This window comes from Cervus canadensis, chromosome 15 (assembly GCF_019320065.1).
Source record: "Cervus canadensis isolate Bull #8, Minnesota chromosome 15, ASM1932006v1, whole genome shotgun sequence".
Lineage (NCBI taxonomy): Eukaryota > Metazoa > Chordata > Mammalia > Artiodactyla > Cervidae > Cervus > Cervus canadensis.
In genome coordinates, this window is record NC_057400.1 from 50,584,188 (window position 1) to 50,872,545 (window position 288,358).

At 37.4% G+C, this 288,358-nt stretch overlaps 1 protein-coding gene and 1 pseudogene across 1 annotated transcript; both read right to left on the reverse strand.

Moving 5' to 3' along the window:
* Window positions 1-47,055: 47,055 nt before the first annotated feature.
* Window positions 47,056-48,539, reverse strand: LOC122453666 (annotated as a pseudogene).
* Window positions 48,540-59,157: 10,618 nt separating this feature from the next.
* Window positions 59,158-222,418, reverse strand: TLK1 (tousled like kinase 1). The gene is made up of 21 exons (XM_043487915.1): window positions 221,924-222,418; window positions 168,094-168,212; window positions 142,249-142,320; window positions 121,901-121,976; window positions 118,579-118,625; window positions 116,521-116,616; window positions 114,510-114,599; window positions 113,417-113,509; window positions 109,001-109,111; window positions 108,563-108,699; window positions 105,046-105,234; window positions 88,163-88,229; window positions 75,820-75,917; window positions 73,562-73,643; window positions 70,067-70,158; window positions 69,894-69,983; window positions 69,587-69,756; window positions 69,171-69,306; window positions 64,532-64,643; window positions 63,063-63,170; window positions 59,158-60,907 (listed from the first exon to the last, which is right to left on the reverse strand). The coding sequence occupies exons 1-21, from the start codon at window positions 222,060-222,062 to the stop codon at window positions 60,731-60,733; spliced, it is 2,301 nt and encodes a 766-aa protein (XP_043343850.1). The 5' UTR covers window positions 222,063-222,418; the 3' UTR covers window positions 59,158-60,730.
* Between the last annotated feature and the right edge of the window lie 65,940 nt (window positions 222,419-288,358).

Below are 288,358 nucleotides of genomic sequence, written 5' to 3' on the forward strand. Positions count from 1 at the left end.
GACTAAAGGCAAGGTTTCAGTTCCCCGCCAAAGACTGAGGTTGAGTCGTGGCAGAGAGAGCCAAATCCTAACCACTAGACCACTGGTCAGTGACAAGGTCCTAGCCCCATGGCTTTGCAGAAAAGAATTCCTACAAAGAGAGTGTTTTTTAAAAGGAAAAGAGTACAGTATGTGTGGATAGATGCACAGGTGGACTCAGAGTCTCACCCTCCTGGTTGTTTGATTCACTTTTGTGGGACATTTCTTCTGGGTTTCCTTTGGCCAGTCGTCCTGATTAGCCTGGTTCTGAGCCCGTACTTGGTATATCTCAGGATCCTCCCATGGGTGCCTGGGTGTGCATCTCAAGGCCTATGGGTAGATTTCGCATCATACCGCTTCTGATCTCCAAGGAGCTTTCTAGTTATTCTGGAGTGGGGGGCGGGGGGCATCTATCTACCTCCTGCCTCAAAAATAGGAATCTTTCATTTCAGGCAGCAGGGGAGCTGGGGTAGAGGAGGTAAGCTCAAGGGCCCGTGCTCGCACATAGGGGATGCTCTTAGCTCACACCAGAGCTAACAGTACCCTCATTTTATCCAAATTTAAAATGCCAGTGATTTTGTCAACAATGAGACAGTGTAGTCATCAGGACTCTTAGTTGAGATAACCCAGTTAGAAGCAGCCTAGTCACTCGGTGGCCATTTAACCCTGGGCCCCTGGAGGAGCTTCTGGGGCTAGTGGGGAGCCATGTGGCAGCTGCTCTCTCTGGGTCCTGGCGTCTTTCCACCCCTGCAGACTGGAGGGTGAATGCACGTGGAGCGGATGATTCCTGTGAGAAAGAGCTGCAGCAGTGTGACATTTGAGGCGGGGAGGCCGCCTCTGAGGTTGTACCATCTGTTGTCGCACACTGGTGGCAGGGTTTAATCGCCCTGTCGGGTTTAATCGCCTCTGCAACACCTAGCACATCACTGGCTCACAGCAGGCACCTGACCTCTGCTGAATGAGCCACCAAGATATGTCCTCACGTAGCTGGGAGTCTAGCCGTGGGACCCAGATGAGAGCGAGTCCATGCGGTGAACGTTAGAGCCGGACGAGCAGCAGAGGGCGCCCACCCCAGGCCCGGTACCCTCAACAGGGATGTGAGGGGAGGAGGACATGCCTTCCTGGAGGAAATAAAGAATGGGGGTTACAGTGAAGACCACAATCCTCCCCGCTTCCAGGGGCGGGAGCTGCCGGTGGGCACGAGGAGGGTCTAGTGGAGATGTGCTGTTCTAGTGACCAAGGGTGAGGAAGGGTGAGGGCCGCTCTCCGCTGCCCTAACGCCCAGGCCAGGCTCTTTCCTGTCTGATGGGGGGTGGCGTGCAGAGTTCAAAACAATGGGCTGGTTTCGATTTATGACTGGGGCTTCCCAGGTGGGTCAGTGGTAAGGAACCTGCCTGCCAATGCAGGAGCTGCAGTAGACGCAGGTTTGATTGCTGGGCCAGGAAGATCCCCTGGAGAAGGAAATGGCAACCCACTCCAGTATTCTTGCCTGAAAAATAGGGGACTTAGCTCTTTGCTCAAGAGGAACCAGTAAGTTATGGGAAGGAATTAAATCTAAAGAAAGTCTGATGGGATTCTCACTTTCAAAAGGTGATATTCAGAGGTTTATTCTTTTGCTTACAACAGGTTGGGAGAATTCATAAAACTTCTTAACACTGAGAAAAATAAAAACCTTGAAGTATCTGAACATGTGAGAAACTAGCAGCTCTTTGTTGGCTTAGGAGAACGGAGTGGTGTCTGGAAAGAAATGCATTAGATGAATATTGGCAAAGGTATCAATAACATAATCATGGAGGGATTTAAGTTCATACTTGTAATAAAAATGACTCAAGTTATTTGAGTACCTTTTTGGAGAATTACCAGGAAAGATTTTTGTCTTAAGTGATTTCCAATTTTCCACAACTAAGATTTGTTAAGAAGTTTCTCTTTTGAAGAGTCAGGGAGAGGGAATTCCCTTGTGGTCCAGTGGCTAAGACTCTGTGCTCCTGATACAGGGGGGCTGGGTTCGATCCCTGGTTAGGTAACTAGATCCCACATGCCACAACTAAGACTATATGCAGCCAAAAAAAAAAAAAAGAGTCAGGGAGAATGGATATCATTATATCTATGAGCTGCTTCAGAGTAGAATTCCCTAAATACTCAGAGTATTGCCAGCTATTATTGTCAATATTCTCAGCTTTCAGCTCAAAGTATGCTTTGGTACATTTGATAATTTGGGGGGGTATGACTCTGTCACATTATTTCATCTCCAAAGTGAAGAGTTTTTAAAGTGTTATTTTAGTTTTTTATACTAGAGTAGCATAGACTTTGACTTTTTACACACCTCTTTTTATTTTTTTCAGTAGCGTTTATCACATTATGTTACCACAATGTAGTTTCACTTTTGTGTGTGTGACCTAGTGTTTCCTCTGTTGGATTCTATGCTCCAGAAGGACACTTTGCTTTCTTCCACATTGTCAGACTCCAGAGTGTCTGACATAAACTGTATGTTCTGTAAATTCAGGAATTTCTAGATTAAGTTAGACAAGAACCCATTTTGCAGCATCCCTGTGTTATTTTCTAAATACTCAAAAAGCATTTGTAAACATTGGGATTCTCATGTAGTGGTTTATATCATTTAAAAGATACCTTTTCATGATATAAAAATTTTATGGTCTAAAGGTTTTGAAGTCATACAGAGTCTGTTCTCTTATCACTGTGGAATTATGTTATTAATCAATATAAAAAGATATTTGAAAATAACATTTTCACATATTTTCAAGTGCAATGTGACTTTTATCAAGAGAGATCTTTGACTTAGCCATTGAAAGCCTCACTAAAGACTGAAAAAACAAAGAGTAATTGCAGAGGAGAAAGCATTTAAATGAGAAATTAATATCAAACATATTTTCTAAATGTTGCACCTTATTTTATGTTTACAGTGGCACCTGGCTTATAGTCTGTGGGAACTTGAATTTGTATCCTGTTGTTATGTAAAGATTGTATAAATCTTAATTGTATTAAATTGTGTTCATTGTGCCTTTTAGGCCCTCTGCTGTATCCACTGTATCCTCCTGTTTTTCTGTCTATCCTTCTATTAATTTTTGAGAGTTTGATAATGAAACTCCAACTAAACTTTATCTATTTGAAAAACTAATTGTAGTGGAACTATATGTAACTTTGTTCTGTATTTTCCAAGTCTCCTATAAATGTGTTACCATACTTCCATATTTAACAAATAAAAAAGAAAAATAACTTATTTAAAATACCTTTTAAATGATACAAGCTCCTAAATCCTTCCCATTTTGAAAATCCTTGTTTGACTGACTTGAATTTACTCATGACTGAAACCAAGTAGATATGTTAACTTGTCTGATTTTCCAAGCAACATTTTTGCCTTAAAGGAAATAATATATGACACTTTGACTTTATATGAAGATGAAAATTGGGGCAAGGTAATATTTCTTAAGATTCAGTTGATATATGAGTTACAAATGTATGATACAATGATTCCTTATTTGTACATATTGCAGAGTGATCACCAGTGTCTAGCTAACATCTGACACCACAGAAATTTTTTTCTTCTGATGAGAACTTTCAAGAGGTACTCTCTTGGCAGCTTTCAAATATGCAATAGTATCAACTATAATTATCATGCTGTGTGTCACCTCCTCTTAACTTATTTATTTTAAAACTGAAATTTATACCTTTTGACCCTCTTCACACATTCATTCACTTCTTACCCAGACACCTTTGGCAACCACCAATTCTTTATATCCGTGAGCATGGTTTTTTCTTCACTGGTTTAGATTCTACACATAAATGAAGTCATACAGTATTTGTCTTTCTCTGTCTGCCTTATTAATAGTTCACTAACCGTAATTTTAAATTTGCTGGCATATTGAGTGCAGCACCTTCACAGCATCATCTCTGAGGATTTGAAATAGCTCAACTGGAATTCCATCACCTCCACTAGCTTTGTTAGTAGTGATGCTTTCTAAGGCCCACTTGACTTCACATTCCAGGATGTCTGGCTCTAGGTGAGTGATCACACCATCATGATTATCTGGGTCGTGAAGATCTTTTTTGTACAGATCTTCTATGTATTCTTGCCACCTCTTAATATCTTCTGCTTCTGTTAAGTCCATACCATTTCTGTCCTTTATCGAACCCATCTTTGCATGAAATGTTCCCTTGGTATCTCTAATTTTCTTGAAGCGATCTCTAGTCTTTCCCATCCTGTTGTTTTCCTCTATTTCTTTGCATTGATCGCTGAGGAAGGCTTTCTTATCTCTCCTTGCTATTCTTTGGAACTCTGCATTCAAATGGGAATATCTTTCTTTTCTCCTTTGCTTTTCGCTTCTCTTCTTTTCACAGCTATTTGTAAGGCCTCCTCAGACAACCATTTTGCCTTTTTGCATTTCTTTTCCATGGGGATGGTCTTGATCCCTGTCTCCTGTACAATGTCACGAACCTCCGTCCATAGTTCATCAGGCTTTCTGTCTATCAGATCTAGTCCTTTAAATCTATTTCTCACTTCCACTGTATAGTCATAAGGGATTTGATTTAGGTCATACCTGAATGGTCTAGTGGTTTTCCCCACTGTCTTCAATTTCAGTCTGAATTTGGCAATAAGGAGTTCATGATTTGAGCCACAGTCAGCTCCTGGTCTTGTTTTTGCTGACTGTATAGAGCTTTTCCATCTTTGGCTGCAAAGAATATAATCAGTCTGATTTCGGTGTTGACCATCTGGTGATGTCCATGTGTAGAGTCTTCTCTTGTGTTGTTGGAAGAGAAGCAAATTTGGAAAACTCAGCAGTGGCCACAGGACTGGAAAAGGTCAGTTTTCGTTCCAATCCCAAAGAAAGGCAATCCCAAAGAATGCTCAAACTACCACACAATTGCGCTCATCTCACACGCTAGTAAAGTAATGCTCAAAAATCTCCAAGCCAAGCTTCAGCAATATGTGAACCGTGAACTTCCAGATGTTCAAGCTGGTTTTAGAAAAGGCAGAGGAACCAGAGATCAAATTGCCAACATCTGCTGGATCATCAAAAAAGCAAGAGTTCCAGAAAAACATCTATTTCTGCTTTATTGACTATGCCAAAGCCTTTGACTGTGTGGGTCACAATAAACTGGAAAATTCTGAAAGAGATGAGAATAGCAGACCACCTGACCTGACTCTTGAGAAATCTGTATACAGGTCAGGAAGCAACAGTTAGAACTGGACATGGAACAGCAGACTGGTTCCAAATAGGAAAAGGAGTACATCAAGGCTGTATATTGACATCCTGCTTATTTAACTTATATGCAGAGTACATCATGAGAAATGCTGGGCTGGAAGAAGCACAAGCTGGAATCAAGATTGCCAGGAGAAATATCAATAACCTCAGATATGCAGATGACACCACCCTTATGGCAGAAAATGAAGAGGAACTAAAAAGCCTCTTGATGAAAGAGGAGAGTGAAAAAGTTTGCATAAAGCTCAACATTCGGAAAACTAAGATCATGGCATCTGGTCCCATCACTTCATGGCAAATAGATGGGGAAACAGTGGCAGACTTTATTTTTCTGGGCTCCATGGGGAAACAGTGGCAGACTTTATTTTTCTGGGCTCCAAAATCACTGCAGATGGTGATTGCAGCCATGAAATTAAAAGACGCTTACTCCTTGGAAGGCAAGTTATGACCAATCTAGATAGCATATTAAAAAGCGGAGACATTACTTTGTCAACAAAGGTCCATCTGGTCAAGGCTATGGTTTTTCCAGTGGTCATGTATGGATGTGAGAGTTGGACTGTGAAAAAAGCTGAGCACTGAAAAATTGATGCTTTTGAACTGTGGTGTTGGAGAAGACTCTTGAGACTCCCTTGGACAGCAAGGAGATCCAACCAGTCCATCCTAAAGGAGGTCAGTCCTGGGTGTTCATTGGAAGGACTGATGCTGAAGCTGAAACTCCAATACTTTGGCCACATCATGCGAAGTGTTGACTCATTGGAAAAGACCCTGATGCTGGGAGGGATTGGGGGCAGGAGGAGAAGGGGGCAAGAGAGGATGAGATGGCTGGATGACATCACCGACTTGATGGGTATGAGTTTGAGTAAACTCCGGGAGTTGGTGATGGACAGGGAGGCCTGGTGTGCTGCGATTCATGGGGTCACAAAGAGTCGAACACGACTGAGTGAGTGAATTGAACCATGATTCCCTAAGGTCCATCTATTTGTTGCAGTTGGCAAGATTTTATTCTTTTTTATGGCTGTATAATATTCAGTTACAGGTATATTTATCACATTTTCTTTATCCTTTCATTCGGTTGGGTTGCTTCTGTTTCTCATGTATTGTAAATAATGCTGCAAAAAACATGTTGGTGCAAATACCTTTTCCAGTTAGTGTTTTCATTTTCTTTGGATAAATATCTATAAGCACAATTGCTATATCACAACAGTAGAATAATTTTTAACTTTTGGAGGAACCTCCATACTGTTTTCCATAGTGACTGCACCAATTTGCAATCCCACCAACAGGGTATGAAGATTTCCTCTTCTCTACATCTCACCAACACACTTATTGTCTTTTTGTAATTGCCACTCTAGAGGTATGAGGTGATATTGCATTTCTGATTTCCTTTTCCCAATGATTAGTGATGTTGAGCACCTTTTCATGTACTTGTTAGCCATCTGAATGTCTTCCTTGGAAAAAAAAATCTATTCAGATCATTTGTCCATTTTTTTTTAACTGAATTTTTTTTTTTTTTTTTGCCACTGAGTTTTGAGTTCTTTGTATATTTTGGATACTAACCCCTTATGATGTATATGACATCTACAAATATTTTCCCCGCTTGATAGGTTGTCTTTTCATTTTGCTCATGGTTTCCTTTGCTGTGCAGAAGCTTTTTCATTACATGTAGTCCCACTTGTTTACTTTTGTTGTCAAGTACAAAAAAGTCTTCACCAAGACCTATGTTGAGAAGCTTATCACCTGTTTACTTCTGAGAGTTTTATGATTTCAAGAATGTTCAAGGCTGTCATCTGTTTTGAATTACTTTTTGTGTAAGATCTAAGTTAGTGGTCCAGTTTCATTCTCGTGTATGTGACTGTCTACTTTTCCCTACCTCATTTATTGAAGAGATGACTCTTTCCCCATTGTATATTCTTGGCTCCTTTGTTATAAATAAATTGATCACATATGCTTCGGGTTATTTCTGGGCTCCCTATTTTGTTATGTTGTGTGTTTTATGCTAATGCTATACTGTTTTGATTACTAGAGCTTTGAAATATAGCTTAGAATCACAGAGTATGAAGACTTAAGCTTTGTTCTTTCTCAAGATGACTTTGGTTCGTTGGGGCTTTTATGTTTCCATATGAATTTTAGGATTTTTTCCCTCTATTTTTATGAAAAATACCACTGAAATTTTGATAGGGATTCATTGAATCTTTAGATTGCTTTGAATAGTATGGACATTTCTACCCAATTAATTCTTCCAGTGCATGAATATGGAATATCTTTCCATTTATTTGTGCCTTCTTCAGTTTCTTTCATCAGTGTCTTAAATAGATTTCTGTACATGTTTTTAATTTCTTTGGTTAAATTTATTCCTAGATGTTTTATTCTTTCTGATGCAACTGTAAATGGTTTTGTTTCCCTAATTTCTCTTTCTTATAGTTTGTTGTTATTGAATAGAAACACCATAGATTTTTGTGTATTGTTTTCGTATCCTGCAAGTTTACTGAATTTGTAATTAGTTCTAACAATTTAGTTTTTGTGAAATCTTTGGGGTTTCTATATATCCTGTCACCTGCAAATAGTGGGAGTTTTCTTCCTTTTCAATTTAGCTGCCTTTTATTTTTCTTGCCTAAATGCTCAGTCTAGGCCTTCCAAAATTACATTGAATAAGTGGTGAGAGTGGGCATCCTTGTCTTATGCCTGATTTTAAAAGAAAAGCTTTCAGATTTTTGCTGTTGAGTATGATGTTAGCCATGGACTTGTCATATATGGCCTTTATTATGTTGAAATATGTTCCCTCAAAGCCACTTTGTTGAGATTTTAAAATCATAAATGGAAGCTGTATTTTATCAAATGTTTTTTATGTGTATTGAGATGATCATAAGGTTTTTTATATTTATAGTTGATTTACAAGACTGTGTTAGCTTCAGGCGTACATCATCGTGATTCAGTTATTCATATCCATATATCCATTCTTTTTCAAATTCTTTTCCCATATAGCTTATTACACTGTATTGAGTAGAGTTCCCTATGGTATACAGTAGGTCGTTGTTGACTATCTATTTTATATATAGTAGTCTGTATGTTAATCCCAAACTCCTGATTTTTCCTGCCACACCTTTCCCCATTGATAACCATAAGTTTGTTTGCTGTAAACTGAGTCTTGTTTCTGCTTAGTAAATAAGTTCATTTGTATCTTTTTTAGCTTTCACATATAAGTGATGTGATATATGTATCACTTGATATGATATGTATCATATCATTTGTTTTTCTCTAATTTACTTCACTTAGTGTGATAATCTCTAGGTCCAGCCATGTTGTTCCACATGTTATGGCTGAGTAATATTCCATTGTATGTGTGTACCACATCTTCTTTATCCATTCATCATTATTCTTGCCTGAAAAATGCCATGGACAGAGGAGCTAGGCAGGCTACGGTCCATAGGGTCACAGAGTCAGACACGACTGAGCACACAACACCCACATGCAACATCTTTATCCGTTCATCTGTCGATGGACATTTAGGTTACTTCCATGTCCTGGCTATTGTAAATAGTGCTACAGTGAACATTGGGGTGCAGATGTCTTTAGAATTGTGGTTTTCATAGAGTATATGCCCAGTGTTGGAATTTCTGGGTCATATAGTAGTTCTGTTCTCAATTTTTAAAGGAACCATTGTACTTTTCTCCACAGTGGCTCTACCAGTTTACACTCCCACCAACGGTGCAAGATGTTTCCCTTTTCTCCACATCCTCTCCACCATTTATTGTTTCTAGATTTTTTTTTGATGATGGCCATTCTGACTGTTGTGAGGTGATATCGTTGTAGTTCTGATTTGCATTTCTCTAATAATAAGCAGTGTTGAGCATCTTTTCATGTGTTTACTGGCCATCTGTATGTTGTCTTTAGAGAAATGTCTGTATAGGTCTTCTGTCCATTTTTAGTTTGGATTGTATGGTTTTTTTGGAAACTGAGCTACATGAACTGTTTATTCCCTTGCTGGTTGCTTTATTTGCAAATGCTTCCTCCTGTTCTGAGAGTTGTCTTTCATCTTGCTTATGGTTTCCTTTGCTCTGCAAAGGCTTTTAACTTTAATTAGGTTCTGTTTGTTTATGTTTGTTCTTATTTTCATTACTGTCAGGGGATGGATCTGAAAAGATATTGCTGCAGTTTATGTCAAAGAATGTTCAGCCAATGTTTTATTCCAAGAGTTATGTACTGCCTAAGCATTACATTTAGGTCTTTAATCCATTTTGAGTTTACTTTTCTGTATAGTGTTTGATAGTGTTCTAATTTCATTCTTTTACATGTATGTGTCCAGTTTTCTGAGCACCACTTATTGAAAAGACTCTTTTCTCAATTGTATAGTCTTGCCTCCTTTGTTGAAGATGAACTGATAATAGGTGCATAGGTTTATCTCTGGGATTACTATCTTGTCACATTGATCCATATGTCTATTTTTGTGCCAGTACCATACTGTTTGATTATTGTAGTTTTGTAATAGAGTTTAAAGCCAGGGAGCCTGATTCCTTCAGCTCCATTTTTCTTTCTCAGGATTGCTTTGGCAGTTTGGGGTCTTTTGAATTTCTGTTCCATTCCACTCCAAAATCTTAAAATATTCTAGTTCTTTGAAAAATGCCATTGTTAGTTCAATAGAAATTGCATTGAATATGTAGGTTATCTTGAGTAGTATAGTCATTTTGACAAAATTGATTTTTCTAATTCAAGACATGATCTGTCTTTCCATCTGTTTCTTCATCTTCAAACTCTTTAATCAGAATCTTACAGTTTTCAGAGTACGAGTCTTTTGCCTCCTTCAGTTCAGTTCAGTTACTCAGAGTTGTGTCCGACTTTGCAAACCCATGGACTACAGCGTGCCAGGCCTCCCTGTCCATCACCAACTCCCAGAGTTGACTCAAACTCGTGTCCGTTGAGTCAGTGATGCCATCCAACCATCTCATCTGCCATCCCCTTCTCCTCCCACCTTCAATCTTTGCCAGTATCAGGGTCTTTTCAAATGAGTCAGTTCTTCGCATCAGGTGGCCAAAGTATTGGAGTTTCAGCTTCAGCATCAGTCCTTCCAGTGAATACTCAGGACTGATTTCCTTTAGGATAGACTGGTTGGATCTCCCTGCAGTCCAAGGGACTCTCAAGAGTCTTCTCCAACACCACAGTTCAGAAGCATCAATTCTTTCTTTATAGTCCAACTCTCACATCCACACATGACTGCCAGGAAAACCATAGCCTTGACTAGACTGACCTTTGTTGGCAAAGCAATGTCTCCACTTTTTAATATGCTGTCTAGGTTGGTCATAACTTTTCTTCCAAGGAGCAAGTGTCTTTTAATTTCATGCTGCAGTCACCATCTGCAGTGATTTCGGAGCCCCCCAAAAATAAAGTCTGCCACTGTTTCTCCATCTATTTGCCATGAAGTGATGGGACCAGATGCCATGATCTTCATTTTCTAAATGTTGAGCTTTAAGCCAACTTTTTCACTGTCCTCTTTCACTTTTCATCAAGAGGCTCTTTAGTTCTTCACTTTCTGCCATAGGGGTGGTGTCATCTGCATATCTGAGGTTACTGATACTTCTCCCACAAATCTTGATTCTTGATTTGCAGTCTTGATTTGCCTTCTTAGGTAGGTTGATTTCTAGGCATTTTATTCTTTTTGATGAAATGGTAAATGAATTATTTCCTTAATTTCTCCTTTTGATATTTTGTTATTAGCATATAGAAGTGCAGCAGATTTCTGTATGTTAATTTTCTCACCTGTAACCTTATCAAATTTATTGATGAGCTCCAGTGGTTTTCTGATAGCATCTTTAGGGTTTTCTATGTATAGTATCATGTCATCTGAGAACAGTGAGAGGTTTATTTCTTTTCCAATTTGAATTCCCTTATTTCTTTTCCTTTGATTGCAATAGTTAGACTTCCAAGACTATGTTGAATAAAAGTGATAAGAATAGACATTCTTGTCTTGTTCCTGATCTTAGAGGAAATACTTTCAGTATGGTGTTAGCTGTAGGTTTTTCATATATAGCCTTTATTATATTGAGTAAAGTTTCTGTCTTTGACCCTGTCTGGAGAGTTTTTATCATAAATAGATGTGAAGTCTGGTAAAAAAAAAATCTTTGTGTCTACTGAGATGATCATGTGTTTGTTTTTTTTAACTGGGGTACTGTTGCTTTACAGTGTTATATTGGTTTCTGTTGTACAAGGAAGCGAATCAGCTGTATGTGTACATATATCACCTCCCGCTTGGACCTTCCTCCAGCCCCTTCCATCTCACTGATTTAGGTCACCACAGAGCACTGAACTGAACTTCCTGTGCTGTATCAGATTCCTATTAGTGATTTATTTTACACATGGTAGTATATGTCAATCTCAAGTCTTTCAATTAATCCCAACCCCCTTTCTACCCCCATCCCCATGTCCACATTTCCAGTATCTACATCTGTGTCTCTGTTCTTGCCGTGGAAATAGGTTTATCTGTGCTACATTCCTAGAGTCCACATACATATGTTAATATTCAATATTTGCTTTTCTCTTTCTGACATAGTTCACTCTGTATGCCAAATTCTACATCCATCCATGTCTCTACAAGTGAACCAGTTTTGTTCCTTCTTATGGCTGAGTAATATTCCATTGTATATATGTACTGTGTCTTCTTTATCCATTCATCTCTCAATGGACATTTAGGTTGCTTCCATGTCCTGGCTATTGTAAATAGTGCTGCAGTGACCATTGGGGTGGGGGTGTGCATGTGTCATTTTGAATTGTTTTTTCAGGTTATGTGTGCAGTAGTGGCATTTCTTGGTCATATGGTAGTTAAATTTTCAATATTTAAATGAACCACCATACTGTTCTCCACAGGGGCTGTACCAATTTAAATCCCATCAACCATCCAAGAGATTTGCTTTGGACATGATCCTCTACATAGAAAACCCTAAAGACACCACCAGAAAATTACTAGATATAATCAATGAATATAGTAAAGTTGCAGAATATAAAATTAATACACAGAAATCCCTTGCATTCCTATACACTAACAATGAGAAAACAGAAAGAGAAATTAAGGAAACAATCCCATTCACCATTGCAACAAAAAGAATAAAATACTTAGGAATGAATTTACCTAAAGAAACAAGAGACCTATATATAGAAAACTATGAAACACTCGTGAAAGATATCAAAGATGACACAAATAGATGGAGAAATATACCATGGTCATGGATCAGCAGAATCAATATAGTGAAAATGAGTATACTACCCAAAGCAATCTATAGATTCAATGCAATCCCTATTAAGCTACCAATGGTATTTTTCACAGAACTAGAACAAATAATTTCATGATTTGTATGGAAACACAAAAAACCTTGAATAGCCAAAGCAATCTTGAGAAAGAAGAATGAAACTGGAGGAATCAACCTGCCTGAATTCAGACTATAGTACAAAGCTACAGTCATCAAGACAGTATAGTACTGGCACAAAGACAGAAATATAGATCAATGGAACAATATGTAAAGCCCAGAGATGAATCCATGCACCTTGGACACCTTATCTTTGACAAAGGAAGCAAAAATATACAATAGAGAAAAGACAGTCTCTTTAACAAGTGGTGCTGGGAAGGTTGGTCAACCACCTGTGAAAGAGTGAAACTAGAACACTTTCTAACACTATACACAAAAATAAACTCAAAATGGATTAAAGATCTAAATGTAAGACCAGAAACTATAAAACTCCTAGAGGAAAACATAGGCAGAACACTCTGTGACATAAATCACAGCAGGATCCTCTATGACCCACCTCTCAGAGTAATGGAAATAAAAGCAAAAATAAATGGGACCTAATCAAACTTAAAAGTTTTGCACAACGAAGGAAACTATAAGCAAAGTGAAAAGGCAGCCTTCAGAATGGGAGAAAGTAATAGCAAATGAAACAAGTGACAAAGAATTAATTTCCAAAATATACAAGCAGCTCATGCAGCTCAATACCAGAAAAATAAATGGCCCAATCAAAAAACGGGCCAAAGAACTAAACAGGCATTTCTCCAGAGAAGACATACAGATGGCTAACAAACACATGAAAAGATGCTCAGCATCACTCATTATCAGAGAAATGCAAATCAAAACCACAATGAGGTACCATCTCACACCAGTCAGAATGGCTGCCATCAAAAAGTCTACAAACAATAAATGCTGGAGAGGGTGTGGAGAAAAGGGAACCTTCTTACACTGTTGGTAGGAATGCAAACTAGTACAGTCACTATAGAGAACAGAGTGGAGATTCCTTAAAAAACTGGAAATAGAACTGCCATACAACCCAGCAATCCCACTGTTGGGCATACACACTAAAGGAAACCAGAATTGAAAGAGACACATGCACCCCAATGTTCATCGCAGCACTGTTTACAATAGCTAGGACACAGAAGCAACTTAGATGTCCATTGGCAGTTGAATGGATAAGAAAGTGGTGGTACACATACACAATGGAATATTACTCAGCTATAAAAAAGAACATTTGAGTCAGTTCTAATGAGGTGGATGAAACTGGAGCCTATTATACAGAGAAGTAAGCCAGAAACAGAAATACCAATACAGTATATTAACGAATATATATATGGAATTTATAAAGATGATAATGATGACCCTATATGCAAGACAGCAAAAGAGATACAAAGAACAGACTTTTGGACTGTGTGGGAGAAGGCAAGGGTGGGATGATATGAGAGAATTGCATTGAAGCATGCATATTACCGTATGTAAAATGGATGACCAGTGCAGGTTCCATGCAGGAAGTGGGGCACTCAAAGCTGGTGCTCTGGGACAACCCAGAGGGGTGGGGTGGGGAGGGAAGTGGTAGGGGGGTTCAGGATGGTGGGACGCATGTACACCCATGGGTGATTCATGTTGATGTATGGCAAAAACCACCACAATATTGTAATTAGCCTCCAATTAAAATAAATAAATTTTAAAAAGAGAGGGAGGTTTGCCTTTTCTCTTTACTCTCTCCAGCATTTACTGTTTGTAGAGGTCTTGACGATGGCCATTCTGACTGGTGTGAGGTAATAATTGTACTGATTTGTACATTGATTTGCATTTACTAACGCAAATCCTAATGCATGTATTGATTTGCATTTCCTAATAATTAGTGATGTTGAGCATCTTTTTTTTTTGGCCATCAGTATATTATCTTCTGCCCTTTTTTTTTTGACTGGGTGGTTCCTTTTTTTTTTTTTTTTGATACTTTGCTACATGAAGTGTTTATATATATTTCAGAGATTAATCCCTTGTTGGTCATTTCATTTGCATACATTTTCTCCTATTATGAAGGTTGTCTTTTCTTCTTGTTTATGGTTTCCTTTGTTATGAAAAAGCTTTTAAGTTTAATTAGATCCCATTTGTTTTTATTTTCATTACTGTAAGAGGTGGATCAAGAAGATATTGCTGCAGTTTATCTCAGAGTATTCTGCCTGTGTTTTCTTATAATAGATTTATAGTGTCTAGTATTACATTTAGGCCTTTAAGCCAGTTTTAGTTTACTTTTGTGTGTGGTGGTTGGTGGTTTGCTAATTTCATTGTTTTATATGTAGCTGTCCAGTTTTCTGAGCACCATTTCTTGAAAAGACTCTTTTCTCCATTGTGTATTCTTGCCTCCTTTGTTGTAGGTTAATTGATCATAGGGATGTGGGTTTATCTCTGGGTTTTCTATCCTGTCCTATTTGAGATATATATTTGTGCCAGTACATACTGTTTTGATTACTATAGCTTTGTATTAGTTTGATGCCAAGGTGCCTGATTCATCCAGCTCAATTTTTCTTAGGATTGCTTTAGCACTATGGGGTCTTTCGTGTTCTCATACAAATTTTACAAATTTTGTTCTAGTTTTGTGAAAAAATGCCATTGGTAATTCAATAGGAATTACACTGAATATGTAGATTGCCTTGAATACTATAGTCATTTTGACAACATTGATTTTTCCAATCCAGAAGATTGTTTTTCCATCTATTTCTGTCATCTTCACATTTTTAAAAAATTCTTTTTCCCAATTATTTTTATTAGTTGGAGGCTAATTACTTTACAATATTGTAGTGGTTTTTGCCATACATTGACATGAATCAGCCATGGATTTACATGTGTTCCCCATCCTGAACCCCCCTCCCACCTCCCTCCCCATCCCATCCCTCTGAGTCATCCCAGTGCACCAGCCCCGAGCACTTGTCTCATGCATCCAACTGGTGATCTGTTTCAATCTTGCTAATATACATGTTTCGATGCTGTTCTCTCAGATCATCCCACCCTCAGATCTTCACATTCTTTAATTAGTATTTTATACTTTTCAGAGTACAGGTGTTTTGCCTCCTTAGGTAGGTTTACTCCTTGGTGTTTTATGCTTTTTGATGCAATGGTAAATGAGTTATTTCCTCAATTCCTCCTTTTGATCTTTTGATATTAGTCTGTTGAAGTGCAGCAGATTTCTATGCTTAAATTTTCTTTCCTGCAACCTTATCAAATTTATTGATGAGCTCTAGTGGTTTTCTGCTTGCATCTTTAGGATTTTCTATGTATAGTTTCTGGTCAGCTGCAAACAGTGACAATTTTAGTTCCTCTTTTACAATTTGAATTCCTTTATTTCTCTTACTTTGATTACTGTGGTTAGAACTTCCAAGATTATGTCGTATAAATGTGGTAAGAGTAGACATTTTTGTGTTTTTGATTTTAGAGGAAATGCTTTCAGCTTTTCACCATTGAGTATGATGTTATTTATGGGTTTTTCATATATGGCCATTATTATATTGATGAGGCATCCCTCTTTACCCCTTTCTGGAGAGTTTGTATCATAAATGGATGTAGAGTCTAGTAAAAAGCTTATTATATATCTCTTGTGATCATAAATTTTTTTATTTGGAGTCCAGTTGCTTTACTATGTTGTATTGGTTTCTGTTGTGTAACTAGTGAATCAGCTATATGTGTACGTATATACCTTCTCTCTTGGACCTCCCTCCAGCCACCCTCAATCTCACCCACCTGGGTCACTGCAAAGCACTGAGCTAAGCTCTCTGCTGTAGCAGGTTCCCACTAGGTATTTATTTTGCGTACTATAGTATATGTCAATCCCAGTCTTCCAATTCATTCTACCCCACCTTTCCAATCCCCTGCTCTGTGTCCACACACATATCCATTCTCTAGGTCTCCATCTCTGTTCCTGCTTGGAAATAGGTTTATCTGTACCATTTTTCTAGAGACTACATATATCTATTAGTATATGACATTTGGTTTTCTTTTTCTGACTTCTCACTATATTTCAGACTCTAGATCCATCCACATCTCTACAAATGACCCTGTTTTGTTCCTTTTTATGGGTGAGTAATATACCATTGTATATATGTACCATGATTACTTTATCCATTCATCTGTCAGTGAACATTTAGGTTGCTTACTTGTCTTGGCTATTGTTGCTTATTTGTCCTGCAGTGTACATTGGAGATGTATTTGTCTTTTTGAATTATTATTTTCTCAGGATATGTGACCAGTCATGGGATTACCGGGTTATATGGTAATTGTATTTTCAGTTTTTAAGGGAACTTCCTTCCTATTCTCTACAGTGCCTATACCAGGTTACATTTCCAAAAGTTCAAGAGGGTTCTTTTTTCTCTTCACCCTCTCCAGCATTTTTTTTGTGTGTGTGGAATTTTGATGTTGGCCATTTTAACAAGTGTGAGGTAATAATTGTACCATAGGTTCGATTTGCATCTCTAATATTAGTGATGTTGAGCATCTTTTCAGATGTTTCTGGCCATCTGTACATTGTCTTTGGAGATATGTCATCTGCACATTTTTGTGATTGGGTTGTTTGATTTTTTTGGATACTGAACTACATGAAATGTTTTTATATTTTGGAGATTAATCCCTTGTCGGTCACTTCTTTTGATAATACTTATCCTGATCTGAAGGTTGTCTTTTTGTCTTGTTTATGGTTCCTGCACTATGCCAAGCTTTTAATTTTAATTGGGTCCCATTTGTCTGTTTTTATTTTAATTTCGTTACTGTAGGAGGTAGATCCAAAAGATATTGCTGGAGTTTATGTCAGAGAGTGTCCTGCCTATGTTTTCCTCTGACAATTTTATAATCTCTAGCATTATATTTGCACATCACCAATGCAATGGACATGAACTTGGACAAATTTCGGGAGATAGTGAGGGATAGGGAGGCCTGGCGTGCTGCAATCTATGGGATCACAAAGAGTTGGAGATGACTGGGAAACTGAACAACAACAGCATTATATTTAGGTCTTTAATCCTTTTTGAGTTTGCTTTTGTATATGGTGTTTCGTAGTGTTCTAGTTTTAATCTTTACATGTAGTTGTGCAGTCTTCTGAGCACCACTTTTTGAAGAGGCTGTCTTTTCTCCGTTGTATATTCTTGCCCCCTTTGTTCTAGGTTAATTGATTATAGTGCTGTGAGTATCTCTGGGTTTCCAATCTTATTCCATCTATATGTCTATTTGATGCCAGTACCATACTGTTTTGACTTCTGTAGCTTTGTAGTATAGTTTGAAGCCAAGGAGCCTGATTTCCTGTAGCTCCATTTTTCTTTCTCTGAATTTCTTTGGCTATTGGGCATCTTTTGTATTTCCAAACAAAGTAAAAAATTTTTTGTTCTAATTCTGTAAAGAATGTCATTGGTAATTCAATACTAATTGTGCTGAACTTTTATAGTCATTTTAGCAATATTGAGTGTTTCAATTCAAGAATATGATCTATCTTTCCATATGTTTGTTTCAGCTTCAAGTTATTTCATCAGTGTCTTATGGTTTTCAGAGTATAGCTCTTTTGCCTCCCTGGGCAGATTTTTCTAGTATTTTATTCTTCCTGATACAGTGGTGAATGAGATGTTTCCTTAATTTCTCTTTTTGATCTTTATATGTTAGTCTCTAGAAGTGCAACAGATTTCTGTGTATTAATTTTCTCTACTGCAACCTTATCAAATTTATTGATAAGTCTAGTGATTTTCTGGTAGCATCTGTAAGTTTCTACTTATCGGATTCTGCCACCTGCAAACAGTGACTGTTTCTTCTTTTACAATTTGAATTTCTTTATTTCTTTTACATTGATTGCTGTGACTAGGACTTCCAGTACTATGTTGAATAAAAGTGCTAAGAGTAGACATTCTTGTCTTGATCCTGATCTTACGGGAAATGTTTTCAGCTTTTCATCATTGAGTTGATGTTATCTTTGGATTTTTCATAAAGGCCTTTATTATGTTTAGGAAGGTTTTCTCTTTCCCCCTATCTTGAGAGTTTTTTTTTTATCATAAATGAGTGTGAAATTTAGTCAGAAGTTACTTTTATATCTATTGCCAAGATTATGTGTGTTTCTTTTAATTAGAGTAAAGTTGCTTGACAATGTTGTATTGGTTTCTGTTATACAATGAAGTGAATCAACTGTATGTACAATATATTCCCTCTCTCATGGATCACCCTCCAGTGCCCCTCCATCTCTCCAATCTAGGTCACAACATGCACTGTGTTGAGCTCCCTGTGCTATAGGAGGAATCCACTAGCTATTTATTTTACACATGGTGGTGTATGTCAGGCCTAATCTTCCAATTCATTCCACCCTCCTTCCCAGCCTCATGTCCAAATATCCATTCTCTAGGTTTGCATTGCTACTCCTGCCTTGAAAATAAATTTATCTGTACTGTTTTTCTAGAGTCTACACCTATGTATGAATATACAATACTTGATTTTCTCTTGTGGACTTATGTTACCATGTATGCTAGACTCTAGGGCCAAATCTCTACATATGACCCAGTTTCATTTTTATGGGTAATATGCCATTATATATATGGACCACATCTTCTGTATTCATTCATCTGTTGATGTGCTTTTAGGTTGCTTCATGTCTTGGCTATTGTAAATACTGCCACAGTATTTACATTTCTTGCTGAATCATGGTTTTCTCAGATTATATGTGTGGTAGTTGGATTACTGAGTAATATGATAGTTGTATTTTCAGTTTTCAGAGGAACCTCTAAACTATTCTCCACAGTGGCTTTAGCAATTTTTATTCACACCCACAGTCCAAGAGAGTTCACCTTTCTCCACAGCCTCTCCTGCTTTTATTGTTTTTGAATTTTTGATGATGGGCATTCTGACTGGTGTGAGGTGATAATTTTACTGTAGGTTTGACTTGCATTTCTGTAATAATTAGTGATGTTGAGCATCTTTTCATGTGTTTTTTGGTCATCCGTACTTTGTCTTTAGTGAAATGTTTATATAGATACATCTTCTGTCCATTTTATTGGGTTTGATTTTTTTGAATCCTGAGCTACATGAACTGTTTGTGTGTTTTGGAAACTAATCCCTTGTTTGTTGCTTCAGTTGCAAATACTTTCTCCTATTCTGAGGGTTGTCTCTTTGTCTTGTTTATGGTTTCCTTTGCTGTACAAAAACTTTTAAGTTTAATTAGGCCCCTTTTGTTTATTTTTGTTTTTATTTCAGTACTATAAGAGATGGATCCAAAAAGATATTGCTGCAGTTTATGTCAAAGAGTGTTCTGTTTTCCTCTAAGCATTTTATAGTATCTAGCATTACATTTTTGCCTTTAATCCATCCTGAGTTTACTTTGGTGTATAGTGTTTGATAGTGTTCCATTTTCATTATTTAATATATAGTAGTCCAGTCTTCTGAGCATTTCCTCTTGAAGAGACTGTCCTTTCTCCATTGTATATTCTTGCTTTTTTCGTTGCAGGTTAATTGATCGCAGGGGTATAGATTTATTTCATGGTTTCCTGTCCTGTCCCATTTGATATACGTCTGTTTTTGTACCAATACCATACTGTTTTTATTACTGTTGTTTTGTTGTTCAGTCACTCGGCCATGTCCAACTCTTTGCAACCCCATGGACTACACAGCATGCCAGGCTTCCCTGTCCTTTACCATCTCCTGAGTTTAGCTCTAACTCACGTCCAGTGAGTTGATGATGCCATCCAGCCATCTCATCATCTGTGGCCCCCTTCTTCTCCTGCCCTCCATCTTTTCCAGCATCAGGGTCTTTTCCAATGAGTCAGCTCTTTGCATCAGGTGGCCAAAGTATTGGAATTTCAGCTTCAGCATCAGTCCTTCCAATGAATATTCAGGGTTGATTTCCTTTAGGATTGACTGGTTTGATCTCCTTCCTGTCTAAGTGGCTCTCAGGAGACTCCTCCAGTGCCAGCTTGAAAGCATCAATTTTTAGGCATTCAACCTTCTTTATAGTCCAAGTGCATAGCTCAGTTGGTAAAGAATCCGCCTGTAATGCAGGAGATCCCAGTTCGATTCCTGGGTCAGGATGATCTGCTGGAGAAGTGATAGGCTACCCACTCCAGTATTCTTGGGCTTCCTTTGTAGCTTAGCTGGTAAAGAATCTGCCTGGGTTTAATCCCTGGATTGGGAAGATCCCCTGGAGAAGAGAAAGGCTACCCCCTCTAGTATTCTGGCCTGGAGAATTCCATGGACTGTATAGTCCATGAGGTTGCAAAGGGTCGGACACAACTGAGTGACTTTCACTTTCACTCACATCCATACATGACTACTGGAAAAACCATAGCTTTGCCTATACAGACCATTGTTGGCACAGTGATGTCTCTGGTTTTTAATATGCTGTCTAGGTGTATCATGGCTTTTCTCCCAAGGAGTAAGCATGTTTTAATTTCATGGCTGCATACCCATCCGCAGTGATTTTGGAGCCCAAGAAAATAAAATCGGCCACTATTTCCACTTTTTCCCCATCTATTTGCTATGAAGTGATGGGACCCGATGCCATGATCTTAGTTTTTTGAAAGTTGAGTTTTAAGCCAGCTTTTTCACTCCTCTTTCACCTTCCTCAAGAGGCTCTTTAGTTTCTCTTTGCTTCCTACCATTAGGGTGGTGTCATCTAAATATCTGAAGGTATTGATGTTTCACCTGGCAATCTTGATTACAGCTTGAGATTCATCCAGCCCAGCATTTCACATGATGTACTCTGCATATAAGATAATTAAGCAGGGTGACAGTATACAGCCTTGACATACTCCTTTCCCAATTTTGAACCAGTCCATTTTTCCATGTCTGGTTCTAACTGTTGCTTCTTGACCTACATACAGATTTCTGAGGAGGCAGGGAAAGTGGTTTGGTATTCCCATCTCTTTAAAACGTTTTCACAGTTTGTTGTGATCTACACAATCAAAAGGCTTTAGCATAGTCAGTGAAGCAGAAATGATGTTTTCCTGGAATTCTCTTGCTGTCTCTCTGATCCAGTGGATATTGGCAATTTGATCTCTGGTTCCTCTGACTTTTCTAAATTGAGTTTGTACATTTGGAAGTTCTCAATTCACATACTATTGAAGCCTGGCTTGAAGGATTTTGATCATAAGCTTGCTAGCATGTAAATGAGTGTAATACTAGGATAGTATGAACATTCTTTGGCATTGCCCTTCTTGGGACTGGAATGAAATTTGAGCTTTTCCAGTCCTGTGGCCACTGCTGTTTTCCAAATTTGCTAGCGTATTGAGTGTAGCACTTTAACAGCCTGGTCTCTCAGGATTTTAAATATCTCATCTGAATTCCATCACCTCCACTAACTTTGTTTGTAATAATGATTTCTAAGGCCCACTTGACTTCATACTCCAGGATGTCTGGCTCTAGGTTTGTGACCTCACCATCGTGGTTATCAAGGTCATTAAGACTTTTTTTTTTTTATTACAGGTCTTCTGTGTATTCTTGCCACCTCTTCTTAATCTCTTCTGCTTCTGTTAGGTCCTTACTGTTTCTGTCCTTTATTTGGCCCGTCTTTACAGGAAATATTTCCCTTTGTTATTATTGTTGTTGATGTTCAGTCACTCAGTCGTGTCCAACTCTTTGCAACTCCATAGACTGCAGCACACCAGGCTTCCCTGTCCTTCACCATCTCCCAGGTCTTGCTGAAACTCATGCCCATTGAGTTGGTGATGTCACCCAACCATCTCATCCTCTGGTATCCCTTGGTATCTCTAGTTTTCTTGAAAAGATGTCTTGTCTTTCCCATTCTGTTGTTTTCCTCTATTTCTTTGCATTGTTCACTTAAAAAGACTTTCTTATGTCTTCTTTCTGTTCTTTGGAGCTCTGCATTCAGATGGGGATATCTCTGATTACTGTAGCTTTATATTAGTTTGAAGCCAGGGACCCTGATTCCTTTAGCTCCATTTTTTTCTTTCTCAGATTACTTTGTCTATTTGGTATCTTTTGTATTTCCATACAAATTTATTCAGCTTTTGTTATAATTCTGTGAAAAATGCCATTGATAATTCAATAGGATTTGCATTGAATATGTAGATCATATTTGGTGGTATAGTCATTTTGACAACATTGATTGCTCTCATCCAAAATCATGATCTATCTTTCCATTATGTCATCTTCAGATTCTTTCATCAGTGTCTTAGAGTTTTCAGAATACAGGTCTTTTGCCTCCTTAGGTAGGTTTATTCCTAATTATTTTATTCTTTTTAATGCAGTGGTAAATGAATTTTTTCTTAATTCCTCCTTTTAGTCCTTTGATATTAGTCTGTAGAAGTGCAGCAGATTTCTGTGTATTAATTTTCTCTCCTACAACCTTATCAAATTTATTAATGAGTTCTAGTGGTTATCTGGTTGCATTTTTAGGATTTTCTATGGATAGTATCCTGTCAACTGCAAACAGTGTCAGTTTTACTTTTTCTTTTCCAATTGAATTTCTTTATTTCTTTTCTTTGATTGCTATGTTGAATATGTGGTAAGATAGGACCTTCTAGTCTTGTTCCCCATCTCAGAGGAAATAATTTCAGTTTTTCACCATTGAGTATGATGTTAGCTATGGGTTTGTTATGTGTGAATATGTTGAAGAAAGTGCCCTCTTTACCTCTTTCTGGAGAGTTTCCATCATAAATGGTGTGAAGTCTAGTAGAAAGTCTTTATGTATCTAATGAGATTATCATCTTTTTCAATTAGGGTACAGTTGCTTTACGATGTTGTATTGGTTTCTATTGTACAATGAAGTGAATCAGCCATGAAAGTGAAAATACGTGAAAGTGTTAGTTACTTGGTCATGTCTGACTCTTTGCAACCCCAGGACTGTAGCCTGCCAGGCTCCTCTGTCCATGGATTTCTCTAGGCAAGAATATTGGAGTAGGTTGCCCTTCTCTTCTCCAGGGGATCTTCCCCACCCATGGATCAAAACTGAATCTCCTACATTGCAGGCAGATTCTTTACTGTCTGAACCACCAGCTAATCAGCTATATGTATACATATATCTCCTCCTTCTTGTAACTCTCTCCAACACCCCCTGAATCCCACTGATCTAGGTTACCACAGAGCATTGAGCCAGACTTCCTGAGCTATAGCAGGTTCCCACTAGCTATTTATTTTACTATTGATAGTGTATGTCAATACCAATTTTCTAATTAACCCCACCCCCTGCCCAGTATCTACATATCCTTTCTCTAGGTCTGCATCTCTATTCCTGATGTGGAAATAGAGTACCGTTGGAAATCTGTACCATTTTTCTAGAGTCCACATATATGAATTAATATACGGCATTTGCTTTTCTGACTTTCTTCATTCTGTATGCCAGATTTTAGGTCCCTCCAGCTGTCTACAAATGACCCAGTTTAGTTCCTTTTTATGGCTGAGTAATATTCCATTGTATATATGATCACATCTTTATCCATTCATATATTGATGGACATTTAGTTTGTTTCCTTGTCTTGGCCTTGTAAATAATGCTGCAGTGAAAATTGTGGGTACATGTGTCTTTTTGCATTATGGTTTTCTTACATTATATGAGCAATTGTTGGATTGCTGGGTCATATGATAATTGTATTTCCAGTTTTAAGGAAACCTCAATAGTGGCAGTACCAATTTATATGCCCCCCGGTAATCCCAGAAGGTCCTGTTTTCGCCACACCCTCTCCTGCATTTGTTGTTTGTGGACTTTTTGGTGATGTCTATTTTGCCCATTGTGAATTGATAATTGTTTGGTAGATTTGGTTTGAATATCCCCACTATCTAATGATGTAGAGCATCTTTTCACATGTTTTTTTCATCACCTGAACTTCATATTAGAGAGATAAATGTCTCTATAATTCTTCTGCCGTATTTTTTATAGGGTGGTTTGATTTTTTTTTTTTTATAGTAAGCCAGAAACTGTATGTGTAATTTTGGAGACTAATCCCTTGTTGATCACTTCAGTTGCAAATACTCTTCCCTATTCTAAGGGTTGTCTTTTCATCTTCTTTTTGGTTTTCTTTGCTATGCAAAAGCTTTTAAGTTTATTAGGTCCAATGTGTTTATTTTTCTTTTTATTCAGTTCAGTCACTCAGTTGGGCCTGACTCTTTGCAACCCCATGGACTGCAGCACGCCAGGCTTCCCTGTCCTATTACCAATTCCCAGAGCTTACTCAGACTCGTGTCCATCGAATCAGTGATGTCATCCAACCATCTGGTCCTCTGCCATTCCCTTCGCCTCCTGCCTTCTATCTTTCCCAGCATCAGGGTCTTTTCCAATGAGTCAATTCTTTGCATCAGGTGGCCAAAGTATTGGAGTTTATCAGTCCTTCTAATTAATATTCAGGACTAATTTCCCTTAGAATTGACTGGTTTGATCTCCTTGCATCCAAGGGACTCTCAAGGGTCTTCTCCAACACCACAGTTCAAAAGCATCAATTCACAGCACTCAGTTTTCTTTATAGTCCAACTCTCACCTCCATATGTGACTACTGGAATAACCATAGCTTTGACTGATGGACCTTTGTTGCCAAAGCAATGTCTCTGCTTTTTAATATGCTGTCTGGGTTGGTCATAGCTTTTCTTCCAAGGAGCAAGTGTCTTTTAATTTCAAGACTGCAGTCACCATCTGCAGTGATTTTGGAGCCCAAGAAAATAAAGTCTCTCCCTGTTTCCATTGTTTCCCTATCTATTTGTCATGAAGTGATAGGACTGGACGTTGTGATCTTAGTTTTTTGAATGTTGAATTTTAAGCCAACTTTTTTACTCTCCTCTTTCACCTTCATAAAGAGGCTCTTTAGTTCTTCTTTGCTTTTTGCCATAAGGGTGGTATCACTTGGGTATCTGAGGTTATTGATATTTCTCCCAACAATCTTGATTCCAGTTTGTGCTTCATCCAGCCCAGCATTTCACATGATGTATTCTGCATATAAGTTAAATAAGCAGGGTGACAATATACAGCCTTTCCCAATTTGGAACTAATCTGTTGTTCCATGTCCAATTCTGTTGCCTCTTGACCTGCATACAGATTTCTCAAGAGGCAGGTAAGGTGGTCTGGTATTCCCATCTCTTTAAGAATCTTCCAGAGTTTGTTGTGATCCACACAGTCAAAGGCATTGGCATAGTCAATAAAGCAGAAGTAGATGTTTTTCTGAAACTCTCTTGCTTTGTCTATGATACAACAGATGTTGGCAATTTGATGTCTGGTTCCTCTGCCTTTTCTAAATCCAGCTTGAACATCTGGAAGTTCATGGTTCACATACTGTCAAAGCCTGGGTTGGAGAATTTTGAGCATTACTTTGCTAGTGTGCAGTTGTGCAGTAGTTTGAACATTCTGTGGCATTGCCTTTCTTTGGGATTGGAATGAACACTGACATTTTCCAGTCCTGTGGCCACTGCTGAGTTTTCCAAATTTGCTGGCATATTGAGTGGAGCACTTTCACAGCATCATCTTAGAGGATTTGAGATAGCTCAACTGGAATTCTATCACCTCCACTAGCTTTGTTCAGTGATGCTTCCTAAGGCTCACTTCACTTCGCATTCCAGGATGTCTGGCTCTAGGTGAGTAGTCACACCATCGTGGTTGTCTGGGTCATGAAGATATTTTTTGTATAGTTCTTCTTGTGTATTCTTGCCACCTTTTCTTAATCTTTTCTGCTTCTGTTAGGTCCATACCATTTCTATCCTTTATTGTGTCCATCTTTGCATGAAATGTTCCCTTGGTATCTCTAATTTTCTTGAAGAGATCGCTAGTCTTTCCCATTCTATGGTTTTCCTCTATTTCTTTGCACTGATCACTGAAGAAGGCTTTCTAATCTCTCCTTTGCTATTCTTTGGAACTCAGCATTCAAATGGGTATATCTTTCCTCTTCTCCTTTGCCTTTAGCTTCTCTTCTTTTCTCAGCTATTTTTAAGGCCTCCTCAGACAACCATTTTGCCTTTCTGCATTTCTTTTCCTTGTGGATGGTCTTGATCACTGCCTCCTGTACAATGTCACAAACCTCTGTCCATAGTTCTTCAGGCACTCTATCAGATCTAATCCCTTGAATCTATTTGTCACTTCCACTGTACAATCGTAAGGGATTTGATTTCGGTCATACCTGAATGGTCTAGTGTTTTTCCCTTCTTTCTTTAATTTAAGTCTGATTTTGCAGTAAGGAGTTCATGACCTGAGCCACAGTCAGCTCCTGGTCTTGTTTTTGCTAACTGTATAGAGCTTCTCCATCTTCAGCTGCAAAGAATATAATCAGTCTGAGTTCGGTATTGACCCATCTGGTGATGTTCATGTGTAGAGTCTTCTCTTGTGTTGTTGGAAGATGGTGTTTGCTATGACCAGTGTGTCCTTTTGGAAAAACTCTATTAGTCTTTGCCCTGCTTCATTCTGTACTCCAAGGCCAAATTTGCCTGTTACTCCAGGTATCTCTTGACTTCCTACTTTTGCATTCCAGTCCCCTGTGATGAAAAGGACATCTTTTTTGAGTGTTAGTTCCAGAAGGTCCTGTAAGTCTTCATAGCACCATTCAACTTCAGCTTCTTCAGCATTACTGGTTGGGGCATAGACTTGGATTACTGTGATATTGAATGGTTTGCCTTGGAAACGAACAGAGATCATTCTGTCATTTTTGAGATTGCAATCAAGTACTGCATTTTAAGACTCTTGTTGACTATGAGGGCTATTCCATTTCTTCTAAGGGATTCTTGCCCACAGTAGTAGGTATAATGGTCATCTGAGTTAAATTCACCCATTCCAGTCCATTTTAGTTTGATGATTCCTAAAATGTCGATGTTCACCCTTGCCATCTCCTGTTTGACCACTTGCAATTTGCCTTGATTCATGGACCTAACATTCCAGGTTCCTATGCAACATTGTTCTTTACAGCTGGAGAACAGCTGATAAAGATACTGCTGAAAAAGGCATTATTGGAGTTTATGTCAAAGAGTGTTCTGCTTATGTTTTCCTCTAAATTTTTACAGTGTCTAGCATTACATTTAGGTCTTTACTTCAGGTTTATTTTTGTTTGTTTTCTAATTTCCTTGTTTTATGTTAGCTGTTCATTCTTCTGAGTACCACTTCTTGAAGAGACTGGTTTTTTTCCATTGTGTATTATTGCCTCCTTTGTTGTAGGCTAATTTTTTTTTGTTGTTGTTGTTGTAGGCTAATTTATCACAGGGGTTTGGGTTGCTCTTTGGTTTTTCTTTCCTGTCCCATTTCACCTATGTGTCTATTTTTGTGCCAGTACTGTACTGTTTAGATTACTGTAGGTGTACTCCTAGGTGTTTTATTCTTTTGATGCAATGGTGAATAAAATGAGTTTTTCCTTAATTTGTTTTTCATCTTTTGATATTAGTCTTTTGAAGTGCAGCAAGTTTTTATGTATTAATTTTCTCTTCTACAACCTTATCAATTTATTAATGAGTTCTAGTGATTTTCTGGTAGCATCCTTAGGATTTTCTGTGTATAGTATCTGGTCAACTGCAAACAGTGACAGTTTTACTTCTTCTTATACAATTTGAATTCCTTTATATCTTTTAATTTGATTACTGTGATTAGGACTTCCATGATTATGTTGAATAAAAGTTGTGAGTAGACATTCTTGTCTTGTTCTTGATTTCAGCTTTTCACCATTGAGTATGATGTTAGCTGTGGGTTTTTCATATATGGCCATTATTATGTTGATGAAGCTTTCCTCTTTACCCCTTTCTGGAGAGTTTCTATCATAAATGGGTGTGAAGTCTAGTAAAAAGCTCATTATGCATCTGTTGAGATCATATATTTCTTAATTGGTGTACAGTTGCTTTACTATCTTGTAGTGGTTTCTCTTGTATAACAAAGTGAATCAGCTATATGAATTCCTCCCTCTTGGACCTCTCTCCATCCACCCTCTATCTCACCTACCTGGGTCACCGCAGAGGACTGAGGTGAGCTTACTGTGTTATAGCAGATTCCCACTAGCTATTTATTTTACACATGAAAGTATATGTCAGACCCAATCTTCCAATTCATTCTACCCCACCCTGCCAAACCCTTGTCCTCTGTCTGCATGTCCATTGTCTGGGTCTCCATCTTTATTCCTGCCCTGGAAGTAGGTTTATCTGTACCATTTTTCTAGAGACCACATATATCCATTAATAACCAATATTTGTTTTTCTATTTCTTGACTTCCCTCTATATTTCAGGTTTAGGTCCATCCACATCTCTACAAATGACCCATTTTTTTTTTCATTTTTATGGGTAGATAATATACCATTATATATATGTACCACATCTTCTTTATCCATTTATCTCTCAGTGAACTTTTAGGTTTCTTCCTTATCCTGACAGTTGTAAATACTCCTGCAGTGAACACTGAGGATGCATGTGTCTTTTTGAATTATGATTTTCTCAGGTTATATGACCAATAGTGGGATTACTGGTTTGTATGATCATTGTATTTTCAGTTTTTAAGGGAACTTTTATACTGTTCTTCACAGTGGCTGTACCAATTTACATTCTCACCTACAATCCAAGAGGGTTCTCTTTTCTCTACACATTCCTGCATTTACTATTGTGAAAGTTTTATGATGGCCATTCTAATCTGTGTGAAGTGATGATTGTACTGTAGGTTTGATTTGCATTTCTCTAGTATTAGTGATGTTGACCATCTTTTCAGATATTCTGGCTATCTGTACATTCTTTGAAAAGTGTCTTTGTAGATATTCTGCCAATTTTTTTGATCGGACTGTTCAATTTTTTTAGATACTGAGCTATATGAGCTGTTTGTATATTTTGGAAATTAATCCCTTGTAGTCACTTCATTTGGTGATACTTTTCCTATTCTGAGGGTTGGTTTTTTGTCTTGTTTATGGTTCCTGGGCTATGCAGAAGTTTTAACATTTAATTAGGTTCCATTACAAAAGATCTTAATGACCGTGTAACTGTGATGGTGTGATCACTCACGTAGAGCCAGACATCCTGGAGTGTGACATCCAGTGGGCCTTAGGAAGCATCATTAAAAACAAAGGTAGTGGATATGATGAAATTCCAGCTGAACTGTTTCAAATCCTAAAAGATGATGCTGTGAAAGTGCTGCATTCAATATGCCAGCAAATTTGGAAAATTCAGCAGTGGCCATAGGACTGGAAAAGGCCAATTTTCATTCCAAACCCAAAGAAGGGCAATGCCAAAGAATGTTCAAACTATTGCACAATTACACTCATTTCACATGCTAATAAGGTCATGCTCAAAATCCTCCAAGCTAGGCTTCAACAATATGTGAACCTAGAACTTCCAGATGTACAAGCTGGGTTTAGAAAAGGCAGGGGAACCAGTGATAAAATTGCCAACATTGATGGATCATTGAAAAAACAGGAGAATTCCAGAAAAACATCTGCTTCATTGACTATGCTAAAGCCTTTAACTGTGTGGATCACAACAAACTATGAAAAATTCTTAAAGAGATGGACATACCAGACCACCTTTCTTGCCTCCTGAGAAACCTGTATGCAGGTCAAGAAGCAACAGAAACAAGCATGGAACAACAGACTGGTTCAAAATGGGGAAAGGAATATGTCAAGACTACATATTATCACCCTGTTGTTTAACTTATATGCAGAGCACATCATGCGAAATGCTGGACTGGATGAAGCACAAACTGGAATCAAGATTGCAGGGAGAAATACCAGTCACCTTAGATATGCAGATGATGCCACCCTTATGGCAGAAAGCAAAGAGGAACTAAAGCGCCTCTTTGATAAAGGTGAAAGAAGACAGCATTGAAACAAGTATACTATCAAGGGTGAAACAGATCACCAGCCCAGGTTGGATGCATGAGACAAGTGCTCAGGGCTGGTGCACTGGGAAGACCCAGAGGGATGGGATGGAGAGGGAGGCGGGAGGGGGGATCGGGATGGGGAACACATGTAAATCCATGGCTGATTTATGTCAATGTATGGCAAAAACCACTACAATATTGTAAAGTAATTAGCCTCCAACTAATAAAAATAAATGGAAAAAAAAGGTGAAAGAAGAGAGTGAAAAAGCTGACTTTAAACTCAACATTCAGAAAATGAAGATCATGGCATCTGGTCCCCTCACTTAATGGCATATAGATGGGGAAACAGTGGAAACAGTGACAGATCTTCTTAGGCTCCAAAGTCACGGCAGATGGTGACTGCAGCCATGAAATTAAGAGACACTTGCTCCTTGGAAGTAAAGCTATGACCAACCTAGAAAGCATATTAAAAAGCAGAGACATTACTTTGCCAACAAGGGTCCATCTAGTCAAAGCTGTGGTTTTTCCAGTAGTCATGTATGCATGTGAGAGTTGGAACATAAAGAAGGCTGAGCGCCAAAGAATTTTATGTTTTTGAACTGTGGTGTTGGAGAAGACTCTTGAGAGTCCCTTGGACTGCAAGGAGATTAAACCAGTCAATCCTAAAGGAAATTAACCTTGAATATTCATTGGAAGGGCTGATGCTGAAGTTGAAGCTCCAGTACTTTGCCCACTTGATGTAAAGAGTTGACTCATTGGAAAAGACCCTGATGCTGGGAAAGATAGAAGGCAGGAGGAAAAGGGGATGACAGAGGACGAGATGATTGGATGGCGTTACCGACTCAATGAACATGAGTTTGAGCCAACTCTGGGAGATAGTGAAGGACAGGGAAGCCTGGCATGCTGCGATCCATGGGGTCACAAAGATACATGATTGAGTGACAGAACAACAAGGCCCATTTGTCTATTTTTGTTTTAATTTTATTACTGTAGGAGGTAGATCAAAAAGATACTGCTGAAATTTATATCAAAGACTTCTGCCTACTGCTGAAGTTTATATTAAAGAGTTTTGCCTGTGTTTTTGTCTGAGAGTTTTATGGCGTCTAGCAATAATTTTAGTTTTTAATCCATTTTGAGTTTACTTTTGCATATGGTGTTCTTTAGTGTTCTAATTTCATTCTTTTACATGTAGCTCTCCAGTCTTCTGGGCACTACTTTTTGAAGAGAGTATCTTTTCTCCATTGTATATTCTTGCCTCCTTTGTTGTATATTAATTGATTATAGAGGTGTGGGTTTATCTCTGGATTTTCTATCCTGTCCCATTTGATCTATATGTCTATTTTTGTGCCTATACCATACTGTTTGAATACTGTGGCTTTGTAGTATAGTTTGAAGCCAGGGAGCCTGATTCCTACAGCTCCATTTTTCTTTCTCCAGATTGTTTTGGTTATTTCTGATCTTCTGTATTTCCATACAAATTTTAAAATGCTTTAATTCTGCAAAAAAAAAAATGACATTGGTAATTCAGTAGTAATTGAACTGAACATGTTGATTGCCTTGTATAGTAGCCATTTTGACAGTATTGAATCTTGCAATCTCTTTCCATACATTTGTGTTGTCTTCAAGTTCTTTTATCTGTGTCTTATCATTTTCACAGTATAGATTTTTCCCTCCCTATGTAGGTTTATTCCTTGGTATTTTATTCTTTTTTATGCAATGGTAAGTGAGTTGTTTCCTTAATTTCTCTGTTTGATCTGTTCTTATTCATGTATAGATGTGCAACAGATTTCTGTGTATTCATTTTCTCTCTTACAACTTTATCAAATTTATTGATGACTTCTAGTGATTTTCTGGTAGCATCCTTAGGATTTTATATGTATAGCATTTTGTCATCTGCAAACAGGGACTGTTTTGCTTCTTTTACAGCTTGAATTCCTTTATTTCTTTTACACTGATTACTGTGACTAGAATTTCAATACTATGTTTAATAAAAATGGTAAGAGTCAACATTCTTGTCTCGTTCCTGATCATATGGGAAATGCTTTCAGCTTTTCACCATTGAGTTGATGTTATCTTTGGGTTTTTCATATATGGCCTTTATTATGTTGAGGAAGGTTTCTCCTTCTCCCTTTCTTGAGAGTTTTTGTCATAAATGAATGTGAAATGTGATCAAGAGTTCTTTCTGTATCTATTCCCAATGATTTTTTTTTTAAGTTGGGATAAAGTTGCTTGATGAAGTTGTACTGGTTTCTGTTATACAATGAAATGAATCAGCTATATGTATACGTATATCCCCTCCCTCGTGGACCACCCTCCAAAGCCCCTCCATCCCACTGATCTAGGTCATGACAGGCCGTTGAGCTGAGCTCCCTTTGCCATAGCAGTTCACAGTAGCTATTCATTTCACTGATGGTACTGTATGTCAATCCCAGTCTTCCAATTCAACCCACCCTCTTTCCCAGCCTCATGTCCAGATATCCATTGTCTAGGTCTGCATTGCTATTCCTGCCTTGGAAATAAGTTTATCTGTACCATTTTTTTAAAAAATCCATACATATGTGTGAATATATATTTGTCCTTTTCTTTTTGAGTTACTTTACTATGTATGCTAGACTCTAGGTCCTTCCACATCTCTACATATGACCTAGTTTCATTCCTCCTTGCATGTGTACTAAACTGCTTCAATCATGTCCAACTCCTTGTGACCCTATGAACTGTAGCCCACCAGGCTCCTCTGTCCATGGGATTCTCTAGGCAAGAGTACTGAAATGGAATGCCATGCCCTCCTCCAGGGTATCTTCCTGACCCAGGGATTGAATCCACATCTCTTGCATCTTCTGCATTGACAGGTGGGTTCTTTAGCACTGGTGCTGGGTGAGTAATGTATCATTTTATGTACATGTGCCACATCTTTTTCATGCATTTGTCAATGGACATTTAGGTTGCTTCCATCCTGGCTGTTGTAAATACTGCTCCAGTGACCTTTGTGGGTGATTGTGTCTTTTTGAATCATGATTTTCTGAGGTTATATATGCAGTAGTTGGATTGCTGGGTCATATGATAGTTGTATTTTCTGTTTTCAAAGGAACATCTATACTGTTCTCCACAGTGGCTGTCGCAATTTTTATTCCCACCCACAGTCCAAGAGGGTTCACTTTTCTCCCACTTTTATCATTGGTGAGCTTTTTGATACTGGCCATTCTGACTAGTGTGAGGTGATGATTGTACTATAGATTTGATTTGCATTTATGTAATAATTAGTGATGCTGAGCATCTTTTCATGTGTTTTTTGGCCATCTGTACTTTGTCTTTAGAGATATGTCTATATAGATCTTTTGCCCATTGTTTTTTTTTTTTTTTTTGATTGGATTGTTTGATTTTTTGTTTGTTTTGAATACTGAGCTTCAAAAAAAAAAATACTGAGCTTCATGAACTGTTTGAATATTTTGGAAACTAATCCCTTGTCAGTCATTTCAGTTGCAAATATTTTCTTCTATTCTGAGCCTTGTCTTTTTATCTTGTTTATGGTTTCATTTTCTATGCAAAATGAGGTGGATTCAAAAAGATATTGCTGCAGTTCATGGAATAGTGTTCTGACTATGTTTTCCTCCAGGAGTTTTATACTGTCTAGCACTATATTTAGGTCTTTGGTCCATTTCAAGTTTACTTTTGTGTAAGGTGTTTCTTAGTTTTCAATTTTCATTGTTTTATATGCAACTGTCCAGTCTTCTGAGCACCACTTCTTGTAGAGACTGTCTTTTCTACATTGTATATTCTTGCTTCCTTTGTTGTAGGTTAATTGATCATAGGGATGTGAGTTATCTCTGGGTTTTCTGTCCTGTCCCATTTGATCTATATGTCTATTTTTGTGCTAGTTCCATACTATTTGATTACTGTAGCTTTGTGTTAGTTTAATTTCGTGGATTCCTCCAGCTCCATTTTTTTTCTCAGGAGTGCTTTGTCTATTTGGTGTCTTTTGTGTTTCCATACAATTTATAAAGTTTTTGTTTTAATTCTGTGAAAAATGCCATTGATAATTCAATAAGAAATGCATTGACTATGTATATTGCCTTGAGTAGTATAGTCATTTTGATAACATTGATTCTTCCAGTCCATGAACTTGATCTGTCTTTCCATCTGTTTGTATCATCTTCAAATTCTTTCATCAGTATCTTAAAGTTTTCAGAGTATAGGTCTTTTTGCCACCTTAAGAAGATAGGTTTATTCCTAAGTATTTTATTCTTTTTGCTGCAATGGTAAATGAATTATTTCCTTAATTTCTTCCTTTTGATCTTTCATTATTAGTGTATAGATGTTTCATTATTAGTATATAGATGTGTAACAGGTTTCTGTGTGTTTTCTCTCCTGTAACTTTATCAAATTTATTGATGAAATCTAGTGGTTTTTAGGCTTCCCTGGTGGCTCAGTCATAAAGAATCTGCCTGCAATGCAGGAGACCCGAGTTTGACTCCTGGGTTGGGTAGATCCCCCAGAGAAGGGCCGGGTAGATCCCCCAGAGATGGGTTGGGAAGATCCCCTGGAGAAGGAAATGGCTACCCACTGCAGTATTCTAGGCTGGAGAATTCCATGGACAGAGGAGCCTGGCAGGCTAGAGTCCATGAGGTCGAGAAACACACATTCCCAGTCAGTGGCTTTCTGGTATCATCTTTAGAATTTTCTAAAATCCTGGTCATATATAGTATAATGTATATATAGCCATCCTATAGTATCCTGTCATCTGCAAACAGTGACAGTTTTACTTCTTTTCCAATTTGAATTCCTTTATTTTTCTTTGATTATTGTGGCTAGAACTTCCAAGACTATGTTGAATGAAAGTGGTATGGGTATACATTGTTGTCTTCTTCCTTATTTGAGAGGAAATGCTTTCAGCCTTTTGCTGTTGAATATGATGTTAGCTGTGGCCTGTCATGTATGGCCTCTATTGTATTGAGGAAGGTTCCCTCTTTGCCTCTTTCTCTAGAGTTTTTATCATAAATTCATGTTATATCATCAGTCACTCTTTCTGTATCTAGTGAGATGATCATATTTTAAATTGGCATATAGTTGCTTTCCAATGTTGTACTGATTTCTGTTGTACAACAGAATGAATCAGCCATTCATATATATATTTGTATATCCCCTTTCTCTGGGACCTCCCTCTAACCCACCGTCGTCTCACCTATCTAGGTCACCACAAAGCACTGAGCTGAGTCCTCTCTGCTATAGCAGTTTTCCACTAGCTATTTGTTTTACGCATGGCAGGGTATGTCAGTCCCAATCTTCCAGTTCAGCCTACCTCAACTCCTTCGTGTCCACATGTCATTGTGTAGGTCTGCATCTACATTCCTGCCTTGAAAATAGGTTTATCTGTACTGTTTTCTAGAGTCCACATATATGCATTAATATATGATGTTTGTTTTTCTATTTCTGACTTACCTCAGAGTTTCTATGACAGACTCTGAGTCCATTTCTATCTCTACAAATTTGTAGAGACATAAAAATAGAAGAAGCATAAAAATTTGTAGAAACATAAAAATACAGTTTCATTCCTTGTTATGGTTGAGTAAGATATCATTGTATATATGTGCCATGTATTTTTCCATTCATCTGTCAACAGACATTTAGGTTGCTTCCATGTCCTGGCTATAACAGTAACAGTGCTGCAGTGAACACTGTGGGGTGCTTCCGTCTTTTTGAATTATGATTTTCTCAGGGTATATGCCCAATAGTAGGAATGCTGGGTCATATGGTAGTTCTATTTTCAGGTTTTAAAGGAACCTCCGTACTGTTTTACACTGTGGCTGTACCAATTTACATTCCATACATTCGTGCAAGAGGGTTCCCTTTTCTCCACACCCTCTCCAGCATTTATTTTTTGTAGATTTTTAATGATGTCCATCCTGACTTTGAGAGTGATATTTACTGTAGTTTTGATTTGCATTTGCTTAATAATTAGTGATGTTGAGCATCTTTTCATGTGCCTCTTGGCCATCTGTGTATCTTGTTTGGAGAAATGTCCAGATCTTCCACCCATTTTTTGAGTAAGTTGTTTTTGTTTTATATTGAGATGCATTCAGCTGTTTGTATATTTTGGAAATTAACCTTTTAAAGCTTTTTTTACTTGCAAATATTTTCTCCCATTCTCAGGATTGTCTTTTCATGTTGTTCAAGGTATCTTTTGCTCTGCAAAAGCTTTTAAATTTAATAAGATCCCATTTGTTTATTTTTTGTTTTTATTTTCATTACTCTAGTTGGTGAGTGAAAAAAAAAATTATTGCTGCAGTTTATGTCAAAGAATATTCTGCCTATGTTTTCCTCTAAGAGTTTTCCAGTGTCTGGTCTTACACTTAGGTCTTTAATCCGTTTTGAGTTTATTCTTGTGTATGATGTTAGGTTTTGTCCTAATTTCATTTTTTTTTAACATGTAGCTGTCCAGTTTTCCCAGCACCACGTATTAAATAAACTGTCATTTCTCTGTTGTATATTTTTGCCTTCTTTGTCAAAGATAAGGTGACTATAGGTGTCTGGGTTTATCTCTGGGATTTATATTCTGTACCAATGATTTATATTTATGGTATTGGCACAAAAACATACTGTCTTGATCACTGTAGCTTTGTAGTATAGTTTGAAGCCAGGGAGCCTAATTCTTCCAGCTTCATCTTTCTTCCTCAAGATTGCTTTTGCTATTCAGGGTTTTTGTGTTTCTATACACATTGTAAAAAAAAAAAAAATTGTTCTAATTTTGTGAAGACTGCATTGATAATTTGATAGGAATTACATTGAATATATAGATTGCTTCAGATAGTATACTCATTTTCCCAGTGTTGATTCTTTCAGTCTAAGAACATGATATCTATTCTGTTTGTGTCATCATTGATTTCTTTCATCAGTGTTTTATAATTTTATAAGTACCGGTCCTTTCCCTCCTTAGGTGGGTTTATTCTTAAGTTGGTTTATTATTTTTCTTTTTTTGCTATGGCGTATGGGATTGTTTCCTTAATTTCTCTTTGTGATCTTTCATTTTTAGTGTATAGGATATGCAAGAGATTTCTGTACATTAATTTTGTACCCTTCAACTTTACCAAATTCATTGATTATCTCTGGTAGTTTTCTGATGACATCTTTAAAATTTTCTGTGTATAGTATCATGTCTTCTGCAAACAGTGACAGTTTCACTTCTCTATTTCCAATTTGGATTCATTTTATTTCTTTTTCTTTGATTGCTATCACTAGGACTTCCAAGATGATGTTGAATAAAAGTGGCAAGTTTGAATATTTGTCTTGTTCCTGATCCTAGACCCCACAGAAACTGAGGCAGACCTGCCTTTGAGTGTTAGAGCATCTACTGTGGAGGTACAGGTCAGCAGTGACCTGCCACAGGGTCTCTGGGTGCAGCAGACCTGGGTATGGCATAAGCCCTCTTGGAGGAGGTTGCCATTAACCCTGCCATAGAGCCACCAGAACTTACACAGGACTGGGGAAACAGACTCTTGGAGGGCACAAAAAGAACCTTGTGCACACCAGGACCCAGGAGAAAGGAGCAGTGACACTACAAGAGCCTGACCCAGACTTGCCCGTGAGTGTCCAGGAGTCTCCAGCAGAGGTGTGGGTTGGCAGTGGCCTGCTGCAGGGTCTGGGGCACTGAGTGCAGCAGTGCTTGTATGGGACCTTTTGAAGGAGGTCACCATTATCTTCATTACCTCCACCATATTTTGGCCTCAGGTCAAACAACAGGGAGGGAGCACAACCCCGCCCATCAACAGAAAATTGGATTAAAGATTTATAGAGCATGGCCCCGCCCATCAGAACAAGACCCAGTTTCCCCCTCAGTCTCTCCCATCAGGAATCTTCCATAAGCCTCTTATCCTTATCCATCAGAGGGTAGATAGAATGAAAACCACAATCATAGAAAACTAATCAAACTGATTACATGGATCACAGCCTTGTCTAACTCAATGAAACTATGAGCCATTCCATGTAGGGCCACCCAAGACAGATGGGTTATGGTGGAGAGTTCTGACAAAACATGGTCCACTGGAGAAGGGAATGGCAAACCACTTCTGTATTCTTGCCTTGAGAACCCCGTGAACAGTATGAAAAGGCAAAAAGATAGGACACTAAAAGATGAACTCCCCAGGTTGGTAGGTGCCTAATGTATTAGTGGAGAACAGTGGAGAAATAACTCCAGAAAGAATAGAGATGGAGCCAAAGCAAAAACAACACTCAGTTGTGGATGTGATGGGTGATGGAAGTAAAGTCCAATGCTGTAAAGAACAATACTGCATAAGAACCTGGAATGTTTGGTCCATTGGAAGTGGTCAAACAGGAGACAGCAAGAGTGAACATTGACATTTTAGGAATCATCAAACTAAAATAGACTGGAATGGGTGAATTTAACTCAGATAACCATTGTATCTACTACTGTGGGCAAGAATCCCTTAGAAGAAATGGAATAGCCCTCATAGTCAACAAGAGTCTTAAAATGCAGTACTTGATTGCAATCTCAAAAATGACAGAATGATCTCTGTTCGTTTCCAAGGCAAACCATTCAGTATCACGGTAATCCAAGTCTATGCCCCAACCAGTAATGCTGAAGAAGCTGAAGTTGAATGGTGCTATGAAGACTTACAGGACCTTCTAGAACTAACACCCAAAAAAGATGTCCTTTTCATCATAGGGGACTGGAATGCAAAAGTAGGAAGTCAAGAGATACCTGGAGTAACGGGCAAATTTGGCCTTGGAGTACAAAATGAAGCACGGCAAAGGCTAACAGTTTTGCCAAGAGAATGCACTGGTCAGAGCAAACACCCTGTTCCAATAACACAAGAGAAGACTCTACACATGGACATCACCAGATGGGTCAATACCGAACTCAGACTGATTATATTCTTTGCAGCTGAAGATGGAGAAGCTCTATCCAGTCAGCAAAAACAAGACCAGGAGCTGACTGTGGCTCAGGTCATGAACTCCTTATTGCAAATTCAGACTTAAATTGAAGAAAGAAGGGAAAAACACTAGACCATTCAGGTATGACCGAAATCAAATCCCTTACGATTGTACAGTGGAAGTGACAAATAGATTCAAGGGATTAGATCTGATAGACAGAGTGCCTGAAGAACTTTGGACAGAGGTTTGTGACATTGTATAGGAGGCAGTGATCAAGACCATCCCCAAGGAAAAGAAATGCAGAAAGGCAAAATGGTTGTCTGAGGAGGCCTTAAAAATAGCTGAGAAAAGAAGAGAAGCTAAAGGCAAAGGAGAAGAGGAAAGATATACCCATTTGAATGCTGAGTTCCAAAGAATAGCAAGGAGAGATCAGAAAGCCTTCCTCAGTGATCAGAGCAAAGAAATAGAGGAAAACCATAGAATGGGAAAGACTAGCGATCTCTTCAAGAAAATTAGAGATACCAAGGGAACATTTCATGCAAAGATGGATACAATAAAGGATAGAAATGGTATGGACCTAACAGAAGCAGAAAAGATTAAGAAGAGGTGGCAAGAATACACAAGAAGAACTATACAAAAAATATCTTCATGACCCAGACAACTGCAATGGTGTGATCACTCACCTTGATTGCAGGTGGGAGGAGAAGGCGACGACAGAGGATGAGATAGTTGGATGTCATCACTGACTCAATGGACATGAGTTTGAGTAAGCTCCGGGAGTTGTTGATGGACAGGGAAGCCTGGCGTGCTGCAGTCCATGAGGTCACAAAGAGTTTAACACGACTGAGCAGCTGAACTGAACTGATCCTAGAAGAAATACTTTCACTTTTCATTGTTGAGTATGATATTATCTGTGGGTTGTCATATGTGGCCTTTGTTATGTTTAGGAAGGTTTTTTCTTTACCCAGTTTCTAGAGTTTTCTTTTTTTTTTTTTTTTTTAATTATGTTTTTCAGTCACCTAGTTGTGTCCAACTCTTTGCAACCCCATAGACTGCAGCATGCCAGGCCTCCCTGTCCCTCACCATCTCCCGGAGTTTGCCCAAGTTCATGTCCATTGTGTAGATCATGCCATCCAGCCATCTCAACCTCTGATGCCCTCTTCTTCTGCCCTCAATCTTTCCCAGTATCAGGTACTTTTCCAATGAGTCAGTGTTTGCATCAGGTGACCAAAATACTGGAACTTCAGCATCAGTCCTTCCAATGAGTATTCATGGTTGATTTCTTTTAACATTGACTGGTTTAATCTCCTTGCTGTCCTAGGGATTCTCAGGAGTCTTCTCCAGCACCACAGTTCAAAGGCATCAAAACTTTGGCGTTCTGCTTTCTTTATGGTCCAGGTCTCACAACCATACGTGACCACTGGAAAGACCATAACCTTGACTCTGTGGACCTTTGTTGGCAGAGTGATATCTCTTCTTTTCAACACACACTGTATGTAGGTTTGTCATAGCTTTCCTGCCAAGAAGCAATCATCTTCTGAGTTCATGGCCACAGTCATCATCTTCAGTGATATTAGAGCCCATGAAGAGGAAATCTTTCACCGCTTCCACCTTTTCCCCTTCTACTTGTCATAAAGTAATGGGACTGGATGCCATGATCTTATTATTTTTTTTAATTTTTAGTTTTAAGCCAGCTTTTTCACTCTCCTCCTTCACTTCATCAAGAGGTTCTTTAGTTCCTCTTCGCTTTCTGCCATTAGAGTGGTATCATCCACATATCTGAGGTTGTTGATGTTTCTCCCACCTGTTTTGATTCCAGCTTGTAACTCATCTCGTGCTTAGCATATAGGTTAAATAAACAGAGTGACCACAGACAGCCCTGTCGTACCCCTTTCTCAATCCTGTACCAATGAGTTGTTCCATGCAAGGTTCTAACTGTTGCTTCTTGACCTGCATACAGCTTTCTCAGGAGACAGGTAAGATGGTCTGGTATTCCCATCTCTTTAAGAGCTTTCCACAGTTTGTTATGATCCACAAAATCAAAGGCTTTAGTGTAGTTGATGAAACAGAAGCAGATGTTTTTCTGGATTTCCCATGCTTTCTCTATGATCCAGAAAATGTTGGCAATTTGATCTCTGGCTCCTCTTCCTTTACAATCCCTGCTTGGATGTCTGGAAGTTCTTGGTTCACATAATGCTGAAGTCTAGCGTGCATGATTTTAAGCATGACCTTACTAGCATAGGAGATGCCTGCAATTGTCCGATGGTTTGAACATTCTTTAGTACTGTCCTCCTTGGGAATTGGGATGGGGATTGACCTTTTCCAGTCCTGTGGCTACTGCTGAGTCTTCCATATTTGCTGACATGTTCAATGCAACACTCTGATAACATCATCTTTTAGGGTTTTAAACCCTCTACTGGAATTTCATTTCATCCACTAGCTTTGTCCACAGCAGTGCTTCACACTGCTGTGTGAAGCTTCACACTGCTTCACGTGGCCCACTTCACACTCCAGAATGTCTGGCTGTGGGTGACTAACCACATCATTGTAGTTATCTGGTTAATTAAGATCTTTTTTGTACAGTTTCGTGTACAGTTTCTTTCCATCTCTTCTGGATCTCTTCTGCTTCCACTAGGTCTCAACCATAATTTCTGTCTTTTATTGTGCTCATCTTTGGGTGAAATGTTCCCTTGATATTTCCAGTTTTCCTGAAGAGATCTTTAGTCTTTTGCCTTCTGTTGTTTTCCTCTATTTTTATGCATTGTTCATTGAAGAAAGCCTTCCTGTCTCTCCTTGTTATTCTTTGGAACTCTGTTTAGTTGGGTGTACCTTTCCTTTTCTCCCTTCCGTTTCACTTGTTTCTTCAGCTATTCATAAAGCCTCCCCTCAGATAACCACTTTGCCTTTTTGCTTTTCTTTTTCTTTGGGATGGTTTTGTTTGCTGCCTTCTGTATAGCATTATGGACTTCTGTCCATAGTTCTTAAGGCACACTGTTTACTAGATCTAATCCATTGAATCTATTCATCACCTTCCCTGTATATTCATCAGTTCAGTTCAGTTCCTCAGTCATGTCCAACTCTTTGCGACCCCATGGACTGTAGCCCACCACACCTCCCTGTCCATCACCAACTCCTGGAGTCTACTCAGACACATGTCCATTGAGTCAGTGATGCCATCCAACTATCTCATCCTCTGTCATCCCCTTCTCCTCCTGCCTTCAATCTTTCCCAGCATCAGGATCTTTTCCAGTGATTTAGCTCTTTGCATCAGATGGCCAAAGTATTGGAGTTTCAGCTTCAGCATCAGTCCTTCCAATGAATATTCAGGACTGATTTCCTTTAGGATTGACTGATTGGATCTCCTTGCAGTCCAAGGCACTCTCAAGAGTCTTCTCCAACACCACAATTCAAAAGCATCAATTCTTCAGCGCTCAGCTTTCTTTATAGTCCAGCTCTCACATCCATACATGACTACTGGAAAAACCATAGCTTTGACTAGATGGACCTTTGTTGGCAAAGTAATGTTTCTGCTTTTTAATATGCTGTCTAGGTTGGTCATAGCTTTTCTTCCAAGGAGCAAGCATCTTTTAATTTCATGGCTACTGTCACCATCTAGAGTGATTTTGGAGCCCCAAAAAATAAAGTCTGTCACTGTTTCCATTGTTTCCCCATCTATTTGTCATGAGTGATAGGACCAGATGCCACGATCTTAGTTTTCTGAATGTTGAGCTTTAAGCCAATTTTTTCACTCTCCTCTTTTACGTTCATCAAGAAGCTCTTTAGTTCTTTGTTTTCTGCCATAAATGTAATGTCATCTACATATCTGAGGTTATTGGTATTTCTCCCAACAATCTTGATTCCAGCTTGTGCTTCATCCAGCCTGGCATTTCGCATGATGTACTCTGTGTATAAGGTAAGTAAACAGGGTGACAATATACAGCCTTGACGTACTCCTTTCCCAATTTGGAACCAGTCTGTTGTTCCGTGTCCAGTTCTAACTGTTACTTCTTGACCTGTATACAGATTTCTCAGGAGGCAGGTAAGGTGATCTGATATTCCCATCTCTCTAAGAATTTTCCACAGTTTGTTGTGATCCACACAGTCAAAGGTTTTGATATAGTTAGTAAAGCAGAAGTAGATATTTTTCTGGAACTCTCTTGCTTTTTTCTATGATCCAGCAATGTTGGCAATTTGATCTCTAGTTCCTCTGCCTTTTCTAAATCCATCTTGAACATCTGGAAGTTCATGGTTCACATACTGTCAAAGCCTGGCTTGGAGAATTTTGAGCATTACTTTGCTAGCGTGTGAGATGAGTGCAATTGTGTGGTAGTTTGAGCATTCCTTGGCATTGCCTTTCTTAGGGATTGGAATGAAAACTAACCTTTTCCAGTCCTGTGGCCACTGCTGAATTTTCCAAATTTGCTGGCATATTGAGTGCAGCACTTTCACAGCATCATATTATAGGATTTGAAATAGCTCAACTGGAATTCCATCACCTCCACTAACTTTGTTCATAGCGGTGCTTCCTAGGGCCCACTTCACTTCACATCCCAGGATGTCTGGCTTTAGGTGACTGATCACACCATCGTGATTATCTGCGTCATGAAGATCTTTTTTGTGTAGTTCTTCTGTATATTCTTGCCACCTCTTCTTAATCTCTTCTGCTTCTGTTACCATTTCTGTCCTTTATTGTGTCCATCTTTGCATGAAACAGGGGATTTGATATTTAAGTTCTACTTGGATGACCTAGTGGTTTTCCCTGTTATCTTTAGATTAATTCTGAATTTTGCTATGAGAAGCTGATGATCTGAGCCACAGTCAGCTCCAGTGTTTTTTTTTTGTTTTGTTTTGTTTTTTTTGCTGACTGTATACAGCTTCTTCAATTTTATTTCGGTATTGATGATTTGGGGATGTCCATGTGTAAAGTCGTCTCTTGTGTTGTTGAAAAAGGGTGTTTGCTATGACCAGAGCATTCTCTTGGCAAAATTCAGTTAGCCTTTGCCTTGCTTCATTTTGTACTGCAAGGCCAAACCAGCCTGTTACTCCAGGAATTTCTTTGCTTCCTACCTTTGTATTCCAATCCCCAATGATGAATAGAACTTTTTTTTTTTTTGGTGTGTGTTCTAGGAGGTCTTCTAGGTCTTCTGATCAACTTCAGCTTCTTCAGCATTGGTGGTAGGGGCAGAGATGTGAATTACTGTGATGTTGAATGACTTGAATTGAGTCATTCTCAAACGAACTGAGATCATTCTTTCATTTTTGAGGTTGCACCCAAGTACTGCATTCCAGACTCTTTTGTTGATTATACGAGGGCTACTCCATTTATTCTATAGGATTCTTTGCCCACCGTAGTAGATATAATGGTCATCTGAATTAATTTGCCCATTCCCATCCATTTAGTTCACTGATTCCTGAGATGTCAATGTTTATTCCTACCATCTTCTGCTTGACCACATCTAATTTACCTTGATTCATGGACCTCACGTTCCAGGTTCCTGTGCAGTACTGTTCTTTGCAGCATTGGAAATCACGGTCATCACCAGACACATCCACAACTGAGAGCTGTTTTCACTTTGGCCCAGCCACTTCATTCTTTCTGGGGCCATTAGTAGTTGCCCTCCACTCTTCCCAAGTGGAATATTCGATACCTTCTGACCTGGGGGACTCATCTTTTGCTATCATCTTTTTTGTCTTTTTATACAGTTCATGAGATTCTCGGCAAGTATACTGGGGTGCTTTGCCATTCCCTCCTCCGCTGGATTACATTTTGTCAGGACTCTCCAGTATGACCTGTCCTGTTTTGGGTGGCCCTACGTGGTATGGCTCATAACTTCATTGAGTTATGCAAATCACTTTGCCATGACAAGGCAGTAATCCATGAAGGGTTTTTTTTTTTTTTTTTAAATCATAAATGGGTGTTAAGTCTTGTCTAAAGCTTTTTCTGTATCTATTGAGATGATCATGTGGTTCTTATTCTTCAGTTGAATAATAAAACACATTTTTATTTTGTTTTTTTGGCTGAGCAACCATACAACTTGCAGGATTTCAGTTCCCCAACCAGGGACTGAATCCAGGCCATGGCCGTAAAAGTTCAGAATCCTGACTATCCGACACCGGGGAACTGTCCTCTTCACTTTGTTCATGTGGTGTATCACACTGACTGATTTGCAGATACTGAAAAATCCTTGCATCTCTTACTTAATAATGTTGTATGATCCTTTTCATGTATTCTGTATTCAGCTAGCTAGTATTTTATTGAGGATTTTTGTGTCAATGTTCATCAGTGACATTGGGCTGTAATTTTTTTTTGTGGTATCTTTGGTTTTTATGTCAGAGTGATGGTGGCCTCATAGAATGAGTTTGGGAGTGTTCCTTCTGAAATCTCTTGGAAGTTTCAGAAGGATAGGTGTTAAATCTTCACTAAATGTTTGATAGAATTCATGTGTGAAGCCATCTGATCCTGGATTTTTGTTTGTGAAAGTTTTTTTTTTTCATTAGTAGTTGTTTATTGATCAATGGTTTGATATTAAGTTATTTTATATCTTCAGAGTTTTGCCCAAATGGAGTCACAAGCATTACAAAGTTTTTCTCTTAAAGAAAGTGTAGTGGGCAAGTTGGGAGGGACCAACCTAGCAGTAGTGGCATTTGAGAATAAGTTAACAAAAAAGTTTAGTATTACCATTTATTGATGACAGACACTAAGTTTTACTTACATTCCATGGGGAGAAAAAAATTCCACCGTAAACAGTGAATCGAACTGGCAAGGCTACTGGGCTTTTCATCTGGACCGTATCACGACCTCGCCGCACACATTTCTGTGCACAGCAACACAACATCAAAAGCAACATAGTTGCAGAGATAAGCATGGGTCCTTTTTTTCAGCCCTACATGGAGATGTAATCAACAGTACAAGCACTCCAGGACAATCAGTCTGCAGTTATACATGTGCTACATGGAGACCGTATCCTGTAGGGTAGTGAGAGCTATGTCAAGAGTCATCTGTATATACACACAATTTGTTTAATAATCTTTAAAGATTAAAGTTCATTTAATTCCTGCTGCATTAACAAAAATAAAAATAGGAAAGGAACCAAGTGATCGTTTTAAGTTTAAAATTCCAAAACTGCCCAATGTATAAAACTGTGGGAGATAGCATCAAAGTTGGACTGTTTCAGCTAAACCAGAAGGCACACAGTTTGCATCACTGAAATGGTCCTGGGTTAGTCCAATGAAGTAAAAATGTGTAACCACATACACATGGATATGATCTTTGCTAATTAGATTATTGATTAAGTCAGTCTCAGACAAGTTTCTAAACTGTGCAATGTAACTAGATACAATTGAGAAACTCAAATGAAAATTTATATAGTGTCATTTCAATCAAAAGAAAATAATGAAACTAAGAATATGTATCTCTTTTGGACAAGAGCAGTGGTGTGCACCAGAGCACGCCAAGAAGGTCCGCTCTGGCCGAGGAGGAAGCATTTGATTTTCTCTGGTGCTTTCAGCTCTGGGGCCAGACTAAGGCCTTTCTCTGGCGTGAGTGTCCAGGATTTGTCCTGAAGTGTTTGTGTGAGCCAGTTTGAGAAGGGGTCCTGCTTTCTGTTTCTTCTTTCACACAGCAAGGGAAAAAATAGTAAAACACCCAAAACAAACAAAAACCCCACCAAAACCAAGCACTAGGGTGCCTGGGGGCATGGACCTGCTGGTTTCCCAATGGATCCAGGGGTGTTTGGCAAACCCACTTGGCCCCAGCAGCTGTTGCAGCATGGACAGAAACCACAGCACATGTGAGCAGCTATGCCGACTCCTCAGGGTCCTGCCTTCTTCACCATTGCTTTCTCTAGTCCTTGGGAGGTATCAGAAATTCCAAATTTTCAAAGCAATTTCAGTATTTTCAGTATATATTTGGAGAGTTTTCAATGGTCCATGGCCAAATAAGGTTCAGCACCTCCCACACACAGACACTGGCCCATTTCCTGTTCTTGGCTCTCTGTATTTTGTTGGTCCAACTCAGACAGCAACTTTAAGATGTTCAGTGCAGCCATGTCGTGGCAGAAGTCCACATTCTTTCCGATACCGTGGCTGATCAGAGGTAGCTGAGAGGAACAATTGATAAGAGATACAAATTTGGTCTTATTTTGGGGGAAGTCTTTATATTCGACCTGGAATCCCTGAGCTCTGGAAGGATAGTCCAGCTGCTCAGAGGGTATCGTGAGAGGTACATGGCGTACATGGCCTGAAGAGACCATTCTTTAAAATGGTCTCGGCTGTCAGCTAGGTGCCCTCATTCAACAATTCATGGACTATCGTGAAAGTTACCGTGGGCCTTGGCAGGACTCAGAGCTACCCTGGTGAAACCTTTGGTGTGATGTCCTTGACTGACTCCTACAGCCTGGGCAACCTGGAGCACCGTGGGAAGAATTCCAGCAGGCAGCTGCTGATGACTGAGATAAGGCATCCTAAACTCCTCTTTATTGCTAGTCCCATTTTCATCCCCTGAGGCAGGTTCATAAAAGGTCACTGTTCTCCCATCCCCTGCTTTCTTTGTTGGTGTCCCCCTCTGATTTGAGGGCTGGTTTGGTGGGCTGAGCCTGCGGGACTTTTTGAAACCTGGGATCTCCAGCATGTTCTTGTCTGCACTGCATTTGGCCACCTTCTCATTGGTTCCTGATCCTTCTGTGGCGCGTTTTCCCACCTTCACCTGCATCACAGGCTCCCTGCGGCGTAGGAGGCCACCTCAGTGAGGAGCAGGTACTCTGGCTCCTCCTTGTTTTTTGCCTGCTGGGACTGGGCCAGTCTGCTAATCGGGTTCATCTCCTGGCTGTACTCTGGGTGCTTTGTAGCCTGACTATGGGTTTTGTTTTCTTTTCAATTCTGGGCTTCACTTGCTCAACTGTAGGCAGTGGCAGTAATTTTTTCAGCTCCTCAAGAACAGCTCTAGCAGTGTTTTTCTTTGAAATCCTCTTGCTCTTCCCTTCGCTTTCCCCCACCAACACCCCAACCGACACCCTGGTCACACAGCTCCTCATGTGGGGTGGGCCACTCTCCCGGGCAACCTGCTTTAGACGGAAAGATTCAAAATTCACAGGCAAGTTCTGTTTAAGTGCAATCTCAAACATTTATTTCCAGTTTATTGAGATTTTCTTCCTCTGATTCTCTTCCATTCACCTCCAGCCTCTTGGGGTGTGGGGGTGGGGTTCATTCTGCAGGATCCTCAAAACTTTTGCAACAGTATCATGCTTCGTAGCCTGTCTTCGTAGGTTGCTTTAGGTGTAAGGTTAGGTTGGTTGTTTGAAGTTTTTGTTGTTTCCTGAAGTAGGATTACAGGCACCGGCCTGGCCGTACCTGCCTCCTCCAAGGCCACTCTGCCTCTCCCCTCCTGGCATCCCTTCCTCCTCTGTCCTGCCCCTTCTGATTGTTTCCATCACCCATGACCACTGGCTGGTAGATGAGCTCAGGGCAGCAACCACTTCCTTCTAACATGGCACATGAGAAAGCCTCAATGTCTTGTGAATGAATTATCTCATTTCAGCAAAATTCAATCTGAGCATGAGCTTGTAGCAATAGAAGTTTATGGTAATCTGTAAGCTTCCATCTTAGAACTGCTTTTGCTGTATCCCATAGATTTTAGATTGTTATATTTTCATTTGTCTCAAGGCATTTTTTAAATTCCCTCTTTGATTTCTTCAGTGATCTCTTGATTGTTCAGTACCATATTGTTTGGCCTCCACATGTTTGTGTTTCTTTTTTTTTTTTTCTTTTATAGTTTTTTCCTGTAGTTGATGTCTAATCTCATAGCACTGTGGTTGGAGAAGTTGGTTATTATGGTTTCAATTTTCTTAAATATACCCAGGTTAAGACCCTGATGCTGGGAGGGATTGGGGGCAGGAGGAGAAGGGGACGACAGAGGATAAGATGGTTGGATGGCATCACCGACTTGATGGGCATGAGTTTGAGTGAACTCCGGGAGTTTGTGATGGACAGGGAGGCCTGGCATGCTGCGATTCATGAGGTCACAAAGAGTCGGACATGACTGAGCGACTGAACTGACTGACTAACTTTGTGGCCCAGCCTGTGATCTGCCCTGGAGAATGTTCCATGTGCACTTGAGAAGAATGTATATTCTGCCACTTTCAGATGGAATGTTTTGTAAATATCAATTAAGTCCATGATGTTTTTTGTGTCATTTAAGGCCTGTGTTTCCTTACTGGTTTTCTGTCTGGATGATCTGTCCATTGATGTTAGTGGGGTGTTACAGTTCACCATTATTATTGTTACTGTTGATTTCTCCTCTTGTGGCTGTCAGCATTTGCCTTATATATTGAGATGCTCCTATGTCGGGTGCAAATTCAATAACAATTGTTACATCTTCTTAGATTGATTCCTTGATCATTATGTAATATCCTTTATCTCTTTCAACAGTCTCATTTTAACATGTTTTGTCTGATATGAGTATTCCTACTCCAGCTTTCTTTTGATTTCCATTTGCATGGAATATCTTTTTCCATCTCTTCACTTTCAGTCTATATGTGTCCCTAGATCTGAAGTGAGTCTCTTATAGACAACGTATATTCGGGTCTTGTTTTTGTATCCATTCAGTCAGTCTGGGTCTTTTGGTTGGAACATTTAGTCCATTTACATTTAAGGTAATTATCAACATGTCTGTCCTTATTGTTTTCTTGTTTGGATTTATTTTTGTAGGTCTTTTTCCTTCCCTTCCTCTTTTGTTTTCTTCTCTTGTGATATCATGACTATCTTTAGTGTTGTGTTTGGATTGCTTTTTCTTTTTTGTGTGTGTACCTATTACAGATTTTTGGTTTACATGAGGTTTTAATATAGCAGTCTATGTATATACAGGTTTAAGTGGCTGGTCTCTTATTTCAAATGCATATCCAATATCCAGCATTTGTTCTCTCCTCTCCTCACAGTTGCTGGTTTTGATATAGTGTTTGTGTATGTGGATGATTTCCTAGCTCTATTGTATCTTTTTATCTTTACTGGTGAGCTTTCCCATTAGTAATTTTCTTTGTTTCTAGTTGTGTTCTTTTCCATCAGAGAAATTCCTTTAGCATTTATTGTAAAGCTGGTTTGATAGTGCTAAAATATCTTTAACTTACTTTTTTGTGTAACTTTTCATCTCTATGCTGAATCTGAATGAAACCTTACTGGGTAGCTTGTTTTTGGTTGGTTTCTTTCCTTCATCACTTTAAATATATTATGCCACTCTCTTCTGGCCTGCAGCATTTCTGCTGAAAAAATGAGCTGAAAAACTTATGGGAATTCCTTTGTATGTTGTTTGTTTCTTTTCCTTTGTTGCATTTATCTTTAATTTTTGTTAATTTGATTGTTTGTCTTAGTGTGTTCCTCCTTGGGCTTATCCTGCATGGGACTCTGCAATTCCTGGACTTGAGTGTCTCCTTTCTCATGTTATGGATGTTTTTGGCTATTACCTCTTCAAATAATTTCTCAGGCCCTTTCTCTCTCTCTTTTCCTCCTGGGGCCCCTATAATGTGAATGTCTGTGCATTTAATGTTCCAGAGGTCTCTTAGGCTGTCCTCACTTCTTTTTTCTTAATTCTGTTCCCCAGCAGTGATTTCCATCAGTTTATCTTTCAGATCACTTATTCATTCATCTGTCTCAATTATTCTGCTATCAATTCATTAGAGTGTATTTTTCAGGTCAGTTATTATATGGTTTAGCTCTGTTTGTTTTTTAAGGTTCTGGCTCTTCATTAAATATTTCTTATATCCTCTCAGTCTGTGCCCCCATTCTTTTTCCAAAATTTTGGATTACCTTTACTGTCATTACTCTAAATTCTTTTTCAGATAGAGTGCCTGTCTCCACTTCATTTAGTTGTTGCTCTGGGATTTTATCTTGTTCCTTCATCTGAAGCTTATTTCTCTGCTGTCTCATTTTGTCTAATTATCTGTATTTGTGGTCTTCATTCCTCAGGCTGCAGGATTGTTGTAATTCTTCTTGGTTCTGGTGTCTCCTCCCTAGTGTGTGAGATTGGTCTTGTGCAGACTTCCTGGTGGGAGGGGCTGGTGCCTGCCCACTGGTGGGTAAAGCTGGATCTTAACCCTCTGGTAGGCAGAGCCATGTCAAAGGGTGTCCTTATAGGTGGTTTTTGGCTCAGGGCAACTTCAGGTAGCCTGGTGGTAGCTGGTGGGTGGGGCTGTGTTCCTATTCTGTTTGGCCTGAGGTGTGTCCTCGCACTGGAGCCTGCAGGCTGTTGGGTGGGGCTAGGTCTCGGTTCTGAGAGAGCTTATGCTGATGGATATTCCCTGAGGCAACCACCAGTGTCTTTGCCTCTACAGTGATCTACAGCTAACCCTCACCTCCCCAGGAGACCCTCCAAGACCCGCAGGTATGTCTGGCTCCATCTATCAAATGACTACTTTGCTCTGAGACCTAGTACACATGAAAACTTGCGTGCACCTCCAAGAGTGGAGTCTCTGTTGCCTCTAGTCTTCTGGAGCTCCTGTGCTCAAGCCGACTGGTCTTCAAAGCAAAATGCTTTGGAGGCTTCTCCTCCTCCTGATGTCAGACCCCCAGGCTGGGGAGCCTGATGAGGGAGTTAGAACTCTCATTCTTGTGGGAGATCCTCTACAATATAATTATTTTTTCCAGTTTGTGGGTTGCCCACCTGGCAGATACGTTATTTGGTTATATCACAACAGTGGTCCTCCTACCATCTTGTTGTGGCTTCTTCTTTGTCTTTGTGTGTAGAATAACTTTTTTTTTTTAGGATTAAAGTCTGTTTTTGTTGATGATTGTTCGGCAGTTTTGTAAAAGGTGTTTTGTAAAAGGAGGTGAGCTCAAATCCTTCTACTCCACCATCTTGTCTCCAGCTCCTGAATCACTGCACAAACAATTCTGGAAATCAACAATGCTAGTCTCCTAAGCCCATCTAGAAATACCTTCAATCATAAGATTTTTATTCATTTGGTTAATACTGTGTATTATATTGCATGCAGATGATTTATTTCTTGCATTCCTGGAATAAATCCCACTTAGTCAAGGTGTATGATTATTTAATGAGTTGTTGAACTAGGTTGGCTAATATTTTGTTGAGGATTTTCATATTTTATGTACATTAGGGATATTTGCTTGTAATTATCTTTTGTGTCATCATCTGGTTTTGTCGTTGGGGTACGGTTAGCCTTGTAAAATAAATTTGAAAATATTCTCTCCTGTTTTTTTTTTGAGAGAGTTTGAGAAAGATTGGTATCATTTAAATATTCAGTAGAATTCACCAGTGACGTCATCTGTTCCTTTCGTTAGGTTTTTGATACTGATTCAGTCTTCTTACTAGTAATTGGTGTGTTCAGATTTTCTATTCCTTCGATTCAATCTTGGCTAGTTTTATGTTACTAGGAATTTATCCTTTTCTCTAGGTTGTCAAATTTTTTGGTGTATAATTGTTTGTAGCAGTCTCTTATGATCCTTTGTATTTCTGTGGATCTGTTAAAAATAATTTTAACACCTATTTTTTCACTTCTGATTTTGAGTCCTCTTTTTTGTTGGTTAGTCTAGCCAAAAGTTTGTCAATCTTATCAATTTAAAGAACCGGCTCTTAGTTTCATGTTTTTTTAAGTCTGTTTTATTTCTGATGATTTCATCATTTCCTATCTTCTCCTAACTTCGGTTTTTTTCTTTTTCTTCTTGAAGGTGTAAAGTTGTGATCTGAAATTTTGAGGTCCTTGAGGTGTGAAGTTATGATTTGAAATTTTTGTTTATTGAGGTAGGCATTTATCACCATGAGCCCCTCTTAGAACAGCTTTTGAGGCATCTCTTTTAAGTTTTGCTGTGTTGCATTTTTTTTATTTGTCTCAAGGTATCTTTAAAACTTATTTTGACTCATTTTTGTTTTTCAGTAGTATCTTGTTTAATCTTCACATATTTGTGGATTTTTCAGTTTTCTTCTTATAATTGATTTCTAGTTTAAAGCTATTGTGGTTGGAAAAGATGCTTGTTACAATTTCAGTCTTACATTTATTAAGACTTGTTTTGTGGCCTAACACGATCTATCCTGGAGAATGTTGGATGTACAACTTGAAGAATGTGTATTTTGTTGTTTTGGATGGAATGTTCTATATACAGTTGACCTTTGAACAGCATGGGTTTGACTTGTGTGGGGGCTCTTATACATAGACTTTTTTTTCAACAGATACATGAAATTATATGTGTAGAACATTATGCGCAAGATGTACTGAAGTGGATAACCTATCTTTACATAGACATAAGGTGAGTGATATTTAATATGAAACCAATGTGTTAGTTTTCTCACTGCTTTATAACTTTGCATTCAAAGAATTATATTACTATATAGTCTACCTCTCTTGCAGAGTAGGAAATAGCAACCCACTCTAGTATTCTTGCCTAGAGACTCCCATGGTCAGAGGAGCCTGGTGGGAGTCGCAGAGTCAGACACGGTTGAAGCGCCTTAGCATGCATGCATGCGTTGGAGAAGGAAATGCCAACCCACTCCAGTATTCTTGCCTGGAGAATCCCAGGGACAGAGGAGCCTGGTGGGCTGCCGTCTGTCGGGTCATAGAGTCAGACATGACTGAAGTGACTTAGCAGCAGCAGCGGCTACCTCCCTTGTAACTGGAGAAATTGCAAAACAGCCTATCACTGTAGGTAAATTTTTTTTAATGTGTAACAGTGTTTCCAATACTATGTTATATGACTACTAGTTTGTACCATAAAATTTCCATAATGATTCATTCTTAGTGTATAGGCTGGTTAAGTCTTTCTGTGGATTATAGGAGGCTACCATAAAGCAATATTACTGCTTCATTACTGATACATGAATTATTATACCTGTAAATAAATGTTTTCTTCATTTTTAATGTCTACTGTTAATACGTGTAATATCTACAGTATTATACAAAACACAAAAGACAGTATTGATGTAGGTACTGACAGATGATTTGTCTTTTAAACTTATGGTGTTGACAAATACAGTAGTAAATGTATATATTTTCTTATTTTCTTAACATTTCTATAGCTTTATTTTAGGAATACAGTATATAATATATATAACATACAAAATGTCTTTATCGATTGTTTTATTATCAGCATCAATACAAGGCTATTAGTAGTTTTGGAGGAGTCAGAAGTTTTACATGAATTTGACCGCAATGCGGGGGGGGGGGGGGGCGCCGGCTGCTGCCCTGGCCAGTGTTTTTCAGGTCTGTTAAGTTCATCTGGTCTAACATGTCATTTAAGGCTGATGTTTCCTTATTTTCTGTCTAGATGATTTACCCATTCATAAAGGTGGATATTAAAATTCCCTACTGTTATTGTATTACTGTTTCTCACTTTAGGTCTGTTAATATTTGATTTATATATTTAGGTGCTTCTATGTTGGGTATATAAATATTTACATACATTGTATCTTATTGGGTTGATCCTTTTATTATTACATAGTAACACCCTTGTCTGTCTTACCACAGCCTTTGTCTTCAAGGTCTGTTTTGTCTGATACACCTATCAGCTTCTGTTTCCATTTGCATGAGTATCTATTTTCATCCCTTCACTTTGAGATGTGTGTCCTTACATCTGAAGTCTCTTGTAGGCAGCATATATTTAGCCACTCTGCATCTTTTGATTGGAGAGCTTAGTCCATTTACATTAAAAGTAATTGATAGGTATGTAATTATTGCTATTTTTTCTTTCTATTTGGTAGTTCTTCTCTTCATGATTTTTATATAGTGGTATGCTTAGATTTATCTTTTGTATATCTACTCTAGATTTTTGCTTTGTGGTTACCATAAGGAATAAAGGTTGTTTGTTTTTTTTTTTAACTAATAACTGCATATGAATCTATTCTGTATCTCTGGGGAAAGAAGCCCATAGGGATTAGATTCTAAAACATTCCTACTGAAGTTTAAATTGTCAAAAAGTAACAGTAAAAAAATTTTTTTACATCAGTCCAGCAACCACCAATGATTTTATTTAATATTCAGGGTGGCTCGAACAGAAACAGTCTTGAGATCCAACTAGCATTTCTAAAGTGAAGAAAACAAGAGTTCTGAAACAAACCAATTAAGCCTCCAACCCACAATAGTCATGCACCTAGGATGTGCAAGTCATTGGATTTGCAAACTTCTAAAATAGCTGCATGTGCTGAAATGAAGGGAATCATTTATGGAGCCTATCTTGTCACTGCTGACACTCAGTGCTCATACTAAGCAGTTATGCACAGACTTATAGGTTAACATACAGAAACAACTCCATATTGATAAATGGCTGCTGCTTAGTCCCCTGAGCTCCTCACCCCAATTGTTCTTATCCCTTCCTCAGGGTGTCCTACAATTACTCTTGATCCTCTCAGTTCTGCACTATGGCCAGCATTTGATCTGACCGGTCAAAGGTCATGCCATGTTAGCTGGTGGAACTTACTGCAAGGTGGTCCTTTTAGAATACACACTTCACAGATGTAGAAAGTAAGCCGAGAGAGGCTGTCAGTGACTCCTCTAAGGGCACTCAGTTATTAAGGAACAAAGACAAATGCAAAGTCAGGTCAGACTTAAAAACCCAGGCTTTCCCCACTCTTCACTCTTCTGAATACCTCCTTCAAAGGAGGTTATGAATTTGGTCATCAGCAGACCAAAGGTATAAAGAGATGAAATAGGATCAATATGAATGACATGTATCAGCCATACTCATTCTTTAGATCAGGTAGTTTTAGAATCTTAAGTCTGCCATAGTTTTAGAATCTAAGTTTGTCATATCCTAGAAATAAATCATTATCTCATATAAAAAGTATTTAAACCAAATATACCATATATTAAGAACAGGACAGTGCTGGTCATGCACATCTACTCTTTAGCTTAGGTATCTGGCTATGGGAACAGCCTAAGTTCTTCAGATGAAAATGGATCATGTAGCAGGCTTTTAAGAAATTCAAGAGTCACTTGCAGTCAGGATTACTCACTTGTGATCACGGCACTGGAGCAGCATTCATGGGTAATTTCATTAGATTTGTAAGACTTTCTCAAGTTTTTTACTTAATAATCAGTTTTTCCAGATTTCTTCTGAGACCAACTGGTACCACTGCAGGGAGAGGAAGCAGAATCTACCTTCTACCTTCATGAAAGTTGGCTGAGGATGAGAAAGGTGAACTGATCCCTATAAGTTAACCTGATCAGTTATTAATAAATTTAAAATGCAATGAAAAACAAGTGTGAGAATAGGAAAAGGCTTGTGACCCACTCTCTACCTTGCCTAGGACGAGTCTGGACAAAAAGCCCTCTCTCAAGTGACTCTCGGCCATCTGGGCACAGCTCAGACAGCATTCCTGATCTAACAACTGAAGAACTCTTTATACTGCTCTTTCATGGTTATAGTCATATTTGTATCTGTTCATTTTTGTTATTTTGAACAATCATGATTTAACACACTAATGTGTTCTAACAAAGAAGCAAGGTGTTAGCATAGTAAGAACTTTGCTTTAGAACTCCAGGAGCTGTGCTTTAGTTCTGATGTCATTTACTAGTTACTGTGTTCTTACCAAGTTATTTCTTTTCTCCAAATGTTTCTCCTCTGTAAAACTGGTATAATAGCACCTATTCTACCTCAGATGACTTGTATTATCAAGGAAAACCCTGGGATGTATGGTAGAATTTCCTCTGATGAAATAGCCTAAATGGGTAGAGTGTGATCCTTTTGGTAACTACAGTTGAGACAAAGTTACTGTTTGTTGCTATTGTTGTTATACTCCACCACCTTCCCTTTTCAGGTAATCTAATCATTTAAAACAAGTAAAAAATACTATAGAACTTGTTTCTTAAGGGGAAAATAGGATTTCACAGGAAGCCAAGTGGACTACATATGTAGGATAAAAGCAACAGAATAACCTTTGAGTCTTTAAATGAGAATAATAGCTTTATACACATGGTATTACAATGAGCTGGGTTCTAAGTGCTTTATGTGCATGAACTCATTTATTCCTTGAAACCACTTTGTGTGGTAGGTACTGTTATCCTCATTTTCAGACGAGGAACTTGAGACACAGTGGCAGTAAATGGCAGTCAACATTTAAACCCAAAGAACCTGGTTATAAACTGGGTTCTTAACCAGTACTATTGCTATTGCCTTTTTAAAACTGTCATATGTATGTAGGTAATATACATTTCCAGTATGTTAAATGAGTGAGAATTTCCAGGTGAAAACTATGCATTTTGATCCTATTGAAAGATAACTCCTCTGAGTTCTCCTCTGGCCCTATGCAGTTGTTCTGAAGTTAGTCAATACACATTTACTCAAATCTTTCCCATTCAAAAATCCAAGAATTCTCAACAAGAAGAATCTTCAAAAAAAGGAGGGAAATCAAAGCAGGGGAAGGTAAATGGTGGAGATATGTTGTAATTCAAATCAACAGAAAGTTGTAGAAATTCTAAGACTTTTACAGAAGTCCTGAAACCCAAGAACTAGAATTCTAATAATTTTATTTTAAAGCTAGCTGCTAAAATAATTTTTAAAATAAATTAAGCCCTAAGAACATTAAAGTTTAGTATATTTGGGAGGAAAATGATCAGATAACATGTCAAAATTTAAAGTGGGATTATTTTAAGATGTGCCAGTGTGATGTTAAAATGTGTGTAAGTATAAGTCTGCCTTTCCCACACACAGATCAAACAGTAATGTAAACTCTAAAAGTAAACTCACAATCTAATAGGCCTGGGCAGTCTGCACTACTGCTGCAAAACATAGCTAATAACATCTAATGGTAATCAGCATTACTGTATTTAATAAGTAACAATCAACAGCAAAACACACAATATATTCTTTAAATTTGTTTCACTGAAATTCTACCATTTTGGTTTCATGTAATGAGGTATTTGTAGAAGTATTTGTTCACATTTTATGTACCATTTAAATTGAAAATTATTTTTTTAGGAGAGGGGGATGACAGCCAGTGAATAAAAAATAGACTTAAAACTTTATTTTTGAAAAACAACCAAGTATCTACCCAACTCCAGACTTAATAAATTAGTGTGGTTTCTACACTTAACTTCCTCTCAGCATGCATGCACTAGAGCTAATTCATATCAGAGAAATATTTTAAATTATATGCAGAAACTATTCATTTACCTTGCAGTGCTTCTTAAAGGGAGGAGACCTTGACTACTGTCTAAGGGTAAAGGAAATGATTTAATTCTGAGGACAGAATTTAGGGGAACAAAAAACAATTTAAGCCTCAAAAGCTAATTAGAGTAAAAGATTACCAGCATGACTGAATTAGTGATAAATACTAGTGTCTCAGGTAAAGGTAACAGTTCTCACTTTGGCTCAGTTAGCTATCTTGTACTTGCTGGGGTAGGGGCATACTATCCCAAAGCTGTGTCATTTCTTTGGAAAAACTTTAAGAGGAATAGAGGGTCTAAAAGCTGGCTTGTCACTTAAACACCTTGGATTCTAAACAGATGATTACCTAAGCCCAGGGAAGCAATTTTATTTTATGGCTTATTCTCTTCCTTTTCTGCATTTTGACAGTAGCAGTCACTTCCATTTATTTGAAAATAATATGATAAAGGCCAGTGATCTAAGTCTGCACCTCTTCTTCAATCTCATGTTAGATGTAGACATCCACTTATATACCTCACTAAAATTTTAAACAAAACTGGGTATTTTAATTGGGATCTTTAAATAACAGTTACTATAATGAACATAGTATTTTAGGATTCAGAAGAATGAAAACTCAAACAACAAAACTGAAAAATTTGCAGACAGCACCTAAAGCACTCAATTAATGCTAACATTCCATTACTTATGTCAATATGTTTTAAAATAGGATTTCTATCTTGATCTACAAAGAACAGGTACAGCCCTTAAGCCATTCCCAATAGGGCTAAGTGTTACTTACCTAGGATTAGCCTTGATAATGGTTATTAGGTATACTTTAACAGCTTGAAACCCCTTCATGCTTATCTTGAAGTATACTTCAAGAATTTATTCAGCTGATTCTTAAGTAAAGGAGCCCAGTCAATGTCCTAAGTCTTGAAAGCTCCCTTCAAATGTAATTTCATAGTCTTTAAATTTTAACTGTCATTGTTTATTACTGTTTTGGCTACATTCTCTACAATTTCAGCAGCATCTTAAAGAGACAATGTGTCTATGTACAATGAAAGAACAAAATGGCTTGCAATATCAGAAATTAGAGCCACCATTAACTGTACAATATTAAGGAGAATCTGTGTTAAACATAATGAATGTGATGATAAAGAAATTTCTTAAAGGAGTGAAATACAGCATCCTGAAAAATAACGGTTTCTACCATACAAGGCAGTTAGGAAATGTTCACATTTTAACAAATCTGTACAAACCGCAAGAAACTTGTTTAAGGGACTGTCATCCCACCTTGCTGATTAGAACCTGCTAGAAATGTAGAATTACCATGAACAATTTATAAATCTATTACATATGTGCTCCCACAGCCCTAGAAATCAAGAAACTGATTTCAAGAACTCTTTATGTCCAACATGGATCATTTTTTCATGTCTTGATTGTTAACAAATGCCTGCTTTTAATAATCTTTCTATGATGTACAGTCCAACTTGCACCTTTTAAGGAGGTCATTTGATTTTTTTTTTTTTTTTTTTAGCAAAGAAGCAAAACACCATTTAGCAGCAATTAAAGCGCCTTCAAGAAGACTTAAAAAAAATACAATATCCAATTAGAAAAGCCATATTTTTAAACATTTGTACAAGAATAAGCTGCTGAAACTTGCTAGTTGAAATATGACATCTGTACAACAATTTACAATAGAGCTAGAAGGGAATTTATCATTATCCTGCATAGAACTGGTCTGCATTTGGTTACATATTGTCACTTGTTTGAATGAACAAGGCCTGGTAACAAAATAAAAATACCTGTTAACAGTTCTAACATGTTGAGAACACTGGAAATACCATAATTTAGTTACTTCAACTGATTCCAAAATAAGCAGTGCACTTTGTCAAAGGCCTAAAGTATCTAGGAACAGCTCTCCCTTTAACATAACCAGTGAAAAGAGCGGACATGTGATTTCGAGGTACAACCTGGTAAAAGCCAGAATAGGCAAATGACAAAGTCTAACTTTGCCCAAAGATTCTCTCACATCCTGTTACTGTAAAACACAACTGTCAGCGTCATTCCATTCTTACTTTGGTTGCAGCAGATAAACTGCTGAATGCTGAATAATGTATCCAGGCACTGTATAGTTCTTGTGTTAGAAATATGTCTCATTTTCCATGTGTTTTTAAATAATGAAAAACTACCCTTCATATTAGAACTCTCGAGTAACAACCAAATGTACTGAAGTATTATAAACGTTATTTACAGTGTTCCCCTCCCCAACAAAAACCACTTTTCTTTAACATGGTATTCCTGTTTCTGTGCAACAGGCAGTCACCCTTCACTGCTTAAGGTTACAGCCAGAAGTGTACATTTATTCAGGGTCCATGATCCACTCTATACAAACGACTCTATGAAGAACTTCAGTTCACAAACAGTTCTCAATCATATCCTGTGTAAAAAAGAAAACAACAAAAACACTCAAAAGCTCTCAAACTCAAGTGTGCATCTGGAAGCGATTCAAAGACATCATGCCGATTTTGGAGGAAAGTCAGTAAGTAATTATGCTCGAAGAAGGGGGTGTGGGGGATGCGGTCAGCCCAGCCATGTGTAAGTTGCCTGAAGAATTGGATCTTCTCATGTGTGGGAGAAGGTAGGGGTCATTTGCCAGTTGGTGCACATCAAACCTATCTTCTTTTCGGTATGCCAAACAGCGTCTTATAAAGGCCTTTAAAAAAAAAATCAGCAATTAAAATCTTTTCCTTTTCTAAGTATTAATCAACTGAATACTACAGATGATGGACACATTTCAGAAAACAGATTTCACTGGGGGTTCACATTAAAAGAAACTAGCAATAAAATTACTGCAAATGCAACTCTCAACTCTCTAGTTGTTCACAGTACTAAATATTATTGCTACTACTTATTGCTGGAAAGCTGTATTTCTTTTGTTTCAAAAAAATTTTATGGAGATTAAAATATACATAACATAAAAATGAGCATTTTTAACCCAAGTATACAATTCAGTGACATTAAGTACACTCACGCTGCAGTATCACCACTATCCATCTGCAGAACTTTTTCATCATCTAAAACTGAAATCTGTACCCATTAAGCAGTATCTCCCTACTCCTTCTTCCCCCAGCCCTTGGTAACCAGTATGTTCTTTTATGATTTAGCTATTCTAAGCACCTTATGTGAGTGGAATCATACAATAGTCGACCTTCTGTGTCTTTCACTTAGCATGATGTTCAAGTCATCCATGTTGTAGCATGCATCAGAATTTCGTTCTTTTTTAAGGCTAATATTCCACTGCATGTATATGCTACATTTTGTTTACCCATTTATCTGTTGGTTGACTTATTGTGAATGTTGGTATACAATATGTGAGTCCTTGCTGCCGCTTTTTTGGTCTACATCTTTAGTATCATTTTATATATAAAAACCCTTGTCTACCAATAGTGACAGTTTTACTTCTTCCTTTCTGATTTATATGCCTCTTTTTTCTTTTTCTTGCCTAACTGTTCTGGCTAAGACTTCCAATACAGGCATACCTTGTTCTATTCCACTTTGCAAATACTGTGTTTTTTGTTTTTTTCAAAGTGAAGGTTTGTGGCAACCCTGCGTCAAACAAACCTATTGGTACCATTTTTCGAACAGCATGTGCTCACTCTGTCACATTTGGTAATCCTAGCAGGTTTTGACTTTGCATCATGACTTTATTTGTGGTGGTCATCAGTGACTTGTAACTCCTGTAATTGTTTGGGGGATGCCATGAACTGTGCCCATATAAGATCGCAAGTTTAATTGCTGAAATGACAACAAAGGATTCAGAATATTAAATAAACTTAAGTTTCATAAGGCAGTGGCAGGGTTTGAGAGGATTGACTCAATTTTGAAATCATTTTACTCACAGTAGAACTTCTCTCAAAAGCACTGTATGCAACAGAGAAACTGTTCATGAAAGGAAGAGTCCCATCAATGTGATACTGCCTCAGCATCACCACCGTGATCAATCAGCAGCCATCAACAGCAAGGCAAGACCCTCCACCAGCAAAAAGGCTGGCTGAAGTTTCAGATGATGTTTATTTAGCAGTGTTTGGCAAGCAAGTATTTTTAATTAAGGTATATACATTTTTTTTTTTTAGGTATAATGCTACCGCACTAATTAATAGACTACATGTGCACCAGAAAACCAAAAAGTGTGTGACCTCCTTTACTGCAATATCCACCTTATTGCAATGGACCCATGCTATCTCTGGGGTATGCCTGTAAACTGTGTTGACTATGGAGTGCTGCATTTCTCCCTACAAAACTCCAGAGTCATCTTTTTCTGAAATTTGTCTCCTGTAAAACAGTCATTCCACTTTACTGTTAATTTAGTTTGGCCAAGAGAATGATGCCATTTTTTGCTGTAATATTTTCTCCCTTTGAGCATACAGCACAAAATGAATATAGCTATATAACTGGCAAATGAATCAAGAAAAAGAACTTTATCAGAACTTCCTAAGACTCTTCATGCCCACTTTTGGTCATGGGCACTGCCTCTGCCCCAGTCTACTGGAATAATAGCTATCTGACTTCTAAACACCATAGTTGAGTTTTGTGTCTTTTGAATTTTATGTAAATGTAATAATAGATTATGGTCTCCTTAGCCTGCCTTCTTAAAAGAAATCATGGACTATATTTGGGTCCTTAAAAACTATCACAACCAAAGGCCTAAGCAGTTCTTTTCCAGAGCAAATCAGCAGCCCCTATTGGATACACTTGCCTGTGGCTGAAGTCCCTTCTGCTTTCCTTATTAACAAATGTTTACTTTGTCTTAACCACAACTTATGAAATAAAAAATTACTTCACAAAATTTATTTACATAAATTTGGTACCTTTGCTTCACTGCTTACAACAGGTTTTACAGGGAACTGGACATCAGTGGCTTTTAATATTGTATTTTCTTGAAGAATGTCTTGCTGAGATTGATTGTGACCAAATGGCTTTAAAAGAAATGAATAAAATGTTGAGAAATTTATCTCACAAAATACTTAAACAGATATTATCACTAAATCCCTGCAGTACAAATGATTTGTGTTTTAAAAAGTCTTAGTTACTTATAGGTTGGATGTATTCTCATAGGCTATAACTGACAGCGGGCTGAGAAAGACCATCTGACCAATCCTCAACATAGCCAAAACACTATAAATAAGCAATTAAGATGAAAACATTAAATATTTTATTCTGAATGTTTAAAATGTTTAAGAACTACTTAGTAGAAGAAATTACAAGGTTGCAGCTGGCGCCTGCTAGTAGATATGGTTTTGAAAACAGCTAGTGGTGTCCTTTAGTCTGATACAGTTCAAACTAGCTTGAACAGTGGAAACATCTGTGAAAAGTCCAGAGTAAAACACCTTGAGCATGACAAATTAAGTTAAATGAAACAGCTCTGGGTTTGGTCCTAACATGCAGTGAATTCCCAGACAGGTCCCTGGATCACTTTTCATACTGATGAAGGGATTGAGGGGGATAAGGATTGGATATCCATGGTAGTTTGTAGTTCTGACTTCAATATAAAGAGAGGTTTGCGAAACATTAGGACTAAGTTTGATGGAATTTCCCTGAGGAAGCACAGCAGGAAACATGCTCAGGCCAAATGTGTGTGTGTTTTGGGGGGCTGGGGGAGAATGGGGTAGAGGATGTGAGAAAGTGAAGAAAACAGTTTTGACTCCATTATTCCTAATGCTACAAAAACATTAGTGGTGTTAAGCTGATGTGACATTAAAGTAATTCTGATCCATGAAAATTTTAGTAAGTGATGATATATTTAAGATCACCTAAAAAAATAAAAATGGGTAACTATGGTTCAAGCATCCAAAATGGAGCTGGGTAGCCATTGTGGATGTGGTTTCAGACACATTCCTGCATCACAAAAAACCTGAATTTTCCAAACTGTATCAAACCAAGGGACACTACTAGTTGTTTTCAAAACCAATTAGCAAACGCTAGCTGCAACCTTGCAGTTTAGAAGTCACCCCCACTTTGCAACTATATAAACAGCACCCTTACTTCTGGCCAGCTCCAATCCCAATTCTTGACAATTTATGTAACCTTGCAGTTTTTTGCCTATAAGCATCCCTCTCTTGTGTAGAGCTGCAACGCAGTTCAAGTGCTTTCTTGGATTATTGCTTCCCAGGCTATTCCTAACGTCAAATAAATGGTTATTTGGGGTTTTGTTGTTGTTGTTCCTGCCTCAACTAGGTCTCCATTCTTGGAATTCTTGACTAAATTGACTTCAAATTAATGAAACTTCAAGAAGAGAAAATGCAACTTCTCTCCATATAGCTAAATCTGCTATACTTACCTTTCTACCATAAAGACACTGAAAGAAGATGACTCCAACTGACCACACATCAACCTTGTTGGAAATCTTTGGTGGTTCCTTTCCAACTACAAAACACTCAGGAGGTAAATACCTAGTTTGGGGAGGGGCAGAAAAAAAGGAAAGGATATTAACAATTTATAACTTAAACTTGTAAATGTAAAATCTTAGAACTTCCATTTTATTCATACATTGATGGATGTCCTAAACTTTTAAAGCATTTGTATCGTCTGACTCTAGCGCCAAAACAAACAACTTTGTGATAAAGTGTGTAAGATACAGTTAACCCTTTGACAACACAGGTTAGAACTGCATGGGTCCACTTGCATGCGGATTTTTTTTTTATAGTAAATACTACAGCACTACACAATCCCTGGTTGGGTGAGTTTCGGGCCTTTGGAGGAACCATGTACATGAAGGGCAACTCTTTAAGCTACTCTCAGATATTTGACCGTGTAGAGGGCTGGTGCCCCTCATCCCTGCATTGTTCAAGGGTCAATTATAAATGTGTATTATCTATAGAAATGACAAATTATCATTAGAAACTACAATGTTCTAATCTGAGTAAGTATCCACTAGGAGAAAGAAACTCTTCCTATCCCCCTCTTCACCAATGTTCAAACTCTTCCTAAAACACACATCTGATCAGCCAGTTCTTTTGTTTAAAGAACCTCAGCATCACTCACTAATAAGGTGTAAGACCTTGTATCTCTTGCTTGTAACAAAAGACCTGTCTTAGTCTAGCAGCAACTTAAATTTCCAAAATCTCTTCCCCTGACCCCCTCAAACTGGCTGCAGCTGCTGCAGCTGCAAGTCACTTCAGTCAAGTCCGACTCTGTGCGACCTCATAGATGGCAGCCCACGAGGCTCCCCCGTCCTGGGATTCTCCAGGCAAGAACACTGGAGTGGGTTGCCATTTCCTTCTCCAATGCAGGAAAGTGAAAGTGAAGTCACTCAGTCATGTCTGACTCTCAGTGACCCCATGGACTGCAGCCTACCAGACTCTTCCATCCATGGAATTTTCCAGGCAAGAGTACTGGAGTGGGGTGCCATTGCCTTCTCTGGTCAAACTGGCCAATTCATTTGGTCCCCACACTGTGCTTCTCCACATGCTTCTGAATATAACAACCTTATATGCTTGCTCTTACCCCAGTTAGGGCTTCCCCAGTGGCTCAGAGGTTAAAGAATCCGCCTGCAATGCAGAAGATGGGGGGTTCAATCCCTGGATTGGGAAGATTCCCTGGAGAAGGGCATGGCAACACACTCCAATATTCTTGCCTGGAGAATCCCAGGGACAAAGGAGCCTGGTAGGCTACAGTCCATAGTGTCACAAGGAGTCAGGACTGAAGTGACTTATCATACTCATTTGACACGGTGACCGCCCTCTCTTCAAGACCTGCCCAACTATCACAAGCCTTCTCTGCTTCCCTCCAGGGACCTCTGTTACATTAATTCATTAATCTCTGTGCCGTTTTGAATGGTAGCAGTAGCAGAAATACATGGAGCATTCAAAAATACTTTTTAAATTTATAGTCATAATTTTAGACAAAAAAAGTTAAAAACAGATTGTAATATTTACTTTTACCTTTTAAATAAATTTAAGTAAACAGCTCCACCAGGATGCAAGCATCTCCCCCCGTCTAAAATTTGGATAAACTACAAAGTCTTGAAAAGCAGTAATACAGCTAAATGGGAATCTACTGTTTTTTGTTTTATACTCACTATGCTAAAATCATTTAAATTTCAGCAGAATGTTGACAGATGACCGATAACTTGTATGTGATGTAATCCTTTCCTACCCTCCAAATCAAGTAAAAAGGCAGGTTTGTTCTATGAAAAGTATGTAGTTTCTGTAGGTTTATGTATGTGTGAAACAAGAATGGCTCTTAAACACAATGCTATGCTGTCCCTCAAGGTAAGAGGGTGTAAGCAAGGAGAGAAAGTATGGGAACAGAACCAAAGCTTTTCAGGAAAAATCACCAGCAGGATTTAGTGAATGCTTGCATTTGAAACCTGAGACGGAGGAAGAAATAAAACTCACTTTCTTCTAAGTGATACTGACAGTTAGGGGATGAAAGGCAATTTGTAAAGGCACCATGACACATATTCTAAAAGTTTGTATAGGACATTGTTTACCAAATACATACCTTAAAAAACTAATATGACTAGAAACTAACCATTTTGAGAAACACTGTTTATATAAGAAGTGTAATTCCAGGTTCCTAACATGGAAATGCCTCGACTGTATCTCTTTCCTGCAGAGCACCCTAAACATAAGCGTCCCTGATGCCCATCTGCCAGGGAAATTCCATTGCCTTGCCCTACACTACAGAAGCCAGAGTGAGAGGGAAACGGCATGTGGGAGTCTCTGCAAAGGATTATCTATTACTTAGAACATGGTTTCAAGCTGTTTTCCACAGAACATAGGGTTCTACCAAGCAACTAGGATTCTAAGATTTTGTGATGAAAAAAGAAGTCTTCTTGCTAAAAGAAAAAAGTCTCAAGATTACTTACTGATTCAGGGTGCTGACCTTCAAGGAGTTACCAGTTTGAATGATTTTCTTTAAACATATATTTAAAAAATCTATGACATACTGCATTATATTCCTAAAAAAATGCCACAAGCATAATTTTAAAACTCTAAAATGGCTTTACGTGAATACATGGCTATGACTAATCCTATTCTGAAAAGTGAAAATGCATACAAACTTGTAGCATTTTCTACTGCCCAGGCTAACTATGTTCTAGAAACCCTAAAGTCACATGTATGTTTGTAATCACCATCCTGTACAGCTATCTCCCTTCCAATTAAGATTTCACTCCTTTTGCTAAATTCATTCATTCTGAAAACTAAACTTTTTTTTGAAAAAAAGTTTGAAAATTCACAATAAAGTAATCTTTGTCAACACCTAGGTAACTGTGAAGGAGTGACATTCATTTAGACTCAAGTCCAAAAGACCAAGGTTGTACCAAATTTATCATTCATGACAATAAAACATCCATCTCAAACAAAAACTGTAACCACAAAACCTGTACAGAGAGGACTTAATACTGCTTTTAATAGCTAAGATGTTATATTAAGTATTATTATTCATAGTAAAGTAATGCTCAAAATTCTCCAAGCCAGGCTTCAGCAATATGTGAATCGTGAACTTCCAGACGTTCAAGCTGGTTTTAGAAAAGGCAGAGGAACCAGAGATCAAATTGCCAACATCCGCTGGATCATCAAAAAAGCAAGGGACTTCCAGAAAAACATCTATTTCTGCTTTATTGACTATGCCAAAGCCTTTGACTGTGTGGACCACAATAAACTGTGGAAATTTCTTCAAGAGATGAGAATACCAGACCACCTGACCTGCCTCTTGAGCAATCTGTATGCAGGTCAGGAAGCAACAGTTAGAACAGGACATGGAACAACGGACTGGTTCCAAATCAGGAAAGGGTACGTCCAGGCTGTATATTGTCACCCTGCTTATTTAACTTATATGCAGAGTACATTAAGAGAAACGCTGGGCTGCATGAAGCACAAGCTGGAATCAGGATTTCTGGAAGAAGTATCAGTAACCTCAGATATGCAGATGACACCACCCTTATGGCAGAAAGTGAAGAAGAACTAAACAGCCTCTTGATGAAAGTGAAAGAGGAGAGTGAAAAAGTTGGCTTAAAGCTCAACATTCAGAAAACTAAGATCACGGCATCTGGCCCTATCACTTCATGGCAAATAGATGGGGACACAGTGAGAGACTATTTTTGGGGGCCCCAATATCACTGCAGATGGTGACTGCAGCCATGAAATTAAAAGATGCTTACTCCTTGGAAGGAAAGTTATGGACAACCTAGACAGCATATTTAAAAGTAGAGATGTTACTTTGCCAACAAAGGTCCATCTAGTCAAGGATATGGTTTTTCCAGTAGTCATGTATGGATGTGAGAGTTGGACTATAAAGAAAGCTGAGGGTAGAAGAATTGATGCTTCTGAACTGTGGTGTTGGAGAAGACTCTTGAGAGTCCCTTGGACTGCAAGCAGATGCAACCAGTCCATCCTAAAGAAGATCAGTTCTGAGTGTTCATTGGAAGGACTGACATTGAAGCTGAAACTCCAATACTTTGGCCACCTGATGCGAAGAGCTGACTCACTGGAAAAGACCCTGATGTTGGGAAAGATTGAGGGCAGGAGGAGAAGGTGACAACAGAGGATGAGATGGTTGGATGGCATCACCGACTCAATGGACATGAGTTGTGTATACTCCAGGAGTTGGTGATGGGACAGGGCGTGCTGTGGTCCATGTGGTCACAAAGAGTCAGACATGACTAAGCGACTGAACTGAATTGATTCATAATAAACATCACTCTAACATTACAGAACAAGATTCACAAATTCTCCACATTAGGAATTTCTGGCTGGTAGTCAATGACACCAAATTTCTCTTCCTCTAGTTTCCTGATATTTACAGTTAAGACGGGATGAGAAAAGAGCTGATGCCAGTAGTCTCAACTCAGAGACTTCATATCAGTACCCTTATCACACCACAGTAATCTCAACGGCACATGAAAATAAACTCTCTTTAAAAAGACTGGGAACCGACCTAGGTAATTTTGGTGTTTTTAATAATACACTTACCAGTATGTGCCTGCCCCTTGGGAAGTTAGATCCATTCCATCTACACCATAGCTGTCATCATCCATGATCTTGGACAGACCAAAATCAGTGATTTTGATTTCTCCACACGCTGTTCCATCTACCAGGAGGATATTGCCTAAGAACAAAGTTTATTTAATGATACAAAGATAAAAAACATTATGTTTACTATGAAAGCTGATTTTGGGGAAATAAATAATACATTTAATATACATATGTAAAAATTTTAATAAAATATACATTTAAAATATAATTTTAAAATATAGTGATACAATTTTAGAAACACTTCAGATTCTACCAGTATGCCACCGTCTCCTAAAAACTAAATCACAAAGCATACTTTTCAGATAATTTAATTCTTTAAAGCTTAAAAACTTAAGACAAATTTATTTAATTACCTGGCTTAAGATCATAATGTATAATAGGGGGTTTGATTTCATTGAGATATCTTAGTGCATTTACAATTTGCATTACAATAGACCTAGCTTCTTTCTCTGACATTAATTTATGTTGCTTCAGATAGAAATCCAAGTCATTGCCTTCACAGTATTCTAACACTGTACAAAACCTACAATGGGGAAAAGAAAAAAATCAGACACAAAATATTAGCCAGTGATTCAGAGTCACAATGGAAAAATGAATATTTGTATCATCACTACAGAATAGGGGAAGCAAATGCCAACATGTCTGTTTACATTCACTTACGTATCTGTATCCAAGGAGAAATAGTCATAGAGTTTAACTATTCTGGGGTGATCCAGTTCTTTGTGTATTCTATATTCTCTGCAGGCATGTCTACGAGAAGGAGAGTGTATTAATTCTCCATGACCATTAAATGTATCTTCAAAATTGATAAAAATCAAAGAATTAATATTTACTTATGGTAGTTTTCCTTCTTCTCATCCCTCCAGCTTTTATTAAGCTGGTGGATCTTCACAGCAGCATATCTTTGTTCATAAAGGTCAAAAGCCTAGGATTAAAGAAACAGAGACGACTTTGAACCAAAGACCAACTGAAGAGCTCATTTTTTTTTGGGGGGGCCCAATAATTTTGCAGTAATATGGAACTAGAATATACATTTTTATACTATAAAATATACTACTATTAGTAGTCATCTCTGCTAAGATTATAGTTAAGTGGCACATTTATTATCAGAAACAAGAAACAAATTTCATGATGTTAAATCAGAGTAAACCTTAATGTGAATTTTCATGTTCAAGTTTTATAAATGCCAATATACTGAATTAAGATAAAACAATAAAGCGTTTAAAAAAAAAAAAAAAAACATAGACCTTCTCCTCTATACCAGCAGCAGCAGTAAGCAGCCAGGAAAACAGGTGACTTTAACACTTTATTGGTGGATTGGATGAAGCAAACTTTTTCCTCTATCTTTTCCTACAGACTCCATTTGTTTGAAAATAAGTTCATTAAAGTTCTAAACTTTTATTATAAAATTAAACATAACCATATATAATTATCACACCATATCAGCAATTATTCCTTAATCTCATCTCAAGATAGGTTTTTATACTGGTTTGTTCAAATTATCAGCCTATTTCTTAATAAAGAATGATCAAATATTTTTTAAGGCTTTAGGTGACTTTTTTTTTTATAAAACACTGCATGTCATGAAAGAAATTTAATAGTTTAGGTTCTACTGTAACTTATATACAAAAAGTGCTCCTTTAAGAAAACACTCAAAAAGTTTACATATTTATTAGGAAGAAGGTTCATAGCTTCCACTCCCTCTATCAATTTAACCTTAAAATAAGCAGGAGGGATAAACTGCTTGTCACAAAATTATAAAAGCATGAGACCTGAAATCACAGAGGATGCAGTAATTAAGAATATTCACTTTGGAGTCAGATAAACTTATTATTAGATGCATTACTTTGTGATAACGAAGTCTCAAAGTTTGGGTTCTTGAAGAGAATTAAATGGGGTGAAACATATAAAGTGTTTAAAATAATACATGATTCACAATAAATACCCAATAGACATTAGCTAAGTTAAGTTTCAAACAACAGAAAAGAACAAAAGTTCAGGTAGGAGAAAGCAAAAAGAACATAAAAGGCTTATTAAAAAACTTACAAGCAATCACAGTAAGAAGGAAAAAAAAGTAAAAAAATTCTAAAGTTATCATTAGTGTATACTGATTATAATGTAAGACACATCTTTCAAAGTATACCTTCCCATAAAGCTAAGATGGTAATCACTAAGCAACTGATTCAATATTTTCCACAAAGTCTATTTTTTGATTTACAATCTGCTGCTTTGTTTCCCAAGGGACATGACAACAATGAAAGGACTTTGAAGGGGTCAGAGGGAGCTGTCATTAGTATTTAAATCAACAATAGGGATTTAAGACATTAGAGCCCCCACAATCTGCATTTTCTAATTTCTACCTAAGACTTTCTTCAAGAGAAAAGTCTCTTTTAGCCCCTATCTGTGAGACTAAAAACAGTGGAAATATTACTGGGAGTGGCAGAAGACTGTCATGAAAGCAATTAGAAGCAACAGAGGCTGGGCTACCTTTAGGATAAGCCAGTGCTAGCTATGGTCATTTTAGATCCACTGTGAGCTATTATGATCTTCTTTTCTACCTTGTGGCCTGGGTAAGACTATTCAACGCTTAAGTGCCCAGATAAACTACCATTAGAATCAAAGAAACAGGAAGTGGAAGAGGGCTCACAGATCACTCTTGATGGGTGATACTAATGCTTATCCAAGCTAACAAAACAAAAACTAGTTCATGGCTGAACCAAGATCAGAAATTAGTTCTCTGAATCCAAATCCCATCATTTCCCCAGAGTCAGAACTGGATACAGGCTGTCTCTTGAACAGAGAGGATTTCTAATAACAATTTGATGAGCTTACATTTACTCAACACCGAAATTCTATGTGATTTACCTGATAGTTCATTTAATCATTACAATGATCCCATGATGTACATAACTGTTAAACAGTCCCAGATGAAGACAGGATGGTAAAGCAATAAGCCAAAGTTTAGACAGTTGGTAAACAGCAATCAGAATTAGGATTCACACTCTGCCTCTCTGGCTTCAGAACCCAAGGTCTTCATCACTGATTATACCCATACATAATGAGGTTCAAAGTGTTACAAAGAGCTTATAAAAGGCAGATTAATAGGGAAGCCTTCAATAGGAATTCAAGTTTAAGGTGAGACTATGACCCTCATTATGACTTCATCCTAACTAAGAGCAAATGGGAAAGCCACTGGGGCTTATAAGGCAGGGGAGTGAGATGATCAGACTGCATTTTCTAACAAGGCCATTCTAGCTGCAGCATACACACAAATGGACTGGAGAAACTCAATGTCCAGGAAAAGGTGATTGGCTAGGAGATTAGAGCAGCAATGCAAACAAGAGACAATGAGGCTTTGAGCTGAGAGAGAGAAGGGTCCTTGCTGGATTGAGGAGAGCTTAACGACACTAGTAACGACATACACCAGAGACTGGTTATGCTGGAGGAAGGGGGTTAAGGGAAAGATGTAGTGAAAAATGGCTTTCATTCTTCATTCACTGCAGGTTTTTCAGGGAAGGAACTGGGTAGATAAAGGGCAGTGCTGTATTTAAAATAGGGAGCAGTGTTGTTGTTTTTTTTTTTTTTAAAGGGAGGGGAAGGTGTGGGAGGAGAGGAAGATAAGCTTCTATTTCAGATGTGAGTTTGCAGTACTTATGAAGCATCCACATGAGGTGAATGGGCTTAAGTCATGTAAACCCGCAGGTATGGGGCTCAGAAAGAAGTGTGGGTAGATAGCTATGTTATCTATGTATCTATATCTGAAACCAAATAGGTGATAACTCAGTGAAGGGGAGGGGGATATATTTGAAAAGGAGATTAAGAATGATAAAGAAATTTGGGAACACAGTATTTAAAGGTTGGTCAGAAAGACAATACAGAGCAAAAAAAAAGTAAGGTATAAAGTATTAAATGTGATGAGTAAAAATTTCTGCATTCATATATGAGAAACACTGGCCTTGAAATAGGTAGAAATTAGGGTAAGTCCAGGACATGTAAGGACTTGTAACACATGTTTAAGGGATACAACCTTGTCATAAATGTACTATATTAAATGGCTACCTGCCTATCTTGATTCTAATGGCTGTTATTATTTGTATCAGGTTGGTCAGTGGTAATCAGCTACCAAATATCAGAGGGTCTACAAAGGCACAAGGATAGTTTTTAGACTCTTGAGATAACATAAGCCATCACAGACTCTTTTTGCAATGAGAGGACATAATTTCCCAGTCAAAAAAAATCATAAAAACAATAAACATGTACTTCTTAACCACATACTCCTATATCTTTGCTATATTAGTGTGAAGAACAGAAAAAAAAATGTACATTACCTTATATACTTCACTAAAGCCACCTCTACCAAGCAGATGGAGCAATAAATATCTTTCATTTAACGTTGGGTGATCTTTGAACCTTAAGGGTGGGGAAAAAAACACTCATGCACATGAAAACACACACAAAAAAGGTTCTGTCCACAACACAGTTGTGCTCTTATTCTACTCCTATTTCTTTTTCCTGCTGTTTTGAATTCTATTCCATACTTCTTTCTCTACCTGCATGACTATCACCCATCCTAATGTTTTGGTGTTCACAAAGCCTAACATTCAGCTATAAAGCTGAATATTAAAGTTCAATGACCAATTATAGCACTGTGATAAAGACCTACCAACTACTGTATTACTAAGAGCTTTATAAAATCCTGTATCTATTCATCAGGAAATACTTCCCTTATGAAAACAAACTTTTATCTGGGAGTTCTAAATAATCAAGTTTTATAGTACTGACATAGGATTAAAATTAATTATAAGCTGACTTTCAACCATGGTTAAATTCTATAAGTCTTTCCCTTTTGCAAATAAAATTTTAATTCCCAATCAAAAAAGAAATGCTTTAAAAAAAAAACAAAACCCACCACAAACAAAATTATTTAACGTTTATCACACCTGCTGCACACTAAGCACTCACATGTATTATCTCATTTGTTTCTTAACTAACCCTCTGAAGTAGGCCCTGCCACTACCTCTATTTTACAGATGAGGGCACTACTGCACAGAAAGGTTAAGTAGCTGTCCAAGGTCAACAGTCAATACATGGCAGGGTTTCACAGAAAAACATGGTTCCAAAATGTACACTCTTGATTCTTAAGGGGGGGAAAAAAATCAGTAACAGTTTTATAGTCTCAGATATAAAATATACATGGCATTTTACTCAATGTCAATACAATTCTGATAATTTAAGCTTTTCTTGAGAATTAATAGAGATTTCTGTTTAGTTTTAAAGAAAAATGTAGGAAATTTCCTGGTGGTCCAGTGGTTAGGACTCAGCGTTTTCACTGCCGTGGCCCATTCAATCTCTAGTTGGGGAACTAGAATCCTGCAAGCCACGTAGCCAAAAAAAATAAAGAAAGGGAAATATAATAATTCATTTAATTTTCATCAAGTGGATTAAGTCATATTCACAAACAAGTTTTGGCATAATTTTCAGAACAGTCAACTGTAAATTAGCTTTGACTTATCTGCTTTATTAGAATTTATCTGGTACAAATAAGTATATTCCGTAACTGTTATTTCGTTTACCTTATATATTGGAATGATTATGTTCATAAAGATGACCATAAACAGGCCTTCTTTTAAGCAAGATATTTCATGGCAGAAATAGGGCACTTCCAGTTCTGACACTCATTTAGGTCATTAAGATTTAAAGTACATAAATCTGAAAGTGTAAAAAAGACATCCTTCCTGTCCTCTACACAGACTAAATCCAATTAATGCCTTGCTTTATTCCTGTCTTCCTCATAAAGCTGCCACCTGTCCACAGGCATTTTCTCTTTGAATTCCTTTAGCGTTTAAATAAAATTGATAATTAGGGATTAAGGATAGAGACTATAATTTAAACTGCTCTTCTATTTCTTCTCCAGTTTTTACACAATGCTGGATACATGGTTTAATGAAATTCCTTTAGCTGAAACGATTTCTTCTTCACTACTATAACACTAACTTTGGTATTTAGTCAACAAACACTTATTCTGTGCCTAGCATATGCCAGAAACGGGTCTAGGTTTGGGGGGTATAGCAAGAACAAAACTAAATCCCTGCTCTCATATAGCTTACATTCCAGTGAAGGAAACAGAAAAATGAACTGGAAAAAAAATGTATTTCCAAATAGTGATAAATGCCAAGAGAAAATAAAGCAAGGTAAGGATGCTGAGAGAGGGGATGGAGTAACGCCAGGGCTGATATTTTAGACAGGGTGGCCTTTCTAATGACCACCTGGAGTGAAATAAGTAAGCCACTCATATGTCGAGAGGAAGAACATTTCAGGCAGAAGAAATGGAGAACAGAAGAGCCTTGAGACGGGAATGAGATGTGATTGAGGGAGCCAGTGTATCTACAACATATAGGTGAGAGGAGGATGAGAGAGGTGGGGTGGTGAGGTGGCTGAGACCGGATCATACAAGGCCTTCAGAGTCATGCGAAGGACTTTATTTCTATGATGAGAAGTCCCTCAACAAGGAAATACTGTGTTTATGATCTCCAAGGGGAGAAAATCATTTATCATGTAATCCTGTGAAATACAAATAATGACTTACTGTGAATTATCTTCATTATTTATTCTTTTGAGCTCTCGAATATGAAGATTTCTGACTCTTTCCAAACGTTCAAGTTCTGCCTGGATTTCTGCCTCTTCCTGCAAATGAAGAGAGGGGACTATAACAAGCTCAATTTATTTGTGATATAAAAAAGATATTTTTACTCATGCACCAATTTTTTTTTACAGTGATGGAAAGAATAGTGTATTATAAAGTACCACTGAGTTAAAAGATCAAAGTGCTCTTTTCAATGCCTGAAAGATAGAAAGAGATAAGGCAAAAGCCTATTTCAAGAAACCAACCTCCACATGAAAATCTCTGTACTACAAGAAATCTATTTTTATAATGTCTAAACTAAAAATGACTGCAAGGTAGTCTGAAACTGCCTTATAACACAAAATGAGCTGTAAGTTTTATTTCTGGTACATTCAAATTTTAATTTATGAGGGAATAATTTACTAATACAAAATAAATGAAGATATTTCACAATAGTTAAAAGAGGAAGAAAGGTAAAACACAGAACTACTGATTATTCAGAGACCTTGCAACATTTGGAAGACACAAACACACACGTACAATCTCACCAATCACTGGATAAATTCCACTACAATTTTAAAGAGACTCTTAAAAATTATATGACTAGCTGTGATTTAGATCCTTAGTCACCAGAGTGCACCTGGGCAAATCCTAAAGGAATTTACTTTAACATTCATTAATCTAAAAATTCCGATATTTTCATGTCTCAAAATATACAATTTTTAGAACATTTAAAAGAAAGACACCAAAACAAAACCACCCATTACACACATAGCTCTTTGTCAATATAAATACTATTAAAAGACAAGAACATACCAAATTTCAGTGAAAAGTTCTAGAAATGCCAATTTTATAATATTTCTGAAAAACTATTAAGTAAACACAGATTGCCTTGGCCTAAATGTGTAACCATTATAAATCTATATACAACATGAAATAGGGATCATTTCTAAATATTAAATATTTCTGCTTTTCATTAGCACTGTCTCGTAATGACTTATCTTCTAAAATTAAAAAAAAAAATCCTTTGTCTCAAAAAATCAACCAATTCTCAAATTTACTCTGAAAGTATATTTCATTGTAAGGCAGATAATAGAGGTATAAAGTCTATTACACCATTACCTAAGGCTTAAACTGAAAGGAATATTCTCAGTGTCATAAAGAAATACATGTTCACAGGTTAAAAAACTAAGTATGTTTATATTCTACTTAGGATTATTTCAATTATTTAAAAATGAAACTCAACCCTTACTTGTTGCAGATATTTAATGTAAATTAGGCATTACATAATACATGCTGATGCTGCTAAGTCGCTTCAGTCTTGTCTGATTCTGTGTGACCCCATAGACAGCAGTCCACCAGGCTCCTCTGTCCCTGGGATGCTCCAGGCAGGAATACAGAAATGGGCTGCCATTTCCTTCTCCAGTGCATGCATGCAAGCTAAGTCGCTTCAGCCGTGTCCGACTCTGTGCAACCCTATGGACAGCAGCCCACCAGGCTCCTCTGTCCATGGGATTCTCTAGGCAAGAATACTGGAGTGGGCTGCCATTTCTTTCTTCATAGATAATACATAGAAACCATCAAAATAAATTTAAGTGAAAAAAAGGGAAAAAAATTAAGATGAACTTTTCTAAAATTTGGGGGAGAGTTCTCTAAAATACACTAAATTCTCTGAAATTTCCTCATTTAGTGTAGCTTCAGTCACAAATATTTCTAATTTTAATGAAAATAAGAAAAAAAAGGTAAGATAATGTTTCAGGGGATTAAACAGTTTCATCATAAGGACAGGAAATAGATTCAAAAGCTTGGCAACAATCAAGTCAAACCACATTTCAGTTGTCTCAATTCAGTTACATAAAGCAGAATAAGAAACTGGCTATATAGGTGTGTCCATAAATATGAAAAAATTCAATTTCAATTATATCACAGAACAGAGAAAGACAGAACTTACTTTTTTCAGATTATTAACGTTTGCTGCCTTAAAATTTGCTGTTAATTTCTTACACATGTATGAAGCTACTATACACTTTAGTAAACTGGTATAATTTTAAATAATCTGATAAAACGTGAAATGCTTATTAGAATTGCCAGCAAAAATACCTGTTTCAACTTTTACTTGAAATTGTGGTATGGGGATACTTATTATTTGAAAAGTGAATTTATAGAAATTCTATTATAAATATATAATTTTGAAACAACTAGATTGTTGACACATAATTACATTTGTTTTATAATTTTTGGTAATCTTCAGATGTTTATACAATGGCAGTAATCAATATTACAAAACAGTTACTAAAGAAAATAAAATGAATATAGGTGCCAGTTAAGCAAGTTTTTATTCCTCTATAGAACATGCCAAGTATGGGCTTCCCTAGAGGCTTATATGGTAAAGAATCTGCCTGCAATGCAGGAGACCAGGGTTTGATCCTTGGGTCAGGAAGATCCCCTGGAAAAGGGAATGGCTACCCACTCCAGTGTTCTTGCCTGGATAATCCCATAGACAGAGGAGCCTGGCGGGTGCCATGGGGTTAGAGAGTCAGACAAGACTGAGCTACTAAGTGCACACACACATGCCCCATAAGATCTTGTAATACTAAAGGACAGGCAAACTTCATTCAGTCTGCATTGTAAAGTTTACAGGAAAAAACCCCAAATGTCAGAAGGACTAGTTAAAACAAACAGCTGGATCCTAGCTGTTTAAGAGGAAAGGTCAAGGGAATGAACTATAACTGAGTATATGCAGATACACATAAATCTTCCATAGTCATCAGTAAATATATTTACATCTTCCATATTGTAATTTAGTATTTATTCCACAGTATCTTGGACCTTAAAACAAAGTGACATATTTCTAGGGGAAAGATAATTCAGCAACTCTTAAGTAACTTCTCTCAAATCCCACTGAGAAAAAGTATACATTCTGTTATGGATTGAAGACTTTGTGTTCCTCCCAAATTGTGTATATCTAAGCCCTTGATGAGATGGCTGGATGGAATCATCAACTCGATGGACATGAGTCTGAGTAAACTCCGGGAGTTGGTGATGGATAGGGAGGCCTGGCGTCCTGCGATTCATGGGGTCACAAAGAGTCAGACACGATTGAACTGAAGCCCTAATCCCCTAGTGTGATGGTATTTGGAGAAGGGGACTCTGTAAGTTAAGAGTTAGCTTAGGTAATGAGAATGGAGCCCTCTTGATGGGATTTAGTGGTTTTTTGAGTAGGAAGAAAGAGATCTCTCCTCCCAACCCCACCACCTCTTTGTGGCAACACAGAGAAAAGTCACATGAGGATTTGAGAAGATGACCATCTACAAACTAGGAAGAAAGCTACCGAAACTAAACCCTAGCTCCCCTGGTAAAGAATCTGACTGCCAATGCAGGAGACACAGGTTTGACCCCTGATCCCCGAAGATCGCACATGCGGCAGAGCAATTAACCCTATGCGCAGCAATTATTCAGCCTGTGCTCTAGAGCCCAGGAGCCACAACTACTGGAAGCCTGCATGCCCTAGAGCCCATGAGCCACAAGAGAAGCCACCGCAATGAGAAGCCTACAAAAGCAACTAAGACCCAGCATAGCCAAAAATAAATGAATGGTTAAAGAAAAAAAAGATACTAAACCCCAAGGGACCTTGATGTTGGACTTCCAGCCTCTAGAACTATGAGAAATAAGTTTCTGTTGTTTAAGCTGCCCAGTCTATGGTACTCTGTTACATCAGTTACTTATTCTCTCCTTACAGAAGGGAATTCCATTATGGAATGGAATCCTCAAACACATGGCAAAGGTAATAAGTCAAATTACTAAAATAAAAGAGAGGTAGTCCAGAATGGAGATCATGCTTAGTAAGAACACTAAATTTCAATACTCTACTCATCCACTAGCTGAGCAATTTACAGCAGAAAAGGTCTAAAAAGAAACATTTCTGGAAAAGAATTAGTCTCTGTAGGCAATTATGGTGTTGAAGGGACACGATTAAGAAAAGATCCTATTAGAGAGGGAGGTAATCCCATACAGAGAGAGCGTGGTTTGGTAATCACATACAATAAAAGGACATCGTTCTTTTCCGTTTAGACAAAATGATATGGCAATAAACCTTAACAGTACATACTACAGCTATTTTAACAGCATTTTAAAATAAGATCTAATATCTGAATTACTTAAATATATATTTTAAAAAACCCAGGTTAGACAAGTATACAACAATAGATCTCAATATTGCCTCATTTAAGTAACCTGCAGAGCACAACACCTTCCAAAATTTTTAACTTTAAAAATTTATATGCAAAGTAAAACCAATTTGTCCCTCAATAGATATTTAGCATACAAATACTTTCTATTTGTACTCAGAGTCCCTTCCGGCAACTTAATATCCCCTTGGCTCAACATTTCAAACTAAAAATATGCTACAGCAATGTAGAATCTAATCTCCGTAAAATGCCAAGTTAAATGTAAAATGCAGGTTAAAACTGCTAGGCAGACTTGGGGTATTTTTTGAGCATTTCCCTTAATGGCAGTTTTTAAAAGGGCAATTAAAGTAGGGGTGTGTAGGCATTAAACTATAAAACTTACAAGTTATACAGTAATGCATTTTCACATGTAAAACTAATGCATTTCCTGTAAAAGTTGAACATACTACTGAATAGTTTAAATTTCTTTAGCAAATCTTTAATGTATATTACATGTTACCCCCACAAAAACCCCTCAATTTTGAAAAGCTGCCTTTCTATAAAGTCAAGATAAGATAGAATTTGAGAATCTGAGAATTTCTGATATATCATTCTCCGCTTGCCTATAATCCATTCGAGTTGGGAGAAGATTTTGTGTGGTATATTATGAAGATAGTGGAAACAGGGAAAAGCTTATCATTTACAATAGTATATTCAGTAGCACCATAACAACATTAGTCCATTTGAGAAAACTATTAATAGTTCAGAATGAGGTTTCAACAAATTTAATACCAAATTAATTTCAGTAATGTAATAATACAATCAAGTTAGTATCTCCAAGTCCTCAAGTAAGTTTTAATTTCATGAAATATTTATGTCATTCTGAAAGTCTATCACTAGGAAAGTGAAAGGTGAAATTAACAAAAGGCGCCATTAAAAGCTAATAGAAAGGGCAGTGCAGAAGAGAATTAAGAATATTATTACCAATTTACTTCAAATTTATAGGTCCTCAATTTTTTCTCTGTTATATTCTTTTATATATCCTAAATATAACTATAAGAAACACAAACCATTAGAAATATGAACCAACAAAAAAACTACATTGAACATATAGAGATCAGTTTTGAAACTGCCTATAATCCTCTTTTTGCTCGAGTATAACTGTATATATATTGAGGAGTAGGAGGAGGAAAAAGGACAAATACTGTGAAATTCCTGGTGGGGGATTCTTTCCTAACTATATATATATGATCTCTCCATGTCGATCCTGAGTCGCTGAGCTGGATATTACTGAGGGAAACATACTGGGTCTCCCTCAAGTGTGTTTAAGTGGCTTAGATAATTACTTTAGAACTTTAATGTTTTCCTCTATTTCATTTCCTTCTTTGGTGGGTTGGGGGTCATCCTCCTCTCTTTGAATGAATAAACACACACATCAAAAACCCTAAATGGGAGTAAGTATTAAAATGGACAATGGGATTGTCAGTTCCCCCATTCTATTTAAACAAACCAAACCCTATCTTCTCAGCAGCAAATAAATATAACAGTTCAACTGACTGGCAAATTTTAAATATCCAGTACACTTCCTGAAAAAGAAATCACAGTTTCTATATTAAGAGGATGAAATTTATTTATGTTGAAACTAGCACCTACAGATACAATGCCTTACTACATTTTCTTCCAGCTTTCTGCCTCCTTTTAGCCTTTTTCAGGGTTCTGGTGGATTCCATATTTTTTATAAGTATGAAAAGGTTTAACATTCTATACAATAATGAGAAGAGCCTAATCTTCTAGACTCTGTGTATATGCATATAAACATCATGGAACTACAGTTTTTGGCCACTGGCCAAGCAATTGCTTTCTCTTTGTTTTAATGAAATTATGACCTCTAAACTGAATTTACAAACCTGAATAAACTCTGCCCAATGGTTAACATGACTTCTAAGATTCTTTCCAAAATTCAAAGAATGCCATTGCCTATACAACTGGATTAATATAAAAATCTACAGAAGTGAAATACATTTTATCACTAAATTTTCACTCTGGTAAGTGAACACCATCTATTACCAGGTAAAGATGTATAATTATAGATAGGGTGAGCCAGAAATATGCATGTAGGTTCCCAATGAGAACAGGAAGGAGAGTACACACACCAGTGGCTTTCCTATCTACAGCTAGTTCCATGTTCTCTCAAGTACAGCTTTCACAGAATAGTACTCATTTTTAAACAGAAGCAGAACTATGCACAAAATGTCAAGTTTAGAATTCCAACACTCTTGGCACTTTTCTTGCCCACACATACCAAGAAGTCAGGAACCTCGTATATTCTTTGTGGGCTTAACAGTGACTTTTTCAGTGTGATGAATGCATTTTCACTAGACTTCACTGAAAACTACTTCCTACATAAGTAGCCATCTTGTGTTATGTTCTAGAGAAATATAACATACAACGTGGTTGGCTTTGAGAGAAAATTTTCTTGAGTAGAGAGGTGCACACGCAGTTTTAGAGATTAAGCCCTCTAGCATTAACTATTTTCATATTTTTATTCATACCTAAAGTGACAAGAGGTGTCACATACACAAACGTATTCTTTGTGGTCATACTAAGGATTTGATAAATCAGATGACAATGGTATTCTAGAAAGAAAGACCAAAGGAGATATCAAACTTCAAGAATATTTGGGGATTAATTCACCTAAAACCAGTGCCCTGTATTCTCCACTGTTCAAAAGGCTTGCAGACAATCCATTGTCTTCCATTTCAACTAGTTGCATGGTCCACTGTGAAGGAGTGAGAAAAGAGCTGTGTGCTTGTTCTTGACCTGTAAAGATTTCATCATGGAAGATTAATACTGATGCTGCTGCTGCCTGTTACTGGTTGTTTCTCTTTGCAGGTGCCAATATCGGTCAGAGAACAGGATTTCAGTGGCAGAGTTGTTGCTATACTGTTATCTCTTCAGAACGGAGGCACAAGGAGAGATGAATGCCACATCGCAAGGAGCAAAGGAGAAAGAGAGAAAGAAATGGTGTCAGGTGGCATGTTGGATGCGATTTTTGTTTTAGTAGAGATTGAGATGACCGTAATTGTTTAGCTGATTCCTTCGGTCTGCAAAGATACACTTGTGCTGGTGCTGATGGTTCTTGACTAATCCTGTTTCAATTACAAGTTGGTTATGTTTTTCCTAAAAACTTCTGGTATTTAAATTCAGGGTTTATAACTCTCTCTCTCACACACACACCCCAAAACACATACATTAAAGTCCATCCCTGCTACACTATCTAATATTCCATACTGAGATGTCAAATCTTCTATATGCATTCTCTCCAACTAATCAAATATTTAAAATCCAGAAGACAAAAAAATTCAAAGACCAGAATAAACACCTCCACATGCTGTTCACATCACAAACTTGAGTCAAACAGCAGTGGTATGATACAGTTATTGGTCCCAATAACTTTCAAAATTCCTACTTTCTCTTTATTTTGGGGTATTATAATTGGTGATTTATATTTTTAAATAATATTATGACTAGAGAGACAATCTATTACAAGGAAGATGGTTTATCAGGGTTGTTTTTTTTTTAAGTTGTTTATATTAGTTTAGTACTAATCCTTGGAAAGCAAATCCACATAGTTTTCCTCAATTCTAGAATTACGATCAGAGTTATACAAACAACCACCTAGTAGGACTCCTCAAATTACAAAGATAAATGACTTTCTCATAACTAGAATTCATCAAGACTGGTATTAAAACAGGATCAACTATAAAAGCTAACTAGTACAGGGCTTATTAGTTTTTCGTAAAGCCAGAGATGCCTCATGTGGCACAGGTACATTATTGGATTTAGTTGCTCCACCTTAAAGGAACAACATCTTAAACATATGAAATTATTCTCATTGCAACTACAAGCTTATAAGTGATAATCAAGGAAGTTTGCGCATAATGACTAGTAGCAAAAAGTTACTTTGGTAAGTTTCAGGAGTAATTTGTATAATATACATATGTTTTACTATATACTTCCTTTACATTCTATTAAATCTTTAGCTGTATAAAGGTAAAACTACACTAGAGAGTATTAACACATGTTACCTCCCAAAACATGCATTTCCTGTTGACCTTTAAAGATAAATTTATAATGAAAAACAGTAAACCAATTAATAATAAAGAAATATTCTAATTGACAGAATAGTCACTAACAGGCTACCCAAGGAAAGTAATATATGAGAGAAAGAGAGAAAGAAGTATGTGTGTGAAGAATTTAATTGCTCTACTTTATCTGTGATGAAAATAAAACAGTCTATTTCTGGGGGAAAAAAGGAAAGCAAACATTCCTACTACTCTAAGAAAGATGCAAAGAAAGCTATAAGGGAATCAATTCTGTATACAAAAGGATCAACTTGCTATCCATCTACAACTAAAGAATTGTAGGAATAAAGTGTAAGGATACTTCCACTGAAGTAGCAGTGGAAAAAGGTTCAAGTTTTGGCTTTGCTAGTTACTGGCTATATTAATTTAGACAAAGCAAACAAAGAAGAGCCTGGCATTCAAATTTAACATTCATGTTCTCTCTAGAATGGTTAAAAATTCAAAGTGTATAAAATGTAATATTATGTAATTCCCCTGAAATGTGGAAATAAATCACTTAGTGAATGAGTGAGCAATAATTTCATAAACTGATAACTAAAACAATATTAAACAATTCTTAATATATTAAAAAAGATGATGCTGAACAATAATTTTCTTAATTTCAGAAGACAATAAGTCCTTAAGTAAGTTTACATTTACTATTTGGTGGTAACCAAGAATGAGAATTAATTTTAGCCACAGACTTACTGCTGAACTCTCATTTGTTACTCTATCACACTAACAGATTCACTGGATTTGGATTATTATGTTTCTAGCCCTGCAGAATAGTACAGAATATGAACTGGACTTTATGATTTATTCAGTGGTAAACACTTATTCATACTTCTGTTTACCTATTCAATTATTATGATTATCTTTATAAAATACACTGTACATCATAAATTATCTCAAGAAAAAGTTAACTAGGTCTTCTAGTCTTCTATGTCCAAATGGTATGGGTTTCATCAATGATGGAAGTTTTTTCCTTTGGTGCCAACAAATTAATAACTCCATCTAACTTCAAGAGTTTTTATTGAAGGGAGAGTGAAAGTCACCTTTGGTAATGCAGGAGGTATATTGGGCTCCAAATCTAAACCCTAATCTGATGTAGGTCACATGATTAATTCCTGCACAGGTTACATGGACATCAAATACTCACAGATCAGATCCAGCCTATGGTAAAAACTATATAGTTAGATGTCGGTGTATGGTTCATGTTGGCTTAAGATAGAGGTGATAACACCTTTTCTTTCAACTCAAGCTTGTTCTGTATGTGTTAAAAGTGTCCAATCTACTTGTGTTTTAGAAACCAGAATAACCTATTTTTAATGACCTACTTTCCAACTGTGCTTTAGAATGCCAAATAACTTATTTTTAACACATGTAACTGAATGCCTATTATTCTTAAACTGTACAACTCAAAAATTAATACCCAGTGGAAATCAGACTACTACTATTTATTTGTACTCTAAGGTGACACTACTTACTCAATTTTGTTCTCTGTGTACTACTAGCAACTTTCTTCATAATGCATTCATTCTTCTCAACCAAAAAAGTCAGAAGTAAATGTGAGAATTCAAAGCATGAGAGTATATTTCAGCATTAATTCATCAATTCTTCCAAAATATTCCATGATAGAGATCAAAGAAAAGTAATGTTGTAAATTGGTTAAGAAGATAAAGTTAGAAATCTAAAACTGCTCAGTAAATTTGATAAAAGCTGAAAAAATAAAACAGGAAAAGGATTATGGAAGGGACAATTATTAGACTGAGTAAATACAAAAATGGAGAAGTCAAACACTGGGAAAAAAGATAATACGGAAGTTAGAAGAGAAGGTGTAGTAAACTACAAAAGCTTACAACTGTTTATATAATATCTAGAAATTTAAGTATATGTACCTTACTTTATAAAATAGAAATGTTTCAGAGAAATAAAATATTTTCAATGTACCAGCAAAGTTTTAAAATCAACCAACCACTCACCAATCAAAAAGTAAAAACAAACTGTCCTCTGAATCCTTTTAAGTATTTCTGTGATACAAATAGCCGATTCCTAATTTAACTGCTTTATCATTTCAGATTTTATAACAGGTTTCCATAAGACATGTAAAACTCATCATTAGAAAGAGTAATCTGAAATTTACTATTATGTGTGAAAATAATAACCCTCCAGTTGACTATACACTTTAGTATCCCATTATCATGAAAGGCTGGTCAGAAAATAATTGATAAATCTTTCTTTATATGGAACATCAAACACAGGTCTCTATCAAAATAGCTTACATGGGCAGACAAATACTTGTACTAATTCTGAACAACAGAATCACCACTTCCCTTCTATAGTCCCGTTACAACTCCATCAGTTACAAAACAGACTGAAGTTGTCTACTTATATCAAAGAACAAGAGAAATATCAATAATTACAACAGAACAGAATATAAAACAGAACAAAACAGATCAGAATAAATTCATTTTAGAATTTACTGTTCAAGTAGTTAGGCTGAAGCTTTTCTGAGCAGGGGCACAGTAAAGAACACTAATACAAATTACACACATATATATGTGTCTGCATATACACACATATACATATATGTGAGGTGAAAGTCGCTCAGTTGTGTCCGACTCTTTGCGACCCCATGGCTCCTCTGTTCATGGAATTCTACAGGCAAGAATACTGGAGTGGGTTGCCATTCCCTTCTCCAATATACAAATATGTATGTATATAAAATAAAATTTTTTTCTGTTCCCTGTAACTAAATGGCAGGAATTTGAAGTATGTTGACAGCATTCCAAAATAATTTAGTTTAGTTGCTTAGTCGTGTCCGACTCTTTGTGACCCCATGGACTGTAGCCTACCAGGCTCCTCTGTCCAAGGGATTTTCCAGGCAAGAGTACTGGAGTGGGTTGCCATTCCCTTCTCCAGAGGATCTTCCCAACCCAGGGATTGAACCCGTGTCTCCACATTGTAGGCAGATGCTTTATGATCTAAGCTACCAGGGAAGTCCTATTCAAAAAATAAGAACATCTATAATGAGATGGTGGCTGCTACAAGAATGGGTTTCTCTGACCTACCTCACCCTACCTCAGGGAGATGACTTGATAGATACCATCTTCATTTAGTTCACTTAGTTTTAGCTATTGCTCAGCCTATTTAAACAATGTAAGTAATGTGATAAGCAGACCACAGAATTTAAAAACTGGATCAAAGAAAAAGAATTTTATAGCTGTCAGTAATTTCATTTTGAGGGGGAAAATCTATTATTTCTCTGAAATGGTTTGAATTAAAAATACGAACTAAAAAACAATGAACCGAATACAATTTCAGAGTTTACAAACAAGTACATAGCTTTACATTATAAAAACTTACTAACATATAGCAACGTTTTTCTGAATTATATCACTTCATATTATTACCAATGATCAGGCTCTTCTAAATTTGCCAATGTAAATATTTTAACTGAAACATTTAATCAGGTATTTGGTAACTTTAAAGTTAAGTCAAAGAAACCTGTTATTAATTTACAATTGTTTCAATTTGTTATGAAATGGACACAACAACATAGAATCTTACATTTTATCTTAAAAATAAAGCTTTAAAAAAAAAAAAAAACAGATAGCATTTACCAGTAGTCTTAAGAACCTGGAGTTCTGTCCAGGATCATTCCTCCACTACAGGGATAAGGGTTTTTGTTTTTTAACTTTTTGACCACATGCGTCATGTGGGATCTTAGTCCCCAGACCAGGGACCAAATCAGCATCCCCCTGCATTGAGAAGTCCCAGGGACACGGTATTATCAGTATCTGAAATGTTTGTAAATTACCACAAGGTAAAGGAATGTTATTTTAATATACTCAACATAAAAATGCAACTTTTATGCCCCTCTTTTATTTTTTTGGTCTAAAGTTTTAAATTTGGGTCCTTTTTCTCTTTAAGTTTTGCCTTCTTTAATAAGAAACGTATAACACAACTTTCCACAACCTCTGGTAAAATAAAATGGCCAGCATATGCTTCACGTACCTTTTTGAGATGTCCTAGTCTAAGTTTGAAAATTTCTTCCTGTTCATGATATTCTGCCAAAGTCAACCTGTCAAAATGAAATTGTGATTCTAGATATTAAGATTAATACTTATTATTTCTTATTAATAACCAGCAAAATAAAATTAATCAAATAAAATTACTAAAATGTTGACAACTTTCAGCCCCAAACACATAAGCCTAAAGTGCTTGAAGGTATTCTTCAGAGTATATCTAATACAGATGAAAAACTTGACTGACTTATAAATTCAACAACTATTTAATGAGTACCATGAATTTAGATCCTAAGGATGCAATGAAAAAGTTTCTCAATACACTCTGGTTTGAACTTACACTTCATAGTGGGAGTATAGGGGTAAGGAAGCAGAAGAAAAACAATTTAGTTCAGAAATGAAACAATCCTAAATAACAGTAAGTGTTATACAGAGAATTAGAAAGGCTGGTGTGATAATAACTGACTGTGTTATACTAATTTGCACCGAGTTTTAGGGAGATAGTCTTGATCTGAATGTCAAAAGGACAGCCACAAGAGGACAGAGGGGAGTATGTTCTAGACACAGGTTAAAGCAGGTACAAAGACACCAAGATAGAAATAGACTGATACTGAGAAGAGGAAAAAAAACGCCAAGTATTAGAATATAGTCAAAGAGGCTGTCAGCAAAAGAGAGAAAGCAGGGGAACAGCATCTAAAAGCAGGATGGATTTTAGACCAAGGAATGAATTTCATTTTACTTTAAGAGTACTGGGAAATTACTGCAAAGGTAATCAGTCCAATTTGGGCACTGGTTTAAGAAAGAAAGAAACAAAGATATTTTTCTCTTCTCTGCTTCCATGTGCTAGTGAATAAGTGAGATAGGGTTGCCAAAAACCACCAAGTAATTAATAAATATAAGTAGATACACACGTGAGAGTACTTTATGGTTGTTTTATTATTAATTTCAAATATTCTTCTGTAAATTAGAAAAGATCACTGCAGCTGACCCTTGAATAACAAGGGTTTGAATTGCACAGGTCCACGTACATGAAGATTTTAAAAATAAATACATATTATAGTACACTACATAGTTTGGAGCTGGCTGACTCTGTGGATATGGAATTGCAGATATAGAGGCCAGCTGTGAAGTTATATGCAAATTTTCAACTGTAGGGAGGGTTAGAGCCCCAAACCCTCATGTTGTTTAGGGTTCAACTGTAGTTTAATGTAGAATTTTAGTAAGATATAGACCGATTATAATATTTCATAAGAAAACATGGTTCTGTATCATTAAAGTCAAAGAGGAAAACACACACACACACACACACACCAAAACAACATCCATCTCATCCCCAGTGCTGAAAGGACTGCATTTATCTCTCATACTTGGGCCCTTGTTTACTTATGTATTCTGGGTCTATTTGGTTATGCTCCAAACCCCAAGTACGATTTATTTATGCTTGGTTTACATCCCTCAGCAACATTCAGTATAAATGCTATTTCCCTTAAGCTAGATGCTAATTAAAATATTAATATCATAGAAAGGGCATTCAAATGAAATAATCAAAAACCTCCAAGAAATTCAGTTAGTATTCCACTAGAAGTATCTTAAGAGTGAAAAACAAACATTTAAAATTAACTCTCTCTACCCAGTCTTAGGTTAACATAACCACCAGATTTTATTATACTGAATATAGCAATATAGTTGCAGCAGTTGCTTAACATAAATTTAGAGAACTAAACACTGCACTGTGAATGTGAAACATTCATGCAGATGGAATGAAACAAGAAGAGGGAAACCTGGTTATTTTTTTTTAAAAAGTGGTTTGGAAACTAAAACTGATAATATCTCAACTAGTTCAGTAAATTAAAGCCACAGGAATTTTGGCAAATAGTTTCTGGATATGCATATATGCCATCAATGGAAATTACCTGTATAACAATATAGTAATTTACTATTCTTAAAGTAAGGTCTTAGGCCCACCAGTAGACCATAGGATGGGCTCAGAGCTAACTTTTTAAATATGTAAATATTTTGTTTGTTTCTGTACAGGAATAAAATACAATTCTATACTTTGGTTTTTATTGAGTTAAAATACAGCTAAATTTAGTATTCATAAGGTAAAATTAGTATGGCTAATTTAGTTTCCTAAAATTTTTGACTGTTGTAAGTTGGCAGTAGTTTTCAATAGCTACTGTTCTTCTGAGTTAATAATAAATCAATGTCAATTAGTTCCATGGTGTCTTAGTCTGTTGAATACTGTATGGTTAATCTTATATATTTTATAATGTAATGCATACTGGCTATTAACTAGCATTCAGTTCCAGTTGTTAATATGTTTGTGCTGTGGCTCAAATATACATCATCTACATCCCTTTAATTAAAGCAAATACACACAAATAGTCCCTTCCCTAAATTTACTTAATATAATGATACCTCATTGATTTCAAAAGCATTGACCTCAGAGCATTATTTTATAGGTCTAATCCTAATATGAAACACATGCAATTCTCACTAAAGATTAATGGTAACCCTCAGCAGCAACAGTACTTTGCTATTTCTTTACTGCATTTGATTACTACCATTATAAAGCTTCAAATAAACAGCAAAATATAGACATACTAATTTCTCTCTGCTGGGTTTTGAAGCATCAATAAGCAAATGTACAGACAGTACTAAATACTAGGCTACTGACTTTCTTGGACAGTAATTCTTACCGTTTTATGATCATGGTATTTAATTTCACATATATGTAACTTTGTAGTTCAAACATAGCAGTTTAAGAATTCCTATTCCTGTCTCACAAAATAGAATGCAAATCACCAAACAGCAAAAGACTTTTCTTACATTACTTTGCACTTCCTTATCAGAAAGCACCTGACATATATTAGCACTTTATAAAGTGAAAAGTGAAGTCACTCAGTTGTGTCTGACTCTTTGCGACCCCATGGGCCATATTAGCACTGTATCCGGTATTTATTTCTATTGATGAAAAATACAGATAAAATTTAAATGTATTTAGATAAAATTAATTGGGGACAATCTTACTTATGGGGACAATCTTACTTAAAGAAACTGGATTTTATTTTATATATGGAAAGAGGTAACCTAGGAAAATACTAATTTTGATGACTTAATTGCCACATCAAGTAATTTTATGATGTGCTTTATAAGATGCTTAAAAAACATCCACCCTCTTAAGCAAGTCTATTGCTTAAATTACTTAGCAAATCTCTTATTCATAGAGTGCAAAGAAAAGTCCAATCTCTCCCTTTATGAATCATATCTCATATTATAGATTGAATATTAATTTTTATTACTTTTATTATTTTATATTTGTATATGTATTTAGGAGATGTTAAAAATCATAAATAAAACTGTTCAGTAGGTTAACACAAAATTATTCAAAAAGCCAGGAAATTTAAAACTCAAACATAAAACTTAACCACTGATAATCTTTCACAGTGAGTATGAATGAATAAAGCAAGCTGAGCGCCAAAGAATTGATGCTTTTGAACTGTGGTGTTGGAGAAGACTCTTGAGAGTCCCTTGGACTGCAAGGAGACCCAATCAGTTCATCCTAAAGGAGATCAGTCCTGCGTGTTCACTGGAAAGACTGATGTTGAAGCTGAAACTCCAACACTCTGGCCACCTGATGTGAAGAGCTGACTCATTTGAAAAGATCCTGATGCTGGGAAAGATTGAGGGCAGGAGGAGAAGGGGACGACAGACGATGAGATGGTTGGATGGCATCACCAACTCAATGGACATGGGTTTGGGTGAACTCCAGGAGTTGGTGATGGACAGGGAGGCCTGGCGTGCTGCGGTTCATGGGGTTTCAAGTCCGACTCAGTTGAGTTGGACTCGACTGAGTGACTGAATTGAACTGAACTGAATGAATGAGAATTTTATTTTTAATTCAAAAATTGTTTTCCAAGAGTTTAATAGAAATGTAAGATATCTGCATAAAACAGAGAATATGCATTTCAAAGACACTGATATCCAATTCTTTAACGGTATTCTGTTTAAGCAGGAAACTAATCTGAAGTCTCAAGTTAAGGAATACAAGATCTGGTAAACAGAATGTTAAAGGCACTTAAGACAAAAAAATATTAAGCCAGTTTTTTTTGTACAATTTAGCAAACTTTTACAGGATACTGAACTAAGCTGCACACTGAGAAGTAGACTTTTTTAAATGAGCGAGGAAGTAGATGAGACTACTCTGCTTTTGAAGAGCCCTAAAAAAAAAACTAGAAATAGAAAAAAAATTTTCTTAACATGATAAAGGGCACTTATTTAAAAAACCATAACTAACATCACACTCACTGGTGAAAGAGTAAAAACTTTCCCCTTAAGGCCAGGAACAAGACAAGAATGCTTTCACCACTGCTGTTCAATATTGTACTGGAAGTCCTCTCAGAGGACTTAAGGAAAAAAAATACACTGAAATTGGAAAGGAAGAAGTAAAACTATTTCTAGTCACAGATGACTTAACTCTACATGTAGAAAATCTCTAAAAATGAACAAGAGCTAATAAATTCAGAAAAGTTGCAGGGCATGAGATCAACACACAAAAATCAAATGTGTTTGTATACATCAGCAATGAACAATGTAAAAAAGATACTAAGAATACAATTCAATTAATAATAGAACCCAAAACAATAATATACATAGGATCAAATTACTCAGGAAGTGACTCGGATGCTAAAAACTACAAAATATTGCTGAAGAAATGAAAGCATACTAATTAAATGAAAGAACATCAGTACTCATGTCCTTAAGATTATCAGACTTACTATTGTTAAGAGGGCAATTCTTCCCCAAAGTGACTCACAGACCCAATATAATCCTGATTAAAATACATATCACCCATTTTGTTGAAACAGGAAAGCTGATTCTTTATTAAAATGCAATGTGCAAGGGTCCTCAAACAAACAAAACAACGTTGAAAAAGAAGGACTCATACTTCCTATTTCAAAAATTAACACAGCTATGGTCATCAAAAGAGTGTGGTACTGCCATAAGGACAGACATCTACTGTATGATTCTCTTTAATGCACTATCCAGAAGAGCCAAATCCATAGAGAAAGCAGATTGTTACCAGGAGGATGTAGGGAGGCAGGAATGGGGAGTGATTAATTAATGGGCATTAGGTGTTCTGGATGAATAAGATGTTCCAAAAATAAAGGGAAGTCTGGTTGCACAACACTGCATAGCACTGTGAATGCACTAAATGCCACTGAACTATATGCTTTTAAATGGATAACTGTATGTTATGCAAATTTAACCTAAATTTTTTTTTTAAGTACCACTAGGGAAAAGAAATGGGGGAATATGGGAAGGATGAAACTAATTTCCTCTGAAGAGCCCAGGGTTCAATATACAAAAAAAAAAAGAAAAGAACGAATGACCTACACCAAGTGCTGGCATGGTGTGTAGAGCAGCAGCCTCATAGAGATGTCTACATCCTAATTCCTGAAGATGTGAGTATGCTAAGTTACACAGCAAAGGAGAATTAAAGTAGCAGGTGGAATTAAAGCTGCTAATTTGCTTACTTTAAAATAGGGATTTATTCTGGATTACCCTTTGTGGACTCAGGGTAATCACAAGAGGCCTTAAAATTCGAGGAGATGGGCAGAGATGTGGAATCACAGTGACATGACATGACAAAGACTTGACTTGCCACTGCTGGCTTGCAGTTGGAAGGGGATCATGAACCACGGAATGTGGACAGGCTCTAGAAGCTGGAAAAAGCAAGGATTATTTCCTAGAGCCACCACTAATAATGCACCCCCGAAAACATCCTGATTTTAGCCCAATGAGATCCATTTTGGATTTGTGATCTCCAAAACTATAAGATAATAAATTTGTGTTGTTTTAACTCACTGAATTTGTGGCAATTTGTTACAGTGGCAGTATGAAATTACTACAGATCCTGGTACCTAGAAAGGGGATATTTCCATAACAAACACCTAAAAATATAGAAGTGACTTTGGAAGTGGGCAGTGAGCAAGAGGCTAGGAGAATTCAGAGGAGCATGATTTTAAAATAACCTTAGGCTGCCTTTAATAGACTATTAGCAGAAATATGAATATTAATAACTCTGCCAAGTGAGGATGTGAGGAATTCCACAAGAAGCACAGTGTGGAAAACATACTGCCTTAAGAGAACACCTAAATTGTCATGAATGGATCATCTGGTAGATAGGAGAGGTGCTACTGGTGAAAACTCAGAAGGAAAGGAAAAATATGTTATAGAAAACTGGAGGAATCCTTGTTATAATGAAAGAAAGCTAAGCAAAACTGTATCCTGTAGTTATAAAGAAAGCCAAGCATGTAAGAAATGAACTCTGCAGATTTCCAAACAGTGTTTAAAGTCTGGACTGGTTTCTTCTCACTGTTTACACTAAAATGTGAGAAAAGATACGTCAAAGGTAAGAAATAAGAAATGTTCAACCAAAAATTTAATGAGTTTAATCCAACCAAGATTTAATGGTTTAAGAAATTTTCATTTTATTCAGAGTGCAAAATACACCAAAATTGAGATTCATGGTCAAGCTGCTCTTAAAATGGAGGGTATAGTTGAACAACCTTTTGCTAATATTCCTGAGAAGCCAGAGTATTCATCACATAAACAGTCTTTAAAAAGATGAAGTGTGTCACTCACAGATTCCTTCAGCCTTCTCAGCAGAAGTCAAAAATAGTGATAAAATTATCTAGGAAAAAAAAACCTGGTGGGTGTCTAATGGAATAATGCTTGTGTCACACATGAGAGATCCACAAGATTCTTGAGAACTTTATACCAACAAAAACACTGCCAGCTTGGATTTTAAGGGACACAGACAGCACAAAGTGAAAGGCTGTCAAACAGTCAAAACTCTACAAACAAGAAACTGGCTTTAAAGCTACTCAGCAGCAAATACATGCTAACCTTCACAAAAAAGAAATCTTCATGAAAAACAGAGGACAGAAGCTTGAAGTCACAAGCTACAGAAAAATTATTACCAGATCTTGAAACCTGAGTTTGCCTGGATGGATTTTGAAACTGCTTGGGATCGGTGACACCTTTAATCTTTTTCTGTTTGAAAGGAAGTATCTGTAACTCGTATCCTATGGCTGTCCCCATCACTGTATTTTGGGAAGAGGTAGTAACTTGTTTCTTGATGTTCACAGGTTCATAGGTTAAGAGGAATTATTCTCGGGGCAGATTATACACAAAGTCTCACTAGTAATTTATTTAGGTAACAAAATTCAGAATGTCTAAGTTGATGAGATTTAGGTCAGGTTTTTCAATGTGGAGTTAAGGCTATACTGAGGTTGACAAAGACTTTGCAGATAGGATAAATGAATTTTGCATGTGGGAAAGAAGTGAATCTTAGGTCAGAGGGTAGGCTATGTAGGTAGAATAATGACTTTCCAAAAATGCCACATTCTAATCCTTAGGACTTATAAGTGTGCTTAAACGCAAAGGATAAAATGGTATTAACACCACTAATTAGCTGACCTTACAATATGGTGATTATCTTGGATGATACAGCTATGAGTACACAGTGTAAAGAAAAAAAACTTTTATCTGAAGGAAACTGGGAAAAGGCACATAAGAGGTAATATCTGAACTCAGTTTGACAGAAGCAGCAGAAAGAAGCCAGGAGGAACAAACAGGGCACACAAGGACATGGGGACCCATAAACACAGCACGTAGACATGCAAGCAAAAAGAAAAATGAATGTATACTGTAGATTAAGGAAATTATCTTCTACTGGTTGCTTGCTAAGAGTTTAAAGACAGATCAATGCTGAATTTAACATATTTTTTTAATTTTAGAATCTATTAAGATAATCATATAATCTTTCTTTTCATGTAAAAATTACATTGATTTTTCTTATATTAAACCAACCTATCATACATAAAATAAATCCAAATTAGTCTTGATAAATTCTCATTTTTATGTATTATATGTGGGGTTGCTAATATTTTATTTAATATTTTTGCATTTACTTTTACAAATGATATTAGACTATCATTTTCAATAGGGTTTCCCTGACGGCTCAGTGGTAACGAATCCGCCTGCCAATGCAAGAGATGTGGGTTTGATTCCTGGGTCAGGAAGATACTCTGGAGAGGGAAATGGCAATCCACTCCAGCATTTTTGCCTGGAAAATCCTATGGACAGAGAAGCTAGGCAGGCTACAGTCCATGGGTTTGCAGAAGAGTTGGACACAACTTAGGCTTCAGCAATACGTGAACCGTGAAATTCCAGATGTTCAAGCTGGTTTTAGAAAAGGCAGAGGAACCAGAGATCAAATTGCCAACATTCGCTGGATCATCAAAAAAGCAAGAGAGTTTCAGAAAAACATCTATTTCTGCTTCATTGACTATGCTCACTCCTTTGACTGCGTGGATCACAATAAACTGTGGAAAACTTTGAAGGAGATGAGAATACCAGACCACCTGACCTGCCTCTTGAGAAACCTGTATGCAGGTCAGGAAGCAACAGTTAGAACTGGACATGGAACAACAGACTGATTTCAAATAGGAAAAGGAGTACGTCAAGGCTGTATATTTGTCAGCCTGCTTATTTAACTTATATGCAGAGTACATTTTGAGAAACGCTGGGCTGGAGGAAGCACACACTGGAATCAAGATTGCCGGGAGAAATATCAATAACCTCAGATACGCAGATGACACCACCCTTATGGCAGAAAATAAAGAAGAACTAAAGAGCTTCTTGATGAAAGTGAAAGAAGAGTAAAAAAGTTGGCTTAAAGCTCAATGTTCTTTTAAGATCATGGCATCCGGTCCCATCACTTCATGGCAAATAGATGGGGAAACAGTTGACAGAATTTAGTTTTCTGGGCTCCAAAATCACTGCAGATGGTGACTGCAGTCATGAAATCAAAAGACGCTTACTCCTTGGAAGGAAAGTTATGACCAACCTAGATAGCATATTAAAAAGCAGAGACATTACTTTGCCAACAAAGGTCCATCTGGTCAAGGCTATGGTTTTTCCAGTAGTCATGTATGGATGTGAGAGTTGGACTATAAAGAAAGCTGAGCGCTGAAGAATTGATGCTTTTGAACTGTGGTGTTGGAGAAGACTCTTGAGAGTCCCTTGGACTGCAAGGAGATCCAACCAGTCCATCCTAAAGGAGATCAGTCCTGGGTGTTCATTGGAAGGACTGATGCTGAAGCTGAAACTCCAATACTTTGGCCACCTGATGCGAAGAGCTGACTCATTTGAAAAGATCCTGTTGCTGGGAAAGATTGAGGGCAGGAAGAGAAGGGGATGACAGAGGATGAAGTGGTTGGATGGCATCACCGACTCAATGGACATGGGTTTGGGTAGACTCCAGAAGTTGGTGATGGACAGGGAGGCCTGGCGTGCTGTGGTTCATGGGATTCCAAAGAGTCGGACACTACTGAGCAACTGAACTGAACTGAACTAGCCACTAAACACCACCACGACAAATTAAGCTATAACTTTCCTTTCCTGTATGGTCTTTCTTGAATTTCGACACCATGACTTTGTTGGCCTAAAATAAGTTGGAAGTATTTCTCCCTTAGCTGTTCTTCAAAAGGTTTTGAAAGATTGGCACTATTTCTTCCTTAAATGGCTAGTGGAATTCGTAGATGAAATCATCTGTATCTGAGTTTTCTATGATCAAAGATTTTAATTATAGATTCAATTTCTTTAACAGTTACATAACTATTTGATTTTGTTTGTTCTAGTGTGAATTTTGTTAACTTGTATTTTTCTAGAAATTTATCCATGTCACAAAAATTTCAAATTCAAGTCATTTATAATTTTTTTTAAGTATGTGTACATTCTATAGTAACATTATTTCTTTCATTCCTGATGATTCTTTTCCCTTGTTTTCAATTGTATTAGTCCTTCCTCACCCACAAAAGCCCATAGACATCCCTTTTGGATTGACTGATGCTCTGTATTGTATGATTATTTCCTGTATCAAAAGTTCTGCTCTTATTTTCTCTTCCTCCTTTTCTTGGTTAATTCTGCTCATCTTCTGATAAAGTTTTAGCTTTTCTTCTTTTCCTATATATGTATATAAGGCTATAAATGTCTCTCTAGATACTGTTTCAGATTTACCTCAAAAATTTTTGCCATGTAGCACTTTCACTATCATTCACCTAAAAATATCTTCTCATCTCCGATGAGACTTTTGCACTATCTTTGTTTCTTATTTCTAGTTTAATTCCACTGTGATGAGAGAACATATTTTATATGATTTCAATCCGTAAGTTTTACCCATGAGTACTACCAAACATTCAAAGGAAGAAACAATGTCAGTCTTACATAAAACTCTTTCAATCCTTTGAACTTTGCTTAGACCTGTTCTATGACTCAACATGGTCAACTTTTATAAAAGTCCATTTTTAAAAAGAACATATATTCTGCAAATGTTACAGGGTAACGTGCTCATTCAGTCAAGCCTGTCAATCCCACTGAAATTTTCTATACTCATATTGTGTTTCTATTTTATATTGTTTTATTTTTATCTACCTGTTCTATTACTAAGAAATGTATGTTTTGAAATCCTCCATTATAATTTGTGGATATGTCCATATATCCTTAAAGTACTGTCAATTTTGTATTTATCTTGAGGGCATGTTGTTATGCATACAAATTTAGAATTATTATATATTCCTGGTGATTTTAAACTTTTATGGTTATGAAATAATCACTATTTCTTATAATTTTTGGCTTAAATTTTACTGTATCTGCTATAAATATGGTTTTCTTTCAACTGTCATCTGTCTAGAATGTTTTATCCCTTAATTTTTACATTTAATATATTTTTCTTTTGGTGGCCCCTATTTTTTTTGGCTGTGCCTCATGGCCTGTAAGATCTTAGTTCCCTAACCATCTAACCAGGGATCAAACCTGCATCCCCTGCAGTGGAAGCACAGAATCTAAACCACTGGAAGTCCCCTTGTTTGGCTGCTTTTGAGAATTTTTTCTCTTTGCCTTGATTTTCTGAAATTTCATTACGATGTGTTTGAGTACTTCTTTTTATTCATCCTACTTGGAATTCTCTGGCCTTCATGAATCTATAGCCTGATCTTGCTAATTTATTTTAAAATATTCTCAGTTACCTAATCTCCAAATATTGCTTCTGCTCCATTTAAGATCATTTTCTACAGAGTCAGCTGACTCATCAATAGTAGTAATTTAAGTTAGAAGACAGTAAGATTCTATCTTCAAATAACCACCAACCTAAAACCAGTAAAAATATTTCAAGAATGAAGGCAAAAGAGTTATTTTCAGACCAACCAAAACTGAAAGACATCAGTACCAACAGACCCACACTAAAAGGAAATTACTAAAGGGTATTCTTAGGCAAAAAGATCTCACTAGAGGTAAAAATCAGAGATCCAGGATCAATGAAGAGCAACACAGTGACAGATACATAGGTAAAGTTTAGAAGAACACTGACTATACAAGACAGTGTCTTTAAGTAACGTTGTGTGTGTGTGTATACCTATGTATGTATATGAACACAACGTACTTCTAATAGAGAAAAAGAATCAAACAAACAAAAACTAAGCGGTCTAAGATAGGGTAAAAGGAAAAAAGGAGAGATTAGGCAGGATAAACAAAGCATGAAGAAAGATGAGACTTAAACCCTAATAAATAAGTAAATACATGAGATTAAAATGGATTAGATGTACCAATGCCAGATTTTTTTCAGCAAGGATTTTTAAAACTTACTCATTTGTAAAAACCCACAGCATATATAACAGCACAAGTGAACCTCGATGCATGCTACACTCTGGGCTGTCACACAGGGTCATCAGTGGTCACGGCTGTCACTGCGGTGCAGGACACTGGCAGTGGGAGAGACTGTGAGGACAGCAGGTATATGGGAACCCCACACTTTTGGCTCAATACTGTGGTCAGCTAACTGCTCTAAAAATACGTTTTATTACTTAAAAAGTCAATCAGTTTAATGACCAGATATAAGTAATCCACAAAGTAATAACTTTATGCTATATAAAATATAATCTTCAGCTAAAATTTAAGCTTTAAATGAGAAAAGAGTGACCTCTGAAACTTCATTCATATGAAATATGAGGTAAAATATTACTGTTCACTTTGCAGTCATCCTTTGTAAAACACAAAACATGTAGATAAAATCAAAACAATTTAAAATATATTTAACATGAAGTCAAAATCTTGATTAACATGTATTGTCGTTTAGGTATTATCCACAGATAACACTAGCTATGCAAACTAGTGCTGCAGTCAACAGGGTCACAAAGTCAGACACAACTGCGCGACTGAACTGATACAAACTATTTACTTTGAATACTAAGTCTTTGTGACTAAAATGAGAAATTACCACCTAAAAAACTTGACTGAACACAATATTGTAAAGCAATTATCCTTCAATTAAAAATAAATGAATGTTAAAAAAACCCTGACTGAATCTTGCTGGTAGTTAAAAATTAGTTAACAACCAGGAAACATGCAAGTACTATATAAGCTTCATCTCATATCATCTTTTCAACATTATGACATAGGTATTTTCACAAGAAAATGGAGGCTCTAAGAAGTAAAACAGTTTACCAAAAAATAAAAAATAAAACTGGAAAAGTCAAGGTTGGATTCCACATCTGACTAAAGAGCTTAAAATCCTAACCACTACACAGCAGTAACTTTCTTTAATAGTGTTTATTTTCTGGCTGCACTGGGTCTCTGTTGCTGTGTGCAGGCTTTCTCTAGTTGCAGTGAGCAGGGGTGCAGGCGTCTCACTGCAGTGGCTTCTCTGTTGCAGAGCGTGGGCTCTAGAGTACACAGGCTCAGCAGCTGCGACACGTAAGGCTAAGCTGCCCTTAGTCTAAGCTTCCTCGACCAGAGACTGAACATTGGCAGGCGGATTCTTAACCACTGGACTACCAGGGAAGTCCTATTTTCTGCTTTGATTTCTTGATAAAGACATAATGAAAGATTCATGATCTCTATTCTAATTACTTTACTAGATGTTCTGCACAAAGGGATATAAAAGAAGTTTTAGAAGACTGTTGCATTGCATGGCTGATAAAATCAAATTAATATATATGAATCAAAGTGTTTCTGTCGTTTTTTTCCTTATTTAAATCTGTACTTACATAAGGATGCAATCCAACTGCTATGTTGTATTACTTCACCTGCCACTCTAAGAACACATAGCGGTATAACTTCAGAGTTAGTTCTAAGTCAACATATGCAATAAACTGAGATGGAAATGAGACAATCTATGACTAATAAACTACTGTTAGAGCTAGAAGCATCCTAGAAGACAAGTCGGAAGCAAAACACCTGTGGCAAACTAGTAAAATGGTCTTTTGAGAAGAAGAAAATGAAATTCAATCAAATGCTTATGTACTATAATTTAGTATTTACTGACAATTTTCTATATGCCAGGCACTGTACTAGATACTGGGAGCACAGAGAGAAGACGGAGAGACAACAGCTCCAATACTGACAGGCAAGTACAAAAGGTACCTAACTTGAGGGGAAATGGGGAAGAAACTAGGAAGAAAAAAGGTCAGAGAGGATTTACTACTGTAACTGACATATGAGGCAAGTCATAAAGGATAAATAGAAAATGGAACAGGTAAAGAAAGGCAAAGAACAATATATACAAAGGAGCAGAAACAAGTAAAGCAGAGTCCATTTAAAGAACGGAAAGAATTTAATGCAGGATGCACAGGGAAGACACTGTAGAGGAGGGAAATCAGAAGGCCTACAAAGGGTCTTCATGAGAGTGAATTTCATCTTGAAGGCTAGTGAAGGAGGTTAGACATGAAACATCATATGATGTAAGGTAAGACATCATATGAAAGGTAAGAAACAGTAACTGATGTAAGAAAGAGAGAGAGAAGCAGCAGTATAGTAAGATAGTGGTAGTGAAGATTGACAAGATACAAAAACGTTATGTAAATAGACACAGAGAACAAGGGAAAGGCAAACATCTAGGATGTTTCTAGTGTCATTAACTGAGTGGATGATGATGCTGTGACTGAATACAGAGCTATGAGTATCAGGTTATCACTGAATACCTCAAGTGATAACTGAGTCCTATCCTTCAAGGGTCAAGGAGAAGCTTTTAAGAGGAATCAGTATCTAGTATGGGATTTAAAAGATGAACAGAAATTATGACAATGGGCTGGAGTTTAAAAGTTGGTGGTGAATGGGAGGCACTGGTCAATGATAAAAGATGAAGCGAGAGAGGTCAGAAGCTGCCAGGTCAAAAGTACTTTCTGGACTATACTATCCAAGCAACAAAGAATTAAGTTAGGTTTACAGGGAAGAAAAAGAAAGGATCGTATTTTTATTTCGGAAAAAAAAGGACTCTGACTACAAGATGGCCTAGACCAAAGTTGAAAGATGTCAGAGTGGGTGGGGGTGGGAAGAAAGAACCCAAGTAAGAAATGGCAGTGGACACATTTGAGCAAAGACTAGATGTCTATGGGGGTGGAATCTATGGGGGTGGAATTAAGCTTACACATCATCTTCTGTATAATTGCTCACCTATCCATCCACTCTTTGAAAAGCAACAAATTTACCCATCTTTGAAAACTAAGTCATGTTATTTTTTTAAACATATCAATAGCCAAAGGATTTAACTGCAACTCACAACAACCCCCTCCCCCTCCCTTGCCCAAATCAGGAAGGACTTAAAGAAGGAAGTACATTTTGGACTTTAAAATATAAGATTATCATCACTTATTTATTAACTAAAAGATAATAAAAATGGATTAAGAAAAATAAATGGAATCTTGATTTAAAACCTGTAACAACCAAAATTCTGGTATGTGGAACTGAGAGGATGGTGGTACCATTTAATAACTAAGAAAAGAGGAGGAGGCAAGGAGTGTGTGTATGTGTGTGTATAGAGAGAAAAGAGAAAAAAAGAGAGGGGGAAAAGGGGGGTGGGGGAGGACTGAAATGGGAAAGATAATAAAAAATACCATTTTTATTTTGTGTGTTTAGTAAATAAAGTTTTGAATAGGTTGGCATTAGAGGCACTTGTGAGGCATTTAAGTACCAATATCAATTAAGCAAGGATATGACATTCAAGACTGAGATACAAATATTTGACACTCAAGAAAGAAAAGTGGGCTGGTGACAGAAGTTTGGATGTCAGCAGCATAAACAGGGCAACTGAAACCCTAGGAGTAGCTAATACTCATGGAGAATACACAGAGTAAGTGGTAAAATGGCCTAGGACAGAGCCTTAAAAATCCTATGCTTTACAAATTGATAATGTAAATGATGTCCACAGAAGAGACTTAAAAGATGTAGCCAGATTAAGTTAAAATGAAAATCAGAAAAAAAGGTTATCAAAAACTATGGCAAGAAAGTGTCTTTTCAGAAAAAATAAGTAGTCAATAATATCCAATGTTGCCAAGTTAAAGACTCAAATGTCTGTGGCATTTAGCATCAAGGACATAATCTTTAAAAGAACAATTTCAGTCAAGAAAAGAGAGAATGGAAAGCGAGGCAGCAGAGGCTGTAAGCAAAGGAAAGTCCTTCAGGAAACCTAGTTATAGAGACGACAGTGTGAGACTGGAGCGATGTCTAATTGATGGGGAGTTTTTTTATTTTGTTTCCTAAAGGAAGAAACCAGTAGAGAGCAAAAGGGTGAAGATATACGATAAAGGAGGTATCAATAGAAGAGGTCCCTGATGTGGCAGGGGATGGGCTTCAAAGCACAGATGAAACAGTATCTTTCAACAAAGGAGAAGCATATTAAAACATAAAGCAGAGGGTGTGCATATGTATTTTCCATTCACATAAACTTATATAAGCTCTTATAAAACAGAAAAACTATATAAATTAGGTTGCATCTATACACAGAAATTCTAACAATGGTATTTTTTCCAGTGGTCATGTATGGATGTGAGAGTTGGACAATAATGAAAGCTGAGCACCAAAGAATTGATGCTTTTGAACTGTGGTGTTGGAGAAGACTCTCGAGAGTCCCTTGGACTGCAAGGAGATCCAACCAGTTCATCCTAAAGGAGATCAGTCCTGGGTGTTCATTGCAAGGACTGATGTTGAAGCTGAGACTCCAATACTTTGGCCACCTGATGCAAAGAGCTGACTCATTTGAAAAGACCCTGATGCTGGGAGGGATTGGGGGCAGGAGGAGAAGGGGACGACAGAGGATGAGATGGTTGGATGGCATCACCGACTCAATGGACATGGGTTTGGCTGGACTCCGGAGTTGGTGATGGACAGGGAGGCCTGGTGTGCTGCGGTTCATGGGGTCGCAGAGAGTCAGACATGACAGAGTGACTGAACTGAACTGTTCTCTGTGAGATAGAATCATGGCCTTTACTGTTTTATTGTTCTTTCATATTTTTCAAATTTCCTATGATAAGCATATGATTGTTTTTTAAATGTCTCCAACTCTGAATTATAAAAAGTAGTTCACCATTAAAGCAGAAAACCTAGAAACCAAAGCAGAAAGGGGAAAAACAATACCTATAACCTCTGAATGTGCTGCTTTCATAGGCTGACAAAAATATGTCAGCTGTACTACCTAAGCTAACATTTTCTCAGAAAAAGGGAACACTAAGAGGAATACTGAACTAGAATAATCAAAATAGACAAGTGACTCTACTATTATTCATAGACACAGAAGAAAAAGTGAACTCCAGTTTCCTCTTAGCTACCCATTTAAAATAGGATTAGTAAATCTCCACTTAGGTAGAATTCAGATTTGGAGACATATTATTCATTTAGAAGTAAATTTTTGCAATACTCTTTTCCTTCCTGGCCATGATGATTTTTACTATTTAATTATTAATAACACCCACTACTAGCATACATGCTCACTGGCAACACTTTAAAAAAAGGAAATTAAAAACGCAAACTTACAGTTGTGGTAAATTTGGTCTAACGAAAGGATCATTTTCTGCTCCATTGACTGCTTTGTTTTTCCTTTGTTTTGATTCAGAATTGGTAGAGGGTGCCTGAGAATTATTAGCTGTGGGAGGTTTGCGTTTCGCTAGAAGTTTCCTTTGCCTTTCAATATCTTCCCTTTGCTGATTTACCCATTCTTGTTGCCTACATAAAAATAAATGTGGAAAAAAATTAACCTTCCTTTACTTTTCACATTTAAAACATGAAAATACATTAGTAAACATGAAAAATCACATAATGTTTAAACATGTAACGTTATGGTCCCACTCCTGTGAACCAACACCTTCTCACTGTCCTTTTCTCATTTGAAACATACATTTTTAAATAAGGTCTTCCCTAAACCCCCTGGATGAGAAGGATGTGTTGCCACATATAACCTCACAGCATCTTGTAGCTCCCTATCTTCTCTTTTCTAAACAAATATTTCTATGGACACTTGATCTCAATATGTCTGGTTAGACTAAAGCACTCCATGAGAAGAGAAACAATTATTTTATACCCTATTGTACCCTAAGTGCCCAGCATAGTGACTGACACATGCTAGGCATTCAATAAATATTTGTTGAATAAAATCAATCAGCTATTAAAAAAAGAAATAACAGAGTTAAGGAGTAGGTTTTATACATTCATCTCACCACTGTTTAAAGAAAAACTTATAAAAGACATATGTGAATTTATTAATAAAGTGTCATTTTCTAAATGTATCTCCATTAAATTTCAGGAAAGGGTAAGTGGAAATGAAACAAAAATTGACCTTAGAAATTTAGGAAAAAAGAAGGAATTTTGACACTTTAAAGAGAGAAAATACCAAGAAAAATTTAGATGGCATTGAAAAACGGGCAACTAATGTAACTAAAAATATTACTGTTTCCAATTGAAGCTTTTAAAAACCATCCTCTCATACAACATTTTAAGCCTGTTCTAATATGATTATCTTCCCTCTTAGGTCACCTCACCACACTAGGAAATAATTTTTAAAAAACTACATGGTAATTTTGACAGGATGTGGAATTTTGTCTAATTCTTTTATTGCATCAATTGAGATGATTTTGGTTGTTTTCCTTCATTGTATTAAGTGACATATCACACCGATTAATTTTTGTCTGCTGACCCACTCTCAAACCAGGAATAAATCCCACTTTGTCACAGTGTATTTTTTGTTAAAAAACAACAACAACAACAACAAAACCCATAACAATACAAAACCTCCATGCTGATGGTACTCAGATTTAGAACAAGTCAAATATTTCAATTCCTCCCTCCTTCACCCCTATTCAGACCAGAACTAAAGAACTTCCACTCTACCGACAAAGACTTGTTTTACACATTTCAGAGTCCTATGATCCCAGTCAGGCAGTGCAGAACATGAAAGAAGGGAAGGAATGAAGGAGCACCCAAGCAAAAGAGAAAAATGCTAGAGAAAAGTCTCAAGAAGAGCAAGGTTCGCATATGACTTTAATCCAGTTTTCTACTGGAAGTAAGAATAATTTCAGTTTATTTAAAAAATTAATTTTAAAGCTAGTTTAGGGTACAGTCAAGATTAATAAAAATAAACAGCAATAATCCTACTGAAATAATCAAAGAATTACTCTAATGGATACACACACACACACATATACATATATATAGTGACTGATTATTCAGTAATGACCATATAGTTTAGAGATTATTAATTTAATATTACTAGTTTTTATTTCTCTTCTTATCCTCCAACTATTTCGGGTTATATCACAGCTTAAAAAATAGACACTGATTAACAGTTTGATATTAAATATATACGTATATGTAATATATATATGTAGCAACATACAGCAGGACCTCAGTAAATGATTAGTAAGAAAAAAATACAAGTAATTTTTTAAAAACTGGGTTATTGCTTTATTATAAAAGGATATAGCTCAGAAACAGCCAGATGAAGAGCTGCACAGGGCGAGGTATGGGGAAGAGACATGGAGCTTCCATGCTCTCTCTGAGCCTGATAACCTTCCCAGATCTCCACACATTCACCAAGCCATAAGCTCCAATTTTACTCTCTGGCAGCTTAATGGAGAAATTTTAACAACTGGCAGAGTTTGTATTTTAGTTTATATTTAATGCTATATTATGTAACCTTCTTTCATTCATTACCAGGACAACTGCACATCTGGGTTTAGCAGCTCAGAAAAACACTAAAAATTTTTAAGCTGTATCTCAACTCTATCTCTTACTTTCTACTTCTACGGTTAATATTTTAGCTCAAGCCTAATCACCTTTCATTTGGATGCTTCTCCATCTAAACTGTCAATAATTTATGTTCTTTTCAGTATTATTTCCACATTACTATCAGTTACCTTTCAAAAACTCAAATTTGACCACACACACTATATAAAACTTTAACAGCTCCCTTTTATCAACAGAATTAAAAATCCAAACTTCCTACCATCACAAAGACACTGTCCTTCAATACCTAACACCCAGAAACAGTTGTGTTGAACAGAGGCTGGGTAAATCAACTGAGATAGATAGAAGACCATTCTATACTTAAGTCCTGGGAACCAATGTTTGAAACAGCAGTTTATGTAATACTATGTGAAATAAAGCTTTGCCTACATTTTCCATTTAACTGGACTGACTCTGGGAAAGCAAAAAATAAACAGGGCGGGGGCGGGGAGGGGGGCCAGGGGCAGCAATAGATCCTGGCTCCTTAACACAGAAACAGTCAACATACCCTTTCCTACCACCAACTTGAGAAAATGGATTTCTCCATTTTAAAGTTTACCTCAGAAGTGCTAAAGCCACATGTTCAGTTCAACTGACTTTTGAGTTATTATGTCTGACACTGTAGAGAAAATACTCCTGTCTTTCCCACAGGAATAATGAGCAGACAAATGCTGAAGGAAGGACTGGGGAATGGGAGAGGGGAAAAAACAAAAAACAAAAAACTAAGCAGAAAAACCCCAAGATATAGATACAAATTTTGCAATTAAAGTTAAAATTTTTTAACAATTTCCCTCTCAACTAACTTATAAAAGCTAGGTCAGTTTATGTTTTGCAAAGTCATATTTAAAATAATACATCATACTATACAGATCTTCCCTGGTGGTAAAGCGTCTGCCTACAATGTGGGAGACGCGGGTTCAATCCCTGGATTGGGAAGATCCTCTGGAGAAGGAAATGGCAACCCACTCCAGTACTCTTGCTTGGAAAAATCCCATGGGCAGAGGAGCCTGGTAGGCTACAGTCTATGGGGTCGCAAAGAGTCGGACACAACTGAGTAACTAAACTTTCTATACAGATGACTGCTAACTAATCAAGAAGTTTGCTAAAGCTAAACTTGTAATGCCTATTTTATGTTCCTTTCAAATGTATTAAGTTCTATGATTTCAAAGAGTAGTGAGGAGTAGATATAGAACATAATTCCAAATCTATAATCTCTGAAAATAACAAACAACCAAAGGAATACTAAATCTTTTAAAATGTAAGATTGACTAACTTTACAAGATTCTGAAACGCAAAACCATCTGTCCATTGTTCAGTAAATGAAGCACCATGTCTAACTGTCGTGAAATGCCCAAGGCGTAATCTGTCTTGCATACTCTTCTCTCGGCTTGACAGTTTTTCTTGTGTACTCTGAAAACAAGGGGGAAAAAGAAAAATCATCATTCAACTTTATTAATTTAAATTTTAAAAACATACAAAGTAAAAGGGACTAATGAAAGGAGAGGGAAAATTTATTGAACTTTTTTTTTGATGTGGACTTTTTTTAAGCCTTTACTGAATTTGTTACAACACTGTTTCTGCTTTATGTTTTGGTTTTTTGACCAGGAGGCATGTGGGGTATGTGAGGATCTTAGCTTCCCAACCAGAGATGGAACCCACACTCCTGCATTGGAAGGTGAAGTCTTAATCACTGGCCTGACAGGGAACTTACCTTTTCAATAAGCAGTTTCTTGCTCATTGATATGCACTTATTTAATCGCTCTTTGTATTTTTCAAGTAGTTTTTGTTGCTCATCTATCTGCCGTCTGAGATCACAATTAGCCTACAATATAAGTAGACAATGAAAAAGGTCTAGAATTTGTATATATGAGACATTTAAGAATATTTATACATTTTGAAAAATTAATAAAGAGGATTAATAAGATTAAGTATTTGAATGTGATACTAAAACAAAAAAATGTTAAAACACCTACTTACCATGATAATAACAACACTGTTACATGCTGCTTAGCTGTATAGTGAAAAGTACATGGAATATGTATTCATACTCCACAGGTTCAAATCTATACTCTAGGGTATATAATCTGGGCTAAGTTAAATAAAGTATCTGAACCTTATTTCTAAAGTTGTCTTAAAGGTCTGCTCTATTATCTTATTTCTAAAACAGAGCAACATCATTCTATCTCATTTGAAATAACTGAAATACAAAGTGTCTAACACTTAAAAATGAATGTGAGTTCTCCTTCATCTTCTGTAATAAAACATCTCCATTCAACATGTTGGTAACACTGTAGATGCCTATCCAATAGCTAACTGTTCTCACCATCTTTCTCGGCCACATGAATACAAATTTTGTTAACTCTGTAAGCGGTCATATGCTCAGTCCCTCTTTCTAAGCTCAGAAGATAAGCCTGATTAGTACAATCACCAGGGAGTAACCTGGAGAGCTTGTTGGAACACAGATTACCGGAATCCATTCCCAGTTTCTGAATAAGTAGCTCTGGAGTAGGGTCTGAAACTTTACTTCTAATAAATCCACTAGTAAGGTTGATGCTTCTGGTCTGGGCATCATTCTTTGAAAACCATAAGTCTATGCCAATCATGGTATAAGCCAAAAGAGAGCAGTATAATAAATCAAAAATGCTGGGAGAAAAATACAGCTGCCAATCTAAAAGTATGTATCTAACAAAAAGCTGTTTTCCAAGGAAAAGGGTAAAATAAAATAGTTTCAGAGGAACACATGAAATTTAGCAACAGACCCTTATCATTAGGTGCAAGTCAAACAGAGCCCCAACAAATTGTGTATGTGTGACTTGAAAAATCTAACACTTCTCTAAGACTGCAAAGGACCAAAAACAGCCAAAAAGGAGATGGTATTTGTTCAACCAGATATTAAGATTTAATGCAAAACCAAAGTCTTCCTCTGGATTGGTATGTGTCTAGCTAAAGGAGTTTATTTCCCATCTCCCTGCAGCTAATGATGGCTACTGAAATGTAAGCAGAAGTTGTTCAATGGAATACTCAAGAACACTATGCAGAAAACTGTTGTATTTTTAATTTCCTTCCTCTTCTGCTTAAGAACACAGATACCATAACTGTGACTCTGAAATATTTTGTACCTTGATATAATCTTCAAGATGAAGGCCATGTACTAAGGGGAGGGAGCAGAAAAACTGAAGGAAACAAGATTCCATATGACACCTGGGCTACCTCCTTCTGTTCTTCTCTTAAAAAATAATATTGTATTTCATTTAAAGTACTGTTGTTTATGGAAACCTATCCAAATGCCTATGGCCTGCGTAGCTCAGTCGTCTCTACTTGCCAGCAAAGCTCTGCCTGGCTGGAAATAAAGTAGGACCAATAAAATTGCATTTTCACAAAACTTACCATCTTCCATTCAAAGGCCTATGGCCTCTTAGGCTTTGTCCAGGGTGGTAATGGCCCAACTGTAGACACTGCTGTCTAGATAGATGAACAGCCTCCAAGGGCCTCCTCAGTCACATCTGGGACGAATGGTCAGTGTGGCACCAGGGGCCACAAGTGCAGTGTCCTGCCCAGCCTCCATCACTAGCTTGGGGGTCAGGGAAACACTCGACCCCCCCCCTCAGAGGTGAGCAGCTTGCAGAGAAAAGAAAAACCTATCTCAGATATGTTAGTGAGGGGCACTGTGTTCCATTGGTTATCTCAGGGCCATTCCCTTCTGGGTCTGCTATGGAAGGACCGACCTCCACCCCTAGCTGGATTTAGTGTGGGGCAAGTAACTCAGTGGGCAGGAGACACTGCACCCTCAAGCTCTGACTTGGAACAACCCCCGCCTTTCTGTTCTTCTCTCAAAAAGTAATGTTGTATCTTATTTAAAGGACTGTTGTTTATGTTCTCTGTTACTAACAACCAAAAGCAACAGCTAAATGATAAAAAGATGCTGTAGTACCTACCAGTATAGGAATACACAAAGAGAACATGGTACTTAACACGGAACACTGAAATACATGTATTTGTATATGAAAATAAGATTGTATGATGGAGCTGGCAGTAAAGAGTAGACAACTAGTTCTCTATATAGAAAGAAACTGAAATGAAACCTTATTTCACATCATATCCCAAAATGAATTCCAGTGAGATTTATAACTTGCATTGAAAAAGCAGACTATAAAATTTTTTAAAGAAGATACAGACGAACATCTTTATCGTCTTAGGGACAAAAACAATGAATTATTTTGGTATACCTTTGATAATAATTTGGTACAAACTATAAATAAACAGATCGCTCAGTCATGTCTGATTCTTTGCAACCCCATAGACAGTAGAGTAGCCTGTCAGGCTCCTCTGTCCATGGGATTCTCCAGGCACGAATACTGGAGTGGGTTGTCACGTCCTTCTCCAGAGAATCTTCCCGACCCAGGGATCAAACCCAGGTCTCCTGCACTGTGGGCAGATTCTTTACCATCTGAGATACCAGGGAAACCCATAAAAAAAGAGACATGTAATCATATAAGTTTTAAATGACCTAATCAAAAGATAGTGCAAAGAAATAAAAAGACAATTCACACACTAGGAGAAAAATCAATATATATGGCCAACAAAAAAACTGGTATCAATTTTAAAAAACTCATTAAGAAAAATGAGCAAAAAAAAAAAAGATCATTTACTTCACAGAAGAAATACAAATGGTTATTGAATATTTTATAAGATATTCAAAAAATAAAGTGAATGCATAATAACTAATACCTTGTTATATCCATTAAACTGAACTCGCAAACTAAATATGATTCTAATAAGCCTTAGCAAGGATAATGAGCAATAACATTATTCCCTGCTTATAGTTAGTGGAATGTAAACTGATCCAACCACCTCGGGAAAAATTTGCTTTTACAGAGTAGAGTTTAAGCTATGCATGCCCTATACTCTAGCCATGTCTAAGCATATACCACAGAAAAATTCTCCATGTGTGCCGCAGAAGATATGTAGAAGAATGTGTCTTAGCAGAACTGTTCATACTAGCAAGAAGTAGAAATAAAATGTCCAACAAGAGCAGGAAAGATAAATTACAGTATATTCATTTACACCTTACCATACAGCAGTGAAATGAACATGACAATCCCACATATAATGCTTAGTGAAAACAAGCAGGGCATACAGTATAATTTTGTAATTCAAAGTTCAAAAACAGTGAAATAATATGTTGTTAAGAATGTATAAGATATATACAATATAACTATAAAGAAATACAAAGGCATAAGAAATAGATACAAAATTTACAACAGTGGTCAACGGTAAATGGATGTAAGAGAGTAAATAGGATGGGAACGGGAGAGGCACACTACATGTTTTAGAGATATGGGTAATTATAGTATGATCACAGGTGATGGTTTCATTGAGTTTCTATACCAACAGTTCTGTTAGCTAAATTACAATCATTTGGAGAAGGTTTTTATTTTTCCCCCTTAATTTATTTGGTTGAGCTGGATCCTAGGTGCTGCATGTGCGATCTAGGTCCCTGACCAGGGATCAAACCTGGGTCCCCTTCATTGGGAGCAAGGAGTCTTAGCCTCTGGACCATGTAGGAGCTTTTAAAACTACCAATGTCCAAGCCCTATCTCATACCAATATAATCAGAATTCCTCAGGGTAGAAATAAGCATTGCTACTTTTATAAAGTACCTCCCATATTTTCCATCCAGTGATTCAAATGAGCAGCAAGGGGTGAGAACCACTACTTCATCCCTTACTCACATATTAGGCATACTTTTTGATGTGCCTCTTTATGAAGTTTCCATTAAAAATCTCACAAAATTGCAGCAGTTACTTCATCTAGTATAGTGTCACATGGCAGTCAGGTTTATAACAAAATCAATTAACTTTAAAACCACCATGAAATGCATATCTGTCTTAGGACAGCTGATCAAGTAAAAATAAAATTTTATAAACTTCTATTTCTCCAACTGCTTTTCAGCTCACATTTAAAGAGATAATAAAAGTTTTTTCTTTAAATGGTTGATATTTTCAATTATGTCCTTAAAACTAAAAGACTTAATTTCTCCCAATAATAGAGATTTTTTAAAATGTTAAGTATTTACTCAACTGTTTTACTATTGCCAAATATTTGGCAGTGACGACTTTTTACTTACCCTGAGCAAGTCATCTATACGACCTTCCTTCTTTTCCAGGTCCTGGTTTTTATTACTTTCTAATGCTGCTAATTTCAGCATCGTAAGATCAGTCTAAATAAAAGAAAGCTATTTTATTATTCCATTATATGTATCACTGCATGTAAATATAAAATTAGATTTAATTCTGATTCTAAAAATCATAAAAGCATTGGAGTTTGTGTATGTAAAGGGTGTCCCAAAAGGTCTTAGTGTAGTTTTATTATCTTCAGAAATGTAAGTGCTACACAGACTTATTAAAAAAATTTTTTCAAAGGTTAATCATTTAAATTTTTAGAATATTGATATGTTCTTCATTAAAATTCAGAATAATCACTGTTATATGATATCAACTCTAGCTGATTTTTGAACAGGGCAATTCACAAGCTGTTCACTGACTCAAAGTAATGTACTTGTAAATCCTAGTCTAAAGATTATCCAAAGAAAGAAGTTATGATGCATTCACAAGAGTCTGGACATGACCTGACAGAAAAAGTGTAACAGCAATAAACTGTACAATTAAGGTGGCAAGCAAGATCTACTTTTTCAATCCTTGGTTTCAGACACTCATCCAAAAACTGTCACATGTATATAAAGTTAAAATGAAAACTCCAGTACTCAAAATTCATAAAACAAAGTAATTGCAAAAGATGTCTGATTTTCAAATAATTTTTAATTGTGTAGCATATATGATACACAAAAATACAGACATGTAAAACAAACTGCTGTAATATCCACTTATAACAAATATAACACCTTCAAGAAGGTATCAATTATATGTACTTGGATGTTAAGTTCAAAAAGAATCAGTAAACAGAACTGACACATTATGGTTGTTTTGGTTATTTAATTTGCTTAAAATATATATTTAACCAGTGTAACAAAGGACAGACTGACAGTAAACTGGGTTTCAATTTCTCACCCTCTACAAATTGTTTTTTTGCTGTTATTCAGTAATTAGCTTTCTTGATACTGAATTTTACTTTATGATTAAAGAGAAGACATCTTAATTGTGTGCACAAACTGGTCACTGGTTTTTTATAAGTCATACAAAGAAATCTCAGTTACTATTTACCTGAGTAATTTTAAAGGATAACTGCTTTGGCTGTACAATAGGGTGGTCCCCAAAAGCTAACGCAGTAGGAGAAGGGCTATTCGGTCGAACCTTAACAAAATATTAAATTTTACATTAGCAAAAATAATACAATAGCAAGATTCTTCTTGATGTTTGCCAGAAAACAACAAAATTCTGTAAAGCAATTATCCTTCAATTAAAAAATAAACCTTCAAAAAAGAATTAAAAATAGACTTCTGCTTAACAACAACTAAATATTTCTTAAGTGTTTATTAGGATAATAGCTCAAAACATAACTGAATTTTAAAAACTTTTTATCACCATTTATTTAATAAGGATTCATTGTACCTCCCTCTTACAAAGCCCAGTAAAAGAGACAACCAGCCATTTGATAGATAGATAGATAGATAAACAGATAAGACAGACAGACAGGTATGCGCCTTGGTCTCAGACACTCAACCAAAAAATGTCACATGTAAATGCCTTGCCCTCAAGGAATTTACAGTATGGTGTCATAAAAGAAAATCGAATGCTTTCAATCTGTTAAATATAACAAGGCCAAATACATCATTTTAAAACAAAATTATCAAAAACAGCTTATGATGGTTCAAAAAGTAAAATTGCAAGACTTCAATGTATCAATAGAATTCTTTTAGCACTAGGGACAACAATGCATGCCCATGCTATTGCTGTTATGTTAGTTGCTCAGTCGTGTCTGACTCTGCAGGACCACATGGACTCTAGCTTGCCAGGTTCCTCTGTCCATGGAATTCTCCAGGCAAGAATATTGGAGAGGGTAGCCATTCCTTTTCCAGGGGATCTTCCCAACCCAGGGGTTAAAACCAGTCTTCAGCACTGCAGGTGGATTCTTTACCATCTGAGTCATCAGGGAAGCCCTAATGCATGGCCATGTGTAATATAAAATTAATTTACTGATAAGTTGCACAGTTTAACTAGTCATTAGTTTTAAAATACGTTCACTGAAAACAGTCGATTACATCATGTACCAATGCTATCACTACAATTTCAAGCTATTTTTGAGTTTTATACTTTACTTGGTATATAGCAATAAGATGTCCTCCAAGGTACAAAATGAGTAGGACATTTAAAAGTATGTTATCTACAAAAAGGGCTAGAAAGCAACACTGGAAGTTAAAACAGTGTACCTGAATAAATGACATACTCTAATTTTTAAAAATTCTTAATTCATCTTTAAATTACTGAAAGCCAACACCACTATTCTGGTTATACAATGAACTTTCACATAATGAAAGTAAAAAAAACAGTAAATAAAATCCAATATGTAGAGCAATGCATATAAAAGAACTGGATCTTAAAAACACTAGAAACAAGCTAAAAAGTTTTAAGTGAATTTTTAGGTCCAAGATCCTTTTCTTACCCCTAACTACATTATCCAAGGCTGACAGCTGCCTACTCTTTTCTCAAGGATTCCCAGAAAGGAATTATGCTACCATTTTAGTGGTTAAGAAATTTAACTGATAAGATCCCTGACTAAGGATCGAACTCGGGCCCCGGCAGTGAAAAGTGCTGAGACCTAACCACCAGATTGCCAAGGAATTCCCAGTCCCATCATTCTTTTATAGAAACATTACTTCTTGGAAATAATTAACTCAGAAAATCTTTAACTTAAGAATCTCATTTTCAGAAATAAAGTTCTAACAGCATCAAATCACTGAAAAGAATTCAACTCACCTCAATAGAATGAAAGACTTTCTAAAAAAGATAAATGCTAATATATATATATTTGATCCCTGAGTTGGGAAGATCCCCTGGAGGAAGCCATAGCAACCCACTCCAGTATTGTTGCCTGGAGAATCCCCATGGACAGAGGAGCTTGGTGAGCTACAATCCACGGGGTCACAAAGAGTCAGGCACGACTGAGTGACTAAGCACACATATATAAACGGCCTCAATAAAGACAAATTATAAAAATTATTCATTCAGTACACATAACCTCTGAGACATAAAAACTACACATGTAAAAACTTACAGATGAAGAAGGAGTGGAATGTGAATGTGAATTCTGAGGCGAACGGATTGCAGGAGGTATGCCTCTTACTGGACTTGAGCCATTTCCACCTTGGTACTGAGGGTAAAAGGAAACACCACTATATATATATATACACACACATAAAACAAGAGTTTAGAAAGATTTTGTTTTAGACATGGCATTATGAATTAATTTAAATGTATCTTATTTTTGTGGCAGACTCAAAGACAAATTCCCCCAAAACAAAGAACATGTCTTATTTTTCCTTCAAATTTTAGCAGTTCCCTTATGCTTGTGAAGCCAGCAGGATCTCTAATCCCAAGAAACTTTAATCTCTTTACATGTAGATATGTAGATGTTAATCAACTATCTTAAAACAGAACTGTCATTCCCAAGATCTGTTAAGTATCCAAATGTTCATAGCACTATAAAAGAACTACTGGACCAAGTCCTTTCTTAACAGCACAAAGTCTAATAAAAATCAATTCTTTCTTACATGCATTACAGTGAATGACTTAACTGCGTATGAAGAGAAGCCACCTAATCTGTTCCATAGCTTTCTAAAGTCTCATGTTTCTGAACCAAGAATGGAAGTGAAAAACAATTTGCTGCTAATGGCTTCATCTATGGGTATTAGGTATGAACAGCAGAAAAGGAGACTTCCCAATGCGTTCATTAAACAACGTCCTACAACTAAAGAACTTGGTCTAAATTTTTTCTCTATCAGAGAAGGCAATGGCACCCCACTCCAGTGCTCCTGCCTGGAAAATCCCATGGATTTTTATCTATACTGCCTAGCATAACGCTCAGCACATAGTAGGCATTCAAGACACTTGACATGTGTTTATCTGAACAGACCCTACCTTTGGCAAAGATTTTTAATGATATTAACACTAAGGGACTGACAGCAACTAAAGAGCTTTAGGTGTATCTTTTAGTCTGCAACAGTTTTAACTTAGACTCTGTGAACTCAAAAAAGAAAAATAATGGAGGATATATATATATGTATATATGTATATGAATGAAAGAGAGTGACCGTGTTAGTCATTCAGTCACGTCCAACTCAGTGCAACCCCATGGAGAAGAGCCCACCAAGCTCTTCTGTCCATGGGATTCTCCAGGCAAGAATACTGGAGTGGGTTGCTATGTCCTTCTGCAGGGGATCTTCCCAACCCAGCATTTATATATATACACATATATACATATAAAAAATACAGCCCGTCTCTCAACCAGCAAATTCTGCTCTCTCTCAAGTAAATATAAATATTTTTCAACTGACTAGATTATTATTTTAGTAATCATATTAATATTTTATAATATAATGGTAGGCAAAAGTGTTTCTGTGTAGAGGCGAAGAAACATTCTAGATTGGATAAAAATTTAAATTTACCACTGTTTATTATTTTCAGGGAATATTTAGATTCACATCTCTATCATTATTTAATCTCCATCCACAGGCCTCAGCTGTTGCTTTGGTACAATAAAATATCGACTGGCAGTACAAAGAATTCTAGAGGCTCTTCCATTTAAAATTTGCCTTTAGGTAGGATACTTTATGTGGATTCCCAGGTGGCTCAGTGGTAAAGAATACACCTGCCAGTGCAGGAGACTCAAGTTTAATCCCTGGGTCAGGAAGATCCCCTGGAGAAGGAGATGGCACCCTGATCCAGTGTTCTTGCCTGGGAAATCCCATGGACAGAGGGCCCTGACGAGCTACAGTCCACAGGGTCACAGAAGAGTCAGACACAGCTGCGTGACTAAACAAGAAGGCTACTTTAACATCTCTGGTTCTCAGGTTCCTCACCTAAAACAGGAATACTAATACCTGCTTTGACCATCGCCTGACCTATTATAAGAAAATACGGGAGAAAGTCCTTTGAAAATTATGATGTGCCATACCAAAGTAAAAGTAAACTTTAATGTTCCTAGAAAGACAGGACATCACATAGTACTTAAGTTCTGCTTTAATCAAGTAGATCAACAAAAGCAGACTTGGTGGTTCAAACAGCCTATAGCAGAATTATATTAAGAACTGAAGATATTCCTCAATGAACTTACTTCAAAATAGTCGCTAATTTTGTGGCCACGTCCCCCAATACTTTTTCCTAAAATATAAAAGTAAAAAATTTTACAGATTTAAAGTCAGTCGTGACTATCTATCACATATTATATGAGAAAGAGAATGTGCCAAACTTAATTCCCCTAATACACACAAAAATAATGTTAAGAATATGATATTCTAGTTGGGTGGTGATGGGCATTAAAAGAATACTAAGATTCCTTAGAGGGTCAGATGCCAACTTCACAATTCCAAAAATCAAAGGATATTCCAATAGATACATGTCAATTTTAAAAGTCTCAACTATGGGAAAATCAGAAAAATGTCATATTAAAAGACGGCCTGCTTTTAAAACGACGTTATTCATATTGCTTCATGGCTACTAACTTCATAAAAGTGTATCAATGAAAAATATATCAATTAAAAAAGCATCAGCTGTATAACTGACAAACCAATTTATATCTATAAATAATAAAAAAGCTCGGTCAATGCAAACCATAACAAACTGACAACAACATGCTTTAATATGAACACTATTTTGTAAAATGTTTGATTTTCTAAAAAGTATTTTCAAATTAATAGGATTTTTTTCAAAAACTAAATTTGAAATATTGTGCTTCCATGGCCACTTTGATAAAGTGGTCAAAATTATTACAGATCACAGTTCTTTAATTAAAGTTTTGCTCCAAAATGGACTTAAAAAAAAAACAAAAAGCAAATAAAATGAATTTTTCATCAATTTTATAAATACTAAACTGAGAAGCTGCTAAGAAATACGGCATTTTGGATGGGAGTTATCCATCCTTCAATGGAATTACAATGAATACATAATTTCTTCAAGTTACAAAAGAAAAACTAATGATAGCATGGAGTCAAAAGCATTGGATAATATAAATATTTATCAATTCAATACATTCATTCACTTATTTTATTCAACAAACATTTCTTGAGTGGTTACTATTTGCCAGGCATTACTGAGATGAACAAACAATACATTTAAAAGTTCAACAACTTCAGATTCCTTCCTGAAACAAGGTAGGGGGAATTAAAAAAAAACAACAACAACTAAGAAGTAATACAACCTAGAAATTTTCAACAATAGCTTTGTACAGGTTTATTCAGAGGTCAGAGAGGACTGTAAGGTTTTATATAAGAAAGGAATTTCCCTCCTGCCTATAACAACTTCCCTGCAGATTCTGAAGTGGTGCCATCTTTTAACGAAGACAGAGACGTTTTTCGGTTGCCTACCAGAAACTATTTCCCCAGTTCTTTTTCCCTGATTGAATCCAAATTTTATTCTGTTAACATTCCCTCCCCTGCATAAAACATATAATTTCAGTTCAGTTCAGTTGCTCAGTCATATCCGACTCTTTGTGACCCCATGGACTGCAGCATGCCAGGCTTCCCTGACCATCACCAACTCCCTCAGCTTGCTCAAACTCATATCCATCAAGTCGGTGATGTCATCCAACCATCTCATCCTGTCGTTCCCTTCTCCTCCTGCCTTCAATCTTTCCCGGCATCAGGGTCTTTTCCAATGAGTCAGTTCTTCACATCAGGTGGCCAAAGTATTGGAGTTTCAGCTTCAGCATCAGTCCTTCCAATGAATATTCAGGACTGACTTCCTTTAGGATGGACTGGTTGGATCTCCTTGCTGTCCAAGGGACTCTCAAGAGTCTTCTCCAACACCACAGTTCAAGAACATCAAGTCTTTGGCGCTCAGCTTTCTTTATAGTCCAACTCTCACATCCATAGCTTTGACGAGACGGACCTTTGTCTGTATTGTCTCTGCTTTTTAATATGCTGTCTAGGTTGGTCATAGCTTTTCTTCCAAGGCTGTTTCCTATCTGGCCTCCATTCTTAGGAGTTCCCTATCTCTCCTCCTAATCAGAAATCCAATTTTGCTCAGGTTATCATGTTTTCTGCACAAGGCCTATATTTCTAAGGAGAATGTTACCACATTTTCAATTTCAGAGACGGGCCTGATTTTAAGGGCAATAATACCTCTCATGGACATAACTGGTTTTGGAATGGACACACAACCCAATTCTGACCAAGAAGATGACAGGAGAGGTTTGCTATGAACTTAAATAAGCCTACGTCAAAGAGAGGAAAAAAAGAAAAGCACATAGAAAATCAACCTGTCTCTAAAGCAAATACAAGTGTGGAAGATGAAATGAGGAGATAGAATTAAAAATGGCCACAGTCCTAAAAACATAAAAGAAAAAAGTAGACAATTCTGTGGAAGGCAGATCACAGAGAAAAAGATGTGGCTTCCTAAAGACATAGGCTGGCTCAACCAACCCAGAAGTCCCACACTATATTGGGACCTGCTTTTAAGTGAGCTTTAAAATTTAATGTTAAAACTATCATAACTAATATAACTAAAATAAATCCAAGTTCACTAACCACAACTTGAGGAAACTACACTAAGATCAAAAAGGACCTCAGGCCAGACTGAAATACAAAATAGCACAAACTTAGAGAAAGGCACTAGAGTGACTCAACTTCCCCTTTCCACAAAGACAGCTGCTGCAAATATATTTCTTGATGCCAGTGCCACATGTAAATACTAGTAAGCCATGGGTTCATAGCTCTAGACTTTGTAGCTAAAAATGGCTCCAAAACACATAATATATGCATAAAATCATCATTACATGATTCAAGAGTCTAATTTATTGTATTTAATCTTGAGAAACCAAATTAAATGATAATACTATCTTATCCATTATAAGAAGTTTTGCAGTCTAGTGAAAGTAATTTCCTTACTAGTTTATAATATAAAATGTAGAAGTAAAGATGAAGAAAGGATATGGAAAGAAAGCAAAAAAGGATGAAGAAAAGGTATGGAAAGAAAAAGATATATTTTAATGAAGTACCTCAATCATTTTTATATAGTCTTTTTTTTTTTTTAAAGGAATGAGTAAATTTAGGTATTTGTTTCAAAGCAAGATATAAAATTCTTATCCAAAAACAAGAAGTCATTTCAACACCATATTTCATATAAAGAGAGAACAGAGAAAGGTGATAAAGGTAATGCATATCAGGTTTGGACATGACACTTTCTAATTTTCAAAAAAATAAAAGTAAATGTTAGAAAGAGTAACCAGAAAGCAAACTACCTGTGGTACAAAAAGACTCCAATTTCATAATATTTTTTACACAAAGTATATTTAAGCTATTATTAATGCAGATGTTACACAGTCTCTATATAAATCACAAAAACAGAAAACTTTTTAACAAATTATTAATTGAGTAAAAACCAGAATAATTAATTGCAAATACCTCTTTGGGTATGAAGGAAGATTTTGTTTCACTTACCCTGACTACTTTCATTCTGGTTTTCTGCTTTTCTTTTTCTTCCTCTGGATGATTCTGATTGTTTCTTCTCTGGTGTCTACAGAAAGTAAGTTAACAGAGTTTTATAGTTTCAACAAAACAAAATTTTATAATAACTATAAATGTCATCTTTATTTTCTAAGTAAGAAATTTTGCTAAATAGTGATCATGCAATGTGAATGTCTAATTACTTACATACAATTTCTTTAAAAGATAAACTTCTACAGCTACTGTATAAATTTTCAAAATTTGAAATGTAGAAGGCCTTGTATGTATTACTTGAAATTTATAGAACGTGACTTGAGGTGGCTGAGAAATCTGAGAGTAATCAGGCTTAAAAGATGCCCTTTAAATTCTTAAAAAACCTCCACACAGTAACAACAAAACACCATTTGTCTTCCCCATTAGTTTTCTACCATTAACATATATTCTGTAAAAGTATATATATATATATAACATATATTCTATAAACTTGGGCAAGGAAAAAAGAGCAGAACATAAATCCTAACATATATAATCCCTACTAAAAAGGACCATTCACCTAAATGCTTGAAAATTATTATCCAACAATAACAGCAAATTCATAGCTTATACCCTAAATCAGGCGTCTGCAAACTAACAGTCAGTTGGCCAAATCTGGCTAGCCACCTGTTTTTTGCAAGGCCCATAATGTAAGTATAATTCTTACATTTTTTAATGACTGAAAAATATAAAAACAAAACAAGACTATTTTATCATATGAAAATTGTAAGAAATTCAAATTTCAGTGTTCATAAATTTCATTTTATTGGAACACAGTCACACTCATTCATTTATGTACTGTCTATAATTCCCTTCACACCACAACAGCAGAGTTGAGTAGTTCTGTCAGAAACTGTATGGCACATAAAGCCTAAAATATCCGGCCCTTTGAAAAAAAAAAGGTTTGCAGAGCTCTGTACTACATGATGGCTTGTTCTTAAATTACAGGTTTGTTCTTTTAACTGATATGAAGTACTTTCATCAGGCTAAAACAACAATTTTTGTGGAGTCTGACAGAATGTTGTGTTTAGTGAAAAATTAAAACCAAATGTGCACAAGGCAATGGCACAGGGCCCTCAAATTCTAGAAGTCTGGCAAATATATCTGATGCCAGAACAAAGAATATCTGAATGAACGAAACATCAAGGCAACTTCAAATAATTCTCTAAAGGCAATGTAGTCCTCCAACAAGGAAGGGACTTAACCCACATTTTGATATCTCTTGTGGGTAGTTCTGTGATTAAATAGTACGAATGACAAAACACAATGACAGGTGATATGAGGTATAATACCTCGAGGTTTATATAGATGCTCAGTATCAACCTAACTCATATTGAACCTCTTTAGTTCCTCAAGGTATTATTATCTAGGGAATTTTAAGTTCTCTCACTGCCATTCTGCCAAAAACATAACAAATTCAGAGAGGTTTAAGTGAATGCTACTGATCTGTGAATTCTTTAAAGACAGAAGTTACACCTTCTCCCCACCACCTCCTCCCACCTTCATGCCTAGCATAGTTATTTAATATTACCTTATAAATATATGAATATTAAACAACTTACTCAAGGTAACCAGGATTCAAATCAGATTCAATTCTGTGTATTTCCATGCCCTAAATACACTTTTTCCCTCCTTCTATGTGTCATGATTATATGTCCTACATCAAGAAGTAACTGAATGAATCAACAATACAAAAATACTTCAAATGGTCATTAAGTTCATAAATAAAATTTATTATGTCCAATAAACTGCCATCATAAATTAAGAGATTAAAGAGAGCCACTCTAACTAACAATCTACTCAGGAGACAGACTGACATATAAGCAATTTAGGATAAACAGTTCATTACTTTAGTTTCATAGTCATAATCACCAAACTCAGGCTTAAATGATAACTAATCTTCTATTTCTGTTGGAATAAAAATATCAGATTAAAAATTCTAAGTTAACAGTTTTATAAGGAATCCTATAATGGATTTTAAAACAAAGGAGGCATCCCAAATAATAATTTATTCATATCCTTCCCAATTTAATCTACATAAAAATATAAGGTCAAGGAAATATGGTTTTTCAGAACAGTTTCTGAAAATGCTTCTAAGAACCATTAAAATGCTAGCATTCACTGGCTACCTCCAAGTGGGGATGGAATGGAAAGATACGGTATACAAAGGTATTCTCAAACTTATTTGGGATAACATTCATTAAATACTTTATTGGATATAGACTTCAAGACATTTAAGGTCCTTTCCCCCCACCCTTTTTTTTTAAAGACAGTAACTGAGTAAAAACTTTTCCTCCAAGGCAAAATTTCCCTGAATTAAAATTCTTTTCTGGAATAGGGAAGTGTGACAGTTTTGGGAGAAAAGTCATTCTGTTTATCAGAACAAACCCTCAAATGCATAATGACTACAGTAGAGAAAAAAAGGCAACAGGCTTCCCTCCTTTAAACCAGAGAAGAATTTGAGGAAGGAGAATGAAGGAAAAAGGAGAATGAAGGGAAAAAAGGATGACAGGACTAAAATTAATTTTAAGACTGTAATCTAAGACTAATGTGGGTAAAAAGCTGGAAACAGCTAATAACTGAAAAGCAGAGCAAAGCAAAAGATGAGAAAGGGAAACCTAGATATACCTAAATTTGCTTGTAAAGTAAACATAGGCATTATAAACGCATCATTTTGCCTTCCCATGAACTTTTTGCACCCACATCCTAGTATCACTACCTAGTGTTGACCTTTGACTTCATTCTCACCTCTGTCAGCCCAATGGACCATATATTGTCTCAGAAGAAAAGTACCATGGATCTCTGAAGAAACAAAGACTAAGACTCCAACTCTGGGTCTACCATTTACCATAATTTTCAGCATGTTCCTTAACCAAGACTCAATTTTCTCATCAATTTTAAATGTGATAACAGGGGCATAAAAGGACTGTGGGGACTACTGAGAAATATACCAGAAACATAAGTAAAATAACATCTAGAACAGTGTATAGTCTGTATCAGTAAGCTATGCTTATCTGAATGGTTATCCTATTACTCCAAATATCTGTGCACTTGTATGTTCCAAGACTTCAATCAAGTGTCATTCATTAAATGGTTAGCAGCTTTTGACCTAATAGTTTAGAAATTCCTTGTAGGGTTTGCAAAATAAACAATGTTTCTTCTTTAAGGTCCCCAGTCAACTCTGATCTCAACTATACGCCTTTACGGCCTTTAGTCTAGCCCCTAAAGATTACATCACTAACTCTGAGACAAATGTACTTTAAGCAGTTTTCTGGTTCTGAATTTAAATTATCTGAGCAACACCTATATTAAACAAAACAGAAACTCTCAATGAAGCCTAATGCTGCCAATTCTCCCAGGTCATCCTTTGTGTATGTACTTATTTTGAGATTTCAAAACTTGAGGATTTAGGATAGGCAGAAACTCACCAGTATTTAACCTCTAAAATGGCTAATCACTGAAAGAAAGTTCAGAATACTATCGGCGACTTTCACACTGTACTCCAGGGACACCTCAGGGGAGAGGAGGTTGTGTCTCCAAAGTTACTGAAGGAAAGGAAGGAGCAGGCGGCTGAGCTGAGGCTCCAGCCACCAGTGAGTGCGTGTGTGCTCAGTCACTTCAGTCTTGTCCAACTCCTTGCGAAGCCATGGACTGTGTAGCCCACCAGTCTCCTCTGTCCATGGGATTCTCCAGGCAAGAATACTGGAGAGGGTTGCCATTCCCGTCTCCAGTGTCGAGCCACTAAATACATCCTATCCCATACCCTATCCCTTGGAACATAGCATATCTTATTTTAAGATCGAGACTGTATACCAGATATACTTCAAAGAAAGAGATCAATGACTTCAAAAATGTTTGAAAACCCCTGATCCTGACCAAACATCAGTTTCCTAGAAAATCTAAGGGACATCAATCAGGTCATCACTGTTAATTTTGTAAGGCATAAAACTTGTACACATTAAGCATTTTATATAGAACACGTTCAAACTTGTTACTGCTCTAATACTGTCATTCTTTCCTCTATTTTTTTCTCAGTTACTGCACTATAATTGGGCACAATGGGAAGGATCATTATGGAAGGCAAAATACTATGACTTGGCTTTAAAGTAAAGATGGAAAGACTACAGTAATTATAAAAAGTCAAAGAATTCTGGCATACAGTGGAACAGTGGTTAGGAGAACATGATGAAAGGAGAAATTGGCATTCTTTAAATCCATTTAGTTTTAAAACTTCTAGTTTGTAATCATACCAAAACTTGAATGATTACTCTGGCATTTAAATGTTCCAAGATATTAGGGTGAGTTTATAAGCATTTTCTAGAGTTAGAAGTAAATTAAAAAAAAACAGATAAGCTTAAAGGACTCAAGGGGCAATAGTGATGTTCTAATGTTCTATATCATCTGAAATTTAAGTCAGTGATTATTAAACAAGGTTTTTACATCTAATCATGTGGCCTCTTAGTTATCTTAAAATAAAAATAAATCTGCCTTTCATCAATGCAAATAAGACCAAATATAAGAAAATAAGAACCTTAATGCTATCACAGAGTGAGGGAAAGAAAGCAACACAGATTGTTGAAAATTGATCACCAACTCTACAAGCCTCCGACCAGAGTGAAAGTCGTGTCCGACTCTTTGCGACCCCATGGACTATACAGTTCACGGAACTCTCCAGGCCAGAGTACTGGAGTCGGTAGCCTTTCCCTTCTCCAGGGGATCTTCCCAACCCAGGGACCGAACCCAGGTCTCCCTGGGTAGAGAGATATTTTAAATTACTGGAATAAATGCATGACAGAAAATTGTAACAGTTTGTGAAAAGATATTATAATGTCAGTAAAAGAGGAGTGGATATTAAAATTTATTCTTCACCTCTACCTTAGGTAGAGATCATAAGCTCCAAATGAATGGAACAAAAACAAAAGTCAGACAGCATCACATGTAATAAAATTATTGAGTTAACAGACAAATATTTTTAATTTCTTTCCGTTAAATGAGAAAATAAGGTAGAAAGAAAAGTTTCTCTAATATTAAGTAATATCTGTATAACAAAATATTCAACCCTCAAACTTGTCAGAATGAATTTTTTCTGACTGATTCACTTACTAAAGACTCATTTAAAAAGTACAACTCATTAGCTACTTCAATGATTCATATAGTTACTCAGGTACCAAATTCAAGGTCACTATACTTTTGACAAATGGCACTTAAACCTTTTTGCCCACAGCTGGTAATAACAATGTTTCATTCACATTTCTAGGCAGAATCTGTCAAACTACTTTTGAGACAGAAGAAATCTTTGATATTTTATAGCACATACCAAAAGGGATATCTGGAGCCTTATAACAATAATCAATGTAAAATAGATGTTCCAGCCAAGAATATCAAATGTACAAGAAACTATTTCTTCCAACCTTTGCTGTAAAAATTAGTTAGAATAATGCCCTATATGAAAAATGAAATTCTGTAGTGAGAACCTCCTTGCAGCTTTGTATCCAATTTACACTTAGATAAAACCTATCACAAAATATGTATACCCTAATTCCAGGATGATTTTGAGCTAACATGACCTGAAAAATTCTCAGTCTTTCTCTGCCCAAGAGTCAAACTTTAATACTAACAATTATCTGTAAATCTTTGACACCTAAAAGATCTATGTTATATTGCAGAATTCAATATAAAAAATAGGAAAAGTTTATGTATGCAACATTTTGGGATCTTATCACCAAATAAAAGCATTTCCTTGCCGTTCAAAGGAAATCCAATCAACATATCAGCAATTTCGAGTGTAGCCTATTTTCTGCTGTATTGCCTTTATCATTTAATAATATGTAATGTCAAAGATGGTAGACAGCCAAAAAGAAATCAGGCAACCCCCAACTAAAATGTATGCTGCCTTAAGTTAACTTAAAGTGCACCAGCTCACATTTTTAAAAGCCTGAAGGATTCTGACTCCCTCCACAAACATACAGCATCCATAACCACATCAATATCTAAAAATATGTAATATTTAATCTCATTTTCAATTTTTAAAAGCTACTTTATACCTGCCATCCTCACAGTTGTATTAGGTTGGTACAAAAGTAATTGTGGTTTCAGACCATGAATTTTAAATCCTTGTAACTAGGCTCAAACACGTCTTTATTAATCAAAATAGGAACCATTACAGTCAATACATTTTTGCCAAAGAGAAGTTTATTTCTATAGTGCAAAATTTCAGGCCTCAGGATTCAACAAACTTTTGGAAACCATTCTCTGTGTCCTGCTGGTTGTGGAAGCACATTCCCTGCAAAAAGCTGTAGAGGTGTTTGAAGAAGTGGTAGTCAGTGGCGAGAGGTCAGGTGAGTATGGCAGATGAGGCAAAACTTCATAGACCAATTTGTTCAACTTTTGAAACACTGGTTGTACATCATGTGGCCGGGCGTTGTCATGGAGAAGAATTGGGCCCTTTCTGTTGACCTATGCTGGCGGCAGGTATGTTCAGTTTTTGGTGCATCTCATCGATTTGCTGAGCATACTTCTCAGATGTAATGGTTTTGCCAGGATTCAGAAAACTCTAGATCACCAAAATTCAGCAGCAGATCACCAAACAGTGACCATGACCTTTTTTGGGTGCAAGTTTGGCTTTTGGAAATGCTTTGCAACTTCTTCTTGGTTCAACCACTGAGCTGGTCACTGCTGATTGTCATATAAAATCCACTTTTTGTCGCACATCACAATCCAATTGAGAAATGGTTCACCGTTGCTGCACAAAATGAGAAGATGACACTTTGAAATGATTTCTTTTTTTTGATTTGCAGTCAGCTCATGAGGCACCCACCTATCAAGTTTTTTCATCTTTCCAATTTGCTTCAACTGCTGAATGGTCAACATCGAGTTCTTCAGCAAAACTTTCTGTAGTTTTAAGAGGATCAGCTTTGATGATCCTCTCAATTGGTCCTTGTCACCTTCCAATGGCAGACCACTGTGCTCCTCCATCTTCAAGGCTCTCATCTCTGTGGCAAAACTTCTTGAAGCACCACTGCACTGTATGTTCGTTATCAGTCAAATTCCTGGGTCAAATGTATTGATGTTGTGAGTTGTTTTTGCTGCTTTATGACCCATTTTGAACTCAAACAAAGAAATTGATCGAATTTGCTTTTTGTCTAACATCATTTCCATAGTCTAAAATATAAACAGCAATAAGTCATTGGCAAAAAAACAAAGTGAGAAATGTGCACTAAAATGATGTATAACATAACCACATTAAGAATTCATTCCAATATCAAAAGCCAAAGATTAACAATGCAAAACCGCGATTACTTTTGCACCAACCTAATAACTTCTTACGCTATTACCTGAACCTATTTTAATTTATATTCACATTTGCTTAAAAGGAACATATCACATCTTTGATACTGATAAAGTACAGTTTTGTTTGCCATTTTCTTATCATTTACACGGCATAACTATTTCCTGGCATCTTCTCTTCTGGCTTTCCCTTTGACTTAAGGCTTTATTTACTAAATACTATAAACCATAAACTTAGAATCAAGCTGGACCTTCTCCTCTGTTCATATGATCTGACAAGTAGTTTTCAAATCATATAATCAGGATAAAACAGCCACAGGGAGCAAATACTATGGGGGGGAAAAGCAAATTTTCAAGATAATGTAGTCTGAGAATGTTGACATTTTGAGAATGCCTGTTACAAATACTATTATTATAATATAAAATACTATTATAAATAGTAAATCTAGAAAGCTAACTACCTGATTTTTTAAAGTGATATTTCATTGTTATTATTTTCTATCTAGCAGTATAAATCCTTTTTTTTAGTCTTTTTTAAAAAAATTGTTCTATAATTTATCTATTAGCACCAATTCTCAATGTTGACTATATTTCATAATCACAAAGCTGTTATTTAAAGCTCATGTTGGCGTCCCCATCCCAAATTTAAACATCTCTGGAAGGACATCAAAAAAATCCATATGTTTTAAAAGCTCCAAAAGTGATGCTAATACATCATCAGGATCAGCGATAGTCAATCTAATATATAGTAATACAGCATGTATTTCCTGCACATTCCATGTTAGAGAATCTCTAAAATTAGTTGTTATTCTTTATATAATCTTCCATTAAAAATTACAGACCAAAATTGTGACATACAACAGAAACTTCATTAGGATATGAGTAGTCCAAGGGGTAGTTGTGGTTACTCAGTTATTTGAGAAAATGAGAATTATTCTTAAAGAAAATTAGTAAAATACTATGTTCTCCTGACATAAAAACACATCCAATACTTTAAAAACTCTACTGCAGTACAAGCATATCTCATTTTATTGAGCTCTGTTTTATTCCACACTTTGCAGATATAACATTTTTTACAAATTGAAGGTTTCTGGCAACCTTGATGTAGCAAGTCTTTTGATGCCATTTTCCCAACAGTATTTGCTTACTTTCTCTCTGTGGATCGATCACCTTTTAGTAACTCTTACAATATTTCAAACTTCTTCATTACTATATTTGTTATGGTGATCTGTGACCCATGATCTTTGAGGTTACTACTGTAATTGTGTTGAGGTGGCACAAACTGGGACCATGTGACAGCGCTCTTAACTGATAAAATGTTGTGTGTCTTCTGATTGCTCCACTGACCAGCCATTCTCTCCCTTTCCTCGCACTTCTCTATTCTCTAAGACACCACAATATTGAGATTAGACCAACTAGTAATCCTACAATAGCCTCTAAGAGTTCAAGTGAAAGGAAGAGTTCTACATCTCTGACTTTCACCAAAAGCTAGAAATGACACAGCCTAGTGAGGAAGGTATGCTGAAAGCTGAGAGACAAGCCGAAAGCTAGGCCTCCTGCACCAGTTAGTCAGGTTGTGAATGCAGAGAAAAAGTTCTTGAAGGAAATTAAAAGTACTACTACAGTAAACACACAAATTGTAAGAAAGCAAAATACCCTTACTGGGGATATGGACAGTTTGAGTGGTCTGGACAGAAGATAAAACCAATCACAACATGCCCTTAAGCCAAAGACTAATCCAGAGCAACTCTATGAAGGCTGAGAGAGGTGAGGAAGCGTAGAAGTGTGAAGAAGTAGACGTTGGTCCATGAGGTTTATGGAAAGAAGCTGTTTCCTTAACAATGAAAGTACAAGGTGAAACAGCAAGTACTGATGTAGAAGCTGCAATGAGTTATCCAAGAGACCAGCTGAGATAATTACTGAAAGTGGAAACAGTAAACAACAGGCCAATGTAGACAAAACAACCTTCTATTGGAAGAAGATGCCACCTAGGACTTTCATAGCTCGAGAGAAGTCAATGTCTGGCTTCAAAGCTTCAAAAGACAGACTGACTCACTTGTTAGGGGCTTTTACTATTGGTGACTTATAGTTGAAGCCAATGCTCATTTACCATTCTGAAAATCCTAGGACCCTTAAGAATTATTATTAAATCTACTCTGCCTGTATTCTGTCTGAATATTCATTGGAAGGATGATGCTGAAGCTAAACCTCCAATTCTTTGGCCACCTGATGTTAAAAATCGATTCAATGGAAAAGATCCTGATGCTGGAAAAAACTGAGGGCAGGAGAAGAGTGTGACAGAGGATGAGATGGTTGGATGGCATCACCAACTCAATGGAAATGAGTTTGAGCAAACTTGTCAAGGACAGGGAGGCCTGGCGTGCTTCAGTCCATGGGGTCGCAGAGTCGGATATAACTTATCAACTGAACAACTAATACTACTACTCTGCCTGTGCTCTATAAACGGACAACAAAACCTGGATGATCACACATCTGTTTACAACATGGTTTACTAAATATTTTAAGTCCACTGCTGAGTCCTAGTGCTCACAAAACAAAGAGATTCCTTTCAAAATATTACTGCTCACTGACAATACACCTGGTCATCCAAGAGCTCTGATGGAGATGTTCAAGATTAATGTTGTTTTAATTCTTGCTAACAAGAATGTTGTTTTCATTCTACAGCAGGAGACTAAAAGATGTGGGTTCGAACCGTGGTTGTGAAGATCCCTTGGAAAAGGAAACGGCACTTCACTCCAGTATTCTTGCCTGGAAAATTCCATGGGCAGAGGAGCCTGGCGGACTACAGCCCATGGAGTCACAAAAAGTCAGACACAACTGAGCACCTGAGCACATAAAATACAGCTGCAATAAAATTCCTTCGATGTAATTCCTTTGATAGATCTAGGCAAGGTAAACTGAAAACCTTCTGGAAAGGATTCACTATTCTAGAGCTATTAAGAACATTTGGGATTCAGGGGAAAAGGTCAAAATATTAACAGGAATGTGGAAGAGATCGGTTTCAACCCTCACGGATGACTTTGAGGACTTCAGTGGAGGAAGCAACCACAGATGTGGTGGACACAGCAAGATAACTAAAGTAGAGTGGAGCCTGAAGATGTGACTGAACTGCTGCAATCTCATGATAAGATTTCACGCTCAGTGGTAAAGAATCCACCTGCCAATGCAGGAGATGCACACGTGGGTTTGATCCCTGAGTTGGGAAGATCTCCTGGAATAGGAAATGGCAACCCACTCCAGTATTCTTGCCTGGACAATCCCATGGACAAAGGAGTCTGGTAGGCTACAGTTAATGGGGTTCTAAAGAGTTGGACAGAACTGAGTAGCATTACTGCTACAGAGAGATCAATGGCAAAAGGAAGAGTCAATTAATGTGCAAACATTATTGTTGTTTAAGAAATGGTCAGAGCGTCTCTAACTTCCAGCAACCATCACCCTGACTGATTAGTCAGCACTCATCAGTATTGAAGCAAGACACTCCACCAGCAAAAAGATTACGACTTGCTGAAGACTTAAAAGATGGTGAGTGTTTTTATTTTTTTAAGTGATATTTAAAAATTAAAGCATGTACATTGCTTTTTCACATACAATGCTACTGCACACTTAACAGATTATGGTATAAATATAACTTCTATATGCATTGTGAAACCAAAAAATTCATTTGACTCACTTTATTTTGCTATTTGCTTTATTGTAGTGGTATGGAACTAAACCTGCAGTATCTTTGAGGTATGCCTGTATAAGATACTAAAACCAAATTTCTCAGTATTGTCAACTTGTGCTGAATGCACTTAAGTGTGAAAACGTATTTGTCAGGGGAAAAAAAAAAAATTTGTGAAGTCCAGGCATATCCTGGATTGGCAAATTTGAAGAACATTATAAATCATCTTAAAACTAAATATTTCCAAAAAAGAATACCACTCTTTTTCAAAAGACTAACTAGGGTCACTAACTTATAAGCAATATACTACCTTAGTTATACAGAAAGAGCACAGAACAATAGTTCAAAGCATCACTTTCAAATAAGACACTGTAGAATTTTGACTACTAACTTAACTTACTATATGTTAATTTTGACTATTAAGCCCAAATTAACCTCTTTGCGCTTCTGTTTTCACACCTAGAGATGTGAAACTTAACAGAAATGTCATCGAGCTCCACATGTAACATGCTAAAACTTTATTTTCCCTCCTTCATTAATGGGGTAGTTCCCAACCAGAGGACACTTGCCTCTGCCCCAAATAGTATGTGGCAATATTCAGAGACATTTTCAGTTGCCACAACTCAGGGTGGGGGTCAGGGGATGGGCTACAGATATCTAATGTATCATGTAGAGATGTTGCTTAGTATCCTACGTTACACGTGACCCCACCCCAAGAATTACCTGGCCCCAAAAGTCAATAATGTTTAGAAACCTTGGTTTGATGAATACATTAGAATTATATGTTGACACAAAAACTGCTTGTGTATTATGTGACAACTAAAGGATGTTATCAAATTTATTTATTCAACAAATATTTACTGTGCCTCTATGACACTTAAGTGCTATACCAGAGTCCACTTTATTTTTATTTTATTTTTTTTTTGATTTTTTTTTTTTTTAAATTAGTTGAAGGCCAATCATTTCACAACATTTCAGTGGGTTTTGTCATACATTGACATGAATCAGCCATGGAGTTACATGTATTCCCCATCCCGATCCCCCCTCCCACCTCCCTCTCCACCCGATTTCTCTGGGTCTTCCCAGTGCACCAGGCCCGAGCACTTGTCTCATGCATCCCACCTGGGCTGGTGATCTGTTTCACCATAGATAATATACATGCTGTTCTTTTGAAACATCCCACCCTCACCTTCTCCCACAGAGTTCAAAAGTCTGTTCTGTACTTCTGTGTCTCTTTTTCTGTTTTGCATATAGGGTTATCGTGACCATCTTTCTAAACTCCATATATATGTGTTAGTATGCTGTAATGTTCTTTATCTTTCTGGCTTACTTCACTCTGTATAATGGGCTCCAGTTTCATCCATCTCATTAGAACGGATTCAAATGAATTCTTTTTAACGGCTGAGTAATATTCCATGGTGTATATGTACCACAGCTTCCTTATCCATTCATCTGCTGATGGGCACCTAGGTTGCTTCCATGTCCTGGCTATTATAAACAGTGCTGCGATGAACACGTGTCTCTTTCAGATCTGGTTTCCAGAGTCCACTTTAAAGTATGTCTTCATTGTTAAAATGACCTGGCATTTTTCTCTTCAAATATTGTTTTCCTCCGTCAGCTTAGAATTTTCTTGCTCTAAAAATCACCCACCCACACTAAATGTACTTTTTTAAAAAAGGGAAACATTAAAAAAAAAGGGGGGGGGACATTTAACAGCTGTTTGTTTGCTTTCTAAATAAATGGCCTACAGAATCACAATTTATTGATTTATAAGAAATCAAAAATAATCTAGACAGAGTATATCAGAGTTTCTAAGAAGGGAGCCTAAGTGTGTTTATTTTGGAAAGGTGATTCTGACACACACAGTCCTCCAGCCTTATGGAAACAGGAACACAGAGCCAGTCAGTATCGGGCCAACATTTGACTTCCAGTGTTTTTCCTTCCAAGACACTAAGGACATACAGTCAACCAGGACAGACCACCTCCTTTGCTGTGAACTCTGTCATATAACATATTTTAGCACTGGATACTCCATAACTCTAACTGAATATACTTCCTGTAAGAACATGTCCTTCAGGGACTTCCTCCACCCTTCACTGGAGGGTGTGTCGGTTCAATCCATGGTCAGGGAACTAAGATCCCACAAGCCATGGGATGAGGTCAAAGAAGAAAAAAGTATGTTCTTTAATGTTTAGTGGTAGACTATTTGAATACAGTTTTTTCTTTTTAAATAAAAGGAAAATTTGTAAAGTAATTCCAAGTATTTCACAGACACTATAATTTCTAAGTTTGACTATTAGTCTTAATAGAGAGAGAAAAAAACACATTTATTCCCCTACTGAGAAAATGTCTTTATTGGTGATACAAAAATTACTAATCTCATCAAGTACTATAGTAAGAAGTCCATGAGAAAATACTGCCAGCAGAAGATAAGAAGACACAGGAACTAAATCAAACAGAAAACCACAAAGGTCATTTATTCAGGCTAAAACATTTCCGAAAATAATGTAGGTTACAGGACACAAAGAATATTTCTTAAAATTGATGAGGACAGTAAAACTAGATATCTAACAATCTTTAGAAACTGGGCAGATTTAAACAGAATAAAGCAAAAACAAAGTAATTCATTTAGGGGGAAACAGGTATAAAAATCTTTCACTGACATTTAACTATACATCACTAAATTAATTTTTCAAGTTTTCTTTCTTAGTGGGTGCTCAGACTAGGACAAGAAAGAAAAGGTCTGTCCAGGTGAGAGAGAGAGAGAGAGAGAGAGTGTGTGGAGTGCGAAGTAAAACTTAAATGAATTTTAAAAATCAATCTAAAACCTGAAATTCAAGGCCAGTAGTACCTCTACTTTCAAATAAAATCATAACTTCCAATCAATCTAAGGTCACTAAGTGTTCACGGAGGAAACATTTCAGCTAAACAATATGTAGAGGACAAAAAGGAAATATAAAAAAGTAGAGATGGGGATGTACATAAAAACAAAAGGTAAAAGCAGAAAATGCTCTCCTAATCCAGGCAATTCACTAATACCAGAGAATCGATTCATATATTTAATCAATCGTATCATTTAATCAATTCATATATGTCTATACATAATTTTAAATACCAAAAAAGGAGATTTTTAAATTAAGAAACTATTAAAGAACTACATAAATAATATGACTTGTTCTAAAGATGAAAATAATGCACCCCTAAAGCCACGTCTAAGGTTGTTTTAGTTCTGATTCCCTAGTGTTCTTGATTTCTACTTCCTCCAAAATATGAAAGTAAGAACACACACAACGTGGCCCTTTAAAAATTATTTTTAGAAGAGAATAAAACTAAGCATTAATGCTTCAAAGTGTCTTCAACACCATAACTTCAATTCAAATAAGGAGGAGGAAAAATTGGATTTAAATACCAATACTATTTCTAGAAATTAAATTCAAATGAGAAAGTTAATTAGATCTTCTTTCATAAAATGGCTTTCATTCATCAACATTAGTTCCTCTTCGCTTTCTGCCATTACAGTGGTATCATCTACATATCTGAGGTTGTTAATACTTCTCTGAAGACAATCAAGGCAATGTATCTATACTATATTCCTCTTCCATGATACAATCATTAGAATTCTGAAAGTGCACCAAAGTTTAAATATTTAGATGCAACAACTGTTCCAGCTTCTGTGTATCTGTAACTTAAAAATCTTTAAGCCTAAATAAATCAAATATCCCCCCAAATGCACTTGGATCAAAAAATAAACAGTAATTCAATGCCAGTGGATATAGATGGTAAAAGAACTGATAATTACCCAGAATGAAGGGGAGAAAAAAACTTTAGTTCTAGAAAAAGATAATATGTATTTTAAATTGTTCAACTATGATTCAGGTTATACAAAAGTTGTATAAAAGGAGACAAAAGGATCCTGCAAGAAGAATGGTAAACGGGTGGAAATACACTGATATAAAGGAAACATGGGCTCCTTATCTAATCCTCATAAAATAATCTGTACTTTCTGCCAGAAATAATAATAATCTGCCAGTAGGTAAGGCACACAGACCATGTCTCTAATTCCTTCAGGCATCCTAAGACATTTAAATAAGGTGAGTGACCCCTTTCCCCTGTAAGCTCTTTCCTTGTCTCTCCCATAAATTTTTTTTCTCCTCACATCCACAATCCACTCAAGATTCTTTCCTTCAGCTGATAATCTCTATTTTCACTCTGAAGAAAGAGAAAGGTTATTAGGTATGGAAGATCAATGATCAGAGGAAAGCTTGTTCCTAGTCAGTCCTGTCCACCGAGTCTGGAACTTCATACCACCTCTGGGAAAAGTTTACTTTAGTTCCTCCTCTCTCTTCAGCACTTTGCTTGTCCCTGTCCCATCAAAGGTCTGCTATGATCCTCTCCCTAGCACATAATAAGTCAAGTCTGTTAAGACTCTGGATACCGCCTCCTTTTCTTCACAGTCAAGGTTCTTCCAAGAGCAGTCAGTATTTGCTCACAGTCCAACTGCTCCTTAATCAACAATCATCTGACATCTTGCTCTCATTAGGCTACTAAAACTAAGCCTAAGTGTCAAATTCTTAGTCACTTTTTACTCATTATCTTAGTTGACTTTCATAACATTTAATCCTCCTCGTTATTCTCCTCCTCTTCTTGCTCTTGTATCAACTCCTTTACCTCCTCCTACTCTTTCTCCAGCACACCCATCTTGCCCGCTCACATTTCCTAGCATTACATACACTATCAGGATGAGTTCATCCATAAAAGCAATTTTTAAACTTCTGGGTCTCAAACCTGTCTACAAACTTTTAAAAACTGTTGAGGACCGCAAAGTCTTTGTTTATGTGGGATATAACTATCATTTTAACATTTTAGCAGTTAAAACTAAAGACACCAGAACACACAAGTACACAATCAATAAATCATCACAGTAACGATGTCATCACAAATCTTACAGCCTTTGGAAATTTTCACTGTAAACTCATGATGAAATGAAAATTTAAAAGCCAAGTATGTTTTAGCAATACTATAAAAAAGGCAAATAATGTCTTTGCACTATTGTGTGCCAAAACCCACTAAGTCTTCATCTTCAATCTGACCTCCTTCTGGAGCTCCAGATAGCCTCCCCTGCTTTGGTCATTTCACAGGTATTCAAACTCAGCACTGTCCAGAATCTAATTTATTGCCTTCTATGCCAACCCATTCACCTTCCTTCTTGTCTATCTCACTCAAAGACATTATCATTCATCTGAAGCTGCTGCTGCGAAGTCGCTTCAGTCGTGTCCGACTCTGTGCAACCCCATAGACGGCAGCCCGCCAGGCTCCCCCATCCCTGGGATTCTCCAGGCAAGAACACTGGAGTGGGTTGCCATTTCCTTCTCCAATGCATGAAAGTGAAAAGTGAAAGTGAAGTTGCTCAGTCATGTCCGACTCTTAGCAACCCCATGGACTGCAGCCCACCAGGCTCCTCCAACCACGGGATTTTCCAGGCACGAGTACTGGAGTGGGTGCCATTGCCTTCTCCGTCATCTGAAGCTAACTGTCTATAAACAATCCGAGGTTCCTCCCTTTCCTTCTCTACCCTCATTCAGTCATAAAACCCTACTTTTAAAATCTAGTGGAATCTGAGAGCTTGTTAGAAATGCAAACACCCACTCCAGACCTGTAAGAACCCTTGCTAATTCACTTGCACATTAAAGTTTGAGCAGCATGGCCCTGGGTGGTTACAGTATCAATAGTTAAGAGAATCTGAAGAAGGCAGAGTCCAAAAGACAAACTTGAAAACACTATAATTAGAACTCCCACTTGAAGTTTTCTCTCTGGTTAAACCTTGGAGTTTTGTAAAGGCAGCAGCATTCCTAAATGATCCTCCCAACTTGGGTTTCATCGTCCTCTCATTCTATCCTATTCACTGCCCCCTTAAGGAGCCTTCTTCATCTCTACTTGTGTTGTTTCCCTTCTTGTCTATCATCTTCTAAAAAGAAGTCCAAATTCCTTACTATGAAATACAAGGGTATTCAAACTCTGACTGTGCCTATCTTTCAGCATTCTTGCATTATCTTCTCTATATAAGAAGTCAGAAAGTCAGGTCAATCCCTCAGGCAGCTTGTTTTTGTTTCTTTCCCCAAGCTCCTCAGAGGAGCTAAAGGACAGTTAGGATTGATAATCACTGCCCTACATGTTGAACAAAACCATGCTGCTGTTGTTCCATCGCCCAGTCATGCCCAACTCTTTGTGACCCCATGGACTGCAGCCCGCCATGTGCCACACTTCCATGCAAAAGCACATCCTAGTACCCCTGCCTGCTTTCTTCTCATTCTTTGTCCTTGTCCTCTGAGATGAGCCCACAGGCTTTCCTAAGGACTCAACTGTCATCTCTTCTTTGAGGGAAGCCCTCTCTTTCTTCTTTCCCTACCTCTCCCCAAGAGGCAGATGGAATTAGAGGTTTCTTGCTCTTTCCTCCCATAGCACCTTGTGCTTACATCTGCTGTAGCACAGCCCACACTGCTTATGTAACTGTTTGTCCTACTAGAAACTGATCTCATGTGAAAGCAAGAACTGTGTCCTACTCATTTTTATATTCTCTGTGCTTAGACATAGAGGTTAGAAGATAACAGATATGTAATAAATGCTTACTGAAAATACATTTTTGGAGACTGTTGAACAGCCCCAGAGTGATGTAAAATAAAGCAAAACAAGACTGATGCAATTTCTTTCGTACAAGACTGGACAATTTCATCAGAAGAAAACCCTTCTTGTTTTACAACTTTTCATTTAGAAATAAAAGGCAAGCTCATGTATGAAGTGATTCATATATAAACTACAATGAAAATTTCAGCTGAAGTAATGAACCTAACAGCGAATATCAGATGTTTTCACTTTTAATAGTAAAAGGATAGATGAAAACGAGAGGTTCTTAGTGTCTGAAAAACAGTACTGGGAAGACGTTAGAAACCAGGGGGATATTATTAGTAGGCTAAAATCTTCATAAATACTAAAAGGAAGCAAAATGTTCAATCAATGAACCAAAAAAGCAAGATATGCATATTATTTATATTATAAGGTGGAAATAAATAGCAGGAAGAAAAGCTAAGAGAATGGAGATCAGGGAGAGGTAAGGGTGGGTGGTAGAGAATGCTATTTAAAAATAATTAATAATAAAACTTCTAATGCTGTCTATAAAAACAAAAACTATTATCTTAAAAAATAAAAAATGTTATGGTTCAGGGGATGGATTACCAAAAGAATAAAATGACATCAGCAGACAATGGAATACTACATAAACTTTACTATTACGTGTACTGGGTAAAAAAGAAGTACTTCTATCCTATAGCTCTTTGCTCTCAACAACTTTACTTCATGACCTATATGAGAATCTGTACTGTGATGTATATGAAGTATCACCCCAAGGGAAATCATTAATTGAGCTATCTCATAGTGAAGCAAAATCTTCCAGACAAATCACTTCTTAAAAGACAAACCCCTGCCCCCAAATTTCCTTCTTCAAATTTTAAGGAAAACATATAATCTGTAGTCATTTCCAAAATATTATGCCACTTAATCATTATTTTGTAAAAATTCCAGGTGCTGAACACAAAACAGCAAAAGTCAAAAGATTTTGAAAATTTTCTACTGTGACCCCAAATGTCAAAAGAAAGCCAAGTACATCCAACAGTTACCCAAATTGTATTTCAGTGCAAATACTATTAAGGTCTTAAAAAAACTTTTTTTAATGTAAAAATACAGCCAAAAGTGAGCCTTAGAATTCTTTGACAGGAGGTGGTTGTTTTCTTTCAAAGTGATTCTTTTGGAAGAATTCAAATATTGCATCTACAGCTTATATTGGGAATATGGGTACCCAAAAAGAAGACAGAACTATATAACCATTACAGGTTATCTAACTTTTCCTGTTTTTCTATTAAAAAAAAAAAAAACTATCAAAAACACCAGATCTAGTGAACATAAAAGAGAAATACCTAAAATTATTTTATTACCCTTCATAACATAAAACTCTATGAAAAAGGAGGCATGTGAAATTACTACAGAGACCGAAACCTGTGGAAATATCAAGAAATGTTCCAAAATTCAAGAAAACATTCTTGATATAGTTTTTGAAAAAATGTATTTGACAAGATCTAAACCTACAATTTTTCAGGACTCAGTGTGTATTAATTTGGAAAAAAAAAAACAACAACTAAACTGTGATAATCTGGTGCTACAGGGGCTACTAACGCTTACCTCAAGGGAACCTACTGCAGATAAAGTCCCGTCACTTGCACAGTCCTTTCAGCTGCCTGCCAGTTGTCTCTGTGGAAGGGAAAGCCTGATGAGTGAGAGCCCTATGCCACACTCCTTTGGAGTGTCAGGGTGCCTGCACAGAACTCCACAAACTGTCTACCTAGAGACTCCTAGATGCTTTCAATAAAACAGGGCTTAAAAAGATGCCGCTGTTAATATTCTCCTTCCACTGAACACCATACTAAATGGCTAAGAGTAACTGGGTGCTAATGACCTATTGGTATTATTATCATGGTGATAAATCTACACTAAACCAAGCAGAAAAAAGACTAAAAATGGATCAAACAGAAATAAAGTTCACACTGACAGGGGAAATATACATACACACACACACAAATGTTGAAAAGTAAGTGACAGAACTCTTTAATCTGAGAAGAGGAAGTATTACAGACTTTTATTTGCAAAAAGTGAAGTTGTAGCATCAACAAATGAATGCTAATACCCAAAGAACCTCCTGTCTAAATATTTTTTAAAATGCCATCAAGAACATCATGCTCAACGTGAACTATACCATGGATCCAAATACCTACTTATAAAATTCCATGTATTTTCTTAGTGGGAAGAGTAAGTGGGTAGGAAAGGAAGGAATTTTTCAGATATTTTTAAGCATGTAAAGTGAAAACCAACAGCATGAAATCCCACAAGAAATTTCAAAAAGAAAACAAGAAAATGTGTATCTGTATCTCAAAAAGTTGAACAAACCTTTATTCAGGACCAAACTAAGAGGGAAGTATAACAAGAAATAGTAGAAAACGGTGAAGAAACAACATATTACAAAAATCATGTTCATCTCTTAGAATGTCTAACAACTTAAGAACATCTATACCATTAATATAAACGTTCATCTACATAACCAAAGAAATTATATTTTCTTTCTAATGTCAAATAGTCTTCAGTCTAATGCTATGCTTCTAAACCAGAATAAAATGCTCCTACAAAATACAAAGATTAACATTTAGCACAAGTATTAAAGAAGGAAAAAAATTAGTTTTAAAAAAGGTGATTCCAATTTTTCCTTTAATAGCGACATTTTTAAAATGAAGTTACTTACCTCTGATTCTTTGTCACTCAAAGATCCCAAGCTTCCAAAACTGTGATTAGAGCTTTCATTATTTGTTGAGGCCTGTGAAAGAATTTTTAAAGGTAAAAATTAGAAGTAATTTTAAATGGAACATATTACAAAGTAAATAATCTATCTTTATAATTAAAAATATAATTCCTTTAAATAAGGAAGACAAATGAAGTAAAAATAAGAAACATTAAAAAAAATTAAACACCAACGTCGTAACAATATAGTTTGGAATGTTTTATCAAATCAGGTTCTGTTGTGCTTCAGGAACTGACTTTTTAGCTGATTTTTTAGATTATCAGATTCAGGAGCAAAAGAAGTGAGATGTTATTAGGATAAAAACGGCCTTAGAATTACTTCCCAATAAAAACTAATCTAATGCTTCCTTTAACTAAAAGTATTATTTGTGTTCCTTAATTCCCATCACAATCTTATTAAATTCTATCATATCTCATCCTTACCCCTTTGCCTCTTCATATAAACAAATTGGTCAATCTTCAGTTTCTCTTTGTTTGGGATTAGTCTTTTAAAAGAATCTTATATTAACTTGACCATTTTAACTGCTTCACTGAAGAGTTTCTAAATTTCTTTTACAATATTCAGGGACTGTGACAGTAACGAGCTATCACTCTGTCAGATAACATTTTCTATGTTACTATATGTTTCTATGATGCTTATTATTTTGTGGACTTTTTGGAAATATTAGTACATTAGATCAATGTCTTGCAGGAATGTTTAGACCAGACTAGAGCATATATGCCAAAGAGGACATATGAATGAACCTCATGGACAGGTAGGCCAGCTGATATCTCTATGTTTCCCTTCAATCTGTAAGAGTAACTATTAATCCTACCATTACAAGGTTGCAAATTAGCCTATAATTACACTAGACTGACAAATTTCCAATTGATGACTGACATGACATATTGCATATATGTCCAGGGCTATGCTGTAAAGGCTATTTTTAATATAAAACAACACTTCAACTAAGATTCAAGCACTATTTAGAGGAATTTATAATCTAATTAAGACAAGATTATCAAATTAGAAACAGGCAACACCATAAACAGAAATTAAAGAATGATAAATTAGAAAGATTCAGGGACAATGGAACCAGTGGCAATGTTTCTGAGCATCCCTAAACACCCAAACCCACATTTACAACAAAACCGGGTGACAAGGAATCTCCATAAATTTCCCTAAAATAGTACATGGGAACAAATCGCCAACAGAAGCTGCACTGTATGAGAAGCAGCAGAAGGAAACACAGTGTCTGACCCATCTGAGAAGAGAGACTCCCCAACCAGCTCTAACTGGAAGGATTTCTGCATCTACCTGAAGTCTGAGGTTGGGGCAGTTAGCCTCTATGGACTCTTTAAACTGACCTCTCACTAACAACATCACAATGAGCGTAAACTACTGAGCATGGAATCAAAATTGAGTGCATTGACTATAATGAATATAAAGAAATGAGAATAGTGGGGAAGAGAGCAAAGCCTTAGAAATCTTAGAAAGCAAATGCCACACTTCTGAAGAGTTCCCAAAAACAACAGCAGAGGGAGCTCTGTAAGAAATGCCACCCTATTCTCTCCGAACATCCCACCCTCGCCTTCTCCCACAAAGTCTAAAAGTCTGTTCTGTACATCTGTGTCTCTTTTTCTGTTTTGCATATAGGGTTATCGTTACCATCTTTTTAAATTCCATATATATGCATTAGTATACTGTATTGGTCTTTATCTTTCTGACTTACTTCACTCTGTATAATGGGCTCCAGTTTCATCCATCTCATTAGAATTGATTCAAATGAATTCTTTTTAATGGCAGAGTAATATTCCATAGTGTATATGTACCACAGCAGAGAATAGCATTGAAATGAGTATACTATCAAGGGTGAAACAGATCACCAGCCCAGGTTGGATGCATGAGACAAGTGCTCAGGGCTGGTGCACTGGGAAGACCCAGAGGGATGGGATGGAGAGGGAGGCATGAGGGGGGATCGGGATGGGGAATACATGTAAATCTATGGCTAATTCATGTCAATGTATGGCAAAAACCACTACAATACTGTAAAGTAATTAGCCTCCAACTAATAAAATGGGGAAAAAAAAGAAATGCCACCCTAAACCACAAAAAAGGAAGCAACAGAAAATGATGTAAATCAATCACATGAAATTATAAGGGGAAAAAAAGCATAAGACAGAATTACATTCTGATAATAAAAGCATACCAGGAAAATATGCCCACTAAATAGATGAATTTATAACCAACCATTTCAAAATGAGCTAGAAAAATGACTCAAGACATGAAAGAATAACACAAATCAGATGTCAAAAAACTAAGAAGGTAACGGAATTCAGGAAAGTATCAGAAATTGAAAAAAAAAAAATTTCAAAAATGAAGATTAAACCTGAACGAACCCAAGAGAAAATATACACAACACATAATGCTTTAAGAGAACAAGAAGGTAAAAAGGAGGAAGAGTTTTGGAATCAAACAAACTGAAGAGATTAAAAGGGTGAGAGAAAGCAATCACTTAAAGAAAGTAATAAGGATCCAACATTCCAGTAACAGAAGTCTTTAAAGACCACCACCACAAGAAAACAAATTAGTAAAGACTATAATTTGAAAAAACTTTTTTGAAAACAAAAACCAAAATCTGAAACTACTGACTGAAGGAGCACCACGTACACTTAAGAATTCAGCCCAGAAGGCCAACATCTGATATTCCAAAGGCAACACTTTTACTTATGTCAGAAGAAAACAGAGCAACATATTTCAGATATTCAAGGAAAAAACTATGAATAAAGTATCTTATATTTGGTACAATTGATGTTTCATCACATGGAAGACACAGAAACTTATCAAAACGCCAAAAATTGGGAAACACTGCTCCCATGATGGCAAGCAATAACATTCTTGCTGACACAGATTAGATAAGTACATGGAATAGAGTATAAAATTTAACGGCTAAATGTATGCAAAATTTTAAAAAAACTATGGTATGGAAATTTATGGAAAGCCCAAGCAAAAAATTTTACACTATTTTCAATCATCTCTGTGGTCACTGTGATAGCATACACATTGTCGAGACTGCTGTGTGTGAGATACAGAAAGGAGTAAATAGTTAAATACATAAATTAATTAAATTATTTTTAAAACATGAGATTTTTACCTTTCAAAAAAAATATACACTCCACAGACCCTGCCGTCAGTAATAACCCAATATCTCTTATCAGAACAACAGTCACACAGACAACAATAAATTCCAGAAAAAAAGTATATAAAACAACTACCTAAAGGCACTTGAGCAATCAAAAACAAGCAGAATCTGGTTAGAAGACAATATTTGGAAGGAAGAAACAGAATTGGATGGGTTTCCTATTTCTACAGCTTTTGCCTGAGAAGACCCCTAGATTGAGCTGCACAGAGCAGCTGAAATTTGAATCAAAAGATGCAGTCTTACTGGTTTGAAAATTGGGGAGTTTGAAGCTGCCACAGTAACTGCAAAGTGAGAGGATACATACTGGAAAATAAAGAACCACAAAGAGAGAGAGAACCACCAAGAACTGTACGCATGTCTCTGGCTGGTCACTGACCCATGCAAGAGTGGAACAGATTCTAAGCATCCAGTAAGATTAAAACAAATGAACAGAGAGACATCGGCTGCCATCCTCTTCAGGAAGACACAGTTTAGATTTCAGTTCAGCCAAGTTAACTGCTTGCAAATACAAAGAATAACCAAAATACTAACACTCTCCATAAAACACACTAAATCCCAGAGTAACTACAATGTATCATTACAGTATGCAGGATATAATACAAAATTTCTAAGCATATGAAGAAACAAGAAAATGACACCCATACTCAAGAGAAAAGACAATCAATAGAGGCCAACCACAAGGTAACCCAGATATTAAAATTAGCAGACAAAGATCTTAAAGCAGCCACCTGTAAGCATGCTCAAGACAAGAAGGTAAAATAAACTTGTAACTAAATGAACAAACTGGAAATTTCAGCAGAGAAATAAAAATGTCAAAAAGAGCCAAATGGAAATACCAAACTGAAAAATTCACTTTCTAAAATAAAAATTCACAGTATGGGTTTAACAGAGAATGGATAAAGTATTGAAGACAGATCAAAAATTAGTCCAACTAAGAAATAGAGAAAAATAATGAAAAGCAAGTTATCTGCTAAACACTATTAAGTAGTCTAACATATGAATTTGGAGTCACAGAAGGAGAGAAAAGAACAAAAAAAATTTTTTTGAAGAAACATGCAGAAAATTCTAAACACTGGTGAAAGACATAAATTTACACACTGATGATCCCAAGCAAGATAAGTACAAAGAAAATCATGCCTAGGTACATCATGGTCAAACTGCTGAAAACCAAAGGAAAAAATCTTACCACAGTGAGGTATCACTTCATACCTATTAGGGTGGCCATTATCAAAAAGACAAGAAATAACAAGTGTTGGTGAGGATGTGGAGACAAGAGAACTTTCCTACACTGCTGGTTGGAATGTAAATTGGTGCAGCCACTAGGGAAAACAGTGTGGGGTTTCCTCAAAAAATTATAAAACTACCATGTGCATGTGTCCACACTCAGTCATGTCCTACTCTTTGTGACCCCATGGACTGTAGCCTACCAGGCTTCTCTGTCCATGAGATTCTCCAGGGAGAAATACTCAAGTGGGTTGTCATTTCCTCCTCCAGGGGATCTTCCTGACCCAGGGATAGAACCCACGTCTCCTGAATTAGCATGCAGATTTTTTTACCACTGATCCACCTGGAGAGCCTCCATATCCTTGCCAAGAACTACGGTATGTTTCAGGAATTCCATTTCTGGATGTTTATTTGAAGAAAATAAAAATAGTAACTCAAAATTATATCTGCACCTCAATGTTCACTGTAGCATTATTTACAGTAGACAAGACATGGAAGCAACCTAAGTTGTCTATCAATTGATGAATGGATAAGGAAAATGTGGTGAGTGTGTGTGTGTGTGTGTATGCATATAAGAACACTATTCAGCCATTAAGAAAAAGGGAAATCTTTCCATTTGTGGCAACTTAGAACCTGAAGACACTATGCTAAGTGAAATATGTCAGAGAAAGACAAATACCTTCTGATTTTGCTTATGTGTGGAATCTTAAAAAACAATAAAAATTTAAAAACCCAAGCTCAAAGATATAGAGAAGAGATTGGTGGTTGCCAGAGACAAGTGGGGGATGCGGGAGAAATGGATAAATGGGGTCAAAAGGTACAAACTTCCACTTATAAAACAAATAAGTCTTGAGGATATAATGTACAGCATGGCAACAGTAGTTAATAATACTGTATTTGCATATTTGAAAGCTGCTAAGAAAGTAAATCTTAAAAACCCTCATCACAAGGAAAACAATTGTAACCATGTATGGTGATGTTAACATCATGTGGTGATCACTTTGTAACACACAAATATGGAATCATTATATTGTACACATGTGATCTAATCTACATGTAATCTTAAACATCACTTATACCTCAATAAAAAACTTACAATTAAAAAAAATAAAATCTTGAAAGCAGTCAGAGAAAGATAACACATTACATTCATTAGAACAAAAAAGGATATGACTGACAGCTAGTTTGTCACAATAGGTATTGGAGGTCAGACTTCACCTCTGAAAATGTAAGCCAAGAGAACCCTGGACTGAGACACATAAGGCACAGATGAGGAAAGAGAGGTCTTAAGTGCACAGCTACACACTAAATGAAGACACTCAGCACTTTCTGTGCTAAACTAGAAAGGTGGCAGCCAAACTTAAACTCTTCAGGTTGAAGATTACAGAATTTCTCTCTAGGAAAACAAACCATCGTTTAAGAGACAAGACTTACGGAGACCAAGAATCAAACACCTCTCAGAAAAACGACCCAGTCAAGTCATCCTACTGAAGCAAATCCTGCCTACTCAAACAACACTTCTACTAAGTGTTCCAGTGCCTAATGTATAGATATGAAGAAGGCCCCGTTATCACCAGATATCTGAAAAATATAAACAAAAAAAATTTTTTTAACCCACGGGAAAAAGACAACCCAGGAGGCAGAAAAAAAAATTCAAACAAAAATAAAACTTTCACTAATACCCTAGTAACAGCAAACTACGAAAATGAAACATTTTAAGAACAACCCAAAAGGACTCTCCCTGGCTGTCCAGCAGTTAATACGCCACACCTCCACTGCATGGGGAGCAAGTTTCATCCCTGGTTGGAGTCTAAGGTCCTGCATGCCGCACAGTGTGGTCAAAGTCAAATAAATAAATAAACAATTTTTAAATTAAAAAAAGGAGAGAGTGAACGCCCACCCACCTCCACTCCCCCACCCCGCCGCAAAAAAAAAAAAAAAAAACAACCACCACTCCTGGAAATTAAAAACATGACAGCAGAAACACACAGAAAATAAACTGGATGAATTCAAAGATAAAGCTGAAGAAACCTTCCCAGGAAGAGAAAAAAGTCAAAGAAAAAAGAAAACTAGAGAATCTATCCAAGAGGCACTGTTCCAAATAAGAGTTCCTGAAAAAAGAAAGATTAATGAGGTAAAATTATCAAAGAAATAACTGAAGAAACTTTTAAAGAACTGTTAAACATTAGTTTCTGGATTGGAAGGACACACTTCTGAATCAAGCACACTGGTTCAAGGAGAATCTCTACCAACACACATTATAATGAATTTAAATGCCAAGGATGTGAAGCTTATAGAGAAGAATAAACAGGAACATCTACATAGATCAGGAATAAGAAGAGCACTGGAGTGCTCAGGAGTAACACGGGAAGCTAGAAAGCAATGGAACAATGCCTTCAAAACTCTGTTAAAATGATTTCCATCCTAGAATCCTACACCCAAACTAATAGCTAAGTGGGAAGAGGACAATACGCAAGGTCTCAGATATCTGACTACCCATTTATCTGCTTCAACAAACAGAAGAATAAACCAAGAATGAGAAAAATAGGGCATTTAAGAAACAGGGGCTCCAGGTGGGATGCATGAGACAAGTGCTCGGGCCTGGTGCACTGGGAAGACCCAGAGGAATCGGGTGGAAAGGGAGGTGGGAGGGGGGATCGGGATGGGGAATACGTGTAAATCTATTGCTGATTCATGTCAATGTATGACAAAACCCACTGAAAAAATAAATTAATTAATTAATTAAAAAAAAAAAAAAAAAGAAACAGGGGCTCAAACACGGGACAGATACAGAATGAATTCCCATGAAGATAAATAAGAGGGATTCCAGGATGAGAGGCACACAGAAGACACAGAGAGTAACTAGCCTAGATTTTAGAGGCTGTAAGTAAGTAAATGTTAGTTGCTCAGTTGTCCCCGACTGTTTGCGACACCATGAGCTGCAGCACACCAGGCTCCTGTGTCCATGAGATTTTCCAGGCAAGGATACTGGAGTGGGTTGCCATTTCCTTCTCCAGGGGATGTTCCTGACCCAGGGATCGAACCTGGGTCTCCTGCACTGCAGGCAGATTCCTTACCTACTGAACTATGGGTCAGAGGCCATGCCGACAGAAAAATAAGAAGAAAACAGGTAAATAAACATATTTGAAAAAAGATTAATACATATCTGCTAGAGATTATATGGAAGCTTACATGAATACTAATGAACTAAAGAAATAAGTCAACTCTAGGAAAAACAAAAAGTTGTACAACAGTATTAACAGAAACATAATCATGGAATCTCACAGCTGTGAATAAAATTTACAGTCATGATATAAACAATGAAATAATTATCTAACCAAAAACTAAAATATATCTAAATTAGGATAGGGTTGTGGAAGCTTGAGGGTTGGATAATATAAGTGTTACACCTCATCGTTTATAAAAGGAAGTCAATAAATATAAAAAAAAACTGAAAAACCCACAAAGAACTGTAATAATCTTATTGAGAAATATAAACATACAAAGTAAAACATATATAGTATAATAAAAAGCTATAGGTGAGAAATATTACCTCTATGAAGAATGAATGTAGGATTAAAAAAATGGGGAATGCTTCATCTAATTTTCCTTACAGGCTTTTAAAGCTCTGACCCTTGTATGTCTTTTTCCTTCTTGAGCTGTAGGAATTCTTTACATATTCTGGGTATGAATCCTCTATGATTTTCCCTTTCACTCATATATTGGTATCATTTGAACATGGCTGCATTTATCAAATGATTTCCTTTATGACTATAGCCTTTTGTGACCCATTTGTGAATCCATCATTATTCTTATTAAAGCTTTACTGTTTTTATTTTTCATATTCAGATCTACAAGTCACTTGCAATTGATTTTTCTATGATGGCAAGGAGTGGTGATCTGAGTCATTTTTTTTCATGTGGGTATTCAATTGATCCAGCATTATCTATTATAAAAGACCTCACTTTACCCACTGCACTGCAAAGTCACCTTTGTCATATATTAAGTTAATGTATATGAATGGCTCTGCTACTGGACCCTATTCTGTTCCACTCGTCTATTTTCTCTCCTCTGTCAATATCACCATGCTGTAATTACATTCCTTGGTATATACCTAAGAGAACTGAAAACACATGTCTACACAAAAACTTGTATCAGAATGTTCACAGCAGCATTATTCCTGTAAAAAATATAAACAACCTAAATGTCCACCAACTGTGAATGGATATACAAAATGTGAAACACATCAATATAATGAAACATCTGGTAATAAAAAGAAATGAGTACTAATACATACTACAATATTCATGAACCTTGAAAATATTCAACAAGGTGAGAAAACCTGCCACAGACACAAAACGCAATGTTCTGTATGACTGACTCCACTTATATGAAACATTCAGAAGAGGCAAATCCACAGAGACAGAAAGTAGACAAGTGGTTGCCAGGGGACACAGGGCAGGGGAAGAAAGCCGGAAAATGAGGAGTTGCTGTAAATGTTTATAGGGTTTCCTATGAGGGTGATAAAAATATTCTGGAATTAGTGGTGATGGCTGAACAACCGTGTGATATACTAGATACCACTGAACAATCCACTTTCAAAGAGTCAATTTTACAGTGTATGAATTATATTGCAATACAAAAAGTTTCAAGTTATTAAGGAAAAGAGTGTGGGGGTGAGAGCTTAACAAAATATATAAATGATTATGTAATCATTTATACATTCAGATATACAGTAAGCACACATGCAAGCACAAACTCACAGACTTTTCAAGCCTTCAAAGCTGAAAAAATTTTTGCAAATATTCACGAGATAGTTTTTAAAACATACAAGTAACACAAGCACATAGAAAAAATTTCATTACAGAAATGTTAATTTTTCCCTCCCGGATCAGTCCTACTCTACTGAGGGGAAAAGGAAAGATATGCCCATTTGAATGCAGAATTCCAAAGAATAGCAAGGAGAGATTAGAAAGCTTTCCTCAGTGATCAATGCAAAGAAATAGAGGTAAACAATAATATGGGAAAGACTAGAGCTCTCTTCAGGAAAATTAGAGGTACCAAGGGAACTTTTCATGCAAAGATGGGCACAATAAAGGACAGAAATGGTATGAACCTAATGCAAGCAAAAGATATTAAGAAAAGGTGGCAAGAATACACAGAAGAACTATACAAAAAAGATCTTCATGACCCAGATAAGCATGATGGTGTGATCACTCACCTAGAGCCAGACGTCATGGAATGCGAAGTCAAGTGGGCCTTAGGAAGCATCACTATGAACAAAGCTAGTAGAGGTGATGGAATTCCAGTTGAGCTATTTCAAATCCTAAAAGATGATGCTGTTAAGTGCTGCACTCAATATACCAGCAAATTTGGAAAACTCAGCAGTGGCCACAGGACTGGAAAAGGTCAGTTCTCATTCCAATCCCAAAGAAAGGCAATGCCAAACAATGTTCAGACTACTGCACAATTGCACTCATCTCACAAGCTAGCAAAGTAATGCTCAAAATTCTCCAAGCCAGGCTTCAACAGTACATGAACCATGAACTTCCAGATGCTCAAGCTGGATTTAGAAAAGGCAGAGGAACCAGAGATCAAATTGCCAGTATCCGCCGGATCATCAAAAAAGCAAGAGTGTTCCAGAAAAACATCTACTTCTGCTTTATTGACAACACAAAAGCCTTTGATTGTGTGGATCACCACAAACTGTGGAAAATTCTTAAAGAGATGCGGATTCCAGATCACCTGACCTGCCTCCTGAGAAATCTGTATGCAGGTCAAGAAGCAACAGTTAGAACTGGACATGGAACAATGGAGTGGTTCCAAATGGGGAAAAGAGTACATCAAGGCTGTATATTATCACCCTGCTTACTTACCTTATATGCAGAGTACATCATGAGAAATGCTGGGCTGGATGAAGCACAAGCTGGAATCAAGATTGCCGGGAGAAATATCAATAACCTCAGATATGCAGATGACATCACCCTATGGCAGAAAGTGAAGAACTCAAGAGCCTCTCAATGAAAGTGAAGAGGAGAGTAAAAAAGTTGGCTTAAAATTCAACATTCAGAAAACTAAGATCATGGCATCCAGTCCCATCACTTCATGGCAAATAGATAGGGAAACAATGGAAACAGTGACAGACTTTATTTTGGGGGGCTCCAAAATGACTGCAGATGGTGACTGCAGCCATGAAATTAAAAGATGCTTACTCCTTGGAAGTTATGACCAACCTAAACAGCATATTAAAAAGTAGAGACATGACTTTGTCAACACAGGTCCATCTCATCAAAGCTATGGTTTTTCCAGGAGTCAGGTATGGATGTGAAAGCTGGACTATAAAGAAAGCTGAGCGCCAAGAATTGATGCTTTTGAATTGCGGTGTTGGAGAAGACTTGAGATCTGCAAGGAGATCCAACCAGTCCATCCTAAAGGAAATCAGTCATGAATATTCATTGGAAGGACTGATGCTGAAGCTGAAACTCCAATACTTTGGCCACCTGATGTGAAGAACTGATTCATTTAAAAAGACCCTGATGCTGGGAAAGATTGAAGGCGGGAGGAGAAGAGGATGACAGCATGAGATGGTTGGATGGCATCACCAACTCAATGGACATGAGTTTGAGTAAACTCTGGGCACTGGTGATGGACATGGAGGCCTGGCGGGCTGCAGTCATGACTAAGCGACTAAACCGAACTGAACTGACCTTGAGGCAACCACTTTTTAAAAAACTGTTTTCAATTCAAATTTTCAACAGGCAATGCAAGCTACTTCATTCCTTATCATATTTCTAAGGCTTTATATCTACACTAACAAATTAAATATATGTTCATTGATTTCTCCCTTCTTACTCAAGAGGTAATTATCCTGTATTGCTTTCTTTTCTGTTAATACACATTGGAAAAACTCCAAATCAACATGTAGATAGCTTCATTCCTGTTTTCCTTTGCTACTTACTTTCAAACAGGTGCGGAGTATTCCACTATACAGTATAATACTACATTTCAATAATTCTTTATGGACCTTGCCATGAAAGATGAAGAGTTTAGCTCACTGGCATCACAGCTTCTCCTGCTTCCTGATAAATTTTTACTTCCAAAGTATCTTCAATGATACTTTAAATAATCAACTTTCTTATTCTTTAAATTGTGTGTAATTCTTTACTATGTAATATAAGAAAACAAATCTTTACATTGGCTCTTTATCCCAAAATGATAGATACACTGTAACTTCACATCAGTATAATTTACAACATGTACCTTTACTTTCTACCTATAATCCTGCAACAGAGCCACAAACTCATGCCACAAGGATCTGGGGCAAGTAAAATAAACAGGTGACGCAATATTGGGATTAAGAGAAAAGAAGTACCATATGACAGAATATAAATTCTCTCTCTTCTAGTGTTCGTTATCAGTGATGAACACTGAATTAGCAAATGATAAATTACTGATGCTAAGAGAACTACAGGATTAGGTTCCTGAAAGGTTCTCATCACAATTTCACCAACCAATCAATACATAACCTTGTTTTATATAAAAGTGTGCTTCTGCTTAGACACCTTATTTAATATATACTGTCACACTGATTGCATGGCAAACAACACTATAACTCATGCCTGAATGAAGCTAATCTAACAAGCATATTTTCTCCCTAAGGCACATCACAGTCTTCTTGTGCTTAGAACACTACACAACACTTTGCTACAACTCTGAGGGGCTATTTTAAACAGGAAAACTACCAATAAAAAGCACAAAAATGTGGAGAAATATGGCATCAAGTAAACTGAGAGAAGAATAACTTGCTTGTAGTGTAAGAGTTTAAAATATAGGCAGAGTGTCACTTTGTTTAGCCTCAGGTGACTCAAAACTTTCACCACTCTGCATATGTGCAGGCCCTTGAATAACCAGGAAAAGCAATGGAAGTTTTAGTTTTGAAGTTACAAATAAATTTTAGCAAGTATGTGAATTTGTAATAACAGAATCTTTGAATGAAGAGTACTGATTATTGTGTGTATGATCATATTGTACAAATCCTATGGCCTTGCTCTTTTATATATTTTTTAACATAATCCAAAAGAACTTTATTAAAACCCCTCAATATAGCTCTACTTTAAAAAAATTCAACATGTACTTTTGGAACTGTCTGATATATAAAAGTTCATAACTGTCATATCTTTCTTCCTGGTGGCTCAGACAGTAAAGAATCCGCCTGCAATTTGGGAGACCTGGGTTTGATCCCTGGGTTAGCCAGATACCCTGGAGGAGGGCATGGCAACCCACTCTAATATTCTTGCCTGGAGAATCCCCATGGACAGAGGAGCCTGGCAGGCTACAGTCCATGGAGTCACAGAGTTAGACACAACTAAGCAACTAAGCACAGCACAGCACAATCCTTAAATAGTATCTACCTTTGTTCCATTCAAGCTTTTCAAGACTATTTCATCTGATACTCATTCATGCATTCAAAGGGATACCCTGTTGGTTCAGATTGCAAAGAATCTGCCTGAAATGCAGGTGACCTGGGTCAGGAAGATCCCCTGAAGAAGGGAATGGCTACCCACTCCACTATTCTTGCCTGGAGAATCCCACAGACAGAGGAGCCTGACAGGCTACAGCTCATGGCATGGCAAAGAATCAGACACAACTAAGCGACTAACACTTTCACACATTCAAAAATAATTATTTAGGGCCTTACTATTGTCGTAGATGCTAGGGATATAATAGAAAAAGACTTAGATTCAAGTACTCATGAAGTTTACACTACAAGAAGGGAAACAGACAATAAACAAACATGTAAGTATTTAGTAACATGTAAGAAACCAGTAAGTACTTCTTAAAAATTAAGTGGAGAAAGGGAGAGTGGTACAGGAATATCATACACAGAGCATCATAGAATGCCTATGTAAAGAGGTGACATTTGAGCAGAAACCTGAAGTTAGATAAGTACATTTGAGGCAACTGGCAAATAAACCAGTGTGAGTGCAGTAGCGGCACAGTTAGTCAAATAGGGTAGTTAGTCTACAGCTAAATCAGAAGATCTACTAAAAGCATTTCATTTTAATTGTGATGGTAAGTCTTCGTAAGAGTCTGAAGTTGAGGAGATACTGATCTCAAATTTGTATTTGATTCTACTGTCTTTTATGATTATCTGAAATATTTTCCTTCTGGTTAATTCCAATCTTTGTCATTTTGGGGGTATGTTTCCTGTCAATTGCCTAAAGATAGATTCTCATTTTTTATCATAATATACACTTGGCTTTACTTCTACTATATTACATAAAAGCAGGTAAAAATATTTCCTCTTTCTTCCTCATATTTATTAGACTAAGTTTTTTTGTTCCTCCTCTTATACCCCATCATAGTAAAAGTTCTGTGTATAGTATCTCTGCTCTTCTGCTTATTCCTTTCTTACTTTCAGCAAACATAAGCCTATTTTTCTCTATAGAAAAATCAAATCTTGAACTATTCTGTATTCCTAGATGATTTTCTTATCTTTCTCCTTCATTCTTCTTCTCTCAGAGCATGATCATTAACAGAAATTTGATTCTTCAAATGGTTTCATTTCCATATTACAAACTCCTGGTGTTAACTATTATTAAAATCTGCCTACTATTAACAATGCATTTTACAGGCACGTTATCACAATCAATCCAAATAAAAACACTGTAAGGGTCATTGCTCACCACTATCTGACATCCTATAAGGTTTTGTTTGTTATTGTCTATTTGCTAAGCCGTGTCTGACTCTTTCAATACCCCATGGACTGTAGCCTGCCAGGCTCCTCTGTCCATGGGAAATCCCAGGTAAGAATACTGGAGTGGGTTGTCATTTTCTCCTCAAGGGGATCTTCCTAACCCAGGCATCGAACGCACATCTCCTGCAACAGCAGGCGGGTTCTTCACCACTGAGCCCACCAGGGAAGCCCTCTCTAATCTTTACCTGTACTATTAAATATAAGTAAGTATTTTAAAATACAAGCTTATCCCCGAAAGAACAACAAAACCAACACTAGTGCGGTATCATCATCCAACATACACTCCACACTCAAATTTTCCCTGTTGTCTCAAAAATGCCCTTTAAAGTTGTTTTTCTCCCAATCCAGGAGGAAATCAGGATCTAGAGTCACACAATGCATTTGGCGAGTAAGTAAGTCTCTCTTGTCTCATCTGACCGAGAACGGTCCCTCCACTTCTGTTTGCTCTTCATGGCGCTGGCCTCCAGGATGCCCCAGGGCTGTTTCCTCATGATTGAATTCAAATCAAACATTTCTGCAATGAAAACTAGAGGTGATGAGTGTTATTCCTATTACATCACCCTCAAGATGCACATAATGTCAAGCTCTCTGTGACATGACCAGTGCAAAGCTTAACTTTATTTACTAGGGTGGAAACCAACACATCTCTCTACTTTAAAGGCACATTTGCTCTTTTATAATTAGTAACTAATCTATAGGGTGGAGAAGGAAATGGAAAACCACTTCAGTATTCTTGCAATGAGAACCTCATGAACAGTATAAAAAGGCATAAGATATTACACAGAAAGATGAGCCCCTCAGGATGGTAGGTGTCCAATATGCTACTGGAAAGGACTAGAGAAATAGCTCCAGAAAGAATAAAGAGGCTGGGCCAAAGCAGAAAGGACCCCCAGCTGTGGATGTGACTGGTGGTAAAAGTAAAGTCTGATGCTGTAAAGAACAATATTGCATAGGTACCTGGAATGTTAGGTCCATGAATCAAGGTAAATTGGATGTGGTCAAACAGGAGATGGCAAGAGTGAGCATCAACATTTTAGGAATCAGTGAACTAAAAAGGATGGAAATGGGTAAATTTTATTTAGATGACCATTATATCTACTACTGTTGGCAAGAATCCCTTAGAAGGAATGGAGTAGCCTCATACCCAACAAAAGAGTCCAAAATGCAGTACTTAGTGCAATCTCAAAAACGACAGAATGATCTCGGTTCATTTCCAAGGCAAACCATTCAACATCACAATAATCCAAGTCTATGCCCCAAACACTAATGCCAAAGAAGCTGACAATTCTATGAAGACCTACAAGACCTTCTGGAACCAATGCCCAAAAGAGATGTTCTTTTCATGATAAGGGACTGGAATGCAAAAGCAGGAAGTCAAGAGATACCCGGAGTACTGAGCAAGTTTGCCTTGGAGTACAAAATGAAGCAGGGCAAAGGCTAACAGAGTTTTGCCAAGAAAATACACTGGTCATGGCAAACACCCTCTTCCAACAACACAAGAGACGACTCTACACATGGACATTACCAGATGGTCAATACTGAAATCAGATTGATTATATTCTCTGCAGCCAAAGGTAGAGAAGCTCTATACAGTCAGCAAAGACAAGACTTGGAGCAGACTGGGGCTTAGAACATCAGCTCCTTAATACAAAATTCAGGCTCACATTGAAGAAAGTAGGAAAAACCATTAGGCCATTCAGGTATGACCTAAATCAAATCCTGTATGATTACAGTGGAGATGACGAATAGATTCAAGGGATTAGATCTGGCAGACAGAACACCGGAAGAACTATGGACGGAGGTTTGCAACACTGCACAGGAGGTGGTGACCAAAACCATCCCCAAGAAAAAGAAATGCAAGAAGGCAAAGTGGTTATCTGAGGAGGGCTTACAAATAGCTGAGAAACGAAGAAAGAAAAAAAGCAAAGGAGAAAGGGAAAGATATACTCAACTGAATGCTGAGTTCCAAAGAATAGCAAGGAGATAAGAAAGTCACCTTAAGTAAACAATTCAAAGAAAGAGAGAAAAACAGCAGAATGGAAAAGACTAGAGATTTCTTCAAGAAAAAGAGATACCAAAGGAACATTTCCTGCAAAGATGGGCACAATGAAGGACAGAAACAGCAAGGACCTAACAGAAGCAGAAGAGATTAAGAAGAACAGGCAAAAATACACAGAAGAACTATACGAAAAAGGTCTTAATGACCCAGATAACCACAATGGTGTGGTCACTCATCTATAACCAGACATCCTACAGTGTAAAGTCAAGTGGGCCTTAGGAAGCATTATTATGAACAAAGCTAGTGGAGGTGATGGAACTCCAGTTGAGCTATTTCAAATCCTAAAACGTGATTCTGTTAAAGTGCTATACTTAATACGCTAGCAAATTTGGAAAACTCAGCAGTGACCATAGGACTGGAAAAGGTCAGTTTTCATTCCAGTTCCAAAGAAAGGTAACACCAAAGAATGTTCAAATTATCATACAGTTGCATTCATTTAACATGCTAGCAAGACTGTGATCAAAATCCTTCAAGCTAGGCTTCAGCAGTACGTCAATCAAGAACTTTCAGATGTACAAGCTGGATTTAGAAAAGGCAGAGGAACCAGAGATCAAACGGCCAACATCTGATGGATCATAGGAAAAACAAGGGAATTTCAGAAAAACATCTGCTTCACTGACTACACTAAAGCATTTGACTGTGTGGATCACAACAAACGAAAATTCTTAAAGAGATGGCAATACCTGACCATCTTACTTGCCTCCTGAGAAACCTGTATGCAGGACGAGAAGCAACAGTCAGTACTGGACATGGAACAAAGGGCTGGTTCAAAACTGGGGAGAGGAGCAAGTCAAGGCTGTATATTGTTCTCCAGCTTAGTTCACTTCTATGCAGAGTATGTCATGTGAAATGCCAGGCTGGATGAATCAAGCTGGAATCAAGATTGAGAAAAGAAATAACAACAACCTCAGATATGCAGATGATACCACTCTAATGGCAGAAAGTGAAGAGGAACTGAAGAGCCCCTTGATGAAAGTGAAACAGCAGAGTGAAAAGGCTGGCTTAAAATTCAACATGCAAAAAACGAAGATCATGGCATCAGGTCACATCACTTCATGGCAAATAGATGGGAGAAAATGGAAACAGTGACAGATTTGGGCTCTAAATTCACTGTACATGGTGACTGCAGTCATGAAATTAAAAGATGCTTGCTCCTGGGAAGAGAAGCAATGACAAACTTAGACAGCGTATTAAAAGGCAGAGACAAAGGTCCGTATAGTCAAAGCTATGGTTTCTCCAGTAGTCATGTAACAATGTGAGAGTTGGACCATAAAGAAGGCTGAGTACTGAAGAATTGATGAACTGGTGCTGGAGAAGACTCTTGAGAGTCCCTTGGACTGCAATATCAAACCAGTCAATCCTAAAGGAAATCAGTCCTGAATATTCACTGGAAGGACTGATGCTGAAGCTCCAGTACTTTGACCACCTGATGTGAACAGATGATTCACTGGCTAAGTCCCTCAGTCTGTGAAAGACTGAGGGCAAGAGAAAGGGGCGACAGATGGTAAGATGGTTGGATTGGATGGCATCAATGATTCAATGAACATGAGTCTGAGCAAACTCTGGGAAATAGTGAAGGACAGGGAAGCCTGGTATGCTACAGTTCATGAGGTCACAGAGTTGTGACATGACTTGGCAACTGAACAACAATAGAGTGAAACTTTGAATCCTTGTGAAGCACTGTTCTCCAAAACATTTTACTAAATGGTTTTAGCATGCATTGATGATCCTTAACTTAATCAGTACTGGGAAACACTGTGTTGATTTTCTGAGTCTATATTCTTCCTACATTAGCTGACACTCTTTTAAGAGATTGCCACATAACATTAAGCATACCTAGCTTGGTTCCTAAGTACCATTCCCCACTAAAATGAAGTAAGGTTCTTTGAAAAGGTCTGTTTACAGTTTTCATCTTTTTTTTTTTTAATTGAAGAAAAACTGCTTTACAGTGTTAAGTTTCTACCAAACAGCAACATGAATCAGCCACAGGTCTGTTCACATTTGAGACCAATGATACTTGAAAGAGATGACAGAGATGCGTATATACACATGAGTACAAAACAAAGCTGAGGACAGTATTCCTAAGATCTAAAAAAACAAATATTTTTAAAAAAATAATTATGTAGTCATGAAAAGAACCAAAGAAGATATATGCATGTAAAAAGGTAGCATCAAAATATATCAAGCCAAAACTGATAAACAAGCTGAAATGCATACCTCAATAATCACAATTAAAGATTTAAAAATACCTCCCTCAAAAAAAGACAGCTCAAGCTGACAATACAAGGAGATATCCAAGATCTGAACAAATACAATTAGAAGCTATTAGATATGAAATGTTTATAAAACAGGGCACATTTCAGGACTGATGCCACACAAACTATATTTTCAAAAAGCAATGCAAAAAATTTAATTCTATAACAAAAGAAGATCTCAAAATAGCTACACTTAAGGAGTGAATATACAAATGTTTATTGTAACTGTATTTGTAATCCTTAAAATACTTAAAATAACCTAGATGTTCTTTATCTAGTAGAAATGGATTAAAAAAAAACTGTGGTATATTTTTACAAGCTACAATATAAAAAACAGATAACCAACAAGGACCTACTCTATAGCAGAGGGAACTACACTCAATATTTTGTAATCATCTATAATGGAAACGAACATAAAGAAAAATATACATGTATGTATAATGGAATCACCTTGCTGTACACCTGAAACACAACACTGTAAACCAACTATATTTTAATAAGAACTTAAAAAACTGTATCAATAAATCATTATTTTATACAATAGAATACTATTTAACAATAAAAATTAACTATTGATAACATTACAACAATGGATGAATCTCAAAGGAATGCATTTTCCTAAGATAAAAGAAGTCAGAATCTAAGGCTACATATTTACAATACTGACTCCATTTATATGACAGGCTTGCAAAGGCAAAACTATAAAAACAGTAAACAAATCAGTGGTTGCCAGAGGCAACCTAAAGGGCAGAGTACAAAAGGGCATGGGGGAATATTTTGAGAACTATTTTACAGCCTAATTGTGGTGGAGGTTACACAATTTTATGCATTCACAAAACTTACAGCACAAGTCACTTAAAATCTGTAAATTTTATTGTGTATTAATTATGTATCATAAAAATAATCTAACTCATTCAACTCAAAAGCTGGAAGAAGAGCCACAGAGCAAATCCAACAAGTAAATTATGATGACAGAAATCAATGAGGAAAATAAAGTGAAACAGATTAAGACCAATTCTTTGCAACAGTTACTTAATTAGAGCTCTGGCAGGAATGAACAGAAAAGGAGAATCTTAAAGAATAAACAGAAATGAATAAGAATTGAGATTTTTTAAAGTGTTATAACTATCCACTAATAAGTCTGAAAAGATCTGAAATAGATTAATAAGCTAATTAATATTAATGAAGTTTAAATGATAGTGCTCTCTTCACAACAAACCCCAGGACAAGACAGTTTTATAGGTAAACGTCTACTCATCTTCCCATGAACATTTTCTACCATATATACAATGTTGAAAAAAATCAAAATAGCAAAAAAATAGTTCACTTTATGGGGCTAGTGTGATACTGTTTTATAAAGCAGACAAGGTGGTATGATGAAAATGTTGTACATCTTAAAAGGAATGTGGATTACTACAAGTGTACACATTTGTCAAAACTCACTAAAATATTACTCTTCAGGTCTGTGTATCTATTTCTCTTATAACCATAAATGTACAAATCCTAACTAAAATAGCTAGTCATGTATTAAATCTAATAAAGTATTTTTAAAATAGTATATCATAACCAAGTTGGGTTTATCCCAGAAATGCAAAGTTCAATTTTTTTTTTAAATTTGTTACACTTACTATTTTTAAAACAAATGAACAAAAATTTCTTAACTAACCAGGAATGGAAAAGCTCTTCTGCTATGTGGTCATAGTTATATACACATAACCTACAGCAAACATTACACTTAATGGAGAAACTTTAGATGATTCCTCTTGAACAGGACAAGACATAGTACTGAAGCTCATGACCAATATAAGGAATATATATACATATACACACACACACACACACACATATATATATGAAGTATAAGAAATAAAACTGTAATTTGGGGAAACTAACAATTTCTCTTGGACAAATCTAAATAATCAACAAAGTAGTATAACCAATAAAAGAGACCAAAGTAAGACTACTAAATACAACACCACTCTATAAAAATAAAAAACCTCCTAGGTCACCAAGAGCCAACTAGAAAATATAATAAAAAATACTTCAGCCACAAAAACTTTCAAGTATCCAGAAATAAGCCCAAAAAATTCATAAAAACAGCCAAAATTTCTGTAGAACTCTACAGAGAGAACTGAACAAATGGAGAGACATTTCATGTACTTAGATGAGACAACCTAATCTTATAAACATCTCAATAACCCAAAATCAATCTGCATTTAGGACAAAAATTCCATTTGATCTTTAAAGGAAAAAGATACAAATAAGTTATTAAAGAGGAATAATTCCCAAGTGCTAACAAGTAAAGAGATGCTCAAATTTTACATGAGGGAATAAAGATCCATATATAACTGAGTCAATCTTACAAAAGAAGATTAAAGGAGAAACTTGCTTTACCACAGGAACAAGACATAACAAAACACAATCATATTCTTTATGTGATACTGACAGAAGAACACAGAAAGACCACTGGAAAGTAAGGTAAATTTCAAAGACAGCTCAGAATATACACATGGCAATTTAACATATGATACAGGTGGCATCACAAATCAGTGGGAAAATATGGATGATTTAAGAAGTGGAGAAAACTGGTTTACTATGTGGAGAAAAATAAAACCTGATCTTTATCAATATCATATAAAGATGAGGCCTCAATGGGCTAAAGAATAAATATAAAACTATAAAACAGAAGGAATTCTATTTGTGCCTCATGGGTGGGGAAGAAGAATTTCACTTTTAGAATACCATCAGAGTCCACTGGACCCAACTTTACCTTTCTGGCTTCTTTTTCAAGTCAGTTTGTAATAATTAATATTTCAGGACTTTTATTCTTGGAGACCATCCACAGAATAAAAATAGGAACTTATTTTTAATAGAATAAAACACATTCTACTTTGCAATTAATTACCAGATGTCCACCAGCTTTCATAAATCCAAAATACATTATGGGATCTTACTGATCTTATTTTTCCTATATTTTGTTATTATATCATAAAAAGAAGTCATTACTTATCATTGTTCATCAATTATTCAACTATGATGAAACAAAGAGAAGCCTCTAAAATAAAACAGAAGAATGATGATATGATAGGCAGAATATTGGCTCCCCAGTGATGCCCATGCCCTAAACACCAGAATGTTATTGTATATGGCAAAAGGGACTCTGCAGATGTGAAATGGGGAAATTATACCAGATTATCCAGATTAGGGTGGGCCCAATCTTATCATATTAGCAATTAAAAGTGAAGAGCCCTTCTAGGATATGGTCCATTACATGTGATTGTCAAAGAAGAGTCAGAGAGATGCAACACTGCTGGCTCTGAACATGGAGGAAGGACACCACCAGTCAAGGAATGCAGGCAGCCTCTCACAGCTGGAAAAGGCATGGCAAACTGATCCTCCTTCAAGCCCCCAGAAAGACATGCAGCAACACAGACAGCTTGATTTTAGCCCGGTGAGACTTGTGTCAGACTTCTGATGCTATAGAATTATAAGATAATAAATGCGTACTGTTTTGAGCATCTTCGTGATAACTTGCTATAGTAGAAATAGAAAAACAATACAGATTTAATGCCTAAAAGGATGATGCAATAGTGAGATAAATTATAATCTTCCAGTTATTTTCTTTACCTCAAAGTACTGCATCATCTTTCAAAAACATATAAATGACTAAGAAACTATCTTTGGAGTCTGATTTTAGCTTTTATAGACTCCAGCTAATAAGAAATTTTCCTTTTCCACTTAAGATGATGAAGAGAAGAAAATGACAGATGATAATTTAATTTATGACACAAATCAGAAAATAAATGTAAACAGATAAGGCACCTAAAACTGATGATGGTGACAGTAAACATATAAATAAAATCTGAGTCTTCAAATGACAATATCCTAGATGAATTCTCTCAAATTCAAGAATCAGTGAACTGGACAATACATTTCTAAGGGGAGGAAAAAGGGAAACACGCTATTCTCATCCATTAATTCATTCAACTGAAGGACTTCATCATACAATGTTCTGCAACAAGAACCTGGGCCATTTTTAAGCTAAAAGGATGCATAACAATATCCTTCATCTTTTATAATGCTTGTGCACCAAGATTTACTTGATACAAAGAGATTTTTAAGTATGTTTAAATTCATATTAAAGTTTCTAATAAAGTTGCTATTATTTTTTTCTTATTGCTGAAAATTAGTAAAATAACAAAATATAAACATAGCAAAAAGGTCTATTTGACCCAGACGGTTAATGGTGACCACTGTTTTTCTTAGTAAAACCAGAAGTTGGTATACTAAGGTATAGACCATAAAGCAAAAAAAATTAGTGAGTTTGAATACAACATCAAAGAGTTCTGTACATTTATTTATGGTGGATACCATAAAAAAAGTTAACAGACATGACAAAATGAAAGAAGTTATCTGCACTGTATGTAATCAACACGGAATATGTAGAATATACAAGGGACATATGAAAAACAGTGGCTCTAATAGTAAACAATCCACCTACAATACAGGAGACAAAAGAGACATGGGTTCGATCCCTGGGTGGAGAAAATCCCCTGGCAACCTACTCCAGTATCCTTGCCCAGAAAATTCCACGGACAGAGAAGTCTGGCGGGTTACATGGGGCAGCAAAGAGTCAGACATGATAAAGCGACTTAGCGCAGCACAGCAGCCCAGCAAGACTCACAGCAAAGCAGCACAGCAAAATATACCTTCTGGGCTATCAAACATGAGGAATCTGGATGATGCCAAGGGTTTCTTGGATACAGAGATACAGAAATACTCTTGCACTCTGCTGAATGCAAATTAGTTTTATACAACCGTTATAAATAGCACACACTATTTATTCAATTTAAATCTATACATGTCCTATGCTCTATCAATTCTGCTGTTAGGAATATATCTTTAAAAAAATGTTTTACAAAGTCATAAAAGAGAACAGTAACAAGAAATTCACCACAATGTGAGGTAGCGGGGAGTTGGAGACAACCTGATATCTATCACTAGAAGCCGTAACAGATACACTATACAATTTACACAGCAGGTAGCAGCAGTGGATTACCGTACAGGTAGGAACATATATGACAGGAACATGAGTTACAGGGACAAAGAAGAAACAAAAAGTATAAGGAAAGGTAAAAATTATGTAATGGGAGAAAAGAGTGCATCTATCAAATTCATTTTTACTCTTGAAACCTATTATGCTATATTACAACATAAATACTCAAAATATAGTATCAGTTCAGCTGCGCAGTAGTGTCTGACTCTGCGACCCCATGGACTGCAACACACCAGGCTCCCCTGTCCATCACCAACTCCCTCAGCTTGCTCAATCTCGTGTCCATCCAATCAGTGATGGCATCCAAACATCTTATCCTCTGTCATCCTCTTCTCCTCCTGACTTCAATCTTCCCCAGCATTAGGGTCTTTATCAATGAGTCAGTTCTTTGCATCAGGTGGCCAAAATATTGGAGTTTCAACTTCAGTATCAGTCCTTCCATTGAATCCTCAGGCCTGATTTCCTTTAGGATTGACTGGTTTGATCTCCTTGCAGTCCAAAGGACTCTCAAGAGTCTTTTCAAACACCACATTTCAAAAGCATAAATTCTTCAGTGCTCAGCTTTCCTTATAGTCCAACTCTCACATCCATATGTGACTGCTGGAAAAACCATAGCTTTGACTAGGTGGACCTTTGTTGGCAAAGTAATGTCTCTGATTTTTAATATGCTGCCTAGGTTGGTCATAGCTTTTCCTCCAAGGAGCAAGCGTTTTTTAATTTCATGGCTACTGGCACCATCTGCAGTGATTTTGGAGACCAAAAAAATAAAGTGTGTCACTATTTCCATTGTTTCCCCATCTATTTGCCATGAAGTGATGGGACCGGATGCCATGATCTTAGTTTTCTGAATGCTGAGTTTTAAGCCAACTTTTTCACTCTCCTCTTACTATCATCAAAAGGCTCTTTGGTTCTTCGCTTTCTGCCATAAACGTAACATCATCTGCATATGTGAGGTTATTGATATTTCTCCCGACAATCTTGACTCCAGCCTGTGCTTCATCCAGCCTGGCATTTCGCATGATGTATTCTGCATATAAGGTAAATAAGCAGGGTGACAATATACAGCCTTGACATACTCCTTTCCCCATTTGGAACAACTCCATTGTTCCATGTCCAGTTCTAACTGTTGCTTTCTGACCTGCACACAGATTTCTCAGGAGGCAGGTCAGGTGGTCTGGTATTCCCATCTCTTTAAGAATTTTCCACAGTTTGTTGTGATCCACACAGTCAAAGGCTTTGACATAGTCAATAAAGCAGAAATAGATGCTTTTCTGGAACTCTCTTGCTTTTTCTATGATCCAACGGATACTGGCAATTTGATCTCTGGTTCCTCTGCCTTTTCTAAATCCAGCTTGATCATCTGGAAGTTCACAGTTCACATACTGTTGAAGCCTGGCTTAGAGAATTTTGAGCATTTCTTTCCTAGCGTGTGAGATGAGTGCAACTGTGAAGTAGTCTGAACATTCTTTGGCATTGCCTTTCTTTGGGATTGGAGTGAAAACTAACCTTTTCCAGTCCCATGGTCACTGCTGATTTTTCCAAATTTGCTGGCATACTGAAAGCAACACTTGCACAGCATCATCTTTTAGGATCTGAAATAGCTCAACTGGAATTCCATCACCTCCACTAGCTTTGTTCATAGTGATGCTTCCTAAGGCCCACTTGACTTCGCATTCCATGACGTCTGGCTCTAGGTGAGTGATCACACCATCATGCTTATCTGGGTCATGAAGATCTCTTTTGTATAGTCCTGTGTATTCTTGCCACCTTTTCTTAATATCTTCTGCTTCTGTTAGGTCTATGCCATTTCTGTCCTTTATGCAGCCCATTGTTGCATGAAATGTTCCCTTGGTGTCTCTAACTTTCTTGAAGAGATCTCTAGTCTTCCCCATTCTATTGTTTTCCTCTATTTCTTTGCATCGATCACTGAGGAAGGCTTTCTTATCTCTCCTTGCTATTCTTTGGAACTCTGCATTCAGATGGGTATAGCTTTCCTTTTCAACTTTGCCTTTAGCTTCTTTTCTTTTTTCAGCTATTTGTAAGGCCTCCTCAGACAACCATTTTGCCTTTTTGTAAAATGGTATGCAAAATATAGTATGCTATACTAGAAGTTAGGTATAAAAACACTGGATTTTTTCCTATATATTATAAAAATAATAGTAAGTACTAACTTGCTGTTAAATATAAACCCTTTACAAAATATGCATACTTTAATACAAAGAAAAAATGTCAGATACAGATCACAACTTTACTCACTTTGGCTCCAACACTACAGCTGCCCGTGCTCCCCGTGCTCCCACTCGCAACTCCTGTAAACCTAGCTTCCAGTAATTCTTGCCTTCTTGGATCCAGACTGTGAAGCTCATCCATTGCACCTATTAAGACCAAAAAAAAAAAAAGCACACTTACATATGTATTTATATACTTACATCTAAAATATATTTATGTAATTAGCTATGACAAACCTAAACAGCATATTAAAAAGCAGGACATCACTTTTCCGACAAAGGTTCATATAGTCAAAGCTATAGTTTTTCCAGTAGTCATGTATGGATGTGAGATTTGGATCATAAAGAAGGCTGAGTACTGAAGAATTAATGCTTTTGAACTGTGGTGCTGGAGAAGATTCTTGAGACTCCCTTGATCAAGGAGATCAAATCAGAAATCAACCCTGTATATTCATTGGAAGGACTGATACTGAACTGAAGCTCCAGTACTTTGGTCACCTGATGTGAAGAGCCGACTCTTGGAAAAGATCCTGATGCTGGGAAAGATTGAGGGCAGGAGGAGAAGGGGATGACAGAGGATGAGATGGTTGGATGGCATCATGAACTCAATGGACATGAGTTTGAGCAAACTCTGAGGGATAGTGAAGGATAGGGAAGCCTGATGTGCTGCAGCCCATCTGGTCGTAAAGAGATATGACTGAACAACAACAATTAATTTAAATGTAAATATAAACTTAACAAATTCTAAAAGCAGATGAATGTAAGGACTTTAAAGGTTTTTATAATATCCACAATTATTTATCAAAATAACCTATGGTGGATTTCCAACACTTTTCAACTGCAATCCACAGCAACAAATATATTTTCACCCAAATCAACACACACATACATACATTTTATATTAAAAGTTCCACAAATGTTTATTACTATATGCTGCAAGCGCCAATATTTTCTAGTCTATTCTAATCCATTAAAAAGGAAAAAATGCTGTTTGTGAGCTATTAATTTGATGAGCCATTAATGGACCCAAGTCCATAGTTTGAAAAAAGCACCACTTCTCATAATGTAATCTCCCTACTCTAAGCTTATACAGAATTTTCCTCTAAGTGGTAACATTTTGCTTATATATAATTCATGACTTGGTTGTTTTGTTATCATTTAGTTGCTAGGTCATGGTCCGACTCTTTTGCAACCCCACGGACTGCAGCCCGCCAGGCTCTCTGTCCATGGGATTTCCCAAGCAAGAATATTGGAGTTGGTTGCCATTTCCTTCTCCAGGAGATCGTTTGATCCCTGGATTGGATGTCTCCTCCTTGGCAGGTGGATTCTTTATCATTAAGCCACCTGGGAAGCGCTCAATTTGTGACTGACTGTATTTAAAACTGGGAAGATTCTTTTAACTGCCACGTCCAAAGATTTTTTGGTACAATGCTTTTAGTTTCTAGCAGGTAGACACAACACACACACAAATATCAAGCAGATCACTGAGGTAACATCTATTATTAAACAATAACCCTGAGAATTAAAGAGGGGAAAATGAACTCCCTCATGTAATCTCAACTATGCAGACTAAAGCACCACAAATTCTAGTTAAAGTTCAACTAAACTCTTAAAAATCCTCTCTTCATGTCTGCTAATTCTCTACTGATAAAACTTTAGGAGTGACCTAAGTGAGTCAAAGGGAGGTGGAGGATATTATCAGAATCCAGAACCACATGTGGAACATTTTCAAACTACACAAGACCCCTTTCACACACCCTGATGTTTTTCTCCTAAAAGTTAAGAGCTATTCCTATAGTCCTTAACCCTTTAAAAAGTTCCCTCATTACTGTCCACCTTCATCTGGAAGGAGAGCTAGAGGGATAATGGCCACCCCTCCATGTTTATTAGCATTTCTGCACCTGTATATATCTTCCCTGTCCATTCTTCATTCTTCCATCTTAGACAAAAAGGTAGCTAAGTCCCCAAACCTAAAGCCTTCATTTCTTGCTTTTGATCCTATTCCTTCTTGATATTCAAGGAATTTTCCATTTGCACGTATTCCTGCTCTTCTGTGTATCTCTCCCCTCCCTGCCTCCTTCTGTCTCACATATGTCTTTAAAAAAAAAAAAATTGAAGCTTGAATTTTGTGCAATTAATATCAGAAAATTTAATTATTTCCTTAAACTGGTGATTTACAACCCTAACTAGTTTTAGGTCCCTAGAATCTGGTTTCTATCCTAAGTATACTCCTGACAATGTGCTTTCAAGTATCACCAGTACCTCCTTTTTTCCCTGATCCTGCTACTACATCAGAAATAGTCACTGTCAGGGGCTTCTGTGGTCATCCAGTAGTTAAGCATCCACCTTGCACTGTGATACACCAGTTCAATCCCTGGTCCGGGAAGATCCCACATGCCACGGAGCAACTAAGCCCGTCTGCCACAACTACAACTAGTCAGTCAGCATTCTACAGCCTACGAGCTGCAACTATTGAGCCAACATGCTGCAACTATGGAAGTCTGCATGCCTAGAGAAACCACTGCAATGAGAAGCCTGTACCCTGCAACAAAGAGTAGCCCCTGCCTACCCCAACTAGAGAAGGCTTGTATGCAGCAATGAAGACACGCCACAAGCAAAAAATAAAATAAATCTTTAAAAAAAAAAAAAAACATTGTCAGTTGGTTGATAGATATGAAAAACATTTTAAGTCTTTGATTTTTATCCATTTTCTTCTTAATGATTTGAGAAGCAGAAATGTTTAATTTTGAAGTGAAAACATCTAATTTTTCTATTTATGGTTATTATCTTTCTATTACCAAGAAAACTTTGCATGTCCCAAAGTGAAAAAACATAATCTTTTTAAGTTTTATGTTTTTCCACTTAGGTCTATGATTTATCCTAAATTAATATTTGTTTATGGTAGGGGGTCAGGATTTTTTCCCAATATGCTTTTCCTGTTTTATTAATCATCATTTATCAAAAAACAGAAGCAGCAAAATTCTGCATTCACCAATAGTTCTGGCGGTTTTCTCAAAAGCAATATATATATATATATATATATGGTACTAATATGAAGACAGACATGTAAACCAATGAATAAAATAGAGAGCCCAGAAATAAGAGTGCCAAGACCATTCCATGGCGGAAAAAACAGTCTTTTCAACAAACAGCATTGGAAAGACTGGATATCCACAAGCAAAAATGTTAAGTTGAACCCTTCCCTAACACCAAATACAAAAATTAACTCAAAATGGATCAAATACTTGAATATAAAGACCTGAAACTATAAAACTCATAGAAGAAAACAAGGGAAAATCTTCATGACACTGGATCTGGCAATGATTTCTTGGATATAAAAACAAAAGCTCAGCAACAAAAGAAAATATATGTAACTGGACTTTATCAAAATTAACTTCCCTGGTGGTCCAGTGGCTAATGTTCTAAGCTCCCAATGCAGGGGGCCAGGGTTCAATCCTTGGTCAGGGAACTAGATCCCATATCTGAGCTAAAAGCTGGCGCAGCTAAATAAATAAGTAAAAATAAAAATTAAAAGCGTTTTTAAAAAAACTAAAACACTTCTGTGCATCAAAGTGAAACGTTGCGGCTGCGAGCCATGTGCTACACAGGATTCAAGACCTTTGGAGGAGAGGATTTCGATCCGGGGCCGAAGACGACGTTTGACACTCAGAGGTTTCTGCTAACAATTCTACTGCAGGTAAAACAGACAGAGAAAGCTTCTGACACACATCAGAAGGGGGCAGACAGAAGGCCCCATTGTTAGCAAGCTGCTGATGAGATGAGAGACACCTCAGGCTGAGGGGTCTCACCAGGCCCCCGTCTCACAACATGCATTTTTAAGATAGAATACTACAAGTTGTGTCATTCCCGTCCCCCCACCCCGCAAAAAAAAACCAGAAAAAACAATTGACCTGAATACTGGTTTGTTGAGCCATTATCAGCCTAGGTTTGAGAAAAGAAAAAAAAGAAAAAGGTTAGTCATAGGCTGAACTAATTTGAAGGCAGACTGTAAAGCAAATACATAGTTTCATTAACACAGCTTAAGGAAAACATTTACATAAGAAAAACCCACTGGTTAGCTCAAGGTTTGAGGAAAGTTCGGTTCAGGCAGAGCCAGGTATCCTCAACAGAGAAGGGAAAAAGCCTGCCACTTGCGGTGTATTTCTTCCTGGCACTTGGGAACTTGTGGTGTTCCTACCTGTTAACGCTCTCAAAAGGATACTATCAAGAAAGTAAATGGGAGAAAACATCTGCAAGTCCTATGTCTCATAATGGACTGCTATCTAGAGATTGCAATCCGAGAAACCTGGGTTCAATCCCTGAGTTGGGAAGATCCCCTGGAGAAGGAAAAGGTTACACACTCCAGTATTCTGGCCTGGAGAATTCCACTGACTATAGTCCATGAGTTGTGAAGATCTTATTTGTACAGTTCTTCTGTGTATTCTTGCCACCTCTTCTTAGTATCTTCTGCTTCCATTAGGTCCCTACCATTTCTGTCCTTTATTGAGCCCACCTTTGCATGAAATGTTCCCTTGGTATCTCTAACTTTCTTGAAGAGATCTCTAGTCTTTCCAATTTTATTGTTTTCCTCTCTCTCTTTACATTGACCCCTGAGGAAGGCCTTCTTATCTCTCCTCACTATTCTTTGGAACTCTGCATTCAAATGGGTATATCTTTCCTTTTCTCCTTTGCTTTCCCCTTCTCTTCTATTCACAGCTATTTGTAAGGCCTCCTCAGACAGCCATTTCACTTTTTTACACTTCTTTTTCCTGGAGGTGGTCTTGATTCCTGTCTCCTGTACAATGTCACGAATCTCCGTCCATAGTTCATCAGGCACTCTGTCTATCAGATCTAGTCCCTTAAAGCTATTTCTCACTTCCACTGTATAGTCATAAGGGATTTGATTTAGGTCATACCTGAATGGTCTAGAGGTTTTCTCCACTTTCTTCAATTTCAGTCTGAATTTAGCAATAAGGAGTTCATGATCTGAGCCATAGTCAGCTCCTGGCCTTGTTTTTGCTGACTGTGTAGAGCTTCTCCATCTTTGGCTGCAAAGAATATAACCAATCTGATTTCAGTGTTGACAGTCTGGTGATGTCCATGTGTAGAGTCTTCTTTTGTGTTGTTGGAAGAGGGTGTTTGCTATGACAAGTGCGTTCTCTTGGCAGAACTCTATTAGCCTTTGGTCTGCTTCATTCTGTACTCCAAGACCAAATTTGCCTGTTACTCCAGGTGTTTCTTGACTTCCTACTTTTGCATTCCAGTCCCCTATAATGAAAAGGATATCTTTTTTTGCTGTTAGTTCTAGAAGGTCTTGTAGGGCTTCAAAGAACTATTCCACTTCAGCTTCTTCAGCGTTACTGGTCGGGGCATAGACTTGGATTACCGTGATACTGAATGGTTTGCCTTGGAAATGAACAGAGATCATTCTGTTGTTTTTGAGATTTCATCCAAGTACTGCATTTCAGACTCTTCTGTTGACTATGATGGCTACTCCATAATAATCATGATGGTGTGATCACTCACCTAGAGCCAGACATCTTGGAATGTGAAATCAAGTGGGCCTTAGGAAGCATCACTACGAACAAAGCTAGTGGAGGTGATGGAATTCCAGTTGAGCTATTTCAAATCTTGAAAGATGATGCTGTCATGATACTACTCAATATGCCAGCAAATTTGGAAAACTCAGCAGTGGCCACAGGACTGGAAAAGGTCAGTTTTCATTCCAATCCCAAACAAAGGCAATGCCAAAGAATGCTCAAACTATCACACACTTGCACTCATCTCACACGCTAGTAAAGTAATGCTCAAAATTCTCCAAGCCAGGCTTCAGCAATACGTGAACCATGAACTTCCAGATGTTCAAGTTGGATTTAGAAAAGGCAAAGGAACCAGAGATCAAATTGCCAATATCTGCTGGATCATCGAAAAAACTAGAGAGTTCCAGAAAAACATCTATTTCTGCTTTATTGACTATGCCAAAGCCTTTGACTGTGTGGACCAGATTAAACTGTGGAAAATTCTTCAAGAGATGGGAATACCAGACCACCTAACCTGACTCTTGAGAAATCTGTATGCAGGTCAAGAAGCAACAGTTAGAACCGGACATGGAACAACAGACTGGTTCCAAATAGAGAAAGAAGTACATCAAGGCTGTATATTGTCACCCTGCTTATTTAACTCATATTACATCATAAGAAACGCTGGGCTGGAGGAAGCGTAAGCTGGAATCAAGATTGCCAGAAGAAATATCAATAACCTCAGATATGCAGATGACACCACCCTTATGGCAGAAAATGAAGAAGTACTAAAGAGCCTCTCGATGAAAATGAAAGAGGACAGTGAAAAAGTTGGCTTAAAGCTCAACATTCAGAAAACTAAGATCATGGCATTCAGTCCCATCACTTCATGGCAAATAGATGGGCAAACAGTGGAAACAGTGGCTGACTTTATTTTTCTGGGCTCCAAAATCACTGCAGATGGTGACTGCCGCCATGAAATTAAAAGATGCTTACTCCTTGGAAGGAAAGTTATGACCAATCTACACAGCATATTAAAAGCAGAGATGTTACTTTGCCAACAAAGGTCCGTCTAGTCAAGGCTATGGTTTTTCCAGTGGTCATGTATGGATGTGAGAGTTGGACTGTGAAGAAAGCTGAGCACTGAAGAATTGATGCTTTTGAACTGTGGTGTTGGAGAAGACTCTTGAGACTCCCTTGGACAGCAAGGAGATCCAACCAGTCCATCCTAAAGGGGTGTTTTTAGTTTTTAGTCCTGGGTGTTCACTGGAAGGACTGATGTTGAAGCTGAAACTCCAATACTTTGGCCATCTGAGGCGAAGAGCTGACTCATTTGAAAAGATCCTGATGCTGGGAAAGATCGAGGGCAGGAGAAGGGGACGACAGAGGATGAGACGGTTGGATGGCATCACTGACTCAATGGACATGGGTTTCAGTGATCTCCAGAAGTTGGTGATGGACAGGGAGGCCTGGTGTGCTACGGTTCATGGGTTCACAAAGAGTTGGACTCGACTGAGTGACTGAACTGAACTGAATAGTCCATGGGGTCGCAAAGAGTCAGACATGACTGAACAACTTTACCTTTCACTTTCCATCCAGAGTATATAAAGACATCCTACAATTCAACAACAAAAACAATCCAATTAAAAAATGGACAAAGAACTTGAATAGATACTTCTCCAAAGATGATATACATCTGCCCAACAGATTAAAGAAATGGACATCAAAATCACAATGAGATACCATTTCACACCCATTAGGATGGCCACCATCAAAAAAAACAGAACAGAAAATAACAAGTGTTAGCAAGGATGTGGATAAGTTTGAACTCTTGTGTGTTGCTGGTGGGAATGTAAACTGGGGCAGTCACTATGGAAAATGGTATAGAAGTTCCTCAAAAAACATAATTTTAAGTTCCTTAAAAACATAATTATTACATGATCCAGAAAGTTTCACCTCTAAGTGTGTGGAGGTAGGTGTGAGTGAGCTTCACTCCCAAAGGAAGTGAAAGCAAAGACTCAAATTGATATTTGTACATCCATATTGATAGCATTATTATTAACAGCCAAAAGTAAAGAGTACTCACAGTGTCCATCAATGAATGAATGAATGCATTAATAAAATGTGGTATACACATAAAGTGAAATGAAATATTATTTAGTGCTAAAAATGAAGGAAATTTCCTTTCTACATTTGAAAGAAATTTAGGTTAGAACATAAATAAGTTCTGAAGACATTATGCTAAGTGAAATATGTGAAATATAAAAGACAAATACTGTATGATTTTGTTTACACAAGATTCCTGCAGTAGTCAAATTCACAGAGACAGAATGTAGATGGTGGATGCCAAGGGATAAGGGGCATGGGGGAATATGGAGGTAGTATTTAATGGGTACAAAGGTTCACCTGGGGAAGATAAAGAAAGATCTGGAGATGGTAGTCACTGAACTATGTATCTTAAAATGGTTAAAACGGTCCATCTTATTTATGCGTATTTTACAATTCTTAAAAATAATTTTAAAAAAGAAAAAATAAATTGGACTTGTCAAAAATTTGAATTGGCTAGCTTAAAAAAATTATAAAAAAGGCAAGCAAGAGATTGAGGGAAAATGTTTACAAAATATGTATGTGCTACACATACTATGGGCTTCCCTGTGGCTCAAATGGTAAAGAATTGCCCTGCAATACAAGAGACCTGGGTTCGATCCCTGGGTTGGGAAGATCCCCTTCAGAAAGGAATGGCTAACCACTCCAGTATTCTTGCCTGGAGAACCCCATGGACAGAGGAGCCTGGCGGACTACAGTCCATAGGTTGGCAGAGAGTCGGACATCACTGAGGGACTAACACTTTCACTTCACTCATACTATGTCCACTCTTTGGCTTGGAAACTGGCTGCTGGCCCAATGGAATTTAGCAGGGAAGAGGACATCAGTCCCTACCTTCGCACCAGCCACCAATGTGGTATTTTGCTTCCCACTGTTTCTGTTTCCTAAGATGTACAGCTTCCTTTCCCCTTCATGAGGTGCTAGAGGAAGCTATACAATCAAGGGAAAACAAAACAATTAGTTTCTAATTGAAAACCCTTACTGGGCTTCCCTGATTAAAGAATCCGCCTGCAATGTGGGAGACCTGGGCTCGATCCCTGGATTGAGAAGATCCCCTGGAGGAGGGCATGGCAACCCACTCCAGTATTCTTGCCTGGAGAATTCCCACGGACAAGGAGCCTGGTGGGCTACAGTCCATGGGGTTGCAAAGAGTTGAGTAAACACACAGAAAACCCTTACTAGAGTTCCCAACCTCACTGCAGTCCTTAATACCTTCTAACAAGTTTCTGTGACATTTTAAAGAGTCAATATGTCCAAAAGCCCCTGGTATAACTCCTGGCACATAACATATGCTTAACAAATATTAGAATACCTGTCTAAAGATCTAACAGACGTGACTACTAGAGCTTTCCTTTTCAAAATGTATCCATTGATACCAACACCTGTTAACACCTCAGATGTGTAAAAAATGCAAAACCTTGGGTTCCAACCCAGACCTACCAAATCAGAATCCATATTTTAACAAGATCCTCAAAAAATTATGTACATCCAAGTTTGAGAAGCACTGCTGTAGAACAGGGGATATCACAACTGTTATAAAGAGCTTGATCACAAGGTATTTTGGTCCTTGCAGGCCACTGGGCAAAATTATGAAGAGACTTATGTAACAAGAGAGAAAAGCCTCCTATACATTTTCTAATGATAAAATGTAAGGTATAATGATATCTGTATATAGTATTTTATAACAGATCAGTCTGTTAATGGAATGGAATTGGAAGGGGGGGCGAAGGAACATTCCATCTAATTCAAGTTTCCTTTCATCAAAATATAAGCACTCCTCTGATAATGATGATCAGATTTTATGGATTTATCTTTGAAAAAAATCTTTTCTAAAAAATAAGTACTGCCGTATGCTGATATTAACCCGGAAGCACATGATTTTAATTGAGCATATTCATTATTTCAAAGGCAGTTAGAGAAGTCTATTAGATTTTTCTTGTGATATTTGCCTTTCAGTATGTCATTACAGTGTAGATTAATCACTTCCAATTGAAGGTTAGATAGAAGTTCCTCAAGTGCACCATTAAATTGATTCTGAATTATGGAAACATTCTTTGCACTTGCATCAGTGTCTGAAAAAATGCTGCTGAAACTGTAGTTTGAGGTTGGAAAATATATTCAAGCAAATTCATGTGGGAATGAAGATCTCATTTTGACAGGATGAGAACTGTATAAAGCAGCTTGATGTTACTTGTAATTCAAACATCAGTTACCACTCAAAAGACTTTACTGCAGCTAAATTTCACAAATGAATGCTCTTATGCCTTGTAATTTTACATTAAATTCATTTAAAAATATTTTCACCTCCATAGAAAAAGTTAGTTTCCAAAATCAATCAGTATTTGATAATAGTGATTGAGGGCTGTCCTCTTTGTTCAGAAAAATCTCAAACTCAGTCCTAAAATAAAAAAACTGCAATAAAATGTTACCACTGCTAAGCCAGTCAGGATATTCAGCTTCTAACAAAAATGTGCACAGCTGGTGCTAGTTAAGTCCATGAGAACAAATTGAGTTCACTGTTGACAATACTGATTCTGTAACACGTAATAAATTCACATATGTTCAGCAAAGTACCTGCTGATGAACTGTACAATGAGTAACAGTAGGCTCTGAACACCTCACATTTTCACAAGCTTTGTGAGTGTGTCTAACTCAGCCTTTCCCTCTTTCACGCGTGTTTACCGTTACCAGCTGCAGCGCATCTGACCAGACTCCACCGCAGACTGTGCTCCGTGTTTTATCAACTCTGACAACACTTCTACCTGAAGCCTTCTACACAGTTATTCACAGAGGCTGATTTTTCTGCCACTTCAAACTTGGTACTGATGCCTCAAATCAACAACTGAGTAACATCAATAAAATCTGTGGATTCATCAAGAGACACGGAAAACCACTCTAAATCTTTCGCCTTGTTTTTAAATTGACTATTGATATTGCTTCAAATGTCCTCAACTCTTAAATCAACCGTTCTTGCCAAAAAGTTAATAGTCTAAACCAGATTTATTTTCTCTGGACACATTTCTTTGACTGCTGCAATCAAACACAATTTAATTAACTCACCATCAGTAAACAGCTTTCTTTGCTTGGCTAATGAATGAGTTGCTCAGAAACTTATTTTGGCGGCAGCCTCATTTTCAACTTTTTATGAAGTTACACTGTAATGAAACGTTCCATTTTAAATGGACTGTTACTTTAAAAATTTGAGAGTTAAGAATGCTGTGATGTATGCTTAATCTAGTAATGTCAATATATACTCCATTCTTTACCACAGCTACAGTGTCACTGCAAATGATAAGAACAATTTTTTGCTATCTAAGTCAGTAATAAAATAATACACGCTTCACCATGCCTTAAAAAGCATACCACTCAGAGTTCACTGTTCTCTGTTTTCTTGTTCTGACATGATGGGTATGCATATATAAATATTGAAAAATTTATTTTAAAAAACGGAATATTACAGACTGGAAATACACATGGCACTCAAAATACTGTCAAGGTGTAACCGCAGCACTGAGATTCATAGTGAACCAAAGCAGTAGGAAGTAAAGAGAATGCCATACAGGATCTCTGTCACAACTACTCAGCTTTGTCATTATAAAGTAAAAGCAACTGTTATTCCAATAAAATTTTATTCATAGGTACTAAAATTTGAATTTCACATGTCACAAAATGTTAAGTCTTTTGATTTTTTTTTTAATCAAGAGTCAGGTCATTTGCTGACTCCTGTTATAGCTAACATGTTTCAAAAGTTTTCATCTTTCATGACATCAAACTGTCATTTCTGATACATCCAAAATTTTGATCCTTATCATAAGAAGTGAGCTTTTTCTTAAGAATAGGTAATTTTACTATGATCCATTAAATTCTTCAATATACAATAAATGTTTATACTTTTGAAAAAGAAAAAATTACAGAAGATACTATAAAGACCATACCATCCTTAAAAGAAAACCCCATCCCAAAATACAACCACTTATCTCCTAGTTATGCTACTATTCTTACTAAACTGCTCCCCACAATCTATCATAAACCCAAAACTTCACATATAATATATAACAAAAGATGTCACTACTCAAATTAGAGCTCAATCACATCATATTTTATGAAGAACAACTTTAAGAAAGCAACATAAACAAAACCACAATTTGACCCACTAGAGTCTGTCATGGTCCCTTCTAGTACATTTTCTCTTTCTCTCCCTCTCTTTCATACATACATTCCCAAACTCACTCAATACATGTTAATTACTATAAAAATACAGTCTCCAAAGGAGGTCATTCTGAAATAGGATACCTATATTTGGACATATTAGCAGCTCTGGTTGGTCAACACTACTTTATTTAGCACCTATTTTTAGAAAATGAATCAATTTTTCATTATGCCATTTTTACATGACCCGAACTCTTCATCGTCCTTAGCAGATGGTCCAGAAAAAAAAAAAAATCTAGAAAGCATGTTTTCAAAAAGTTAAAACCAGAACATCAGTTAACAAAAAGTAAAAGAAATGAGTTTGTTCAATAAGACACTTTTAATATTAGATTCAACTGCTACTCAGCTATTACTTCACATTTTTTTAAATTCAAAACTTCCTTTACTCTGAAAATATTTTAATTCATTCTAGATTTTGTTACTTCTCATATTACATATGATAAGCTGATTTATACAGAACAGTAAAGTCTTTCTTCAATTAATACTTTTCACATTATGCCTTATAAGGCAGAGAACTGTAGATTAAAAATAGAAATATAATAAAGTTAGAAAAATTTTCAACAAGATAAAACATTCCATTTAAATCATTCCTTTTCATTAGTTTTTAAAATGCATTTGAAAGTACAGGAAACAAAAAGAATTCAACAAGTTTACACTGTTGAACACTCCAGAATTACTTTTGACTCATCTTTAAACATCCACTCTAGCATGGTTAATAAATAGAACATACCTATTTTCATATACAGTATCTTGTATCACGTATTTAATGGATATACTTATTATTTTTGTTGAATACACGGCATTCTATCATTGATTCCATTGTCTGATCCTCTATTTAAAATCAAACATTCTAATTTTGGGGCAGTTAAATAAACATGTTAAATGAGCTATCAGAAGAGTAGCCTGATTTATTTCCTAATAAACTTTCTCTCCCAGGAATCCAATGAAAATATCACCTACATTTTTATAATGATTCAAAATATTAACATTTGGACATTTAATCCATTTAAAATTTAACTGTATATATCCAGAATTTTTTCCAACAGTTAATAAATATAATTTCTCACAAATTCAGCATTTCCTCACTGATTTGAAATACCTCTCTAGTCATGTATCACATTCCAATATAAACATGGATGTGTTTCTGTACTTAATTCAATTCTGTTCACTAAACTATTTCTGAACCATACGTATCTCCATCCTATCTCTCTACACAAATATTTGTGTATTGTATATATACACATAAATATTTCACCTACAATGACTGAAAAAAGTAAGCATACAAAGCCAGATTCCTGAATCTATTCTATTGATTCAGTAACACAAGCCTGTGATATAGACAAACAAGTCTGATCTAGAATCACTCCAAGTCAGATTAAAATGCATTAAAGATAAGAGGTGAGATATTAAACACTTTAATTTATAACCCTTCCAGCAAACGATTCAGACAACCCGAGACCAAATTTTAATATATGTACCTTGCATCAGAAGTAAGGCACAGAGTTTTTGTTTAAGCTTCTATATTGTCATGACCTTGGAGCATGAGAATAATTTAATTTCAATTTTATTCTTATAAATAAAAAAAAGTCTGAGCTAATTTTTCTTTCATCAAAAATAAAACACACACACAGACAAGTTGTATTAAGTATGGTCAAGTCCCTTTCCCTCCCCATGTTTCAGCTTCTTTATGTATAAAATGGCGATAATATAAGTATATACCTTATAGTTGCTAAAGTAAAACAAGTTAATATGAAGAGTTTTGAACTATACCTGACACTAAGTAGTCAATAAATGTAAATTTCTACGTATGCTAAAACACAAGTGCTAAGTAAACACTGCCATGTCTAATGTATATAAGCTCTCTTCCAGCTTTTCCCCTTAAGTCAGAAGTTCCTGGTAGGTTGAATGGCATATACTTCAATGCCAATTTCTTTCATGTATTAATAACATAACTAACTCCTTTCCCTCTAGCTTAAAATAATTTACATTAAAAATCAATCTCTGAATAGCACTGAAACATGTATATTATCATATGTGAAATAGATCGCCAGTCCAGGTTCGATGCATGAGAGGCTGCTCAGGGCTGGTGCACTGGGATGACCCTGAGGGATGGGATGGGGAGGGAGGTGGGAGGGAGGGTCAGGATGGGGAACACATGTACACCCATGGAGGATTCATGTGAATGTATGGTAAAAACTACCACAATACTGTATAGTAATTAGCCTCTAATTAAAATAAATTAAAAAATACATGTTAAAAAAATAAAAATCAATCTCTGCTTCCATTTATACACACACACACATATATATAATCTTAATACTAGTCTATTTTTCTATTTTACCATATACTTCTTTAAAAGATAAGGAGATTGAGACAATGAGAGACTAATGCCTTTTGTTAGAACTTACATCCACTCAACTAAGCATCCTTGTTCCAAAACAAAACAATCCAAAAGGAGGGGGTAAGAGTATGAGTGAGAAAGAGTGCATGCAGAGACAGCACGTGACTGCACATGTAAGAAGGAATATTCTCTAAAATTACATCAGTCTACCATAATAATATAATGCATGTATATATTTTAATAAAATTTAAATTTCTTTACAAACTTAATTTCAACTTAACTTCAACTTTTATACTAAAATTGATGAGTACTGAAGCTGCCTAATGGGTACATTAAGGTTCACTGCAATATTCACTCTACTTCAAGAAATTAGATTTTTCTCATAATAAAAAGGTAACTTTTATATTTTTCCACATTTTTGTGAAGAAATTTGTGTTTTAAGGGCATTTGCAAAGTTAAGAATCAGAAAGTTATCTGGGGCTTCCTTGGGGGTACACTGGTTAGGAATTCACCTGCCAATGCAGGGGATGCAGGTTTGACCCCCAGTCCAGGAAGATCTCACATGCCCCCAGGGCAACTAAGCCTGTGTGCCACAACTACTGGAGCTCTGGAGCCTGTACTCCATGGGAGAAGCCACTGCAATGAGAGGCCCAAGCACCAAAACTAGGGAGTATCCCCCGCTCTCCGCAACGAGAGAAAGCCTACACACAGCAACAAAGACTGAGCACACCCAAAAATAATAGTTAAAACAGAAAAGAAAGAAAGTTACTTGGCACCCACTGCTACTGTCAAGACCCTACACTACTTCCTGTTATTTTATATTTTCTTGTTCTTATTACCCTCTCTCCCTTCTTCCCTTTTTTCTTTCACTATTTCCTTCTTAAATAGATTATGCTCTAAGTTCAAGCAAAACCTGGGGGTCTAGGACGTTACACATCAGGGAGCACAGGGCTTACCTTCTTCCTAAACTGCAGCATTCTGAGCTAGGAGTTGGGCTCACTCGTTCAGTCGTGTTCGGTTTTTTGGGACCCCCACGGACTGTAGCCTGCCAGGCTCCTGTGCCCACGGTATTCTCCAGGCATGAGGACTGGAGTAGGTTGCCATTTCCTACTCCAGGGGATCTTCCTGACCCAGGGATCAAGCCCATGTCTCTTGTGCCTCCTGCACTTCAGGCAGATTCTTTCACCACTGTACCAACCTGGGAAGCCCAAGACACTACACTGCTTACTGCTTTCTACCCTATGTTCTTCCAATCACACAAAAACAATTTTCCACATTATTATGTTTTCATGAACATTACTTCCATGGCTACCTAACATTCCATTAAAAGGATGTACATTAATGTTTAATTATCCTATTACTGATGACTCAAGTGGTTTCTAGTATTTTGCTATTAAAAATAGTGCTACACCACACACCATCCTACCTAAAATGTTTGTTTGAAAGTAGGGTTATTTCCTTAAAACAATGACTCCTGAAGCGTGATAGGAAAGACAATTGTAAGTATTTATTCTCTCTCTCCAGACTTACCCCAGCTATCTCCATCCACAGTCAGTAAGTAAGTATGCAGAAAAAGCTTAACACAGTGGACCTGAGGATGCTATCCCAGCAAAGAAATTCTCACCTTTAACTAATAAGGGTTGCTCACAGTGCTGAAATTATACAATGTACTACAGCTAGGAAGAAGATGCTCCAGAGCACTATATGAGTGCAGAGTAGTCTCCAGCGGACTTCCCTGGACAGACACATTGCACACAGCTTGCTCAAATTTCACTGCTAGGGGAAGTGTGTTCACTCCCTGCACCCTCTTCTTGTGAGGGAGAGAACACAGGGAAGCCTGAATATGGATCCCAACAGGCTCTACCCATGCTTTTTCCCCTTATGATCCAGCTGTTCATCTTTACTATGTCACCATAATGTATCTCAACTACGAATAGAACTATAGTTTAAGTCCACTAGTCATTCTATTAAAACTGACACAGTATCTGAAGCCCAAAGACAACTCCAAGACAGGCTGAAAGAACACCTGGTCACTAGTGAGGCCCCAGGTTGATAGCTCTAGGCAAGAAGCGGCAATTATCCTACTTTTTGAGGTTACGGAGAACCCTCAAAGTAAGGTAACATTACATATCTCCTCCCATGCCAAGACAGATTAAATGCTTCTTAGTTCTGAAACTCCTTGGCAGACAAGTCATTCTGAGTCTGCAGCTGTATCAAAAAGCAGGTTATTATCCTCCTCTCAGAAGAATATAGCTCCAGAAGAATAGCAACTGGGAAAGGGGCAGCCAAACAGATTTGTTCTCTGAAATATCAGATCTACTAAAGAATGACCAACACATAGAAGACTCTCAGTAAGTATTTGCTGAATAAATAAATAAATATTCTCAGTTATGCTATTACAAAATCCTCAAATTCAAGAAACCGAGTCAACAAAACATAACTAAATTTGTATCTCAGTTCCACCACCTACTAATTCTGAACTTGTTCCCTCAAGTTTCATAGAATGAAATGTCACCTAAATTGCACTTTGAAGATGAATGTAATACTATGTACGTATAAGCTCCCTATATCATAGAACAGACAAATGACGTGACAGATTATATTTAGAAAAGCAAGGAACTATAATTTCCTAGAGATAAATGGGTTGTTACTGTTGTTCAGCCATGTCTGACTCTTTGCAACCCCATGGACTGCACCACGCCAGGCTTTCCTGTCCTTCAACAATTCCCAGAGTTTGCTCAAACTCATGTCCATTGAGTCAGCGATGCCACCAACCATCTCATCCTCTTTCCTCTCCTTCTCCTCCTGCCTTCAACCTTTCCCAGCTTCAGGGTTGTTTCTAATGAGTTGGCTCTTTGCATCAAGGAGTCAAAGTATTGAGCTTCAGCTTCAGCATCATTCCTTCCAATGACTATTCAGGATTGATTTCCTTTAGGATTGACTGGTTTGATCTCCGTGCTGTCCAAGGGACTTTGAACACCACAGTTCAAAATCATCAATTCTTGGGCGCTCAGCCTTCTTTATGGTCCAATTCCTATATCCACGAAGGACTACTAGAAAAACAACAGCTTTGACTTGACGGACCTCTGTCTATAAAGTAATGTCTCTGCTTTTTAATATGCTATCTAGGTTGGTCATAACTTTTCTTCCAAGGAGCAAGAGTCTTTTAATTTCACGGCAGCAGTCACCAAATGTGGTGATTTTTGGACCATAAGAAAATAGTCTGTCACTATTACCACTGTTTCCCATCTGTTTGCCATGAAGTGATAAGACCAGATGCTATGGTCTTCATTTTTTGAATTTTGAGTTTTGAGCCAACTTTTAAACTTTTAAAACTTTTTAACAACTTTTTAAACTTTCGAATTTTGAGCCAACTTTTAAACTTTTAAAACTTTTTAAAACTTTTTAAACTTTTAAACTCTCCTCTTTCGCTTTCATCACAAAGCTCTTTAGTTCCTCTTCACTTTCTGCCATAGGGGTGGTGTCATCTGCCTATCTGAGGTTATTGATATTTCTCCCAGGAATCTTGATTACAGCTTGTGCTTCATCCAGCCCGGCATTTAACATGATGTACTCTGCATATAAGTTAAATAAGCAGGGTGACAATATACACCCTTGATGTACTGCTTTCTGCATTTGGAACCAGTCTGTTGTTCCATGTCCAGTTCTAACTGTTGCTTCCTGACCTGCATACAGATTTCTTAAGAGTAAGGTCAGATGGTCTGGTATTCCCATCTCTTGAAGAATTTTCCACAGTTTATTGTGATCCACACAGTCAAAGGCTTAGGCACAGTCAATAAAGCAGAAATAGATGTTTTTCTGGAACTCTCTTGCATTTACGATGATCCAGCTGATGTCGGCAATTTGATCTCTGGCTTCTCTGCCTTTTCTAAAACCAGCTTGAACATTTGCAAGTTCATGGTTCACGTATTGTTGAAGCCTGGCTTGAAGAATTTTGAGCACTACTTTACTAGTGAGTGAGATGAGTGCAAGTGTGCGGTAGTTTGAGCATTCTTTGGCATTGCCTATCTTTGGGATTGGAGTGAAAACTGACCTTTTCCAGTCCTGTGGCCTCTGCTGAGTTTTCCAAATTTGCTGGCATATTGAGTGCAGCATCATCACAGCATCTTTTAGGATTTGAAATAGCTCAACTGGAATTCCATCACCTCCACTAGCTTTGTTCGTAGTGATGCTTCCTAAGGCCCATTTCACTTTGCATTCCAGGATGTCTGGCTCTAGGTGAGTGATCACACCATCGTGATTTTCTGGGTGGTGAAGATCTTTTTTGTACAGTTCTTCTGTGTATTCTTGCCACAACTTCTTAATATCTTCTGCTTCTTTTAGATCCATACCATTTCTGTGCTTTATTGAGCCCATCTTTGCATGAAATGTTCCCTTGGTGTCTCTAACTTTCTTGAAGAGATCTCTAGCCTCTCCCAGTCTATTGTTTTCCTCTTATTTCTTTGCACTGATGACCGAGGAAGGCTTTCTCATCTCTCCTTGCTACTCTTGGGAACTTGGCGTTCAAATGGGTATACCTTTCCTTTTTTCCTTTGCTTTTTGCATGTCTTCTTTTCACAGCTATCTGTAAGGCCTCCTCAGAGAGCCATTTCGCTTTTTTTGCATTTGCTTTTCTTGGGGATGGTCTTGCTCCCTGTCTCCTGTACAATGAACGTCAAGAACCTCTGTCCACAGTTCATCAGGCACTCTGTCTATCAGATCTATCCCCTAAAATCTATTTGTCACTTCCACTGTATAATCGTTAGGGATTTGATTTAGGTCATACCTGAATGATCTAGTGATTTTCCCTACTTTCTTCAATTTAAGTCTGAATTTGGCAATAAGGAGTTCATGATCTGAGCCACAGTCAGCTCCTGGTCTTGTTTTGGCTGACCATATAGAGATTCTCCATCTATGGCTGCAAAGAATATGTATTCAATCTGATTTCGTTGTTGACCATCTGGTGACATCCATGTGTAGAGTCTTCTCCTGTGTTGTTGGAAGAGGGTGTTTGCTCTGACCAGTGCGTTCTCTTGGCAGAACTCTATTAGTCTTTGTCCTGCTTCATACTGGCTCAGCCGGTAAAGAATCTGCCTCAACACAAGAGACCTGGGTTCAATCCCTGGGTTTGGAAGATCCCCTGAAGTAAGAAATGGCAACCCACTCCAGTATTCTGCCTGGAGAATCTCATGGACAGAGGAGACTCCAGGCTACAGTCTATGGGGTCACAAAGAGTCAGATGTGATTGAGCGATGTAGCACAGCACACGTGTACATGTTGTCTACAGGATACGCACTTCATACCTATGGACACTTACAGACGAAAGTAAGGGGATGGGAGAAAGTATTTCACACAAATGGAAATCATAAGAAAACTGGAGTAGCAATACTCATATCAGAAAAAAATAGACTAAAACAAAGACTGTTATTAGGATTCAAAGGACACTACATAACGATCAAGGGTTCAATCCAAGAAGATGTAACAATTATAAACATATATGCACCCAACATAGGAGTACCTCAATATGTAAGCAAATACTAACAGCATAAAGGGAGAAGTTGACAGTCACATCACACAATAATTAAAACACTTTAATACCCCACTTTCATCAATGGACATATCATCCAGACAGAAAACCAATAAGGAAATGTAGGCCTTAAATAACATTTTAGACGTAATTAATACTTATAGAGCATTCCATCCAAAAGCAGCTGACTACACATTTTCCTCAAGTGCACACGGAACATTCTCCAGGACTCACCACCAGCTGGGCAACAAAAGCAAGCCTGGTAAATTTAAGGACACAGATATCATATAAAGCATTTTTTCTGATCACAATGGTATGGGTTTAGAATTAAACTAGAATAAAAAAAGTCTAAAACACAAACATGTGGCAGCTAAACAACATGCGACTGAACAATCATTGGATCACTGAAGAAATAAAAAAATACCTAAAGACAAATGAAAGCACAACAGTCCAAAACTTATGGGATGCAGCAAAGGCACTTCTAAGATGGAAGTTTATATCAATACAATCTTACCTCAAGAGATAACAAAAATCTCAAATAAACAACCTAATCTTACACTTAAAACAACTAGAGAAAAAACAAACAAAACCTGAAGTTAATAGAAAAAAGAAAATCATAAATATCAGAGCAGACATAAATGAAATAGAGACAAAGAAAATAATCACCAAGATCCATGAAACTAAAAGGTTCTTTGAAAAGATAAACAAGATTGATAAACCTGTAGCCAGACTTACCAAGGAAAAAAGAGAACTAAAATCAGTCAAATTAGAAATGAAAAAGAAGTTACAACCAACTCCACAGAAATACCAAGAACCATACGAGACCACTATGAACAAGTGTATGCCAATAAAATGGACAACCTGGAAGAAATGGACAAATTCTTAGAAAGATACAGTCTCACTAGACTGAACCAGGAAGAAACAGAAAATGTGAACAGACCAATCACAAGCATGAAATTGAAACCGTGATTAAAAACCTCCCAACAAACAGAAATCCAGGACCTGATGGCTTCACAGGCGAATTTTATTAAACATTTAGAAAAGAATTAACTCTTATCCTTCTGAAACTGTTCCAAAAAGTCACAGAGGAAGGAAAACTTCCTAACTTATTTTATGAGGCCATCATCATGCTGATACCAAAATCAGACAAAGATACCACAAAAAAATTACAGCCCATATCACTGATGAACACAGATGCAAAAATCCTCAACAAAATACTAGCAATTCATATCCAACAATATGTTAAAAAGATCATACACTGTGATTAAGTGGGACTTATCCCAGGGAAGCAAAGATTTTTCACCATCCACAAATTAATGTGATACATCATATCAACAAACTGAAGAATGAAAACCACATGATCATCTCAATAGATGCAGAAAAGACTTTTGACAAAATTCAGCATCCATTTATGATAAAAACTCTCCAGAAAGTAGGCAAAGAGGGTACATACCTCAATGTAAGAAAGGTCATATATGACAAACCTACAGCTAGCATCATACTCAATGGAGAAAAGCTGAAAGCAAGCCCTTAAGATCAGCCCTTTAAGGGTATCTACTCTCATCACTTTTATTCAACATAGTTTTGGAAGTCCTAGTTACAGCAATCAGACATGAAAAAGAAGTAAAAGGAATCCAAACTGGAAAGAAATTGTTAAACTGTCATTGTTTGCAGATGACACGATACTATACATGGAAGATCCTCAAAATGCTACCAGGAAACTGCTAGCACTCATCAATGAATTTGGTAAAGTTGCAAGTTACAAAATTAATACACATTAGTCTGTTGCACCTATACACTAACAATGAAAGATCAGAAAGAGAAATTCAAGAAGCAATTCCATTTACCATTGCATCAAAAAGAATAAAATACCTAGGAATAAACCTATCTAAGGAGACAAAAGACCTGTACTCTGGAAACTATAATATGCTGATGAAAGTAATCAAAGAAGACATAAACAGATGGAAAGATACCCATATTCATGGATTGGAAGAATCAATAGTGTCAAAATGACTAAACTACCCAAGGAAATCTACAGATTCTATGCGGTCCCTATCAAATTGCCAATGGTGTTTTTCAAAGAATTAGGATCAAAAAACCTCAAAATTTGAATGGGGACACAAAAGACCCCAAAGAGCCAAAGCAGTCATGAAAAAGAAAAACAGAGCTGGAAGAATCAGGCTCCCTGGCTTCAGACTACACTACAATGCTACAGTCATCAAAACAGTATGGTACTGGCACAAAAAATAGAAATACAGATCAATAGAAGACAGAAAACTCAGAAATAAGCCCATGTACCAACAGTCCATTAATCTATGACAAAGGAGACAAGACTACATAATGTCAGAAAAACAGTCTCTTCAACAAATGGTGCTGGGAAAACTGGACAGTCACATGTAAAAAAAAGAAGTTAGATCATTCCTTAACTCCATACACAGAAATAAGCTGAAAATGGATTAAAGACCTAAATGTTACACCATCACTATAAAACTCTTAGAAGAAAACATAGGCAAAACATTCTCCCATATTTCACAGCAACATCTTTTTAAATCAATCCAGAATAATGGAAATAAAAGCAAAAATAAACAAATGGGAGCTACTTGACCTCAAAAGCTTTGCACAGCAAGGAAACAATAAACAAAAGGGAAAAAACCCACAGACTGGGAGAAAATATTTGGAAATGATGTGACTGATAAGGGATTAGTCTCCAAAATTTACAAACAGTTTATGACAGTTAATAGCATCCAAACAAATAACTCACTCAAAAAATGGGCAGAAGACCTGAATAAACATTTCTCTAAAGAGGACATACAGATGGCCAATAAGCACAAGATGTTCAACATCACTAGTTATTAGAGAAATGCAAATCAAAACTACAATTAGATATCACCTCACACTGGTCAGAATGGCTAACATCAAAAAATCCACAAACAAACGATGGAAAGGTGTGGAGACAAGGTTGCTGCACTATCCGTGGGAATGAAACTGGTACAGCCACTATGGAGAACAGCACGGAGGCTCCTTAAAAACTAAAAATAGAGCTACCAGTAATCCCACTCTTGGGCATGTATCCAGAGAAAAACATGGCCTGAAAAGATACATGCACCTCAATGTTCATTGCTACACTGTTTATAATAGCCAAAATATGAAACAACCTAAATGCCCATCCACAGAAGAATGGAAAAGGAAGATGTAGTATGTATGTGTATACACATATATATGATATATAATGGAGTATTACTCAGCCATTAAAAAGAATGAAATAAGGCTATTTGCAGCAACATGGATGGACCTAGGCAGTGTCATACCAACTGAAATAAACCAGACAGAGATGGAGAAATATCATATGACATCCTTTATATGTGGAATCTAAAAAATAAATGATACAAATGAATGAACTTACAAAACAGAGACTCAAACAGGCTGAGAAAATGAACTCATTATTGCCGGGGGAAGGGACAGTTAAGGACTTTGGGGAGGTCATATACACACTTCTATATTTAAAATGGATAACCAACAAAAACCTACTGTATAGCACACAGAACTCTGCTCAATGTTATATGCCAGCCTGGATGGGAGGGGGGTTTGGGGGAGGATGGACACATGCATATGTATGTCTGAGTCCCTTCACTGTCCACCTGAAACTATCATAGCATTGTTAATCAGCTACACACCAGTACGTAAGGTCTTGGGTGGTAAAAATAAACAAATGAAAATTAAAACAAAAATGACCCTAGTTACTGAATTATGAAAGGTGCAATCATTAACTACAGCTTCTTAAAACCAGATTCCTAAACCAGACACGACTCCATTTCATCAAACGTAATTCATTAGAAAACAGTCTTTTCCAGGATCAAAAAGCTGTATTTGAGTAATAGGATTATATGCCACATGTTACTTTTGAATTTTATCAACATATTGTTCCTTGCTAATAATAGGAAAAAAAGTAGTGCCAGATCTCATTTACTCAACTGTACATTCATTATCACTCTTTGATGATTAACAAATTAAGTCAGTAACCATAATCTGAAAATTTTCTAAAGGCCAAGAAGGTGAGAGAGTTAATTCTCAGGTAGGTTGATAAGGAGTCTGGAGCCTTCAAAGAGGAGAAAGGCGTCTGGGACTCTCGAGGAGGAGAAAGGGACAAGTGTTTTTCTCTACACGGCTTTCTCTTAGTTACAAAAAAGGTATTTTCTTAAACTGAGTTGTTATGACAACAATCTTTAAGACTACCTTTCTTTAAGCCCAGAGCTAATAATTACACAACAAAACAACTCATCTTGCTCAAGGGTATGTTTTACCATAAAGTGAAGTCGTGTCCGACTCTTTGCGACCCCATGGACTGTAGCCTACCTGCCTCCTCGGTCCATGGAATTTTCCAGGCAAGAGTACTGGAGTGGGTTGCCATTTCCTTCTCCAGGGGATCTTCCCGACCCAGGGATCAAACCTGGGTCTCCCATATTGCGGGCACTAGGGAGAGGGCACCACCCTCTGAGCCACCACGGAGGCTCTTATTTTGCCATAAGCTCTGTAACTAATGATTATATAACAACAATGTATCTTGCATTGCAGGAGAACATGTTTCTCCTTCTTATAACAAGAACCTTCTGACTAATCTTGTTATCTTAAGATGTATATTGTGGGAGTGGGCCTGCTAAGACCTTCCTGTTGTTAGTGCTAATCTTGTTAATTTAAGATGTATGTTGTGGGTGTGGGTCTGGTAAAAGTAAAGCCGGGATAAGATAGCAAGTGGGGCACCCTCCTTCACCCTTCTGATGTCTATGTCAGAAGCTTTCTCTGTCCCTTCTCCACTTTAATAAAACTCTGACACACAAAAGCTCTTAGTGATCAAGTCTGGTTGCAAAGCTAAATCTTCTTTTTCGGAGATCATGAATAAGACATCGTTCACCATAAGCTATCAAAGGCTCAGGCTGTTTCTGGAATTAAACAGCATTGGGCATTAAATTATTCTAGTCAGAAACATTACTAACATAAGTCATGAATTCTTATGAATGACAAACATGATTTGTTAGACTTTAATGTTAAATTCATTCTAATCAGCTTTATAATAATTATTTTATGAGAGAAGAAAAGAGCTTATTTAAAAACACTGTAATGCACTAAAAACATTATTTAAACCCAAATGTAACTTACACTGGTATAATAGTGGCCCCCCAAAATGCTTTAGAAGTTACAATGATCTTGAATGCATTAAAAGCAAAAATACTTCTCCTACTTAAACCTACAACTCCAGATGACTGTTTCACAAGCTAAACTCTGTACATAACAGTCAATTTAAACAGAAAGAAAAGAAGGAAGAAAGGAAAGGAGTGAAGAGAGTAAAGAAGATTCAAATTTACCCCAAATTCCCAAACCAAATAAAGTACTAAAAATAAATGCAAGCAAAAGCTTTCTAGAATACTATTCGGCCATAAAAAAGAATGAAATCATGCCATTTGCAGCAACATGGATGAACCTAGAGACTGTCATACTGAGTGAAATAAATCTGACAGAGAAAAACAAATATCATGATGTTGCTTACATGTGGAACCTAAAAAGAAAAAGGTACAAATGAACCTATTTGCAAAACAGAAACAGAGTCACAGATGTACAGAACAAATGTATGGTTACCAAGGGGGAAAAGAGCAGTAAGAAGCATACACTGGGATACTGGACTGACAGACACACAGCACTATACATAAAAAAGAAAAGTGACGTCGTTCAGTCACGCCTGACTCTTTGCAACCCCATGGACTGCAGCCTGCTAGACTCCTTCGTCCATGGGATTCTCCAGGCAAGAATACTGGAGTGGGCTGCCATTTCCTTCTCCAGGGGATCTTCCCAGCACAGGGATCGAAGCTGGGTACCCACACTGCAGGCAGACTCTTTACCTTCTAAGCCACCATAAAACAGATAACTAATAAGAACCTACTGTATAGCACAGGGAGTTCTACTCAATACTCTGTAATGACCAATACAGGACTAAAATCTAAAAGAGTGGATATAACTGATTCACTTCGTTTTACAGCAGAAACTAACAAAACATTGTAAATCAACTATACTGTAATAAACATTAAAGTTAAAAAATTATAGAAAAAGAGAACTTTCTATGTCTAGTAATGATGATTAGGTACATCACCAATCTTCTGACTGAGGAAACCTGAAAAACTGGACTAAACTTTAAAAGTCTGCCTATAGATATAAGGCAGTCCAAAATCAGTCCAAAATTCAGGAAAAGACATTCCAGAGAGGTAAGTGTGGTATATAGGCTTTCCTGCCTCTGGAGGCATCTGTTGATTCCAAAATGAGTGACTTAGATGCTGAGAATCTAAACAAAACTTTGCCAGCATTTGAGCTTGTTGTTTATTCGCTAAGTCGTGTCCAATTTTGTGACTCCATGGACTGCAGCCTTGCCAGGCTCCTCTGTCCATGGGATTTCCCAGGCAAGAACAGTGGAGTGGGTTGCCATTTCTTCTCCAGGGGATTTTTCTGACCCAGGGATCAAACTCACATCTTCTGCATAGGCAGGCAGATTCTTTACTACTGAGCCATCAGGAAAGTCCTATCACTGAGTTGGCCAGAGAAAAAAATGAAATCCAGAGCCACCTCCAAACTTTGAACTGGTATTCCAATCTCAGAGCAAGAATGACTGGGATTAAATGCTGCTTCTGTTGCTGCTAAGTCGCTTCAGTCGTATCTGACTCCTAGCGACCCCATGGACTGCAGCCTACCAGGCTCCTCCGTCCATGGGATTTTCCAGGCAAGAGTACTGGAGTGGGCTGCCATTGCCTTCTCTGGAGATTAAATGAAGTTCATCTTCTAATCTTAATCCTTAAAAGTAGATCAAGAAACCTGAGATTTATAATGCCCCTATATTTCTGCCAAAATTAAATGACTTATAAATCCTCTGTCACATAAGATTCCTATCATTCTATTAAAAGGCCCCCAAATATTTCTATAGTTCCCAATTTTAAAAAAAGAGAGAGAAACCCAAAAAAATAACACATGACTGAAAAGCAAATGAAGTATGACCCAAAGGGATCTAGATAATTAAGTTAACAGACACAGACTTTTAAATAACTGTACTGAAGAGTAAGACTGAGAACTCTGGCAGAGAGCCTGAAACTAGAAAGAAAACCAAACCGACTTCTAGAACTAACAAGCAAAAGAACCTAAACCAACTCAGTTGACAAGCTTGATGCATATTAGATACAGCTTTAGAGAGAATTAATGAACTAGGAAATAGCTCAGAAATACAATTTTAAAAACACACACAGGAATATGATAATGAAAATACAAAAAAAGGCCGTAAGAAACACAGGACACAAGATAAGAAGGTCTAATGCATGTAAACTGGAGTCCCAAAAGAAGAGAAGACAACAGGACAGGAACATTATTTGAAGTGATATGGGATGAGAATTTTACAAAACTTTATGAAAGCCCCTCAACAGTGCTGTCCAAGAAAACTTTCAGCAATGATGGAAATGCCATCCACCTGCCAATAAGGCAGCCAATAACTACATGTTGCAACTGAGAACCTGAAATGTGAATAAATGGATTTTTAGTAGTTAATTTTTAACTACTGATAATTAGTTCAACTAATGATAATTAAATAAATAGAATAAATAGCCACACATAGCTAGTGGCACTGGATAGTGCAGTCCCAAGTCACAGACCTAAGAAGTCTTAGTCAATTAAAACATAAACATGGTGAAACTCATTTTTTAAAAAGAATTTATGCTACTTACAAGAGACTTACAATTTCTATAACCAAAAGTTGAAAGTAATAGGATAGAAAAAGGTATACCATGCTAACATTTAACACCTGAAAGCCAACATTATCTGCGTAACACTAGACTGTTGTTTAGTCGCTAAGTCATGAATGACTTTTCTGTGACCCCATGGACTGCAGCACAGCAGGTTCCTCTAGCCACGGGATTTGCTAGGAAGGAATACTGGACTGGGTTCCTATTTCCTTCTCCAGTGGATCTTACCAACCCAGGGATCGAACCCACGTCTCCTGCATTGGCAGGCAGACTTGTTACCACCGACCCACCAGGGAAACCCCTTAACACTAGATAAAGTGAAATACGTGTTATTATTGTTATCAGACATTTCGTGTTAATAAAACATTTGTTTTAGCAGGTAGAAACAAAAATGCTTGATTTCTAAGCACCTATATAACATATTTGAAATATACAGAAACTATACAGAGAAACAGACAAATCTACAATTGTTTTTTGGACATTTTAACAAACTTTTCTCTGAATAAGAGCAAATTTAAAAAGTAATGATAACAGTTTTAAAAAGAAACAAACTGGATATAACTGATACACATATTACATGACATCTAATAACCACAGCCCCCCCCAAAAAAAATCTTAGCCCTATATAAGGAATATTTACCAAGACAGACTGTATGTCTGCCATAAAGTAGGTCTCAAATTTTAAAGAATTGAAATCTTATAGATTTAGTTCTTACTATGGTGGAGTTAAGATAGAAATTAGTAAGGAAAAAACATTTAGAGATACCTCGTGTTTAAAAATTAAGCAAGATACTTCTGAATAAACCATAGCCCAGTGAACAAAACTAAAAGATGGTTCCATGAAGAGGCATAAACTGGTAAGATGGGTCAAGAAGAGAGACAAGCCACAGACAGTGACCATCTGGAATGAAAAAGAGGACATCACAATAGACTCTAGACAAAGAAAGATCACAAGGGACTATTATTTACAATTTTATGCAGACACATTTGAAACTTTACATAAAATGGAAGGATTCCTAGAAGACACAATTTACCAAAACTGATATGAAAATTAAAATTCTAAAGAGCATTATGACATTATAGAAACTGAAGCCATTGCTTAAAATTTCACAGAGAAAATTCCAAGCCTAGAAAGCTTCAGTGAAGTCTACCAAATATTTTAATGATGCTGTAACACCCTTCTTACACAAATTACTTGAGAAAATGGTAAAAAGAAAAGGTATTTCTCAACTCATTTTTATGAAGTCAATGTTACCCTGATATAAAAACCTAAGATTTTCAGAAATGAAGATTAAGCCTGAATGAACCCAAGAAAAAAGATAATGCTTTAAGGAAATAAAAGGAGGAATAGTTCTGAAATCAAAAGAAATGAAGAGATTAAAAGGATAAGACAAAGCAACCACTTAATGCGTAACAGGGATCCAACATTCAGAAAACAAAAGTCTTTAAAGAGCACTACCATAACAGAATAAATAGTAAAAACCACAATTCAACAAAGCTTTCTTGAAAATTAAAAAAATAAAATAAAACTGCTTACTGAAAGAGCACCATGTACACTTTAGAATTCAGCCCAGAAGGCCAACATCTAATTTTCAAAGGCAATAGTTTATGCCACAAGAAAAGAGAGTAACATATTCCAGATATTAAAGATAGGAAAATATAAGGTGTCTTATAGTCAGTAAAATTTATTTTTAGCACATGAAAGACACAAACTGTTATCAAAATGCCCCAAATTGGGAAATACAGCTCCCATGAGCTGCTTCAAAATCTAGAGAACAAATTTGTAAGAAGTTACAGACCTATCTCATTCATGAATATAGGTGAAAAATACTAAACAAAGATCAGTAAAATAATTTGTAGAAAAATAAGAGCTCAAAATTAAACTGGGTTTAGTCCAGGAAAACAAGGTTGCTTTAACACTTCAAGAGGAATAAAATAATATCCATCACATTAAAAAAAAAAAAAAAAAACCTGGAAAAAAATTAGATTGTCCAAAAAAGATGCAGAAAAAGCATATGATAAAATTTAATATCCATTTGTGATTTAAACAACAACAACAAAAAAAAATTAGTAACTAGTAATAGAAAGGAACTTCCTTGATCTGGAAAAGGGCAGATCCAAAATACCCATACAATAAATTGTGAAATACTGAAAAATTCTCCCCCTACTTCTAAAATTAGTAACAACACAAGTATTCCCATGATAACCAATTTATTCAACACCTTATTAGAAGTCATATGACTAGAAGTCATAGTCACTACAAGGCTGGAAAAAACAAATACATATAAGGATTGGAAAAGATGAAATGAAATTATCATTCATAGGCCATATGTTTATAAAAAACAAATCTAGCTAAGATAAATTAGAATTATAACCAAAGTTGCTGGTTATCAAGTCAAATGCAAAAACTGAATTTCCACATATCATCAATAAACAAAAAATAATAAAACTAAAATAGGTATCTTATTTATAGTAACATCAAAAAGTAAAAATACCTAGAAATGCAACAGTAATTATGCAAGTTTATTACAGAGAAAACTATAAAACATTATTAACATGATGGTGGGAACACACTACAGGCATAAATTATTTTGTTCAGTCACTAACCTGTGTTCCACTGTTTCAAACCCCATGGACTGCAGCACACTAGGCTTCCCTGTCCTTCACTATCTCCTGGAGTTTGCTCAAACTCATGTCCATTGAATTAGTGATGCTTATCTAACCATCTCATCCTCTGTCACCCACTTCTCTGGCCTGCACTTTTTCCAGCACCAAGGTCTTTCCAATGAGTCAGCTCTTCACACGAGGTGGCCAAAGTACAGGAGCTTTACCATCAGTCCTTCCAATGAATACTAAGGACTGATTTCCTTTAGGATTGACTGGTTTGATCTCCATGCTGCCCAAGTGACTCTCAAGTGCCCAAGTGACTCTCAAGAGTCTTCTCCAGCACAATTCTAAAGCATCAATTCTTTGGCGCTCAATCTTCTTTATCGTTCAACGCTCACATCCGTACATGACTACTAGAAAAACCCTAGCCTTGACTATACGAACTTTGACTGGCAAATTGATGTCTCTGCTTTTTAATACATTGTCTAGGATTGTCATAGCTTTTCACCAAGGAGCAAGTGTCGTTTTAATTTCATGGCTGCAGTCACATCTGCAGTGATTTTGGCACCCAAGAAAATAAAACCTGACACTGTTTCCACATTTTCCCCCATCGATTTGCCATGAATGATGGGACTGGATGCCATGATCTTAGTTTTTTGAACAGAGGTTGTTTTTTTTTTTGAACGGAGTTCTAAACTAGCTTTTTCATTCTCCTCTTTCACCTTCAATCAACAGGCTCTTTAATTCCTCTTCACTTTCTGCCATTAGAGTGGTATCATCTGCATATCTGACATTGCTGTTATTTCTCACAACAATCTTGACTCCAGCTTGTGATTCATCCAGCCTGGCATTTTCCATAAGGTACTATGCACAGAAGTTATGCAGAGTACATACGGTGACAATACACAGTCTAGAGGTACTCCTATTCCAATTTTGAACCCGTCCACTGTTTCATCTCCAGTTCTAATTGTTGCTTCTTGCCCTGCATACAGGTTTCTCCGGACATAGGTCAGGTGGTCTGATATTCCCATCTCTTTAAGAACTTTCCAGTTTGAGATCAACACAGTCAAAGGCTTTAGTGTAGTCAATGAAGCAGAAGTAGATGTTTTCCTGGAATTCCCTTGCTTTCTCTATGATCCAACAGATGTTGGCAATTTGATCTCTGGTTCCTCTGCCTTTGCTAAATACAGCATGTACATCTGGAAGTTCTCAGTTCACATATTGTTGAAGCCAAGCTTGAAGGATTCTGAGTGTTACCTTGCTAGCATGTGAAATGAGCACAACTGTATAGTACTCTGAACATTCTTTGGCACTGCCTTTTTTAACACTCATTATTTTAAAGATATAATCAATATACTCAGTGTTATCTCAATGAAAGTCCCAACAGATGGGTGTTTGATTTTTTAACTTAGCCAAAAACAGCCAAAGCAATTTTGAAGAAAATCTAAAATAAAGTGTCTACTGCTATTCTAATAAGTTAACTATACACTTATCAGCTTAAAGCACCCATTATCTGCAAGTTCTATGGGTCAGATATCTTGGCACATCATGGCTCAGCTGGTTCTCTCCTTCGAGTTTCATAAGAATGAATCAAGGTATCAGCCAAGCTGTGTCCCTGTCCTGACACTCCAGGAGAGAATATATTTCCAGGTTCGTTTAGAATGGTCCACGTTGACAACCATCAGTGCCAAGCAGTTGCAGGACAGAGGCCTCCATTTCCCTGCTACCCTCAAGTGGGGTTTGGTCTCAGTTTCTAGAGACTGCCTGCACTCCCTGACTCACTGTCACCCCCTTTCAAAGGCAGTAACAGCAGGCCAAGTCCTTTTCATTGCTTCTGAGTAAATCCCTCTGATCTCTCCTTCTGCCCCTTCTCTTTTGCTTCCTTCTTCTGCCTTCTTTTCTTCTGACTCTTCTATTTTTAAGGGCTTGTCTGAGTATACAGGACCCACTCAAATAATCCAAAATAATCTATTTTAAGGTCTGTTGATTAGTAACTTTAATTATACCTGCAAAATTCCTTCACAGCACTTCCTAGATCAGTAGTTCACTGAATAATTGAGACAGAAATGTTAGGAAAATATCTTTAAAATTCCACCTACCAAAAAGCAGGAAATGTATTTTATTGAGTATCAACCTAATTATAAAAAAAAGACTAACATGATATAGAATATAAAGCATAGACATAGACCTGTTTCTAGGCATAGACACTTGACTTACAAAAAAAGGAAAACAGTGTGAAAGAACAATTCTTTCCAGTAAATTGTGCTCGGATATCAGGACAGTCACAGGGAAATGAAATCTATTCCAATATAACCCCACACAGAAAAATATCAACTTCTGAAGAATTACAGACCTAAATATGAAAAGCATAACAAAAAAGCTTCTGAAAGATAACATGGGAGAGTGAGACTTCAAGAATAGTGGCATGCTGAGCTAGGCGGACCATTTCTCCAGTAAAACATTACTTTGGCAACAAAAGTCCATCTAGTCAAAGCTAAGGTTTTTCCAGGGCTCATGTACAGATGTGAGAGTTGGACCATAAAGAAAACTGAGCACCAAAGAATTGTGGTGTTGGAGAAGACTCTTGAGAGTCCCTTGGACTGCAAGGAGATCCAACCAGTCCATCCAAAAGGAGATCAGTCCTGGGTATTCATTGGAAGGACTGATGCTGAAGCTGAAACTTCAATACTTTGGCCACCTGATGTGAAGAACTGACTCACTGGAAAAGATCCTGATGCTGGGAAAGATTCAAGGCAGGAGAAGGGAACAACAGAGAATAAGATGGTTGGAAGGCATCACCGACTCAATGGACATGAGTTTGAACAAGTTGTGGGAGTTACTGATGGACAGGCAAGCCTGGCATGCTGCAGTCCATGGGTTCACAAAGAATCGGACATGACTGACTGACTGAACTGACTGAACTGAACTGGTAGAAACAAAATTTTAAAGTCAACCATTTAATGTCTCTGAAAATTGTCTCAAGGGCATATAGCAAATAAAAAAAAAATTATTCAAGAAAACATTAAACAGACGTGAGAGCAGCAAGTATCCATGATATATGAACCATAAACCACTTCCAATTACACCCCACAACTCAGGATAACTACTCAGATGTTCTACACCACACAGGTGCTACAGGAACTCCCACATTCCAGCCTAGGAATGAATTTCACCCTTGGAGGGGAATGCTGCTGGCATCTCCCACCTGCCCCACTCCCCCACCTCCATGATGCAGAAACTCTATGCCAGGCAGGTCTGCATGAGAAGAGTAAAAGAGTCCCTTCATCCAACCAGCCCCCATGTATAAGGCAGAAAAGCTCTTTTTCCGGTGCAGTAAGCTGAAAGTATTAGGTCCCAATTGCTCACTCCCAAGACAGAAGTTCTTTACCAGAAGGGGCAAGTTAAAAGCAAGTGCTCCAAAGACAGAAATATAGATCAATGGAACAGAATAGAAAGCCCAGAGATAAATCCACGAACCTATGGACTCCTTATCTTTGACAAAGGAGGCAAGGATATACAATGGAAAAAAGACAACCTCTTTAACAAGTGGTGCTGGGAAAACTGGTCAACCACTTGTAAAAGAATGAAACTAGAACACTTTCTAACACCATACACAAAAATAAACTCAAAATGGATTAAAGATCTAAATGTAAGACCAGAAACTATAAACTCCTAGAAGGAGAACATAGGCAAAACACTCTCCGACATAAATCACAGCAAGATCCTCTATGACCCACCTCCCAGAATATTGGAAATAAAAGCAAAACTAAACAAATGGGACCTAATGAAACTTAAAAGCTTTTGCACAACAAAGGAAACTATAAGTAAGGTGAAAAGACAGCCCTCAGATTGGGAGAAAATAATAGCAAATGAAGAAACAAAGGATTAATCTCAAAAATATACAAGCAACTCCTGAAGCTCAATTCCAGAAAAATAAATGACCCAATCAAAAAATGGGCCAAAGAACTAAACAGACATTTCTCCAAAGAAGACATACAGATGGCTAACAAACACATGAAAAGATGCTCAACATCACTCATTACAGAGAAATGCAAATCAAAACCACAATGAGGTACCATTACACGCCAGTCAGGATGGCTGCTATCCAAAAGTCTACAAGCAATAAATGCTGGAGAGGGTGTGGAGAAAAGGGAACCCTCTTACACTGTTGGTGGGAATGCAAACTAGTACAGCCGCTATGGAAAACAGTGTGGAATTTCTTAAAAAACTGGAAATAGAACTGCCATATGACCCAGCAATCCCACTTCTGGGCATACACACTGAGGAAACCAGATCTGAAAGAGACACGTGCACCCCAATGTTCATCGCAGCACTGTTTATAATAGCCAGGACATGGAAGCAACCTAGATGCCCATCAGCAGATGAATGGATAAGGAAGCTGTGGTACATATACACCATGGAGTTATTACTCAGCCCTTAAAAAGAATTCATTTGAACCAGTTCTAATGAGATGGATGAAACTGGAGCCCATTATACAGAGTGAAGTAAGCCAGAAAGATAAAGAACATTACAGCATACTAATACATATATATGGAATTTAGAAAGATGGTAATGATAACCCTATGTGCAAAACAGAAAAAGAGACACAGATGTACAGAACAGACTTTTGAACTCTGTGGGAGAAGGTGAGGGTGGGATGTTTCGATAAAACAGCATGTATATTATCTATGGTGAAACAGATCACCAGCCCAGGTGGGATGCATGAGACAAGTGCTCGGGCCTGGTGCACTGGGAAGACCCAGAGGAATCGGGTGGAGAGGGAGGTGGGAGGGGGGATCGGGATGGGGAATACGTGTAACTCTATGGCTGATTCACATCAATGTATGACAAAACCCACTGAAATGTTGTGAAGTAATTAGCCGCCAACTAATTTAAATAAATTAATTAATTAAATAAAAGCAAGTGCTCTACTCTGAGAGCAGGGTGTCCCTTCAAGTGAAGTGATCTCTTTGCCTCTGACCCTAATTTCACTAAGGCAAGGTGGAGGGTCCTCCTAGGGGAAAAGGTAGACAGTTAAGAACAGAAAGCTCTGTCCTCCACCTAATGGAATTACTTTACCTGGAATAGACTGTGGGAAAATTCATTTCAAAGGGCAACGTCCAAAACTATGGGGATCTTGGGAGTGAATAGCTAAAAGAAAGCTGGTAGTTCCATGACAGCAGTAGTAACAAGCAAAGCTGCAAACCAGCTAGAAGTTTAACGGAGAGAACTAGACAAAGAAAAAGGCAGGAAGATTCCTCAGGGTAATCAGCACAAGTCTCAAAGGCTGGCAACACTTAGCTTCTACAGAGATCTGACTTACTGCAATCAGACTATGAAAAAATTTATGCCCTGGGATATTGGTGAAAACAATAGAGTAATCACTTAGCAGTTAGTGGAGGCTGACAGCTAGGTGTGACAGCTATAGAAGCAGACCAGCCAAAAGCTTATGCGGAGAACAGGGAAAGAGGTGAAGAGAACAAGGTGAAAACCAGTCATCTCTGGTAGACTGCACATGACTTTGAGAGGGTCTAGATGCTGGATTCATCAGACAAAGCGTTCAAAGCAGCTATTATAAATATATTCAAAGAACTAAAGAAAATCATGCTTAAATAATTAAAGGAAGGTATTAGTATAAGGACTCGTCAAATACAGAATATCAATGAAAAATAAGGAATTATAAAAAATAATCAAATGAGAAAACATGCATGCATGCTAATAAAGAGAACATAACTGCATGTATCTTCTCTTAACTGATTTTACAAGCAACTACACATACAACATACACGCAATTGCATTGCTGGGTCTGTAATATACAGAATATGTCACATATCTGACAATAACAGCACGAAAAAGACACCTGGAAACAAATTACTGAAGTAAGGAAATAACATCATATAAATCAAATCTACATGAGGAAATAGAGAACCAGAAATAATAAGGTTAGTACAAAAACTATAAATATACTTTCATATCTCAGTTTCTTTAAAAAAGACTTTAAATTACATAAAGTAATTGTAACAATTTATTCTGGAGTTTATATCTACCACTGTGGCCAAGAATCCCTTAGAAGAAATGGAGTACCCATCACAGTTAACAAAATTGAGTCCGAAATGCAGTACCTGGATGTAATCTCAAAAACAAAAGAATGATCTCTGTTCATTTCCAAGGCAAACAAACCATTCAATATCACAGTAATCCAAGTCTATGCCCCAACCAGTAATGCTGAAGAAGCTGAAGTTGAATGGTTCTATGAAGGCCTACAAGACCTTCTAGAACTAACACTCAAAAAGGATGCCCTTTTCAATATAGGGACTGGAATGCAAAAGTAGGAAATCAAGAAACACCTGGAGTAACAGGCAAATTTGGCCTTGGAGTACATAATTAAGCAGAGCAAAGGCTAATAGAGTTTTGCCAAGAGAATGCACTGGTCAGAGCAAACACCCTCTTCCAACAACACAGGAGAAGACTCCACACGTGGACATGACCAGATGGTCAACACCGAAATCAGACTGACTATATATTCTTTGCAGCCAAAGATGGAGAAGCTCTATACAGTCAGCAAAACCAAGACCAGGAGCTGACTGTGGCTCAGATCATGAACTCCTTATTGCCAAATTCAGACTTAAATTGAAGAAAGTAGGGAAAATCACTAGATCATTCAGGTATGACCTAAATCAAATCCCTAACGATTATACAGTGGAAGTGACAAATAGATTTTAGGGGATAGATCTGATAGACAGAGTGCCTGATGAACTGTGGACAGAGGTTCTTGACGTTCATTATAAAGGAGACAGGGAGCAAGACCATCCCCAAGAAAAGCAAATGCAAAAAAAGCGAAATGGCTCTCTGAGGAGGCCTTACAGATAGCTGTGAAAAGAAGACATGCAAAAAGCAAAGGAAAAAAGGAAAGGTATACCCATTTGAACGCCAAGTTCCCAAGAGTAGCAAGGAGAGATGAGAAAGCCTTCCTCGGTCATCAGTGCAAAGAAATAAGAGGAAAACAATAGACTGGGAGAGGCTAGAGATCTCTTCAAGAAAGTTAGAGACACCAAGGGAACATTTCATGCAAAGATGGGCTCAATAAAGCACAGAAATGGTATGGACCTAAAAGAAGCAGAAGATATTAAGAAGTTGTGGCAAGAATACACAGAAGAACTGTACAAAAAAGATCTTCACCACCCAGAAAATCACGATGGTGTGATCACTCACCTAGAGCCAGACATCCTGGAATGCAAAGTGAAATGGGCCTTAGGAAGCATCACTACGAACAAAACTAGTGGAGGTGATGGAATTCCAGTTGAGCTATTTCAAATCCTAAAAGATGATGCTGTGAAAGTGCTGCACTCAATATGCCAGCAAATTTGGAAAACTCAGCAGAGGCCACAGGACTGGAAGAGGTCAGTTTTCACTCCAATCCCAAACAAAGGCAATGCCAAAGAATGTTCCAATAACCGCACACTTGCACTCATCTCACACACTTGTAAAGTAAAGCTCAAAATTCTTCAAGCCAGGCTTCAACAATACATGAACCATGAACTTCCAGATGTTAAAGCTGGATTTAAAAAAGACAGAGAAGCCAGAGATCAAATTGCCAACATCTGCTGGATCATCAAAAAAGCAAGAGAGTTCCAAAAAGCATCTATTTCTGCTTTACGGACTATGCCAAAGCCTTTGACTGTGTGGATCACAATAAACTGTGGAAATTTCTTCAAGAGATGGGAATACCAGACCATCTGACCTTACTCTTAAGAAATCTGTATGCAGGTCAGGAAGCAACAGTTAGAACTAGACACGGAACAACAGACTGGTTCCAAACTGGGAAAGGAGTACATCAAGGTTGTATTTTCTCACCCTGCTTACTTAACTTATATGCAGAGTACATCATGATAATTGCTGGGCTGGAGGAAGCAGAAGCTGGAATCAAGATTGCTGGAAGAAATATCAATAACCTCATATATGCAGATGATACCACCTTTATGGCAGCAAGTGAAGAACTAAAGAGCCTCTTGATGAAAGTGTAAGAGGAGACTGAAAAAGTTGGCTTAAAACTCAACATTCAGAAAACTGAGATCATGGCATCCAGTCCCATCAATGGCAGATAAATGGGGAAACAGTGTCAGACTTTATTTTTATTGGGCTCCAAAATCACTGCAGATGGTGACTGCAGCCATGAAATTAAAAGATGCTTGCTCCATGGAAGAAAAGTTATGACCAACCTAGACAGCATATTAAAAAGCAGAGACTTTACTTTGCCAACAAAGGTCCATCTAGTCTAGGCTATGGTTTTTCGAGTAGTCATGTATGGATGTGAGAGTTGGACTATAAAGAAAGCTTAGCGCTGAAGAATTGATGCTTTTGAACTGTGGTGTTGGAGAAGACTCTTGAGAGTCCCTTGGACTGCAAGGAGATCAAACCATTCCATCCTAAAGGAAATCAGTCCTAAATATTCATTGGAAGGACTGATGTTGAAGCTGTCACTCCAATACTTTGGCCAATGGGCGTGAGTTTGAGTAAACTCCAGAAGTTGGTAATGGACAGGGAGGCCTGGCGTGCTACAGTCCATGGGGTCGTAAAGATTCAGACACAACTAAGCGACTGAACTGAACTGAACACACAGCAACATGTATAACCAAAAAAGAGGAGAATGGAGTAGAGCTATATAGGGGCAAAGTTTGAATATAATGTTGGAATTAAGTTAATGTAAATCTGAAATAGTTTCTGATAAGACTATATAATGTAAACCTTAAAATCATTAAGAGAATAATAACAAGTTAAAAATCATGAAAGGAATTAAAACATCATCCTAGGAAATACTCAATGCAAAGAAAACAGTAATGCAGGTAGAGAAGGACAGAGACAGAGAGAAAACAAAATGCAAAATGGCAGACATAAATCCAAACATACCCAAAAAACATTACTGTGAATGCATTAAAAAATACAATCAAGAGGCAGGGATGGCAGGAATCAATAAAAAAAAAAAACAAAAAAACAAGATCAAATTAAATGCTATCTACAGAAGACACACTTTAGATCCAAAGACACAAATAGGATAAAAATAAGTGGATGGAAAAAGACACCATGCAAAAAACCACCACAGGAAAACTGAAGCAGATACACTAATATCAGACAGCTTCTAAAATGGTTTTAGAAATGAAGAGGGATGTCTAATAACAATAAAAGGGTCAATTCATCAGTAAGATAAAAAAATTATAAACACAGGGGTTTCCCTGGTGGCTCACTGGTTAAGAATCCACCTTGCAATGCAGGGGATGATCCCGCAAGCCACGGGCAGCTAAGACAGCCCACGTACCACGGTTGCTGGGCCTGTGCTCTGGAGCCCAAGAGCCACAATTACTGAGGCTGATAAGCCATGACTGCTGAGGTCCACACATCTGGAGCCTGTGCTCTGCAACAAAGGAGGCCACTGCAGAGGAAGCTCGTGCACTGCAACTAGAGAGTGGGCCCAGCTCTCTGCAGCTGGAGAGCCCATGCACAGCAGTGAAGACCCAGTGCAACCAAAAACAAATAAATAGACTTAAAAAATCAAATAAATTAAAAAATGGCTTGTCCACAGACATTTTAAAACAATTATAAACATATATATGTACCTTATAACAGGGCTTCAAAATACATGAAACAAAACTGACAGAAACAGAGGGAGAAAAACACTATTCAACACTAGTTGGAATATTTCAACACTCTTTAGTAACAAACAGAACTAAGCAGAAGAATCACAAAGAAACATAAAACAAACACAATATACCAACTAGACCTAACAAACATCTAGAGAATACTCCATTCAACAACAGAATACATGTTCTTCTAAAGTACACATGAAACACTCTCTAAGACAGGCCATAAAACAAGCATCAACAAATTTAAAACGACTGCAAGCACACAACTTATGTTCTCTGACCAAAATGAAACTAAATTAGTAATCAATTACAGAAGGAAATTTAGGAAATTCACAAATATAGGAAATTAACACACTCCTAAATCAATAATAGAGCAAAAGAACAAATCAAAAGGAAAATTAGAAAACACTTGAGTAAAATAAAAAACACAACATATCAAAACTTACAGGATCAATCAACTGCGTGCTTGCAGGGAAATTTACACTTGTAAATGTCCATATTAAGATAAGAAAGGGAAAACATTTTATATGAATTTGAGATACTTATTAAACACTATAAAGGGGGGCAGGAGGCCACAGAAACCTCTGGGGGAGGTAATAAAAAAAAGAGTACTTATCCAAAATACAAAAAGGATTCCTTCAATTAATTTTAGTTTTTGTGAAGAGAACACAAAGGAAAACTGATCAAAAGATCTGAGTAAGCACTTCACAAGAGATATCCAAAAGTCAATAAACTTATGAAAAAACGGTAAACCTTCTAACTCACCAGGAAAATGAAAATGAAAACCAAAAATACCACCTCACATCAGAACACCAAAAATAAAAAACAATCCAATTTTCAGTGAGGATACAGAGCAATGGGAACTCTCATACACTGTTCATGGGAATGAGAACTGTTACAACTACTTTGGGAAACTGGCAGTATCTATTAATACTATATGGGGCCTACAATCCAGCAAATTTGCTATTAGGTCTAAACTCAATAGAAATTAATAGTATATGAACAGACAGGTACAAATATGTTCACACAGCATTATTAGTAATAATCAAGAAGTAGAAACAATCGACATCTATCAACAGATTATATAAATAAACTATGGTAAATGAATACAAAGTAATATTATAGAGCAATGAAAGTGAACTACAGTTAAGGAATTAACATGGGTGAAACTCAAAAACATGTGAAGCAAAAGCAGCTACAAACAAAATACATACTGTGTGAGTCCATTTACATTAAGTTCAGAAACAAGCATAATTAAGTCAGAATAGTGACTGGCGGGCTACAGTCCATGGGGTCGCAGAGAGTCAGACACGACCAAGTGACTATGCACAGCACAGCACAGTGATAGCTCTGGAGGGAAGGGAGAAGGTAGTAAATGACTGATGAGAGCAGCAAGAGAGCTCTAAAATACTGCCAGTGTTCTTTTTCTTGACTGAGTGGTAGTTACACACATCATGGTTTATAGTAGCTCACTGAGCATCAATTTGTCTGTGTGTGTTTTCTGTATTAATATTATGCTTCAATAATGAAAACTAAAGCACCACATAACATTAAAAAATAAAATCAATTGAATCATAGTAAAATTAGAGTGTTTGAACCTTAGACAGTAATAATTTTTTAAACACTGAGCTTTTGATATAAATATTAAGTTCAATCTCACAAGCAATCAAGACCTATCAACTGAAACAAGATGATACGGTTTGAAAATAGTTAAAGTGGAGGAAACCTAGCTAATTTCCTTCTCTAGGGAATACTCTGTTCACACCTCATGACAGAAATACAATTACCTTCCTTCTCACTTTTCGTTTTTAAGAAATCTTCCTTCACATAGGAAGGGTTGCTCTGTGATCCACAGGAGAACAGTGCGACCATGGTTCCTGAATTTCCAGTTCAGTCCCCTGAAGTCTAACTAGGTTCTAAGAGATATTCAGCCCTATATCCTTCTAATAATAAATTTGTGTTGCTAAAGTTTGTTTCTAGGAGTCAAATGACCAACAGAGATATAACACCGTAATATAGGATATGTTACAACCATGTTATTTTATAATAGTTCTGTTTATATAAGAAGTTGAAAATTGGCAACTCAAAGACTGTTTTATCTGATCCACAAAGTGTTAGGGTTTTTTTTAAAGTATAAATTACATGTTATGAATTGTAGTCTTCCTCACTAGACTTTGGCCAAACTCCTAGGAGGCAAGTACTGGGTTGCCATTCCCTTCTCCAGGGGATCTTCCTGATGCAGGGATCGAACCTGGGTCTCCCACATTGCAGGCAGATTCTTAACCATCTGAGCTACCAGGGAAGCCCCATCATACAAGAGTTCTGTTTATATCAGAAGTTGAAAATTGGCAACTCATGAACTGTTTCATCTGACCCACAACGTGGTTTTTATTTTTTTTAAGTATAAATTACATGTTATAAATTACAGTCTTCCTCACTAGACTTTGGCCACACTCCTAGGAGGCAAGGGCTATTATCTTACACATCTTTGTTTTTCCCAGTGCTAGGCTCTAGGTCCAAAAATACACGCAGAATGATTAACAAACTATAAAATTTTATAGAATTTTCTATAAAATTCTAGAGCTCTGACAACTGATTAATTTCTGAGAAACTAAATAAAAGACTAAAATCCTAGTTACCCAATAGGGAAATAATCATGACAATACATGTTAAACGATATTTCAAAAAATCATGCGTTTTTGTCCAGTAAAACAAATCTTTAAAATGTAAAATAAAGAAATCAAAGGAAGAAAAATTTTATGTAAAATAAGTGCCACAATATTATATAGTGAAAAGAAATGAGATTAACAATTATAATTATGACTTAAAATCTGCCTCCATCATACACAACCCTGCCAGAATTCTTCAACAAGTCATGGAGACAATCGATGTCAAGTGTGCTCTGACCAAAAAATCCTAATGCAGATAGTTCCTGTTCCCTATTCTTGACATTTTAAAAAAGGAGAAAAATTTTTAATTCTAAAGTATCCTTGTATCTAAATGTAATAGTAATAGTTAACATATACTGACTGCTTAACATGCCACAAATTTCACATTTAATTCTCACAACCTTATGAAACAGTTACTATTTCTTATTCCATCCTACAATCAAGAAAATCTAGGAATTCCCCGGCAGCCAGTGTTTAGGACTCACTTCCACTGCACAGGGCATGGAGTCGATCCTGGCTGGAGGAACCAGGATCCTGAAAGTCTCGGCCACCTCATGGACTGCAGCATGCCAGGCTTTCCTGTCCTTCACTATCTCCTGGACCTTGTTCAAATTCATGTCCATTGAGTCAGTGATGCTATTTTACCATCTCATCCTCTGCCACCTCGTTCTCCTTTTGCCTTCAATCTTTCCAGGCATCAGGGTCTTTTCCAATGAAACAGCTCTTCATATCAGGTGGCCAAAGTAGTGGAGATTCACCATCAGTCCTTCCAATGAATATTCAGGGTTGATTTCCATTAGGATTGACTGGTTTGATCTCCTTGCAGTCCAAGGGACTCTCAAAGAGTTTTCTCCAACACCACAAATCTAAAGCATCAGTTCTTCAGTGCTCAGCCTTCTTTATGGTCCAATTCTCACATCTGGACATGATTACTGGAAAAATCATAGCTTTGACTATATGGACCTTTACTGGCAAAGTGATGTCTCTGCTCTTTAATATGCTGTCTAGGTTGGTCACAGCTTTCCTTTCAAGGAGCAACCGTCTTTCAATTTTAAAGATTTTTAAATAGTGAGAATGAAAAAATACAATAAAGCATTTGATAAATTGGAATAGACATATGTTCAGTGTGAGGATCTCAATCCTTTTGTTAACTAAAAAGTGTGTGTTAGTCAGTCGCTCAGTCGTGTCTGACTCTTGGTGACCCCATGGACTGTGGCTCACCAGGCTCCTCTGTCCATGGGATTCTCCAGGCAAGAATACTGGAGTGGGTTGCCATTTCCTTTTCCAGGGGATCTTCCTGACCCAGTGATCAAATCTGGGTCTCCTGCATTGGAGGCAGACTCTGTACTCTCTGAGCCATCAGGGAAATTTTTGTTAACTGAAAGGCATTGTGTTAACAATATTTAAGCCTAGCAATCCCCAGGATGAGCTGAACCTTCCCTGGTTCAAAAAGACATGCCTAACTCATACATCACTGCTATACAAGCTAAATACAATTCTTTAAATAATAATTTGGTAATAATTACCAAAAGCCCTTAACTGTTTTACAATTTTTGCCCTGATACTCCATGACTGAGAATCATCTTAAGGGTTGGGGGAAACTTACTCAGAGATATTCACTATATTAGTATCTATTATAGCCAAAAAGAAAAGTTAAAGAAAAAGAAAAGATATAATCTAAATAACTAAATACGGTAGTTAAGATGTTTTCATTCACCATGATCCACTGCTCAGGAAAACTATCACTCACCTAATCTGTGATCTTCAGGGATCTGTTAATCATGGCTTTCTATGGATTCCCCAACTCATCCTATCTACAGGCATAGTGGCCACTTTGCTGTATACTTCATCTCCCAGCTACCAATGACTGGTTAAGGAATTGACAATCATAATACATCGGCATCAACCCAGAACTTGCATGTGGACATCAGGAAAAAGTTTGTCTTTCAAATGTAGTTGCTAAGCCAAAAGGTATGTGACTGAGGCTCCAGGAGCAAGAGGCTAGAAAAACTCAGATATGCAGTCAGAGAGGCTCAGTGACATCATTTGAGACTTTGGATCTAAGCTGCTTCCAAAGCTATTCCACCCTTCTCCACATTTACAATTCTCAATTATGTGAACCAGTAAATTCTAACACACTACCAAAAGAAGAATGGTTAAATAAAATACACTGAGTACATCTATTCGGTATCTTTTTGGATAAAATTCAATGGAATAATGCTGACAGAACAGCATAAACTGTTAAGAGATGCACTCAGGAGCCTAGTCTGAATCTTGACTCTACTACATATTCTCATGTGTCCCTGGTTAAGTTAGCTAACCTCTCTGTGCTTCCATTTCCTCATCTGTAAAACAGGGACTCAATAATACTTACTGCATGATAGTTCGAAGTAATGAGTTACAATTTACAAAGTTCCTAAAACAAGTCCTTCCATTAAGTATATGTATCTTTTAAATAAATGAGTTTATACACATACATACACATATATGGGCTTCCTTGATGGCTCAGATGGTAAAGAATCTGTATGCAATGCAGGAGACCTGGGTTCGGTCCCCGGATTGGGAAGATCCCATGGAGAAGGGAATGGCTACCCACTCCAGTATTCTTGCCTGGAGAATTCCATGGACAAAGGAGCCTGTACAGTCCATGTGATCACAAAGAGTCAGACACGACTGAGTGACTAGCACTTTCACTTTCATATATATATATAAAAGATATAAAATATATATTATATATACAAAATAATTTCACTGATTTTTTTAAATCTGTGCACAGAAAAAGGAAAAACTTTTTTTTTAAAAAAAGCAAAAATACCCTATTTGTCAAAAAAGAAGGAAAAAAAGAAAAGAAACATGCCTCAGGTCTTAGGAAAGACAGGATGACTCTGCTTGGCTTCATACAATTCCCCTGACATTCTCCAGAGGCACCATAGCTGTATTTACCATCAGACAGGAAGCACATACATAGTGTCAAGGGCAGAGTTAACGCAATCACAATGTATGCCATTTAACAATAACACCTGGCTTAGAGGGTAAAGCATCCACCTGCAATTCGGGAGACCAGGGTTCAATCCCTGAGATGGGAAGATCCCCTGGAGAAGGAAATGGCAACCCACTCCAGTACTCTTGCCTGGAAAATCCCATGGATGGAGGAGCCCATGGGGTCACAAAGAGTCAGACATGACTGAGCGACTTCACTTCACTTCACCAGGTTAAAGTTTAATTTAAACCTAGAAGAATGTCATTTCTCCAACTAAACTAGTTTCCAAGGAAAGATACAAACTTATGAGCACAACCAACTCTTAATGTGTGTGTACGTGCTCAACTGTGTCCAATTCTTTGGGACCCAGTGGACTGTCGCCCACTGGGCTCCTGTCCATGGGATTCTCCAGGCAAGAATACTGAAGTGAGTTGCTGTGCCCTCCTCGAGGGGATCTTCCCAACCCAGGGATCGAACCCAAATCTCCTGCACTGCAGGCAGATTCTTTACTGACTGAGCCATCTGGGAAGCCCCATGTCATCCCCTAAAACTGCTCATATTTGGCTTTATACTGCATCTTGTAGAATACAAGCATTTTAACTTAAATAGAGGTATATAAACTGTCGTCTTGAAATTCACAAATTTCAAACCTAATAATGAAGCCACATTGAGAAGATTTGTTTCACAACCTACAACCTGTTTCAGCTCTGCCTCTTTCTACATCATGCTTTGAATTCCTATCAAACCATTCAAATTCTGTCGCTCGTTAGATATACTAAGTAATATATGTTATCAAGATATCTGTTTTGTATGCAATAAAGTAATTGAAGCTGTAAGTGTTTAAAAAAAAATACTTCTTGTAAGATGAAACAGGTTGAGTCAAGCCTCCTTTCCCTTGCATAATGAACACTAAATCATCTGCTACTAAAGCGTCTCAATTTTGTTGAGGGCCTCATGCACCAGGTTAAAATCCTTCACAATAAGCGGACTTCGAAAATTCTCCATTCAAATTCTAATGTCTATTTGTTACAACTGTGGTGAGCTTATGAGGACAAAATATTGAGATAAATGGCATTCCAATTTAATTATTAAACATGAAAATAAGATTTTTCATTAGTATACTTCTAACATTTTTCCTAAAATTTAAGATTTGCACAAACTGATTTTGAATTTTTCATTTTTTAATCCTATCTCCATACACATACAAAATTCATGCAAAAAAAAACACAAAGTTTATCAGTAAACTGAATGAGCCAAAATGACTGATTAGTAAATTAAAATTTGTTAAGGAAAAACTAAGAAATTACCCAAAATGAAATTTCTTTATCTTGGGCAATATATCCCAGTGGTTAAAATCTCAGCAGATGATTAAAATCTCAGCTCTAACATTTACTACTGTGTGTCATACTGGGCAAATTTCTTTACTTCTCTGGGCTTTGATTCCTCATAGGCAAAATGACAGTAACTGCAAATACCTCAGAGTTAATGAGAATTAAAAGAATTAACATGTACAAACAATAAACTTTAGCTATTACTGTTACCATTATCACTCTCGAAAACATAACTTGCCTATAAATTACTAAAATGAGTGTCCTCCTGGGTCTGAAATATGTATATATTAAGTATAAAATCATTCAGTTTAAAAAAAAAAAAAAACTTTTAACAGTCCTTCGACAAAACTGTTAGATGCCAACTCTATGGAGGACATCCTACTATGCAGTGAGAACATGGAAATGAACAAAACAGTCTCTGAATTCAAGACCTTTCTGTAGAGTAGGCAAAAAAAAAAGTCTATAATAAAAGGTACAGTGGCAGAGGTGCTATGAAATAGACAGGAATTGTCTGTAGGACACCATAGAACACTGTGGCTTCCCAGGTGGCGCTAGTTGTAAAGAACCCGCATGCCAACACAGGAGACATAAGAGACGCAGGTTTGATCCCTAGGTGGGCAAGATCCCTTGGAGGGAATGGTAACCCACTCCAATATTCCTGCCTGGAGAATCCCATGGACAGAGAAGCCTTGTTGGCTAGGGTCCACAGGCTTGCAAACAGTCATACAGGACTGAAGCGACTTAGCACACATGCACAAATAGGACACCAAGAAACAGAGACATCTAACTAGGGGGAGCAGGGGAAACACCCTAGAATTTCTGAGCAACAATCACCTAGTTCCTTCACTTCAGGACACCACATTGCTATTTACATAATTTACACAGCTTTTAACATATTCATAATAGTGTTTTAGAATGCAGATCAATAAAAAGACAAGATCACTTAGCACACTACTACTTAACTATGATCATAAATAAACTTAAAAATCTTTTGGTAATAATGAAGATGACTATCTTCTCTTAACAAATTAAAACATAACCTTGAAAAAGTCACACTGCTTCCTCAAAAAAACATTTATTTTACCAATAAGTAAAAGCTACAAACTTTCCTCCACTAAATTATAATTAAACTGATGTCAAACAATATTATTCCTGTTAAAGACCTCTGAAGGATTTGAATTCAACCCCCTCATTTTACAGATTTAGAAGAGCCACAAAGTATAATGGGAAAGCAGTAAGCTGAAAATCAGAAAACCGCATCTTGGTCCCAACTCTCCTAGAGTTAAAGTCTAGGCAAAGTCTCCTCGTCGGTAAAATGAGAAACTTGAATTCAATTGCTTCCAGGGTCCTTTTCAGCTCTATAATTCTCATGTTATGAAACTGAAGCAGATAAGCAACTTGCCCAAACATCACCCAGCTAGTTAAGGGCAAAGTAGGGATACGTGTTTTCCAATTATCAATGCACTTTCTCTCTTGCAGCATACTGCTTCTCCTACTTTATAATACCGTTCCTCTAAATTATTCTAAGATATGTGGAAATTATTAAAGAGAATGAAGGAGTTTACAAAACTAAATGACTTATTCCTATAGTTCTTCTATAGAAAATGAGCTTTAAATCTAAATGAAACAAATACATGAAGTCTCAAGCTGTGTGTCACTTACTTCACTGAAGCTGACCTCAGGAAAGTTAAAGGAGTTTATCCTTAAACTTCCGAGTACCTAAAATCTAACCTTTCAATACATTTCACAGAAGAGACTATGTTCCATACTAAATTAAAATATGAATTGTTATAGATAATAACTATTACATGCATACTTCTCTGAATAAGATGAGAATTTAAATTCTTCTATGTTCTGGTTATGCACTTTTTTATTCAAGACAGATCAATTTAAACACTTACTTTTCCTTTATGTATCCTTTTTTCAGACTCTCTAGCTTTTAAACCATTAGATTAAGCACATTACTTCTGAAATCACATAAACAATTAAAAATAAAAGACTATACAGAATGCTGATAGTTTCTCTTATAAAACTGAAAATCAGCCCCCAGTAGTACAACTCTACTAAACCAAATCATAAGCAGCATCTGATTCCCTAAAATGTCTTCAAAGCTTATTATATTTTGCAGGGAATTTATCAAGATTTCAGGAAGACTGACAGTGTTGATTCCAGAAAATACAGGAAAATCTGCAGAAGAAAAGCACAATAAAAATGCAAAACAGCAATAAAGTCAACAGTAGTTTCATACTACTGAAATTTGAGGATTTTCAAAAACATTCATGGATATATAAGTAGTTTAACTACATTTACAAATTTTCAAAGAATCACAGAATGTTTGCATTTTTTAATTGGATGGGACCTTAAGTCACTTAATCCAATAGCACACAAAATAAGAATCTATTGGATTTATCTCCACCCCACCCCAAAAGTCCATGTACATGCACGTGCTCAGTCATGCCCAGCTCTTTGTAATCCTATACACTGTAGCCCACCAGGATCCTCTGTCCATGGGATTCTCCAGGCAAGATTACTGGAGTAGGTTGCCATTTCCTTCTCCAGGGGATCTTCAGGGATCGAACCCACATCTCTTATGCCTTCCGCACCAGCAGTGTAGTTTGCTTTAAATTCTCATAGTTAAATATTTCAAGAGACAGGTCTTTCCATTGCTAGTCAAATCTAGTTGTTACACAGTTCTTACATTCTTGTCAAAAAAATATACAATTCATTCTATGCCTTCGCAACTTTCACCTGCTAGTTTATCTTCTATAACAGCATAATAAATACATTCTCTTCTATTTGTTTTTTAAATACCTGAAAACAGCTATACTCTTCCCCACCCTTCAACTAGTCTCTTGCTGAGTCTAAATGTATGGTCCACAGATTTCTTGTGTGTCCTGAGGACACTTCTGGGATAAAATGTACTTCCACATTGCAAGTAACCTTTAAAAACAACAGCCAACTGTTGAATTTTGGTGTAATATCAAAGAATAACTTTCCAAAAGGCTAGTAAACTAGTTCTTATCTAACTACATATCTATGTGAAATTGGGTTCTCAACACATGCCTCAATCAAAATATATCTCAACAGACAGAAAGAAGAAAATCCAGCTACCTTCTAGTATGCCAGAAATTAAAATGGTTTGTAAAAATATAAAACAATTCCACTAGCCTCACTAAAGTTTGTTTTAAAATATTTATTCATCATTTTAAAATTCATTAACATGTAATCAAATTGTTATTTTTAGATAAATAAATGTTTCTGAAGATACTTCATTACAAATATAGTAAATACCAAGACATAACTCACATAAACAAAATCTCTTTGGAGACCTGAATAATTTTTAAGGGAGTAAAGGGGGTCCTGAGACCAAAAAGGTTAAAACATAACCTATTTCTCAGCAGATTCCTAGACTTCTATCTTGAATTTCCCTTTCTCCTCTAATATATAAAAATGCCTCTGTAAGAAAGGTGCCTACCACATATCTATGCATTCATGAGCTACAATCCTTAAACATACAACTCAGTCTTGCTGCAGCAGGTGACTTCAAAAAATTAAAGCATCATCTGATAAATAACTTTTAACATCTTCCTACAGGTATTACGCAATCATCTGGAATCAAATACTTTTAACTCTTCTGTCTAAAGATGCAGTCTGTAAATACAGAAACAGACAGCAAGTTTATGACTATGATATAATCTTTCCGATCAAACTACTTTTGCTATTTATATAGAAGTAAAAAGCAAATTATTTATATCTGGAAAAATGGAATAAAAAAGACAAGTCTTTTGTATAACTATTTATTTGACTCACAGCAGTAACCCATTCAAAAGTACTTATGTACTTATATGAAAAAAAAAAATCTATTCATCTAGCCAACACATACCTAGGCCTCAGCAAACAAAACTGACCTTATTTGAAAATTTCTTAACTTCTCACATCCTTATTCATAGAATTATTAACAGATAAAGTGGGATAGAGAATTTAGCCACAGGTTTAAAAGATCCACTGTGAAACCTAGAGCTACACTGCTGAGCACCTCTCAGAGAATTTTAAGACCGATAAAGGAAAAGCTTTGGAACTTCAAGGAAAGAAATTACTAATAGTCTGTGTGTGTTAGTCACTCAGTCGTGTCTGACTCTTCGTGACCCCATGGACTGTAGCCCACCAGGTCTTTGGTCCATAGAATTCTCTAGGCAAGAATACTGGAGTGGGTTGCCATTTCCTTCTCCGATTAATACTCTACAACTCTACCATACAAATTCCTGAATTCCAATAAATTCCTAAATCTTATGATTTAGGCTTTTGGATAAGATACTTGTGGTGTATCTTTAAAAATAGCCCATTTTCAAAATTAAGTATGCTTAAAAGGAGTTCATCACATATATAACTTTATATATATATGTACATATACATGTGTATCTCTTTTAAGTTTAAAATTTTCTATTCTATATTACATTAAATTGGCTCAATTTTTCAAGAAACAAAGTTTGTTCTCTCCTTGATACATACAGTCAAGTTCCATTAATAGTAATGCTTTTTACTAGCTATCAGTCACCAGCAATCAAAGCTATCAAATTTGGATTTCCCTGGTGGCTCAGTGGTAAGGAATCCTCCTGCCAATGCAGGGGACATGGGTTCAATCCCTGGTCCAGGAAGATCCCACATCCTGCGGAGCAGCTAAACCCAAGCACCAGGACTACTGACCCCATGCTCTGTAACAAGAGAAGCCACATTAATGAGAAGCCTGTGGACCCCAACCAAGAGTAGCACCAGCTCACTGAAACCAGAAAAAAGCCCACACAGCAACAAAGACCCCACATAGCCAAAAATAATTAAAAAAAAAAAAAGCTCTCAATTTACATCAATTTACACAACATACTAATATGCTACCTGGAAAAGATGCCAAGTACTTGTTAAACTAAAAACTGGGATCCCACTCAATAGACAATAGTAACACCTTGATTCCTAGGGCTTCATGTATGCAATTACTGTTCACATTAGTGAAATCTGAAACAATAGCTTCAATGTGAATACATAACCCTACAGAACATTAAAAGTTTTAACTTATTTCTTGGTTGGTCAAAAAAAAGCAATATACCACTGTCACCATACAGGTACTTGGGTGTGAAGTATAACTTACACAACAGCAAGTCTTGTTATTTCATAAATTGAGACTCACTATTTAGGTTACATAAAAATCCAAACTGCTGGGAAAAATTCGCCTTATTTGGAAGTTCAAGCTAAATTATTTCAATCTTTCAAAATTTTAAAACATCAGGAAAAGTGCAGAATAGCATAAAGGTTTCTTAATGAGTTGAAGTAACCTCTGAAGTTCACAATCTAGATTCTACAGATCCAAAATTACTAACACTGATTACAGATGTTAACAGATGAACAATTCAACACTACTTCCTCAGTAACAAATACAGTGCTTGGTTCACAAAACATGTCTCAATAAATATTTAACAAATGCATAAAAAAAAAAAAAGGTATAGCCTTAAAAAAGTCTTTCCCAAGACATCATTTACTATCACTCATTATACTATCATTCCTAACACTACCATTTAGCATCTTAATGAAAGTACAGACAAAAGTAAAAGCATGCTAAAAGCACCAACTGCTGTTCACAAAATAGATTTTAAGACATTCATTTACAAATTTTCAAGTGCAGAAAGAAAAATCACCAGGTGTACTAAATTTGAGTTACTCAATAAATAAACTTTTATCCTCTAATAATCAGAACTCAGGGTTGGGGGTGAGATGGAAAGAGGAAATGTCTGTCAATGTATTCACAACGCTTAATGGATGCCATAAATCAAATCTTCCCATGAATTTTCCAGAGCAAATTCATGCCAATCTTTGAGCCTATTGTCACTTTCACACATGCTCACAGGAACAAAATGACAAAGAACGCTATGCCTGAACCACTGGATTCAGGGCACAAACCACTTGACTAACAAATGTCAAGGCTCTGAGTCGTAAATACTGATAGATATTTTCAAAATAAATTAATCCCACCGACTCCTACATAAATCAAAGCTCTTGGTATCTTTAAAGGATTCACTAGACTACTGGACTTCCCGACGTTTTTTCGAAAATGTGGCTACAATCTTCCCGTGTGACACAACTGGCCGTGAACAACCCATTTACCAATTGCTCGTGAATACCGCTAAACGTTTTCCAGACAAAAGAACGTTAAACGCGATTCTACACACATTTATTCTTCCCCCATAAATATGTGTTCTCCTAAATTTAATTTTACGTCGTATACTTAAAGTTAAATACACCAAGTTAAAATGTTAGTCAAACGCACTCCGGTGTCTTACTAGCTGTGTAACTGCTACATCTGGCGGCAGCACACTTGCATGCAGGAAGCCAGAAAACTTAGAAAACAATTGTAACCGATCTGGTGAGTGTTTGCAGTAACCTTTACACAGCGATTTCCCACAAAACCCACGACCCTGTCGGAGAAGAATAGTAGCCTACTTGCAACAGAGAGGTAACACACAAATATGCAGGAGGTGATGGCGAAGGAAAGTTGCAACCATCTGGGTGGTTTTAAAAGCCTGCCCACGAATCGGTCCCTCGTTTAAACTGCTTGGGGGGGGGGGGGCAGGCCCGGGATCAAAGTCGCCTTTGATAATTTCAGCGGCCCTCCCCAAAAGGTAGAAAGATCTTGCCAGTGAGGGGCATCCTCCAGGTCCCGGGCAGCAAAGCTCGCAGAGCGGGGACCGCCTCTAGGGGAGGAGTGCGCGAGGGAAGGGGAGGGGGCTCGAGGATGAATGCTTCACGGAGAGGGAAAGCCCACCAGAGACCGGAGGCCGGGAGGTTAAGAGTACTGAGTGTACTAGCAAATGGAGCAGAAAGGGGCTCGCGTCCGGGGTCAGGCTTCCCACCCTAGCAGGACTGAATCTTAGGAACCCCAAGCGAGTCTGTGCGCCGCGCCGCGCCCCGTCCTCTCAGCGCGCACCCCTTCGTCCGTCTTCTCCGCCACCCGCGAACCACCACCCACAGCTGGAGCACTACCTCCCCGGGGCCGGGCGGCCCCGCGTCCACCTCGTCCCCCTCCCCCACCCCGGGGTCGGGGGAAGGAGACCCGGGAACGCGCGGGCCGCGGCGCGGGGAAAGGAGGCCCGCGAGCGGGCGCGGGCGCGACGGCACTTACCTTCCCTGGGCCTCCCGGATGGCGGCGTGTGATTCAGCAGGGACCTGGCCGCCGCCGCCGAGCCCGGGGTTGGAGACGTGGAGAGCTGGGACCAAGATGGCGGCCCCTCCAAACTTCCACTGCTACTTTGGACACTCATCAAGCTACTTTCTGGGAATCCGACTCCCCCCCTGCGACGGCAGCGGCGGCAACGGCACCGGCACCCGCCTCCGTCATGGCGGGGGCCGCGCTGAGGGCGAGCAGGAGAGCGAGGGCAGGGAGGGGAGAGTCAAGGGGATGGGGGAGGAAACCAAGAAGGGGGGAGGTGGGGAGGGTAGAGGTGAGGGGAGGAGAAGGGACGGGGAGGAGGAAAAGCGGGAGAAGTGAGGGAGCCGGCGGGCGCGCCGGGGAAGAGGCGGAGGGAAGGAGCGCCGCGGCGGAGGCGTCGAGGGGGCGCCCGCTGGGGTCGGGGTCGGAGCGCGGGCGGAGCGCGGGCTGCGCCAGCCGAGAAGACTTCCGCGGGCGGAACCTGCCGGCACCTCTGCAGTGCGTCGGCCCCCGGCGTCGCCCGGGTGGCGGTGGCGGCGGCGGCGGCGGCGGGCGGTGGGTGGCGGCTGAGGCGGCGGGGTAACCTCTGCATCAGTTACGGGCGGCGGCGGCGTCACGCGCCGCCTGTGCAAACACTATCGCGAGGCTCCTGCGCCTCCGGTAGCGGCGGCGGCGGCGGCGGCGGCCGCGGGACCAGGCTTGGGGGAGGGACCTGCCAGGGGTTGGGGGCGGGGGGGACTGGGGAGGGAACGAGCGCGCGAGGGAGGAGACGCGGGCGCCGGGCGCTCCTGGCGCACCCGCGGATCGCTGCGCGGCGCGGGAGCCTGGGGCAGGCGGACTGGCGTGCGCCGGGGGCGGCCTCCCGGAGCCGGCCGGAGGGAGGCGCGCCCCGCACGCGCCCCCGCCGCGCTGCACCGGCTCCCGCGCCCGCTCCGCTGCCACCTGACACCCCCTCTCTCCCGCGGAAGCGCGCCTGCCTTCCGACCCACACCCAGCCTGGGGAGAAATGCTTCTGCTCTCTCTGGGTTGTCGTTTCTCAGGAGTTCGATATGATCATTTCTCAAAATGGAACTGCGAAGTTGAGAGGTATTTTTTTTTCCCCCTCTGTACTGTGTAAAAAAAAAAAAAAAACAAAAAACAAAACCGGTGTGCGCCTCCCCGTCTACAGAACGGGAGTGGTTATCGAATAAAAGAGCTAACAAAATAAGTTGGGGGGTGGAAATAAAACTTCACAAATGTTTTCCAACAAGAAAGACAGTCTTTATTGGTGTGTGCACTGTATGTGTGGTCTAGCAGTCCTTTGTTTTAAAACAGTAGGTGGAAAGTCTGAATAGAAAAATTTGATCACCGACTTCACGTTTTTAGGGTATGAAGAGGGTATGGTTTCTAGAAAGTTCCAGTGACTGCCACGGCGGAGTCGTGACTACAAAATCTTGAAGCGAACTACAGCATCTGTTAAAATTTATAGTTACAATGTAACTTTCTACACACCCACACAGGGACAGACACATCAGGAATTGGGCATCTTGTACATAAAAGAGCTTTCTAATAGTTGAGGAAAAGTAGAACGAAGTTATTGCTCTCTTTAAAAAACCGAATTGAATAGAACACTAAAAAGATTATGATATAGAGTAGCTGTACAGGCAGGAGGAGATGGCATTACCAAGGGAACAAAAATGTCACTTCTATTTTTTATTTTTATGACTCTGCGCCTGTCATAGTAATGTTTTGTTCAGATAAACTATCATATTAAAATAGAACCTTGCTTGTCGGTTATCTCCAGAAGTAATTTTACTTTTCTTGTGCTTCAGATTCTTCAGTAAGTTTTTACTTATGTTCTGCTTTTCAAATTTAAGAGGTAATCTCACAAATTAAACAACTTCAGTGAGGTATGATTAACATGCAATAAACTGCACATATTTAAAGTATGCAATTTGATGTTTTCATATGTATTGAACCCTGAAACCATTTCTATAATCAAGATAGTATATCCATCTGCCTCCAAAATTTCCTCTACCCCTTTCTGGTGCCTCTTTCCCTACACCCCATCCCCAAGTATCCACAGAGCTGCTTTCTGTCAGTTTGCATTTCCCAGAACTTTAGATAAAAGGAATTGTACAGCCCAGGTGGGATGCATGAGACAAGTGCTCGGGCCTGGTGCACTGGGAAGACCCAGAGGAATCGGGTGGAGAGGGAGGTGGGAGCGGGGATCGGGATGGGGAATACGTGTAAATCCATGGCTGATTCATGTCAATGTATGACAAAACCCACTGAAATGTTGTGAAGTGATTGGCCTCCAACTAATAAAAAAAATTTAAAAAATTAAAAAAAAGGAATTGTACAATTTGAACTCTTGTCTGACTTCTTTTACTCAACATCATTATTTTGAGATTGATCTACATTGTTGGATTTATCAATAGTTCATTTCTTTTTCTTTCTGAGTATTCCCTTGTGTGAATATACCACACTCTGTTTATTCATTCACCCATTGATGAAATTTGGATTGTTTCCACTGTTTTACTATTATGAATAATGCTAGTATGAACATTTGTGTACAAGTCTTTGTGTGGACGTATGCTTTCCTTTCTCTTGGATACATATCTAGAACCTTACATTAGATTTTTATACCAAAGTGCATACACCCTAAGGCAAAACAAGAGTTCCTGTAAGACAGGTAATAGGTAGCTGTATGCTCTCAGTATTTTAAAAGAGAAAGCTTAGTCAGCTGATTGTGGTGAAAAGGACAGAAAAGAAATCAAGAGACCTGGATACTAGTCTCAGCAAGTAACAATCCTTGATTTAATTTCCTCATCTGTGAAAAAAAGGTTAGAGTTGCTCCGTGATCTCTAAAGCTCCTACCAATTTCAAGATTTTATACAGAGCTCAACTCCTCTGGAAAGTAGTAAACAAAACCCAACCAAAGAGATTTGATAGCAGGTTCCTTACCAAGAGCCTCAGGATACGTGTACGCCAACACCAGTTACATTTTATACAGACTGACTCCTTTTATTTTAAATGGTAACTAGATGATCACAACAAATCCAAATACATAATACAATTACTTTTGATTTGTTTTTGTTATGAGTGCTGCCTTGGAAAGACAATTAAATGATCGATTCCTACTTTCTTGCAGCTTATGATAAAGATAGTCAACATGACTGACTTACAGAGAGGCTACTGCCAGCAACAAGGAACTACTTAAATAAACCGTGGCTTAGCCTGAAAATAGAATGTTATGCCATCACTTAAAATCATGTCTTTGAAAAATACTTAAAAGGATGATCAAAATTTCCTTGTATATTGTAAGTGAAAACAGGGTTATGATCCCAATTCGTTTGTAAGTATGCAAAGCAAATGACTTCAAGGATGCACCCCCAAAAGTGTATAGCTAGCCTTGGGTTGTAAGATTGCATAATTATTTCTTTCTGCTTTTCCAGATTTTATACAATGAATCACGTATTAAGTAATTTAAGCATAAAAAGGATATGGACACATTGTGCAAAGACATAATTTTATTGAATTATAAAAACTTTTAAATAGTAGAGGCTCCTGCATACCTTGTACACTGGCCAGGACACAGGCATTTGAATAATATTTGATAGAGATAGATGGAATGGTTAGAGTGATAGCTTGCCCAATAGGACAAGATATAGGAAAGTCAGGAGAGTCCAGGTTCGGCCACTCTGGGAAAGGAGAAATATCAACAAAAGCAAGAGAAGATCATTGGGAGGGGGTTACAGCCAGAGAAGCTCAGGGATGAACTAAGCGAGTAAGAGGAGAATGCAGTGAGACTGCCTGCAAAGACCTGGGCAGAGAGTTCTTTCTGTGAATTGAGAGTGCCATGAAGACAGAGACTAAAGTCCATTCCACAACGCCTGACACAGAACCCAGGGCTCTGTCAACGTCTGCGGAATGGATGATGAGGAATGGAGCAGTGCAGAAGTCTTCAACGGTCTTCTGATATAAGATCATATACAAAAATGGAGATCCTAGCCCTGATCTATAGGCTAGTCATAATTTATAACTATGTTTATGAGACTCTTCTATTTATATAACAAAGTAAAAAAATTTTTTGCAAAGCATCCAATATTATATATATATATAATAAATGCTTTCTAATACCTCTTAGCATTTGATTCCTTCTAAATTTGAGGAAATAATTAATCTCTAAGTCCCTTCCCCCAAACCAATCAGAAAAGAGCCCAGAAATTGGATGAAAGTTCCTTTCTAAGTACTCTCCCAGACAGTGGCCTGCTGGAGCCAGTTCATACAGCCCAGAGAGCAGATTGTACAAGTCTCTCCCTCAACTCTGAGTTCAGTGCCCCCACACTGGTAGCTTGAAACTGGCCATGGTAAGAGTATTTACAACTCCAAAGTCAGCAAAATCTGCATATCAAGGCTTCTTTGCCAACACACCACTGCTCCCACAGTACATAGATCATTGCCTTATTATCTTCCATTTCCCAACCCTGGCTAAAATCCTAGTGAGGGCAAGGACCTTGTCTGTCATGTCAACAGTTATACTCCCAACATCTAGCACCTGCTTGCCATTCAGCTGGTGCTGATACATATTTGTTGAGCTGATCAATTACCCACATAGCTGATTAGCAAGCACCTGAGCCCCCTGGGCTAATCTCCTGGTAAGCAACTGAGTTGGCCACGCTATGTTAGGGAGAAAAAGCCAAATATTCCCCCACCCCCTCACACTTAGACTTCATTGGTCAATGACTGTGATTTGGTAAAGTTCACTGACCTTGTTAGGGTTGCCGGATGAAATATAAATTTTGCATGGGCCATACTTAACACTAAAAAGGTTTTTGTTGTTTATATAACATTCAAATATAACTGAGAATCCTGTATTTTCAATTGCTACAGCTGGCAACCCTAGTCCTTTTTAACTAAGCCAGAAAAAGTTGATGAAGTATTACCTACTAAAATTGAAGATGCTACAACCCAGCAATTGCATTCCAAAATGTATCTTTAAGTAGTTCTTGTTTATGTGCACCAGGAGAAAGAACAAGCATGTCCATAACACTACTATTAACAGCAGCCAAACACTGGAAACCACCCAGATGTTTGTTAACAAGAAAATAGGTTAATAAATAGAGTTGTGTATATTCACACAATAGGATACTATACAACAATTAAAATTCTCACAGGCATGATGCTGATTTACATGACCAAATTAAAGAAAGATGAAGTCAATTTGATTCGTTTATAAAACATTCAAACCTAAATAACATAGTGTTCAGGGATATATCAGTATGTGTGGCAAAACTAGAAAGAAAAAAGAAAAAGGAATGAGAAGCCAAAATCAGAGTCACTAGTTCCATCCAGGAAAAGGCAGGATGTGACCATGGAGGACTCACAGGGACTTCAAAAGCATCAGTAAATGCACTACTGTTAAGTTGGGTGGGAGTGTAGATGTATGATTTTCTTACTCTTTTTCTTTAAGCTATATATATATATATATATATATCAGGATCTGCTCTCATATGTATGAAAGGTTCCATTACAAATGTTTAGGAAATGGAGCGTGCTGGGCCTTTTCATTAGAATGAACTGAAACACCCAGCCTGTTTCCTCTTGCCTGGACTCACCGCCAAATTTGATTTCCTTCTTTGTCTGAACATATGCACACAGACGAGAGTTCTCAAGATAACTGCCCTACCTTCATGACTTGCCACCTTAGTAGTATCCTTTCTGGTAGAGGCTTAGACAAATGACTCCATTGCATTGGATTATGAGGAATTCTATGTTCACTGAGTTTGTTCTACCTGTCCTGTACAATTCACAAAGCCGCTGCTTGAAGATGATGGTTTCCAGATCCCTGTAGAGATAGCGTCAGGGTTTTGTGGGTAATAGGCTAGGTTACTCTTCCTCTGCTATCTTTAGCTGTGAAAGTGGTTTCCTTCAGGTTTGTCAACTCATTGGGGGAGGCTAGTCTTGATCCATACATCACCGAAACTGGAATTACTAGATTCTCAAAACTGATTCATTTAGCCTGAGGTTAAAAAATTACAATCAGCTTCAAACAATATTACCTCCCCAAAGTGCACTAGAGGCAATCTTCCAAGGGCATGAGTATTATGAAATGTTTACAAAAACAAAGTACAACAAGCAAACAGTGCTCATAGCAGATTTTAAATCAACAGTGTACCTCTTAATAAAGCAGTCTACTGAGAAGTGATTAAGAAAGCATGTAAAACCAATTGTAATCAATCTAGTGTTCCACTTCACTCAGATCCTAAGTCTTACTAATTGAACTGAAATATAAATTCATCGCTATAGAGGGAAGAACAAAGACTTCCAAAACCTTATTTACCCTGGACTTGGTTTCTGCAGTAGGAATTTGTTTTTGGTTGCACCACATGGCATATGGGATCCTAGTTCCCCAATCAGGGATCGAACTTGCATCCCCTGCATTGGAAGCAGGGACTCTTAACCACTGGACCACCAGAGAAGTCCTGCAAATTATTTTGTAGGCAAAGAAATTGATGTTCCTTTTCATAAACATTAATATCAAATATCCTTGATTTTTGACAATATCTTTCCAACTGTATGGTTTCAAGACTTTCAAAATCACTTAATGCAAACAAAAATTACTTAATGCTTTCCTAGCAAATAAAAAAACTAAATCTTCCTTAGATACATGACAAAAATAATGTGAGATGTCTATAACCTCATATATATTTAGAAACTTTGAAACAATATAAAAACATCAAATATTGATGAAAGTTTCTCCCCCTTCCCTCCCAAAGTCAAAAAGTCACCATGAAAAAAAGTCATCATGAAACAAGAAGAGGGGTTTCTGAGATGAAAGTAATATTCTGTCCCTTAATCCAGGTGCTGGTTAGAAGCAAGTGTCTCGTTTGTGAAAATTACACTGCCCAGTTATGATAAAAAATTAGAAAAAAAATTTTAGCAAAAAAAACCTAGCATTTGTGATTCTAAGTATTTACACACACACACACACACATTCTAATGGGATTTGTTGTTTAATGAGAAAATAAAAGAGAGTATTTTTTTTTAATGTAACATATTGCTAATGTGAGAGGAAATGAAGAAAACAGTATCTTAAAATCAATAAATACACCATGAAATTTTCAAAACTGCCACTGTGAAAAAGTCCTCAGGTAAATATTTATCTACTTAACTATTGCTCACTTTGAGCACTTAATAAAGTTATTTGGGAATGGTTTATAATCTGTATATCCATTGGTTTTGAAAACAGTTACCAACCGATAAGCACTGGTTTCAGAAATTATTTGTTGAACACCTATCTAGGATAAAGCAATTTGCCAGGTGCTGTGAAAGCACAGAGGTGAGTCACACATGATAATGTGTAATGTGGTAATGATCAAAGAGTAGTCTGGCAAATTACTACTATCCAAAGTAGAAAATGATGCATTTTCTAGAAAAATGGGAGAATTTGGAGGCAGGAGAGATCACATTTGAGGTGTCTAAATGAGGAGCAATTTTAGCTGGGCCTTGAAGTGCATAAAAGTGATCTAAATTATTTCCTTTTCAAGATTCAAAACTTATCCATCAGAGTCTGAATCTATTCCATACACCAACTTAAGACTCTATTCTATTTTTTATTGTATCTTCAATTTAGGATAGTCTTGAGCACCTGGTTAAATCTTTGGTTATTTTCCCCTTTTTCCCTGTTTAGAGGCCTCGAAACATTTTTCCAACCCCTCCTAGAATTGCATCTTTCAACTTACCATAGGCTTGGGCTTCCCTGGTGGCTCAGATGGTAAAGAATCCGCCTGCAGTGCAGGAGACCTGGGTTTGATCCCTGGGTTGGGACGATCCCCTGGAGAAGGGAACACCCACCCTCTCCAGTATTCTGGCCTGGAGAATTCCATGGGCTGTATACTTCATGGGGCCTCAAAGAGTCAGATATGACTGAGTGATTTTCACTTTCACTTCCTTCATTTTCCCCTTGCTCCATAGATTGGGATGTGTTGGAAAGGACACGGACACTAGTGTCAAAAAGTAATTTTGGGAATTTCCTGGTATGCCAGTGGTTGGGAATCTGCCTGCCAATACAGGGGACATGGATCAGTCCCTGGTCTGGGAAGATCCCACCTGCTGTGGGGCAACTAGGCTTGTGTGCCACAACCAGTGAGCTCAAGCACTTAGAGCCCATGCTCCAAAACAAGAGAAGCCACTGCAATGAGAAACCATACACCACAGCTAGAGAGTAGCCCCCGCTGACTGCAACTAGAGGAAGCCCATGTGCAGCAATGAAGACCCAGAACAGCCAAAAATATATAAATTTTTTTAAACTTAAAAAAAAATTTTTTTCCTCAGTGGAAATAAGTCACCTGCTATGCAATATGCAGAAAAGAAACCAAATTAAGTTACATAAAGCATTGACTTAATTGGTAATCAACAAAAAAAACACATTCTTCTATGTATTTGATGCAATTTGATGAATCATAAAATGAGTCACTGAATCATAAAAAGAACTCATGATTTGGAAGATAGGGGTTGGAAAGAATTGGTGGAGATGCCCAAAACAGACTTTAGCTATAGGTATAAGTTAATATAAACACCAGTAATGAGAAATGAATTGATGCTAAGTCTGAGATGCTAAAAGAACTATAGCAACAATATAGCTAAATTGAGATATCATTTATAATGATGCAATTTCTTTGGGGAAACAATTTAGCAATATGAACCAAAAATCCTTTAAAAAAATATATTCATTTTGGGACTTCCCTGATGGTCCAGTGGTTAAGACTCCCTGCTCCCAAGACCCAGGGCATGGGTTCAACCCCTGGTAGGGGAGCTAAGATTCTGCATGCTGTATAGCATGATAAAAAAAAAAAAAAAGGGTCATCCTTTGACCCACTAATTTTATGCTGGAAATCTGTCCTAATGAAATAATCATAAATTAGAAAAAAAATGTGCTTTTTCCCCTTTTGCAGAAAGATAATTCTATTCAACATTATTTATGATAATTAGAAGTTGAAAATATCTAAATGTACAATAATGATATGGTAATAACTTATGGCTCATCTAATATAATAAGGTCTTTAAAATGATTGTGAAGACTTTATATAACCAAAAACAACTAATTGCTAATAAGAACATTTCAGTGAATAAAGCAGCATATAAAATCATATATACAATATAATCTCAATCATATAAAATGTATATAGTAAAAAGTTTGAAGGGAAATATACTAAAATACTAACAGCGGTTGTCTTTGTGTGGTAAAATGATGGCAGATTTTGTTGCTGCCCTTTGTACTTAAGGTTATCATCCTAATGTTTTATAGGAAGAGCAATTAGTTTATGAGGGAAAAAAACTGTAGTTTTTCAAATGACTGAGTTTACTACCCCAGATTAGATAGTTAACAGAAACAAAAGATAAGATTAACAGGGGATAGGGAAATAAAAAATGTTTGATGCCTCCTTTTCCATAGTTTCTAAAGGTTATTGTTTGACTTATTACTGTTACAGTTACACAAACACAGATTTTTAAAAGTATTTGTGGAAAGCTCTCAGGAACCCACTAGCAAAATCAGAGGAATGTCTACTTTCAAAAAATCACAGTAAAGAGTAAGAGCAAACACCACCAAATCTTCAGAGCAAATGAAAAAACTGAAAAGAAACAGCACACACATATGATGAAAACAAGGCACAAAATCATGGCAACCCTGAGACTAAGCGTGATCAGTTTACTTATTAAATTTAGATCCCCTATTAATAGAAAAAGCCTCTCAGATTGTGTTGAAAATCAGAATCTTTGCTGCTTATAAAAAGTACATCTAAATACAATAACATAAAAAGACTAGAGAAAAGGACGAGTGAAATGTGGTAAGCAAGCTTGTAATAAATTAGAGAAGCATTATTAAGTTAAAAGAGAATTCAAAGCAAGAAATCTTAAAGGTTATTTCGATTTAATATACATATTAGTGACTTAGTGAAGTTGCTCAGTCCTGTCCGACTCTTTGCGACCCCATGGGCTGTAGCCTACAAGGCTCCTCCATCCATGGGATTTTCCAGGCAAGAGTACTGGAGTGGGTTGCTGTTTCCTTCTCCAGGGGATCTTCCCGACCCAGGGATCGAACCCGGGTTTCCCGCATTGCAGGCAGACGCTTTATGATCTGAGCCACCAGGGAAGCCCAATATACACATTAGATACCCAAAAAAAACAGTGTTAATAGACACAAAAGTGTTAATAGACACAAACCATTTGCACAGTGGAAAGTATGATTAGTTAGTCGAGGGAATGTGGTGGGATCACCATCTCTCTGATGTCTGTTTTTGCTCTCCACCCTGGGCACATGGGAAAACTAGACTTCCCAGGTTCCCTCCAATGAGGTAACAGATGCAGACAGCAGAACGTAAGCTGAAATCGGGTGTCTCCCATCAAGGCCAAGAATTTAAAAGTCAAAGTGCCACCATCACACTCTCTTCTCTTCTAACAGAAATTGTAGAGACCACATACTACTGTGAAGTCCCAAGATGGAAGTGACCTGGATCTTTCAGTCATTGCAGGGAGACCGGCTGCCTTATAAATTGGCCCACTGGCAACTGGACTTGGCATGAGGAAAACTAAAGCCATGTTATTTTAAGCCTCTGAAATTTGGTGCTTCATTTTCTACTGCAGCAGAATCTGTCCTGTCTTAATTAATACAATAGAGAAATGGCAAATTGCCCAAATAATCAATAAATGAGTTAAACAATAAGGCCCCACTTTCCATGTGTTAAACTGAAGAGAAAAAAACCTTAAATATTAATATTCAGTGCAGTGGGGAAAAGGGTAATCTTTTCAATAAATTAGGCTGTGTCAAATAGATATCCATATAGAAAAATATGCATTTTGACCCCTACCTTACACAAAATACAAAACTATGTTTCAAATGGGTTGCAGATCTAAATATGAAAATAAAAGATAAAGCATTTAAAATAAAACATAGAGAAATATCTTCATGACTTACAGGTGGGCAAAGATTTCCTAAACAGAACATAAAATGTGCTAACCATATGGAAGAAATTTGACAGGTTGCACTATATTAAGATTAAAAACTTCTAATCATAGGAAGACGTTCTTTAACTAGTGAAAGCAAACATGGAGTGGGAAAATACTTGCAAGACATACACCTGATGCTGCTGCTGCTGCTAAGTCGCTTCAGTCGTGTCCGACTCTGTGCGACCCCATAGACGGCAGCCCACCAGGCTCCCCGTCCCTGGGATTCTCCAGACAAGAACACTGGAATGGGTTGCCATTTCCTTCTCCAGTGCATGAAAGTGAAAAGTGAAAGTGAAGCAACTCAGTCTTGTCCAACTCTTAGCGACCCCATGGACTGCAGCCCACCAGGCTCCTCCGTCCATGGATTTTCCAGGCAAGAATACTGGAGTGGGTCGCCATTGCCTCCTCCAATACACCTAATAAAGGACTCATATTCAGAGTATGTAAAATAGCAACATAACAACAATAATAACCTCTTATAAATCAATAAGGAAACGAGAATACAGCAGAAAAGTAAACAGCTTGAACAGAGACTTCACAAAACAGTATGTCCAAATGGCTAAAAAATTTATGAAAAGATGGTTAACACTTTTGGTTAACAAGGAAATGCAAATTGAAACCAAATAAGACACCATTTATGAGAAGACTAAAATGAAAAAGACAAAATGTTAGACAGTATGTAGAGCACCAGGAACTCTCATATACTAGAGGAAGTGAAAAGTGGTACCCTGGGGACACAGGGCAGTAACTACCAAAGCTGAAAACAAACACATGTTATGATCCATCAATTCATTCCTAAGTCATTCCCAATAGAAATGCATACATATATTCATCAAGGGACATAACAAGAATGTTCATGAACCAGTGCTGTTTATAATAGTCCCAATCCAGAAACTACCCAAATGCTTACCAGAACAAGTACATTGTAGAACATCCACATGGTAGAATACCATACAGAAATGAGAACGAACCACAGATAAACCCAGTGTCATGATGAACTGTACAAACATAATGCTGAACAAAAGAAGATAGACACAAAAGGTTACACACTATGTGATTCTATTTATCAAAAGTTCAAAAACAGCTCAAACTATCCTATAATGTCAAAAATCAAGACAGTGGTTGTACCTTTGAGGGATATGTGAGAGAGAATTCTGAGATGCTAATAATGCTTTGTTTTTTTATTTAGGTTCAGATTATATAGTATGTTCACTCTGAAAATTCATCAGGCTATACAATTAGATATGTATACTTTGCTGTATATTTATCTTACTTCAATAAGATGTTTAACGTATATAATAAAAATATCAGTTCAGTTCAGTCACTCAGTCACGTCCAACTCTTTGTGACCCCATGTCAGGCTTCCCTGTCCAACACCAACTTTCGGAGCTTGCTCAAACTTATGTCCATCGACTCAGTGACACTATCCAACCATCTCATCCTCTGTCATCCCCTACTCCTCTTGCCTTCAATCTTTCCCAGAATCAGGGTCTTTTCCAATGAGTCAGTTCTTTGCATCAGGTGGCCAAAGTATTGGAGTTTCAGCTTCAACATCAATCCTTCCAATGAATATTCAGGACTGATTTCTTTTAGGATTGACTGGTTGGATTTCCTTGCAGTCCAAGGGACTCTCAACACAGTTCAAAAGCATCATTTCTTTGGCGCTCAGCTTTCTTTATAGTCCAACTCGCACATTGATACATGACTACTGGAGAAACCATAGCTTTGAAGAGACTGACCTTTGTCAGCAAAGTAATGTCTCTGCTTTTTAATATACTGCCTAGGTTGGTCGTAGCTTTTCTTCCAAGGAGCAAGCGTCTTTTAATTTCATGGCTACTGTCACCATCTGCAGTGATTTTGGAGCCCAAGAAAGTAAAGTCTGTCACTGTTTCCATTGTTTCCCCATCTATTTGCCATGAAGTAATGGGACCAGATGCCATGATCTTAGCTTTCTGAATGTTGAGTTTTAAGCCAGCGTTTAAATTCTCCTCTTTCACTGTCATCAAGAGGCTTGTCAGTTCTTCTTCACTTTATGCCATAAGAGTGGTGTCATCTGCATATCTGAGGTTATTGATATTTCTCCAGGCAATCTTGATTCCAGCATGTGCTTCATCCAGCGCGGCATTTCACATGATGTGCTCTCCATATAAGTTAAATAAGCAGGGTGACAATATACGGCCTGGACATACTCCTTTTCCTATTTGGAGATAGTCTGTTGTTCTATGTCCAGTTCTAACTGTTGCTTCTTGACCTGCATATGGATTTCTCAGGAGGCAGGTAAGATGGTCTGGTATTCCCATCTCTTTCAGAACTTTCCACAGTTTATTGTGATCCACACAGTCAAAGGCTTTGGCATAGTCAGTAAAGCATAAGTAGATGTTTTTCCGGAACTCTCTTGCTTTTTTGATGATCCAACAGATGTTGGCAATTTGATCTTTGGTTCCTCTGCCTTTTGTAAATCCAGCTTGAACATCTGGAAGTTCATGGTTCACGTACTGTTGAAGCCTGTCTTGAAGAAGTTTGAGCATTACTTTGCTAGCGTGTGAGATGAATGCAATTGTGCAGTAGTTTGAACATTCTTTGGCATTGCCTTTCTTTGGAATTTAAATGAAAACTGATCTTTTCCAGTCCTGTGGTCACTGCTGAGTTTTCCATATTTGCTGGCATATTGAGTGCAGCACTTTCACAGCATCATCTTTTAGGATTTGAAATAGCTCAGCTGGAATTCCATCACCTCCACTAGCTTTGTTCGTAGTGTGCTTCCTAAGGCCCACTTGACTTCAGAATCCAGGATGTCTATGCACATTCCACAAAACCTGTATCCTGCGTGTGTGCTCAGTTGTGTCCTACTCTGCAACCCGTGGACTGTAACCTGCCAGGTTCCATTTTCCATGGAGTTTTCCAGGCAAGAATACTGGAGTGGGTTGCCATTCCCCACAGATTGAACCCAAGTCTCCTGTGTCTCTTGCATTGATGAGTGATTCTTTACCACTGTGTCACCTGGGAAGCCTCATTTGATAAATACATAATGCCAAATTATGGCAAGTACCTAATTAAATTTGTATCTTTATACATTGTTGGTATTAAGGAGAAACTGTACATTTTGGAAAATAATTTCAATGTATATGTGCAACAAACATTGAATATAGAACAACATACATATATTCTCATTTCTGAGAATCTTGCCTAAGGAAAAAATCCAAAACATGGGAGAAAAACTATGCACAGACATTTTTATCACAGGGATAAGCTCAACTATAACCATAGCATATCCTCTTGGTATATTTTTATTCAGCCATAGTTTTGACTGTTTTGAAAACTCTAGTGCAACATAAGAAAAATTTTTGTTATAATGTGAGGTGAAAAAGGAAATTGAATAATCTAATTATTATAATTAAATGAGGATATAATTTAGAATAAAATGACTAGAAAGGAAAACACACAAATGGCACATATACAACATCCTTGCTCAGTCTCAGTTACTCCACAAATCACATAGGTAATGATGTCTCTTAAATCGGTATCTCCAGCCCACACATCTCTTTTGAGCTCCAGGATATTCAAACTCATCATTCTTCCCTTGGATGTTCCACAGGTCCCTCAATTTTACTCCTATATTTTTTTTATCTTGGTTGAAACTCAGCTGAGAATAAGAACAGGGATAATTATCTAAACCAGAGATCTGAGAGTCTTTTTTCTTTTCCTTCACTCCACATTCCTGATGCTCCCATCCCTTACCATTCCCTAAGTCTACTTAATCTGCTAAAGAGTCCTTTCAATTCATCCCTATCCGTCCATCCATCCTTCTGCTATTGTCTTTATTAATTAATATTTCCCACCTAGATTATTGCAAGACCTCTCTAACTAGTCTTCCTGCTTTCAGCCTCTTTCAGTTGAGCTGCTGTGGTCATAGTTGTAATATCAAATCTGAGTGTGTTTTTCACTTTAAAATTGTTTTGTGGCTACTCATAAGTGACTGGATAAAGTTCAAACTCTCTAGCACAGCGTGTGTGATTCTTTTTTATCTTGTTATCACCTGCCTGTCTTTCCAGTTTTAAGTCTGGTTACTCCCTGACTGGCAACCCACACTCCAACAACACCAAAGTTATTACAGTGGCCAAACAGGTTGTACACTCTGTCTCACTTCCCTTGTCCTCTTCCAGCTTAGAATTCTCTTCTTTCTTCCTGAAGAATTCTCTTCTTATTTACCTGGCACACCATTCAAGACTCAGTTCAAGATTTTTCTTGACTGGGAAAATTTCAGGGATCATATTTTTATATGGTTGTAATCACGGGGTACACTCAATTTTCCATCTTGTTTCTATCACTAACATTAAAGCATGAGCAATTTTCTAATTTGTCAAGGTGCTGTTCATAATCATCATTCAACATGCAATAAGTTCTCTGTCTTCTTTGCTCCCACCATCTGCTCTATATAACCTTTATTACATCACTTATCACTTTGTTTTGTAGCCATTTTTCATGTGTTCACCTCCCCCACGAGGCCCTGAATTACTTGAGGGCAGAGATTTTTGTTGTGTTGATTTCTACATCCCCAGCATAGAGTCTGCTGCAGAGTAGGAATTCACTAAATAAAATTGAATGCATGCTAAATAATGTTTAGCACAAGAGAATGTGGTAATATATTTTTGCCTCTTCTCAGTTGCCCAAATTTTCTGTAGCTACTTATTTATTTATATTTGCCATCTTTAAAAAAAGAAGGAATTCAGAATATAATTTTCAGTAGTATTATATTACCTTCATCACTTTAAATTATTTTTTATATATCAAATATACTACAACTCCCAGTTTTGCTTACTGTGTGTATATACAATGAAGAGGGGTTTCCCTGCTTGCTCAGGCAGTAAAGAATCTCCCTGCAATGGAGGAGACCCGGGTTCAATCCCTGGGTTGGGAAGATCCCCTGAAGAAGGGAATGGCTACCCACTCTAGTATTCTTGCCTGGAGAATCCCACGGACAGAGGAGCCTGGTGGTCTATAGTCCATGGGTCACAAACAGCCGGACACAACTGAGCAACTAAAACACACAAACACATACAATGAAGAAAGACTGCAGGAGCAGTTATTACCGCTTGCTTTATTTGTCACACACTTCTTTGTACCTAATTAATAGTTAATACTCAGCCCTTACCTTATTAATCCTTCTAGTAGTATTTGACTCATCTGATTACTCCATCCTCCTTGAACCCCTGTATTTCTTTGACCTCTGGGACATTCTCCTGGTTTTCCTCCTAACTTGACACCTTCTTTTGATCAGTCCTATTGCTGGACCCTCTGCTTTCTCTTCTGATCCACTAAATGCTGGAGCCCACCAAGGCTCCAATCTATGAGTCCCCTCTTTTCTCTCTTATAATCAACTACCTGACCCCCTTTGGCCCTGCTTCTCAAGCTTGGCTACATATTAGAATCATCGGAGACACTTCTAAAAAGAAACACCAAATCCCTTTTCTACCATAACCTCTGGGGGCAGAGCTATGACTTTATAGGTTTTAAAGCACCCTAAGTGATTCTAATGTGGGACCAGTGTGGAGGATCACATTGAATGGATTTAAATAACATGTACACAGATTAGTTCAAAATATGTGTCTACAGCTTTGACCTCTCTTTGAGATCCGACCTCAACTATCCAATTAGTCCTCAACAGCTTCTCTTATGCTGTCTAATAACTACTGTGTCCAAAACTAAATGCTTGATTTTTGCCCTCAAACCTGCTCTTTTCCCAGTCTTCCCATCTCTGCAAATGGTCCCATCATTTAGTAGTTGCTGCCACCAAAATCCTGGGAATCACCTTTTAATCCACATCCCTCTCACTTCTCACTTTCACATAATTCAGTCCTGATCTGCTGTGCACCAAATATATTTTCCAGATTTTACCATTTCCCCTCTCCTCCAAGGCTACTGCCCTAGCCTAGGCCAGCATCATCTCTCATAGAGCTAAAGCAATACCTATAATCCTAGGCCAGCATCATCTCTCATAGAGCTAAAGCAATACCTATAATTAGGTAGACTTCCTACTTCCACTCCTGCATTCCTGTCCTCCACTTCTTTTCCCCTTGTGATGGGAACTTTAAGGATTTACTATTAGTAGCTTTTATATATATCCATAGCATGTGTTAGTCACTCAGTCATGTCTGACTCTATGCTACCCCATGGCCTGGAGCCTGCAGGCTCCTCTGTCCATGGAATTCTCCAGGCAAGAATACTGGAGTGGGTTTCCATTCCCTTTTCCGGGTATATATATGCCAGACAGCAGTGTTAACTAAAGTCATCATGTTGTACATTATATCCTCAATACTTATTTATCTTATAATTTGAAGTTTGTACCTTTTAACCCCCTTATTCCAATTCCTCCATTCCCCCACCAATAGTCAATGTATTTCAGACTGAATGAAACATGGTAGTAAGTAGTCAGTAAATAGAGCTTCCCAGGTGGTACTAGTGGTAAAGTACCTGCCTATCAATGCAGGAGACGCAATACGTCAGGAAGATCTGCTGGAGGAGGGCATGGCAACCCATTCCAGTATTCTTGCCTGGAGAATCCCATGGACAGAGGAGCCTGGTGGGCTACAGTCCATAGGATCACAAAGAGTTGGATATGACTGAAACGACTTAGCATGCATGCACTCCATAAATAACATAATGGGCTGCGGGAACTGAATAAACATATAAATAATTAGAATAAATGTTATAGATCTGGGTCAAAAGAATTATATCCTGGTTAACATATATCATCGTGGAAAGTGACTGCAGCCATGAAATTAAAAGACACTTGCTCCACAGAAGGAAAGCTATGACAAACCTAGACAACAGCAGACTGAAAAACCACTTTGCCAACAAAGGTCCATATAATCAAAGCTACGGTTTCTCTCGGAGTCAGGTATGGATGTGAGAGATGGACCATAAAAAAGGCTGAGTGCCAGAGTTGATGCTTTTGAACTGTGGTGTTGGAAAAGACTCTTGCGAGTCCCTTGTTCTGCAAGGAGATGAAACCAGTCAATCCTAAAGGTAATCAACCCTGAATAGTCATTGGAAGGACTTATGCTGAAGCCAAAGCTCCAATACTTTGGCCACCTGAGGCAAAGAGCTGACTCACTGGAAAAGACCCTGATGCTGGGAAAGATTGAAGGCAAAAGGAGAAGGGGGTGGCAGAGGATGAGATGGTTAGATAGCATCACCAACTCAATAAACATGAATTTGATTCCAGGAGATAGTGAAGGACAGGGGAGCCTGGCATGCTGCCATCCATGCGGTTGCAAAGTTTTGCAACTTAGCAACTGAACAACGAAAAAAATAATGTATATAGAGAGGAAATGAACCAAAGAAAGAAAATTTTCATCATTGTGAGAGGGACAGAAAACCCTGGGTTGCACCTCAAACACTGCTGTGGGAGTCCTTGGCATGCAGAATTGTCAGTGTCTTGAGGGCAGAGGGAGAGTCACTGGAAAGAGAAATCAAACTTGAAACAGAACAGCTCATCAAAGAAAAAGAAGCATCAGAGATATTGGAAAGAAGTTTGTTCAGAAACTGTCTCTTTTCAGCTACCAAAGTGATGTGAGTATAAATTTTTTTTGGTTCAAAGTCATTGCTGAATAAGACCCCCAAAGGATATGGAAGCATCCTCTAGCAAGGGTTTAGTGAATTTTTTAAAACAAATGTTTTTATATTAATAGCATCAATGTTTTATTAGCTAGCATTTTTAAATGCTTAGCATATGCCAAATACCACTTGGAGTGTTTATATGCATTATCTAACTTGATTCTAACAATAAACTCTATGAGACAGGTATTACTGTTATCCTCATTTTACAAATCAGAAAGCTGAGGCTTAGAGAGATTAGGGAGCTTGTCCAAAGTTATGCAGGTATTAAGGGAAGAAAACAGACTTGAAACCCAGGGCAGCTTGAGGCCAAAGTCTATGCTCTAGACAGCTCTGGATAGTGCCTTTTATATATTTCCATCCCCAAATGCTTTTAAATTTCTGAATGTTATGGAGCCTTTCAATTACAGGCTGGAGCTAAAAGGAAGTGTGCTTTTTAGCTTTTTACCCTTTCCTTCTTCCTGACCTTCTTGCTTGAAGAAGAAATATAAGATAAACAGACGTGGATGTAGGCATACTTTGTGACAATAGGGGTAACAAAATCTATAGAATAGTTAAAACCACAGTAGAAAGATAACTCCAAGCTTGAGGATCAAAGCAACCAGACATAGTTAAGCAAAGTGTTAACTGAAATCGATTGAGAATCAATCAGCTAATAAGGAAAACTACAGAGAAGCTTAATATCTTACTTCCTAAATAGATTCAAACAAAGCAGCTATAATGTATATTGCTTTTACTCTTTTTGTTAAACATTTATATGCTTATTAAACTGAAGAAATATAAGTGTGAGTTAGGCTTTGTACCACTTTTCTAGTTTGGGGTATCAATTTAACATTATCAAAATAGTATTAATTTTCAAGTATTATAGCTTTTTACATTGACGACTATTAAATTTTATATGTACTTTTATTGCATTGAACAGTTCAGAGTATTTTCAGTGCTGTAATTTCGAATGACTCTTTCCATGGTTCTGAGGTAGCTTGCACCTGCTCTAGCTTTTTATAGCCTCAACTAATGATGGATTTGAAGACTATTCTAATATTTATTGTTACACCAGAATAGGTCTTATATTCCATATAAGAAGGTATACAATAGCAATTACCAACTGTAAAGGGAAATTGGCAATGCTACTGTGATGACAAGCACAGTTGTAGTGGTATGACCGATTTATTCATTTCCTTAATAACCTTCATAGTTGTAATGAGTCATCCCTGTCTCTTCTAAATTATAGGGCACCCTTTTATTCCCAAATCAAATGAATATACATGATGACATTTTTTTCTTTCTTCTTCTCATTTGAAAGACCTAATTTTTCATAATCTGCCGTTAAGAGCATCAGACAGATGTGACTTGGAATCCTGGCTAGGAGGAATAAAAGGTTAGAGAAAGCGAGGGTTTCTCTGCTGCCCCCAACTTGTCCTCTAGACGTCTTTCAGAGGCTTTGAAATGTGGTCAGGCTCTTTGTTGCTGTGAGACTGACATTTAAGCAGGTAGTCCATTCCATCCCTTTTATGAAAAGGAAGAAGGAAGAAAGATGAGAGAAGGAAATCATTTTTGGTTTGACAATCAAGCAGACAGTATTTGCTCTATATATCAATTTCATCATTTACTAATAAGGAAGTTTTAAAGGAGCCATTAAAGGAAAGTCATCTGAGGGCATACAGAAAATGAAATCCTCCTACACTATTGGTGAGAATGTAAATTGGTACAGCCACTATGGAGAACAGTATGGAAGTTCCTTAAGAAACTAAAAATAGAACTAATATGTGATCCAGTAATCCCACTCCTGGGCACATATCCAAAGAAAAACATGGCTTGAAGGATATATGCACCCCAATGTTCATTGCGACACTTTTTACGATACCCAGGACATGGAAGCAACCTAACTGTCCACTGACAACAGATGAATGGATAAAGATGTGGTGTGGGCGTGCGTTCTTAGTCATATCTGACTCTTTGTGACCCCATGGACTGTAGCCCACCAGGCTCCTCTGTCCATGGAATTTTCCAGGCAAGAATACTGGAGTGGGTCGCCATGCCCTCCTCCAGGGGATCTTCCTGACCGAGGGATCGAACCCACATCACCTGCATCTCCTGCATTGCAGTCAGGTTCTTTATCTGCTGAGCCACTGGGGAAACCACAAAGACGTGGTACATGTATACAATAGCATATTACTCAGCCATTGAAAGAATGAAATAATGCCATTTGCAGCAACACGGGTGGACCTAGATATTATCATACTAAGTGAAGTAAATCAGACAGAGACAAATATCATATGATATCCCTTAAATGTAGAAAGTTAAAAGAAAGATACAAATGAACTTATCTACAAAACAGAAACAGACTCATAGACTTAAAGAAAGATCTTATGGGTGCGGGGAGGGAGGGAAGTGAGGGAGGGATAGGTTGAGAGTTTGGGACTGACGCATACACACTACTATATTTAAAACAGATAACCAATAAGGACCTACTGTATAGCACAGGTAACTCTGCTTAACACTCTGTAATAACCTAAATGGAAAGATAATTTGAAAAAGGAATAGATAGATGTATAACTGAATCACTTATTGTACACCTGAAGCTAACACATTGTTAATCAACCAATATAAAATAAAAATTGAAAGAAAGAAGAAAAAGAAAGACGAGTCATCTGAGAAGGCAGAGGAACACATCTGCCCTCCAGGTCCCAGCGTGTTAGTAGGTGGCGTTTGTCCTATCAACTCATGCCGAGCTGATGAGAACGCAAGCCTTAGCATACTTCTAGTTGTTTTATCCGTATTGTATTCTTTCTCCTGGAGTGTGGTTAATTGAAATCACAGGTTAGCAACATAGTAGTGCTGCAAACTAAGGAGGCCAGTTCTTTTCTCCTACCACTGGAGACAGAGGAGGAACTGTCTGAGCAGAGAAGACTGCAACATGTTTTAACTTGTTGCTTCAGCAGTACACAAGGCTTTTCTACATTGGCTTAAAAATGAATGACTATTATTGAGACAAAGATTAGAAACCAAATTTTCAGACACGTAAATTCTGCAAATGAGTCACTCTACACGTTAGAAGGAGTACAAGGGCATGAAAACAACAAGAGGAAGTATTTTTGACTATAACATAAAGTTCAAAGTTAGAGAAGATGCCACTCACGAGATATGAAACTAGGCCTAATGAAAATGTTTTGAAGTTCAGAGATAATTAACTCTGATATTGATGATAGAGGAGTTGTATTTAGATGAAAGGAACATATTAATTCTGTAAGAAACCTTGAACACAAGAAAGTTTCTGTTTGGATTATGAACAAGAACAATTAAGGTCTGCCATTTGTTCTCATCTTTCAACAGAAGCTGGAAAAATTAATGTCTCATTAAGGAAAATAGTCGCTGAAACAAAATATGGTGTTTCTTTTAAGAAATGGAAAGAAAATACCCAAGTGTAAAACTCTAACATCACCAAGACCTCCAAACTGTCATACTCACAAGTGAAAGCAATGTTGATTTTATTTTTTTTTGACTCCCATAAGTATGGATTGTTCCATGTGCTTGAGCGGTGAGATGTAAAGACTCTAAAGCATTACTGAACATCTGAGAAATCCAAAATAAAAAGCCATGCCAACACTTAAACCCAAGTGCTCGAATGTTTTATCTTGTCTCCTGAGCTGCCCTTCAACATATTAACACCACCAAGGTTCTGTGCTCTATTTCTTCCTAATCTGTCAGTTCCCTCCAGCTTCACTTTCTGCCTTAACCAGTCAGACCCCACAGTCCTCTTCAATCCCACTCTTGCCAAGACAATTAATTTCCTTACTCCTTTAAACTTCATTTGTTGAACTCACTCTGCATCAGTCCAACCCCTGGCTTCTCCCTCTTATACCCGAACGTCTGGAAAAGTAAGAATCATCGAATTATCAAAAATTAATACTGGAGACCATTTTGTAATATATAGAAATATCAAATTGCTATGTTGTATACCTGGAAGTAACCTGGTGTTGTAGGTCATTTATACTTCAATTACTAGAAAAAAAAATGTTAGTAAATGGCTATCTCTGAGAATATAGGTATACAGAGAAATTTCACTCTCTGTGCTGATACATGCAGAAGGAAAGACGAAATTAGAAAATCACTTCTTGGCAATCCACATAGTAACAATTCAGGGAAAGGGACTAGCATCAATGGATGCTAATGCTAAAGTGTGAAAGAAAAATAAGGAACAGAGTTTTATACAGTTGCAAAGTATTTCCTTCAAATACCCGTTAAAAACAAAAAGGTAAAGGAGTGATTTTTCAGTTGAGAAACCTGTCAGAAACCATCTTAAGCAACTAATCAAACTAATGCCACCAGAAATGGGACAAACTGACATCACAGGCTACACATTGGGATTCAATAAGAATCCAGTTTCAGTTCTATGATGTTCCTAGATGATCTTGGTCTAATCATAAGGAAACTTCAAGTAAACATAAACTGAGAGGCATTCTACTAAATTACTGGCCTATAGTCTTTAAAAATGTCAAGGTCATGGAAGTCAAGGAAAGACTGAAGAACTGTTTCAGGGTGAAAGAGACTAGAGAAATATGACAACTGCCTACAGCACATTAAAGCATCACACAGCAGTTAATTCTGACATCATCTACCTGGAGACAGCATCAGATCCCACAGGTTAAGGGCTCAGTCCAACAAGACTGCCTCCCCTACTTCAGGTACCAATCACAAATCCAGGTTGTTACTTGTGCTTCTGACCAACTGCCTATCAATCACAAGTTTTCACAACCTTCTCCTCGGGTTCAACTAATTTGCTAGAGTAGTTCTCAGAACTCGGAGAAACATTTGCTTATGTACACCAGTTTATTATAAAAGGATATAATGCAGTAGCAGCCAGGGGGAAAAGAGGTCTCGGGTAAGGGACATGGTAAGGAGTGAAGAGTTCTTCATGCCCTCTGGGTATGCCATTCTTCCCACATCTCCATGTGTACACCAGCTGAACTCTGTCCTTGTGAGTTTTCTAGGAGGCTTCATTAAGTAGGAATGATTAATTAAATAATTGGTAAATGATTCAATCTCCAGTCTCTCTCCCTCATGGAAGTCAAGGGGTAGGTCTGAAATTTCCAACCTACTAGCACATGGTTCCTTCCCCTACAACCATCCTCCTTCCTTCTAGGCTTTCCAACTCACTTCATTAACATAATCTCAAATACAATCAAAAGGTGATTATTATAAATATCAAGATACCTTTATGGCTTAGAAAATTCCAAGGGTTTTAGGACCTTTGTGCCAAACAATGGGATGAAGACCAAATATATCTTTCTTATTATAAATTACAATATCACAAACACATGAAACTGGACTAAACCCTTTTGCTATAAAAAATATTATTGGGACAAATGCCAAACTTATGTGGGGCTTCTGGACAAAGGATGTATGGGAGTTCTTTGCACATTCTTGCAATTAACTGTAAGTCTGAAATTATTTCGAATAAGTTGTTTCAAAATAAAAAGTGAAAAACAAATTTGCTTTTCCACTTTTTAAATCATGAATCATTGGATGTGCATCGTCTGTTCATTCTCTCAGTCGTATCTGACCCCATGACACATACACACAAAAAATAAGCATAACTTACAAGTAAGTTATGACACTTAAAAATAAAAGTGAACTCCTATGAATGTAACACTCAATTTGAGAAATTAGATATTAATCAATAATGTTAGTTTCCAGTGTGTTCCTCTCCACCTTAACCTCCCCGCCCAAGAAATATTATCCTGAACATATTTTATCATTCCCTTGCTTTTCTTTGAAGATTTACCACATATATAGAAATTCCTAAATAATATTTTCTAATAACTAAAGACATTTAGCTTCCCACCTCCTTAGTTTATTGGTTACTTTGATTTCTTCTTTAAATCATCTTTTTTTTATCCTTTGCCCATTTTTCTATCTGATTGAGTTTTTTCCTTATTGGTTTGTAAATACTCTTCATATACTATGGATGTTTTCTTTGTCTGTTATACACCTGGCCAAATTTTTTACTAATTTGATGCTTTTCTTTTAACTGTCATTTTTTGTGTGTGTTGCTTTTCACTTTATAGACTTTTTGAGTATTTATTGTGCCAAGTCTGTTGATAGCTTTATTTACAGCAACCTCCGGATTTCTTATCCTGTCCAGGGAAGTCTTCTTTGTTTAAAGAAATCCTCCTGTGGTTTCTTCTATTACTTTGGTAGTTTTGTTTATTTTTGTGTTTAGATCTTCAATCCATAAGTAATTTATTTTTTGTTTATGGTGTGAAGTAGAGATCTCAACTGACATTTTCCACCTGTGATAGCCAGAATAATGGCCCATAAGATATCTATACCCTAAACTCTAGAACCTGTAAATGTCACGTGACATAGCAAATGAGATTTTGCAGATGTGATTAAGGTTATGGATTGAAATGAGGAGATTATCCTGGATTCATTGTATGAGTCCTTAAAATTGGAGAATCTTTCCTGGCTGTGGTCAGAGGGAAATTTGACTACATAGAGAGCAATGGTTAGAGAAATGCATTGTTGCTGGCTTTGGAGATGGAAGGAAGGCCCAGAACCTAGGAATGAAGGTGGTTTCTAGAAATGGAAAAGGCAAGGAAATAAATTCTCACCTATAGTCTCCAGGAAGGAATGCAGTCTTGCCGACACCTTGATTTTGGCCTAGTGAGCCCCATGTCAGACTTCTGACCTACAGAACTGTAAGATAATGAATTTGTAGTGTTTAAGCCATCAGGTTTTTGGTAATTTGTTAATTGTAAACCAATACACACCTCTAACCAACACTTTTAAAAATATTTCATCCTGTTCCTACTAAATTAAAATGCCACCTTTATATAATTCCCATGCACATGCTGGTTTCTGAACTCTATTGTGATCCATTAACAATGGCTCTCTTTTCCTGATCTATAACCTTACTGTTTAATTTCTGTTACTTTACAATTTTTTTAAAAAGTCTGAAATCCTTCCTCTCCCTTAAATCCCCACTCCTACCTCTCTATTTAGGATCTCTTCATTTCTCTCCTCTTTTCTGGCATCTTAACCACTCTCTATCTAGGGTTTCTTTTTCCTCCAGTTCATTTTCCAATCTAGAGCTAGAATGATTTGAAATGCAAATATCATCAGAATTTTTCCCTTTAAGTCCTTCAAGGCCATCGTTCTTCCTTAATTCAAAGTCCAAGTTCCTAAGCATGGTACATAAAAGTGTTAGGACAAATGTTGTTGCCTATCTCACTAGTGTCATCTCCTGCTCCTTCCTAACAGACACCAGAGAACTGGAAGCTTCATAGCTTGTATGTGCTACTGCTTTTGCCTACACACGGTACCTTCCATTCCTCGTCCAAGCCATGAACACTGTACATTCAAAACTCAGATAAAACATCAGCTTCCCTCAGCTAACTTTTCACATTCCTCAGCGTGAGACTGAGCTAGTGCCCTTCCTTTGCATTCCTATAACTGCATAATTATATCCTTTCTAGCATGCACTTCTATGTCCGTATTGCAATCATTGGTTCACTTGCCTCCCTTCCTCACTAGATAGTGAATTCCTTCAAAGCAGGAATTGCTTTTCATTTCTATATCCACAGTACTTAAAATAGATTGCTAACAACCTTGTAATAATAATAAGAATATGAAAAACAATGAAGTAAGTGGTACCTGCTATTATAACTTGGACTAAGTTCTTTTCTAATTCAATAACTATGAAGTGTCAGCTCATAATTTTGTGTTTTGTGAAACTGTTTTAACTAAAAATATTGTCCAGCTTGTTCGCTCATCTTATTCACATGGCTTGGTTACAAGTGACTTTGGGATGTTTCCAAAGAAAGAAAGTTTCCTATGTTGAACAAATTCAAAAGAACGTGACTCAGGCTCTAAAAGTAATTCAGAAGAGAATTTCTAAAATATTTTGAGTAAGAATGGCATTATTGGATTGTTCTGATAGGAATAACCCTTAGATGCCTATGAGAACCACCAGATTCAGTTAGGTGCCCCTCGTCTGTGCTCCCACAGATATGAACACAAACAGTGAGCCTAGCACATAGCATATGGAAGTGATGTACCGTCTCCTTTGGTATCCCTTGGTATTGGTTGCAAGAGACCTGTGGTTACCAAAATCTGCAGGTGCTCAAGTCCCATTTAGAATTGCATAGCCCAGTAGGCCCTTGGTGTCCCCGGTTCCACATTCGGGGATTTCACCTTGAATCTTTTCCCAACTACTGGTGGTTTTCAATCAGGAAAACAATACAGCTCCCCTTCTTTGTAGGCATGTTTGGGGAAATTTTTGATTGTCCTAGTGATCCGGGTTGGTGGTGGGGTGGGGGGGGCGGCGGTGCCCCTGTCATTTCGTGGCCAGGAGCCAGAGATGCTAAACATCCTACACTGTGCAGGTCAGTCCTGCACAAGAAAGAATTATCCTGCCCGTGTTCACTAAACTTACTGTGGAAATCCTTTCATGGTGTATGTAAGTCAAATCGTCATGCTCTACACCTAAAACTTATACAGTGCTATACATCAATTAAATCTCAGTAACACTGGAGGAAAAAAATATCCTACCGAAACTGCCCACAGAGACTCCATTAAGAAGCTGACTTTTTTTTTTTTTTTCAATTTTTGACTTCCCATTGACTTGGAAAGCCTAGCAATAAATGTCACTCTGAACTGAAACCACGAAGGGGTAGGGGTAGGAATACTTAGCCATAGTTTGTAGGTTATGTGGACTTAAATAATCAGTCCATTACTCTGTAATCACCTTTCATAGTTACTTCTATATTTCTCTCATGTAACTGATGAAAAGCGAATGATTAGAGAATAAAGTCCTTAAATTCAGGTATTTCTTTTTCTGTTTTTGGTTGGTTCAGTTAAGGTTAATTCTAATCAAAACTGCAGAAAAAAAAATTAAAGTTCATCTTTGATACTTTCTTCCAACAATCTGCTCATCTCTTGGAGTCTCCGTCATATTTTGGCATCTATCTCAAAGAACCGCCCCAATTTGGCACCATTCTAGGAAATAGAATTCTTGGCCTGGATAATGTATTCCTGATGGTGTATTCCTGATAATGCCATTCCTTCAGGGTTCAAGGTCCTCTATTGTTTGAGCTGATAATTCAGATAGCTGATAATAGAGTTTCTACATTATACATAAACTCCGTTTCAATTTTAACATTCTGTGATTCAATACAATTGAGAGTCTACCGTATTTTCACAAGTCCTTTTCAAAGTTACTCATGACAAGAGTTATCAGCGTTAACAGTTTTTATGAGAACTGTTCCAGGGCCATGAGTTGAAGTGTAAGGAGAAGGGGGCACAAGACCATTTCAGCCAAATGGGACATATTTGTTGAACTGCTGGATTTTGGATTCCTCTAATTATGATTTTTAGGTAAGCAGCTCACCACCATTCCCTAGGTTCATTCCTAGTTTTACAACAACATTGTTTATTGTTTGCTTCTGCTAAAATGTCCACTTCATGGGAGCGAGAACCTTGTCTGCTTTATTTATACTGCATCACCAGCACCTAAAACCATATCTACTCTAGAGAGGTGCTCATTAAATATTTGTTGAATTAAAAAGTAATTTACTATAAGTAGAGATTTAATAATTTACCAATATTCTACAACAAAAGGAAAATTCCACTAAGAGGAGATTATATAACATATTGTGAACCCTATACTGAATTGCAAAGTCACGGGGTGAGAAGCAGGAACCATCCATATGCATAACATGAAATATAAAAATGGATATCATTGAATTATAAGGAGAACTTCAGCATGGTGCAAAGGTCAAGTGAAACTCATTTATCCCTGTGTCTGATTTAGGTGAAGAATATCTGGTAGGCTTGCAGCAAAAATACAATTAATTTTAATGTATTTTTCTGACAAGTCTTAAGTCTGTTAACTTAAGCAATAATTTTGGACACACTTAAAATATTATTTTCAAGATTCTAATATGCACATTAAAGTCAAAGCAAAATACCTCATAGAAGTAATGTTTAATACTTTACTGAGAATATACAAAGAAATTACAACAAATGCATTTACCTCACTTACGTTTAGTGGGAACCAGCAATTATTTCCATTTTACAGAAAGACAAAATAAAGGTCAATGAAATACTAGTCAATCTTGAAAATCATCTTAAATCAATACCACATACTAAGTGAAATTTCCATGTAACCAGATAACATTGAGGGAATTTAAATAAAGTTGAAAAATCAACTCAGATATTGATAGTATAATTTTAAAACTTCAAATGTTTCCTGACTTTAAATGTCAACGAAAAAATAAATAAATGAAATGTCAATAAGAAGCATGGGAAAGACTTGTGAAAACATGCATTTTTCATTGCATAGGCAACCAATTTTTAAAAAGTTCCAAGTCCCACAGAGATTTGCGAAAGAAATTCTGTCTCCTGGATCCTTAATTCAAATCAACATAAAGGGAAGCATTTTAATTCAAGACTGCACTCTACAGCAAATAACAGAAAACATGACAATTTTTTTTTTTAATGTACCAGTGAGTTTGAAGGTAGAGAGTGACTTGAAGCTCAGCACCTTCTATCTTTCTGCACCTCCATTTAGCATATAGTTTTTGCCCTCATGTTTTTATTTTGTGGTCACAAGATGGCTGCTCGACATCCAGCATTGCACCTGAGTTCCAAGCAGGAAGGAGATGACAGGGCAAAAGGCATATGCCAGCAAAAACTTGGAAAGAGATTTATCAGAAGCCTCAATCCAGTGACTTTTCACTAAGTTCTCATTGACTAGAACTTGTCTCCAATTGCCACCCCAAGCTGCAAGGAAAGCTGTGAGATGTACTGTTTAGCTGGCATATTGCCATACTCTTCATTTCTATAGGATTTAGATTTATGCACAGTAAACTGTTCCAAGTTAAATTATTGATTATCTAACTGGAGGGTCCTGGGTAAGAAAGGATATGAAACTCAGAGGCAAATTTACCCTGATGCTAATGGAGCTTCAACTTCAGCTTCCTGCACTTATATGAACCCCTCTAAGACCCTGGAAGAACTTTTGAAATAATATTCATGAGGTCATACATTTTTGTAGAATTGCACAATGAAGTTTGCAATTAATTAATACTACTGTTCTTTTCTACTCTGACTTTCCCACTTCTAGGATACAAGGTGAGCTTTGTTGGAGTGGACATGGATATTTGGAGGATCAAGCTAAGAGGAGGCTAAATTGAGGATACAGTCAGTTTGGATTTAGTGAGTTATTTTAAGGGGGTTCGCGGGTGATTTTCTGTACAGTGGAGTTATCACCAGCCATCAAAATGTAAGAATCATTTTCAGGAATATGCCTACTGCCCACTGTGTTAACTCATCTGGCTCAACATAAAGGTCATTATTAGTTTACTACAATAGGATGCTGGTGCCAAACTGTTCAACGAGCATCTTCAACTCAAAGAGTACTTACTTTAGTCATTAACAGAAAACTTGAAATGCTCTAAAGTTCAAACTTTGAAAATAATTCCTAAAATGTTATATGCTATTTCCAATAAGTTATGATGCTGAAAGAAACTTTTCTAATTGACCAGTAATGAAAAAATTTCAATCTTGCTAGAGGAAAGCTTGGATTAGCTTTTTGTTTTTATTAAGGTTCAGTGAGGCAAGGACTGTTATTTATTTCTTTGGCTGCCTGCAGCATGCGGGATCTTAGTTCCCTGACCAGGGATCAGACTTGTGTCTCCTGCATAGAAAGCACAGAATCTTAACCACTGGACAATCAGGGAATTCCTCTGGATTAGCTTTTTATTCTACACAAAACGTTATTTCAGAATCTGAAATCTTCATATGAAGAGGCAAACAGCAAGAATAGAGCAAAAAATATTTTTTAAAAAGAGACGTGTGTCAGGCAGTTAATAAAATCTGTGTTGTTTTTCTGGGTCTTGTAACATTCACAGTACTTGCCAGTTTTAAAATTTTAATTTGTTATCATTCCTTTCCTCATTTTAAATAGTCACTTTTGCTCTTAATTTTATATTCTTTCTCTTATCAAGTTCCCCAGTCTTCAAACTGGGTAATTTTCAAGCTCCATCAAACCTAGTTCTGCCCTTGGGACCCTCATGAATCCTCTAACAAGAAGCACTCCCTAAGGCCTTCCAAATTTACCTCCATGTCCATTGCGGGAAGAAATTGTAAGGACAGAGCTGTTCTCTTGAGTCAGAACTGGAGCTGGCCAGAGATGCCTACTTGAAGTGTCCTTTCTCCTGAGCTGCACCCTGGGTTCACTTAGCCTGCTTAGATGAAGGTCATCATCAGCCATCTCACAGCAGCCAAGAGAGAGCCACAAGAAGAAACAAAAGGGAAATAAGTTTTAAATTCTCTTAATCCTCTCACTGAAAACTAAAGCCCAGGAATAGACCCAGGGACATAGAAAACAAACATGGTAACCAAAGGGGGAAGGCAATAGGAAGGATAAATCAGGAGCTTGGGATTAACATACACACACTACCACATATAAAATAATCAACAAGGATCGACTGTATAGCACAAAGAACTCTGTTTACTAGTTTGTAATAACCTACAAGGGAAAAGAATCTGAAAAGGAAAATATACATAACTGAGGGGCTTCCTGGGTGGCACAGCAGTAAAGAATCCACCTATCAGTGCAGGAGACATGAGAGATGAGGGTTCGATCCCTGGGTCAGGATCTCCTGGAGTAGGAAATGGCAACCCACTCCAGTATTCTTACCTGGAAAATTCCATGGACAGAAGAGCCTGGCTGGCTACAGTCCATGGGGTCGCAGAGAGTAAGACATGACTGAGCACGCATGCAATGGTGCAATTATATAATTGAATCATTTTGCTGAACAGCTGAAACTAACATAGCACTGAAAATCGGCTATACTTCAATTAAAAAAAAAGAAAGAAAAATAAACTGGGGGAATCTTGCATGCTAGAATCTTCCCCAAACATTCCCAATGCACACTAGCATCTTCAAAATTTCAGAACGGAAGTCACTTGACTTCAGTTCCACATTTTCTAATCTCATTTGTCCATAGAATGCTTTATAATCCAGAATATATCTTTAGAATTTTTGCTCTACATACACATACAAACAGTATTACTATTATTATTATTAGTCTCATAACACAAGTGGCAAGCCTCCAAAAGACATTTGGATTTTGAACAGCTTTTGGTAACAAAAGAAACCAATCTGTAACCTTGAACTTTAAGGGGTTATGGCCACAGTGCTAGAGATAGTTTAAGACGATATCAGGAAACATATTTTAAATTCCAAAATCTTTATGGCTGTTGTCCTAGCCATTCATAAGGCTGGTCTTGAACCTGTTCACAAAACAAAGAATTTATGATGCAGGATGTTATTTGTTACTTGATTATGTTTCCATGCTATTATACTCAGATTTGGAATTAGTTGCCTAATGGATCAATAAGACTTTAACACATGAACTTATTAGTTTTTAGTTACAAAATCTATAGGATGATTAAGATGTAAAGCCTGCTAATTTTCCTTGCTTAATAATAAAGCCAATTTAAATCGTTATGAGAAATTTTGTTTAAAGTTGGTCTTTAAGGCATTCTGCTCAGGTATAAACTTGTACAGTATTGGTAACCACACATTTAGCAAAAGAAGATCTGTGAGCTCAACCATATGCTAAGATAAATCAAGTACATGGAGCTAGTAGCCATGCTTAGAAATTAATACAGGCAGTGACACAAGGCCTAACTTAGGTGGAATGGACTCACTACCACTAGGACTTCATAATCCTAACCAAAACCCTTATGTCTTCAATAACATAAAATACATCTCCATGGTGACTTTAAAAATTTATTTTATTTTATTATTTATTTATTGTTTTAATAATGCAATTGCCCTGGTTGTGGCATGTCTGGATGTTTTTTCCCTCCTGTGCTAAAAGCAAATGGTTTACATGCCAGTTTGTGGTGGGCTTAGTTGGGGATCTCCATTGATGAAACGTGTTTCTTTAGTTTCTGTTCATTCTAATCTGCAAACACAATGCTCAGGAAATGTAGGAAAATGAGCTTCTTCTCTTAGGGCTGCCATATATGATTGTGCAAGTTGTGGACTGTACAACCTGCACAACTATTCACAGCAACTCTGTGCTGCAGTCTTCAATAGGGCCCTGTGCTCCAGTCTTTCATACTTGCAAAAATGAGCTGACTGAAAGAGTGGAATGTAAAGGAATCTTATGAAATCCTGTGCTTTTTTTCTTCCCACACGTGAGGCAAAGTTTATCATTCATTATGTAATTTTAGGTTCCAGTCTTTATTAGGGAATAAACAACATTTAGGGGATTGAGAAAAAAAAATACAGTGACATAAAATTTGAATAAAATTTCGAAGTGAAAGTCATTGTATTAATTTTCTATTAAAAGGAAAAAATCCATTTGTTTAATATTAGAAAAAAAAAAGAGAGAGGATTGAAGTACAAGGCTCTTGGCAACCACTATATGAATCATCATTCTACTCATACTTGCTCCTTTTCTAACACACCCTTTTCCTCAATCAGTTCAAAATGCAGAACGTCTGTGACTGGCAAGTGGAGTCAGCAGCAAAATTTCTGAGATGCATTTTTATATATTTGCTGTCAGTAGACATGGAACTAGTGAAATTCTTCCAGCCATTACAGGCATGAAATACCCTTCACAACCCCAAAAACCCTTTTCCCAACAAAATAATGTCAGACATTAAGAAGAGAACAGTACCTGAGCTATCTCTATAGTTAAATATATATCATTTTCCAGAGGACAATAATTAAATATGTCTTCATGTTTTGCTCCCAAAATTACATGTATAGTCCCTGAATAATACACTTTTTTGGTGGGCTATTATCCTCTTAGATCTCTTTTTGGTTGAGCATATAGAGAAACAACAAACAGTGATTGATCTTGTAAGATTCTCTGTTGAGAACTAAATTGGCTCAAAGGCATTGTAGCTGCTTTAAGTGAGATGTGGTGGGACTGTTCTGCTTTGTTTAAATGTAATGTGCACAGCTGTATCCTCCTTATTGGAAAACATCAAATCCAGGAAGACTTTTTTGATGGTCTCAAAAATTGACATGTATATGCCAGTGTTATACATATAACCATATATATAATATATGACAGCCAAGAAACTGTCAATATATATTTATGTATATATGTACAAGAGGACTTCCATGTATATGTAAATGTACATGTATATGAATATGTATATATTATCTCCTCAGATGCATGGACAGAGTTTGTGGAGAAGTAAAGTGGGGGGAATAGATTTCTTCTCTGTATAGGGAGCTAGGGCATCCCTTTAGTCAGTTTTAAAAGACTAAGCAGCTAGCAACTGAAATACAGAAAAGGTGTGCAAGGATGGAGGTCATTATCAGTTGGTTTTAAGAAAGATTTCACAAAGAGTTGGAAAAAAAAAGTATAAGACTGGAATTGGGGTACAGGGGTCGGGGGAACTCTGCCTAATTGAACTTAAGCATTAGTGGGAAAAAAAACCAAATTGTGTGTATGTGACTATGGCTCTAAAATTTCACTTGGTGAGACTATTTAATATTCTGCTTTGTTAAGACTTAGTTTCATAGTCTCTTTCAAAGCAGTGGGCATATGGCTAGAATCTGCATCTCAAGTAACTCCTAATTTGGGTCTTTAGTTGGACTAGAAAAAACTAACTGTTCCTTTCCTCCTGGAAGCAGGAGATCCTACTTGCAGGGGAAATATCTGTAGAAAAAAAACTGACTCAAAGTAGCAAACCTTGAAATCTGAACTTTTACAAAGTGATACTATAATAGTGTTATAAAGTTTTTAATTTTATGGTTTAATGGGAGGAAGGAAAAGAGAAGATATATGTTAAACGTCTAGATTTTTAGCAAAGTGGAGAAGGAAATGGCAACCCACTCCAGTGTCCTTGCCTGGAGAATCCCAGGGACGGGGAGCCTGGTGGGTTGCCGTCTGTGGGGTCGCACAGAGTCGGACACGACTGAAGGGACTTAGCAGCAGCAGCAGCAACTCATACTTTAAATCTTCTCATACTTAACTTGTAATCTTGGAATATGAGAAGATTTCTTAGTTAAAAGTGACAGAGAAAAAGCATTAATGGAAAGGAAACTGGTTAAACATTTTCCCTTAAATAGCATCTTTAAAAAAACAAAAAACTTTGTGATAACAATCCAGAACTACAGGCGCAAATATTCAACATTCAACAGGGTTTAATGTGGTATTTAAAAGTTTTATCAGTGGACTACCTGCCTCAGAATCACTGGGAGGATTTACTAAAATGCAAATTCCTGGGGCCAACCCAAACTTAAAACCTGGGGAGGTAAGAACTCCAGAAACCACATTTCAACTAATACTCTCAGACAGGTCTCCTAAGAACACCAAGCTATGAGAACCACAGCCCCAAAGTTTCTTGTGGGTAGAATAGGCCGATATATCCGTTTTTTGTGTCCTCAGTACCTAGCATCCTGTCTGGCCTAGGGCAGATGTTCAATAAATGTTTACTTAAGCAACTTGTAAAGAGGAGATGGTTTTTCTCCTCTTAATCATAGCTTCCATGCCTGCATGCTAAGTCACTTCAGTTGTGTTTGACTCTTTCGAAACCGTGGACTGTAGCCCACCAGGCTACTCTGTCCATGGGATTCTCCAGGCAAGAATACTAGAGTAGGTTGCCATCGCCTCATCCAGGGGAATCTTCCTGATTCAGGGACTGAACCTGTGGCTCCTATGTCTCTTGCATTGGCAGGTGGGTTCTTTACCACGAGCGCCACTTATGAAGCCCTAATTGTAGCTTAAATCCAGGCATTTATCCAAGAAAAGTATTCATCTATGTCCTACAATTACCAGAGGAAAACAAGTAGAGAAGAAAAGAGTGAAATGCAAAGGACATGGGCTGGCAAACTGGAAGAAGATTATAAATGTATTTGATGTGCATATTTAATGTGTGATATAAATGTATAAGCTCAATTAATGTGCTTTAAAGGTGTCAGCTCAATTAATTAAAGCATGAAACTTTTCTGCTCAGAGGCACCATTTAAGAAATAGCAATGGATCAACACAGTCCCAGCATTTCAATTGCAAAAAAAATACATAAAATATTTGCATCTTATGATGAGTAGGATAATTTAAATATAAAAATCAGCACATTTAAGACAGCAATGGAAAAGTCCTAGAATGACTGTGACAAAGTAGAGGACTGGAGTGGGTTTGGATAGGATATATAAAAGGGCCATTAAAACTATTCAATTAGCAGGTTGTGAGACAGCTGGGCTGGATAGAGTTGGTGGTTGGGTTGGCGGTGATGAGAATGGAAAGTTAGACCAGTATCCAAAGATGTACCAGAAGTAGGTCTGATTGACTGAAGGATGGAAATGAGAAATGATTGCACACGGTCTCTAAAATCCTGCATGATCAGAAAAATCTGACCCTAGTAAATTTATCCTCCAATCTACAAAAGAAAATGTTTGTCTATTTTAGTTCTTTTCTGATTACAACTTAAAGTCTTTACTATTCATTTACCTATTAATCGATTTTAAAGTAAATTTACAAAAAAAAAAAAATAAAGTAATTTTACAGTATATTTCTTAGGTTAAGAAATTGAAGTGACAGATTAAAATGAACAAAGCATGCTCTGATAGTGACAGATTAAAATGAACAAAGCATGCTCTGGTAGTGCCAGCATCTACCTTTTTTTGTAATTATATATTACAAATTATTTAAAAATAAGAATCAAGTCCTGTCCATTCAATAAGTTTCTAATGAAAGGGTCATATACCTAAATTAATTTTTAAAACAATATAAATTTTCTTTTTTTTAAGGGTGTCTACAACTAAGATGGGAGAAGGCAATGGCACCCCACCCCAGTACTCTTGCCTGGAAAATCCCATGGACGGAGGAGCCTGGTGGGCTGCGGCCCATTCGGTTACACAGAGTTGGACACGACTGAAGTGACTTAGCAAAGCATAACTAAGATGTTTGCCACTTGGAACTATTTCTCTTAAAAGTAGTGTTATGTTAGTCATGTGCATGTGTACCTTTTAGATTAGTTTTCTAGGCTAGCCCACAAAATCATGCCAGGGTCATTCTGAACTCAAATGTCCCCAGGGGTAGGGAGTCTTTCTGAGCATTGGGACATGAAACCCAAAGTCACTCTGAAGCTGGAAGGATCCCTCAGACAGTGCCTTCCTGTAGATGTGTGTTAGGGGTGGTGTACCCAATCTACCAGAGCAGTAGATCCAGAGGTACTCTTTGTTGTGGGAAAAGTTTTTGATCTGGGGAAAAGTTATCTTGTGAATTCAGAATCGGGAAGTTTCAGAGCCTAACCTCTTGAAAAGGTTCTACAGGGTAGAAATCATGGAATATGAGTGTTGGTGTTTTCATGTCATCATCATACAAAATATCTATGAACAAAAAACCTGAGGTTTTGTTGATATTTCAAACAAAGCAAGTCTAAGATGGAGGGTGGGGGGCAGCTGTCACACAATGGGTTGTGTAAAATTTACTAAAAAAGCTATTTGATATATTGTTAATATTGTTAACCTTTCAATTAACTCTGCTAAAACTTAGAGAAATAAAGCTAGTGCTTGTTCCGTTATAAAAGTAATTTTAGGAGACATGGTTACCCTCAAATGCTACTGTTGAAAGTATAAATTTTAAAAACATCTTAACTGTGGTAAGATATACTTAACATAAAATTTACTCTCTTAACTATTTTTAAGTGTAAGTTTTAGTAATGTTAAGTACATTTACACTGTTGCATAACCAACCTCAAGAACACTTTATCTTGCAACAATAAAATTCTATACCCATCAAGGGGCTTCCTGGGTAGCTCAAATGGTAAAGAATCTGCCTGCAATGCAGGAGACCTGGGTTCGATCCCTGGGTCAGGAAGATGCCCTGGAGAAGGGCATGGCAACCCACTCCAGTATTCTTGCCTGGAGAATCCCATGGATAGAGGAGCCTGGTGGGCTACAGTCCATGGGGTCACAAAGAGTTGGACACGACTGAGTGACTAAAACACACACTCACATCCATCAAACAACAACTCTTCATTACCCCCAGCCCCAGCCCCTGGCATCCACCATTCTACTGTCTAGCTCTATGAATTTGATTAATTTAAGTAACTCACATAGGACTTCCCAGGTGGTGCCAGTTGTAAAGAATCTGCCTGCCAATGCAGGACAAACAAGACACACAAGTTCAGTCCCTGGATTGGGAAGATCCTCTGGAGTAGGAGATGGCAACCTGTTCCAGTACTCTTGCATGGAAAATTCTGTGGACAGAGGAGACTGGCCATTGAGTCTCAAAGAGTTTATTCTACCGTCTAGCTCTATGAATTTGACTAATTTAAGTAACTCATATAAGTGGATTCATATAGTACTTATCCTTTTCAGACTAGCTTATTTCACTTAGCATAATGTCCTTAAGAGTCACTTATCTGTTGTGACGTATCAGAATTTCCTTACTTTAGAGGCTGAAAAATATACCATTTTATGTATATACTGCATTTTGTTTATCCATTCATCTGTCAGTGGACACTGGGGTTGCTTCCTTCTTTTGCCTATTGTGAATGATGCTGCTGTGAGCATGAGTGTGGAGAGTGGGAGTTCATACAAAATTTCTTGGAGGAAATTTAGTCATGTCAATAAAGTTACTACAAACTCGTGACTGATGAGCTAAACAAGGATTATAAAAGAGAGGATGATAAAACTATGGTTAAGTGAGGGGTTAAACTTTTAGGTTTAACAAATTAACCTACAAATTAATTAACATACAAATTAAAAATTTGTATGATAGGGCAGAATTTTGAAGGGTTTAGAGTTATACTGGAATAATACTGTTAAGGTGGGTAAATCCATATAAACTCAAGATTTTCTAGAGAAATATCTTTTCCAGCTCTGCACTAAGGTGGCCTAGCAGTGTTATCATCTTGGCTATACCAGGACAACATGAAATGATACAATTTGTAACTTGAGCGTGTGCCCAGATTTAGATGTTTACTTCTAGCACCCATTATAAGTAGCTAATTCTATGTCCTACAACACGGAGGAAAACTAACATAGACTTAATATATCTTTAATGTTTTCAGAAAGGAAGGATGTTTTTTAATCATCACTGCAATGTTGGAAGTACAATGGAGCCAACTTAAAGTTAGTCTTGGTTAACTCATTTCAATTTGAACTTTAAAAAAGAGAAAAAGATAATTATGGCTAATTGAAAAGAGTTGCATCTATGAAAATCCATGAGCCTGTAATGGTATTCAAAAAAGAAAAATCTATATATATTTTATAAAAGGAAATTGTGACTTAAATATTGCAAATTAAATGGAATATGCTTAATTTTTAAAATGTATTTAAATATATTTAGCTGAATGTATATAAATGTATCTAAATACAGTTTAATAAGTAGGAAAATGTTGACATTTGTGGATGTCCTATTTTCTATATTAAACATCATGATTAATAAATTATATATACATATTTGTGATTCTAAGATACCTTTTTTCTTTTCGATTTTAATGTGTCTGAAATTGTGCTTCTAAAGTGGATGGCCTTTTCAGTTGCTGTTGGTGAAGAGCTGTACGTTCATACTTGGTCAGAGCTGTTTATAACATTTTCACTTCAGTTGAGTAATGTGCATTGCTGGTATTTTACAGGTTGAATTTAACCACCATTTGAAATGCCTTTTAAAAAGTTTCTACTGTAATTTTGGCACTGAAATGAGGTATTGTGTACACAGAGAGACAGTGAAACAGAGCAGTGGAATGTGCCTTTCACATTAGTGAAGGCTTCATATTTGGAGGAATGTCAACATATTTTTCATATTTTCTTTCAATGCAACAACCAAATTCTTTATGGCAATTGAGAAACAGAGATACCCACAAGCAGATCAAGTTATATTACACCGACTGAGGGATCCAACCTGCATCTCTTATGTCTCCTGCATTGGCAGATGGGTTCTTTATCACTAGCGCCACCCGGGAAACCCAAGATACATACAAAAAGACTCTTAGATTCTTATTACTCAACAAGAAATACAACTGAGGACAGGAAAACTTGCCAAATCGCTTGTAATAGTTTTGGAGCAATGAGAGGATAGTTTAACTGATTCCTAAGTCATGCAAGGATTTAGGATTTTTTAAGGCATGTGTCATTGTTTAATTAGTTTTTTCCTTCCTATATAAAGGAAAACATACAAAGGTATAAAAACAATGGAGCAGCTGACTGTAGCATCTCATGCTTAAAAAAGCATGGTATGCATTTTTTCTCTATTTGATTAAGAAGGGAAAGAAAATGTCATAGAACTATGAGATGGCCATATAGTAATGGGGAAAAAGGAGTAACTCTACAAGGATAGGAAGAATGAGGAAAAAGAGTCCAAGAGAGGGTTGAAAGATGGTGGATTAGCCACATATCCCAAAGAGGCAAGGGGCAGTACAATCTCCATTTCTGTCTCCATAAAAATGAAACTTTAAAGGACTTATTACTTCAAAGACCTAATAAGGCTTATCTAGTTCCCCAATAGTGCTGAAGACCAGGACTTAATACTTAATAGGGGACATGATACTTGTTTATATGATGCTGATCAAGCTAACCAAAAAAGATAGCTGATACTTGAATGACACGAGTTTGACCTCATGGGTCCACTTATATGCAGATGTTTTTCAATAGTAAATACTATAGCACTACACCATCCACAGTTAGTTGAATCTAAGGATGTGGAATCAAAGATACAAAGGAACCTCGGATACAGGGGGCCATCTGTAAGTTACACACAGCTTTTCAAATACACAGAGGGTCAGTGTCCCTAACCCCACATTATTCAAGGGTCAGTTGTACACCATTTCAGAAAAAGAGACCATCTTGCAGGAAGCTAAAATCCATGTGAAAGTGTAGACATGAAAATTCCCCTTGATAACGAGTAAAACCTAACTACACAAAGGTACTTATCTTGCCCAAGAAGACATACAGATGACAAGTAATCATATGAAAAGATGCTCAAGATCCATGTCATTAGGGACATGCATATTAAAACATCAATGAGGTATACCATATACCTGTTAGAATGGCTAAAAATCCAAAACACTGATAACTCCAAATTCTGGCAAAGACACAAAACAGGAATTCTCATTCATTGGTAGTGGGAATGCAAGTGGTATAGTCACTTTGGAAGAAAATTGTAGGTTTCTTACAAATTAAACATGCTCCTATCATATGATCCAGGAATTATGCTCCTTGGTATTTATCCAAATGAATTGAAAATGTGTGTCCATACAAAAATCTGAACAGGTGTTATAGGAGCTTTATTTATAATTGCCAAAACTTGGAAGCAATGAAAATGTCCTTCAGTAGGTGAATAAATAAACTGTGGTACATCTAGGCAGTGGAATATTCATCAGTGTTAAAAAGAAATGAGCTATCAAGCTATAAAGGAAGGAACTTTAAATGCATATTATTAAGTGAAAGAAGCAAGTCTGAAAATGCTATATCTTTATGATTTCTACTACATTACTTTGTGGAAAAGGTAAATCTATGGAGACAAAAAAAGAATCAGTAGTTTCTAGAGATTAGGTGAGAGGGAGAGGGAGAAATGAATAAGCAGATCATAGAGGATATGAGGGGAAGTAAAACTACTCTGTACATTATAATGGTGGATACGTATCATTATAAATTTGTCCAAACCCACAGAATGTCTATCACCAAGAGTAAACCCTAAAGTAAACTATGGACTTTTGGGTGATAAAGACGTATCAATGTAGATTCAACAGTTGTAACAAATTTACCACCCTTGGGGGGAATGTTGATAGTGCGGGAGGGTGTGTTGGGAGGGTCAGGGAATATATGGAAATTATTTGTACTTTCCACTCAGTTTTGCTGTGCACTTAAAACTGCTCTAAGAAAAGAAATGACCTCCCTGATGGTCCAGTGGCTAAGACTCTGTGCTCTCAATACAGGAGACCTGGATTTGATCCCTGGTCAAGGGATTAGATTCCACAAGCTGTAACTAAGAGTCTGCATGCTGCAACTAAAGACCCTAATGCTGCAATGAAGATCAAAGGTCCCAAGTGCCACAACAAAGACCTAGTGCAGCCAAATAAATAACTAAAAATAAATATTTTAAATAAATAAATAAAAGGCAAACTATTTTAAAAAGGGTGGGAAGGTATTCTGATGACATGATTTAGGTTTGAATCATCTCAGAAGATACAAGTTAACTAAATTGACAACTCAGGCCTGGTCTGAAGCCATCTTTTTTTCTTTTGTTTTCTTTTTTTCTTTACTTTTGACTCTCATAAAATTACCAGAAAAGTATAAAATCTTGGGAAAGTATAGAAATTTGTATTATTGCAACCATAGGAAGGTACAGAAACAAATATGGAGATTTATTTTTTCAATGAATTAAATTAATTGTGCTATTTTAAAACATTAAGTGTAACTTTTAAATATTATCTGTTTAAGGCATGTGAAATAGTCTAAATAATCCTTCATATTATATTACATTTGTGATTAAAATTTAAGTTGTTGGAGACATTTTAGTTGTTTAGAATCAATTTTAAATGCTTAAAAAAACTGATTTTCTAAGTTTTATTTATTAGGTATATAAGTTTAGAGCATTAATTATGTTACAGGAGTGGAGAATGTTCCTGTCCATGCTTAAACATTCATGAGAATTTAAGAATCCCCAAAATAGTTTGTTCACATCAAAAGCCCTAAAAATGCAGATACTCCTGGAAAAAAATAATCAACTTTGAAAAATTTATTTTAAAGAAATAATTAAAATATGGACAAAGGTATAGCTATAAAAAGGACTTCCCTGTAGTTCAAAGGGTAAAAAATCTGCCTGCAATGCAGAAAACTCAGGTTCTGTCTCTGGTTTGGGAAAATCCTCTGGAGAAGGGAATGGCAATCCACTCCAGTATTCTTGCCTGGAGAATCCCATGGACAGAGGAGTCCGGTGGGCTACAGTCCATGTGGTCACAAAGAGTTGGACACAACTGAGCATTAGGTGCTAGATAGCTATAAGAATATTAATTTTAGTATTGTTAAGTGTAGCAAAAATGGAAACAACTTAAATGGTCAAAAATGAGGCATTTGATATTGATAAACATTCAAAAGTTTGCAACTCATCCTATGGAAGGCTATGTAGAATTAGTCACTGCCCACTGTTGATGGGACTGCAAAATGGTGTAGCACCTATACAGGGCAACTTGGTAGTGTCTGTCAAAATCACAAATGCAGTTTAACTCAGAAATTCCACTCCTAGGAATTTATCTTAGCAATACACCTGTACTTGTTGGAAGTAACATATGTTTAAGTTTATTCTTTGCCCTTCTCTTTGTATTTATAAAAGATGAGAAACAGCCTTCTATAGAGGACACTGGTTAAATAAACTATGGTTCATCCACACAATTGTATATTTTGTGGCTGTAGGAGAAAATGAGGATGTTTTTGTGGTACTGATAATGGAGAAGCTCTAGAAATATATTAAGTTAAAAAAAAAAAGTAAGATGCAGAGCAGGGTAAATAGTGTGTTCCCTTTCAAATAAAAAAGCAGGGGAAATAAGAACGTATATTTGCATTTTTGCATTCGCATAAGAAAATACTGGAAGGCTACACAAGAAACTAATAAAAAGAGTCAGCTATGAAGAAAGGTGGGTAGGATGAGAATAAGACTTCTTGGTGTTTACTTTTAATATTGTTTTGATTTTTCAATGATATGAATATATTTCTTCTTCAAAAATTAGGTTAAAAATAGGAGAACAGTAAAATAAATTATGATGCGTCTATATGACAGAATATTATATAGTGATTAAAAGTGATGTTGTATGTGTATTTATACATAGAGAAATGTTCAAAATATATAATGGGTAAGAAAAGCATGTTGTAAAAAGGTAATGTATGATCCTATAATTTGAAGAAGTATATTTACTTCTTTAGTATAACTTCTTAAAAGTAGAATCAGTAAAGTGTTCTTTTTAAAAGTTTACTTGTTTAAGTCCTAAGCCCCAGTAATCTTGGAATATTACTGTACTTGAAGGGTTTTAAAGATGTAAATTTAAATTTAAACAAGGTCCTTAAAATAGTCCCTAACCCAATATGACCTGTGTCCTTAGAAGAAGAGGAAATCTGGACACAGATATGTACAAAAGGAAGACATGAAGACACAGAAAATAAAATGATCATCTACAAGCCAAGAAGAGAGGCCTCAGAAGAAACCACTCTTGCCTACACCTTGAACTTGGACTGCTATAGCCTCCAGCACTGTGAGAAAATAAATTTCTGTTGTTTAAGCTATCCAGTCTGTGGTAGCTTGTTATGACAGCCCTAGCAAATGAATACATGATGGATCCACCTTGTCAAAATTTTCAGGAGCTGGTACCACCAGTGCTATAGGAGAATGCCTGTTTCATACCTTCTACTAGTTAATTAGTCAGCCAAAATACAGTATCCTGTTCTAATTAGTGTTTTCCTCATGTTAAAAAGTTGTAGGACTCTTCTGAATTTGGATGTCATTACACTGCCATGATCAGTGAACCCACTGATCACTCTTTTTTTTTTTTTTCCACTGATCACTCTTAAATGAATAAGGCTGAGCTGGTGAACAAGGTGTGTTGCACCCCGCTGAAGGAGGAATCAGTTATCATGCCACACACACCTTCAGTCACCATCACCCCACCATGTGTGACAGTCTTAGCTGGGGCTACTCCCCACCATTTCTCCTCTTTCCACCCCCTCAAGCCTCACTGTGACTACTGTTTCCCCCCTTTTAACACCAATTCTCCCCAAAACTGGTGCTTCTCTGGTGGCGCAGTTGGTAAAGAACCCGCCTGCTCAGTGTAGGAGACACAAGGGCTATGGGTTCGATCCCTGGGTCAGGAAGATTCCCTGGAGGAGGAAATGGCAAACCAGTCCAGTATTCTTGCCTAGAAAATCCCATGGACAGAGGAGCCTGGTGGGCTATAGTCCATGGGGTCACAAAGAGTTGGTTATGACTGACCGTGCTCACACACACGCTTCCGGAAACCACACCTAAGCAAGTATGTGGAAGAGGCAAGTATTTCAATCCCAGAAATAATCAGGAAAATCTCCATAATGAGCACATCTAATGGGCTGAGCACCACAAACAAACAAACGAAAAACCCAAAACCCAGTCTTAAAACTCAGGGATACTTTGGACTCAGAAGTGATTTGCGTTGTATTGCAACACTCATATCTGAAGCACCTAGGGACTAAACTAGGATGCTTTACAAGGGAGAACCTCCTGGCTAATTAACTTAGGACAAGGTTAATTTATGGAGAATACCATGAAATGTGAAGAAGGAAGCTAGGAACCAACAGGAAACAGGCTTCTCTGACTGTTGGCAGCAGGAGAATGGAAGTGCATTTGAACCTGAATACATCCCAAAGGCTGAGAGTAACTTCACCCAGCAGGTGTGTACAGCTGGGCAGACCAAGGAGGGTAGTTATGAGCAGGAAGCCCAGAAGGTAGTTCTAAAGATGCATCTACTTATCTCATAAGATCTCTGCGGCGACCTCCTTGGGCACTTGAAAACCTTACTTCTGGTTTATTTCTCTACTTCCTGCCCCATGTTACATTCTTAGAAACGGAAAAGTGCTCTGAAGACACATGCTCAACAGCTCAGAGAACTCAAATCTTACACAATTGTCAGTGCCCGTAACACAGTACCTATTGCTGCAGAAATTTTCATGCAATAAAATTTAAAAAATCATTGTGTTACTTACCTGGTTCACTTTGTATAACAGATTTTGGTAGTAGGAAGTCTTTTGATTTTCACCATGAGTTATTTCAAACCGTTTGTCATGGTAGATTCACTTCCTCTTCCTTTTCTTGTATAAACTCATCTAAGGTGCTACAGTATAGTTACTCCACATTCTAATATGCCAGAAATATAACTATAATACTTCATCGATGTGCACACCAAAGCTTAATTTTTCAATGCTATTTTCTACGGAACACTCTCAGCCTAATATTCTACAGCATAAATATGTTTGGTGATACCTAAGTTAAATGGAGGCTCCTTCCCCCTTTTCTCTCAGTCTAAAGCCTGTCTAACAAAGCTTGCCAGTTTGGAACTCCAGAAATTGATAAACATCTGCGTAAGTGCAGTCTGGCCACTCCAACAGTTGTGTTTTATCATTGGAAAACACTCCTCATTCCCTCCCCCCAGTCTCCACTCCTCCTTATGCTGACTTCATGCCTCTTGAACCTAACATCTCCAAATTTCCTGAGGTCTCTGGGGTTGATATTATCTTTATATCTTATAATAAGTCCTGATGTTTGATTCCATCATATCTTTCTTGCCTGGGTAAGTTAATATGTTCCCTCAAGCAAATAAGAGACATCCTATTACACTTTCTTTATCAACGTCAGTGTGGTCTAAGGGAAAAAGGATTCTGAACCAGGAGATAGAAGACTTCATTTCCAGCACCAACTCTTTTTATAACTGGTTATGTGACCTTGGAAAAGCAATTTAAGTCCTCTGTACTTCTAGCATGTAGTTTCCCAACTGTAATAAATATTATAAATCCATTCTGTCCTCATCATTTTTATCATCAAAGAACATTTATCAAATGCCTACTTGGTGACAGCACCTTGCAGGGTGAGGCAGGCAGTCAGAGCCCCTGTTAGTTAGGGGTCTAAAGCAGAGACTTTCAGCCTCATATGAGCATTTGATCACAAATTTTATGGCTCTTTAGGGAAATAAGAGGAAAACACATAGTAAAAAAATGTTTTAAAAAGCTAAATGTATTTAATATTTTTAAAAATCTGTCCTTTAAAGATTAAATCTAATATATTTTTGGTGTAAAAATGTCATCTCATTATGAAAAATGTCATTTCTTCTATGAAATTATGGTCATACTAAATGTTACTTTCTAAAACTGCCCTCACCAAAATAAATTTTTACTTTAAAAAAATTTTTATCTCTGAAAGATTTTCCTAATGGGGGAATTTCAAGTCCAAGGTCTAGTTGGGCCATATCTCCCTTGAGAAAGTGTTTTCATCCCACCTCTAGAAGTCATCTTCCACTTCAAGACTCTGTGGTGTGTAGTTTTAGCACATCCTGAGTTGGTAGTCTCTGGGCAAGCGAGGGCTTACCGTCTGTGCCACCTTTTAGTGTCTGTTCAGTGTGGGTAAGTCCTTTAGCCCCTCTTCCCCTCAGGTTCCTCATCTATAAAATGGGCTTGAGAGGGGTCGGCTTTTATTTGAATGGGTGACAAAGTCTCTTCTTAACCTAACTCTAGTCTGGCTCCTCTAAACTCTCAAGGCCCTGACCCCAGGCTCTGTCCTTGAGACACTGGTCCAGTTTTAGCAAGAATCCTGCTGGGTCAGTTTAGTGGAAAATCTGGCACCCTTGATATCTGATCAAATTCCTCACCCCCCACCCTCAATATCTTATCATCCTGGCTTGCCTTCAGCAAGAATCCTGTTGAGTCAGTCTAGCAACAATCCCATTCAGTTCAATTCAGTTCAATCACTCAGCTGTGTCCAACTCTTTGCAACCCTACAGACTGCAGCACGCAGACTTCCCAGTCCATCACCACCTCCTGGAGCTTGCTCAAACTTATGTCCATGGAGTCAGTGATGCCATCCAACCATCAACATCCTCTGTCATCCCCTGCTCCTCCTGCCTTCAATCTTTCCCAGCATCAGGGTCTTTTCCAATGAGTCAGCTCTTTGCATCAGGTGGCCAAAGTATTGGAGTTTCAGCTTCAACATCAGTCCTTCCAATGAATATTCAGGACTGATTTCCTTTAGGATGGAATGGTTTGATCTCCTTGCAGTCCAAGGGACTCTCAAGAGTCTTCTCCAACACCACAGTTCAAAAGCATCCATTCTTCGGTGCTCAGCTTTCTTTATGGTCCAACTCTCACACCCATACATGACTACTGGGAAAACCATAGGTTTGACTAGACAGAACTTTTTGGCAAAGTAATGTCTCTGCTTCTTAATATGCTGTCTAGGTTGGTCATAGCTTTTCTTCAAAGGAGCAAGCATCTTTTAATTTCATGGCTGCAGTCACCATCTGCACTGATTTTTGAGCCCCCCAACGTAAAGTCTGTCACTGTTTCCATTGTTTCCCCATCTATTTTCTATGAAGTGATGGGACCAGATGCCACAATCTTAGTTTTCTGAATGTTGAGTTTTAAGCCAGCTTTTAAACTCTCCTCTTTCACTGTCATCAAGAGGCTCGTCATTTCTTCTTCGCTTTCTGCCATAAGGGTGTCGTCATCTGCATATCTGAGGTTATTGATATTTCTCCCAGCAATCTTGATTCCAGCATGTGCTTCATCCAGCCCGGCATTTCACATGATGTACTCTCCACATAAGTTAAATAAGCAGGGTGACAATATACAACCTTGACATACTCCTTTCCCAATTTGATACCTGTCTATTGTTCCATGTCCCATTCTAACTGTTGCTTCTTTACCTGCATACAGATTTCTCAGGAGGCAGGTAAGATGGTTTGGTATTTCCATCTCTTGAAGAATTTTCCACAGTTTGTTGTGATCCACACAGTCAAAGGCTTTGGCGTAGTCAATATGTTTTTCTGGAACTCTCTTGCTTTTTCGATGATTCGATGGATGTTGGCAATTTAATCTCTGGTTCCTCTGCCTTTTGTAAATCCAGCTTGGACATCTGTAAGTTCATAGTTCACGTACTGTTGAAGCCTGGCTTGGAGAATTTTGAGCATTACTTTGCAGGCATGTGAGATGAGTGCAATTGTACAGTAGTTTGAACACTCTTTGGCATTGTTTTCTTTGGGATTGGAATGAAAACTGACTTTTTCCAGTCCTGTGGCCACTGCTGAGTTTTCCAAATTTGCTGACATATCGAGTGGAGCACTTTCACAGCATCATCTTTTAGGGTTTGAAATAGCTCACCTGGAATTCCATCTTAGTAATTCTCCATACACGGATCCCCATCTTGTTCTTTGACTATAAATCACCACTTGTCCTTGCCGTGTTAAGGGGTGAACCAGCTCTCCCCTCCAACACACCCTATTGTGGTAGTCCCTTGAACAGTCTTTCTTTTAACAAGTATCATGATTAACTTTTTCTTTAACATGGGATTTCTGAAAATGGCATGTGTATTTGCATAGCTCTTGGGGCTCCATTCCCTGGGCACTAGCTGTACACAACTTCATCCCTTTCACTCTCCCTTGATAAAGCACACCTGGATGCCAACTGAATTAAATTAATTCCACTTTAACAGTGGTTCTCAGACAGGAGTGGGCATCAGAGTAATCTTTGCGACCTCATGGACTACAGCCCACCAGGCTCCTCTGTCCATGGAATTCTCCAGGCAAGAATACTGGACTGAGTTGCTATTTCCTTCTCCAGGAAATCTTCCTGACCAAGGGATCGAACCCGGGTCTCCTGCATTACAAGCAGATTCTTCACCATCTGAGCCAAAGGAAAGTCCAGAGTAACCTCTATGCTGGTTTATCATAGGTTGCCAGGACCCACACTAGAGTTTCTGATTCAGTAGGTCTGAGAAAGGACTTGAAAATTTGTATTTCTATTAAAGTCCCAAGTGATGCTGCTTCTCTTGCTGGTAGTCCTGAAACCTCACTGTGAAAACCATCGTAAGCTAAGAACTTTGAATTTAGTAATCAAAGTAGAATTTAGTGATCAATCATTCACAAATTGTACTCTTACTATTTGTGACAAATTATTTACTATACTTTGGCTTATCTGCTGAATTAGTGACCCCTCAAGGGTCTTCCAGCTAAACAATTCTTTGATGTTTAAGTGAGGTGAGACGAGAGTGGGTCTTAATTTTGTTGAAGCCTGACTCTCTCTGCAATCTTTCAATTCTTTCCATTACCCCATCCACCCCACCTACCTAAAGACTCCAACACTCAGGTCATAGGGACCAAGGATGGTGCACGGTGTCTTGGCTTCCTGAATAAACATGGAGTGTCTTGTCAGCTGTAAGAGGGGTCTGCTGTTTTCCTCAGGGATCTTTCCAAGAGGATCACGTCTACATTCTGGCTCTCCTGAGGCTGGAGGGAGGTCATTCCAGGCTGAGTAGATGCTGCAATTTGTTTCCAACAATGTCCAACACAGGCACCGGGTTTCCCAGGAGATGCTAGTGGCAAAGAATCTGCCTGCAATGCAGGAGCCAATGTGGGTTCAATCCTTGGCTTGGAAAGATCCCCTGGAGGAGGAAATGGCAACCCACTCTAGTATTCTTGCCTGGAGAATCCCATGGACAGAGGAGCCTGGTGGGCTACAGTCCACAGGGTTGCAAAAAGTTGGACACGACTGAAATGACTTAGCATGCAGGCAAGATGCGCACTGTGGTGATATATTGCTCTTTCTCTGATAAAGCCTACAGGGCATCTTAAGTTGACATCCAAAAGGAACTGAAGAAAATTTCACTTATATATATAAACACACACAAACACCTAACAGTGACATATTGCCTGTGAAACATTTTAATCAATTGTTCTTCAGAGGGTGATGGTCTAAAAGAAAGAAGAAACATTTCTCTGGGAACTTTGGAAGTCTACTGGCTTTATGGTCTGCCAGAAGCCAGGAAAGACAGCATAGCAGAATAGGCAGTGAGAAGTATACTGGGCAGCGGCTCCTTCGCTCTAGGTCCAGTTTCTCTTAGAAGGAGGCTCTTGTAGGTACATTCACACAGTGGAATGCTTTATTCCCTCAGGCTTTTTCACAAGCCACCATCACCAGGCCATTCTTATGAAAATTGATTCTAAAAACAGTCAACTCATGGTAAGTCATTTTTAATTGGAAAAAAACAAAACAAAACACTAACAAGTATGAGGGCTCTTTGTGTGGCAGAAATTATTATAAGGACTTTCCTGGTACTATTTCACTTTACAACAGTCCCATACATGCTATTATCATCATGCTATAGACAAGGAAACTGAGGTACCAAGAATTAATTAATTTGGACAAGATCACACTACTTAGTACAAGGTAAAGGTGGGATTCAAACCAACTCTGGCCCTTGGGTCGAATTTTGTGTTGCCTTTTTTTTTTAAAACAGAGAACAACGATCTTCCAGATTAATTAAATCCACGATTCAATATTTTATTGAAACACTTAACAATCAGAAACTGTCCTGGGCTGAATTGTGCCCAACCTTCCCGCTCTCCACTGCCAATTCTCTAAGTCCTAATCCATAGTACTCCAAAATGTCACCTTTAGAAAGAAAGTTATTTCAGGGACTTCCCTGGCAGTCCAGAGGTTTAGACTCCAAGCTCCCAATGCAAGGGGTCCAGATTCAACCCCTAAATAGGAAACTAGATCCCACAGGCTGCAACTAAGAGTTCACATGCTGCAACTAAAACCCAGCATAGCCAAATAAATAAATAAATAAAAATAGTGTTGTTGAAGATGTACTTAGTTAAGATGAGGTGATATTGCAATAGGGTGGGCCCCTCACCCAATATGACTGGTGTTCTTATAAGAAAATATCTATTTACAGACCTTAATAGACATTTCTCCAAAGAAGACATGCAGATGGCTAGTAGGCACATGAAAAGACGCTCAACATCACTAATTATTAGAGAAATGCAAATCAAACTAGAGTGAGGAACCACCTCACACTCGTCAGAATGGCCATCTTCAAAAAGTCAACAAATAACAAATGTTGGAGACAGTGTGGAGAAAAGGGGAACCCTCTGATACTGTCGGCAGGAATGTAAGTTGGTACAGCCACTATGGAAAACAGTATGGAGGATCCTCAGAAAACTAAAAATAGAATTACCACATGATCCAGCAATCCATTCCTGGCAGTATAACCAGACTAAACTGTAATTCAAAGATACACACATCCCTAGGTTCATAGCAGCATTGTTCACAACAGCCAAATCATGGAAATGACCTAAAAGTCCATTGATAGATGAATGGATAAAGAAGATGTAGTACATGTACATAATGGAATACTCAGTTCAGTTCAGTTGCTCAGCTGTGTCCGACTCTTTGCGACCCCATGAACTGCAGCACACCAGGCCTCCCTGTCCAACACCAACCCCCAGAGCCCACGCAAACTCATGTCCATTGAGTCAGTGATGCCATCCAACCATCTCATCCTCTGTCATCCCCTTCTCCTCCTGCTCTCAACCTTTTCCAGCATCAGGGTCTTTTGAAATGAGTCAGCTCTTTGCATCAGGTGGCCAAAGTATTGGAGTTTCAGCTTCAACATCAGTCCTTCCAATGAACACCCAGGACTGATCTCCTTTAGGATGGACTGGCTGGATCTCCTTGCAGTCCAAGGGACTCTCAAGAGTCTTTAACACCACAGTTCAAAAGCATCAATTCTTCGGTGCTCAGCTTTCTTTATAGTCCAACTCTCACATCCATACATGACCACTGGGAAAACCATAGCCTTGACTAGACAGAACTTTGTTAGCAAAGTAATGTCTCTACTTTTTAATATGCTATCTAGGTTGGTCATAACTTTCCTTCCAAGGAGTAAGAGTCTTTTAATTTCATGGCTGCAATCACCATCTGCAGTGATTCTGGAGCCCAGAAAAATAAAGTCTCTCACTGTTTCCACTGTTTCCCCATCTATTTGCCATGAAGTGATGGGACCAGATACCATGATCTTAGTTTTCTGAATGTTGAGCTTTAAGCCAACTTTTTCACTCTCCTCTTTCACTTTCATCAAGAGGCCCTTTAGTTCTTCTTTGCTTTCTGCCATAAGGGTGGCATCATCTGCATTTCTGAGGTTATTGATATTTCTCCTGGCAATCTTGATTCCAGCTTGTGCTTCATCCAGTCCAGCGTTTCTTATAATGTACTCTCCATATAAATTAAATAAGCAGGGTGACAGTATACAGCCTTGACATACTCCTTTTCCTATTTGGAACCAGTCTATTGTTCCATGTCCAGTTCTAACTGTTGCTTCCTGACGGGCATACAGGTTTCTCAAGAGGCAGGTCAAGTGGTCTGGTATTCCCATCTCTTTCAGAATTTTCCACAGTGTATTGTGATCCACACAGTCAAAGGCTTCGGCATAGTCAATAAAGCAGAAATAGATGTTTTTTTGGAACTCTTACTTTTTCAATGATCCAGCGGATGTTGGCAATTTGATCTTTGGTTCCTCTGCCTTTTCTAAAACCAGCTTGTACATCTGGAAGTTCACGGTTCACGTACTGCTGAAGCCTAGCTTGGAGAATTTTGAGCATTACTTTACTAGCGTGTTCAGCCATATAAAAGAACAAGATAATTCCATTTGCAGCAATGTGGATGCAACTAGAGATTGTCACACTAAGTAGAGTAAGTCATAAAGAGACAGACAAATACCACGTGGTATCACTTACATATGGAAGCTAAAATATGGCACAAATGAATCTACAAAACAGAAACAGATTCAGACACAGAGAACAGACTCATTGTTGCCAAGGCGGGGGGAATGAAATATTGGCCTTTCAGGGTCGGTAAAGCAAGCTATTACATTTAGAATGGATAAGCAACAAGGTCCTACTGTATAGCACAGAGAACTACATTCAGTATTCTGTGATAAACCATCATGGAAAAGAATATTAAAAAACAAGGTTTATATGTGTATAATGCGTCACTTTGCTGGACAGCAGAGCTTGGCACAACATTGTAAATCAACTATACTTCAATTTAAACAATAAAAAATAAAGCAAAAGATTACTATTTGAAGACAGATACACACAGAGATAACACCATGCAACTACAAAGGTAGGTGTTGGAGTTAGGCAGCTACAAGCCAGGAAACACCAAAGATTGCCAACTAAACGTCAAAAGCTAAGAAGAAAGGGGTCCCCCCAGGTTTCAGAAGGAATGTGGTTCTGCCAACCAATACCTTGATTTCAGACATCTAACCTCCAGAACTGTGGAGACGATACACTTTCGTTACTATAAGCTCCCACTTTGTGGCATTTTGCTATGGCAGCCCAAGGAAACTAACATAGGACTGATGCCTTCATCCTGCCTTTCCCTCCCTTCTCCCTCCTAACTGCCGATGACAGCGGTGTCACAGAACAGCACTGGTAGGTTTTCCAGGAGGAAAACCCGGGCTGTTCATTCATTCAGAACTTGGCTGGATTCCTGGCACATTGTAGGTGATTAATAAATCTTTGTGGATTGAATGAACTTTTCCAGCATTTTCTAAGGGACTACTCTTTGCCAGGATTATCTAAAAATGTGACAATTAGTCTTAAAAATCGAGTAGACAGTGAATAACATTCCACCTTTCAAATTGACAGACGGCTTGATAAATATTAGTCACCAAAATGTCTTTCAGAATCCCCATCACACATGTAAACATGACTGTGTTGATTTGCTTTCTGGGCTCTCCTATTCCATTAATCTATTTTCCAGTAATGTTCCACCTCTTTTCCAATTCCTTGCCCCCCTCTGGTGGAAGTGCTAAAGAATGGAGGACGGTATGAAAAGCAGATGGCAGGAGGCAGAAGTTCACCCCCAAGCTGATCATGAGAGATTGCGCACCACTGTCCAAGTGTAGAACAAGCACTCTGAGCACGTTTCAGACGTTCGTATCTAGTGACGGCTTATCGAGGTACGTTAAAAAGGTTTGCCCAAAGACAAAGAATGAAACGAGTATTCTGAGAGTAAATTTGTTGAACAGATGGAGTGAAAAGAGCAAAGAAAAGTATGTCACACAGTCTCATATAAAACAATGACAAAAAATTCCTGTGTATGTATGTGTGAGCAGGAACTGTTTATGGACATTTATGTATGTTTGAGATTGTGTGAGCATAGAGGGAAAGGTAAAACTATGCTGTTTTAGTTTCCTGTGGTTTCTGTAGCAAACTGACACAAACTTGGTGTCCAAAAAACTACAGAAAGTAGTTAGATTCACACAAATGGAAAGCAGAATGGTGGTTTCCAGTCGGGGAGAAAGGGGGAGTTGTTACTGAATGGGTATAGACCTTCAGTTTTGCAGGATGAAAAGACTTCTGGGGATTAGCTGCACAATAATGTGAATGTACCTAAGAACTAAATGTATACTTTAAAATAGTTAAAATGATAAATTTTATGTTCTGTATGTCTTACCACAATTTTTTAAAAAGCTTGACACATTTCAGGTAAGTATTATTATTTTTTTTTTAATTTTTTTTCCATTTATTTTTATTAGTTGGAGGCTAATTACTTTACAATATTGTAGTGGTTTTTGTCATACATTGACATGAATCAGCCATGGATTTACATGTATTCCCCATCCCGATCCCCCCTCCCACCTCCCTCTCCACCTGATTTCTCTGGGTCTTCCAGCGCACCAGGCCCGAGCACTTGTCTCATGCATCCAGCCTGGGCTGGTGATCTGTTTCACCCTAAATAATATACATGTTTCAATGTTGTTCTCTCAAAACATCCCACCCTTGCCTTCTCCCACAGAGTACAAAATTCTGTTCTGTACATCTGTGTCTTTTTCTGTTTTGCATATAGGGTTATCGTTACCATCTTTCTAAATTCCATATATATGCGTTAGTATACTGTATTGGTCTTTATCTTTCTGGCTTACTTCACTCTGTATGATGGGCTCCAGTTTCATCCATCTCATTAGAACTGATTCAAATGAATTCTTTTTAATGGCTGAGTAATATTCCATGGTGTATATGTACCACAGCTTCCTTATCCATTCGTCTGCTGATGGGCATCTAGGTTGCTTCCATGTCCTGGCTATTATAAACAGTGCTGCGTGAACTCAGGTAAGTATTAATTTTGACCCTATTTTGGAGGAAACAAGGCACTGAAACTCGCCCAAGATTACAATCATAGCAAGTGGCAAAGTGAAAGCGAAGTGAAAGGGTTAGTCACTTAGTCATGTCTGACTCTTTGAGACCACATGGACTGTAGCCTGCCAGGCTTCTCTGTTCATGGAATTTTCCAGGCAAGAATACTGGAATGGATAGCCATTCCCTTCTCCAGGGGATCTTCCTGACCCTGACATCAAACCTGGTCTCCTGCATTGCAGGCGGATTCTTTACTGTCTGAGCCACCAGGAAAACCCAGTAAATGGCAAAGCTGGGATTCAAATCCAGGACAATCGACTCTAAAGATCTTCCTCGTAATCACTATGATATATAAAAGATAAAATAGTTTCTAATTATTGAAAAAAAAAGACAAAAAGAAAAAACCACACTCACAAAGTGATTCTCTCATAGTTCTGAAGGCCAAAAGTCTGCCATCAGCTGTTCTGGGCCAGAATTAAGGTACTGGGAGGACTGCACTCCCTCTGGAATCTCTAGGAGAGAATCTACTCCTTGCCTCTTCCAGATCCTGGTGGTTACTGGTGTTCCCCAACGTGTGGCTACATTGCTCCAATCTCTGCTTCCGTGGTCATACTGCCTTCTCCTCTTCTGTATGTGCCAAGTCCCCCCTCTGCTTCTCGCTTATAAAATCATTGTGATTTTATTTAGTGCACTCCTGGATAATCCAGGATAATCTTCTATTTCAATATTCTTAACTTCATCACATCTGCAAAGATCCTTTTTCCATGTAAGATGACACTGGTTTCAGAATGAGAATCTGCTATCTTTTAGGGGCCATTCTTCAGCCCACCACAGATACAGGGGAAGGAGCAGCATGGCCTCCAGCCTCCAAGGTGAGCCCCAATGATCCTTTCCTCTTGGTATGATCTCATCCTCTTGATATGTGTGCCTTTCTGTAATCTCTTCCCACACTGAACGAGGGCGGTCTCTGTGTTCAACATCTGGTGGAGAAGTGACAGTGTGTGACTCCCAGGCTGAGTCATAAAGGGTGTTGTGTAGTTTCTGCTTTGCTCTTTTGGATAGATTTTTCTGAAGGAGACCAGCCGTCATGTGAGGATACCCAGGCAGTGCTGTGGAAAGGCCCATCTGCAGAGGGACTGAGGTCTCCCATCAACAACAGGCACCGTGCGGCCAACCATGGGAGCGCGCCACCTTGGGAGTAGATCCTGGAGCCCTGGACAAGTCCCAGATAATGAGAGCATTCTCAGAACTGCCCAACTACCCAGCCAAGATTATCTGACCCACAAAAACATATGAGACGTAATAATATTTATTGTTTTGATCATTAAATTGTGGGATAATTTGCAGCATAGATAGTGGTATGGGAGAAGGAGAATCCAAGCCAAACAAGCAAACAACCAAAACTATCCTGAAAAAAAGTCCCCTTTCTACCCCTAGCATTATATATTTAAAAAATCCCACAGAGAATATTTTGGGCTCATGTGGTATTAATCTCTGAGAAAAGAGACAGATTTGAGTGGCACAGAGCAGTCTACATTCTCAGGAGCAGAGAGGAAAGAGCCCCTAGTTTTGTTGTAGTTCCTCTGCATCTTCTCATACTGAGCAGTATAATTAGTATTGGTTGTTACTGCTGATCAGTATACATTCTCTTTCCTTCCAGTAATAGTGTTCCACTTTTCCTCTAGGGAGTTACTCTGGAAGAACATAAAGGAGCAAGAGAATGAAAAAAGAGCCTATTTGAAGGCAGAATTGATTGAAAAATAAATAAACAAGGGAAGCCTCTGGATGCCCGGCTTATAACTTCAATAATCTGTGTGAGTCATATATTTAAAGGAGAACCTAGGTATGTGTGTGTGATGCTAGTGCCCTCCTCTTCTAACCCTCATAAACTCCCTGGATAAAAAAAGATGACGTACTGCTGTACAAGCTGTTAAAAAATCCAAAGCTTTCCACTGCTTCACAATTAAGTATAGATTAGTTTAAAGCATGCTACAGTATGATTCAATCCATTATCTAGTATTCCCTCCCTCTCTGTGGTTAAAACATTGTATTTGTCAGCTCAGGGCTGCTGGAGCAAGGTGCCATAGACTGGGTGGCTGAAATAATAGGTATTTATTTATAACAGTCTGGAAGATGGAAATGCAAGATCTGGGTGCCAGCAGAGTTGGTGTCTGGTGAGACCTCTCTTCCTGGCTTGTAGACAATCACCTGTGTGATTGTCTCACTGTGTCCTCACATAGCCTCTTCTCTGTGTGAATGTAGTAGAGAGAGAAAGAGAGAGATATCTGGTGTCTCTTCCTCTTCTTATAAAGATCTCAGTCCTATTGGGTTAGGGCCTCAATCTTCTGACCTCATTTAATCTTAATGTCCTCCTTAAAAGCTCTATCTCCAAATATAGTCACCTTGCAGTTAGGGCTTCAACATATGAATATTGAGAGGAGGACATAATTTAGTCCATAACAGATATTCACTGCTCACTAAATATCCATGTGTTTCCTACCATTTCCCAGGCTCCTTATGGTCAGTCAGGGTCATGTGACTAGTGGTGGCCAATCAGCTGCAGCAAAAGACACTTCTGATTAAAGATTTTAAAAACTTGGTACATAACTTTTAGTTCTCTCTACTTTCCTCTTAATGACTCAGAAGCCATATATTCCACTTGGTGAGGTACAAGATGACATGGCCTCCATTAGCATGGGTCTTGAAATGACTATGCTACAGCAATCCCCCTGTCAGCTTGCACTGGACATATATCTTAAATGAGAAATAAGTCTTTGTGATGTTAAGCCCTTGTGATATCAGGGTAAATTTTTAGTTAAACAAAACCTTGTGTTTCCTAATTGTTAATCCTTATCCTTGGAATTAGTAAATAAATGGAAAGATAGTTTATTTTCATGGACCTGAAGTCTTTATCATTGTTAAAATGGCAATACTCCCCAAATCTATATATTCAACACAATTCCTATTTAAAATCTCACTTTTTAAAAACAGATTTGACAAGCTAATCCTAAAATTCATAGGGAAATACAAGGGACTCAGAATAGCCAAAACAATATTGAAAAAAGAACAAAATTGGAGGATTCACATTTCTCAATTTTAAAACTTACTCCAAAGCTACAGTAATTAGGACAGTATGATACTGACATAAGGCTAGATATATATGTATATGGAATAGGATTGAGAATCCAGGACTTCCCTGGTGGACCAGTAGTTAAGAATCTGCATGCTAATGCAGGGCACATGGATTCGATCCCCAGTCTGGGAAGAGCCCATGTGCTTCAGAACAACTAAGCCCATGTGGTACAACTACTGAAGCCCATGCACCCTAGAGCCCATGCTCTGCAACAAGAGAAGCCACTGCAATGAGAAGCATTGCAACAAAGAGTAGCCCCCACTCACTGAAACTAGAGAAAGCCCACATTTAGCAACAAAGACTCAGTGTAGCCAAAAATTAAAAAAAGAAAAAAGAAAGTGAGAAGCAACTCACAGATTGGGAGGAAATATTTACAAATCATATATGTAATAAGCGTCTTATATGCAGAATATAAAAAAAAAAAAACTTCTACAACTCAACAATGAAAAGAAAAAAATCAATTTAAAAGTGGGCAAAGGATCTGGACATTTCTCTAAAGAAAAAATTAAAATGGCCAGTTAGCACATTAAAGATGCTTAACATCATTAGTCATCAGGGAATGCAAATCAAAACCATGGTGAGATAACCACTTCACACCCACTAGGATGGCTGCAAGAAAAAAGGAAAAAAAAAATTGGAGAGGATGTAGAGAAATTATAAGCTTTGTACCTTCCAAGTGCAAATGTAAAATGGTGCAGCTACTTTGGGAAATGGTTTGGCATTTCCTTAAATAGTTAAACATAGAGTTACCATGACCCAATTTTCCACTCTTTAGTTTGTACCCAAGAAAATTGAAAACATATATCAACAAAAAAAACCTGTACATGGATGTTCATACCTTATTATTTATAAAAGCCCCAAAGTGGAAACAATCCAAATGTCCATCAGTTGTTGAGTGGATACACATGTGTTCTTTTTTTTAAAGATCTGTTGTTTATTTGTTTATTTTATTTTTGGCCAGGTGGATCTTTATTGCTGTACCTGGAATTTATCTTGTTGCAGTGAATGGGGGCTACTCTGTTGCACTGCACAGGCTTCTCATTGCAGTGGCCTCTTTGTTGCACAGACTTTAGGGTGCACAGGTTTCAGTAGTTGTGGCTTCCAGGCTCTAGAGCATGGGATCAACAGTTGGGCTCAACAGTTGGGCTCATGGGCTTAGTTGCACGTGGGATCTTCCAGGACCAGGGATCGAACTGGTGTCCCCTGTATTGCAAGGCAGAGTCTCAACCACTGGACCACCAGAGAGGCCCCTACACATGTGTTCTCAAGGCCTCCTTAATTTCTGGAATAATCTTTACCTGATCCAAACCTAGAGTCAGCCATTTCTCCAAGCTCTGATATTTTTCATTAGTGAATTTAGAACCCAAGGTCTGGGACTAAGTGAACTCATTGCTATTGGGCTAGTTGCTTCTAGGTACTGTCAATGGATAGAGCTGGATTTTCTCATTTTAGTTCTAAAAGTAATGCATCCTAATTTATAAATTTATACAATATACACCCCTTACAGTCTTCTGTGAGTATTTATGGATTTCCCTTGATGGAGTCCTATATACCAGAGCCCCAAGGGAGCAGACTGCATGGTAATTCATGAAAAATGGTGGTACATGCAGTAAGAATGAGAAATAAGCTTTTGTTATTGTAAGCCTTTGAAATTTGGGGTCATTTGTTACAATCAGCCTAATCTAGCCTAATCTGACTGATAGAATAATTATGTACAAAGTGCTGCACTAGATACAAATAGCCATTTTAATGTAAGTAGCAAGAAGTATTAGGAAGTTAAAATCTTGTTTGCTTTCATATAAATCAGTAAGACATCAGCAGAGTAGAAGTCCTATCAGAAATTTCAAACTGGCCAGATTTTGTAAAAAGCATCTGGTACTCAATTCTAAAATAAGAAGGGCCAGTTTCTATATAACAGAGGTTAAAACTCTAGGAGAAACAGGGTAACAAGGGCCATGTTTTCCGTATAAAAATCTCTTCACTAGAATATGAGGACTTCATGTCACTGTACAGATTTATGAAGAAAACAGAATTCTTAATAGAGCCTCGGGCATCTGCTCATATCATGGAGGGAAAGCACTCCCAGAAGCAAGTAGACAACATTTGCCTAGAACCTGCTATTATTACATTCTGTGCATATGGTAGCTAAAAACTCATTAGTTCTATAATTCTGGCTGAAGTTGGCAAGCCACCTCCAGAAATATTTCATACAAGCAAAGTGACAGAAGGCAATTTCCTTTGTTACAGGATGAGCTGGTTAGGGTAGTGGTCATGCACACACACAAAAATCAACCAGATAAGAGCGAAACTGCTCTTATGAAATTTATTCACAGCTTCTGGTAAGTCAGTTTTCATGTCACTGGCCTCACGTTGGTCATCTAAGAATACAGTATTGGTCTGACTTACATAATTTCTTTCAAATAGGATTAGAAAATATATTTCAGTAGCCACCATGAGACAGATATATATTTATTTTGTAGAAAAAAAAAAACCAGAGTGTAGTCACTTTGTTTTAACTTTCCTCCCACAGCCTCAGTTCCTTCTGCAGGGAGCTGTTTGTTTCTCTCCCCAGAGTACCATCCGCATCCTCTTTCTTTAAGTAAAAATGTCCCAGTAATACGTTGAGGCTCCCTATGACCCTTCAACATAAAGAGCTGACCCCCACCCTTATCCTCAGGCTCTAGTGATGAATACAGGACCCAAACTTGACCAATTAGAATATCAATATATCATGTCCTTATAACTGGTTCAGAGATGTGTACGTGACCCAACTTGGGGCAATGAGAGGCTCCCTCGGGTTTTGTGCTGAAGTATTTACAAAGATACTCTCTTTCCAATGGATAGAATGCAAGCCTGGAGTTGTTTTTGGAATCTTTGCTACCACTTCAGCAGAGCCTGTAGAGGAAAGCAGAACTAAGAGATTCCTGACTTTATCTTTTGTGTACCTGGATCCAAATAATCTCAAAGCCACAACCCTGGGCTTTTTTTTCATTTAGATGAGTCAGTAAATATCCTTTTTACATTTAAACCAGTTGAATTTCTTTCATGTGCAACCATAAGAATTCTGACTAACACACTCACAGTTACAGGACAAACAGCCAGAAAAATATAGTCCTCCCTGGCCTTACTTATCTCAATGACAAGTCATTGAGCCAGAAACACAACACAAATAAAATTTCGTCCCAATATAGTACATTTTCCCAAAGAATCTCAAAGAATTTACAACCTCAGAAAACAATACCTTGGAACAGAAGAGACACTTTGAAAAGAGACTTAACTCTTGTTCATCGAGTTGAAAATAACATCAACCTTTTCCTGAGAACAGGTTAAGTACCAAGAACTGTACAAGGTATTTTATAGCTTTATCTTATTTAACATTCACTATTTTATTAGGTTGGTGTTATTGTGCCCACTTTATAGATAGGGATGTTGAGGCACAGATAGATTTATTTTCCTGAAGTGATTCAGCTCAGAAATGACCTCTCCAGCATTTAAATTCATGTCTTTCTGTGCTCTTTTAAGCAACATTGTTCATCTCTTTACTTATGCTAGTATTATGTCAATATTAGCCTTTCTATCAGTACTTGCCCACTCACCACTGACAACTGGCCTTCTGCCTCCTAAAGTCCTCGTTGTATTGTGTGAATCAGAAAGGAACACCTTATCTGGGCAAGGTAACTAGATCCATTCATTTGGACATTTAAATGCGGGACCCAGAAGGATATTCACTCACTGGTAGATTCTTGAGCTGAAAAGGCATATATGTTACTGGTAAGATGTACTTTTTTAATGTAAGGAACAATGTGGTCCTGTTAGGGGAAGCACACTGATTGAAACCGCCCACCCCGCCAGGCACCATAGTAACCATTCCCATGTAGTTTTATGACAGGAGATTCTGATAAGGAATAATGAACTAATAAGCCACTACCAACCGGAAGAGTTCGGGAAAGGTCGAAAGGAGACACCACGTGTCCATTCACTTCCCAGAATCCCTCTCGCTAGCATCCGTCTTGGCTGAGCAATGCATGCGCCACCAGGAAAGACTCTGAATTAGAGTGATTGGCCAAAGACCACCGGGAAACTAATCCCATCACCATAAAACCAGCCACGCGGCAGAGCAATTCTCCTGGGTTCCCTTACCCTCCTGCTCTCCACCCGGGTGCCCTTTCCAATAAAATCTCTTGCTTTGTCAGCACATGTGTCTCCTCAGACAATTCATTTCCAAGTGTTAGACAAGAGCCCAGTTTCGGGCCCTGGAAGGGGTCCCCCTTCCTGCAACAGTCCTATACCTTTAATTTTTTCAGTTATTTACTCATGTTCTCATATACTTTTCCAGGATCTCCCCTGTGAGGATTTCCCCTTGAATCATCCGAGACTCTCAGGGGCTTTCTTGGTACAAAATGATCCACTTAGTCAAACCTCAAAAAGAAAGAACTGGAAATGTGATTGGTTCTCTAGCAGTATCAGTCTTGTCCCTGCTACATTGCATTATGTTTCAGTGCTGATCTCATGCTGGCTGGTGGATGCCTGCCTGTCTCAGCCTGGACTCTCATACTTGGCATCCAAGATCAAACCTTGGTTGATTTGCATTTACTTATTCAACAATGCCAGGAGAGCTGGGTCTCACAGAGAATCCAGCAGTTGGAAGTTTGTGTTTAATCCAGGTCACCAGTTTAAACTTGCCCTTTCTTCTTGGTGCCACATTTTTTGGAAGCTGTTGTGTCCTGTTCTACCTGAGGACAGGCCCATGTTGGTTGGCCTTGATAGGCTATTGAACTTTAATTCGGAAAAACAGAAGACCTCTGCTCTTCTGTCTCAAGAAGTCTTTTCATTAAGAGAAAGGTGCTAATGGCCTTTACTTTTGCATGATTAAGGAGGGTGCATTCAAAGGATTCCTTCATTAATAATGAAACTCCTGGTTTAGTTATTGTCTCCACCCAAGAACACAGACATCGCTAAAAGAATTTCTACAATGGTTCCTCACCAGGCACCCTATGCCCTCTTGAGTCAGAGGCTCGACAAGTTAACTAGTAAAGTAGGCTGACTGACAGAGAAAGAGATTGACTTTCTGACTTTGCCTAAAGCTCCGTTTCTGATGCCTAAGACCTTGCTATTCTTCTGGCCCTTCCTTAACTTCTACCCATGTTAGTAAGGGGCTACCTCTGTTTAGGAGTTCATATTGCAGATCAAGTTTATATTCCAGGGGAAGGCAACTTCATAGTATAAAGGGCTAATAAAAAGTAATTATTTCCATAATGATTAATATGAAAAATTAACATACATTTCCAGAAGCTCACCCTCCCTTCACCCATTAACTGCCACAAACACATTAAATAACACTCCGTTGTCTTGAATAAACAATAACAGAATAAATAAAACCTTGTGTAACCACTCTTGAAAATGTTAATGCTGGACATGATGCAAGAATTACTGAATGTTCTACGGAGAACACGAAAAGCCAGAACTATAAACACTATTTGGTGAAATGGCCAGTTATATAAAGGAGAAATGGGGCAGAGGTCTGTCAGTATCCCCCACTGTCCAGTCTGCGTGTATTTTGAGAGCCAAAAGCATTTGGGAGACAAGAATTTTTTCGTAGGCTTGATGATATATTGTATATTTATGATATATATCTGTATTTTCTATGTTTCAAATAACTCATGATTTTAAAGCATATATATGTTATTTGAAATACATAGAAAATACAGATAATAGTACTCATAAGCCTCCCAGATTTAACATATTTTCACTTTTTGCTCCATTGTTTTAGTTTCCTAGGGCTATTATAACAAGTTATCACAAATTTCATGGCTTAACACAACAAAAATGTATTCTCTTACAGTTATTCCAGAAGTCCAAAATCAAGATGTCAGCAAAGTTGGTTCCTTCTGGGGAGGCTCAGAGAGAGAATCTTTGCCATCCCACTGTGGCGGCTGCCAGCAATCACTGGTGTCTTCTGCCTTCTCTCTTCTTCTAAGGACTTAGTCAGTCCTTGGTATCCATGGGTCCTGCATCCACAGAGTCAACTAACTGCAGATAGAAAAATATTCAGAAAAAAAAATTTCTAGAAAGTTTCAGAAATCAAAACTAATTTGCCACACAGCCCACAACTATATACATAACATTTAGATTGTATTTACAACTATTTACATAGTGTTAGATATTATAAGTAATCTAGAGATGATTAAAAGTATACTGGCAGAGGATGTGTATAGGTTATATGCAAATGCTACATCATTTTATGTGAGGGATTTGACCATCCCTGAATTTGGGTAGATACCCAGGAGGCCCTGGAACCAAACATCTGTGGACACTGAAGGATGACTACACTTGTCCTTGGATTTAGGGCTTACCCGAAATCAGGATCTCAAGATCCTTATATTAATTTCATCTACAAAGACCCTTTTTCCAAATAGGGACATATTCTCAGGCTTTTGGTGGAACACATCTTTCGGGGGGTGGGGGCACTGTTCAACCCACTACAACTATTTACCTTAACCCTTACAAATAAAATGGCACAGATATCATTAAAATTCCTTCCTCAACCTTCTTCTGTTTCATTTCATCCTCATTTGTAACAATAATCCTAAGTGTTGCTGCTATGTATGTTTCAATACTTTTACTACCTTTATATCTGCAAAGAATTTGCAATTGTTTATATACAGATACTACCTTTATAAGACTAAAAGATTTCTATACATGGCAACACCGTGTACATTTTTTTGCAACTTTTTTTTTTTTTACTGAATATCAATATTTTAAGATTTACCTGTGCAATACATGTAGCTATGATTTACTTATTTTGACTATGGCATGAATGTCCACAGTTTATTTATCCATTCCTCTGTTGAAAGACATTTGGATATTATTATGATTTGGATATTGTAAACTTAGTGGTCACGATCATTCCAGGATGTATCTTCTATCCTTGTATATACACACATGTGAGAATTTCTCTAGGGTTGATACCTTGAAGTGGAATGGATAGGTTTTTTTTTTCCCTCCATTTTTCTATTTTCGTGAAGGGACTATGTAGACGTTAACTGTTGTTCCTTGAAAGTTTGCAAACACTAGGGTATAAACTATCTGGATCTTACTCTGTTTGGGGGATGGGCTTTTTTTAAAACTATAATTTAATTCTGTAATGACTGGAAGTATATTATAACTTTAAAATTTCTTTTTTAAATTTTGGTCTTTTATATTTGCCTGGAAAATTATTCACTTTATGTTTTCAAATGTTTTAGTTATTGCTGTTCATAATAACATGGAATTGGGGTTTTATAAGGGCAAAAGTTTGAATATTGGCAATTTCATGTGATGACATAAAAATTTCTTGTGGCTTTAAATGTTCTTCCTTCATTTATAATTATGAACCCCTTTCATTACTAATATCATTATTTATACCTCCTGTATATTTTTGGTTTATTACCAAATATCTCTCTATTTTATTAGTCTTTCAAAATGTAAGTTTATTTCAGCAGTTTCTTCATTTTTTATTTCATGAATTTCTAGTCTTGTTTTTATTTTTCCTTCTTGCTGCCATCTTGTGACCTTTGAATTTACTCTTTTGCTCTTTTTCTAGATTCTTGAACATTGATCTCATGGCTTTTTAACATTTCTATTATCTGATATATGTACATTTAAGGCTATTCTCTCCTAGATGAATCCAAATTTTAATAAAAGGTATTTTCATTGTCATTTGGTTCTACATATTTTTTATTTCTATCTTAAATGTTTCTTTGAAAAGTAAATTATTTAAAAGTATACTTTTTAGTATCTATAATACAGGAGGGTTCTGTTTATTTACCATCTTTTTAATAATTGATTTAAAATTTTATTCAGAGAAAATGCTTTAGTTTTATAGTATTTCTCTTTATGGTCTAATGTATGATTTGTTTTTGAAGACGTTTATGTGAGCATGAAAAGAATGGGTATATTATGATTTTCATGGTTAAGTGCTATATTTA

What these genes read in the sequence shown, in the direction of transcription:
- TLK1 (XM_043487915.1), bottom strand. Translation starts at nt 222,062, where the DNA reads ATGAGTGTCCAAAGTAGCAGTGGAAGTTTGGAGGGGCCGCCATCTTGG. An exon ending in GCTTTAGTGAAGTATATAAG is followed by an intron (nt 70,159 to 73,561) that starts GTAATGTACATT and finishes CTTTAATCCTAG; the next exon opens with GCTTTTGACCTTTATGAACA. An exon ending in AAGAAGGAAAACTACCATAA is followed by an intron (nt 69,984 to 70,066) that starts GTAAATATTAAT and finishes TCCTTCTCGTAG; the next exon opens with ACATGCCTGCAGAGAATATA.